The 247,257-nt window shown below is 28.2% G+C and overlaps 24 protein-coding genes across 31 annotated transcripts; 9 read left to right on the forward strand and 15 right to left on the reverse strand.

The window, feature by feature from the left end:
- Positions 1 to 24,283: 24,283 nt before the first annotated feature.
- Positions 24,284 to 26,487, forward strand: Bm8012 (Uncharacterized protein; the record flags this gene model as incomplete). Its single annotated transcript, XM_043074510.1, has 5 exons — positions 24,284 to 24,344; positions 24,571 to 24,748; positions 25,000 to 25,187; positions 25,661 to 25,782; positions 26,404 to 26,487. 5 exons carry the CDS (start codon positions 24,284 to 24,286, stop codon positions 26,485 to 26,487), a joined length of 633 nt encoding a protein of 210 aa, XP_042930444.1.
- Positions 26,488 to 36,985: 10,498 nt separating this feature from the next.
- On the forward strand, positions 36,986 to 50,671 carry Bm2308 (Immunoglobulin I-set domain containing protein; the record flags this gene model as incomplete). Its single annotated transcript, XM_043074511.1, has 24 exons — positions 36,986 to 37,102; positions 37,184 to 37,286; positions 39,324 to 39,423; positions 41,241 to 41,425; positions 41,653 to 41,778; positions 42,002 to 42,175; positions 42,397 to 42,585; positions 42,813 to 42,902; positions 43,281 to 43,411; positions 43,732 to 43,891; positions 44,305 to 44,425; positions 44,596 to 44,743; positions 44,885 to 45,100; positions 45,237 to 45,344; positions 45,446 to 45,634; positions 45,745 to 45,834; positions 45,959 to 46,163; positions 46,441 to 46,627; positions 46,702 to 46,853; positions 49,048 to 49,218; positions 49,612 to 49,752; positions 49,978 to 50,176; positions 50,382 to 50,497; positions 50,592 to 50,671. The coding sequence occupies 24 exons, from the start codon at positions 36,986 to 36,988 to the stop codon at positions 50,669 to 50,671; spliced, it is 3,498 nt and encodes a 1,165-aa protein (XP_042930445.1).
- A 4,231-nt stretch (positions 50,672 to 54,902) lies between these two features.
- On the reverse strand, positions 54,903 to 63,466 carry Bm2314 (von Willebrand factor type A domain containing protein; the record flags this gene model as incomplete). Its single annotated transcript, XM_043074512.1, has 9 exons — positions 54,903 to 55,049; positions 55,413 to 55,594; positions 55,820 to 55,890; positions 56,534 to 56,717; positions 57,166 to 57,353; positions 58,080 to 58,262; positions 58,641 to 58,771; positions 59,134 to 59,316; positions 63,440 to 63,466. The coding sequence occupies 9 exons, from the start codon at positions 63,464 to 63,466 to the stop codon at positions 54,903 to 54,905; spliced, it is 1,296 nt and encodes a 431-aa protein (XP_042930446.1).
- A 5,162-nt stretch (positions 63,467 to 68,628) lies between these two features.
- Positions 68,629 to 69,108, reverse strand: Bma-dph-3 (DESR1, putative; the record flags this gene model as incomplete). Its single annotated transcript, XM_001893541.2, has 2 exons — positions 68,629 to 68,770; positions 69,002 to 69,108. The coding sequence occupies 2 exons, from the start codon at positions 69,106 to 69,108 to the stop codon at positions 68,629 to 68,631; spliced, it is 249 nt and encodes an 82-aa protein (XP_001893576.2).
- A 1,094-nt stretch (positions 69,109 to 70,202) lies between these two features.
- Positions 70,203 to 72,640, forward strand: Bm4039 (Serine/threonine-protein kinase F42G10.2, putative; the record flags this gene model as incomplete). 2 transcript variants are annotated; one of them, XM_001893540.1, is made up of 9 exons in its annotated part: positions 70,203 to 70,291; positions 70,757 to 70,922; positions 71,039 to 71,158; positions 71,262 to 71,378; positions 71,530 to 71,581; positions 71,667 to 71,794; positions 71,916 to 71,984; positions 72,114 to 72,253; positions 72,427 to 72,640. In XM_001893540.1, the coding sequence occupies 9 exons, from the start codon at positions 70,203 to 70,205 to the stop codon at positions 72,638 to 72,640; spliced, it is 1,095 nt and encodes a 364-aa protein (XP_001893575.1). The 2 variants fall into 2 exon arrangements, with proteins under 2 accessions (XP_001893575.1, XP_042930447.1); XM_043074513.1 differs by lacking the exons at positions 72,114 to 72,253; positions 72,427 to 72,640 and having other exon boundaries at positions 71,890 to 71,979.
- A 1,022-nt stretch (positions 72,641 to 73,662) lies between these two features.
- On the reverse strand, positions 73,663 to 77,226 carry Bm2645 (Uncharacterized protein; the record flags this gene model as incomplete). 2 transcript variants are annotated; one of them, XM_043074515.1, is made up of 9 exons in its annotated part: positions 73,663 to 73,708; positions 73,915 to 74,117; positions 74,257 to 74,420; positions 74,615 to 74,682; positions 74,758 to 74,870; positions 75,860 to 75,975; positions 76,227 to 76,354; positions 76,479 to 76,681; positions 77,218 to 77,226. In XM_043074515.1, 9 exons carry the CDS (start codon positions 77,224 to 77,226, stop codon positions 73,663 to 73,665), a joined length of 1,050 nt encoding a protein of 349 aa, XP_042930449.1. The 2 variants fall into 2 exon arrangements, with proteins under 2 accessions (XP_042930449.1, XP_042930448.1); XM_043074514.1 differs by having other exon boundaries at positions 74,758 to 74,891.
- A 1,433-nt stretch (positions 77,227 to 78,659) lies between these two features.
- Bm7408 (cuticle collagen 34, putative) lies at positions 78,660 to 80,905 on the reverse strand (the record flags this gene model as incomplete). Its single annotated transcript, XM_001893538.1, has 3 exons — positions 78,660 to 78,895; positions 79,021 to 79,537; positions 80,741 to 80,905. The coding sequence occupies 3 exons, from the start codon at positions 80,903 to 80,905 to the stop codon at positions 78,660 to 78,662; spliced, it is 918 nt and encodes a 305-aa protein (XP_001893573.1).
- A 3,273-nt stretch (positions 80,906 to 84,178) lies between these two features.
- On the reverse strand, positions 84,179 to 94,451 carry Bm4358 (AMOP domain containing protein; the record flags this gene model as incomplete). Its single annotated transcript, XM_043074516.1, has 30 exons — positions 84,179 to 84,302; positions 84,393 to 84,679; positions 85,075 to 85,182; positions 85,373 to 85,515; positions 85,619 to 85,762; positions 85,892 to 86,098; positions 86,187 to 86,272; positions 86,620 to 86,791; positions 87,238 to 87,409; positions 87,532 to 87,716; positions 87,915 to 88,121; positions 88,274 to 88,438; positions 88,711 to 88,846; positions 89,151 to 89,235; positions 89,403 to 89,521; positions 89,939 to 90,065; positions 90,213 to 90,353; positions 90,581 to 90,711; positions 90,913 to 91,026; positions 91,095 to 91,241; positions 91,347 to 91,423; positions 91,659 to 91,919; positions 92,447 to 92,630; positions 92,709 to 92,801; positions 93,028 to 93,170; positions 93,251 to 93,335; positions 93,419 to 93,568; positions 93,717 to 93,851; positions 94,011 to 94,138; positions 94,277 to 94,451. 30 exons carry the CDS (start codon positions 94,449 to 94,451, stop codon positions 84,179 to 84,181), a joined length of 4,431 nt encoding a protein of 1,476 aa, XP_042930450.1.
- A 6,342-nt stretch (positions 94,452 to 100,793) lies between these two features.
- Positions 100,794 to 104,109, reverse strand: Bm2023 (Uncharacterized protein; the record flags this gene model as incomplete). The annotated part of the gene is made up of 10 exons (XM_043074517.1): positions 100,794 to 100,877; positions 101,156 to 101,285; positions 101,457 to 101,629; positions 101,818 to 101,889; positions 102,094 to 102,194; positions 102,315 to 102,450; positions 102,628 to 102,793; positions 103,076 to 103,201; positions 103,796 to 103,857; positions 104,053 to 104,109. 10 exons carry the CDS (start codon positions 104,107 to 104,109, stop codon positions 100,794 to 100,796), a joined length of 1,107 nt encoding a protein of 368 aa, XP_042930451.1.
- Positions 104,110 to 113,102: 8,993 nt separating this feature from the next.
- On the forward strand, positions 113,103 to 116,888 carry Bma-cal-4 (EF hand family protein; the record flags this gene model as incomplete). 2 transcript variants are annotated; one of them, XM_043074518.1, is made up of 6 exons in its annotated part: positions 113,103 to 113,212; positions 113,527 to 113,729; positions 114,872 to 115,014; positions 115,415 to 115,629; positions 116,444 to 116,579; positions 116,796 to 116,888. In XM_043074518.1, 6 exons carry the CDS (start codon positions 113,103 to 113,105, stop codon positions 116,886 to 116,888), a joined length of 900 nt encoding a protein of 299 aa, XP_042930452.1. The 2 variants fall into 2 exon arrangements, with proteins under 2 accessions (XP_042930452.1, XP_042930453.1); XM_043074519.1 differs by lacking the exons at positions 113,103 to 113,212; positions 113,527 to 113,729; positions 114,872 to 115,014.
- A 1,530-nt stretch (positions 116,889 to 118,418) lies between these two features.
- Positions 118,419 to 121,652, reverse strand: Bm7882 (Uncharacterized protein; the record flags this gene model as incomplete). Its single annotated transcript, XM_043074520.1, has 9 exons — positions 118,419 to 118,511; positions 118,629 to 118,779; positions 118,919 to 119,017; positions 119,143 to 119,236; positions 119,673 to 119,849; positions 120,139 to 120,340; positions 120,514 to 120,750; positions 120,968 to 121,231; positions 121,497 to 121,652. 9 exons carry the CDS (start codon positions 121,650 to 121,652, stop codon positions 118,419 to 118,421), a joined length of 1,473 nt encoding a protein of 490 aa, XP_042930454.1.
- A 489-nt stretch (positions 121,653 to 122,141) lies between these two features.
- Positions 122,142 to 125,375, forward strand: Bma-wdr-46 (WD-repeat protein BING4, putative; the record flags this gene model as incomplete). Its single annotated transcript, XM_043074521.1, has 13 exons — positions 122,142 to 122,239; positions 122,346 to 122,460; positions 122,694 to 122,806; positions 122,906 to 122,993; positions 123,104 to 123,270; positions 123,458 to 123,608; positions 123,815 to 123,950; positions 124,031 to 124,160; positions 124,263 to 124,380; positions 124,489 to 124,636; positions 124,776 to 124,870; positions 124,959 to 125,126; positions 125,223 to 125,375. The coding sequence occupies 13 exons, from the start codon at positions 122,142 to 122,144 to the stop codon at positions 125,373 to 125,375; spliced, it is 1,680 nt and encodes a 559-aa protein (XP_042930455.1).
- A 720-nt stretch (positions 125,376 to 126,095) lies between these two features.
- Positions 126,096 to 128,123, forward strand: Bm3035 (KIAA0033, putative; the record flags this gene model as incomplete). The annotated part of the gene is made up of 6 exons (XM_001892734.2): positions 126,096 to 126,127; positions 126,505 to 126,633; positions 126,994 to 127,087; positions 127,162 to 127,266; positions 127,644 to 127,779; positions 127,921 to 128,123. The coding sequence occupies 6 exons, from the start codon at positions 126,096 to 126,098 to the stop codon at positions 128,121 to 128,123; spliced, it is 699 nt and encodes a 232-aa protein (XP_001892769.2).
- A 4,720-nt stretch (positions 128,124 to 132,843) lies between these two features.
- Positions 132,844 to 135,449, reverse strand: Bm7881 (Uncharacterized protein; the record flags this gene model as incomplete). The annotated part of the gene is made up of 6 exons (XM_001892733.2): positions 132,844 to 132,870; positions 133,011 to 133,068; positions 133,282 to 133,467; positions 134,110 to 134,255; positions 134,585 to 134,805; positions 135,116 to 135,449. The coding sequence occupies 6 exons, from the start codon at positions 135,447 to 135,449 to the stop codon at positions 132,844 to 132,846; spliced, it is 972 nt and encodes a 323-aa protein (XP_001892768.2).
- A 22,568-nt stretch (positions 135,450 to 158,017) lies between these two features.
- Positions 158,018 to 165,616, forward strand: Bma-nhr-40 (Nuclear hormone receptor family member nhr-40, putative; the record flags this gene model as incomplete). 3 transcript variants are annotated; one of them, XM_043074522.1, is made up of 13 exons in its annotated part: positions 158,018 to 158,264; positions 161,568 to 161,686; positions 161,896 to 161,947; positions 162,152 to 162,217; positions 162,511 to 162,649; positions 162,746 to 162,851; positions 163,045 to 163,209; positions 163,439 to 163,567; positions 163,788 to 163,923; positions 164,281 to 164,401; positions 164,551 to 164,669; positions 164,878 to 165,032; positions 165,521 to 165,616. In XM_043074522.1, 13 exons carry the CDS (start codon positions 158,018 to 158,020, stop codon positions 165,614 to 165,616), a joined length of 1,650 nt encoding a protein of 549 aa, XP_042930456.1. The 3 variants fall into 3 exon arrangements, with proteins under 3 accessions (XP_042930456.1, XP_042930457.1, XP_042930458.1); XM_043074523.1 differs by lacking the exon at positions 158,018 to 158,264 and adding an exon at positions 160,787 to 160,799 and having other exon boundaries at positions 163,045 to 163,206; XM_043074524.1 differs by lacking the exons at positions 158,018 to 158,264; positions 163,045 to 163,209 and adding an exon at positions 160,787 to 160,799.
- A 3,040-nt stretch (positions 165,617 to 168,656) lies between these two features.
- Bm2470 (myocyte nuclear factor-beta) lies at positions 168,657 to 180,183 on the reverse strand (the record flags this gene model as incomplete). The annotated part of the gene is made up of 19 exons (XM_043074525.1): positions 168,657 to 168,664; positions 169,131 to 170,204; positions 170,385 to 170,475; positions 170,638 to 171,092; positions 171,265 to 171,358; positions 171,585 to 171,721; positions 172,067 to 172,174; positions 172,735 to 172,818; positions 173,706 to 173,990; positions 174,642 to 174,700; positions 174,896 to 175,014; positions 175,209 to 175,414; positions 175,474 to 175,532; positions 175,799 to 176,000; positions 176,224 to 176,360; positions 178,138 to 178,286; positions 178,839 to 178,973; positions 179,067 to 179,166; positions 180,011 to 180,183. 19 exons carry the CDS (start codon positions 180,181 to 180,183, stop codon positions 168,657 to 168,659), a joined length of 3,675 nt encoding a protein of 1,224 aa, XP_042930459.1.
- Positions 180,184 to 182,319: 2,136 nt separating this feature from the next.
- On the reverse strand, positions 182,320 to 183,447 carry Bm49 (Uncharacterized protein; the record flags this gene model as incomplete). Its single annotated transcript, XM_043074526.1, has 3 exons — positions 182,320 to 182,441; positions 183,181 to 183,238; positions 183,403 to 183,447. The coding sequence occupies 3 exons, from the start codon at positions 183,445 to 183,447 to the stop codon at positions 182,320 to 182,322; spliced, it is 225 nt and encodes a 74-aa protein (XP_042930460.1).
- A 5,129-nt stretch (positions 183,448 to 188,576) lies between these two features.
- On the reverse strand, positions 188,577 to 190,343 carry Bm4585 (Uncharacterized protein; the record flags this gene model as incomplete). Its single annotated transcript, XM_043074527.1, has 5 exons — positions 188,577 to 188,806; positions 189,034 to 189,158; positions 189,320 to 189,405; positions 189,566 to 189,744; positions 190,283 to 190,343. 5 exons carry the CDS (start codon positions 190,341 to 190,343, stop codon positions 188,577 to 188,579), a joined length of 681 nt encoding a protein of 226 aa, XP_042930461.1.
- Positions 190,344 to 198,617: 8,274 nt separating this feature from the next.
- On the forward strand, positions 198,618 to 200,993 carry Bm3891 (Uncharacterized protein; the record flags this gene model as incomplete). The annotated part of the gene is made up of 6 exons (XM_001892533.1): positions 198,618 to 198,683; positions 199,192 to 199,295; positions 199,666 to 199,851; positions 200,075 to 200,253; positions 200,668 to 200,753; positions 200,892 to 200,993. 6 exons carry the CDS (start codon positions 198,618 to 198,620, stop codon positions 200,991 to 200,993), a joined length of 723 nt encoding a protein of 240 aa, XP_001892568.1.
- A 227-nt stretch (positions 200,994 to 201,220) lies between these two features.
- On the reverse strand, positions 201,221 to 202,873 carry Bm5064 (exonuclease family protein; the record flags this gene model as incomplete). The annotated part of the gene is made up of 6 exons (XM_001892534.2): positions 201,221 to 201,352; positions 201,597 to 201,702; positions 201,946 to 202,133; positions 202,233 to 202,367; positions 202,440 to 202,598; positions 202,787 to 202,873. 6 exons carry the CDS (start codon positions 202,871 to 202,873, stop codon positions 201,221 to 201,223), a joined length of 807 nt encoding a protein of 268 aa, XP_001892569.2.
- A 785-nt stretch (positions 202,874 to 203,658) lies between these two features.
- Bm7225 (hAT family dimerization domain containing protein) lies at positions 203,659 to 209,108 on the reverse strand (the record flags this gene model as incomplete). The annotated part of the gene is made up of 16 exons (XM_043074528.1): positions 203,659 to 203,869; positions 204,130 to 204,253; positions 204,333 to 204,412; positions 204,562 to 204,782; positions 204,927 to 205,048; positions 205,358 to 205,504; positions 205,651 to 205,732; positions 205,871 to 206,018; positions 206,190 to 206,365; positions 206,777 to 206,890; positions 207,123 to 207,272; positions 207,643 to 207,751; positions 207,927 to 208,095; positions 208,555 to 208,666; positions 208,760 to 208,837; positions 209,067 to 209,108. 16 exons carry the CDS (start codon positions 209,106 to 209,108, stop codon positions 203,659 to 203,661), a joined length of 2,085 nt encoding a protein of 694 aa, XP_042930462.1.
- A 1,412-nt stretch (positions 209,109 to 210,520) lies between these two features.
- Bm7880 (Uncharacterized protein) lies at positions 210,521 to 217,099 on the forward strand (the record flags this gene model as incomplete). Its single annotated transcript, XM_043074529.1, has 20 exons — positions 210,521 to 210,534; positions 210,655 to 210,877; positions 211,145 to 211,279; positions 211,367 to 211,501; positions 211,690 to 211,756; positions 212,029 to 212,135; positions 212,316 to 212,463; positions 212,641 to 212,748; positions 212,829 to 212,904; positions 213,046 to 213,160; positions 213,270 to 213,399; positions 213,472 to 213,603; positions 213,772 to 213,936; positions 214,237 to 214,316; positions 214,380 to 214,547; positions 214,962 to 215,169; positions 215,463 to 215,590; positions 215,674 to 215,919; positions 216,305 to 216,534; positions 216,886 to 217,099. 20 exons carry the CDS (start codon positions 210,521 to 210,523, stop codon positions 217,097 to 217,099), a joined length of 2,829 nt encoding a protein of 942 aa, XP_042930463.1.
- Positions 217,100 to 217,276: 177 nt separating this feature from the next.
- Bma-inx-7 (Innexin family protein) lies at positions 217,277 to 220,669 on the reverse strand (the record flags this gene model as incomplete). The annotated part of the gene is made up of 11 exons (XM_001892540.1): positions 217,277 to 217,545; positions 217,751 to 217,953; positions 218,132 to 218,288; positions 218,467 to 218,603; positions 218,737 to 218,831; positions 218,889 to 219,018; positions 219,259 to 219,392; positions 219,475 to 219,608; positions 219,901 to 220,093; positions 220,317 to 220,454; positions 220,610 to 220,669. The coding sequence occupies 11 exons, from the start codon at positions 220,667 to 220,669 to the stop codon at positions 217,277 to 217,279; spliced, it is 1,650 nt and encodes a 549-aa protein (XP_001892575.1).
- A 2,414-nt stretch (positions 220,670 to 223,083) lies between these two features.
- On the reverse strand, positions 223,084 to 237,020 carry Bma-cca-1 (cation channel family protein; the record flags this gene model as incomplete). 3 transcript variants are annotated; one of them, XM_043074531.1, is made up of 39 exons in its annotated part: positions 223,084 to 223,206; positions 223,484 to 223,569; positions 223,800 to 223,986; positions 224,229 to 224,350; positions 224,608 to 224,757; positions 225,066 to 225,196; positions 225,378 to 225,534; positions 225,777 to 225,881; positions 226,143 to 226,368; positions 226,447 to 226,536; positions 226,640 to 226,759; positions 226,947 to 227,146; positions 227,255 to 227,378; positions 227,490 to 227,670; positions 227,901 to 228,058; positions 228,625 to 228,745; positions 229,167 to 229,276; positions 229,486 to 229,587; positions 229,670 to 229,777; positions 230,054 to 230,233; positions 230,511 to 230,637; positions 230,825 to 231,010; positions 231,145 to 231,296; positions 231,420 to 231,566; positions 231,767 to 231,993; positions 232,154 to 232,246; positions 232,516 to 232,651; positions 232,767 to 232,879; positions 232,950 to 233,076; positions 233,256 to 233,348; positions 233,525 to 233,687; positions 234,126 to 234,233; positions 234,471 to 234,539; positions 234,738 to 234,849; positions 235,019 to 235,137; positions 235,541 to 235,632; positions 235,769 to 236,003; positions 236,340 to 236,548; positions 236,865 to 237,020. In XM_043074531.1, 39 exons carry the CDS (start codon positions 237,018 to 237,020, stop codon positions 223,084 to 223,086), a joined length of 5,445 nt encoding a protein of 1,814 aa, XP_042930465.1. The 3 variants fall into 3 exon arrangements, with proteins under 3 accessions (XP_042930465.1, XP_042930464.1, XP_042930466.1); XM_043074530.1 differs by having other exon boundaries at positions 228,625 to 228,808; XM_043074532.1 differs by lacking the exons at positions 223,084 to 223,206; positions 223,484 to 223,569; positions 223,800 to 223,986; ... (32 more) ...; positions 235,541 to 235,632; positions 236,340 to 236,548 and having other exon boundaries at positions 235,917 to 236,003.
- Positions 237,021 to 247,257: the final 10,237 nt, after the last annotated feature.

Here is a 247,257-nt window from a genome sequence, read left to right on the forward strand (position 1 = left end):
GTCCAAATTTCATTGCCATTCTGAATAGGAAGTTAATAAAGATGAAAAAAAAAAAAAGACTGCTTGAAATTAATATGACTAGCTAAATTGATATGAGCCACTCCATTTAGTTCATAAAGAAAAAAAAAGATTGATATTCAAATTTTATACCTTACAGATTCATGAACAGATAACATTTGAAGCTTTCTGACCAATAAATTCCATTTGTCATCCAAATTTGAAACTCCACCTGAAACAAACAATTTTGTTCACTATTTCGATCTCATATAATGCAGCCTGTTAAATCATGCCCATACGTGATGCACGTGATGCTTGGGATGTAAAGTGTTACACGCTACTGATGTTTGTTTATTTTTTTCTTCTTTATTTACATTTATTTTAAAGAAGAAAAGTATTGAATTACTGGATTACTTATCAGTTATTAATATGTTTACTATTTCAATATATATGTCTGCAGGTTATACCTCGAATAAAAGCAAAATAATGATGAATATTGATGTACCCAACATAGCACTATTTTTGGTATGTTTATCAGAAAATAGAATCATAGTGTATGAATTTAAATATTTAGCAATCAAAAAAATGTCTGGTTTTAATAGATATTGCTGTACTGTTTATTACATATCCGGAAAAAGTTACTGTTCCAGTATATCACATATATGATAGTATTCAATTGCTAAGCAAAATTAAGCATCAAATCATTAGAATATTGATAATATTTATTATTTTGATTGTATCAAGTTTGTTTTGTTGTGCTGAGAAAAATGTAAATAAGCAAATAAACAAATTTCAGTATAATTTATTCACTATTCCATTTGATTATAAATGGCGGTTCATAAATATAATTGAATAAAATAACCTTTTAGATTTTCTTAGCTTCCATTTATTTCAGATACTAATTTTACCTTTTTAAAATTTCAAAACTAATACAAATTTCTAAGTACATAATCAATTTCCGAATCTATGTCGGAATATTATATACTACCAAATAACGAAATATTTGAAATAATTCATCTTTCAACATTTAATTTCTTGACTAACTCAATATCTGTTCAATCCGGTAGAATTATAAAATAAAAACATCTTTTCAATACATTCCTAGTACTGTTCATTCCTCCTTCACTGTGCTGGCTATTCATTATGATATATGCCTCCTGTATAATGTTAAATGATTATGATAGGTTCTCTCTTTTTTTCATGTCCGTTCACATGACGCTGTAATCCAAAATGTGCTCTTTGTCCAGTCATTTAGCTTCTAGCTAACGATTAAATTAAAATACCCATTGTTATTAGGCTTTTCATATCTCTGTCGTTTTTTCTTACCCCATTTATTTCCCAACGAATAAAATTTTTCACTACAGAGTATTTGATATAATAATAATAATAATAGTAATAATAATAATAATAATAATAATAATAATAATAATAATAATAATAATAATAATAATAATAATAATAATAACAAATAAATAATAAATAGTAAATGTAATAATAATTATTACATTAATAATATTTATTATCGTCCTTTGCCAAGTTATTGATAATGTTAATCGCTGTCAAGTTTTTGTCTTCGTTTCTTGTTTTACTTTTTCTTCATTAATTTTTGAAGATTTTAGATTATTTAATAGGATTTTCGTTAATGTTTTAAGAAAATAAAATATTTTCTTATTCCGTTTTTTTCTGTTGGTATTTCACTTATTTCTATAAAGGAAAGTAGAGTGAGAGGAAGAGAGAGAGAGAGAGAGAGAGAGAGAGAGATAAAAAAAAAGGAAAGGAATTACATACCCGTATTTACCCTTTTTTTTGGTGATCGTCATAAATTCGCTAAAAAGTTTTTCATTCTGATGCTGTGAAAATAGTTCATGTAATATAGGATGTCGAGATTTAAAATGGAACTGGAGATGAGATGACATTAATAAAATCAATCTAATTACTGAAATGAAATTGGAGGCGATTAGATTTCATTTCAAATTTCATAATCTGATTTTTTCACATCAAATACGGCATACGGAACCATCTAAATATTAGCATATGTTTCATGATTTTGAAGATTTAATAAGATTTTTTTTAATGTAACAATTGCAGATAATTTCAAGCAGATTTCAAGTTTATTTAACTGAAATAGTTGTCGTTTTTTTTTTACAAGCATTGAAATTCCATTATTTGGAAGTATATGCATAAAATTCATTCTGTGAAGTTTAAATGATTATGTATCAGAAAATCGAATGAAAATCCCGAAATAAAGTAGTATTTCGTCCTTGTAAATGATAATATGCATAGGGAGTGAATGAATGCAAACTTCAAAAAAAAAAAGAACTCTATTTACTTACTGCATCTTTTTTTTCAATGTTTATATTCTTAAGTTTTAATGTAGACATTTTTCTTTTCCATCATCTTTTCTTTTTCTCGGTAATTTACCAATGCAATTCTTTTGAAGCTAACTACAAGTTAGCTTGTTTGCTTTTTCTTCAAATATAACTTAATCTTATTTGATTAAAGTAGTTTGCTTTAGTTTTTTTATGTTAACTCTAAATAAAATATTTCTAAGTTTTTAGGGCAATGATAAGGTTAGGTATACATGATAAATAACAATTTTATCATTTAAAAATTTTTAAAATAAATCGAAAGATTTTCAAAAGACTTTACAAATAATAAATGGTAGGGAGTAAATAAAGGATGATGAGTGTGAGGGAAAAAGTACCAGTGACATTTGGTATCATATGGAAATGTTACGGTTATTTTTGATGAGGGAATCGGATGTGGTAGATGCTTCTTTCCACTTCTTTTTTTTTTTTTTTTTCTTTATGAATAATTAACTAGCAGTAACACACAATAAGTAAAGAATAAAAGTATGAGATGGAAGATTTTTTTCCCTCTAAATTTAGTATTTATTTTGTGAACATTTATTGCATTGCTTAATATGATTCCGAATAATTCGAAATGTTATCAGATTCTGGATTTACTGAGTTATATTTCATTGTTGCAGATGTATCCAGAATGGAAATATGAACATATATTGCTATAGATGAAACAAGTTCCTTCCTTTGTTGTCCTTTTTCCATCGTCGTCATTTCAATCATTTCTCATATTTGGACAACAAATGCTATCATCTCGAAATTATTACCAACTTTTAAATGATAATCAAGATTATTCAAGATAGCCACTCCCACTTCATTTAAATCCATCCAGTTTTCATTGATGATATGAATTTATCTAATGACTTATCTTTGATAAAAATAGGTCAATATTGGTTATATTAATGACTGAAAGAGTATCAGGGGAATTTTTTTTTTTTTAAAAATTTCAGACATCAGATTTTGTTTTCATTTAATAATAGATTATTATCGAATTTGATGATTCTTTATTGATAGTTACCAAAAAGTAATTTGTGGTTATTTTGCAGTGAAAATTAATTGCACATTTCAGGATTAATACTAAACTTGAAATTAACATGCAATGGATAAAAGAGTAACGGGAAATGTTGCTCATTTCATTATGTTTGAATATGGTGTTCAGATAATATTCAAGCTTAGTAATTCAAAATAATCATAATCACATGACAATTATCTTTACTTTTATCTATATGATAGGAGTGATAAGTGCTATCATAACAACATAATTTGTTACTTATGCATACATGTTTGCATTATGGAAATGAATGTAGCATTTGTAGTAATACTCAAAATTGAAAGAATATCAAAATGATTTTCGATATTTTAGCTAGACATTAATTATTTGTATAACTCATCATGAATACGTTTAATCGGTAAGTAAATTAGTAATGCGAAACTTTAATTCATTATCTTATCATTCAATAATAACATTATGAAATAATTGTAATAGATTGTGATTACAAAATACATTATGAAATGTGAAATTAAATTTAAATTTAATTTTATAAATGAAATATGTATGAGAGAGATTAATTAAGGAGAAAAAAGAGAGAATAAGAAAAGGATAGAGCAGAAGAGAAAAAAAAAACGAGGAAAATTAAAAAGAATTAGACGCATATTAAAAAAAAAGTTTTGAATGAAATAAATAAGAAATTGTTTCAAAGCAAAATTCCAGTTCAAATTGATGCATTGATGTGAAGAAAGAAGGAAAGTGTTCTGATCGTGAAGTATATAAGGAAAAAGAGCTAAAGAAGTTGAAAAGAGTTGTGAAAGAGGATAAGATTGACCCAGTGAAGGTTAAAAAGGGGAAAATGAGGGGACAATTGCACCGTGAACATGCGCGGAACATCGTTAACAATTGATGACGCATGCCAGATGTTACAAATACATCAAATGGCTTGCTTGACAGGGGAAGCTTTAAGCTTGTCTCTTAACATCTTCCATTCATCACTCGAAATTATTTACCACCTCGAAATTATTTTCTTTAATAAATTTCTTTTTTTTTTCTCCTCTCTCTCCCTCTCTCATATATGTATATATATACTTAATACTATCATTAACAAAAATTGGTTAGTTTATGATAACGAATTAAGTTATTATTATCAATAATATTTGACTTATCAAGTGAAAAAAGAGAGACATTTTTCATTTATAATGTAAATTTTGTAGTTAGTATAGCAAATGAAAAAGAATGGAGGGAGAAGCGCTGTATTTTAATTAAAATAACATTAAGGGTAAATGTATTTTGTTGATGCAATAATCGTATATTTTGTTGTTATTATTATAAACTGTTATTGTGATAATTCTTTTATGCATATGTCTTATTTTCTAAAATTAGGGTGTTTGAAATATGACTGAAACTTCCGGATGTGTATATTATATATGTAATAAACTTTAAAAACTAGAAGTCATTCATTCTTTATGCTTTATGCTTCCAGAAATATGTACATATTATTAGTTCTGAATGTAAACATTGAAACATGAAATGGATTTGATAATCAATTTAAGGAATTGTAATGTTTGAATATTTCGATAATATAGGCTGAAAAGATGAAATTGATTAATTATTTGAAGATAAAGGAGTAAAGTATTTTAGTAATCATAAAGCAAAACGAATATGTATGCTAAATTTAAAGGCTACTACATAATAGATAAATGAATGATATCGTATCTGATATACAAAATATATTGTTTCTCATGTTGTAAATTCAGCAAATGAATGCATTAATGAATTTTACATAAGAAAGAAAGAATCAACCAGATGAATTAATTAACTAAAGCGAACATTAAAGCAAAAAAAGAGGAAAAACATTGTCTGCTTCTTTTTTTTAAAATTATTCTCTTCAAAATGATTGTCTAGACGTTTTCACATCACTAATTCTAAAATTATTACTCAATTTTTTGAAATTTTCTTTTTTTCTTTCTTTCTTTTTATTCCCTTAATGCAGAAATAGGAAGAAGAGATTTTTTTTTCCTTTATTAAAAAAGTATTTCTTTATATTTAATTTAATTAATTTGTAATTTTTGACAAAAATAAGATGAAATATTTGTTTAATTTTCATTGATATATTGTCTGTTCATCCGAGAGGTAAAAAGATTTAATAATATGTCAAATCGATGAATTGTTTGCTGACATTTGTACAGCCTCGACAGATACTACTGCTGTTACAGGTAGACAGGTGATATATGTGTGCTACTACAATACTATTATCTTCAAAAAATACTCCTATTATTACAATTACTACCTTTACCATTATTACTACTATTGTTTGTCCTTTGAATTGAATCTATTTGTTTCTGACATGGTAATTTAGTCTAATAATATATTCTTTTTCTTTATTTTTTTTCCTTTTTTGAATTAGGAATTATCGGTTATTTCCTATAAATCTATTCCTAGTAATCAAGATTATCATGTAAATATTACAATAAACAAGAAATACTTTTTTTTTTGTTTATTAATTTTAGCATATTATTGCAAAAATTCATTCAAATAATTAATCATATTTCTCTTAGAATATATTTACTTTTTTTTTATTTTTTGTTTTGTTTTTTAATTTTCAATGAATATTTTTTTAAATTCTCTTACGAAAAATTTATAATTTTAATGTATTATTTGTTCACTCTTTTTTTTAATAATCCTTTCATTCTTTTTCCCTATATACATTTTGAGAACGAATTGATGTCATTTTAGATGTACAGTATGCTTCACCAAGTTAGCTAAAATAAAGCATTAGAAGTATATCACAATTTTGATTGCTAACTTCAGCTAATCAAATAAAAGCATTTTTGAGATATACATTTTATAGTTTGTTTGAGTTATTCAGAAATGAGATAAAAGATAGAAGATGGGGAGACAAAAGGATAACACGGCCTCTCGTGCAACAAGCGGGAAGGTACACGGGAAAGAAGCGGGGGAAGAAGAAAAAGGCAAACGAAAGGATAAAATGTTGATGGCTTTGACAATCGAAATAGAGTCATTTGTGTATACATTTCCTATTAGCATTTTACAATCGTATCAGACTTCTTCATATTCCATTTTATACAAAATTAATTGCAACCTCTTTCTTTTTTAAACTGCATACCAGATTAACAAGATCAGTACTGTAAATAATTGATGTTAATCAACGATATCTTTAATAAACGTAAAATTATCTTTATAATTTTATAATTAGTAACAATCTAATTCAGTAAAGTTTAAATCTTCTAATAGTATGCTTAATGATTTAACATTTTATATATTTAATTAACAATCAATTAATTATATGATAGTTACACATAATGGGCATATTTGAAAATTTTTAAAAGCATTTACTTTTACATAAAATGTTGATGGACATAGCACTTTAATACCTAATTAAGTAAGCACAGTTATATGTATTCGGCCAAAAATGCTTCAGTTTTATCAAATTATTCTTAGTATTAATATTGTTAAAAATAAAACTAAAACAATTTTAGCCAGTTTTATTTTTAAAAAGCTTTCAATACAATTTTAAAGTATTATTGAAAATGAACGTAGAATTTAGTTTTTTTTTTTTCTAAAATAATTTATGCATTTAAAAAAACTTTAAATATTATCTAAATTGTAAATCACAACAAACGTTATCATTTATAAGTTTTACAGCAAATGACGCATGGCTTGATTATTCTGTTTATTGTTAAGGAAAGGCTTGTTGATTCATCAAACGTAATTGATTTCCGGTCCCTCTTCTATTCACCATTGATTCACAGTTTGAGCAAGCGTTCTTCCATTCCTTTTCTTTATTTTTTTTTAATCCGTCTTTTTCTCTTTTTCTTCTTGTCTCGTTCTCGTACATTTATCATTTACTGAAGCGTATTAATAAAATTGAATTTAGTTTTATTTTTTTAAATCAAAACAAAAATATATATTATTATATTTTCATTCTGATAAAATGAAAAAAGCGCAATAAGGGAAAATTTGGATAAATTAATTTCTATTTTGCAGATTTTTGCTTTCTTTTTTACTGGTTAAATTTGTGAATTTCATTAAATTTCGATGTGTAAGTTTCACTTATCAATGATGATATAGCTGAAATCTGATAGTTGTATAGGGAACCTATGAAATAAATACAACATTCCAGCAAGCAATCTGATATTGTCTATATAGTATCATTGTTTTAAATGTCAAATAAGTATGTTTTTTAGAAAAAAAAATTCCCTTTTATCAAAGAATTAATCAAATTTGAGGAAAGGATAGTTGAGAAATAGTTGAATGAGGGCAAAAAAGGTTATAAATCGGAATGGACAAACAGTAATTCCAAATAGGTTACGAAGAGAATTATTATATTTTCATTCTGATAAAAACTCTTATTATTTCTTGCGATCATTATCATGATCAGTATTACCATCGTTTTCATCATTGTCAGTGTCATCATTATCTTCATTTTAGTTCATTTTCACAAAGCTTTTCACTTTTTACGGGAATGACGAAGATGAAAGAATGAAGAAGAAAGGTAAGGAAAGAAGAAGAGAAGGAACAAAAGCGATAATAAACAAAAAGGTGAGGAAGAGAATAAATGGAATAATGGATGAATTATAGTAGTAATAATAAGATAATAAATCATTTTAATAAATTATTACTTTGATGTTTAACGGTTTCCTTCATTATTTCATCACATTGCTCCTATTTTCAATTTATATTATCAAATGCTTCATTTGAAGTTAATCCAATTTGTTCATATTTTATAAGAACGAGAAAAAAAAAATTAGTTGGAAATATTTACTTTATCATATCAATAATGATTAATTAGTGACATAAAACTGATGATGAAATAATAAACAAATGATACAAATGGTATATTAGTACCGTTGTAAATAAATATGTATCGCGGAATTTCAAATTTTACTTGACGTATCATTGTAACCAATATAAAGATAATTTGACTAATATACCTGATTAATTAAAAAACTAAAAATTTTGATTTCGTTCAACAAATTAAAAAATTAAAAAATGGATCAACATTTTATTTGTAAATGTTATTTTATTTATGGTAAAAAAAGAAAGTTAAGATAAGATTGAATACATTTATTTCCTCAAGAATTTTACTATTTCCTTCTTTTTAATAGAATGTTATATATTTTTATTAATAGATATATCATGTAATAATTAGATATAAGATTATCATGAAAAAAAATTTTTTTTTCTTTTTGCATCTAAAATGAAAGAGTAAAAATCAAAATCATAAAAAGGTTTCCCTTAATGGTACTAATTGAAGCCATAATTGGAAACTAATAAAGACATACATCTGTTCTAGTCAAAATTGCTCTTTATATTAGATGTATTTTTATGTAATCTTTTCATCCTTCTATCTATATTGTATTGGTAGTAATTTATGGATGTCCTGAAAATTAAATTGATCAAATTCCATTTTAAACATGAAATTTATCATTAAGAGTTGAAATAAAAACGAAAAAATGTCGTCAAACTGTTTCGCTTAACTTCAGTGTTTTCCTTCTTTTTTATCTCTTTCTCTCTGTCTCTTTTTCCCCCTCTCCCTCTGTCTCCATCTTCTCGCAATGATATTATTTTCGATCTTTGAAAGAATTGCAAATTCTCCAAATTAGTTCAATATGATAAATGATTTTTACAGAAAAAAAAGTTGATTGCCATAAAAAAAGGAAATCATTACAAATTTTTTAAAAATCGATTTGTTTATTTTACTAAGCTTTTATACAATAATTTCAAAGCTTTCAAATTCTAAAAAGTTATTTGTTTTCCAATTTAAAAATTCAAAATAGAAAAAGAAATAGATGATTTGATTGATATTTAAATTTTCTGGAAGTTTAAATTACCGGCTTCCTCATCAAACTATTTCTTTGTTCAACTTCAAATTGCTTAATCAGATTTTAAATTTATATTTCGTTTCCCTCATTTTCTTTTCATCCGATCATGAAGATATCTGTGAAGCGATTGGAAAATAAAAATAAAAAAAATGGGAATTTTTCATTGAATTAAATATATTGTGGATAGGAGAATAATCTTTACAATTTAAATGATTCATTATTGATTTGAAAAGTGAAATTTATTAGGGCAGAATTACAATTATTGCATTGTTTGGAATGATTCAATGTATTTTCAACTTCACTGCTTTTAAATGATTTCAAAAATCTATTCCTCTTCTTTTTTTTTCATATAACCAATTACCTGAAAATTTTTTAAATTTTGCATGGTCAGTTGATTAATTATCTGAAAAAATTTTCAAATTTAATCATTTCTTCTTTTTTTTGCTCCCCAATTCGAAAATACCCATTTTTCACTATTTTTAATCATCATTCTTATCGCGCTTTTTTTTTACTGAAATCTTTTGACATTCATTTATGCTTTGTCTCCTCACAGCAATTACATTTATTTGATTTCTATTAGATTTAAATTTCTGTTAATTCTTTTTTTGATTTTTATTAATTAATTGATTGATTGATTGATTAATGTAATTCGGTATTGATAACCTAATAAATTGAGGTCACATTTCAATGGACATTTTGATATATTTCATTTTTTTTTTTTAATTTAATGAATTCATTATTGAAAGGTTTAAGTAGATTGAGAATTGTGAAATAGAAATAATATGATAATATTTAAGTAAAATTTGGATGATAGTCTCTTTTTTTCTCTCTCTCTCTCACACAAATTATATATGCTTCGCGATTTTTAGATCACTGAATTCATAATTCCCAGTGGATTTAAAACTTATAAAAGAATAACTACTGAATGAGCCTTGAAAGGAGAAATAAAACAGCCATGCAAATTCTTAATGTTGAATAAAATTTAAAGACATCTTTTCATGTATTTCTTTTCTTTTTTATTCGTTTCGAAAAAAATGAGAATGATTTAAAAAGCGATTATAAAACAATTCCTTGGGATAATAAGGGATCTCAACTAACAGTTCACGCTGATACATATGCATAAAGATGAGAAAGGATTACTATAACGACGAAAGTATCAATAGGCCTTAAAGACCTTGCAGTGAATTGAAGGATGCCTCAAGTCTACCTCAATCTATCCCATTCACTTTTTGTTTCCATTTTTTTTTAATCTTATTTTTGGATCATTATCATTCATTTATTTCACTTTCAACAATTCCAACCTTTGGATTGTAATATATTCGTGCAAACAAATACTGATTTATACTTGAAGTAGATAGACAGAGATGACTAAATTTAATATCTGAATGAATTGAATTCATTAATAGATTTCTCTTCAATTTCCGCTAATTTTAAAAAGAACGATGAAATGGATTTAGAGAAGAAATCGGGAAAGCGGAGAATAAATGTCACACGCTTTATTCAATTCATAAATGACTTTCATACTTTCAATTTTCCACTGAATTCTTTCTAAATTTAATTCTATTAAATTTAATTTATTACATTTTCATTTGTTATTCACTTTTTTTTGTTTTATTCCAACATTTCATACAATATTAATAATTTCTCATATACTGTTACTATTTATTATTAACTATTTATTATCAATTATTATTGCTGATGTCATTGGAAAATAATTTAAATTTGTTAAAATATCCTAAATGAAATTTATAATTCATTTGAGATTTTTTTTTTTTTGTTTTCTACACTATGTTGATTTTACGATTTTACGATATGGAAAAATTATCTTCACGCTCTTTCTTTCTTCCTAATTTTGAAAAACCAACTGTACGTTTAACCATAAGCAAAGATCGACAATTGCTAGCTGACAATTAGATAAACAGAAAGGTTTCATGATAATCTTTTTCTTCTTTCCTCTAACTTCATTCAATTTTAGATCAATACATTTTTCTTCATCTGTTAATTCTTGTTTAATCGAAAGTCCTTTGATAAAAATTCGACCGGTGAATGTTAATGTTAGAAGTGTGATATATGAATTTTACTAGCTACCATTTCACTTGCAAGTTTTTGTGAAACTTATTGCAATCCTTATTTCGTCACTTCCTGATCTATCACTCATTTCACCGAATCACTAGAACTGAACCCGACCCGACCCGATTCGACTTAACGCCCTACCTCCCGATTACCCCTCCCATTTGCCGAATTACTTATCATTCGCAAACTCACCTTTGTCTTTTCCATTTGTGACTTTTGTGCTCCGTGTACCAGCCGATTCGACAATAGTCCTTTTTCAACCTGCATTCTAATGCAACCTGTTCATTCCGTCATCTTTTTTTAAAAATTCCTTAACTTTTTTCTTTTTTTTTTTCTTACTTTTAATATCTTAACCTCTTTTTTGCTTTTGTTCGCATGGAAAATTTTCCATTCCAATAACATTTCATTTTCATTACGACATTTTTCCATCAATACATTCGTTCATTTTCTCCATTTTCTATCTTTCAGCTTACATTAAAGTTTGAATTAATTAAAGGAAACAATTCATGGAAAAAAAGATGAAAATTAAGAAGCTAAACAATACATAAATCTTAATCCTTTATTAAGCACAATTCACTACATTATTAATCTTATAAGTTAATCATCCGAAATTTCCTCCTCACAAATTTATCAAATTTAAATAATATCCATTGATATTGTTATCAAAAACAATTGTATTTTGCGTGTTTCATAAATTCCAATCAATTACTTATCACAATTTATTCTAACATTTTACTGAAGCGTTCATATCTTTTATTTTAATTTATCGTTTTCTAGGAAGATCTAAATATCAAAAGTTAACAATTATTATGTTTTTACCATTACTATTATTATTTCTTTTTTCTTATTAATTACTAATTTTCATTCTTATTATTATTATTATTATTATTGTTACTATATTATTGTTATTGCTATACTAATGCCATTATTAATACTGGAATAGAAAAATAGTGATCAAGAAACGGAAAAAGGATGCATTGTTCGAAAAGATATGTGACACGAACAATGATCAACACTTATAAGATTTATGGCTCTTGACCTATCAAGAAGGGTATCGTTATCATTCATTGATTTTGGGCGGAATTGTTTGTTTTGAAAATACTAAACATCCTATTTCACCATTATCCCCTCTTCATCATCAATTCAATATACAGTTTTGACAGTATCCTTTATTGGCCTTTAAATAATGAATCATTTTAAGTTTGTTATTGTTATAGTTTTTTTAATTTTACTTATTTGTTTTCTTGTTATAATTTGTGTTTACAGTTAATTATTATAAATTAATATGAATAAGGAAACAAATTTCACAATATCATTAATATTATTTTTTTATATTTTTCTTCGATCACTTAAAATTTACTCAGTTATACTATTCTTTTTTTTTTTTCTTTAAATTTATTCCTTATCCGATTATCAGATTAAAATTTAAGATTAAGAAATTTTCCGAGAGAAATTTTTCCCACTTCATAATAAATGATGCAATTTATTTTGTCATCTCAAAAGAAAAACAAATTTATTAGCTATACTGCAAAAAATATCGAATTTTGGAAGTCTTTTTTTCAATTCTTTCATTGATAATATTTTATGATACCAATTATTGATTTCTCCAGGAAAAAATAACAGAAATAAATGAGACATTCTTAAAATAGCATATTAATTACAGGTAAAGTAAAGCTTAAAGATAAGAGCAAATAATGGGAAATGATACGGGAAATGAGGAATGCAGAAGTTTAATTATATATATATATATTAAAAAAAGTAATTTGTTGATTTTTGCTATTTATAGTTGCATAGCTATAACCCTTGGTTCTTTTTTTTTTTGATTTTAATATTCTATGAAAATCATTAGCGAAGAAAAAATGCTCATTCGATCGCTTTTTTTTAAATTAGGTAAAAATTGCATTGTTTCCATTGTACAAAAATTTGATACTTTAATTTTCTTCTCCTCCCTTTTTCCTTTAATTTCTTTAACTAAATCTTCACAGTTTCATTTTCTTATACATGTTCGCCAAGATAAATAATTTTTTTTCTCTTCTAATTAATTTTTTGAAATTTGGATAATTTATGCTGTTGGGAATATTGTTGCTTTCTTAAACGTTATGTTAATAAAAAATTGTTCGGCAAATTTCAAGAATTATTGAAATTATGTAAGAAAATAAAAAGATGCGAAAATCAATAATATTCACTTGTTACATTTACAGTAACTGATTAATTTCTGTTTCTATTGCTATTGCTTAATGATTCTGTTTTGCTGCTTATTAGCTTTTAATTGCTGGTGCTGATATATTAATTTAATATTTTTATTTATAGGGAATTAATTTTTCTTAAATCTAAGATATATATATATATGTAGAGAGGGAGAAAGAGAGAGAAAGAGAGAAAGAGAAGAAGAAGGACAGATGAATTAAGAATTGAAAATTTTCCAAATTGCAAAAGCAAATGCTTGCTTGCTTAAATTCAACAACTTTTAGATAATGCAAATTCGAAAATTTAATCCTAAAAATAAACGTATCATTAAATATAAACGAGTGAGCAAATAATTGAAAATCCTTTCATTTTTCGTTGCAATTATTTCTAAAAGTTGATGTAAAGTTTATTAATTAATTTGTTTTTCCTTAATAAAGTCAAATATGTAATTTTTTTTTTTTTGTAAATTAGGATTTCGTTAGTTCGATAGTAACATTTCATAAATTAGGATGATAATTGACAATAATATTATCAGTAAAATTTTTTATTCATGGAATTTTAACATTCAATATAAAATCAAAATTTTTAAATGGTCAAAATTTGACGGGTGAATGAAAGAGAGAGAGAGAGAAGAAAGGACTCGGCGTAAGAAGAGAGGGATAAGGAGGGAAGAAGAGGTGAATGAGTGATGATGGCGACAATCACTAACATTACTCTTTTTTTAAAACCGTGCATACCTTAATTAAACCGTTTTTCTTTTCGTAATTCATTCATTGTGATTTTGTGATGGTTTTATGAGTATTTTCTTCCTTTCTTTTCTTTTAACTTCTCTGTCTGTCTCACTTTCTTCGTCTTTATTTCCCTCCCTCTTTTTTCTCTTTCCCCTTCTCTCTTCCTCTTTCTTCCTTTATAGTCCTTTCTTTTTTTGCTACGACCTTCCAATCCGTATATTATTCCATACTTAATGCTAATGCTTTTTTGTCCCTAAACTATGATTATGTCTCCAACCAATCATCCATGTCCTCTTTTATTACCTTCATCTCCCATTTCTGCCCTATCGCTCATCTCTTCCGTTAAAACCATACGTATCCTTTAACGTTTTGGATACGTCCAAAAATGAAATGAATTATCTGCAAAAATCCCTAAAATATTTCAATGTTTTTCTCTAATTTTTCAAAATGTATTTTTGAAATTTATCCAAAAATTAAAATTTTGGTCAATTTCATTCCTTCATGAAGTTTTATATTTTTCCGAATAATTATTCGGAAAAAAAGAAAATTTTGTAATTTTGTTTTTTTATTTTTTATTAATAATATAAATTTTGTTAAGCAAAATTTTATAAATCAAATATAATATTAATAATCATATATTAAACTATAGATATTTCTTCACATTTTTTTTTCGTTTTATTTCTTATTTTAAAAACTCACTGCTAAGTTATAATTAATTCACCATCTTTTAATTGAGAAACTAAACAAATGAAATTAGCTAGAAAGAAAAAGCATAACTTTTTCTTTTAGATCTTTTTATCTCATTACTGATAATTTCTACTCCTTTCATTCATTATTCCATACACACACACATTTAAAATAAATTCTTAAAGTGGGGCGCAAAAACAGTTGTTCATTTAAAATTGGAACAGAATGGATTCATTTCAAAGAAAATTCCTCCTTCTTTTTTTCTTTCATTTTATATATTTGAAACTAATCAATGAATAGTCAGGATTACGAGAAAGAAAATGATTGGTCAATGTTAGCATTGTGGACATTGGTTATTTCACACCTCATTTGCATACTTTTTTCTTTTCATTCATTGATTTTCACTCAACAAGAATGAAGGGAATGTTTAATTAAATGTCCACTAATTATTAATGAGTCATATCACATACCTTTCCGCTTTCTCTTTGGTCTTTAATTTATCATTTTCATCCATTGATTAATTTATTCATTCTTTTTTCTTTTTTTTCTTTCTTTTATTTTCGTTTCGTATTTAATAATGTTTTGTTTCAATTAATTTTTTTTTTTTTGATTACTTGATGAAATTAAATAAATTTCTAAAAAAACTTCAGAATTGAATAAATTAAATTTTCATTGTTTTACCATTAATAATAAACAATGCATATATATATTTGTGTGATTTATAAATTCTAATTTTACTATTCACATTGTTTATGCAAAAAAAAAAAAAAAAAATGTGTCGAATTTAGCATTTTAATTTAAGAATGACGATTTAATGATAAATTTGGTGAAAAGCATAAAGCCTATTTTGGAGGAAAAAAAAGTTCATAATGTGTCCTTGAAGCCTGCCTCACTCTTATTTATCGGAAATGCTGGAAAGCAAACCAAATCATGAAAATGAAAATGGGAAAAGTCGAAATCATTTACACTTCATGAATTTTTATCTCCGGTTATTTTTTTTTTCCTTTTTTCTTCCTTTCTTTTCTTTTTCTTTTCTTTAAAGGAAAAAAATTATTCTAGCTTGAATCAATGAGGATATAAAGATGCTATTAGATATTTTCAATTGTTATTATTAATAGTTTAAATTATGCACTAATTTCCTCTCTCATCATCTATTATCTTAATTTAAAATTAAATTTGATAAATGATACGATAATTTAATAATTTTTATTTGCAATGATCAAAAAGGACAACAAATAAGTGAATGAGTAATTTAGTGATAATTCATCTTCAGAGACTAATCTGGAAAGAATGTTTAGCATTGAAAAGAAATTCAATATGTAATTATTTTCCATTCATACCTATATCTCTATTCATCTTTCAAACTAAATACACAAACTAAATTCTTTAATGTTAAAATCAATTGGATCAACATTTAAATAACAAATATTTTAATGTTTAATTTGTCAAAATGATATTTGCTCTTTCATAAATAGCAATTTCATATTTTTTTAAATTATCCTTAAAATAGTCTTAATTAATAAGATTGTATCGGGATACTCTCAAGGGATTAGAAATGGTCAAAAATTTACTGGAAAGCCTAAGCATTTATTTTCTTCTGTTTAGTATCCTATAGCCAAAAAAATGATAGTTTATGACCTTTGAAATATTTGAATAAAACCGAGAGCGGTAACTGAAAATGACCTTCAATTTGAATTGACAATATTATGTTGAAGAAATTTTTTTCTTAGCATACGAAATTGCAAATTTTTCGTTTTTCGTATTTTTATCTTTTTTTCCTTTTTTTGTTAGCTTATAAAAACATTTGTTTTCATTTACTATATTCATTTAGTAAATCAATGGATAGTGGATAAATGATAACAAAACTGATAATTTGCATCACAAGCATTAATTTAAATTATAATATCTTTGCAAGCAAATTTTTTTTTTTTTTTTTAGAGCATTATTTTTTATTTAATGGTAATTAATCTTTTCATATTCTCTTTTTTCTCTTAATTAATAGTATTTATTTCACTTTTTCAAAATAAAATTATATCAAATAGTTTTTTTTTTCTTGTAATTTTTTCCCCCTTAATTTTTTTGTTAAACATTTGTAGAAAAATATTGTAGATAAATGACAAATTGATAGGATAAAAGTTAGTGCAAGTTTGTAAATATGAAAACAAAAGTTAATACAAGTTCATAAATATGAAACGTGTGTGAATGTTATTAGTCCTTTGAGTCTTACCTTAGAAAATTCATCCAATTTTTCGCTTTTTCAGAATTAAATTCTTGGTGCGAAAAATTGTTTATCCAATTACTAAAGAGCTTCTCACTAATCTTTTACATTTAATTCAACTTTAGATATAAAATTTATTTTTCCAAATTTTTATTAAATCACTATGATTAATTGTATGAAAAGAATGGAATGAGTACATTAAATTTTTGAAGTTTCATTAAATACGAAAAATTAGATGAAAAAAAGAGTGAAATAACTGGTTACATTATTGATGTAAATTTGTAATGCCAAATAGATCAGTTCTATTCTACCTCATTTTTATAAGCTTATCTTTGATCATCATGATTGTTATCTAGTAACAGACATGTCATTCGATAAAATGCTTTCTTCACACGTTTGATTGATACCTTTTTGCATATTCATTGCGCTTTTGGCAATCTTTTCTAAACATTTCAACTTCCTAATAAATGATTCTTTTTTCGTTTGTAAATTTCCAGAAACTACCATTATTTGATAAAGGAAAGAAAGAAAGATCCATAATATTTCAAAAATTTTGAGGATATTCTATTTCGGACTTTATTTTCGATCTACTTTTTCTTCGCTGCAAATAAAACATATTGCAACAGTTAAACTCAAACAAATTATTTTTATAAAAAACTGGTAAAATACAACTTTTTTTCCACAAAAAAAATTTGATTCAAATGTATTGTTAAAATTGTTGTATGAATCATACCTAATCATTTTTTACCTTTGCTTCTCGTATAAAAATGATTTTTAATCGATGAAACTATAATTAAAGTTAATCAAGAGCGAAAATTAGGAATAAAATTAGAAGTGAAATTAAAATTATTAATCAGAAATAAAAATTAAAGTTGGAATTATTATAATACTATATATTTCTTTATTGTAAATTGTCTAGAAATTAAGAAAAAAAGAAAAACATAAACATTTTTTTTTTAAAAAAATATTAGGTCATTCTTTTTAATTTTAATTCGTGACATTCGCAATTATTTTAATATTTCTGACCATATATGAATGTTCAAATAATATTTCAATTTATTGTTCAGTGAACCGTATTATGAAAAGGTATGAGAAAACAGATGGCAACTGATTTTGATTTGCCGCTATATTGAATTAATAATAAACTTATGTGAAAATGATGCATTGGTGATTTTGATATATATCATTTGTAAAAACTCTGAACAATTATTATTTTAGATGATCACTATTAACTGTTATCGTCTAAATTATATTTCCTTTTTATCTTTTCAATCTTTCAATTATAATTTATTAATTATTGTTAATGGTAAATAGTATGGGTAATGGTAAAATCTTCACCTAAAATCAATCGGTTTGGTTATACGCAAATATGTTCCAGTAATTATCATCCTCATTACAGTTGGGATGAATAATGATGAGAATGATTTGATTTGATTTGACAGTTTGAAATATTCGGAACATCCTTTGCTAACTAATATTAAATAAAAATCAAGCTCAGAAAAAGAAAAAGAAAAAGAAATTGAGAATGTTTCATTTCTAATACTTTAAAAATTTTTAATTAAAAAATTTCTAATTGTTGCATAATATTGATATCATTTTAAATGGATGAGCTAAACTTTGAGAACATTTGTAAAATTTCAGCTTTTTTTTTCCTCTTGCATTTTCATTCCTGAAAATGATCAATCACTGTTCATTGGTAATTGCATAACATCAAAGAATAAAACCGCTTACTGTTTAAATAAGTATAAATTTTCTATTTGGATGACCTACATTGTTACCTTTAATATATGATAGCAATATCATTATTCTTAGTTTTATTGATCAACTTTATCATCGGTTATCATTATACAATCAAATTTATCAAATACATTACTCAATCTTTCTTATCATCGATGACAATTATCACTAGTCAGTTAAATTAATGTTTTCCTAAAACGGAATGACATTAAACTTTATTCAATAGTTTAAACCGCCACTTTTTTAAAAAAAAAACAAAGAGGAAGGAAGACCTTCCTCTTTGTTTTTTTTTTTTTTTTTTCTTATAGTTCAACTTGAAATTTATGTAATATGTTTTGTTTTTATTTTGAATTCAAATAACCAGTGATTATCTTTCTAAAGTATTTGTTATTTACTTGAAGGCATATAAATAATAATATTTTTCTTCATACGATATTTTCTCTTGTTATTTAAGTCAAAGTCAACTTTTAGCTGATTTTAATATATAAATATATATTGCAATTTTCGAATTTTAATATTTTTAATTTTTAAAATTTTTTTGTTTATTTTACATTTATTTAAAATTCCAATCTTTATTTCACATTTACATCTTTCCTACTTTTTAATTTAGTTTTTTTTTTTTTTTTTTTTGAGGGGGGAGGGGGGCTAAAGAGAGAAAAGGAGAAAAGTTGCATATCATTTTGATATATTATATAAAAAAAAGAACTTTCCAAATTCGACACAGTCATTACAGCATCACACAATAGATCATTTCTAGCTAACAAAACAAAATGTCCTTCTTTTTCTTCTTCATCGCTATCATCGTTGTAATCATTATCGTGATCATCATCATTATCATCGTATCATAATCGTTTTTCGAACTTCTGCTGCTTATATCGTTGCATTTAATGTTATGCAAGAATGCATTCTATGATTTGTTTAATATGATGATTATATTCTTGACCGTATTCTCGTTTACAATCCTTTGATTTCTCTTTTTTTTTTCTTTGCTTATTTCAAAAATAAAACGAACAAAACAATATAATGTGTAATCAAAAGTTAATTTTAGATTAAAAAAAAAAACTTATACAACATGAATGTTATTAATGACCACCAAAGTTATCATATTAAACTGACCGATACATTCATATGATTAATTACGATGAGATAAACAAACAGCTGTTTTGTTGGTTTAAGCTTATAATAAAAAGAAAAAGAAAGAAATTAGTGACCATTGAAGTGAGTTAATGATAAAGAAATGAAATGAGATAAACTGGACGGGTCGCATAGTAAATGATCGTAGTATGTATTGTCAACGATACGAGCTAACACAAAAGCAATACAACTAGAACAGCTGGCTATGAAACGGTTCAAATCACAATTTGTAGGGAAAAAAATAAAGCTACTTAGACATTGAGAATTGCCTAACCAACTAATTAGTTGACTAGTTTTATCCAACAAATGTTCGTTCATTTCATTTCGGTAGTTGACTTTTATTTCTAACAACCATTATCATTGTCATCAACATTAGCTTATTATCATCACATTACATTTACTATATAACCACTAATTACTATTTAAAATGAGCTTTTTTCGGCATGTTTTTGTAATTGTTGAGCTAAAGTTTAAAATTAAAACTGAAGTACTTTTATGCTCATTTTCATCACTATCACCCACTTTTAATATTTTTCACATTTTTTTTTTTGTTCAAATAAGGAAGAAAAGTAAAATTAAAAGAGGAGTGGGAAAAAAGAAAAAGGTAAACATTTGCTCATTTTATGTTTTTAACTTACGTTTTTCTTATTTCTTTTTACTATTTTTCATTCCTTACCTTTTTGTTGTATCATAAACATTTTCAAGTCATACAAAACGAATTGAAATTTACACCAAACAAAACTTTTCCTTTTTGATTCATTTAAACTTTTTTTGTAGCGTTTTGCTTATCTATTTGTAAGCTTCTTTCTTCTTTCTCTATCATCTACAAGATATATTTTTAATTTTTTATAGAAATTCAAAATTAGGATATTGTATAGCAATTTACATATGTTATCAAATTAATTTTGGATTATGAATTCTAGATTATTCCAAAGTTTCTCATGCAAATAAAATTGGACAACATCGATATAATAATGCTTCATTTTGATGATTATTTAAAGTGGTCATTTTACATTATACAATCACATCAATACCGACAAGGCTACTAGAAATCGAATAATCGAATGATTATTCGTATTATTTAGTTAAACTGTGCTCCTAAATTTTATGCAGTCGCAATAAAACTATTGAGGATTGAAAGTTTTCCTTTTCTTTCTTTTTTATCTCCTTTATGTTTTTAAGTTAAATATAGAACTTTTTCATTGAGTACACATTTAAAATTTCCATTCAGCCTACTAACTTTATCGATTCTGGTCATTTTTTTTTTTTTTAATTTGTATTTCATTCTATTTTTCTTTGTAACATAATATAACATGAAATATTTACCATTTTGTTATATAAAAAATATTTCAATCGTATCTCATATCTTGACAAATAAGTAAGTGAACAATAAAATATATGGTGACAGATGTGACACAGATGGATCACAACTTTGATTACAATACATTTTGAGAGCAATGCCATTGAGTAAATCTAGAAACTCAGTTGCACATTCGTACAAATTCCATAATATATGATTTGCTTGTTGTAAAACTTGTAAAATTTTTGTACAATTATATGAATCTCAGTTGGTTCATAGTTTCGACAATTAATATTAAAAAATATTGTCACCAACTAAATATATGTCATCATTAACACTACATCTGTTATCCTTTGTTGATTTTATCATTTAATAAGATTATTTTTTAACAGGGTTAAAATATATAAAAATATAGACATTTTTAATGTTTCACATAATTTAAATCTTTAATCTAATTAAACTTACATGCAAATATTAATTCAGGTCAATAAATGTTAATTTAGGTCGACCTTGCGTAAAATTTCGATCAATAAAATGATAAACCCAAATGAGCATTACCGGCTATCTCCTAAAAATTCATTGAGAGTTTTGATATTATGTTACAATGGGATACTTAAACATCACATATGCTACAACTATTCGATTTCGAAGGACTTTTACTGATGACATATACTTATGATCATTTTCAATCATATTATGTCTCAAATTTCATCCTGTAAGTATATTATTGAAAATTATTAACATTTTCAGGAGAAATATTTATATTAATTTTTATTAGCTTTAGCAGGGAAAACTTAGGCATATTCTGCAAATGAGCCAAAAAAAATCAATTATGCTATAAATAATTTTGTTTTACTGACTAATTTCAAATAAATTTTGCTCATTTTTTAAGTTTCACTATATGAAAAGAAAAGAAATGAATTTAATTAGATCTGTATTTTTCTTCCTTTTTTTTGGTAAAAAAATGATTTTAGAACAATTGAAATTTAATTTAGCTAAAATCTATTCCTAAAATTTGCAAATATGATGCGTTATGTTTTATTCAAACTAAATATCGTATTAAACTTCATGAGTGCTTCTTCATTTTGTTGTTACTGTATAATTCTACCACCATCAATAGTTACATTTCTTTTTTTTTATGTAGTACATTTTAAAGTAAGCTTTGAAATCGAATTTCGATGACTTCTTTTTTTCGAAAGAGAAAACGAGAAAGAACCTATTAATTGGAAAGAAAATAAAAAAGAGACGGAAAATTTCATTGAAATCAAACCTCAATATCGTGACACACATTAATTTCAATGTTGTATGTCATTCATTTGTGTATGTTTCGTTCAATGGAAAGAATATTTGCACCAAATTTGTGCATAGCTAAATTTTTTATAATTTATTTCTTATAAAGTTAGAAAATATATACCATCTCTTTCCCTTTCCCTCTTTCTTTCTTCCTTTCTTTCTCTCTCTCTCTCTCCCTGCCCCTATTCCCCTCTAAAAGAAAAAAAACGAAAACTATTACGAAACAAAAAACTTTCCAAATATATTAATTCCCTCAGGGTGAACTAAACTTTCGTCTCCTCAAAAGAAAGCAAATTGATTTGGATGAAGGAATAAACTTAAAAAATATTTCTCGACAACGTGCAAATTTTTCTTTCTTTTTTTCCCAACAGATTTTATTTTTTAATTTCAAAAAAAAAAAAAGAAAAGAAATCGATCATATTGGTTGGCCCAATTATTTCGTTAATTCCATTACTGAATTGTAGAATGTAATATCATAACTGGTTTTAATAAAAATTTTTGACTTTTAAAATAACCACTGGTCATTCGTCGTAATTCAACAATTATGAATCAAATTTCATCACCAAATTAATAATGATGCATACATTTAAAATTCCTTCATTATAATAAAATTAATTTAAAAGCTAATTTAATTCAAATTAATTTGAAAAAAAAGTAAATTAAAAATAACAAGAGAGGAAAGAATTGCAATGATATATATCTTTCATTTCATTTCCTTTCATATGACATTGAGTAATTTATATTACCTTTGCCAATATCTCTGCCGTTATTTTATCATCATCTGATATTTGATCATAAATTAGACAAGTCTACCATACAACTCTCATATAAATTATTTACCTTAATAAAAAAATTTTTCTTTTGTCATTTATATTTTAATAAAAATTGAAAAGGATAAAAAAATAGTAATAGAAAAAGGCAGAAAAATGGAGAAGGAAGAGCATTTTGATATGGAACCGATCTCTTTATAAATTTTTGGAAATAGTTTTGTTTGTTGATCATTGTTATATTTATTGGTAACTGTCATTAGCATCACCAAGCAATCCCAATTTCATTTTTAATTTTTCATATTCAAAATGTTTTCGTAACATTTAATCTCAAAATTTAACTTTATTTTCTTTTAATAATAAATAAATTAATATTTGTGATGAAATCTTTCGATTAATTTCTTTTTCAAGCTAATCAGTTACATCAATTGTTATTAGTGGTAGCTTTTATATCATCCGGAAAGCTGAATTAATTTCCTGTAGTAAATTACTTACTGATAAGCACAAGTTAACTAATTATTAGTGATTAACTTCTTTTGGTGCGATTTTGATTGATTCCAGAAAGCCATCCTAATACAGTTTTGACATTCTTTCTTATAGATTGAAATAATAATAGTATTCTTCGGTCCTTTTTATACGCCTTTTTTGTTTAAATGTTTGTTTGCTTGCTTGTTTACTCATCCGCTTGTTTGTTTTGTTTTTTTTGTTTGTTTGTTTGTTCGTTCGTTCATTCGTTTATTTTATTATTATCGCTTATTTATTTGTTTATTTAAAAATTTCCATTAATCTACTCAAATTTGTTACCCAATTAATCCATAATTCCTCACATTTTAATTAATTAGTTAATATGTATATATGATTTCAATACTTTATTTCTTCAAGGAAATATTAACGCCTAAATATTATTTTATAATGTGTATTTGGCGTAAATAACGAGAAATTTTTCTTTCTTTCAGGCCGTAATGGCATTAGTGACGAGATTTATGCACTATAGGTTATTGATCTTCATACTGATTTGTTGTGGTAAGTTAATTGTGTTATTACTTCTATGGGATTATTTTATGGGTATTTTTTTAGATTGGAATCTTCTAGGAATCATTTAAATATTTAAGGTAAGGCAAGTTACAATACTCATTTAGATTATGGGAAAAAGAAAAAGCGTAAAAAATTTATGTCTAATTTGAAATGTATTATTAATACATGTATTAAAATTTACCAGTAAATATTTTATTATGTTTGTATTTTTCAGTAAGATGTAATGTAATTGATTGGTCCACAATACCAACACCGCCACGTTTCATTCACGAGCCTAACGACCCTACAATTTATTTTACGTTAGAATCAACTCAAACTTCTAATGGCCATAATTTAGATTATTTAAAAGAACGAACATTGAGGTGTATTGCTGATGGTAATCCATCTCCTGGGTATGATTTTCTTTTTTATTTTTTAAATGTTAAAATATATAGTGTAGGATATCTGTATCAGAAATATTTTCACGTTCTTACGCTTATATACGATTAGTAATAAATGAATACACTACGGATGGCATTCATACATCTAAAAAACATTAATATGATTAATTTACAATGAAATGAATTTAAAGGAAGTTAAACCATAAAAGAAAAAAAGAAATTGAAAATAGTTTACTTTGATTTTGAAAATTTTTAATTTATAGATATAAATGGAAAAAGAACGGTAAACCGTTCAATTTAGCATTGTATTCTGATCGGATTGCTCAGCGTCCAAATGAAGGATCATTTGTTTTTTCTAAATTAACTGCTGCCGATGAAGGTGTTTATCAATGTGAGGCAACAAATGATAATGGTACTGCTATTTCCGAGAAGATTACTCTAAAGCAAACATGTTAGTTCCTTTAACTTTTTTTGAAAATTTTCTACTATTACATGTCAAAAGTCAACGGTTTAATTTTTCCTAAGATTTTGCCAAATTTTGATACAGTTAAAATTGTAAGTAATGAATATTTATTATTGTAATTAGTAGATGGAAATTTTGTAGTTTAAAATTTATTTTTTTGGTTAATAAATAGAAGACAATAACCTAATTGCTTAATAGAAACTGCTGCTCTCAAAAAATTTTAACTTTATCAATACTTTAGGTTATCAGTATATTATCAAAAAAATCGATTATCATAAATTTAGAAATTATCAGTAAGGACTTGAAATGATTGATTTAAAACTATTCTGAACGATCTTGTCTATTTGTTTACTTATTTTTTAAATTATGAAATGACGAAATTAAAATTTGTAGATTTGCTGGTTAAGCTATTTATTCCGCTGCTATCCATATTATTTCAATATTATCAGTTATTTTTTCAGGGATACGATACTTTCCAAAAGCTGAACCGGAAATCATACGTGTCGATTTAGGTGATCCATACCAACGGAATTGTACGCCACCTGAATCAAATCCACCGGCTCGAGTTTACTGGATTTTTAAGGTGCACTTTTTGTTATTCTATTTGTTAGTTTTTTTTTTTTTTTTTTCTAGCTAATGAACTTAAAAAAATTGATATAAAAATGAACCTTATTCATTCGCATCTCAAATTTTTCAGTTTGAAAAAGTGAAAAAAAAAAAAAAAAAAAAAAAACAAAAACAAATATTAGATTAATGTGAATGGAAACTATAAAGAAGATTTTCGTTTCTTTATAATAATATCATGTATTTATCATCTGATTCTTTCACAAATAGACTTTCTTTTTCAAATGTAAATTGAATTTAGTATATAATGTAAATTAAACTTATTATTGCAAACTGAATGTGGTGCAAATTAAATTCATTAATGTAAATTGATTTTAATGCATTACTTGATTTTTTCTAAATATGGAAGGAAGAAAGAAAAATTGATGATTGCTATAGTTGAGCATATTAGTATATGCTTATTTTTTTGTTGAAAATGTTTAATTCAAATACTAACATTTCAATTACTTGTTACAGAAATTTGTTTTTTCTTTTTTAATTAATAAAACATATTATATTGCTTAAATTTGTTAATAAGCCAATAAATTCTAAATAGTATTTTAATGCAATTAACTAACAATTGTAAATAATGAAATTTCAGGGTGATGAAGAAGGATCATTTGATTCAATTAACAGTTCACATATTTCAACAAATGAACTGGCTAGTTTTTCCTTCTTTTTTTAAAAAAAAAAAAAAAAAAATTGATTTTTTTTTGTTTTCCGTAATCATAATTTGATTATATATGTACAGTTGAAAGGATGAAGTTGGAAACAATCAAAAACATTTGTGAATTTTTCTCCGGGAAAAACTGTAACTTTAAACACTAATATTATAATTTGCCTGAATTTGGCTCTTTTCTTTTCGGAATATATCTCATCATATTATCACTATAATTAATTGAAATAAAAATGTGCTATAATTAAGAAATAAAATAATTTATAATACTATTGGTTAAACTACATTTGTAAAAATTTTTCGAATTTTATGAATTGTTAATGAAATATGATTAATACAAATTAATTATGGAATAATATTTAATATTATTGATTGTAATTTGATCGACAAAAGCTAATCCAAATGGTTAGATAAATCGAATAATTTGGAATATATTACCAAAATTTTTTCCCTTCTTTCTTTTTTTTATAATTTAGAAATCAAAAATTTTCTCATATCGTTGCTTCATTTTGGCTTTATTTGCCTTTTGAAAAATCAAATTCATTGGCTAATTTAAATTTCAAGTACTAAAGTAGCAAGTTTTAGTTTTTAGTCATCCATGACGATGTTTTAGTAGTGGTAAAAGAAATTTGAATCAATTAAAATGCAATAATTACTATTTATTTGTGATAATCGAAGATTAAATAATTGCTAGCCTTAATTAATTTACTTTTCCACCCGATTAGCTATATTTGAAACTTATTCCATAATAAAAGTTACTTCTTCCATTCATTACCAATTCCTCACATATAAAACATTTCGTTATTCATTCCTGTTCAGTTTTCTTATCAATCTTTATAAGATTACGTTTCATTTTTTTTCCCAATTTATATATTATATTATTTACATTCATTTCAGTTTAATGTTACATTACTGCAATTTGTCATCTTTAACAGATGACATATTTAATAATAAAAATAATATCAATGTTTAATATTACTATAAAATATGAATTATTATTGTTTTTTTCTCACTTTTTTTTAAAAAGTCATAATTAACCAAATTTAATTTTTAAATTAAATCATTTGTTATGCAAACTGGAAAGAATTATGTAAGGTAGGAAACATTATAACATATCGCTCCTATCTCATATTAAGATTATTTTCAGAAATTTTTTTTTTTAAATCTTTTTTTGTGGAAATTTCTGTTTCTTATGGAATATATATTTATTTATTGTCATTCAAAATTTCATTTTCTCTTTTTTTCTTTTTCTCTGAAATTAAAATTATGCTTTTATTACACTTTCAGTTTTCTCTTCCATTCTTTATTTAGATTGGCATAGTTTTCATTTCATATCATAAATCAGAAATTATCTCATTAATCCTTTGGCACTCAAATGATACTTAATTATTCAACTGAAAATTAACATTTTGCAAAATATTATCCATTTTTACAAAAAATAACTCATTTTTTTTTTTGTCATTGATGATTTAAATTAGTATAAAAGTTATTTAAAGCACATTAAATTCAGATAATTTCTTCTTTTCTCTTTACAGTAGTTGTTTAAATTAGTAATTAATAAGCATAAAATGCTTTATTTTATTTTTCTTTTTTCATTTTTTATTATTTATTTCCCCAAAGATTTTCCTGTTTGTTCCCATTATTCGATAAATGCCTACTAGATCTAAAACACTGACACTTTGTAGCAAAGTGAAGAAATGAGAACGGATGATAATTCTCTCTTGAGAATAACCCTCAATAAATGTCTCTCTCCCCGTCTTTCTCTCTCTCTCTCTCTATCCTATTTTCACTAGCTTTAAACTATGATATTACCCACTGAAAGTACTTTTTACTTTGACCAATAAAGTAATATTTGGGCTATAGTTAAGCATTATATATATGAAATAATAAAATGAGCCATGAATTAAGCTGCGCCTAGCAATAGACAACCGATATTAAACATTATAACATTTAAGGCTTTTAAAATGGCCGTTAGATTATAATGATCAAATAAACATCATCATTTATACATCTTAAATGTTATTTTCAATTGAGAGAATCATTTTCCAACAATACAACAGAAAAGGGAGAGAGAGGGAAAGAAAGCATGATATATTTATTATTTTCAGTGCAACAGGTTGTTTTAACTATTTATGTTTGATATTAAAAACTATTTTAAGTCAAATAAAAATGATAAAGAGGAAAGGATAATTTTTCAATTTGATATTGAATAGAATTTGGCATCACTAGGAAAAATAGGGCCTAGTTAAGGAAGAAGCGGTCGTTCTTGAATTTAGATCGCATTTTATTGATCCCGAATTAGTCTTTTACACTAATTCCATTGGGAAAATGCTTTTTGTTTTCTTTCTTTTCTTCTTTTTCTTTCGTTTTTTTTTCCTTTTTTTTTTTTGGTTTTTTTTTTTGAAAAGCACTAACAGCAAAAAAAAAAAAAAAAAAAGAAGGAAGCGAATTTTTTGTTATAACACACACAATAAAAAAAACCTATAGAAAAAAAAAGCATTTCAATTTATTCTCAGAGCTTATATACTTTCTAGATTTTACAATCAACTAGTTGCTTAGCCTAGTCTTGTCTAGTCTAGTCTGTTTGATCTAGTCTAATCTACTCCAAACTACTATCTCACTTAATAATGCATTATCACCACTCTTTTTCTAATTTTCCATTTTTTTATTTTATTTTGTAAATATCAATGGAATTTATAGCGCTCAAACTTGATTCTTTAATATCTGAAATCGCAATATTATTTCAAACCATTCAGATTTCATCCTTTTATTTATTGCTTGTTTATTTTGCCTGTCGTATTTGATTGACATAATATAAAGACATAAATTTAATGCCAATCATAGAAATATATATATATCCTTATTTCTTGAATTGAATTTATTTCAATTCATCGATATTATAATTTAATAAATATATTAAATACTCGTTATTTCTTTTATTTTTGTATTTAAACCATATTTTAAAAACATTTCAATTTTGAATCATATTAGTGATAAATTAGGAATAGCAAGACAGATAAAGGTTTAGAAAGAAACGAAAAATTATGACTTACTTCGAATGATTATAAGATATCTTAAATTAGACGTGAAAGGTGATATGTTAATTGAAATTTTTCATTCCTAGTTTGAATGAAATTAGTTTTAATAAATTAAGCTTAGAATAATTATAATAGATTTTGAATGCAATAATTAATATTAAATTAAAGCTGATTTTGTAGTTGCAACAAGTTTTGATAAATTTGATGTGATATCATATTAAATTGTTAATTTGAATGTATCATCATATTAATAACAAATTTAACCAATTAAATGGAAAATTTTCGCTATTGTTATTAAATTAAAAAAAAAAAAAATAATAAAGAAATGATAATTCTATAGTACTACAATACATATATTGTTATACTACGATTATGCTACTAAATTAACTTGATGTTATTTAATAATCTCATTAAGAAAAATTTTGAATTCTCATAAATTTAAAGAAAAAAAAAACAAGAAAACATTCCCTTCCTTTATTTTTTCTTTATCCAATATTTTATTCCTTTATTTATTCCTTTAAATTAAAAACCAAGGAAAAGAAAAAAACATAACCTTTATGTGCAACACGATTGTAAATCCTTTTCCAATTTATTTCAATTTGAGTATTGTGTAGTAAGTAAATAACAAATTATGATGATACTACGATGTCGTTTTTATGGTGCCATCTTTATCGTAAATGTTATCAATAAATATATGTTTTTTTTTTTTTTTACAATAAATTTTTTTTTTTAAATTTTATTTTGATGGACTCATTTAGTAAATTTCCTCTTTTTTTTTTTGTTCTTTTTTTTATTTATATTTTTCTTTTTTCTTTTTGCAAGATCTCCATATGCTATTATTAGCATTTGTTTATTTTTCGTCACTTTTATTTGTAAAATGTTAACGTAAATTTTATTTCAATTTTAGCAATTCTTTTTTCTTTTTTTTTTTTGCTTCTTGGAAAATTTTCAAAATTATTTATTCTTTTAGCAAATATTTTTTATTCATCGCTATTTTCTTATTACATATTTCTAATAGATAGGAAAAATTTTTTTTTCCAGTGATAAAATATTAATTCCTTATATTTCAATTTAACAAATATGTACAATCCACATGCTGCTTCCCTAAGATATCATTATTTATATTTTCATATCAATAAAATAAGTGCATTTAAAGTGTTATGAATTCGTACATAGAAATTTCTCCGATTCATGTTTGTATTAATTTGAAAATTATAATGTAAAATTAGAGGAAGTGGAAGATTAAACTAAAACATTCCACTAACTATTTGATAAAAGTAAAATTTTATTAAAATAGACTTTAAAATAGAACGAAGGAAAAAATGAAAATGATAATAATTTTGTCTTTTGGAATAACACAATTTGGTTTTTTTTTAAACTTTCTTCGTCATCTACCAATTATTTTTTGAGACTTTTATAATTACAGTGAAATGATTATTTAGGTGGATTATTTTCCTTCTTCATAGACAGGGAGATAATTAAATGACTGACAATAGAAATAAGCTTAATGTTTTAAGGCATTATTATTATTATTTATTAATTACTAATTATCAATTATTGTCATTTTTATTATGAAGAATCATTGTTGTGACATCTAAGTAAACCAGTTGCAATTGCATAACAAAGGGTTAAAATTTGCTACAAATTAGTGTTGAAATACATTACCGCAATGATTGATTGATTGATTGATTGAGAAATGATATTTTGTGTAATATTATTGAAATACCATTATAGACTGATATGTATGTGTTGTATTTCTTGCAGTACTATCATCGAATGCAACTATTACTTGATCCATGCAGTCATTTTCTTCGTAAACTTTTTTTTTCTCTCAAAAAAAAAGAAAAAAAAAAAGAATTCACTTGATAAATGTAAATGAAGAAAAAAAAAAAAGAAAAGAAGCCGCAACAACGATGGCAACATTACTATATGGTTTTTTTTTTCTTCATTTAGGTTTCTTTTTCTAACAATTTTTCAGTCTATTCAGGTATGAATAAAGTCGGTACTTGTCTCTTTCCTCCTCCTCCTCCTTCTTTCTTTGTTCCCATTTGTCATCTTTTTCTTTTTATTCTATCAAGATATGATTAAATTGATTGATTGATTCATTCATTGATAGATAGATATAGTGAGTAGGCAAGTAGATAGGTAGGTTGGTATCTGCTCCCTCTCTCTCCTTCTCTCTTTCCATCCATCCCTCTCTCTCTCTTTCTAATTTCATTCCATTCAATCAAATATGAGGAAAAACAGGAGAAAAAAAGTCAATCATTTTATATACCCGTAATAATCGGTAATCATTTCATACAATTTTTGCCTTTCGTGTCTAACTAAACTAAATCATTTATGTTAACTTTTATTCAGAAAAAAAGATTGATGATTTTTTTTCTGCTATGCTTTTTGGCGAAAACGAAATTAATTAAAAATTGTTATTACCAACATTTTAATATGTAAGTTTTTTCTTTTCCATAGTTGTTAAATTCAATAATACTTCGACTTTTCGTTACTTTCTCCTTCTTTTTTTTTTTTTTCCTATCCCCCTTTTCTTTAATCATACCTTTTCGTTTCATTAACAAACTTGTCATGTAAAAATTAGGTTTTTTCTTTTTCTCCTCGTCTCTTTTTAAAAATTTCAAGAATATTTTCTTCTTTTTTTGTCTTTTTCAGTTTATTTCATTTATCCGTCTCTCCATCCCTTTTCTCTCTTTTCTGCTCTCTCTCTCTCTCTCTCTCTGACTAATATTATTCGAATTTTGTTCAAAATTTCTGAAAGTATACCCATCATTCATTAACTCCCATTGCATATATGTCTAATTCCAGCGATAAGTTTAGCAAAATAGTACGGCAGTGTGTTTTTTTTTTTTACTTCAAACTTATAAAATAGCAAAAGTTAGATCTTTTGCAAAATTTTTAGGATAAATAATTTTGTCCAACTATTAATCATAAAACAAAATTTTTTTCTAATTTATATTATATTATTAAACAGAACAAAAAAAAAAGGAAAAAAATTACAAAATGTGGTTTCATTTTAGTTGAAATTGTTCATTATAATATAATAAAAGTTAGTTAATAATTCGAAATTTTTTGTTTTTTAAAAAAAATTAAAATTTAGCATATTCTTATTTTATTCAATTATCATCCAACAATATCAATTGATAATCAAATGCATTCTGTTATTAAGTTGTTTTATGTTAAAGTGTTAATGCTATTTTGATAAACAAAATAGAAATGTAAGAGACTGTTGAAATGTTGTTACATTCATTTCTTCTTTTATCATTGTATATTAAAATGATTTATCTATTGTTCTTCATTCAAGATTTCTATCTCAGTCTTAAATTCACTAAAACATTTACCCATCCACCATCTTCTACCCTATCCGCATATCACTATTTATTTATTTACACTCCTCCTCTTTTTTCCTTCCTCTCCCTTCCAAAAGTAATTTTTATTATACTTAATTTTTTTTTTATTGGTATGTTATTGAGTATTTGAATTATTTTCATAGTAATACATTGAAAATTACAATAAATAATATAGCATTTATTTTATAAGAAAAATTAGTATTTGAGATTTATTGCTAAACGAAATAGCAAAAGTAAAAGAAAAATTTTTTTCTTTATAAGTATCTTACGAATAATAATTTATTTACATTTTCACTCAAAAAAAGAGAGGAAAAGAAGCGATTTAGTATCAAATGTTTTTCTTTTTAAATGAAAATATGAATAAATTTTTCCCTAAAAAAAAATGGTGAATTGAAAAAAATTTTAAATTTGATAGATTTTTTATAAAATTTTTGAATAATGTTAAACATTATTCATTTTTATGTTTATTTACCATTTCTGAATCAATTAAAATTCCTTTCATTTCATTTTCTGTTTTCTTTTTTAAAATCTCTGATTAGTTTTTCTTTTCTTTTTGTTTTTATATCTTTTAATTTTGCACTTTACATTTGTTTTTTTTCCTCCAAATTTTTACAAATGCAAGCTTTAATTTCGAAGACTTATTTATATATTGAAGTTCTTCTTTTACTTTTTTTATAATCCTTTTGGTTTTCTCTCTGTCTCTCTTCTTATTTTTTTTAAACTATTTATTATGACCAGGTGTAGAACGTAGTGTAAAATCTTTTGGGAAATAGTAACAATACGAGAAATTTTACTCCAAAAGAAGGAAAAGCAAAATTTCATTTTATGATGAATTACGAAATTGTAATTCAGTTAAAATTTCAATTAATTAATCTTTCCTTTTTTTCTCGCTCTTTATCTCTCATATTTCATTAACGAATTAAATTTGCTATTATCAAATATTCATCTCTCTCTCGTGATGTCCAAATTTATTACTCCTCTCTTCCTGATGAACCGTTGTCCACTTCTTCCTCTATTCTTCCATCTTTCCTTCTTTTATTTATCCTACTTCTTGCTGGCTTGTTTACATGTTTCATCGTCTATTAATTTTAATCCTTCTCTTACTAATTCTTACAAATCGACAAAAGAAGAAAGATTTTCTCATAGATCAATTTTTGAGGTGTAAATTTTGTTCAAATTAATCATTTAGAGTCATAAATAATTAAATCATTTAAATCCTAATGATCAAAAATCCATCCCATCAATTCTCAATTATTGCCCTTTGTCATTTTTCTTTTAAAATTTATGTATATTTAGTTTCTTCATTTCTTTTTTGTTTTTCAAATAGTTTCAATGAAATTTTTTCACGATACTATTTCACGAGAATTTTTTAATTAATTTTTTTCCTCTCCTCTGAAATTTAATTTAACTCTTCTTTTTTTGGAAAAAAATTAGATCATTGATATCGAATTTCCAAAAAAAAAAAAATACGTCAACTCAAATAGTAGCCGTTGGCCAAGGAAATATAGGAGAATAAAAGTATATGTAGTTTTGAAATTTTATCGAAATTAGTAAAGCTAAAAGGATAAGGAGTTAGTATCATTAAAATCAATTCAACAATCAATCTAATACATTCTGATGAGAGGTTATAAATTAGTTTAATTTCTTCTTGTCAATATTTTCTCATGATTATTCTGAGGTTATCGGATAATTTAGTGGAATCATTTTCCATTTAGTCTCTTTCATATTTTATTCATTTTCCATTTCATAAGATCAAAACGATTCCTATTGCATTGATTAGATATGTTTTTGAGGATAATATGAAAATTATTAATAAGTTTGAATGAGACAAAGAAAAAAGAAGGTATGGAATTTTTAAATTGTGTTTGAAAAAAGGAATGCTTAAATTAAGGTAAAACTTCTTAATTCTTATTGATATTCATATTTAATTTATTAATGTAACGTTTCAAAATATGTCTATTTTGTTAATTTATAAAATTTGGAATTTTTTAGAGGATGAATTTTCTTTTTTTATTCTTTTTTATGTTTATTAGTTAAGTATGAACATGAAATGGGCAAATTTGAACAAAAGTTTCCTTGTTCTATCAAATATTCTTGCAATTATTTAAAATTGAAGATTTCTGTTTATTATTATGAGGATTGATCGATTTGACTTGTTTTGGTACGTTTTGGGACAGTCGAAAAAGTGAAGTGACGATTAATATGATTAATATGTCACAGATCATTTACATCTGATATATACATACGTATGTGTGTGTGTGTGTAACCCATACGTCAGATGTACGTTGAAGACCAAGGTCATCCTCATCAATATAATTGACCTTGTTATGAAGTCTTCATCTTTTTTCTTCTTTTCTCATTCCTCTCTCAATTTTTCCCGTTCTTACACTTTCAGTTATTATCATTATTGAATATGATTGCGGTAGTATGTTTGAAATACGATATTGTTCAATCTACTGATAACAATTTACATATAATGAATTTTGAATATTTAGGTTCTACACTGTTTATTACTTGAATTAATGGATAACATTTAATTTTATTATTACAATTATTAGTTAATTATATTATTTATTGCTGACTAATCAACAGTTTTGTCTTATTTTTTTTTCATAATCATATCAGATGTAAGTTATCCATCGAAACTTTTTTTTTTATTTTTCCTACAAATGAATAATTAAAAGAGTTGATGTAAAAGAAATGATGAATGAACGAATAGAGAGAGATTGTTTGCTGTTATTACGATTATAATTTTGTGTGTGCAATTGATAAATAAAATGGCGGTGATAGTAATGGGATGTGGTTACCATATATTTACCATAGTTGCGTGATCGGGACATAACATTTAACTATATACAGATTACCTATACATATGTATATTTATTTATACATTTGATTTATGCTTCTTCCTGCCCACTATTTCTATGGCACAATTGGGCTATCTTCGTTCCGGCCGGTTAACTTCGTTCTTATTCCGTTATGTCTGCGTATGTGTGTATGTATGTGCATGTTTATATGTATGTGTGTATGTACGGAATGCGTTCCCTTTTTCGCCACTGCTTACTTTTATATACTTGTTATGCCCTTTCAAATGTTTCATATAGAATGTCACACATAACATTTCTTAATTGATGCTAAATTTGCAGGCATTTTTATTAAATCATTCATTTCATACTACTCTTTACGGCTTTTTTCTTTTCACTTTCTGCTCTTCTTGCTTTTCTATTCTAGTCGCATTTCTATTTATTATCAGCCAGAATTATTCTCCTCTCTTTCTCTCTCTCCCCTTCTTCCTCTTCCTCATTCTTCTCCTAACCCTTCCTTCTTTTCCATTCTCATCTTCCCCATCCTCTTTTTCGACTTTTCCTCGGTTCTCTTACTTCTTTTTACTCTCTCCTCTTTCAAACGGGCAGCAATTTCAACCTTTGCAGTCACTATCTGTATGCTCCATCTGTCTGCTTGTTTTTTTCTTTTGATTTGTCATTCTACTCTTCTCAATCAGCATCGTTATCATTGTTTGTTTACTTGTTTGTTTCTTTATTTACCTGTCACTTAGCCATATCGGTTCTGCTGTTATCATCATGTATTAATCACTGTTGTACATGCAGCCGAAATAGCGATAGCAACAGTAGTAAGCACTGCTATGATTATATTGTTATTATTATTGCTGTTGTTGTTATTGCTATTGTTGTCGTTGTTCGTGGTGCAGTGTAGTGATGGGGAATTTGCATATTTTTGGATAAGAATAGAATGTGTACTTTATAAATGAATTACATCTGAGTTGGTAATAAGACAAACCGGTTGGTTAACTAGTCGGAACACTTTCATAACTCGTGTATGGAAGCGTGAGAATACTAGGATTGTTTATCTTCACTTATTTATTCATTACTATATCGCTTTTTTTTTCCCACATATTTCAACTTATTCGATGCTATTGCTAATATTACCGTCTAATTTGTATTGCATTCTATTAAGTGTAAATTTAAATTGATTGCAATTCTTCAATCAGATCACAACGATATCTGTGAACTATAATAGCAGACAATAAAGGGATTGCTGCTGTAATAACAATAATACAATATAAAACATATAAACAAACAATAGCCTGGATAAATGGTTTGGGTGAAAAGGAAGAAAACGTCAGTTACAGCACCAACAACAACAACAATAGCAGCACGTTGCTTCACGACACTTGTCCTTCAACTGTACATATTGTTGACTCTATCGGTGGTAAGCATTCATATTTACTCGTTTATTCATCATTTTCAGGGTACCATTTATTTTCATCACATTAAAGAATCTGATTTCAAGCCAAATCGTTATTATACGTGTACAGCTGAAAATACCAAACTAAGAGATTACAAATTTGGTAATCAATTTCGACTCGATGTTACAAAAAATCGTCGACGAGCATGTAAGATTTTTTTTATTCCTTTCTTTTCGTTTTGTTGTAATTCGTTTTCTATTTATTTTTCCTTTTGATTTTTATAATTTCTATACAAACTTTTGTTTGAACAACAGTAGTATGGTTTGTAAAATGGCAATGATTAGAATAAAAAGGGAATAGTTCTAAATAGAATGAATTCATATCTGAAACATTTTCGATAATTTAAGTGAAAACCAATTACCGTGTTATTTTGATCAATCAAATAAGACCAAATAATTTGAACTACTAACTTTCTAATTGCTAAATCAGTTAGATACAAGCAGTTTTGACAGTTTTCATTGTAAAATTTTTCTTCTTTTTCTAATTTTTCCTTTTGATTTTTAAAATTTCTGTTAAATAAATGTGTTTGGTAGAAACTGAACCATGAAACTGCTTACACAAAGTTATCAAATAGTCTTACTGATTGTCGAAAACAAAGGTAGAATTGTTTTTGTAAGATGAAAAATGCTTTAAGCTAACGAATGCAAGTTTTTAAGATGTAAAAATTTTTTGTTTAATTCCAAAACATGAAAACCATCAATCGCAGAATATTTTGATTCATTGTACTTTATTTTAACCTTCTGTTTAAAAAAAATGTTTCGGTTCTTCTTTCTCATATTTATTGTTTTCCTTTGAAAAATCACAGAATTAAGGAAATGTAATCCCAAAATTGCTACATTTTGAATCATTTTAACATTCAGGTATTTTAGACACCTTAAAGTTACTTTACACCAAGCTCTATATTTTCTCTTGGTAATCCTTTACTGGAGAGCGGCTATATATAATAATCATTATGAATGCAAAAACAAAATTGATAAGCAACGTACAGTGTGAATAAACGAGAAATTAGACTTGATGGTAGAGTAAATAATTGTTTTTAGTTTGCGCTTTACTCCAAATATTAATTATTTTGTTGAAACATAACAACACGAAAAAATTTTTTCAGAATAAATCATATTTTACATTCTTTTTTCCTTTTGTAGATATACTCGGTAGGGTAAAGCATAGAACAGTTTTTTTTATTTATGAAATGATAACCAGTTTTTTCATGTAATAATTTTCTTGAATTTTTTTTTCTTTTGGGTCAAAAGGGACTTTTGTCTATTATTGTTAAGTTTTTTGCGTACCCATAATTTTAAGATTAATTTTCACTTGACCTTGAGTTCCAAAATTTGTTCAATTTCTTGGATTTTTTGTGCCAATCTTTTCTATAATTGATTTTCTGAATTGGATAACAGTGATTTGGGAGATATTTGAAAGAAGAAGGTTCGAAACACGTTTTTTAGAGGACAGGACGTTATTTGATGTATATTATGTTGATGAGCCATTTGTTTCTTACTCATTTCCAAAAAGATAAAAATATGACATGCCATTTGAAAGTGATTAATCTATTTCTACCATATTAACAATCGATTTGTGTTCGATTTTGCTGCTCATCAACTAAAAGCTTTCATTCATGTGTTAAAATCCTAGTTTCAATCTTCAGTGGCCAAATTTTTTGTAATTTTATCTCTATATAATTTTTTTTCCGAGGAGGGAGGAATGAGGTAGAACAGAGAGGAGAGTGATTGTTTCTGTTGTAAAAATTGTAATTTTAAATGTAAACTTTGGATTCTATTTGGTGGGAGTTGAAGTATTACATGGGGTTCATTAGCTATAGTTGGGATCTGGAAAGAAAAAATTTGAATTAAAATGTTACAGTGAAGAAGTGACGGTAGTACCAATTGTTTTACTTTGTGTGAATACTATGAATGACATCAAAGAGTATAGATTTCCTTTTTTCTTTGTTTTCATCAGACTTTCTGTTTTCTCTCTGCTTCACGGCTTTTGTCATTTATGTTATATAGAAAATTAAGTCTAAACTTCTAGAGAAAGAAGGGAAGAAGGAGAGCAGCAAATAAGAAATCCTAAGTATGTCGTAATTGTTTTCCTATAATATATTATGACGAAGTTTCAATTAATTAATTCATAACTTGTCACTCTATAGATATTATTATGACCTCTTAAAGCATTTAATTACTGCAGTGACTTCACCGATACCTCCCAGCGAACAGTATGTAAATCAGAGCTCTCCGATTGCACTGGAAGGTAACACGCATAAGCTGCACTGCTTCTTCAGTGGATAGTAAGTTTTTGCTTGTTTTAAATTACAACGAAAGTTATAATCATAATAAATAATGAATCCTGAGTGTAGAAATACTAATCGCAACAGCGAAATAGTATAGTATACCGTGAAAATTTCCTATATATATGGTTTGTGTGATATATCTACTTTTTGATTTCGACATTTCTGTTTTTTGTTTTTGTGTTCATTTTAAGACATTGCTTAAAATCGTAATATCATCTTTGGGATTTCTTTTTATCTTGTTTATTACCGTATCATTTCCAATCAACAGTTTCTTCTGTCTGTCTTGTTTTGTGTTGTTCTTCTCCAGTAATAGTTATTTGTTCATCCGTCATAGCCAATTCTTCCCGTAACATATCGCGGAATTTTATTATGCGGTATATTGATTTTTTATTTACTTTTTTTTTTTGATTTGAGAAAGAAAATTGTGTTTATGGCAAATTTGTAAATCATTGCCATATTTACTACAATTTTGAAAGTTTGAGGTATCTATTGCAATTGTATTGTATTTATTGAATTATACTTTAAATCTGAAATATGTTAGTTTCTGAACTGCAAGGTTTTTGAACTGATAGGAGGTGAGAAAGGAGTGATGTTGATTTTGTTGAAGTCTTTTATTCGCTTTTTTCCGTTATTTTTGAAAATAATTTTATAAGCATTTTATCAGAATTACTTTCAAGGTTTTTTCAATTAATTTTCTGTCCCAAAATATGTTGCAAACGACTACTGCACTGTTTTTCTTTCGAACAAATTCCAAGAGATTCCAAATATAAAGTTTCTTTGCAAAAGTTTTCGACATTTAAAATTTCTCATTAAAGTTACGCTAAGACATTGATCTTTTAATTCCAGAATAAGAATGCTCTAAATGCTGCTTTAACGCAGCCCTTATTCCTTATTATTCTCTGTTTAACTTTTATTTTTTGTTCTTATTTCATCTTTTTTTTTTTTGGATTTATCGAATTTCCAGTTGACCATTTCTAGTAATGGCTAATGAGGGCTGTGTAAATTGTAAATTAGACTCTTTAATTGGAGTATAGCAAGCACTCGTGTGTCTTTCGTCTTTGCCTTTTTTCAGAAGAGTATTACAGACTTTGAGCTAAAGCTTAGTGAAAATGTAGCAGTTTTTCTCATATTTCGAAAAGTGAAAATGTAGTCTTTTTTTCCCTTCCTCTTTTATTAAGGAGAAAACTTCCGAGTATCGATTTTAAACTGCAAATTATTCCTTTTTTTCTCGCCAAAGAAAAAAAAATTCGGATTACGCTGCGAGTCAATATATTATATACAAATTTATAAGAACTGGGTTTTTTTTCAGAAAAATTAACTTTTTACTGTTTTGTTTTGGTATTTTTCATTTCGAAATATGAGAAATTAATATATTTAGGAAGATAAAGGAAAATTAATATGTTTAAAAAGCATGATAAAAGCAAGATTTCTTTATCTGATGGTATCCCGACGTATTTCTTCGAGAAGTTCTATCATAATTCACTTCCTTATTAAATTAAACATTTTAATTATCGATCATCATCTTTTGTTTATCTGCATTTTAAGGTATTTAATTTAACTGAATGAAAGTATGTTATTTATTGCACGTAGTTATCTTCTCTAGATGATCGTGTTTCATATTTGTCCAGTTGTTTTTGTTTACACAGCCCTGTTGAATGGTATTTTCTTGTCCTTTTAGCTTTCAACATATCGGTATAATTGGTATTGAAACAAATCTAAAATGTACAGATATTGTAAGACTTTTTCGGAGAAGGAATTTTTCTCCCATCTAGCGATTTAAGCAAGATATGTTGATTTTTGAAATATAATTTTAGTCCGGAACCAAAACCTATATGGCGGTATAATGGTTTTGATATTTTGGAGGATGATTCACGTTATACCTACGAATCATATGGAAAAACATTGGTTTTTAATGTTAGTGTAGAAACAGAAGGCATATATGAATGCATTTTTAAAGCTCATCCCAATTTGGATCGTAGATTCGACGTTGTCGTTGAAGGTTCATTTAGTTTTATGAAGTGATTTTGAGATTTATCAGTAGTGAATAGATTGATGTTAAATTAGCTGTTTATTTCTACCAAACATGGCTGCAATTTGATCAGGATGAAAGAGAGTTATAAGGAGGAATGTATTATTTCCAACTATTAATTTAGGATATTACCGGTGATAGGGTTGGAATAATACAAAATTTAAACCTTTCCAATGCTATTTCTTTTTACTTTGTAGCTGCACCTTATTGGACGGCAGGTCCACCGCCAAACAAACGAACGAGCGAAGGTGAGGATGTAACTTTTGACTGTAGTGCCAACGGGAAGCCAGCCCCTGCGATTTCATTTTTCAAGAATGGCGTTGGTTAGTTTTATATTTTTAGAAAAAATCTTTTTGTTCAAAGGCCATAGCTTTTATCTTTTAAAATTTATCTTTTTTTTTTCTTCCTACACATATAATTTGTCAATTACTAACAAAATTACCGCTTTCAAAATTTGCTGTAGATCGTTTTTTAATTTCACTGCATACTTATTGTTAAGTTTTCATAGCTTCCTGAAGTATATGTCTAAATAATTTTCTTGCTTAGAGATGAAACCAAGGGATGATGATGTCAACAGAAATTGGGAAATAACAGGAAGTGTCCTAACACTGAAGAACGTTAAAAAAGGTATTGCTGGTAGCGGCGATAATGCTGTTTATCAGTGCAAAGCGGAAAACAAGCACGGATATTTGTGGGCCAATTTCTACCTCAATCTTCTTGGTAAGTAGTGTCGTGTATTTGTCAGAAAATAAACAAGAAAAAAAAAAAAAAAAAACAAGTATGACTAAAATTTTTGTATAACTGTTAAAGGAATTATATTTTTCCTAAATTTCCGTACTCTACAAACTTAAGAGATCGTCATTCGATGATGGGTCTAAAAGACTATTCTAATCGTTAATTCACAGTTTTTTTGACGACATTCGATTTCCTAACATTTTTAGCTTTCAAACCAGAACTTCTTTCTGATCCGGGTGAAATCGAAGCTGTAATTGGCCAAAATGTAACATTGTCATGCAAATTTTTTGCTTCACCAAATGTTAATATTACATGGGATAGCGCTGTGTTGCACGGTTTGAGGCATCATATCGTACCAGCAGATGCTGATGGAGAAGGGAAACTCATTATTGATGGTTCGTTAATTTTTGAATGCTTCTAAGTGCTCATGACTTGTAAATGTTCAAAATCTTCCTTTTGTTTTCTTTTTTTTCGTTTTTGTTCTTTTTTTTTGTGGTATTGTTGTTTAAGGGAAATTAAAATAATCAAAGCTGAATTTTACCTTTACTGCGTTTTATGAATGGAGAGATAGTGAAGTTATATAGCAATTAATATTATAATTATATTGAAAGTTTATTTGCAGCGGTTGGTCGAGATGCGGAAGGTGAATACACATGTACTGGGACGAATAAACATGGTACAGAAAAAGGAACAGCACATATAATTATACGGGGTTAGATAAACATTTTTTTTTCAACATGTATGAGTGTTTTGAGAGAGGGAGGATGCTGCTATAAAGAATAACTTGAGTACTTCTCCTTGATTGTTAGTTCATTACATTTGAAAGAGCTTAACTAGATGTTAGTGAAAGAATATTACTTATCATAAGCGAACAAAGGTTGTGTTTTGGAAAGAGTGATATGTAAAAGATTATTTCTAGTTTCATTTCGAATTAGCGCTTGCCAAGCTAGTTAATACTACTATCATACTGAAAATGATAAAGGGTTCTTAATAACCTTTTTTTCATACGCAAACGCAAAAGGCATGCATAAATAAGATGAGAAGAGACAAGAGTTCTAAATTCTCTGCAAAGAGAAAATGAAATTTTCAGAAGCAACACGATTGGAACCATTTGAAAGGCCTTTGGAAAAAGTTCTGGCCGGTCAGCGACTTGAACTGTCGTGCAGGGCTCAACATGACGAAAATCTCGAAGTTACTTATGAGTGGCTTGTTAATGGGAAGGTAATGAGAACAGAGTTAATAGTTGTAATATCAATTTAAATTTTCAATATGAAGGGGAATGTGGAAAGCTTCCTTCAGATATTTGATAAAAAAAACCAGTGACACTGAAATGAAATAAAATACAACTAATATTAGATTCATATAACTGAGTGCTATTCTGAAACTAATAACAGCGTAGTAATCCTACTATTACTTAAATTAGTAACTGTAGGCGAAATAAATAATAGTGAATTTTGCATAATTTTGTCGGCTAATTTTTCTAGTTCCTTTAGTCAAGTATCACTTGCCATTTACATATCCTATAGAAAGTGCTATTGTAGCCGTTAATCGAACAATACATCCAATCCGGTCATTATCTCATTACCGACAAAAATTCACTGATTATTACAAATCCAGCAAGATATGATGCTGCGATATATACGTGCATCGCGAAGACTGCATTGGATTCAGCGGAGAAATCAGTTCAAGTTGGTGTCGATGGTACGTATAAATGAATCATTATAAAAGTTATACCGAGACGCATAATAGTGCACAAGTTAATATATATATATAATCGGGAAGGTAAATGTTAAAGCATGGTAAATTTATATTTAGAAATTGAATTTTTCAAGTTCAACTAGTATCGCAAGTCTGCGATGCTACAAGCCGTGCTTGACATATAGGGAAGTCAAACCAATGATGCAACAGACGGATAAATGAATAACAGAATGTGTTATTGAGTTTAAATATGAATCGTTAAGGGAATTTGTCAAGGGATTTTAATTTTTGTGTCAAATTTAGTCTTTATCATCGGAAAAGGATGGAATCACTTAAGTTTTCTTTAAGAGAAAAATGCATGGTATGATTTGAGACTTAAATAAGCGTAGCAGTGGCTTAATAGTTTCTAATTTTAGATGTTCCAAATCCAGTCCATATGGCATTTCTCACAAAATGTGACGATACTGCCCAAATAGCGTCCATCAATTTTGAATATATGGAGGATATTGATTTCAGTGCTCCAATAAAAGAAATTTGGTATATCCAGTTAGAATTCCATAAATTTTAAGTTGTAACCGAAATATAACTTTTTTTTGCTGGCAATTTTTGTTCGTGTCGTTTTTCAAAATTAACTCTTTTTGGTTCAGTCGGAAATTAAAGGAATCTGTTGGGGATTCTTGATTTACATGCATAATTTAGAATTTTAGGGCACAATATCAAATTGATGAAGAAACTGATGTTGTGGTTTGGTTAACACATCCTCATCCTGCTTTGGCCGATTCCTTGCAAACAATAGATGATAATCAACGTATAGTAAAAGGTACGATCGATGTATCACTTCGGCCATTTGGCAAGGTGTGTTCTACTTTCTTTTTTAAATCGAATTATGCATGAAACTACTTTTAAAGTAAATTAATTAGCAGTTTACTTCTGTCAAAATTGCTTTTCCATATTAGTATACAAAGTTGAAAACCAATGTTGTACTCAATTTTTCAGTATCGTTTTCGCGTTTTTGGTCGCAATGATTTCGGTGACGGAGCACCAACAAATGTAAATGGTGGTTGTATAACACCGGCACGAGTACCTGATAGAAATCCAGAAAGTGTTTCTGCGACTGGAACACGACCAGAGAATTTAATTGTTTTCTGGAAGCCAATGTCAAGAGAAGATTGGAATGGACGCAATTTCCATTATATTATTCGATATCGACCCGTAAGTTTTCTTCGCTAAAATTTTACATGCAGGGGTTAAAAGCAAAAACTTACTAGTTTCGCAAATTTTCTTTTAATAATTGCTACAAGAAGAAGGAAGTTTGCGCTACTAACAAATAAGGCATGAATTTGTTCAGGCTGGATCGGATGCTGAATGGAAGGAAGAGATAGTAGAAGATCCATACAGTGATCGCCACACCATTGAACTCTCAGTCGAAGAGCCGTTCCGACTATATGAAGTCCAGGTGAATATTTCAAATTTTCTTATCTATGAAATTCAAAAATGCAAATAAATAGTAATAATAATATATCGATAACAATTCTCAGAAATTACTGGACTTTATAGGTTCGTGCTGCAAATGAAAATGGAACATCCAATGTTTCACCGCAGTCTATAGAAGGAAGAACAGGTGAAGGTGATCCCGGTTTTACACCAACTGGGTTCAAACTCATTACATCGGATTCAACATCGGCAACTTTCGAATGGGATTCAATTGATCCGCAACAAGTGCAAGGAAATTTCACTGGAATAAAGGTTATTTATTTAATCGTCTGGATTTTATTTTATCAAAATTTTAAAAGTCAAAACTTTTGGAAGTTTTTTCGAAAGCAATTTTGAAAGTCAGCATAAAAAAAGAATTACAGATTATCTTTTGGCCTGAAGAAGATGAAAATGAAAGCAATGAAAATGAATTAGAAACGGGGAATATTGTACGACTAAGGAGACATTCAGTGGTATATTTGCTTGCCTTTATCTGTTCTTTCTTATCCTTTGATTTCTGGATTCACAGTTCAGTTATGAATGTCGTGCCAGCTAATGACTTTTACAGTGTTGCATGTATTTTTCTTTTTGTTATAGTTGAGAAGATCGACGGGTGAAGTTTCAACTTCACAGACGAATGTATATGGTGAGAAGCGCAGCGTTATCGTTGCACCGAATAAAAAAAGTGCCACAATATTTGGTCTACAACCGAACAGTATTAATTATGCACAAATTGCGGTAATGAATGGGCAAAATGATGGCACACCGACTGATCCGATTTCATTCCGGACAAAAGAAGGAGGTAGATTTGCAAATATTTAAATTTTTTGTGTAAGCATAGTTGTTCCATCTCTCTTTTTACTCATCAGTTTAAATAGTAACTTGAAGAAGTCACTTCGTGATGTTTCAAGATGTTGTTGAGATAACCTTGTGGTTTTTACGGAATTTGCAAACAGAAATATATACAGATTAGCAACATTCTCTTTATATAGCATGTATTAGTTTGGAAACATAAGAATCCATTCACTCATATATTTCTACAAGCTGTGTTTGAATTTCATTCATAAATTATTTTATAGTTCCAACTCCGGTACGAAATTTGGAAGCATATCCCATGAATGGACGTAATGAGCGAGAAAGTGCTATTGTTGCTATACGATGGGATCAGCCACGACATTACAATGGTCGTTTGACCGGATATTCGGTTGAGATATGCTCTATAAATGCAGATGGTTTAATGGAGCAAAGAGAAAGATGCCCTATTAGGTGAATTCCTTGCAATTTCCAACTGGTCCGAAATAATGCATTGTAAAAGATAGTTATTTTGAAAAATCCTTCAGAAAAACTCAACCAGGGGAGCGATTCCTAAGGATATCGAACTTGGAGAACGATAGTAAATATCGATTTATTGTTTATGGAAATACAAATGCTGGTCGAGGCGATCCAAACTCAAAAGATGTCATGACCTTACCTGAGGATATAAAATTCTTTCGTAAGTTTTGCTATCGAAAGCATGAATAAGTTGTTGTGAGTGAATGGCATGTTATTAGGTAAAAAATAACCATATAAATTTCATTTTTGTAGTTATCTAGTCCCATTGTCTCTCGTGAAAAACTAGGATATAGGGGAGAACTAGAATAAAGATGAATTTCGATGTGAATTTTTGTGAAGTAGAGGAAGCCGATTTTGAAATAGGTACGCAAAGAATGTGATTTTTTTCTGTCCCTGATCAAATTCAATTGTTTTAATTACTAATTCTCTTACGGAGGTTTTTCCTAAACAATTTTATAAAGTTAACAGTGTATGTATTGATTGTCAATAATAGTTGGACTAGTTTGAACAAGGTGATCAAAATTACATAAAGCAGAATTACGCTGAACACTACGAATCTGTATAAGAATGTTAGTTCATGATATGTTCGAATAACCGTGTCATCGCATTAGAAATGTACTCGATGATTGGCATTTTTTCTTGATGGTTTTGAAGAATTTGATATCTTAAGAATTTTAGATCAAGGTTTCGTATAGAATTTCATACTGCATATGTCAGTTGTTATTTTAATACTTGTTAAAATAATGATTAATAATTTGAGTCACATCTATCTGCCAAATTATTTGTATATTAGATCCTGATTGGTTATTTGTCGCAAACTGCTGTATGATATTTGTAATGATCTCTGGATATTCATGCTAGTTAGTACTGGAAATTTTCCTGCTCTTCGATTTGTGTGGTCTATTGTTTTGTGAAGAGTGTTGTATTTAAGCTGACGGAATATATCTGCTAATTACTTAGACATTAAAGCAAGAAGTAGAAAGAGAAGAGAGTGGAAAAGGGAAAGATTGGTAAAGGTGACGAAGGTAATGTCCCTGATAATTATTGAAGTAATAGGAGAATGTGTTTGACCACACTTGGACTCCTTACGAGGGAATGACAACATCAGTAAGGGAAAGGTATGCTTTCCACTTTAATTGAAATAGATATGAAGAAGATAGGTAAACAGATTAGGATGGGTGTTAGTATCATAAGATATATAGTACATGGAAACTTTCAGAAATCATTAGGTGTATAGCTTGGTGATTGTCAGAAGAGAATTTTTGTTACTGTTGTGTTGATTACGATGTTTTTATTTAACAGCATAGTAGTAGTCAGTCGTAGTATCATCAAAATATTGTTTTAATGATACAATTTTTGAAAGGAGGATCGATAACAGGCCAATTCACTGCACAAATATTTAAGTATACTTTTTGTTGTCCGTCTCCGCTTTTATTTGCGATAATCCCTTCAAAGTGGTGAAAGATTTCGATCTTATTGGTTTTGGATCAGATGTTTTGTCACAGTGGGCGTTGTAGATGAAGACATAAGCAGTTACACTTCGCTTTTTACTTCCATCTGAACCCAGCTGTTGGACAGCACACCTCTTTCTCTTCAGTGATTCTTTCAGACTGAGCTGTTATATATATATATATATATATATATATTTAGCAGTTGAGTAAGGCAGCAACAACAATTCTTAGATCTGTCATATATGCATATTCATTTACTTTTATATGCTAGGCTTAAAAATATATGCCTAGAGCGTTTTAATTCACTCTGATCACCAATTTTCTATTTCTCGACATAAAATTTCTAAAAGCTTCAATCATTAATGGCATTATTACTTATTACTGTCATAATTTTATTCATACTGCAACCATGGTGCATTTGGGCGGAAGTTTCTAATGGTATTTGCACTTTTATTCATGTATGCGTCGTATGTATGTGTCTGTGTGTTTTCACCTTATCTCAAGCAAAACATTTGTCTGAAATAAGTGACACACTGAATTTTTTTTTTGTTTCAAGTAGCTCCTATTTTATTTTTGCATTACGTTAACAATTTCTTTCATTTTATTTCTGGAGTGATTCGTCACAGTTTTGTTGTTTTGTTCATTGCAAATTGCGAACTTTGTCTTTGGGATGATAAGTTATCAGCAACATTAGCATAAAGAAATGGTTATTGCTACTTATGAAGTTATTTTTCGCTATTAATGTTAGACAATTGTTTTTTATTAAAGTTAATACAATAAGTGGAATTATGTTACATACTATTAAGAATTTTTCTTCAAAGGTTAAAAATTTCAATTTTAAGATTGATGGATTTGAATCTTTGATATCGTAGTATTGCATTTTTCTTACTTGTCAGTTTACAGTGGAGCCGGAGCAGCCACATTTGGAGGAGAGCGGTGTTGGTGATGATTTTATCAATGTAACGCTGGCACCGGGTGAATTCGACAAAAATGAAGGGCGACCGGTTGGTAGTGATTTGTATGTCAAATATCGAAAAGTTGGAGATGATGAATGGGGAATTGCAGAACCAAAAGGTGTATCTTATTTACTTTCTCTTTTCCTTAATCATTTAATTGCTAAATAATTTACATCTTGACTAATCTAGACAGGAATGAAGGCGTGACTAATAGACGATGCCATTATGTTTTATCTTCTTTTTTTTTTGTCTGTTTTCTTACCTCGAGTTTCAGAATATGATACTTTGACAAGTTGTTTGTGAGTGAATTGAGCAAATGGAATGATTTGTTACAATTGATATTGTCTTTATACATGAGATACCATATATAAGTATGGGTCGGAAAGGTGATCTTTGAGTAATAGTAGTGTAGAGTAGTGATTTGCTATACTGGTTTGTTTCACTTAAAAGATATATTTCACCTGTGATTAAGATTTTTTTTAACATCCAAATTTGGTGCAAAAATTTTTAGATGATGATCTCAGTGTTCAAATTGGCGATTTGGAGCCAGGAACAAAATACGATGTGGTCGTTGTCTCAAAGCAACGTGATCAATCTGGAAATATCCGGGAAACAGAATCAACTGTTTCACACATTAGTACCACTGGAAGTGGTCAGTTTTCTAATTTTTCTGTTTATTTAACTTTTTTTTTTTTTTTTTTTTTTTCAAGAATTAACAATATTTTAACAATTGTTCGCAGATAACTTTTAGAATTTCTGATAACTGTAAGACAGACTGAGAAATCATTTAAACAGTTCAGATTCGTTTGATTTAAATATATTATTCTCTTAAATTCTTATATAAAGATTGAAATTTGAAAATTTATTTTCTTTACAGCACCACAGAGTGCACGGATTTGGTGGTTAATTATTATTTTACTAGTTATACTCCTGTTGCTCATTATTCTCTGCATTGTATGCGTGGCAGCTCGGCAACGTGGCGCAAAATATCCGGTATCGGAGAAAGAAAGACAACAAGGCAGACAGCCGATATTACCTGGCATTAAGGAGAGAGGATTCGGTGAATATATTAAGCCGTAAGTTTTTAAATTATGATATTTTTGAACTGGAATTCAATAGCTGAATATAAAGTACTGCAATAACACTTAATCAGTGGGAACAGTGGGGTCGCAAGCGGTAAGATAGTCGAATAGTTTTTTTTTTTAATAAGCTATGGTTTTGTGTTTTCACTTTTTTTTTTTTCTAAAGAATAAGACATGATTTATGTTTAAGATTTTCTAGAGAAGATGACGAGAAACGATCATTAACGGGCAGTAAAGCGGAATCAGAAACCGATTCAATGGCAGAGTATGGTGACACAGATCCTGGGCGATTTACGGAAGACGGCTCTTTCATAGGTGAAACTAATGTTTATAGATTTGCAGGTTGTCAGAAGGAGGATAATTATGGCGGATTTTCGTATGAATAAGAAAAAGAAAATTTTTCTTGCAGGACAATATGTGCCGAACAAAACGTTAGTGAGTACCACAAACGACAAACCTGGCAGGGATTGTGCTTCGACGTTTGTTTGATTAGTCGTTTTTTTTTTTTTTTTTTGAACTAATAAAAGAAGTCTATTATTGAATTAGCCGGTGATTGTGGGAAAGCTTTATGGTTGTGGCATCTTAATATGCGTTTTGAAATTCCTGTTATCCCGTTGTTATTGAGCTTATCCTAATAGTGAATTTGACAGATGGTAATTTGAAGAGCAGCAGTATTTGATAAAAGAGAGAATGTTGCTGTCGTTACTACTAATGTTTCTGTGGTAAAATGACAAGGGAAAAAAAATTCAATGCTCTTCCTACTATCATTAATTTGTATTCAGTTGCTAGAAATGTTCTTCCATACTTTGTATCTAGAAACACTTCCTGACGCTTTCCCACTACATCTGATTTATGTATGTGATGTGTGTGTATGTGTGTACTTGTGTGTGTGTATGTTGATACAGAGTCGCGGGTTTCTTTACGTGACGTGAATTATTTTTCTTAATTTTTGTATCACCTTTACGGGAACTACTGATTTGTGCTCCCAGTTTTTGTGCAACACTTGATCTCTTGTTGTACCATTTTCAAATTCACAATTAATTTATTCTTCCTAAAATGAAATCAAGCAGGATCCTTGAATTTGTTGTAATTCGGCGATCAAAATTTTCGAATTTTTAGTTAAATTTTTTCAAAACTGCCGAAATGATTTCGATCTTTTCTTTCATCCTGTTTCACTTCAATCTGAGTAGTTAAGTAGGGTATGATACCTTTGTAAAAGTGTATTTGTTTTAATCACCCAAACATTCCATTGTTTTCTCTCCTGGCTACATCGGTATAATTTAGTTCCTTATTTTCAATCTTTGATTTAGGTAACTATGCTTTTAAAGAATGAAATTTGTTCAAATTGTCCTGAACTTTCCCTTTTTTTTTTTCTCTCTCTCTGTCTCCTATTCTGCCCTGAAACGGTGAATTGTACAGTGGTTGATATGAATACAACTATGATTGCTATGAATTTGTTTTCTTTTTGTATTGCTTTAAACGATGGCTGTTGTTGCCAGTACTGTGATTTCTTTCATCCTGTTAATTGCCCCACTTCATTTTCCCATTTAATTTTCCTATAATGTTTCCCTTATTTTAAAATTATATAGGATCACCGGCGGTTTTATCCTTCTTGTGATTTTGATTCCAATATAAGTTGCTGCTTTTCATGTTTTTTTAACACAAGATGGAAAAATCTTTGTGAAAGAAATCTCGTGAAATGAATTTCCCTTGAAAATTGATTGTCTTCAACTTTTTTTTTTAATCTGATTTAGGAAAAAGCCTTCATTTTCTTCTTTAATTTGCTTTAGAAAGTTTAAGAAACGCTCAAGAAATTGGGAGTTTTTTTCTTGTTTTTACTCGTTCATTTGTTCAAGTTTTATGAAAAGAATGTTATACCGCCCATTTTCTTTTTTTTTCCCCTCCCTCCTTCCTCGTCTAACGATCGCTGTTGTTCGATATTATTGTTGCAATTTTTTCTTTGCATGTGTCGATAACAACGCTGTTAGCACAGGAGAACTTTCACTTTTTTTGGGTAAAAAGAAAAATTATAATGTTACCAGTTGTTAGCTGCTTATTTGTTTTCTTTTTGTTCTTTTTTACTCCCTTCCATATATACAATGTATGGTTGTTAGATGCATGTACTTGTCAACAACTTCGCTAGAAATGAAAAAATTTAGGCCTTAATTTATGGTCTATCTTATGTTTCCTAAGTGTCGATAAGATTATTATTCCCCTACTGTTGCTGCTATTGTTGTTGGAAAAAAAAATTTTTTTTTGGTTTTTGTGTTTCTCAGTTTGTGATTGGATATCACTCTATCTATGTATAAAAATCGTATTAGTAGCAAAAAAAAAGAAATTAGCTATTATACCATATTTTGGGAATGATAATGTATCCTCCAAGAAACCGAAAAAGAAACTCTGAATCATAGTGTAAATTTATGCTTTGAAGTACTAGTATCCATGCAAATTACCATATAGAAACAAACATATCAGTTAATTTCTTCTTTTCTGAAAACTTCTATACAGATTTACAGATTTTCACTTCCAGAATATATTTTTAAAATTATTTACAAGAGGGAAAAGAAGAAACTTTCCATCTTGCTTTTTTTGAAAATGTTTTAGTTATTATGCCATTGTGATTCAGTTAAAATGCTGTATCATCATGGCGTTGATAGCAACTGTTGGATAATTTTTATGTATCATTTTCATATTAATCTGGTTTCGACTGAGTATAATAATAGTTAGTATGAGAGTTTTACACTTATGCTAATGTTACTCAAACAGTCTACTATCATATAAGCTTTAAATTTTGGGTTTTCATCTTTTTTTTTGTCTTAGGTCCTTTTTTTTTCCTTTTTATTCAAAAACAAAAAAGAATGACCATGTTTGTTGTTGTCACAGAATGTCTTATGTTACACATTCACATTTATATATGAATTACATCTGTGCATATGTAGTTGAACTATTGAACATAGCTGTTATTATTAATAATTTGATACAAGTTTCAAGTATTGTTGCTGCTATATTTATGTTAATCAGTTGAAGCCAGGTTTGCTAATGTATGAAAAGATTGAACAAATTAGGCTAATAGTGAAATGCATACAGCATATCCTCTCTGCAATGAATGTGCTGCCAATTTGTTGATTTTCCATCTTCATTTATGAACTCTCGCCTTTTTGTTTGTTTACATTTTTCCACTTAAGATATTATCACCGCTTGATGTTTTTTATCCAAAAATGTTTATGTCAGTGCTTTGTTTTTATTTATTTTTGTTTCTCGTTTACTCATTATGCTGTTCAAACAATGATAATTGTCGATCGGCTCGGGCTTTGTTCGACAACACTGAAGCGCTTCTATTTTCTTTCTGCCAATTCTGATTCCGGTAACTGAGTTAATTGGTTTCCTTGATTGTAGTTGTCTGCTTTTACACATATCATATCTTACTGAATAATTGAAATTTTTTGGGAAAGAACGATTTCTGGACTACGCTTCATGTGTTCTTTTGTTTTCTTTTTTTTTATTGCGATTTCCGTATTTCGAGAAAAATAAAAAAATTACATAGAATTTAGTTTTGCAAAATTTCGCTGTAAATTTTATCGGATGCAGAGTATATGTTGAATGTCACTTACTGGCTGTCACTTCAATGACCTAATCCATGATGATACCCTATGACTAATATTATAGTTAACTGTGTTGGCATAACTTACCGCTAATTCCGTAAAATTTTAAAACACCTGAGAAATCGACGTGTATATAAAGCAAATGATGATAGAGGTCTCCTTACTGAAATTTGTGTCTCCTTACTAAACAGAAATGTGTGAGATCTTGACACATGTTCTTAATATATTTTGTCAATTGGAATGAAATGTAACGTTTGCATCATATGGTGTTAATTTATTGAAAAAAGTGATTATAACACAAAGGTTTTTATCTTTTCATTTCCTTTTGTTTTAGAAGATCTGGTTAAATTTGACAAAAAATAGAAAAATTTAATGGTCCATACAATCTAATTTCGAGAAAATGATAAAAGACTGATTTAGTAAAAAATAAAGAACTGACAATGTTGAACTAATAATGCTGATAAACAAGTATTTAGCAATGATTCTTTGTAATGAAAATAAGTGCAAAAAAAGTGCTATCATTGTTGATATACCTAAAATGAAAACAGGTATTAATTACTGATGAAATTAAAACCTATCTAATAATTTGTTGTTAATGACTACATACTGATAAGATTTTAGAACAGATTAAGCAGAGATAAGAGTAAAAGTTGGAAAAATCAAATTGAAAATTTTGTCAGACAAATTGATGCTGGTATGTTTTTCTCCTACCTTTAAATAACGAATGATGAATAGATCAAAGTTAAGATTTTCTTCACTGTTCAAACGAGTTGCATTTCACACAGTGAATGATTAATTAACAGAAGGCTGGATAAATTTTATAGTATGAAATTGTGGTCTCTGTAATTATATCATTCAATTAAGGTAATATCTGAGAAACAGAAATATTTTTGCTTTCAGCACTATAGCAAAATCAAAGGATTGTTAAAGTATATACATATGCAGCATGTTTAGCAATTATGAATCAATTTGAACATTATCAAAGGTCACGGATTGAATTCTTATGTTATCTCTTGTTTTCTTAATAATTAACATTCAAACTATTTTATCCTTTAGTTAAAATTGAAAAAAAAAAAAAAAAAAAAAAAAAAACGAATTTACAACATTGATAATATAAATTATATACATGGTAAGTTGCGTTGTCTAAGTTCCTGAATCAGTTGCGTGAAATTGCGTTCACTGTAGACGTGTTTTCGATCATTTGCCACCGTTTCAATGGTATAAAGATTTAATCCAGGACTATTCGTATCAACATGCCCATCACCCTATAAATTTAGAGCTTTTTTATTTCAAAATTTATTGAAATTCAATTACTAAGACTAATCGATCATTTAACTTATTGCTCCAAATGATATAAAATGATTTTGATTTATTAAATAGGATTTATAGTTTAATGGTTAAATAAAGTATTATTTATAAGAAGGAGAAGTATTTGCGGATTGCTTCATTCGTAATCGACTCTTCACTAATTTATAAATGATAAATGTTATACAATTATCATGAAGTATTTTAAGCTTAAATTAACCATTCGATTTTTGGATCTAAGAAGAAGAAAAAAACGATTTTATTCGTATTTTTGCCTTTATTCAATTAATAAATTTCCATAGAAAAGAGAACTGTAAATAAACCTCATAAACTACGGTATAGAGAGTAAATCCGGCTCCTTTAGCATTACGGCTCATCTCCTCAACATCCGGTCCTTTATTACTCCATCCATCCGTAAATACGAGCATAGCTTTTTTTGCGATTTCATTAGGTCGACCACCGTGTTGTTTGTCCTTTTGTTCAATTCCAAGTCGAATTCCTTCACCTATAGAAATTGATTAATTATGAATCTTTTTGTAATACGATAATTAAATTATGAATTATTATTTATTTCATATTATTTTAATAACATTCATTGGTAGTAATTGATTAAAACATTTCATTTTATTAATTGTAATTCCATCTCCTTTTTTTTTTTTCGGGTCAAAGAAACTAAAGCATTATTTATAAGAAGGAAAAGTTTTTGCTTATAAAAATGGTTGAAACAAACCAACTGCAGTTGTACCACCTGAGGATTCCAATCTTCGGATTGCAGTTACAATATCTTTTCCATTGAAGTATCTAAATTCATTAGTAAAATATATTTTTTTGACTTGTGCATACAAAAAATATGAAACTATTTAGTTGTTTAGCTGAAATGATTTGTAAATATATGTTTTATTTTTAATGAATTATAACTAGGTTTTTTTGGTATGACTAATAAATTACTATCTATAATTGGAATTCACGAAAACTTTAAGAGAAAAGAAAATAAGAAAAATAGAGAAGGAATAAATATTATATATATATATATGTTCATGAAGTTTCAATCTGTTTCATAATTTATAATTTTTGTGCTTATTGATTCTGGAATGTGAAAATTTTTTAGCTTTAAGAATTTCAATTATTATTTTTATTGGGTAATATTCCTTCTTTTTCTTTTTCCTTTTTTTTTGCAACATTATTTGATTTCGTCTTAGGATTAACACTTAATTCATTCAAATTACCATTTAATTACAAATTAAAATTATATGTTAAAGTAATTTAGCTCAAAGAAGAGACTGAATGATAAAATTAGTAACTTATCTGTACATTCGGTCAGCTTACCATTATTTCGAAATAATTTTAAGATTTGAGGATAGAGTAAAACTTAAATTTCGCTTTGTTTTAATTTCACACATTTTTCAAAATTTGTAATTCATCATTAAAAAATGAAAGCTTCGACCTGTCTAAATTAAATTGTGTCCTTGTTTTACCCACTGAGCTAAATGTTATTAGTGCAATTCGACTAAATCGTCGACCAATTAAAAGCCTATTGATCAATTCTTCAGCCATTTCTATGTATTTCCGGTAAACAGGATTGGTTGTTGTTGATAAATCCATAACAAGTACCACATCCTGCTCACAGCCTGTAATTTTATCCTTTTTTTTCTTTCAGCTATAACAAATTTTTAAGAATAATACCTAAAATATCATCCAAAGAGTACAATATCTTCATTTCATATCCCGGAAGATACTATATTAGACAAAATTATTTTAATTAATTTCATTTATTTAAATTATCAATAAATCTATAGCTCACAAGAAATTTGAACTGAAAATTCAATCAAATTATGATAAAATAATTTCGCAGTTTGTATTCAATTCATATAAAATATCCGACAAATCATTTCAGTTTCAAAATTTTCAATTAGATAATAAATTAGCATATCACTGTGTTATCAAATTTATGATTACAATAATTCGACACTTTTTTTTAAATTGACAATTAATTTTATTGATCAGTTGATTTAAACTAAACAACTAACTGATATCATTTATTTATCAAACTGAAATTAAGTCATAAAATATAAATACCTGAGATTGGATTAGTTGTAGTTGTAGTAGCTGTTGTTGTTGTCGTTGTTGTTGTCGTTGTTGTTGTTGTTGTACGACATTTTTCCTGTGCTTGTCGAAGTAATTTACGCGTAATATCAGCTGCTAATTTTCGACCGCTTTGTAATATAATATGATTGATGTTACCAGTTATTTCAAGTAGTTCATTTCTAGAAAAGAAATTAAATTTCAAAATTAACAGTAATTTGTTTTGTTAGGAAAAAAATTTAGCATTTTAACTTTTATCATTGTTAATTTTATTTGTTTATTTCTTTACACAAATAAAAAAATTATCATATTAAATTATTGTGATAATTAAAATGATGGAAATTTCAACTTTATTCTTTATTTTATAAAATTAAGAGAAGTGTTTTCATAAAATTTAAAAATCACAAAAAAGAACAAAGAAAACTTTGTTTTCTCATCTTAGTAAAATTATTGGCATAAAAAGTAAATTGATAATTAAAGTCAATTTGTTAGTGATTATTGAAAACACTGAAAAAAAAAGAGGAAAAGAACAAGTTTAAATTATATGCTATTAAAATTTATTCATGCTATCTTCTATAATATAAAAGAGACAAACGATATAATATAATAAAATCATAAGGGTATATTTAGAAATTTTCTTTTAAAAAATATACAAAATTCTTGTGCCTAATCATTTTATTTACTTTTTTTTTCCTAATTACTTGTATTTGCTTTGTCATTTTTTAAACATTTATTATCAATTTTACACCTTATAAACTTAATTAATCATTGAAAATTACCGAAAAAAAAAAAAAAAAAGAAAAAGAAAAATTAACCACCCACCCATTTCTTGTAAACTAAATATCTCAAAAAAACACTTTTTTTTGAACAATTGAAAAAAAAGAAAAAAAGAAAATAGAAATTTATACTTGTCAACAGCATCAGGATCACCAGTTGCTGCTGCAAAAACCCATGTATTCGGAATTTGTTGCAATTGTTGAGCTGGAATTTTAGGATCATCTGCACTTCGACCATCCGTAACAACCATTATAAGAGTAGGAATTGACTTATTACGTGTTTCCATTAATTCAAGTCCAAGTTCTAATGCTTTCCTAAACAAAACATAATATGAAAAGTTCAAATTTTTTAATTTTTTTCTTCTAAAAACATATGCAAAAATTTCAACTTAATTATATTTTAATTAACTAAAACGAACAAATGTCTGCTTCATTTTCAATTATTTTTTTTCCTTCCTTCTAACTTTCAATATTTAAATTATAAAATCAGCTTAAAAATTTCGAGAAATTAATATTCATTTGAATTTCTTGTATAAAAAAGGAAGAAAAAACAAATTTTTTCCAGTTTTTTTTTTTTTTTTTTTAAAAAAATAAATTAGGAAAAAAATGAAAAGAAAAACATTTAAGATTCAAGATCGTTTAAAATTGAAGTAAAGTATGAAAATTCGATTTAAAATTGCAAATTTCTCCAACTTTGTATTTGTTGTACCACCAATAGCTCTTAAACCAAGCACAATTTTTGTAAATTCTTCGTTGTTTTTAGCAAAATTCCATTTGAATACTTCACGACGATAACTCAGTCCAGAATATACAATCATTGCTACCTGGAAGAAAAATAAGTACTAAATTTTCAAAAAAAAAAAAAACATTCAATGAATCAATGAATAATTTCTCACTCAATTTTTTATTCAAATATCTTAAAAATAAAAAGTTCCGATGAAATTATTCAAACCATACAATACAGTTACAGTTAATCTATTAGAAAGAAATATTTATTATAACAATTATGTTATTTAGTCAATTTATTATTTTGCAAAAATTAAATTACGTAATAAATTCTAGCTAAATTATAACCAGTAAAATGTGTTTAGCATTAAGCTTTTTAAGCTAATTAAGCTCACTGTCTCATACATATATACGTTTTTTTCTCTTCATAAAAACAAATTTAATTAATTAATTAATTAACCCGGTGTGTATCTGGCCCAATGTCAAGTTCCTCCGAAACATTGACGACAAAATTTCGACTTCTATTAAATCCACCTTTGACAGAATCTGAACGATCCAATATAACGAGAACATTGAGATAACAACTAACTGGAAAAATTGGCGTCTGTGTTTTCACATAAATCAATAATACTGTTGCTAAGCCCTGAAATTTTCAAAATTAAAATCTTAATAAAAATAAAAATGCAAACAATTAAACAAATACTATTAAACAAAATAAATTTTAAATCGGATTTAAACAATTTTCTAAATTTAATTTATTTTTATAACGATGGTATTTTGCTGTAATTTGAATTAATTCAACAAATATAAGGATAAATTTTTTTTTTAGATAAAATAAAATGTTTGAGACAAATAAGATATTACTTTTTATGCAGTTTTCATACATCATATTGAACTAATATTAGTAATTCTACTTCATTAATTGTAAATTTTAAAGAGTACAGCCAAAAAATGGTTGAATAGAAATCAAACAAAAGATTCTTAAAAAATTTTCGTACAATGAAAAAAGAAAAATACTTGAAAATAAAAAAAAAGAAAAAAGCTATTGAATGAGCAAATATAATTCGTTGTTATTATAATTTAGCTCATTTGCAGAATTAAAAAAAATAGGTAATTTTTTACTCAGAATTCGGGTGCAAAGATTTTCCTTTTCTTTTTCATTTTTATTATTTCAAAAAATTTCGTTGAGATATTTTGATACTTATCCATTCACATAGTTTTTTTCTCTTTGCTTTTGTATATCCTTTAAATGTTTAATTTATCATTTTTTTTCTCACTACTTTATGAATTAAAATTTGCAAATTTACTCAATGTAAAAAGTTTTAAAATAGCAATGAAATTTTAGGAATTTGACTAAATTTATTGTACAACTTTTCTTTTTTTATAAACTGAAATCTATGTCTGATTTGAAATGAACTAATAAATTTTATATAAAATATATTAGCAAGAAAAAAACACAGCGAAAAAAATTTTTAGGTTCTTTATTGCTTAAAGAAGGAGAAAAAAAATAAATTAGAAAATGATAAAGGATAATTATTTAAACCGGTTAAAATTTTTGTTTTTCGTGTTTTTTTTTTTGTCAATCAGTTCATTATATGTGTTAATTTCTTCCACTCATTTTTTTCCTTTTTACAACTGAAACATAATCAAAATATATGAATCTTTCTTAATTAATAAGCGAGAAAAAAAAAAAAAAAAAAAACAAGCTAATATAGACAAACTATTAAAGTTGATTTTAAATTAAACAATTTTTGGAGAAAAACAAAGAAAGAAAGAAAAATAACAAAAAAAAAATGTAGAAAGCAAATAAATTTTTAAGCAATTTCCTTTAAATAGCTTATTAGTTTCAAAAAAAAAAAGAAAGTGAAAAACATTTTGTTTATTCGCTTTTTTCTGAATCGTAATCTTTTTGAAAATAAAAAAAAGAAAGAAAAGATTTGAAAAAGAAAAAACTATAAGTTGGAATTGTTCAAAGAGAATTTCAACAGCTAATTAATTATTGATTCACTAAGTATTTTGTTCAGAAATTAAAAGTTAAATTGCAGTTGGAAGATATTAGTATATTAAATAATTATTTTTTTGGTATTTGAAAAAAATAGTGTAATAGTTGAAAATTATTACAACAAACTTTAATATGAAATTAAAATTTGTCAATTTGAAAATAATTAAATTAATTAGTAAGTGCTGTAAATTCGCAAATAATACAATAAAGTTTTATTCCATTTCATTTATTGCTACTAATTTTGACTAGAAAAGGTGAATGAAAAAAGAGTTCCAATTATGAAATATTATATATTTTTAAACATTTCTACCAATTTTTAATTTTGATTCACCCACTTAATTATCAAAATTTCTTTTCCATTCTTCCTTTTCCAATCAAATGCTACTTTTTGAACATTTTCCTATCATTAATTTCGTTTTATATAATAAAAAGAAAAAAATCAAGTAAAATGAATTAGTAGAAGAGAAAGTAAAATTTTGAAAGGAACAAGAAGAAAAAAATTGAATCAAACTGAATGTTTGACCTTGAAAAAATTTTTAATTCAAAAAAATATTTGAAAAAATAAAAAAAAAAAAGTCCTTATTGAGAACCATATGATTTTTCTAAAAGCAAAATATATGAATTTTATTGGAAAATATTATAATAATTAAGCATGAATTAAAAAAAAAATAAACACCAAGCATTAAAGTTAAAAAAAAGCTAATGAATCATTGGTTAATTATCATTACCAAAAGTGTTAACACATCAAATGAATAATAATTTTCATTGTTAATGAGAAAATTATCAAATTGCCTTCTTTGTCTATTTATTTTTTATTAAGAAATAAGTACAAGTGATAAGATCAGAAAGACATTATTAATTTCAGCATTTTATAGCCAAATATTTCAGTGTAACTGAAGTTACTGATAATGAAATTTGATGAGACTTAATTAATAATAGTATGAAATTTGTTTATCATATCTTATCATTGCAATTCTCATAAAGATAACTCTGTACAAAATGTGAGTACTTCAATATGTATATAAAAAGTTATGTGAATACTTCAATATGGTAAATTTTAAAATGAGATTAGACTAGATTTGACAGAAATTTATGGGTATTATAAATCGTTAAGTCTGTAAGACTGACCGAAATTATGATTGAAATTTATGCAAAAAAAGGCAAAAATTTAATTTACAAACAATTGATAGTTGAAAATATTTTAAAATCTAATATCTCATCAAGAAAGCAATAAGGAGTTTCAAGGAAAAACCAATGTATATTTAATTTTAAAACATAACATTTTTAAATTTCTCTATTAAAGTTAATATTTAGTTTTCATTAAAAAAAAAAAACTTATCGTTTGAATAAATAACTTTTTATTATTTTAGCTTAGTTCTAAAATCTGCCAATTAATTTTTTCAATTCCAAAAAAATTTCTGAAAATAATTTAGTCACTTCATTCTTATTAATAACAATTCCACCTATATCTATTCACCAATAATTTCAAATAGTCGAAGTTTAAAAACGAATTTCTACGCAATCAAACTTGCACTTACATAATGCTATAAATTAAATCTGCAAAAATGTGCTATCAAATTAATGAAATTCACGTCAAAAAAGAGGCAGATTTTTGGTATATTAAATTAATAATAGTTGCAATAAAAAAGTTAAAAAAAAGACAAAAAAATGATATAAGAAATAAATTTGTTAAAATCACTCCGACACTTTTAACAAATGGCATGTCAAATGTCATTAAATCGTAAATCTGATCTTCCCGTCCATTTTGGCCTCTTTTTTTCTTTTTTCATCCTAATAATTAAATTTTTTCCTTTTTTACATTTCAGGTTTGAATATTTATCTTTTTTTTTCTTCTAAAAACTCATCTCAAAGTTATTTTACTTTATGTGATTTCACTTCGTAAATGTGACGAATAATTTTTAAAATATTTCACAAATTAATATTTCCTCTATACCTTATTTTAAGATTTAATAGAAAATGAACAATTTATCATTTATCTTGTCTGTTACAAAAATGATGTGTAAATTTTAAAAATTTCATAAAATTTTACTTCAATTTTGATTTAACAGCTCATAATTTTTTTTAAAAAAAAAGAAAGCATAGTAGTTTTAGATTTTTTTTACTTCTTAAAAATACTTTTTTAAAAATAAATGACAAAAATTGGTAGAAGAAAGACTTATCAATTCTTCAACCGAAGTCAATTTTTTTTTAAACAAAAAAGGATAAAAAATCGAAATAAATGCACCAAATTGACTTGAAAAGACAATATCCTTCGGCAAATTTTGTATAATTCAAACATTTACAAGAAGAGAAAAAATACTTTTCTTAAAAAATAGAGTCAAAAAAAAGTAAAATAATAATAAGGAAACAAAAAATGATGTAAAAAATGGAAGAAAGGTTGAGTTATTAGAAATTATTCAATTGTGAGAAATTATTTCAAGAAAAACTCTCACCATTAGTATATTTTAAATACATTGGGAAATTTTAAACAAAAAAGATATTTAAATTAAAAATTTTTCAATTGAATAATTTGGCAAAATTTTGAAATATGTTCAAAAAATTTTTTAAGAAATATTTGTACAACCTAAATTGTGCTGATGGCATTTTCTTTATTAATGGTAAAAAAATATCGGAACAATTAATTAATTAAAAATATATGATAAAAATAAAAAAGAAACCAAACTTATTAGGATAAAAATAATTAAATCAATTAATAAGATAAAAAAAAAATTTTTTTTCTCTAATTAATAAAAAGTAAGTTTACCAGTATGATCAAATGTTGCCTAGCCATACGTGTTGTATATGATGACAATGTGTCATATAGGATATTTCGCGTTCGTTAAAGTTTGTTTCTGTGGTACAAAGAAAAACAAAAATGATAGATAAATGGATGGAGGAGAACAGGAGGGCAATGGAGGGGAACGAGTGGGCACATGGAAAGCTAGAAGAACGGGTTTCAATCTTCCTCCTACAAAATTTAATACCATTGCTATACCTTTTTTTTGTCCTTCAAAAAATTTTTTTTGACATTAATTATACAGGTTAATGAGATGAAAAAAAAGTGAGGAAGATATGAATAGATATTTATTTGTCATTATGAAATTTAAAATAATTATTACATAAAAATTTGGTTCGAACAAAATACAAAATAATACATTTTTGAGATTATTAAATTCATGCTAAAATAATCGTACATTAAGTGTTTTCTAGTATTAAATTACTTGAGTAATTTTGCCAAATTGTAGTAATTTTGAGTAAAAATTGAATAATTTTTCTTTGTCATATGATTATTTCATTTTTTCAAGATTTCTTTTTCATAATAAAATTCAAATGATATAATGATGAATATTATTTGGGAAAATTAAAAAGGAAGAAAAAATTTTAAGTATAACTCTAAGAAAAAGAAAAACTCCCAAACTGAAAGCTTCAGAATAATAATAGTATGAGAATTTGGTCATAAGATAAAGGCAAAAAAAAAAAATATTATTATCAATGAAAATACTATGCTCACTGAGAAATGGCAAAATCTGGCACCTTTATCTTCCTTATCACTGTCAATTTTTTGGTAATATGAATAAATATTTTTCATTCTCACATGCAACAATAATAGGCTAAGGAAAAGTTAAAAATGAAAAAGAAAAATATGGTTATTTCTCATAAAATAGAAATTTCTGCAATTCCTACCTTTTTTAACACTTACCAAAATCTCTTAAAAAACATAAATTTCTATCCTTGGTGCAATCAATGATCCGTTTGTCATCATGAAATCATTTAACAGTTTATCTTTTAACTAGAAATACAATACAGTTTTTAGTATGAAAAGATTCAGCGAAAATATTTAAATTCCAGTTAGTCTAAGCAGAATCAGCATTATTTATGCCATAATAATAACAATAATAATAACGATAGTAATAATAATAATTAGTAATAACAATAATAATAGCAATAATAATCAAATGAAAAGAAAGGAAATTTCAATTTTCAAAAAATCAAGCAATACTTCCAAAAACATTAGTATATAAAAAATGATTATTGTTTGAATTTTGTACAATTTCGTTCCAGAAATAAATTAGTTATGAAAAAATACTGGAAGATTAAAAAATAATGTCTCTACTCTTATTTATCTTCTTTTCTTCCCTTTTTCAAATGTAAATCATTTAATAAATGCTTATTCTGGAAAGTAGCAGTAATTACGGAATATTTATGAATTCTATTAATTTCCCAATAATAAGTGAAATATTGATAATGAAACTTTTTCTTTTGAAATAGTAAATTTAATAAAGCATTGTTGTCACCATTTTTTTTTTATTTTTTTTCAAATAAATCCTTTTATTAACAGGGCAATATATTGCTATCAGATTACATAGTACAATTGTTTTTGCTTTTTTTTTTTTTTTAAAGAAGAAAATTAGATGGTTAATTTTTACTAAATTCTTCTAAAGAATTTGGCGGAAATTAATTGCTACCAATGATTTACATGGTAATTACCATTGTATCGTTCACATAAATTATATAACAAACACAGGTGAGCTCATAACCTGTTGGTTAGTCATACTAGTTAAACTATTAAATGAAAGCTATCAGTTAAATCATTTAAATTGTCTCATATCAGATAACTGTTAGGACCAATAAAATTAACTACAAGCATTAATTATTATTCATATTACTTCGCAAACTATTATCAACATCGCTACAATTCGATAAATCTTATAATTTTTATTACAGTTAAAAATTTTTCTATTATTATTGTGTTTTCAAAGTTTATTACATCTTAAAGCTCTTATTATCATTAACAATATTATCATTGTTATTATTACAAATATCATCATACGTATCGTATTTGCACTCTTTCAGCAACATCCTTTTAACAAATTTACGCAATATGCAGTTCCACCTTTCTTTTCCTATTTTCTTGTTCTTTTTTTTTTTTTTTTGCTGAAAAAATGAGTTAGTGAACATGTATTCACTAATGACAAATGTTTTTTCTACACTTCAGAAACAAGTAAAATGATTCAGATATTTGGAAGAATTTCCAATAATTACCGCTAGAACATAATGAAATATGACTATATTTTCCGAATTTGGATCACTTTATTTTTAATTTATTTATGTTTACGCTAATACTTCACGAATTACGATGTTATTGATTGATTTCTTTAAAAGTTTTCTTTATTTGTAATTCATTTTGAACACTAAAGTTCTCTTTCCCTTTTCTCCTTTTTTCCCCGCATCTCCCGCTTCTTCTCTTCCCTTCCTAAATAAAAAAAAAAATCATTAATCACGTTTGAGCAAAGAGAATTTCAAAAATACCGACCAAAAGCAAGAAATTGAAAAATGTAGAATTTCACATAAATAAAATTTGCAGTTTAACAAACATCAGTCCTTGAATTCTTCAAATTTCTTTTTTTTTTTCCTTCCCCTTCATCAGCTCTACAATTTAATTGAGCAAGGTTCACCACTACGAAGTGTTTGTAATAGCAAATCAAATTTTAACTGGAAGGTAAAGGACAAGGAACTTTCTGGTAATCTGATACATACTCTGAGTATCGCACAAAAAAAAGCATAGCAAATTGTGAGTGAAATTTGCTGAAGTTTTTTCTTTTTTTCTTAAAACTTTGTTAAGTAGCTACTTCAGCAAAATGATCTATTTTGAATTGGAAAATTTGATGTAAAAAAAGATCAAAAGTGGTTTGTTCTTTTTCAAATACAAAACAGCGTAATTTACAAAAAGAAGATCAAAATGGTCATTTTTTTTCCTCACAGAAATCAAACAATCTCATTGATATTATCAAGGTTAGGTAATCATTTTGGTGAAAAATACTATTTTATATTGAAATTTTAAATCCAAAAGATTCTCTTGCACAATTAAAAATATCTGCTTCCAGTGAACTGATAAAAAAAGTTTCGCAATTTCAACAAGAGATATGAACCCTTTGCGTTACAAAAAAAAAAAAAAGAAAGAAGGAAGGAAAGAAAAAGAGTCTCTTCCTCAATAAGCCCATATCTAAAATTTATTTGGAAATTTATCATTTATTCAAAATATCAGAATATTTGAATATAGCTTACTCGTACTATTTTCTTACTATGCATGTTTACAATTCTTAGAAATGAAATATTTATCTTCAAAGAAATTTTACCATTGACATCAATTAAATCCGTTAAAAATTTGAAACACTAGCAGCTTGTGATTAAAATATACAAAACGAACTAATTTTAATTTCAAATTCCGTAGAGAAGGGAGAAGTTGCGAATAAAATGAAGAATTCCTCATTGTCCGATCGAGATTGAATAAAAGTATAACATGCATATCTACATTTAAGGAATGTTTAATTTGGATATTTAATCATGAAAATATTACAAATGCCTAAGGAAACAATCAGCTCATGTTCTTGAAAGTTTAAATTTCAGGAAATTATAGTCGTAAAACTCGAAAGTATAATCCGTAAATCTTTCGAAAACCGTACAGAAATTCTAGATTTGCTCAATTATCCTGATATTGATTATGTTATGTGAAACTTCGAGATGTTTTAAAGATTTGACAAAAATGAACTCAGAAGAAAGAAATGAATGAAATTATCAATATGGTTACTGACGAAATGAGGTTAATAGCCTTAAATGAATTATAATTAAAACAATAAAAGAGAAAAAAAAAAAGAAACTGAAAACCCAACGTTTTATTTTCATTTGCTAAGGATTTAATTTCGAAATATAAATTTTAGACCTTATCCCCAGAATAATTTCAGAAGAAGATCAAACAGGTAATGTAAGTTGAACTCGGAAGATTTTGCCCATACTTCATCACTTCTCATTGAATTTATATTTCAACCATATCATATATTCCTGATATTTCGCTTTAGTAGTGCCCATGTATTGGTTACAAAGTAATGTAGGAACGGTAGCCTTTCAAATTCATACTCAAAGCAGTAAATCATTTTCCTCTGACATTCTTCGTATGCATGATGAAATTATAATTTTCTGGATTCAACCTGCTGATAATTTCCTTACTTCGCAAAACTAAAATTCCTTAAATCTTAAACTTATAACAGAACATGAGTTGTAAAAAAAGAAAGGAAAAAGGAATAACTACTGACTCAGAACAAAATTGGAAGAAAAACAGTAGATATATAATTCACAGTGGTCAGCTGATCCTATGACTCTTGTCCACCCATAATGCTTAGTCGATTAAAATAGGTCTGATCGGTTCACCCAACAACTAGAAGATAACGCCATGCTACTGCTTGTCCATCTCTGTAAATGATAGTTATTGATTCATAATAGAATTTACATCAGTTAGTCACAAACCCAAGATTCCGGAATCTTCCTGTTCGAACAAATAGCAGTCAATAATCCAATTCTTCTTCACAAAATGAATAAATGCTTAGAGCTTCAAGGAGTTACAACTGAAAAAACCCAGCCAACCGACCCTTAAAATAAAAATTGGAAACTTGCACTTCTATAAAATAAGCGTATTAAACATAATAATGTTTATGGAGTCCAATACCGAATTTTTTTTCTTCCATGTTTGATTTCTTTTTGTTACATAAACTATTCCTATTTCAGCTACTTGTGAAATTACGCACTAGGTCCAATAGGTTCCTAGCAACATATTTGATTCCGAATAATTAATTTTAAGCAGAGAGTGTTTTACTATCCAGACTATCCCTTGTATAATTTGTCACACATATTATAATAACAGTAGGTAATAACAGTAAGCTTTATTTTCCGAATTACGAAATAAATAAAAATAAAGCATTGCAAGTTGCAAAACGTAAAAATACAAATTACACCAAATTAGAAATTTAAGAATTACTTTGTAATCAAAAAATACAAAGAAAGAAGTTACACCAAACTTCATCATTTTAGGCAAATTGGACAAACTTAACAAGTCTACATTTTTAACAATACCATCCAGAACAATTTCCGTCTCAGCAAAGTGCATTCCATACCAATAACTCATACGCTGATCACTTCTGTTTTCTGAGTACTGATGTTTAGAGTTTCCAAATTAATGAATATGTCTGGGTCATAGATTACTCGAACAATCAGTGAACAACTAGGACAAGCAGCAACATCTTCACCAGCTTCTAACATTTCCCTGAAGAAAATACCTGACACTGCATACATGCATGCACAAAACAAGAAGTAGAAGAATGATTGATCTTTAAGATTTAAATTCCAAGAATGCTACTTTTTTTAGAGTCCTACCATATCAAATTTATTAAACCGAGTGAATCTACTCTCTTGTCTAACTAAACTTGAGGGAAAAAAGTTTAAACGAAGTAACGAAACAGGTAAGTTCAGCAACAAATATGCTCAAATCACTTACTTCGAAATTTCAAACCGATCACCACACGGGCATGGATAACTATATAATTTGGTAGACTCGTTATAGTCAAAATCTTCGATCTCCACTTCATCATAAAATACGGACATTATATATCCATTAATTACCTGAAAGTACTCTAACTTATTTGAAGGCAAGAATGAAAAGATTATAAGAATCACACTCGTCTTTAATGGCTGCTGCTCTACTGAATGGAATATTTATTTACAACAGATGTCAATTCTACCCACTGTAAATGAAAAGTTTCGATTCGTTGTAGAAAACCTCATCCTGTCCTGGAAGAACCACAGTAAAATTAAACGATTGATGAGAAAGTAACTTAAATTAATGACTGTTTGAAAGCCCTCGAAACTAATTCTAAAATAAGATGTATGAATTAGAGCTCAAAGAAATCATAAAACCAACGTCAAAAACACTTTAAAATTCAAATATCAAAGAAAAAAATACGAAAATTCCTCCTCCAACCTCATTTCTAACTTGCATTAAAAATATGAGAAATATAAGTATATGTATATATGTGTGTGTACGTGAGTGTGGGTGTGCGTGTGTGTAATTTAAGCAACAATTAGGGAGATAAAGATCAACTGAAACATAGTAAGAGTGACGCAACTGTAGTATCCTTGCTACAAAATAAAAACCACTTCCAAAATGCTTGAGCCTCATTCTTCTGTCAAAGCTACATCACTGAAATATCAAAATGAATTCAAAACCCACTTCAGTACGTTACCTGACTCACGCGAACAACACGCAACAAAATCAGTAATGTCAGATGTCCCTTTCACTTAACTATATTGAGCAAATACTATGGCCACTACGCAAACGTTATTTCCCCGATGTAAAAATGAAGAAGCAATCAAGATATCCAAGTTTTGTTCCATTCATGATAATGCCGAAATCTCCAATTTTCCCGAATCCTTTATTGATATAGCATTGGAATTTTTGATTTCTCTTGTTATACGTTAATTAGAAGTTTTTCTTTTTACCGTTTTCAGTTATTTTTATTTTTCACAGAGCATTTTTATGAATGGATTTTACATATGCATTCCACTTTTGAATGATTTTTTCAGGATGTACAACGATGAATAATTATTCGAAAAGAGATGCATGATTTTAATAAAGTTTCACTTATCATTTCTGTAGCTGAATTACGATAGTTTTGAAAGAATATCATCTATCGGAAAAGATGGCAGAACAGAAATTATGTGGTGTTGGACGTTTCAATCTAAAGCTCGACTTTCCACCGTTACCTGATGTGAAATCATCACCACAGCTGTTAGTTACCTGAATTTTCAAAGTCAGTTGCACTTTGCAAGTGTTAAAGCAATGGAACACTGCTGATTCTCTACCTAGTTTCTAAAATTCGGTTGCAACATAGGTTTCGTATAAACGTTATGAGTGTTGGCAACTGATAAGCATTTGTTGTTGTATTAGTTACTTGGTTTAATGTATGTTGTCCCACCATTTGATTAAAATTATAGGTTTGGCATTCCTTACATTGTTGTTTACTCAAAGTTGCAATTTTTTGCTCATCAAAAACCTAATTGAGATCAGATGTATGTATCATATTAGACTTCAAATCAGTTACTACTCTACTATATTACCAGTGCTTTTGTCTTTATTTCTTGATTCCATCCATGCAACAGTATACTTTCTAATTTGAGTAAGGTAGTATTGGTAATATAGTTGAGTACAGATTTACAAAGTATCTTCTATAGAAAATTTTGATAAGCATTTCAGCGCATATCTGCGGACTCACTCCGCAGGCAAATTACGTTTTTCGCTGGGTGAAGAATATGAATTTACATGTAATGATCTCATCGACAAAGGCGAGATCGGTCGTGGGAATTTTGGGACGGTTAGCCGGATGCTTCATGCAAAATCCGGAACTGTTTTAGCTGTTAAAGTAAGAATTCCTGGAAAGATATTGACACTTTGTTTAAAAATTTAATCTCGAGAATGTTATTATCGATTTTTCCAAAATCTTGAAATGAGTTCGTCTCGAATGAATTTATTGTTCAGCGTATCCGATCAAATACTGTGAACTCAACAGAGCAGAAACGTTTGCTTATGGAACTTGAAGCAATTATGAGTAGCCAGTGTGAAAACATTGTTCGCTTTTACGGTGCTATCTTTACCGAAGTTAATCAATTTCTTATTTGTTCATCTTCCCCTGTCTTTATGTGAAATTTTGCTTACTTTTTCAGCACTTAATTTTGCATAATTGAAAATAAAAGTTTTGCAGGGTGACTGTTGGATATGCATGGAATTAATGGATATTTCTCTAGAGAATCTTTATAAAATAGTTTATGAAAAAGGAAGTTGTCTTCCGGAAAATATGATCGGATATGTTGCGGTTTCAGTAAGTTTTGTTCAAACTGAGTTGATCTGGAAAGTTTTCCAAATTTTCGATGATAAATGTTGCTCTTTTTTTATTTAATGGATATTTTCTCAAAGATTCTATTTGAGAACAAGATTTACGCAACTGATTTATGTAATGCTGATTATTTCAGACAGTGAATGCTCTCAGTTATCTTAAGGAAGATTTAAGAATAATTCATCGGGGTTAGTTTTTGGGTCAGTTTAATTTCATATCTCTTCGAAATTTCGGAACATTGATTTTGCTGGTTGTGATTTATGTGGCTTTCAGATGTTAAGCCGTCCAACATTCTGCTGGATCGGAAAGGACATATAAAGCTATGTGATTTTGGTATAGCCGGTCACTTAATTGATTCCATTGCAAAAACTCAGGATGCAGGTTGTCGGCCATATATGGCAGTATGTTATTTTCTTTTCATAAACTTTGTTCGTTCTGTAATTTAATTAAACCTGTGGAAATTAAATAGAATTGAATCTTGATATTGTTGTTTAAGGATTTATTCATTTCGGTGCATTATAGCCGGAACGACTCCAATCGAATGAACCATATGATGTTCGATCTGACGTTTGGTCGTTGGGCATAACTCTAGTAAGTATATGATGCATGCATGCTTGTTTTTTAACTCATCATATTCCAATAAACTTGTAAAAAAAGTAAATTAATTGATTTGTTTAATTTAACAATGAAAGCGCAACAGTCTGTAGGTTTTACTTTCAGTTTGAAGTTTCAACAGGACGTTTTCCATTCTCAGCTTGGGATTCACCGTTTCAACAATTACAAGAAGTCGTTAACGGTGAACCTCCCATTATGCCACCTGGAATATATTCCGCGTGTTTAGTTACATTTATCAACCACTGGTAATTTTTATTTCTCTTTTATAAAAATTGAAGTCGTTGTTTAATCTGACATCTCACTGAAGAAAGCAGAAATCGTGTTATCAAAATGGGAATAGTTTTCAGAATTCATCCATCTTTTTTCACTAAAAATTTTTCATAAGTAGAATGTATCTAGTGAAGTATATTATCTTCAGCTTAATCAAGGGCAGGGACGAACGCCCCAAATACAATGTTCTAATGACCATGGATTTCTACAAAACATACAACGCGCAGGATGCAAATGGAGCTGCTCAAGCGCAGACAATTGTTGGAATATTTGTTTCTAAAGTTCTTGGGGATAGTAATACCAGTGAAAACGTCAACAATACGTACAAAGCACTTAGGTCTGACTGGGTGCATTTTTCCTGAATTTTTAAAAAATTTCATTTATAAGACATGATACTTTTTATAGTAATAAGACATCATTTGTAAGACATGATACTTTTTATAGTACGTTGTTGTTTTGTCCTCTTTCAACTTTAGTGGTTTTCTTTGCTAAGACAGTTTCTCTAAAACCGTTTATCTCGTGGAAATGTTTATCTGTTCCTACCTTTACCTTTATATCCTTGTGCTGACATAAGTTTTATTCTTAAATATAGTTAATTGTAAAAACTTTTCTGTATTCCAATCTTATTTTTTTTCAAATTCCGTTTTCAAATTAATTCGAACCTGATTTAAAGTGATAATTTTCATTACCTGTAGGTTTGTTTGTTGTAAATCATTTCGTCCCGTTTTTCATCCTTTTCAAATTAGGTTTTGATCTCACGAAATATCCATTGTGTGCAAATTATGAGATTTTCTAAGGAATTCAAAGTGATATGTGTTTTAGCAAGAATATCGTTTAAGTTGCTAGAGATTTAAATAGTATATGTTATTAGCTTGGATATTATTTATTTGTTTTTTTATTTATGTTTGGTTAATCACGAGTGATGAATTCTAGATGTTTTTTCCTGGATTTATAATTTAGTTTTATCCATTTTACTTTTCAATATTTTTCAGAATGTTGTTTTTCATGACTACACGTCAAAAATTTCATTAATTAATAATTAATAAGGTATTAACAAAATTATTGATCTGCTGTATAATGGATCAATTGCAACGTACGGAATAAATTTGTAAAGCAATCGGAGTATGTTTTTTTTTTTTTTTTAACAATCCAAAATATTTGATCAAAATTTAAAACAGCAATGTAAATTTCTGGTCAGTAAGCATGATGTTAATCCACTTCCTCTCACTTCTCTTAATCATCCAAAAATCCAAAGTTCATTTGTTTGAATTTTGTAATCATTCTATGGACTGTGAGTTATGGAACCACGATTCCCAAACTATACATCGAATATTTGTGGAATTTATTTTGGTAGCTTTGGAAAGTGTGATAATCTTCTATTCGTTTATATGTGATCCCTGTAGTTCCTATCTTCTTCTACATATTCCATCCTGTAAAATATGATTATTCAGAATTCGATAGTCATTTCAATTTAATGCAGAAGTATAAAGTTTGATTAATATTTGCACTGTAGAATATATGTTACATAACGCTGATTATGTTATAGCAAGAAATAGTTGACGAAATTTGGTAAATTATAGGAAATTTGGAAATGATATATTCGAATAATTCACAGTATCTTCAAACAAATGAATACCTCTGTTCAACATTCAAACGTTCCGTAGTTCGTGCAGCTTTTTCAAGTATTGTTTTCCGAATTTCATATTCACGCTTTCGAAGATTTTGCCTCTCTGAACGTTTTCTTTTATAAATTCTGCGTCGATGGAAGAAAATCATTGTTATTAGCAGAAACAAAAGCAAAAAGCTTGTAACTCCCATAATCCTTAATCGTAATCGGAACTGTAACGTTATCAGCTAATTTTTAGTATTAAACTGGAATTATTCAGATATGATTTTGAGAAGAAAATTAACTTTGAAATTAAATGAATAAATCAGTATGTATCATCATATAACTTTTAGTAGTACAGGATGATAGTACTTGTGTTTCTGCTTCTTGTCGTTGTTGTTTTGCTTTACTTTTCGAGATATCAATATTGCATTCTGGATATGGCCTAATTTTAGGTCCTTTTTGAGAACAACGATCACAGTGAGTTCCGGTGAATCGTGCCGGACAAACACATGATTCGCTTTTGTTGTTTATATCTGAATTTTTTCTCGGATGTCTTAAATTTTTAATTAATGTGGATTTTGTTGGAATTACTTTAGATTGATTTATTTTACCTTAATATTTCTTTTTATTTTATTTGTTCTTTGAAATCATTGCGGATATCTAATTTAAAATATTGAAGTTACATTTTCAAAATTTTGTTCTCAAGCTCGATGAAATATTTGTTTACCTGGATAACCATGTTGGCAAATGATATTATGACAATAATCGCCTTTCCAACCATCATTACACAAACACCTGGAATAAATTTAAATTTATCCTTAAATCTTTATAAGTTCAAAAAGAAGGAAGAAAAAAATGAAAAATGAAAACCTTCCATGTTTCCTTTTACCATGATCACATCTGCTGACATACTGACATTGTGAACCAAAAAAGTGTCCAATACAATGACAATGACCGTTTCTGAATTCACCACGATCGTTACACTGAATGATAACTTCCACTATCTCAAATTTCTCAGAGTATTTCATAGATATCGGTAAGATAATTAATAAAATAATTTCGGTTATTGAAGTACATTTATTAATTTTATTGACATTCCTACTTTAAGAAATGTTTTGCTAAAAAATAGCAAAAAAAAAGAAAATCAAAAATAATATTGTAACATTCAAAAGAGAAGATTTATGGCATAGTTTAGGAATAAAGATTGAAAAAAAAAAAAAAAAACTTATTTGTAACTTCGAACAGCGAAAGTTATTGCAAAGATATAAAAAGTAATCAGAAATATACAGAAATGGGGACAAAAATCGATAAAATTTTTTTTTAGTAAATAAATATCAGTGCAATAAAATTTATCAAATAAATATGACTGCCAATTGCAGCACTCAACGTATTAATAAATTATATTTTATCTTAAAATAGTTGAGCAATATTTTAGGGTAAGGGTAAGAAAAGTAGCTAAATCTAATACAATTGATTAAGGAAATATGGACATTTATTAAATTGTTAAAAAAAAAAAAGAAAAAATAAAATCCAAACAACAAATAACAATTTCTCTTAATTTCATTTACTAGAATTAATTGTTAATAATCAATTGATATAATAAAATAATGAGTTAAGCTGATGCGGGTTATAACATAATTTTATTTTACAGACTAAGCTTTGTGATGACTAATTTTATAATTTATTAAAGTAAATTCGTTAAACTTATTAATATTTATACTTTAGGTAATCTATGAAATGAAACAACGAAATTACTTATTAAAGAGATATCTTTTGATGACACATCATATCAATATAAATATATATAAATATTTTTGATGAAATTCAAAAAGAGAAATAGTAAATTAAAGAACATTAAAATAGAAAATAAATTCATTAAACATTAAAATAACTGGTAGTAAAAAAAATAATTTCATGCATTATTAATTATGAAATAATTTAAAAAAGTAACGTGAAAGAAAAAATTGCTTGCCTCATTTGTTTTCATTATATCGCATAAATCACCACTCCAATCTTCATCACAAATACATGGTTTATTAAAAAATAAGCTATCTGGATCATAACGAATTCCAACTGATATACCATGTGCTATAATAAATTATAAAGAAACTTTACTACCGAATAAAAAAGAAAAAAAATAAATTTGACAAAACAAAATTAGTATTTTTATTTTATTAAATTTTGCATGACTTAATGATTTATAATTTTTCAATGATTAAAACATTTCATGAAACAAAATAGAAAAAAAAACACACACATACACAAATTACTTTTATAAAAAGAATTAGTAATAATTTAATAAATTAAAAAAAAAAAAAAAAAGATATATATATATATACCGCAAGCAAAATCTAAACATCGTGTTCCAGTATACGGATAAAAACATACGCAACCACGTCCAATCATAATACCACCATTTCGACAATAAGCATTTATATCATCATTTGGTGAATGAAGTGATACTTCGCTTTAAAAAAAAAAAAAAAAAAAAGAAAAAGAAAAAAACGAAAAAAAAATGAAATAATTATATTTTTCTAATTTTTACAAATTCTTGCTAAATTATTAGAAAAAAAATTTTTTTCTTAACTTACCCAAAAAACTTGAAAGATGAAGTGGAAGTAATAGGAGTAAGCGTAGTACTAGAAGTAATAGTAGTAGTAATAGCAGTAGTAGTAGAAGTAGCAGTAATAGTAGTAGCAGCAATAATAGTAGTAGTGGTATTATTATTATCACTATTATTATTATTAGTAGTAGTATCACTTGCAGTAGTATTCCATTGTTGTTTTACTTTATCCTAAAAATTTTCAACACTAATAAAGAAAAATTCAAATTAAAATATTCCTTTTTTTGTTTTACTAGAAAAGTTAGGAAAAATATTTAAATTTTAAACAAATATAAAATTACATGTAATTTCACTTTTATGATTGATATTATTTTTTTGAAAAAATATGAAACTTCAAGGTTGCACTTTTTTTTTTACCTGTAAAACGTAAAATAGTTAGGTGCAATATTTTGGAAATTGTAAAAAAAAAAAAATTGAGTATTACTGTAGTTTGAGCTTGAATTCTAGCTTCCACATATAATAGAATGAAAAATTGCCACTGATACATATTTATAATTTTAACCTATAAAAACTAATTCCATTTAATTTCAAAATGATAAAATAGCTTTTAATTTAATCCAAATTAATTCATTTAACAAAAATTACTGTAGTGACTAATTTTAATCCAAATTAATTCATTTAACAAAAAAAAATTACTGTAGTGACTAATTTTCTAATTTGGCGACACATTTGGAGACACATTTCATTCATCGAACACTTTTACTTACCGTCACCATTTATCGCTCATTGGTGAAATAGGATTCAAGTTAAATTTCAAACATTCATCATTCCAATAACATCCCTTTCTATTCGATCACTTGTTTATTAATTGTGTTTTAAAATATTTTAAAAATAAGATATAAAAATTTTCAAAGTATTACAATAAATCGTACAAAAATTATTCCTACAAAACTAATATAAAATTTATTATTAACTGAAAATTTTAATTGAAAAAAAAGAAAAAAATAGTAAAATAACATGGAATAAAAAGAAAAAAATTGAGCTGAAATAAGAAAGTAATGAAATCAATATCAATTAAAATGTATAGTAAAAGAAATGTATGCAAAATAACATACTAGTAATGTTTCTAAACAAATAAATCAATCATCTATTAGAAAATAGATTCGCAGCCATTCCATTACAATCAAATCAAGATAATTATAGCAACACACATACTATTTCTCAAATTTTCACTTACTTTCTGCATTCCAAACAAATCGTCGAAAATATATAAACACCTCATCGATTACCTTTCTACCCGTCTTAACCAAGTTTAATTGAACTATCACAACTTGAATTGATGTACACAAGGATCATATTTTCATGGTTTAATTTTGTTTATGAAAATAACATAAATTGTTGGATTGAGAAATCAAATGTGTACATGTATATAATTACAAATTTTTTTGAAAAAAAAAAAGAAAATAAGGAAAAAGTGAAAAAAAAAAACTGCTTTATTATTGATGTTGTGCATTAAACCTTTTTCCTCCTTCTTTTTCTCCATTTTTGTCTATCTCTTTTCTTTTAGAGAATTAAATTTTTGATTTCTGCTATTGATTAATGATTTTCTTTTTATTTTCATTGTTTTAGACCAAAAATATCGATTTGATTCCGAGAGAACTAATGGATTTAATGATAAAATGACATTAATTAATTTGATAAATTCGACTTTTTAAGATGTTAAACTTATGTAAATTAAATTTCATTACATCTCAACTCATTTTTTTAGCCCTTCTAATTAACCACTATTTCCAATTTTTAATTGAAAATATTCCAGTTGTCAAAGTTGGCACGATTATAATTCGTTGTTTATCAAAGAAAGAAAAAATCTTTTTCTTTTCTTTTAGTTCAGTAGAAATGATAATATAATCCCAGTATATCATCTTTTTTTAAATTAATTTAAAATAATTAAAATAAATTTCAAAAATTTTTTTACTGCATGCAAAGATTACATTGATTTATGATATCGGAAAAAAAGGAAATTTATGGAATTTTTTATTGAAATAAACAAGAAATAATTTTTCTTTAAACATTATATAAATTTCAAATCAAGTATCAATAAAACCTTACAGGCGATCATTCATTTATTAGAAGCATCAATGAAAAATAAATAATACTGTGATAAATTTCATCAAAATTGTCAGTTAAAGAAAGTAATAAACGATGACAATCAACGAAGAGAACCATCTTCAAAGAAAATGCCACCATCATTAGCACAATATTTTGGACAAAGGCCTTTTTCACCAGCTGGACCAGCTTTGCCAGGTGGTCCTCGTTCACCCGGTTTTCCGTCTTTGCCTGGTTCACCATCTGCGCCAGGATTTCCTTTTGGTCCTTGTGGTCCAACGGGTCCATCCTTGCCTGGCTTTCCGGCTTTTCCTGGTGGTCCTTTCTCGCCCTGGTCACCTGGAAAAGAAATATTTGTACAAATACAATCTCTTTTGCATCGAATAATTAAGATGCCACATATTTACTGAAATTTGATGGCATCACAGTTAGCAACATATGTCAGAATCAGAAGAAAGTATTACCTTGAGGACCAGGTGCTCCTGGCTTAAGCGTTTCACTTGGTGCGTCCGTGCCTTGCTTACCAGGTTGTCCAGGTGGTCCCACTGGACCTTGTTCTCCTTCCTCACCTTGTACACCTTGTTCACCCACTGGACCATCGAATCCAGGGTCTCCAGCTGATCCTGGTGGTCCCATTTCTCCCATTGGTCCATCTTCACCAGGTTCACCTGGTTGCCCAACAGGACATGGCTTGCACGGTGGTGCGGTTATCGGTTCACATGGTTGGGGTGGTGGTCGTCCTGGATTTCCTGGACGTCCAGTTGCTCCAGGACGTCCTTGTTTACCTGGTTTTCCTTGTGGTCCTTCTGGACCTGGTGGACCCGGTTGACAACATTGGTCACAACTAGCACCACTAATTTCTGGTGAAGGTGCTTGCTGTGGAGTTTCGCCATAGCCAGCTTGACGAGCTGTTCGATTTAGTGTCTCGATTGGATTGTTTCGCAGTTGTCGTACTTCCATCCAGGTATCCTTTATAGAACTCTGAAATATATAATACTTTTTTAACTAAAATTTTCTTAAACTTCATTTTTTTTTTAAAGAAAAAAATTGAAAGTAGTTGCTACTCTTTAACAACTTTATAACTCTAAAATTATTTCAATTCTTTTACCATATATTTACCGCCGCAAACAAAAGGCATCTTTTTTTTTAAATTATGTTTTTTAGAATAGAAAAATAATTGAATGGGAAAACAATTTTAATATTTATATAATTAATATTTCCCTAATGAGCAATTCGCAACAGTGATTTTGTTCGATAAATAATTGTTGTTCGCAGCTTAAACAATTATGCTTATAATTAGTATTTAAATTACTTATACCAATAAGCATTTGTGCAAATGCATTTTCAAACTAATTCCACCAGATTGTTTGCTATAATTTCGAAATTAAAAAATACTTTCAGAATGCTTTCACTATTTTTAGGTTATAGTGACAAATTGTAATATAGTTTACATTTAATTCATATTAATTGTAATACCAACAAGGTTTTAATATTGATTATTTGAAGTGCTTGCTTAACTAATTAATTCAGTACACAGTCCTATTTGTTTTTATTAAACTAATCTCAGAAAATTTAATTTGAAAATTTTAACCGATTTCTAGTGAATTGCACGATTCATTGATTTGTGCAAAAAGATTTTCAGATTTCATGACACAAAGCTTCAACCCGATAAATGATGATTTAGAAAAATAAAATTGTTATTCCTATTAACTAAAAAATTTCGAACGAATTAGAAATTTCGATGTAATGAAATACGCTAATTTTATTTTGACATGAAATAAGCTTATAAGTATATTATTTCAATAAACAAAAATAAAAATTTTTATCATTTGTAAAAATAAGACTCGTCTTTTTCAACTTTTTATCTCTTTAAATTCAGTTTTCGATGAAAATTCATATGAGATATTTGTACTAAACAAAAATAATTCGACATATGGGAAATATTTAAAAAGTAAAAATTGACTAGAAAAAATGTAATTTAAAAAACTGACGCTGAAATTTAAATCAAATTTCGATACATTTTTTAATCTTATTTTCTTACTTATATGAATGATTTAATAAAGCAAAAGTTTTATTAATGCTTCGGAACTAATCAAATAAACAAATTAGACAAAAAAAAAAAAAAACAGAGAAGAGCAAGAGTAAAGAGAAATAAGTAAACCTTATAAGATAACATGAACTTACCTTACAAAATATAACATCACTATTCATTTTCTGTCGTACGTGATAGACGTAATTATAAACCATTGGTAATGTTATACATAATGATAAAATAGCCAAAAAAGAAAAAAAGAAAGCAAAATAGCCAATAAATTTATAAGCTTTGATACGATTCTTCAATTCCACCATTTTTAGCAGCTTGCTTTAGTGAATGAAATTTTGAAAATTTTTTCCTTTTGACAATAAAATAAAGTTGCATTAATTAATTGCCCTTTTATAATGACTAACAACTGATATTGAACATAGCATTAACTAGTTTTTATGAAAAATTGTGAACATAAGCTATTTGGGTAAATATCACTCATTCCATTTCATTCATTATGCTATTTGCTTCATCATTTCAACGAGATGAAAATGGGTAAAAATAAATGGAAGAGAGAGAGAGAGGTAGTACTGAAAAATGAATAAAGAAATTGCAAATGTTGCAACAATTTATTTATTATGCATATAGCAATGAAAGTAAATAAGAATTTATGAAATAAGGAAAGAGCAATATTGGAATGATAGCAATATATATATATATTTATTTGTTTATTTTGTTTTATATAAATTTAAATGAAATTTGAATATAGAACGTTCATTGTACAATTATTACAGTAGTTTGGATTTTATTTTCAATTTATAATGTTTTGAAAATTTGAATTAAGACTTTATCATTATTTTGTATTTTATTATTCGTTTCTTTTAAATTATCATTTTTTCCCATATTTCATTGCTTTATTTTATTTCTGTGACTTCATATTTTCTAAAAATAATTTTGAACATCACTAATTTTAATCATTTATGATTCGATACTTGTGATTTTTCAATTTTTTTCTTTCTTTTTTTTAGGATAAATAAGAGATCTCAAAAATATTTCATTTCAAAAATGCATAATTAATCAGACTATTCAAACTTCAAAATTTGTTATTTAATAAATATACAACAATAAGTTAATTTATTAATTAAACTTGAAATTTATAGATGATAATGTGGTAATTAATTTCAGATATAATTTGTTAATTATTAGCAGATTAATTTTGAGATAAATAGATGATTGATTAATTATATGTATTACATCTGAAACGCTTATATTTTCACTTTCAGTGTAAGACATTTCTCAGCTGTGTGTTGACAGTTTGATTATATTGAGAATCTCAAGAAAAATGATAACAAATTTCAAGTTTTCCGACCATACATGAAGAAGAAACCTGCATGCACACTGATAATATGGCATGTTTATTATGCTGGAGGGCTTCCAATGTTAAAGTATTTTATGCTGAAATTTCCAAAATTAATAATTATTGAATGTTTCTCAAGGTTTGACAAAAGCATAGAAGAAGAAAGTTCGCTTATTTCTTGTGCATTAGATGAGAAAAGAAAAGAAATGAGATGGGGTGTATATCCTAACCGGTTATCTATCATATATGTATATAAATATAAATAGATAAATTCATGTAAACTAACGAATTGTCGGGTAAATTTTTAACTGAATTTTTTTCCTCCATAATACATTTGAGAAACTATTAATTATTAACTTCATATTTGAATATATTGATTAAACAATGAAAAATAATAAAACATACAAGATTTTGAAAATAATATAAAATCTATGATCAGATATATATTAACTATCTGATAATAGCTATATATATATATATATATATATATATATATATATATATATATATATATATATATATATAAGAAATATTTAGATTGACAATACATTACTGCTTAAAAAAGCGAAATAGTGAAATTATTAACCAATCAAATAGCAAATAAATCATGAAAATAAAAGAAAAAAGTATTACCTGTTAAGAGATATTTAGAGTATTATAAAGAAAAAATGTTAATACATTACAACCAAAATTGCCTAATTTCATATTAAAATATGTTTGAACTACTATGTAAAGACAGAAATAATTGAATGATAGAAATCTACGAAAGTTTCATTTCAATTACAGTTGTCTTTTTTTTATTTTAAAAAATTTACGTTGCAAATAATTGATGGATATTAAGAATGAATGAATTATTAGGCATAATAATAAGAAATGAAATATTGCAAATCCTAAATAACTTTGTATATATATTTATGTACGAATTTACGACACTTACATAAATATATATTATATATTTTTTATTTTATATAAATTTAAATAAAATTTGAATATAAACCATTAATTATATAATTACCACAGTACTTTAGATTTAATTTGTCAATGTTTTGAAATTTTGAATCAAAACTTTATTATTTTGCATTTTATCATTCTTTTTTTTTTTTTTTTAAATTAACAATTTTTTCTCATATTTTATTGTTTTATTTCATTTTTGTGACTTTACATTTCTTTAAAATAATTTTACACTTCACTAATTTAAATCATTTATGATACGATATTTGTGATTTTTCAATTATATATATATATATATATATATATATATATATATATATATATATATATATATATATATATATATATATATATATTTGTACGAATTTATCATCAAACTAATGCTACAAGCTGAAAAAGTTCGTTAAAATAAACTTCTGATTCTTTTCTTTCTTTTTCCGTCCCAGTCATTTATACCGTTTATTAATCAAATAATTTTATTGTTGAAGAATAAAACAATATGGTTGAAATATTTCATTCAAATGGGTCACATATGGTTAAAGAACAAATGATAGAAATTTTAATTTCTGTTACAATACTTTTATTTTTACAACAGTTACAATGTTTACAAAAAAAAAAAAAAAAAAAAAAAAGAAGATTCACTGTTTTGGAACTGAGGAAAATTCCACCACTGATTTTCTCGTAACAGTTATGGTTACTTAAAATAAGCCAAATATATTCTTATAATTTGTTTAGGAATATTTCTGACATAGAAAAAGTAAGAAATTAATGTCAAGGTAACCGTATATTTGTTGAAAAGTATTATCACAAGTTATTCATAAAGTTTTCATAACAAATAAGCTAAGCAAGCGACGTTAGAAATAAAATCTTAATATGCAAAAGAAAAAAAAAAAAACAAGTTTCATTGTGTAATTCAAAAATTTGTCGAAAAAGTTTGTTTGGAATTACTTTACTTTATACAATATAATAACAAAATGAATTAAAAGACTAGCATAAACAAATTGATACTAAAAGATTGCTATCTACATATGAAATTTATATAGTTGGATGATCACCAATACAATTGATTTCTATGTTGCAAAATTACCTTTTAATTTGCTAAATGTAAATTATAATTTTAAAAGTGACAATCAAATTTAAATTTTTGTTAAATAATATACGATAAAGTTGACATAATGCAAGTTGTACATTCTACCAAAGCTAAATGTAATCAATTTATAAATTCAAATTAATTCATAAAATGCAAACTTAATAAATTCTAAGTTTTTTGTTAAATAATAGAATTGATGCCTCAGACACTGGTATTAAGACCCAAAAGTTGGGTATGATCACTTCCATTTTGTTCACCGATAATCCTAGAATGCACTGGTACTGGTGGCGTTGATGATGTCGACTGTGGCCCAGCTGGAACTGTCCTGAAAAATAATTTAGCTATATCATTAATCATCTTCTTCACTGAAAAGTAAAATCTGAATTATTCAAAGAAAAAAAAAAAAAAAAACTACTTGTTATTCCGTATGACAGTTGTCTTAACTGGACTCGATGGTCTCCTGGACAAATTTGGTACCGATTCATGATACTGCTCAGGATACGGTGCAATAGCATCGACAGCACGGTACTGTCCGTTTGTTTCACCGCGATAACCACCACTACCATCAACTACGATCGGAACAGTACCACCAATTGGTCCTCCACGATACTGCGAGTCGTGCTCGTTACCATGGTACATACCATTTGTTTCGCTTGACATCGAATCTGTTCGTGCTTTTGTGAATGGCCTAGTTTCCGAAGACTGTAATTAGCCAGTCTATCACATCAATAGCCTAGTTTGCGTAGACTATAAATTGCTAATCTATAATATCAAAAGAAAGGAAGAAATATTTTCTCAAAATTTCTGCTAAGAAATGATTTTTTGTAAATTAAAACGTTGTACTACAGAAATATGGTAGATTATCAAATTATTCTACTTTTTCTATCTATTAGCCTAGAAATTAAATGATAATAAGTACTCAAAAATTATCCCATTTGCATCTTCTAAAATATTCTGTGCTTTCCGAACCAACAATCATCTCATTATTATCACATTTTATGATTAACTTTCCAACTTTGATTTATAGTTAACTTTTATTTAAGACAAATTATGATGGAACAGTCAGTGAAAACATTTACCCTCCAATCACGGCTTACCATGGAACCTCGAATTGGTACTTTGTATAGCGACGAAATTTTCTCCTCCGCTTGATGTCTCCTTTTCTGTTTCAAAGTCCAACAACACAAAAATATAAAGACAATTGCCTAAAGTTTTCATTTCAAATCATTCTTCGACATTTTAAGTAGATGATTCTTGGCATTTCCGATATAGAAATCTCTTTTTACTTCTCTCTAAGCATAGGTCGTAAACTTTCTCCAGAACTGCTCACCGTATGAGCTAATATCTGAATTCAAATCAGTGATTCAAAATTTTCATTTCACTTTCAAAACATACCATAATTATACCAATGGTTGAAAATATTCCAGTAAGCCATTTGAATAAATTGTCTTTTTCACGCGAACGACACCATGGTTGTGATCCTTTGTTCCATTCAAATCGATAACTATGCGGATCGTTGTAGTCTACAACAATACCGCCTGTAATATACTCAAATTTAATAATTATTCAGGTGGTAAGAAAATAATAGAATTTGACATTTAAATTTCTGAACAATATTTTAATAACTGTAAGCAACTTTACATTTGTATTCATAATCGCCTTTAATCCAATGTGTTTGAAAGCAATCAAAGCGTGCCACATCACCTTCCAGATAACCGGATGATAGCACCGGTGTTTTCATCAAATATTCTGGATATTCTATCATAATCGGTCCACAACTATTATCTACAATGAAATGAATTAATTTAATTATTTTAAATTATTGGAAAAGAAATTAACATTTTGAAAGGTTAGTTTTATTTTGAATAGAAAGCTATGAAAATATACAATGAGTGAAGTTCATGATATACTTACAATGTCTTGAAGCATGCATTCTATCATTTGAAAATGAATTCCAATTGTTTTGTGCTTCCATTCCAAGCAATCGAGCATTAAATAACATATAATCATTAAGGCATGACACAGAATCACCACATTCTTGAATTATTTGGCTGGGATTATCCGGACAATAATCAATACCGTATTGTTGCTCGTATAAATTTTGTAGTGGTTGCCAATTTGCTAGAAAATTGGAAACTTTTTGCTGAATTAAAGAAAGTTATTTTTCAAAACGAATAAAAGAAAAAAAAAACGAAACAAAAAGACTTACTTCGATCACTAAGCTGAAGATCACGACATGTTTGCAATCGTTGGCTAAGCATTTGGCCTGTCATTGGTACAAAACGATATCTACCACTGAAATACGATTTATTCGTAAAATTAATTTATAATATGTGAATGTTTTAAAATAAATTGGGTCAATTACTTATAGAACTCAAGAACTGAAGAAGTATTAGATGAGGTGTTGACAAAAAATCGAAGTAATTTTTCAAATAAAATATCTAAAAACAGGTTTGAACAAGCACATTATATTTTTTAGCATCATTAATTGATATGTTAATAATGAGGAATGAATTTGCAACATTTACAACATTTCATGAATCTCTTAAACCACTACACATTATAACATTTCTATTAGAATTAAATACAAATATAAAAAAAATCAATTAAGTGAATAAAGTATAGTGAATAAACAAACATACGTTTCATATTCTGCAGAAGTTTTATATATGGGTTCACTTTTTATGTAAACTTCAGGAAATACTTCGAATTTCTTATCAATATCCTGACTAGTCGTGAACATATTATCGGTTGGTATATTCTGATTTAATGTACCCATCGTTTGTCTGGAATCACCGGTACCCGGAATAAGATCTGCAATTAAGAATTAACAAGAATATCCTATTTAACATTATTTGGTACTTACTTCGAAGTAAAGATAACAATAAGTGAGTAACATATAAACATATATGGGATATATTTTCCGGAATCTTGTAAGTTGCACTTAAATGTTGAATAACCAAAATGAGCTCAGTGATTTAAAAAAAGTAGTTCGATAAGTTTTTATTGAAAATTTATTTGGTAAAACAGTTTTATATCAGACAGCACTGTTACATTCCCTTATGCTCAGTGTAAAATCTGTACAATCACTAGATAAATTTTTCATTGATTTCTAAAAGCTAGAAAAAACCTGAGTAAAAAATAATTTCCAACAAAAATTCTGAAAACTGCAGATCTCGAGAAGTAAATGCACATAAGGTAATCTCTATTGTAATATTTATTAGGTCTTTTGAAATTCCAAATTTAAATGTAACACTCACAATTTGAAATAATTTGCTGACGGATTCCTTCTGCATTAACATCACTCAAGCTTAGACCAGATAAATAGGAAGCAGACGTTTGATCTGGAAATGGTCGCATAAGACCGGATACACGAGGAAAATTATATCGTGTACGCATATCTTGCTCTCGAGCCTTATCACCGTCAGGACGCTACAAACAATAAATTTTGGATTTGACTATCATTAGAAAAAAATGCACATTTAATTTCTTGAAGTTTAACATCAATAATTTGTGCATTTCTGAAATCACACAGGAAAATTTTGAAAACTTACCACACCGTACTGTGGAGGTACACTAAGTTCAATATCAAGTAAACCCATACTTTCTTGATACATTGATAAACGATCAATGTCAAGATTATATGATTCACGAATACGAATTCCTATTTGTGCTTCTTCCAGAACGACATAAATTTCCGGTTGACCTCGTTCTACATTGTTCACATAAACCATTACTCCTTAAAGCAAGTTTCAGGATGATATTATTTATGACTGCTCAGGAAGAAATAGAAATGAAATATGATGATGCATTTTGAAATCATAATGAAATAAGGTGAATTTATTTAATTACAATTTAATTCTACCTGCCTAATCCAAACGCTCAGCATTATTTAAAGTAGAATATGTTAATTTCTATGTCAGGTAATCATACTTACCTCTGAATCGCTGAATTCTCATCACATCAAAATAGCGGAGTATATTGCCAACAATAATGCTTGTACGATACCGGAAACGTCGGGTATCTTTACGAGCAACCACATGCACTCGATCGGTTCCGGTTGCTTCGATTGCTATTCCAGTAATAACAGTTGCATTCGTAGGTTGCACTAAATTTGCTTGTCCTATTTGACGTCCAAGTAAGCCTACAATAGTATCATTAATCTTTGGCCCAAGTAAATAAATAAACAAAGATAAGCAAATATGAATTAGCTAATCTAGTATAAAAAAGGCAATTAAATTCATTGAATGAAAAAATTTTTAAATATATGGTTGATAGGAAATTCAAAAAGCTTACTGAAATCAACTCTACGATCTGGATAGCGCTCCAGTCGCACTTGAATTCGTACTTCTGGTGTTGTAACAGTTTTTGGGATATACAAAAATGTGAACACTCCTGGTTCATTGAAGATGAATTTGTCATTATCAATAGTATTGAAGCTTACTGCTCCAAGTGCTTCACCTTAAAATTGATAAATATAAAATTCATTTAACTCAGTAACCTAATTAAAAATTTTTATTTGCTGAAAAAAAGTATGGTTATTCGAATAATTTGATAGCAATTAACAAATATACCACAACAACCTCGTATTACAGCTAATTAACTATTGCAATAAATATGCAGTCGAAAAGATGGAAACGAATGATAGATGTTACTTAAAATAGTTAAACTCCAGAATATTTGACATAAAGCATAAAACTGCTATAGTTTACTGGGAAATAACAGATGCATACCGACAGCTGGAGGCTGATATTGTTGGCATCCGCTACTTGGCCGCCTCCAGTAAAATAGTTGACAACGAAATTTTGCATATTTACAGCAAAAGAAGTACGGCATATAATCGTGATAAAATACGGAAAGACCTGGCACCTGAACCAAACATGAGAGAAAAAATACGACAATGTTTAGATGAGGAAAATATTATATTAAGCTAAGTAAGCACTACTACAGAATGTTATCGGTAAACTATAATTGAAGATTTTTGAAAAATCATCAATGACATAAAGAAAATAAATTAATGATTTGCAAAAAAAAAATTGCTTTAAAAATTTAAATAATTAAATGAAATGAAACTTTTTGAAAATTTTGCCTCAAACTGTCCAATATATGGATCAGTTCCAAATTCGTAAGCACGTAATGGATATCCAGGATTGTACGGTGTGTCATCGGTTACTTTTATCACCGGTTGATAAGATGTTTGCATTAATTTGCCCTCTTCATCGTAACAGCATACTTGCCCATAATGCGTTTGAAAACGCCTATAACGCTAATTTCATAAAGCAAATTAATAACAAATAATCAGTGGGATTTTTTTAAAACATTGCTTTAGCTAATATTATTTTAAATAAATTCAAAATTACTTCAGTCACTTTAGTTCCTCAAATTAAATTAACTAAAAAATTTATAAATTCTCATGAAAATTTACGCTGTTTTTTCGCTTTCATATCCCGAACCTTCACCAGCATATGAACCATAAATATTTTGAGCACTCATATAGCAATTTTTTGCACCAATCATCGTTTGACAAGTAATGTCACGAAATATCTAAAGCATTAAAAATTCTCTTCATAAATAATTTTCTTTTCTTCTCTCTCTCTCTCTATCCTAATTTTTGAATATATAAGATATATTAAGTATGAAATTTCGAACAATTAAATTTGTTCCCGTTTTTTGATTTCATTATTATTGAAATAGTTTTTTTTTTCTCTCACTGCCATCTAATCAATATATGGGAGCTTACTTCCTTAGATATCTGAGCTAACTTCTTTTGCGTATAGATCACGTACACCCGTGTAAGTATAGTTGTAGTAAAGTAGTTTGGTACCCTTTCATAGGATGCTGGGTAGCATAAATGTAGCTCTACTGAGTTTACTTGTTTTTAGTAACAGTCAAATTTTCTATTCGTAATCGATAAAACTTATATTTATTTTTATTAATTTATACTTATACTATTAGTTTAACCTGAGAGCAACGAGGATGTGGCATAAAACGACCAATATCCACACGTGCTTGACTTTCCACGCATGGACACGATGCGTTAGTTTCTGTATCACGAATAAAATTATACTGCGCTCCATCTTCTGCGAACCTAAATTTTGAAAATATGAGAACAAAGAAAAAAAAAAAGAGAAAAAAAAATGAATAAATAAAATATTATAAAAATAAGCACACCATTTTAATGTTTTGTTTTTGAATGAGAAAAAAACAAACAAACAAAAACAAATGTAAAACGTACCAGTCATGGCATATTTCAGTTGCTTTAGTTGAAACGAAATGCATTCTACTTTCTGCATCTTGTTGTGAATAGGTTGATGATACGAATTGTGGGTTATTAATGGTCCATAACCAATGAATTGATATTGGTGGTGAAACTAATCTGTAAACGATTTATCATTATTTAAGAGTTAGCAATATATATATATATATATATATATATATATATATATATAACATTTTTCGTTAAAAAATGTTTCAAAATAATAATTAAACATTTCTGAGTTGCAAGAATTAACTTTATAGGGATTAAATTTAAATTAAAATGTTTTATTGGTCAATATATATTCGCCGGTATTTGATGAAAGGGAGAAGAAAAAAGTAAATAACCCAGAAGGTAAATGAGTTAAATGTTGTGAAGTATCTTCATTGGCAGTAACTGGTGCTAATTTTAGATAACCAAAGCGATATGAATAGAGCGTATTTGTTCGTTCCCAGTCTGTCAAATACCATTTTTCAACCTAAAATATAATTATCAAAATGTTATTTTTCAATTAGGCAACCTAATCTAATAATCTATTCTGAAACGCTCTGTTATTCTGAAATCTAATAATATCTGTTACTAGAAATTCAGGAAATTTTCAATTCACTTTAAGATTTCGAAAATGTCCAGTATATTTATTATTAGAAATTATTATTAAAATACAATTTTTTTCCCACACCTGATATAAATTAATTTTTTCTTCTTGTGGTTTCCAGCGATAATCAGGTGAATTTCGATTAGTATATGTTGCTAATCGGCACAAAACTCGATGTTCCGGACGGAATTTCTTAATCTAAAATGAACAATTTATTTGTTGCAAGAAAATTTCCAGTTATTTTATTAATTATGTATAGAAATCACCTGATCATCAGCCGCTTCTCTGTAGCCTATGACATATAAGCCAAGTTGTACAGAGTATAATTGATTGTCGCTTATTCGTATGTTGTAATCTTTGTAGTCAAGATCTGGATTTGTAAAATTTCTCGGATACCATGTTATTGGTATTACCTAAAATTTAATTGTAATATTTAAACAATAATTAGTTATAAATCAGATTTTTATTTTTACAGCTCTGCAATATGTAATTTATTTAAATTAAAATAAAATTCTTACAGTTTTTAATATCGGATTTCTAAACCATTCATATACATTGCCGATATCTAGACGCATTGGATCTAACGTTGGTGGCACTTAAAACAATGAATATCATTATACAATATATTTCATACAATTGATACAATTAAGATTACATGATTGATTAATTATGAAATTAATAATTGGTTAAAACATGGAAGATGAAATAAATTTTATTCTAAAAGTTGAAACAAAAAAAAAATATTAGACATTATGGAAAAATTTTGAAAGTATCATTATGTTTTATACGTGAAATTTTTTGAATTTTAAATCGTTTCATTGATAACTGACCAAAATAGATGTATCCGACGAATGCTTTATCTTCTTGATGAGATCCGGACTGTGGTTGAAAATAAACTGTTTTCGTGCCCCAATCATAAATTTTCGGAAGATGACAGCGAGCAATAGCTGAATTAATCACGGTGCATGACGCTGTTTGGCGTTGTTCAATCATCAAAACGTACGTCTGGCTACGATCCAAGCATAATGCATTCACATCTACACTTGTCTCACCCAACATATTGGCTATATTTGGATAAATTAACATCGGATCTGAAAAAGATTTTTTTTTTTTTTTTTGAATAATTTTAGCTGTGACAAATTTGGAGGGAAGAGAGAGATAAAAAAAAAACGAAAAAAAACTTTGGAAGAATCATTTTAAATAGTTCTAACTTGATTATTTGCAATTGCTAAAGTAAATTAATTTATGAAAATTTAATTTCAAAAAATTCCAACAAATATATGCTTTGTTAAAAGTAATATATATTAACAATAATTCAAAATGTACATTTATAAGATTACACTTTTACGCAGTTAAAATGTTTCACACAACTGCGTACGTAAACAGTATTACATTAATTTTTCACACATAAATGATTTTACTTTATCATTAGTAAACTTTTACGTTCAATTTGATCTATTAGCAAGAATTAAATGTACAATTAGTAAAGAAAAAATTTATTTCAATTTTTTCTTCTTTCTCTACAAAATTCAATATATTCATGAATATGATTATAGGTCACTTTAAAACTCCAAAACTCAATTCACGTCTTAAATTTCAAAATTTCATTAAAACTTACATGTACCACCAGTTTTATTCGAGCATCCAGCCGGTCGAACAACGTCATCGACACGAAACATGTACCGTCCACGAACCATATGTGGTACACCGGAACGTTGTGCCAATATTGTTGGTGTATTTTTGTACATGAAAGTTGGATCTACCGGTACGCTACCAGTATGATTACCACCATTGAAAAGTGCCTAAATTGGCAAGAAAATATGACGACTAGCAAAATTTACACTTTTTAAATTGATTAAAAGTTTGGACAAATAACTCACTTGACAACGACCACTTCTAGAGTTCATCCGGAAATCAGCAGCATCAAATCCAAGTTTGTCGTAATTCAAAATAACATAACTTAATCGACCAGGCTAGAAAAAAAATTCGTCTCTAAAATTTTAATTTTGTTAAAATAGAAAAAGGGACAAATTTTGTCTTTTTTTTGATATTTGATCGAATCTAATTGCATTCGGTCAAATCGTTTTTTAGAATAATTATAACATTTTCAGGAAAATTAGCCTCAAAATGATTGCATTTTTTGTTATCATTATAAAGTATGGGTGAGCTTTAACTTTTTTTTTAGTTATTTATGCTTACCTGATCAGTCAACCAAATTGCCTGGTAAGTAGATAACTGACCAGCATCAATATCAGAACGACCAACAATAGCGGATGCTGTATTGTACCAGGTAACTACAAATGCTGCATCTGCACGAAATGCTGCTGCACCAGCAACTCCTTCTATAAAATTTCACTTATATTTTTTATGTTAAAATTTCAAATCACTTTTATTCATTATATTAGATTATAATTTAATAAACCTTGAAGCCATCGCATCATTTGGTCGAGGAAATAATCACTGTTTTGATCGCAATGCACATATGAATCAGATGTACTTGGACAAGCCTGCAATTTTCACAACAATTTTAAAAAATTTCAATTCCAAAAAATTTTTTTTAAACATTAGTAATAAATTAGAGCAAACAAACTTGACTAGCTGGTTGCCTAAAGAAACTTGACTGTTCCATGGTACCACCAAATGGTATGTTAATATTACTACCACGGCCAAATAATGATTGTCGTAGCATCAAACGATAATAAACACCAGTTTTCAGTCCTGGACTTGGATTTTGTACTATCTGTAACAATAATTTCAGATTAAAACTACTAAAAATTGTTAAAGTTTAGATTGAATTATTGATTATAATGCTATCAAATTAACAAACATTTATTTAATTTCCGTTAACATCAAATATATTATTTCATGTTTTAAGTAAATTTGAAAACCTGTTGTTTGCATAAATATGGTGCAATCATTGCCGGGTCCTGTTGTTGTGGCCAATTGGTTGATTCTACACCAACGTTTATTGTTGGACCTTGATCTAACACAGTTGCAAATGCAATGTATCCATTTACCGAAAGCTTCAATTTGTATTATATTATGTTTGTACTAATCCAATATATTTATCAGAAGATATAAACATTAGAAAAAAATTTTTGTGAAATTTTTCTGAAAAAAAACTGCAAAATTTTAAGTTTCAATCTTCAAAAAAAAAAAAAAAAAAGCTAACTAGCACATACCACTGAATAGTTATATAAACCACCATAGAATGGGAAAAACATGTGCAAATTAATTGTTTGTCCAGAAGTAAGCATTCCTGGATGTACTTTCTGATCACCTGCTTCAGGTCCGAATGGTACTAAGTTTACTGAAATATGAAAAGTATTATGAATTATTTATCGCTAATCTTGATTCGAAACAACTTAAAAATTTTTAATTAACAAAACTTAGTGATCAAATTTTATACATTTTTAGTTACATATCATATCTGATGTAATTAACATACCATGTGCTGAAATGCTATCACGACCGGTGAAAATTTTAGCACCTTCTTGTCCTGGATTAAGATTTTCTTGGTTTGTTGATGGTACTGGATTTTGCTGAGGTATTTGTTGAGCAGAACTAAGTAATGATAGACATTTTATAACTATAACAAATAAAAAAATTGTTGATAGTATCATATTAAGTTTCCCAGAATTTTGTAATTTTTCGAGTATAAGACAAATAGATCTTTGCTTAATTCTTCTGGAATCTGAAAAAAATTGCATATATTGTTAGTACATATTGAAATATTCTTGAAATAAGTACGAACTGACAATTTCAATGCTTGTTTTATTAAACTATAACTAAAATTATCGTATATTTCGAATTTAATTGCAAATTTTTCGAAATCATAGGTAAAAATAAGGCGTTCACTTTATATTTCCTTGAATTTTTAATGCATCAAATTTTATGATAGAAATTTTAAAATCACCATCAATGTTGAGAAATTGGTAAGTGCAAAGTGTCTTTTAATAAGATGAGATGAAACTGATAGAGAAAACGGAAGCGATGAAATGAATCATGAATGGTAAGTAGTATTAAAATGCAGCTGAAGAAATCAACTTTATGCCAAAATATTTCTTTCAGAAGTAACTTGAGAATTTAAAAATTTTTAAGCTAATGTTCAATATCATTGCCATTTTTTGAAAGAGCAAAGTTCACGGATTAATTATTGTTCAAATCAAATTACCGATACAAAATGATGAGTCATATAACCAATGTGTAACATGTTTACTTAAGCAGAAATAACAAACAAAAAGAAGATATTTGAAGTTTAACGATCCACAATTTTGCAAACAAATAGAAATGTTTTTTTGGCAAAAAATCGGTAAAATGAATTTATGTTAAAAACATTAACATATTTATTAATTTATGAGAAGAAAAAAGGAAGAAAGAAAAAACGAGACAAATAGTTAACGGTATTGTTTTTCTTAATTGTAACTAACTTTAAGATTAAAAAATATATATATATATGTTTTATGAATCATTTTTCAATAAATTAAAATTAGTACAGATTATTAGGGAGAAAAAGGAGAACGAAAAGAAAAAAAAGATATTGAAAAGTGAAGAAATATAAATTTTACTAACACTTGATGTTTGAAAGGCTAACATATCAAATGAATATACAAATAGATGGACAGATACAAATACACCATTCCATCACTGATAACAATGTTGATTGCAATTAACCGCTTCGTTTATTAACAAAATTGCTTCTCATTCATTTCTTCAATGCTCATTATCTTCTCTATAGCAAAAATGATAAAAATGAAAAAAAAAAAAAAAAAAAAAAAAAACGAATTAAATTAATCAAGTTTTCATATATTCTTCTTTTTTAATTATTAAAATATTAGATATTAACATAGGACAATAACAGCAAGCAAATGAAATATGAAGAAAAAATCCCTTTTTTTTAAAATTTTGATTAACTTTTAAAGTTTAATTTATTATAGTTTATTACATATATATAATATATAATTTATTATATATAAAAAGCAACAATAGCAAAGAAAAAAGGAAAACAAATAGATTAACAAGAAATAAATGGTATATAATTTTGTGAAAAAAAAAGAAAAGAAAACATTATAATATGGATAAATATGATCAAACAAAATTTCTCCCATCATTTGAATCAGAATTTAAGCATTCAATTGATGTTCACCAAAATGTATGCTATTTTCTATTATGTTTGATATGAATAGTGGTGAAAATGTTGTTTGAAACGTTCCTGAAATACCATAGTAAAAGTGTATTTGATCAATAGATGAGAAATAATCAATCATTCGCGCCTGGCTTCTTCATTTATTCGTCATTTATTTAATGAAATATTTATTAAGTATGAATAAATATGATAAGTGCATTTTCTGTTTTTGTTTTGTTCAGTAGTTGTAACTTAATCTAATCAATAAATAATATTAATTATTGATATTATTGATTATTATTACTGTTATTATCATTATTATTATTAGACTTTATGAATTATTCTGTCGTTTATTTATGAATCCATTTGTTGTAATGTGTTTATTTGTGTACAATTTTTATATTATACTCCATTTTTTTTTCGAATTACTTCATATACATCATTTAAAAAAAATCAATTTTCACCATAATTGTCAAAAATTGACTATTTGGCTCATATTTATTCATCACAGTTACTTTTAATATTATACTTTTCCATCTTTTTTGACATCTCTTTGTTCTCTCTCTCCCTCTTTCTCTTCCTTCTGCCATCCTCTCACTTCACTTTTTTTTCAAAAATATCTGTTCTGCGAAACAATTTACAGCACACATATATTATCGGTGACAGAAATTCAACAGAACGGAATTAATAATTCCTGAAAGTGAAAATTGGAAATGAAACAAATTTAATTTGTTGTAAGTGCGGCAAAATTTTTAAATTTAAAATTAAACCAGTTGAATTTGTAGTGGTAGTAATAGAATGAAACAAGTCAATGTGTATATTAAGCAATATATTTACACAAGCGCTCACAACATTATGGAATTTCAGTCAGCAAAATGCAGAAATATCGACAAATACACTAAAGTAAGAGAAATTTCATTTAAAGATTATGCAGGTAATATTAGCCGATGCATTCTTTCTCCTCTATGTCTTCTCTGATCAAATTTTTTCACTAAATTTAAAATTTTTGAGAGGATTATTGAAGTTTAAAAGTGGAAGAAATAAAACAGAAAGAGAGGAGAGAGAAAGAAAAAAACGACAAACAAAATAAATAATTAAGTATTAGATTAATAGTTAAAAGTAAATTCAAAGTAATCAGCAATAAAAAAAAATGCTAAATTCTAACAGAAATTAAAATTTAGATATGAATTTTCAAAACGTTTTTACTAATTTTATACCTTTCTGGATGAAGAAAAGAAAGAAAGAAAATATTTTCAAAGTTTGAACATTACAATTCTTATTTTAATTCGTTAAATTTCTTCTGGAAAAATAACGATTTTTTTTTCTGTTATGTTTTAAATACGAGAAATAATAAGATGATAGGTTAAATTGATCAATAACAAAAAGCTAATAGTACATAATATCCCATTTCAATGAAAATTAAAATTAGAAAACTTTTTATTTTTAAAATTATTTCTTCAAATTTGAATCTTTTTTTAAAAAAAAGGAAATTCGCTAGTTGGAAATTAACGCATATACATAATTAACTTTAAATTTTATTCCACATATTTCAGATAAAAATTAAAATCAAAATGCAAAAAAATAAATAATATGTTTAAAATACAATGAATCAATAATGATTTAAGCTAGCTACCTGCTTACTTCCTTCTCTACCGCTTTGCAAATTATTTGTCGAAGGAACTGAAGTGGTTTGTATGTTTGCGATTATTTCTATATGTCCGCCTTGCTATTTCGAAGGAATACAAGTTGCCCACCCAAATGCACACTTTATAAATGAACTGGGTAACATTCTTCAATTTGACTCAAAATTTCAGGTACTATAAGCATAATTAAATCAATAATTCATTCTGATCTATTCAAATGTTTTATTATTATTTTTGCTTAATTTATGAACAAATTATATGATTATATTAATGAAAATACAAATGTAAGTGTACTAATTATACCTATGTATATAATGTATAGTAATTAAGTATTTGTAAAATTAAGCGCTACTTATTTCAATAGACGAATTATTTGATTGAATAATCATTCAACAACTCATTCCATTATGAAATTATTTTTAGCTGCATCATTTGCTAATATTACAAAAGAAAAAAATGATTAGTAAGCAAATGATAATAAGAGAGTAAAAATTTACCTTATGCAAATAAAAGATTATTATGATTATAAATGAATATTTTTTTTTTGGATTAAAAATTGTTGTTGTAATAATGGATACAAATAATTATTCTAACTAATCAATTTGCAGTAGTTTAGATGATTTCATGATGAAAACAAAGTTTTTTTTCTTAATAGAAAAGATGAAATTAGTTAATTAGGATAAATTCTAAGAAAATACTATTAAATCAAATAAATTCTTCGTTTTTTTTTTTTTGATATTACAATCGATAAGTGATTTAAATCAAAACCATATTAGAAAAAAATAAAAGTGAATCTGAAAATTTAAATTTTAAAAAAGGTGAGAACTATCTCTAAATGGAATAAAATTATTATGGATGCTGATATTTATTGATGCCTGTAGGAAGCATATGATTCATCAGTGTGTAAATATCACTTCTTACATTTTCATGATAAAGAAATGCTGAAGTAATCACTCTTCTTTCTCGTCGTACTTCTTTTTCTCTCCTATTCTTTTATTGTATAAATTTTTGTACAATTTTTTACTAAAAAGAAAATTTATAAAATTAGATCAAAAATTCCCTTTTTTAAATCAATTTTTAATAATTTTTCTTGATTGCATTTGCTTCGAATTTTTTGTAATAATTTAAAAGTTAAAAGTAGCACAAAAAGATTATTAGTATATCGAAAAGCTAAAAAAACAAAAGTACTTACATTCCTGTTATTTTTACTGAATTTTAATTTAAATGGAATAAATCATTATTGAATATATTTGCAAATAGGTAAAACTAATTTAATTAATTTCGGAACTTTTGATTGCAACCAAAAATAATGAATTAATCAAATAATTAGCAAACTCTTTTTTTAGGGTTTTTTATTGCTAATTATTATCACAGCATATCATTGTTATCGGCTATTAAAAAATCGGTATAATATATAATTTATTATAATATTTGCAAATATTTGAAATCTTTACAACGACAAACAGATTAATATAATTAAATTAAAAAAAAACTTGCTGAAAATGTTGAAAATAACTAGTATTCTATCGATAGTATTAATTACTAAATTTAATGACTGAAAGAGTTTGACAATACAATCATTTTTTTTTTTTGTCAACAATAAGTATTTTTTAATATAAATAAAATACAAGTTTGCTTTGCTTGAAGTAAAGGTATGCTAGCAAAAAAAAAGTCAAGTAAAATCCTAAAAAATCTAGAATTAATTAAAGTCAGAAATGATTTTAATTTAGCTTCTAACTTATTTCACTTCCTTTTCTTTCTTTCCATTATTTTTCCTTTTTTCTAGACTAAAAAATTAAAATATATATATATATATATATATATATATATATATATATATTAATAATAAAAATACACCAACCATTAGTTAAATGGTATAAACAAATGATAAAAAAAAACTAAAAATAAAACAAACAAAAAAAATGGACAAAATACAAATAAATGCTGTTTTAAAACTGAATTTATCGATTTTAGTAAACAAAACAAACAATATATTTAATAGTGAAATGAATGGATAAAAAAAGATTTAGTATTTGTTAAATACGCAATATCGAAATAATATTGTTTCCAAAACTGTTCAGTACGATAAGAGTAATACTAACAGAATATTATTATTGTTGTTATTTTGTATCACTTCAAATTGTATTCATTAAAATTGATCTAACGATTAGATTATTAAATAATAATTAACTTCCTGTTTTTTTAAATTTAATTTAGTGTATTTTAGGAAGTAAAAAAAAAAGATGCAGTAGGAAAAGAAACAATGAGTTAACAAAAATTTTTTTTTTCTTACACATTAATTTAAATGATTGAAGCGAATTGAAATTTAAAATTTGAATAACATATAATTATTGTTAATGTAATCATACCATTATCCATAATTTAATTAAGTTATTCTTCTGATGAAATGTTGACATTTGCTAAAATTTGCTTCACGTTTCAAAACACAAAAGTCAAAAATTCAAAAAGCTAGAACTTCAGTATTTAAAAAAATACATGTTTTAATAGGCCAATCAACTGGCAAAATTTGATTAAAATAATAGCTTAGTGTATCTAATCCGATTAATTCTTAATCATTGTTTGACGATGAGCTAAACTAGAATGAAATATTTTATGTTGCACTTGGTGTGAGAGTTTTTAACAAAAATGTTTTCCTCTTTTTTTTGAAAAATTTTATTTTTCATTGTTTTCGATTTTTATTTACTGCATTAATCTCTTACATCACTATTTAAACATTAAAACAAATATATTTCTGTTCATTGAGCGAGTATTCCAATTCTTTAAATGCATTTCCGGTTATAGATAAAATATCATATCATTCCGTATGCTTATTTTCTTCGTAAATGAAAGTGTTCTAAGCTTTAAAGAAGAATAACTTCCAGAATATATACAAATATTAAAGTACTGAATTTATTATTGTATCATTCGATGATAAATAATAAATTGTGGTAAATTGCGTAAAACGATGTAATCATTTATTTTTAATTTAATTTTTTTTTTTTTTTTGCTTCACAATATCTTTAGCATATCAGAAATAAAAATCTATTTTGCAATATTTGATCTAAAATTTAATGCAAATAACAGAAGATAATAAAAAAGAAAGGCCATTATTCCATATTATAAAATGCGCTTCTTTTTTTTTTTTCTTTTTGTCACATTAGATTGAATTGATAAGTGGAATACTTTCTATCATTTTCTTATACTTCAGCTTTTTCTACTATCGCAATAATTTCACTCTTCAGTGATTCTTCTGCAAAACATGACCGTGCTGCATTCAAACTCTGTAATCAACAAAGACATTAAACGATTAATTAATTATTTTCTCATTGAATGCAGGAAAAAAAAGAGTGCGTAACATTTATTCCCACACAATCAATCATGTTTAATCTACTTAAATATCGGTGATCTAATTAAAATAAAGCCATAATATTACTATTTTTTTATGTCAATTTTCTCTTAAATATACGCCTTCTTTTTTCTTTTCTTTTTTTTTTTTTTTTTTTTTTTTTTTTTGTTCTCATTTGATCGAAAAGAAAATTGGATGCTTAATTAAACTTACGCATTCCCAAAGTTGCTTTTTGGTCAAGCCTATTTTCTGATATGCAAGTTGATATTCACTTAATAAGCTATTATTAAAACATGTTGGATCATCAGTGCTCAACGAAAAGTTAATACCATCAGCCGCAAATCTGCAAAACTGATGAACCTTTCCTAATATATATTAAAAAAAAAAAATTAAAAAAAAAAATGAAACTTCTCTAAAAATTAATTAAAAATAAATGAGAGCTTTTTTCCAAATAAAAAAAAAAATGCTGAAATTATTGTCGTTAGCTAGTGTAAGAAAATATGCATAGACAAACCGTTTAACCGGATGGTGAGACCATAATAATGGTACGGAACCAGTCATAACGGATGACAGAGGACATGCTTCAAAATGAATTCGCTTTTCAATTGCATATTTTTTGTAGGCACATTCATCACGAAGTAATCGATAACCATGACCAATTCGTTCTGCTTGCATTTCTTCGATTGCCTAATTTAAAAATTAAAAAAAAAAAAAAAAAAAAAAAACCGAAACTGAAAGAAATTCTCCTATTAAATTGAAACTTTTAGAAAATTTTAAATATTCCAACTTTCTACTCTAATGATACTTCCTATTCTTACTCTATTCTTTAAAGTTTAAACTTTAGTAAAAAAATTTCACGAACGAAAGCAATTTACATTGATAACTTCTTTTGCACCACCACTCTCACCGGCATGTACAGTACGATGGATACCTCGTTTAGCTGCTTCCTGAAATATACTCATACGAAAATATATACTTTAAATAAATAAATGATTTGATGACATGCAAAAAGTGTCATTTTGCCAACATTTATTTTACTTAAACTTCCAAAATTTTATTTTAATTTCCAATTAATTAATTCATCACTACAGTATAGTAAACTAAAAAAAGAAAAAAATAGAATTATAGCAGTATGAAATATGTGAAACAACTTGATAAAGCTCCGATACACTTGGTGGATATTGCTCGTCAGCACCCAATGAACAACCTGCTATATCAATGCCAACAACTCCTTCACTTGATAAATTTGTTGCTAAATTAATTAATATTAAAATGAATCATTGAAATAAAAAAAAAAAAAACAAGAAATTTCTTTCTTTTTTTCAAAAAAAAAAAGTAATAATGATTTATTATAGAAAAATCATATACAAACCAAGTTCAAGTACTTCATCATTCCAATCGTGAAAACCATGAATGCAACATAAAATTGAACGTGCTTTTACACCAAATTCTTTTTCACCACGAAGAAAACCTCGTCTCACCGCTTCAATAACACCTTGTGGATCTAGCTAGAAATTTATTAGACAATGATTTAAATTTTTGATGCTACAATCAAATCAATCAAAAATAGTCTAATTTTTTTTTTTTTTCAAAAATAGTCTAATAATCAATCAAAAATAGTCTAATTTTTTAAACACATATAAATATTCACAGTCTCTTTTGTTATAAAATAATAATTATCATACTTGTCCTTTCTTGGTATAAATTCCATATTTTGAATTTGCTGCTGGATTTTTCACTGTATTACATAAAAGATGTGGTGAATATCGCGCTTCAAAATATATCACACCATTTTGCGCCTCATCCTCGCATAATTCATATGCAGTTCGTTCAATAGCGTCCTTATCACCTCTATACACATTCATTTTCTATTAAATTTCCAAAAAAATTCAAAAAAAAAAAAAAAAAAAATCAAAATTTGAATATAAAATTGCTCTTATTTACAAATATCATTTTTATTACGTTGCAGGAAAGCACAATAATTTATTATTACATTAAACTATAGGTGGAAAAAATATTTAAAACTTCAACAAATTTTTTTGTTTAGAAATTCACATTAAAAAAATAATTTAAGCTTTAAATTGTAATTTTTAACAACAAAAAGAAAAAGAAAATTATTAATCAACGACAAACGCAAGAAGAGGAAGAAATAAATCAAATGGTTCCAGCATTTTAGATAAATTTGATGGCTCACGAGTAACAACAATATCGCGTACTTCATCAGCTGTTGTCACTCCTTTTAAATCAATCTTTTTTTCACTAAAAAAATTCAAATTATTTTTTATTTGAATATTCAATTAGTGATAATTAATGGAAAGAAAAACATTTCAGTTAAGCGGGTTATGAAATGAATTTAATCAATCGCATACACAACAATGCTTAATCAAAATGGCCCTTAAAGCTATTAGGTAATGATAAATTAAGAATAAGTAGAAAATTTTAAATAAATGCTAACAGATTAAAAATTACCTTATCGAATAAATAATACATTTATTGGTTAAGATGAATGTATTTAATCAACCAAAATGTCCTTAACACTTTTTTATGAAAGGTTTTCGTTTTTGACTTTCCGTTTCACAAAAATGAAATTAAGATTGATTTAATTTTCATAGTGTCACCGTCAAACAGAAATATTTTAATGATGATTGTTTAGGAACAAGCAAAACTTTGATCTTTTTTTAACATAACCTTTTGCAGAATCTACGATAAGATTGATTTAACTTTTACAGTATCACCGCTATACATTAAAATTTTAATGATGATTATCTAGAAACACACAAACTTCAGCCTATTAAAGCATTTTTTATAAATAAAATAAAATAAAATAAAAAACGGAAACTAATCAAAATTTACATGGAAAGGTCAAGTAAGGTTTGATGTCTTATAGCACCATCCAAATGTAGATGTAATTCTACCTGAAAGAAAACAAACATTTGATTTTTTTTTTTTTTTGAATTAACTTCAAAATTTACAAAACAAAAAACAATAAAGAAGGAAGTAAAAAATATGAAATGAAAGTGAATGAAAAAAAGATATGGAATGGAAGAAAACCAAAACAATATTTAGATTTAACAGTTAATTTAAATTTCACTAGTTTATTCTTTGCATACTTTCGGGAAATCGAATCGTTTGCGTATTTCATCGTCTACTTTTGATGTGTAAGTCATATTTTTGCTGCTAAAAGTAGGAGAGGAAAGATTAAATTTTCAACAAAAACAGAACAAAAAAAAAAAAAAAAAAAAAAAAAACGAGAAAAATTCCCCTTTCAATGACAATTTAAAAATAGGAAAATTATTATAAAGTAAAAATTACAAACTTTCACAGTTCATTGCTGTTAATAATAATAGTTAATAATAAATAAATAAGGAAATAAAGAGACGAATTATTATTGTTATTGTTTATTACTATTTATTTACTTATTATTATTATTAGTATTACTGCTGTATAAGCACAAATAGAATTCTCACCCAACCATAATTGGTGTGTTGCAAAAAGCTAAATGTCACACATTGCAGAAATGGACAATTATAAAAAGGGGAAGAGAAAAGGAAAAAAAATGATAATGTCGCCATTCAGCCAAAATGTGTCATTCCATCCATTTGCTTTCTGTCTCCATCTCTGACCATTTTTGTTTCTCATACTATTTAATTGTATTTGTAAAAATCGATTGTACACACAATACGATATATTTTTTTTTATCGAATTGTTTACTGCAATTTACATTATATATACAAAAAAAGAAAAAAAAAATTATTGCAGTTATCATTGCATAGGTAAACGAAATGGAATAATGAGAGGAAATTTTTTAATTGAAAAAAAAAATCAAATAATGAATAATTGTCGTTGCATTATTTGCATATCAACAATTCTTTATGCATACAGTATGATATCGTAACATATATTATCTTACCAATATTTCCTTTTATTCCTCTTTTTCTTCTTCTTTATAATTTTTTTATTTCGATTTCTTTTAATTTCATTTTTCTTTTTTCATCTATTCACTTATGTTTGCATTGTTTACATTTAAAAATGAGGAAAAAAAATGAAGACGAAATTTTTTTCTTGAAGAAAAGAAGGATTAAATCAATGATATTACGAAAAATTTAAGAAGGTGAAAGAAAAAAAAAAACTTTTACATTAATCTAAAATAGTTTAGGAATAGTAATAATAGATAATGCCAACAAATTTGTTATATTTATAACATTAACTTATTTGTACCATAAATTATAATTAGCTAACTTATAATTAATCTCAATTTACAAGTTATAAATTTGTTATAATTAACAATAATATATCGAGGAAAACATTTATTTGTTGTGATATAATTGCTATTTAATAATTATATTGTTAATGGTAGAATTTTTTTTCAATACAAACAAATTATCAGCTTATCGCATCGTCCATTTTTTTTCTTTTTTTGTATATTCTTTCTTTTCCTTTTTAAAAAATTTTGTGCTAGCCAATTAAAAATTCAAATAAATAATTATTGGTAACGCATATTAAGGGAGATATATGTGTGTTAAAATTCATTTATCATGAATATGTCACTAATAACACAACTACACGTCGATCATAATATACACTGATCATGCGAGGACAAAAAAGAAAAAAATAAATGTGTGATGAGAAACTGGTAAAAACATTTCTGTTAAGCTAAATTCTTATGTTAAGCTAATTCGAAAAAATATTTTTACGATTTTTATCTTGTTTAATTTCATTTCCTATTATTATTCCCTTTTTATATATTGTAAACAAGTTTTGTTTTCATTTTTTTTTTTTTTTTGAATAAATTCAAACAAAAATAAGCTATTCACAAAGATCATAAAAGCATTCATCCCTATCACTAAAGCATCTCACATCCCACATTTTGTCATCCTGTATCACATTTCTCGTATCCTTTTGACTCGTTTCATTATTTATTATTCATCAAGCATAATTCCACTCCGCTTTATTGATATAACCAAATGATGATGATAAGAGAAAAAGCTTACCATTGAAAGTTATTTTAATGTTTACTTTATGCAAACAATGATTGGAATTTTTCGGGAAATTAAGTGGTTCAACGCAGTTAGTTAATGCATAAAATAATTTAATTATTTGTTATTTGTCGTATCTGCTTTGAAAAATTTTATCCACATTTCTCTTTATTTTTAATTAAAATAAACCTAAAAAAAAAAAAAAAAAAAAAAACGATAAAAAACTAATTATTAGGTAACTAATTCTTTTTATCTAACAATGAACAGTTTTTAAAGGAAAAAAAGGAAAGAATTTCATCTAAGATCATTTTTGACATATTATTTCAAAAATTGTTGTATAAAAACTGGAATATTGCACTTTTTCAAATTTTAATTTCATTTATTGCGAATTCAGTAACAGTTCGTCAATCTTGCTACTTTTTTTTCCTTTTATTTGGAAATTTTTAATTGCAATGCATCATTTTGCATTTAGCTGTGATGTAATCCTCACTCGACCATATTTCCATAATGCCTTTTGCACATAAAAACAATTCGCTGCATCGAAACAATTAATTGTTCGCTTGTTCCAACAATGCAATTCATCGCATATCTAAATTCATTTTCGACAACAAAATTTTTCAATTCAACAGAAATCCTTTTTAAAAAATAAGTTTCAAAAAGAAACAATCGAAGTCTTTAAGCATTCTTCGTCAAAGCTTCAATATTCTATTTTCTTTTTTTGGTTTGATTTTTTGTACAAAAATTTTATGGCAAAATAAAGAAAATTACTATTATTTGATATAATATTGAAAAAGTGTTGTTTTGGGAAAAAAAGAAGGAAAGAAAGAAAGAAAGAAATGTCACTAAAGAAACAATGCAACAAATTAATTGTATTATATTAAAAAAACAATTAAAGAGTTTGGTATAAATTATGATTTATACTCATGCTTTAATAATATGAAAAACAAGAGATAAACAATTATAATTATAATCATTATATCTCTGAAGGATGATTTCAGTTTTTGAATGACATACAACGATAATTCAAATTGTTCATTTGGTCATACAACTGTCATACATTGTATAAATTTCAACTTTTTTTTTCTGTTTCGCAAGTATCATTTTGAGTTTTTCTTTTTTCTTTCTCGCTTACTTACGAAAAAAATAAAATAAATTGACTACAAAAAAAGAAAAAATAATAAAAATATTTTTTTTGTTGCTCAATTTCATAAATGAAAAAGTTCATTCCAAATTACTGATTCAAGTTTTATAGATATAATATGTAAATGACACATTTCATTTTTAATGTTAACCTCATATTCCAACTTTATTTATATTCACCATATCTTTATCATTATCATTATTTGATATCTACATTAATAATCTCTTTATTATGATCTGATATTTTTATTGATCCTATATATTTTAACTTTACAATCCCGCATTACTTTAATTTTTGCACTAAATTATATACAACAAAATAAGCATAACATTAAAGAAATGCTTCTTCTCCATTTATTTCTAAAACAGAGAGTTTGCTTTCAGAATGAGATGAAATATATTATAGAAGGAGGAAGTTTAATTCTTCTTTTCTTTTTCTTTTTTTTAACTTTTTGTTTTAAATGAATAGTAGGATGAGGTTGCGGTAGAATTAAGCAGTGAAAGTAGCAGTAAGAAGTAAATGATAGTGTTAAGGCCTAGAAATGATAAATGCTTAGTGTGAAAGCCTTAAGTCATTGCTAGCCTTCAGCTAAGCGTGTATGTAGTACACGTGTATGCATGCATGTGTATGTATAGATATCTATGTGTCTTAAAGTATGCATATGTATGTATGTGTGTGTATGTCCCGTGTTCGTATTCGTGTCCCTGTGCAAATCACATCCTGCAAATCATTACAAATCACTCTTCAAATTTTGATTTCAAATCTCCTTCTTCTCTTTTGTTTTTCTTTTTCTTTCTGATATCTCTGTTTTAAACTATTTGATGTCCCAGCAGGTGATTTCACTCATCGTTTCTTTGATATTTATTAACATAAATAATTATTTATTATTCATTTTAAATTTTTTATTTACGATTAATTATATAAATTTTATCCATCCAATTGTCTTATACCTTGTTTTTGTTTTGCTTTATTCATTTATTTTAAAACCGATATTACTTCATTCATTTTTCTAATATTGATTAACATCGATGAAATATTTGCCTCTCTCCTCCAATCATTTATTTATTTCATTCAATGGAGAATCTAAAAAAAACGACAAAAAGAAAATGAAACAGAAAAAATTCGTTTTTTTCTATCCTAATTCTAAAAATCCGAAATAATACAAAGATATATATCCCGGAATGCATTCGCTGTTTGCAAATGATCATCATTCATCATCAGTCATCATCATCATTTCCATCATCATCATCTCTTAACTCATTAATTGCAACATCTCATTCTCAAACCATTAATTAATGATTGAAATTATTAAATATTTGGCTGAAAGCTTTGCAATTTGTAAATTCCTCTTTTAATTCCTTTTTGATTTTTTTTGAAAAAAAGAAGATAATTAGGTATTTCTTAGATAGAAATTGAATGAACTAGTAAAATAATTTCCTTTTGTTTTCTAAAAGATTGAAATTTGTTGTTTTTGTTTTTCATGTTCAGCTTCGTTTTTTTTTTTTTTTTCTTTAAAAAAAGCACCAAATTAAAAAAAAAGAAATGGTTAGGTGCGAAAAAATTTTTTTCCAATGGTTTCTCTTGCTTCATCAGTTCGTCTTCGTTTAACTTTCATCTTTTCTCCTCTTTCTTTCTTTTCTTTGTTGTTTTCATTTACTGTTTTTCTTTCCTCATTCTCGCTTTTTCTCCCTTTCTCCACCCCCTTTCCTAACTCTGTTTATAGTATTGAAAATGGATAAATGGATGAAAATTAAGTTGGCTAATTGATGATGCATAGAAAACTGAATGATAGAGCTTGATGTCAACATCACTCTCTTTCTTATACTGCGTTGTCACACTAGCAAACCTTTCTTTCAACTGCCTTTAACTTTTGTTACTTTTTATTTTTCAAAGGCCTTTAAATGAAATGCTAACATAAAAACAGTTTAACTTTTCTATTTTTACTTATTTCCTTCCTTTGCTTTTTAATTATTTAAGCCTACGTTTGTCTTTTTTTTCGCATCAAATATTTTTTATTTCATTTTCTTCATCTCTACTCTTACGTTTCTTTTTTTTTATCATTTTTTACCTTTTTTTTTTTTAATCACTTTGCTATATCTCAAGAGAAAAAAAAATTATTTTTCTGTTCTCTTTTCACATTTGTTTTTTAAATGTTTATTTATTATTTAGTTATGAACGCATAATCATTAATATATACATAAATCGTATTATTTAAATGAATTTTAAGCATTTAATAAATGATAGAATATGTGTAAAGATAGTGTAATTTTCTGAGTAAAACATATTATCATAATATATGGAATAAAAAAATTTAATAAAGTATATCATTTTTCATTTTCGATTAAATTATTATATAATTAACATATCTTCTTCATTTTGTTCCTTCTTTTTTTCTACCGTTCTTACATTTTGCAAATTTTCGAATGAATTTTGTGATATTTTATATACTCTTCATTTACAATCATCCTTTTTTTTTCGATTTGTCATTATAGTATTTCTGACAACAGACGATTGATTTTTCGTGTTAGTTGAGCCAAAAAAAAGAAAAAAATCAAACCTCGTCGTTTCCTTTCTTCCGACAGATTTCTTTGGTTTGTTCTTTTCTTTCGTTCTTTTTTTTTTATAAATGGTGCATTTTGTTTCGTTTTTCTTTTTTCTTCAAGAAATCAAAAGAAGAATTTTGAATCCTTCAATATGACATAAGTACTCTTCGATAGAATATCCGTTTGCTTTAGTTTTCCCTATTGGAATGTTTCATTTTGTAGATGTATGGATGGATTTTTTTTTTAATTTGATTATTTATTGCGTAGTATTATTCGAAACAATGTAATCAATCATAATTTTGAAAAAATCTCTGAACTTTAAAGTTTACATTCAATAATGTGACAGGAGTAATTAAATAACAGAACATGAATTTTGTAAAGTAAAGATTAATTGCTCCAGTCTTTTCTCCTTTTTATTATTTATTTACTTATTTTTTTTTTTTTAAGAAACTAACAAATTTAAATCGAACATTTGCTTATTCGTTGGAAGAAAAGATCAAAATTTTCTAAAAAAAAAAGAGGAGAGAAAAAAAAAAGGAGAAAATGTTAACTGAAAGAAAAAGAAATAAATTGTTGATCTTAAAAAAACGAACATTTTGTTCATTTCAAAAAAAGAAAAAACAAAAAACTGAAATTAGAAAAGATAAAAAAGCAAGCTAAAAACATAAATTACGGTTAGAAAGAAGGAAAACTATGTCAGTTAATCGATAGATGAAAATTTCCTTTTTCTTCTGTCATTCGGTTGTCAACTATTTATTCATATAGATTTCATATTTTCTCTCCCTCTCTCCACTCCCACAATCCCTCTATTCCTTATATGTATTATTTATAGTATATTGCCATGAATTTTTTTTTTCCTAAATTACGAATGATTAATTCAAGTGTTTTATTATATGCCTACAGTAAGTACAACTAGAAAAGTGCCTCGTAATTTTTGTCAGATAATTAATGATGACCAAATTTCAGCATTTTAATTTTCATTTAATTTTCAATTTCCTTTTAACGCATTATGCTTTAAAGCAATCATTTTTGATGGAAATAAAAAAGCGTTACTTCTTCATTAGAAATTTTAAAATTAAAGTCTTTTAAATTTATTAAAGAAATTTGTCTTTACGAAAAGAGAGAAAGACTGAAAAAAAGTGGTGACATAAATAGTTAATAACAATAATTGTCCTGAAAATGCGAAATTATTGGTGAAAAATGATGAAGCAGCGAATAAATTACAAAATTTTATGCTATTTCTCGTATCCCTAATTTATTTAAAAAAGCATTTTTTCACTTCCTATTTAAAATTCTTTATTATCGTTTTTATTTCTATTCATATTATTTAACAAAAACTTGTGTCACAAAAAAAAAAAAATTTTTTTTCTTTCCAATTAACTAAATCTAAATAAAAAGAGGAAGAAAAAACAAACAATTCATTTAATTGTTTTTTTCCTCTTTAAAATTTTCATTATCTCTTTTTATCCCTAAATTTATATTATTTGATAAACTTCACATTATTAAAATAAAAAAAAAAATTTAATGAACAATTAGAACTAAAAAAAAGACAGAAATTTATTAAATTTAATGAACAATTAGAGCTAAAAAAAAGACAGAAATTAATTCATAGTAATAAATTTCTTTTTTTTTTTTTTTTTTTCATTTCTGTTTTCATTTAATCATTTGGAAAACATGTTTTCATGCTGTCATATCGCTTATCTAAACATCCAACAATAATTGTTGCCATGACGCTGCTTTCCACATTTCATTCAATTTTAACAACTTCACCATTTGCACGCATACATTACATATGCTTCAACTTTTGGCAACGTTTTTCACGATCAAAGTTTGAATCTTGCTCTGTCTTTTCTCTCCTCTCTTCTTGCTTTCTCTCTCTCTCCCTCTCTCTATTTCTCTTTCTGTTTTTTTTCTTTCTTATTTCTTCTTTTTTTTTTAAAAAATTTTAAGCAATTGATATCATCATCACCGTCATCATGCAAGCGTTATAACTGAAAGAGAAAAATTTTTTAAGTTAAAAAAAAAAAAAAAAAAAAAAAGAAAAACGGAAAAAATAATACTTCAATTTACAAAATGCATATGTGCATTTATATATATATATGAGTAAAAAAATTCAAAAAAAAAGAAAAAAAGAGAAAAAAAATACATATTAGAATAATATTAAACTTAATATTTTTTCTTTTTCTTTTTTTTTAAAAAAGAAAATTATTAGGACTATTTTCTAAGCTAAAATCTTATGAGTAAAAAAAATTAATGATAATAATGGTGATTTAAAAATATAGAAAAAAATTTATTTTTTTTTCAAATTCAATCATTTATCAATTTTTTTAGCTGCTATTTTTTTCTCTCTTTTATTTAAAAATTGGAATAATTTTAGGAATGAAAATATATGTCGATTACTCCCACTTAATAAATGATATTTACTTTCATATTTTCTTGAAAATTAAACGCTAGATCATCTCTCTCTTCCTCTTCCTAAAAAAAAAAAAGAAAATTCCACCATAGTTTTTTTTTTCATTATTCGAAAAAGCGAAAAAGTTGAAATTACAAGGATATTTTCTCCTGCTAAAAATTACTCCCTGAAGCATTTAAGTCGTTACAAAATTGTTGACTTATTATGTTGTCACAGTTAGTAAATGACAAATTGCTAATATGACATGAAACGGATACAATTGTTAGTTTATTTGTTGCGTAGGCTTGCGCTTAAACTTCATGAAAAATTTTTCAAGCATCAATGCCTAAATCTAAATGAACACTCCTCCTTTTCCTAAAAAGAAAAAATTTCCTTTCAAAGTTTTTCTGCTTTTCCCTCTCCTCTTTCATTCTCCTTCATTTAATTTTTCTATCACTTGTCATTTCAGTTAATATTGTCGATTATAAGAATAAACAATTGTTAAATGTTGTCCTCTATCCTTCTTTTTGTTTGAAAAATTTAATGAATTGTTTTATAAAATTGTAACATGATCAATATTTTTCACTTCCCATTCCATACTTTATTGTTAATGAATAGATAATACTCATTTGTGAAATTTATCGAAAAATATTAGGCAAAAAAATTTGACAACATTAACAACATCAGCTTTTTTTTTCAAATAATTGTTTGGAAGAAATGATTTATCTAGTAACAAAATAAAAAACGTCCTTTCTGCTTATTTTTATAATCTTTGTTTTTATTCTTTAAAAAAATGATTTCTAAACTAATATCAAATTTGTATTTTTGTGCCTCCATTTTACATTATATGTATTGAAAATAATCTTGATAATAATTAATAATCTTTAAAATAATGATAGTGATAATTGATAATTGTGATTAAATCATTACAACATGGAACTGTGATTGATGCAATGCATGCTGATTAAGAATTATTCGATGAAATATTTAAATAGATCGCAATGATGTATCGTTATATCAGCAACTGATAAGAGTTTACAGTGATGGAGACAAATGGATAAGGACTCGTAAAACTGGCGAGAATACGGCTTCAGGATTATTTTCAGTGATGAGGCTAAAACGGCACAGCAGGAAAGCATCGAAAAGACGATCCGAATTAACATTTGATCTAAGTGGTTTGACCAAAGTACTCAAACGTACACGATTAACAAGAAATGAGTTCGTTTTTTTTTTTCAAACTGATTGTTGAAATTTAAAATAAAAGAATTGTTAAGTGTTGTTATACTCATAACTGTTATTATTATTATTATTTTTGTTAATTATTGGTATTATTATTACTATTGTTATTACAAGTAATATGTTACGCAGTTAGAAAAAAGGGAAATAAAAACAAAAGTTATTTAATATTATCGTCTTCAATTAAAATGTACAATTCATAAATTATCAAAGACGAAATTTGGTATAATACATTTTGCATGAATATAAAACTTACAAATCGATTTATTATAATATTAAATGAAAATGAATTTTAGGTCACAGAGTGGTCAAGATCTGCCACCATCTTGTCCTTCACCATCACAAGATGCTTCTCTTGCTGTGCCAGCCAAAGGTCATATTGTCCATATGGTGGGTGTATTTCAAAGTCCACCAAGTACATCCACCTCATCCTCCAATGAAAGTAATAATGGAGGAATAGCTACAACAACTAATAGTATACAACCTGAAACACCTCCAGGTTTGTGTATTTGGATTGAAAAATTTACAATCCTTTCAAAAGTTTTCATATCTTCAAGTAAGGCTTTCTTTAATCTTTTAAATTATGCTAATTTTATAAAAATTAATTTTTATATTTATTATTCATTAATGTTATAACTTTTTTAAAAATTATAGCAAGAATGGCAGAAAAAAGTAACATTTAGCTCATACTACATTGATGATATATGATACTTTTTGGTAGATAAAGGTAATTATAAATAATCGATTATACATGCATACATATATAATATATGAGTTATGTAATATATGTTTGAATATTGCTTTTGCTGAATGTCATTTCATTTTTCCTCAATAAATATTCCGAAATTTCCTCTTCTTCTTCCTGGATATAAAAGGAAAGTATATCAAAAGTATATATATATATATATATTAAGATAGCAGTTTCAAGTTTCATGCATGAGAAATTAGAGCTCATATAACAATCATTCGAACTTTCGTATTAATGGATTCTTTTTATATGGAGAGAGAAGCAGAAATTTTTGTAAAAAAAAGAAAAAAATCTATTTTTCGAAATGAGTCTCGTGATGATTTTTTTTTTTTTTTGAAAATGTTCAATATTCACATCTCAAAATATTAAACATTCCTTTACTTTGATCAATCAAATTGATTGATAGAACCACTATTTTGATCATCCATTACAATTGATTAGCTTTTCCTGGCAAAATAATTTGTCAAATATTTCAATCAAAATTTTTATTTTTTGAAAAACCAATTAAAATTTTCGAAATTTTTAGTTGAAAAATTTTCTGATGCCAAGTATTCCTCCGTTCTATCTGTTATATTAGTATATTAATGAATTCACACTAATTAATGCATGCATTTGTGTTCATCGTTCTTCTACATGCATTTTTTTTTTTTAATTACTTTCTTTTCACTGCTAGCTTGAAATTTCTGCAAATACAATCCTATCGAATTACCAGATTGTTACTACTGATGAAATGCACTGATCACTGGTAATGCATAAAATTATCAAAATTATAATTTTCAAAAAAAAAAAAAAAAAAGAAAAGAAAAGAATGATGCTAAATTTAACGAACTGTTGCTCGATTCATACTAAAATTTCATTTTTTTTTTTCTTTTAGTAGCAAGGTCAGTTTTCAGTTCATAACACAGAACCAACATATTCTTCATCCGCACATCTTGATGAGCCGAAAATTTATCGTCGATATACCAATTCATCAGCTGCAACGGAACAGGACGATTTTACACCGGAAGAATTGCAAGAATTTGCACAAGCATTTAAGGTCCTATTAGAAATAGTTTCAATTCTTAGCAAATTTGCAGCTAGACATTTAGAAAACTTTTCCTTTTTTCTTTTTTGAATTTATCCTGAAACAATCTTTTCAGTAGCTTCAAGTCTAAAAATTAAAAACTTTTTAAGAAATTAATTTCCCTTCTTTTTTCTATCATTTGATAAAATTATATTGCAATTTTTAACACTCCGCTTTCCCTACTCTGATAATTCCTTTTTATATCATTTCTTACAACTGAATTGTAATGCAACTTGATGATAACGCTTGCATGAAAGTGTCAATTGCTCTATATTCTTTTTTATCTAAAAATCGAATTTAATTCTAATTTAGTGCCAATTAACAGTAAATGCACCAACAGTGAATGTAATTAATTTACTGTTAAAATATTTAGATGTTCGATAAAGATGGTAATGGTACGATGAATATCAGAGAATTAGGTGTAGCAATGCGTACTCTCGGATTAAATCCAACTGAGGAAGAGTTACTCAACATGGTTAATGAATATGACGTGGATGGCAATGGCAAAATTGATTTTTTTGAATTTTGTAAAATGATGAAAGAAATGAGCAAAGAAACGGATCAAGAATTGATACGATTAGCATTTAAGTATGTATGCTTTTCATCAATCATTTGTATTATTCAATTTTTACGATAATGGTTGGTTCAGCTGAAGTTATAAGATAAAATGACTTAGTTATCACTCAACATCGAATTATATTTTGATTTTAAATTAAATACATTCTTAAATTTAAAGCTATCAAATAGTTCAAGAAAATAAAAATTTCAAACAATAATAATGTACAAATTATCATTTTCTCCATATAATAACATTTTCAAATTAAAATATAATAAAAAGTTTATAAATAAACAAAGCAAATCATTCTATTTCTAGCTAATTCAAACAAAATCATATCACCGAAAATAAAAAAAAAAATCTGATCATACCCATTACATGTATGCATTTAATTTGAACCTTTTGCATCTTTTTCTGCTTTAATTTTTTCTTTTTTTGTTTTTCTCACATTAAGGATGATAAATCATTTTAAGTTTAAGGATTTAAAAAAAAAAAACTCTTCAAAGCACTTACAGTATTTTCAGCCTAGTGAGGAAATGACAATGGTTACGCATTGATGAGAAAGTAGATGGACAGGTAAATATCTTAAAAAGCTCAAAGCAAACAAAGAATGGCTAGACTGCTTATTGAATTTAAGCGGAATAGTTTGGGTTATGATATTATATCCCAAAATAAACGGAATAAAATTGATTATCACGATTAGACTAACGGATAGATAATAGGAATTACGAAAATAATTTCAGAATGACATACATTCCGAAATGATGAAGTGATTCAAAATTCTCGAACTTTTTTTTTAATTTTTCAAATTAATCTAACAAAATTTATTATGTAAAATTTTTACAGAGTTTTTGATAAAGATGGTAATGGATATATCACGGCTCAAGAATTCAAACATTTCATGACAACGATGGGTGAAAAATTTAGCGAAGAAGAAGTGGATGAAATTATCCAAGAAGTTGATAAAGATGGCGATGAACAGGTCAGTGTTAAAATTTTAAATGATGAAATTTTATGAAATGAAATAGATTTGCTAAGCTATGATAAAATTTTAAGAAAACACAGATATGCAACATATAATATGACAATATCATAATTTATATGCTAATTAAAATTGTTTGAATAATTGACTTTTTTTCAAAAATACATATTATAAATGTTGAAATATGAACGATATAAAATGAGCAAAAATTTTGAGATCAACTACGAGGAATTTGTCCAAATGATTGCTCCAATCGTCCACGATGAAGCTAAAGATGATCCATTCGCCGAAACTTCATCTAAAAAATGAAATGAATCATGAGAAATCATGATTTCTTCCTCAATGATTGCTGAAAATTTCCTATCGGCATTTATTTCGTGTTATTATCATTCGTATCCAAAACACAAACATATCGCTCAATTTTAACAGCATTGTAAAATAAACGGCACCAAAAACAAACAAAAAAAAAATTCCTATTTATTTGTTACATCTAATTTATTTCATTCCTTTCTCAGGAATTTTATTACAGTATTTCTATCTGTTTATATTTGTTAATCTAATAATTTGAAAAATTCAGAATAATCATAAATTTTGCTGGGATAATGGTAAGAAGAAGATAGATTGATTTGATTTGATCATAACATTTGATGTAAGGAGGATAAGGTTACGTCAAGCTTCCAGATATTTCTTCTTATTTAATCAAACAAATTAAAAAAAAAAAAAAAAAAAAAACTGTCATAACTGAAAATGTTACATTTTATCTATGTGTATTTCCTGTTGTACCGTGATGACCGCAAACCTAACAATAATCCATGAAATTTCATTGGAATTTTGATTTAAAAATTATAACAAACTTTCGTCACTTATATTAAATCCTAAAAAATCACTTTTCAATATGCATTGGATTTTCCAAATTTTTAATCTCATGCTTGCGGCCATTTCTGATCGATCAACTGCTACATAGATCTCATATAATTTATGAACTCCACAACTCCCTTCACAACTTTGTATATTATACTGCCTCATCTACATGAATTATCATGTAAAACTAGTTTCATTTCTTCAGTCAGATTCCCAAAATCTCCAATAAATTTGGTAGGAGAAAATTTCCCATAGAAAGGGGATTGATATGCTTCATGTTTAAGATTCCCGGATTGTTTAAAAATCCGAAATATCGGGAAAGAAAACTTGACTATCGCCGTAAACCCCTATGGTTCGTTGTGCAGTCGTGAAAGTCGCAATGTTTCTAAATGATGTTACTGTATTCTATCATCATACCTAGGTATTTTTATTTTCTCATTCACCACTATTTCTTTGTATGAAAGTTTAGTGCATTACATGCACATCACATCATTTGCTTAGATTTTTTGTGAAGTAAAAATTAGTGTAATTCAATCTCAACAGTATTTCACAAAATCAGTTTTATTCAGCACCATGAGAAATTTATTATTGTATAAGACCGGGTAAATTTCGCAGACTTTTTCATTTAATTATTATATATGCAATCATTACAAATACAAATTTAAATTCAGAGTACATTTTAAAATTTGAAAAAAAAAAAAAGATTGTTCTTTGCAGTTAGAAAATAGCAGTGAATAGAGATTAACTACATTTTGCACAATCAAAGTCATTTATTTAATTAAATTGAATAATTCATTCATTCCACAATGAATAAACTCATACCTTTTCCAAAAGTTCGAAAATTTTTTAAAAAAAAAAGATATACACAGTGATTTACTACATTATAAAATGAGAAAAGTGATGGAAAAATAAAAAAAGTGACTTTAAACACAAGGAAAATAACCCAATGATAGAAAAATTTTCACCAAATTCTTGAACTTAACTTTGGACAACTGCAAGCTTATCCTCCTTGGGGATGCAATGAGAGAGATCTGCACATTTTTCACGCAATTTTGCAGCGCGCATCATAAGCTGCAAATAAACAACAGCTTCATCAGCAATTAAATCGGATTTAAAAACGGAAGTAAAATCGAAATCGAAAAAATCGAAAAGTAAAAATTAAGCGGAAAATACAACAAAAAAATTTACTCGACAACGTCCACGTTTCCTTTTCCATTCCTTTCTGCTCAAACCTGATACTTTACTTGGTATGCCTTTTCTTTTCAAATTGGCTTTCAGTTGAATCATTTGTTGTTTCTGCAACTCCAGATATCTTGCACGAAGTTTCTGGAATGTGTTCCTGGAAAAAGTAGTAACTAGTGGAGATAAACAGAAATTGTCACAAAAGCAAAGAAGTGCATAATATTAAATAAGCTTCAAATGAAACATTTTGATAAAGTAGAAGACAGCAAAAAAGGTTTGGGAGAAAATTTCCTTACAATGAACATGCTTGTATATTATGAAAATATTTCTTCGGACGTAGGTTGCGATTTTTTGACTTATCACTGCGTCGTTTTTGCCGATGTACACGTTTCCGTCTAGAATAAATGTGTTGCGACTACTTTCAATACAAGCTTTCAAAATTAAAACTACCGACTAAATAACTCCTACTCTGATAGTCTAGGAACAAATTTAAAAATAAAATGAACTTTTGAACTCGCACTTTTTTGCAGCAGCACCAACTTCGCTCAATAAAAACTCTTCAGGAACATCGGTTCCAACATCTTTGAACGTTTTTTCCGATGGTTCATCAGTAACTATAACTTTTAATTTTTTTATATCCTTCACAGTCGTGAATCGATGAGCAGCTTCCATTTTAATGTCTTTAATTTCATGATCATCTTCAGCTACATCACTTTTTATAGCTTTTTTTAGACCAGCATTTTTAAACCCATTTGCTTTAGCATCTTCTATTCCAATCTTTTCTGCAACATCAATATCCCTCATTCCTAGTACTGTGATGCGTTTGGATGCAGCTAGGGCCTCCCATCAAAGTAACTGTCAAATAAGTTCTATCGTAAACCGTTTTGTAGAGCATTTTGCACTAAAACATTCATTTTTTAACTTTACTACAGAATAACTTCCAAAAATTTTAGATAACATTATTCATGATTTAAGTAAAGAAAAAAATCCGAATAAAATATCCTATATCTGCTGTAGGCGTCGTTATAAATATTAAATTAGAATTATTACTTTCATCAATAATCGCTTTGGGTTTTTTAACTAATATATCATCCACTCCATAGCTTGATCGCCTTTTTCGTTTCTTCCGCCTACTGCAATTTCCATCTTCACCTCTTACAACAACGCTAGAATTATCCACACCCATTGCTGGTTTTTCAGCATGGGTTGCTCCGGTTTCTACTGTCTCTGAACTCAAAATTCATTTAAAGTATAAATTTATACAATCATATATATAAAGTGTATAATAAACTGAAATAAATCCCAATAACTACTTTAAACCATATTAAAGATCCGCAAGTTCGAAAGAAAGTGATTTGATTACTAAATAATATGTGAGATGAAAAAAGCAGCAATTTTTGCTCCCTCATAATTCCACTTCCCGTCCTTAAAATTAAAGGTACTTTAGAACCATACTAACTAAATCCTAACCGAGTGAACCAAAACTGCACAGTTCCTAAATCTCCAGAAATCTCACCTTCTCCATTTTTGACCTTTCGTGTCTGACTTTTAGCACTGTTATCGACCTTTTTTCTCGGTTTCTTTTTTGGCTGCTTCTTTCGCATCTTATTCTTCTTCCTAATCTTTGAAACGGAATTCCTTCCCATTGTTTTTTTCCTCTCTAACTTCAGCTTTTTGCGTCGTCTACTACCAGCTTTCTTCCGCAACAATTGATGAAACTATAATTTGCCACATAAGACCAGAAAAAAGGAAACTTGGCTTACTTCGAATAACTAAACTTGTAACAAAGAGATCTCCAGACAATATCTAATTTTTGAGGGCATTTACCAACAACTACAGTATTGCTACTACTACAGATACAAAACGAATTTCAAAATAAAACAAACAATACTTTCACAAAATCCACTGGAGATTGTTCATCCAAAAATTTGATGAAAGCACTTTGAAAAAATCCGTCGGTACATGCAGTAGATGCAGATACTTCAGCTGATGTGAATAAATTACTGGCCAAGGAACCTTTGTTCGGATTTATTTTTCTTTTCATTATTGGATGCACAAATACAACAGTCCCAAATGCTGATGCCCATTTTTCCAGTAAATCCACTTTACAGCCATGAGGCAAATTGTCCTGAAAAAAGCTCAGTTAAAATAGTTGAATCACTGATGTATTCCGAAGTAAGAATTATGTATAAAAACTTTACATGAAGAATGCTACACTGCTGAATGAAGCCTTACGTGAATCTAAACATGAAATCGACATCGAAATTAGATAGTTAGTGTTAAATTACAATTCTTCTAACCGGCAATTTCATCCAATTAAAAATCATCAGAATAAACAAACTTACAACATAAACAACGGTAGAACTGTGATCTAAACCATTGCTTTTGAGCACAAGTTGAAGAGTATCCGTTGAATCACCAGTAATTGAAAAAAATTTTGAGAAATTCCCAATACTAATAAGCGCTTTGCAACTTAGTTTTTGATATTCATCCGTATCTAACTTCAGTAATTTAATTATCGATGACAGCGGTGCACTTACTATACAGTCCATATCTGTTTCTAGAATATCCTGAATTGGCGAATCACTCGTACATAATGCTATTTCAATCTGTAAATCAGCTATATACAAACGCCAGACAAAATGTATTGCCTTTACTGTCTTATAAAATTTAATTTGCAATATAGAAATTAGAAATGACTAACCATGCTTTAACACCAGCTCTTTCCAGTGCTTGGATACCAAAAATACAAATCCGCAAGAAGATTAAACTATATAATATTTACATCATCATTCGGAGGAGGTTACGATCATAAGCTTAAAATCTCTGAAGAAGTTTCTATATTCCATTTCGGAAGAAGTGAAATAAATTTACCTTTTCTCTAATTGTCCGTCGAAGAGCTTTGGTTCGTGGTCGCTTACGCTTTCGTTTTCCATCACTACTATTCTTCGATGAAACATTTTCCGGATTAATTGCAGTTTTATTACTTGCATTTTCATCGTTCAATTTCTTGTCAACATCACACTCCATCTCGACTACCTCAATAATCAAACCAAAAATATTTCAGTAAAAACCATTTTCTTAAGGCAAAAATAAAACTAAAAAAAGGCTTTTTATTTATCTAAAAATCTATCAAAAGTCAAATAAGATTGCCATTACTATAGCAATTATCTGATTAAATGATACGGTTTAATGGTTAGCATCAACTAAAGCATCGTATATTACTAACTTTCATAAAACTTGTCCACACATTTAAATATTTCTTCCAGTAAATCTGCATCATTAAACCACTCCCACTTAAACAGACTAACCCGAAACATCAAACCTGAGCTAACTTTATAAAGACTGTAAATTTGAATTTAGACTGCAACGGAAATTTTCATTTTGTCTCAATATAATGTAAGCGTTGAGTGACATGATACAGGGAGAACGTTGTACGGAGTGAGATGAGTGAGGTTTTTGGTAGTCGGTTTAGTCTGGTGTTATGACTGGTTTGTGTTTCAGGACCGTTTCGAACTGATGATGAAATATGAGACGAAAACTGAGATCATCGACCTTTCTATTACAAAAAGCGCACTTGTCAGTTTGACGAAAGCCAAAAAACAGCCTTACATAAAGTCAGCATTCCTCATATTTTCATCTTGGACTCATTAATTTTTATGCCTGAGTTGACGCACTTGATATGTTATTTCAGATTTAAGCATTTACAAAAGTTTTTTTCAGGGAAAAAAACTTCGTCTATGAGAAAGACCAGAAAAAGTCCAGTGACAGGCATGAAGTGTTCATACCTCAAAACGCCTTGAGAAGGCATGATACCGGTGCGGCAGATATTAATCCGGTAATTTTTTTTGTCTCGAATGATGGTAAAGTGCTTTTGTGGTTATCAGCCATTAGTACTTTGCTAATATGCATTCTTTTCTTTGTTTCAGAAATAAGGAAGGTTGTTGGGTTCAGCCCCTTCTGAAGCTTTTTTGCACTTGTAAAGTTCTGAATTGTCCTTAATTGCATTGGAACTTATATGCGATTCTAACATATGCCTTTAAAGTCGTAATAGGTATGAACAACTTTCAGGAAAATGTGAAAACAGGTTTCCATAAAGCAAAGCTTGAAACCAAAAGGAAAAGATTTCTGGAAAGGACGAGGGAAATTGCACGGGCGGAGATTCTCAACAGTGAACATGAAGGGTAAAATGATATTTTATAAATCCCACATTTGAATTTGCATTTATGATCCTTCTTAATGACCAATGATTACAGTCAACTAATTACGCTTATCTTTTGTAGTTTTCTTGCTGGCGATAAAGGAGAACTTACTTATACGGTCAAGCAAGAAGATATATGCAATGCTGTAGATATTGCAAGTGCTAGCAAGGTTAATTTGTCATTCATTTCCGTTTTCACTTTTTTAAAAGAAGCAAAACATCATCTGTTAGTTATGATCTTAATACAACAGAAGTCATGCAAAGAGTTGCCTGTTTGCAGCACTTTGATGTGCGATTAGAGCGTTTTGGTCCATATCGTGCCAATTACATACATAATGGTCGTCATCTGTTAATTGGTGGTAAGCGTGGACATGTTGCTGCGTTCGACTGGTTAACAAAAACACTCCGTTGTGAAATCAATGTCATGGAAGGCGTCCGAGATGTCAGGTAAGCAGTTTTGGGGAGTAGTTAAGTATGGAGTTTTTGAAAAAAAAAATATATGTACGGAAGGAATAAAAAATGTACTATGTTTAGAATTCTTAAGCATATGCAGAGAGTTTTCTAGAATTCAGGAAACAGAAAGATTTTGGGAGGTGATATGATTTAATAGATAAGCTTTTAAATTTGTTTTCAGATGGTTACATGTTGAAACAATGTTTGCTGTTGCCCAAAAGAGATGGACACATATTTATGACAACACGGGTGTAGAGCTACACTGTTTAAAAAATTTGCATGATGTCAAACGTCTGGAATTTCTCCCGAGGCATTTCCTTCTTGTTGCTGGGGTAAGCTGAAATTCTTTGTCAATAATTTAGAAAATTTATTATTGAAATCAAATGATATACTATAATTGCGAAAGCCATGTCACCGTTATGTAAAATTAAGAATCAAAAATATGTTTAAAAAATTATTTTCTGAAGAAATTATTTCTAAAGAGAAGTGTTAAGTGATAACTCATAGATGCACAATAAAATTATGTCAATATTTACAGAGTAATACGTCATTTCTGCATTATTTGGATGTTTCGATGGGCAAAATGGTGCAATCTTTTCCAACCAAACAGGGACCTCTGGATGTAATGACTCAGAATCCAAACAACGCTATCATTCATACTGGGCATGGGAATGGTTTGTGTCATATATTGACTTTATAATTTTTTATAAGGAAAATTGAGTGGGGTCGGAACCATTATGGTTTCTGTATTCAGGAACAGTGCAGTTATGGTCTCCAAATGTTAAAGGACCGTTGATAAAAATGCTAGCTCACCCGTGTTCGGTACGAGGTATAGCTGTGGAAAATAATTATATGGCTACTACTGGTCTTGATCGAAAGCTTAGGTAGTTTTGTTTTTTTCGGCTATTAGTTTTTGGTAAGTTCGAGTTTGTGCGGGTTGAATTCATCAAAAATGTAATCTAATCTTTAAATGTTTTCGCTTATAGGATTTGGGATGTACGTAATTATAAACAATTATATGCTTATACGTTACCGTTTGGATTGGCCGAAGTATCTTTTAGTCAGCGTTATGCAGTTTCTTGCAGCGTTGGGAATCAAATTCAGGTAATTTTTCATTTTTATAAATTCAGAGATGTCTGACAATGAGAATTGATTGTGAAATAAGCTTATATTTCTCGGTATCATTGCTTTTAAAATCAAAATTTTTTGCAGATTTTTAATGATGTGCATTTGGGCACAACTACTGCACCATACATGTCACATCAGTGCACCGGAATAGTTTCTAGCTTGCAATTTTGTCCATATGAAGATGTTCTTGGAGTTGGACACCAACATGGATTCACTAGTTTGCTTGTGCCGGGTAACTCTGTTTTAAATAAACAATTAAAAAATTTTTTTCTAGAAACATTCTATCAAACATTCTATTTTTATTTCTAGAAACATTCTATCAAACATTCTATTTTTCAATTGTAGAATAAATGCACATTTGTTACTTGAAGGAAGCGGAGAACCGAACTTTAATGCACTGTTGACAAATCCTTATGAATCAAAAACTCAACGGCGTGAACGAGAAGTGAAGCAGCTTTTAGATAAGGTAGTTTATGGCTTCAATAATTTGAATCGTGAGAATACAAATAGTTTGAATTTAGTTAGTTATGATGTTCTGAAATACTTTATTTTAGATTCAGCCGGAACTGATTACTTTGGACACTACAGAAATCGTACAAGTGAATACGGATTTGCTTGAGAAAGAGAATGAACGATTAAAACTGTTACTCCATACAAAACCGCGTGAAGTGAAGTTTAAACCGAGGAATAAGAAGAAAGGAAGAGGCAGTGCTCTGAGGAAGGTATGGAAATTCGGGAACTGGTCAGCTAGTCATGTCTTGATATTTTTATACCTAGTAAGAGACATAAATTTTGAAGAATTTTTGGTCTTTTTATAGGAACAGATTAAGCAAAGTGTGCAGTCCGAACAAAGATTTATGATAAACGAAGCACGGAAGAAGTTAAAAGAGGAATTTTTAACGAAAGAAACAGTGAAGGTTGAAGATTCTCAAAAAACAGTGCTTGATAGATTTCGAAAAAAGGATGTTTAAATGTTGCATTTTATTTTTAGCTTTTTACATGTTTTTTTCAGAAATATATTCCAACTTGTGAATTTGCATTTCCTAAAAATTAAGCTCAAGCGAAGCTTGAAGTTAAGGTTTCACTTGAAATTTTTATTGTTTTTATTATATTTTTCCTGTCTTTTGGCTCGTATTGTTTGCTGTTATTTCTGCATTGAAATGAATGAAAAATCATATGGTAGTTTTACATTGAAGAAAGTCATTCAGTGTTTGTTGTTTTGGTATTGATTTTTAAATAAAATTTAGTGAATTTTCTTTTAGAAGTGATACAGTGACGTTTCATACGGTGTTTTGTTATTGATTCAGATGTTTTGTTTAGTAGGAAAGGATTTTGGTGCTAAAATATTATTGATTCTTTCAAGTGTTTGATGGATTCATGGGTGGGAATTATTTTGGATATCGTCCATTCGTCCAGTAACAATTATAGATTAAGCCGAGTGGGTATTACAGTGATAAGTCGTAAACCTTTTGTTGAGGCATATCTTTTGTCCTTGTGCTAAAAGGCTTCAACATTGGGATTGCGGGAAATTCTGGTACTTTGGATTTTGTATTTCAGGGGAAACTTTTATTTATTTCATTACATATATTACTAACACGTTTCATCGGATTGCAAATATTGTTGCTGATATGGCTTTTAGCAAATTTGTGTTCCTAACATGTATTTTGTTCAGCATTTTTTTAATTTTGTTCATGCTGTATATCAACTTTCCGGAACTTACTGAGTAAGTTTCATACCATTTTCCGTCCGATTTGTTAATTGTGTAAATATCTGGAATATTACCCACTGTTTTCAGTATTTGTTGTCTGCACTGCTTATTCCTGCTGAAATTTGAGTTTACAGATGAGGGACACTGCTTTGTATTGGAAGATTTAGGATGTGAAGTCTAGAGAAAAAAAAATTTTCTTGAACTAACTTTGTCTGCGTTCTATTTATTGACATCATTTGAGTTGGCGAGCTACAATAATATCAAATCAAATTATTGTGAGGGTCGAAATAAGATCCATCAAAACTGAATTTTAATTGCAATTTTTCTCATGAATTCATTTCTGGATGACAGCTTATTTTTCACTTTCATTTTAATGTTCTGGTGTATTTCAGCGATGAAAGAGTTGATTTCAAACTACCAAAAGATCTAAAGCAAGCAAAACGATTAGGTTTGGTTCTTTCAAAGTATAAGGACAAACATTATTATACTGTCTTATTTGGTATATCAACTGTATACATCATGTAAGTTACTGTCAAGATTGTTACTTGCTATTAATGCTTAGTTCTTACTTCCCTGATCTGCTGTTCTTTTTTGGATGTTATCGTTCGAAATTATTTCCAAATTTTATTGCAGAAAATACTAATTAAGTTTATCTGTTACGATTGTTATGTAAGATTTCATCCTTTTCTTTGGTTCGTCTTTTCGTTGCAATAACCATTCATAACATCTTATCAAATTTGGCATCATGGGTCTTTCTGAGGAAACTCCGATACTGTTACAATAACTTTATCACAATGTGTGTGGTCGAACATTTTTGCCAATCTCTTTTTTCATTTAAAAATTTTCTTTCCCCTAATTTCATGGTTGTGTGTATATTTCAGGTTGCAGTCATTAGCTATTCCTGGTTCAATTTTTCTTACTGTTCTTTCAGGATATTTATTTTCATTTCCAATTGCTTTATGTCTAGTTTGTACGGTAAGTCATGGTTAATGTCATATTATTAATTTTCCATTAATTAACACCAAAATAACAAATTAGCAGGTTTTTAGTGTTCAGCTTGTGGTGCACAGATATGTTATTTCTTTGCACGTTTGTTTGGACGCGAACGAATTATGGCATTTGCGCCGGAAAAAATAAGCAAATGGAGAAATGAGGTTTCATTTCATTAGAACTTTTAACTTTATTATTGTTATTTTTTTCTTTTTTTTAGTTGAAATGTTGATCTGTTAAAATTTATTTTACAACTAAATATCTTATAAAGTATCCTCAAATATTAGCAAAAAAATAGCAATAAGTGATGGCATATGGGACGAATTAATCGACATGGATTTGAAAAATTTGCAGAAAATTTTTTTAAAGAGGATTAATTGGTTTGCTGTTCAGAATAATTACTTGTTAAGAAAAATTTGAGCAAATGTGAAATACATCAAAGCATTTTGTACAAATATTGTTATTGCGTTAGATGTTATCTTAAGTGCCGTTAGATTGTGATTTTACTGTTTTAATTTCAGTATTATCCTTTTTTTTTCAGGTTTCTGATTTTGATAGTCTCTTTTATTTTATAATTTTTTTGCGAATAACGCCGGTTTTGCCGAATTGGCTCATAAATCTCGCTTCTCCTATATTTGACGTTCCAGTATCAGCGTTTTTTTTCGGAACATTTTTGGGTGAATGATTCCTTTTGTTTTCCTTCTTATTGGTTCTTAAGTCACAGTTTGTTGTGTAACTTTGCTTTATCTCATATTTGATTTCTTGCTACTTATTATTTCTTGTATTTCTTATTTTTCCAGTGACATTTTGACTTTCAGGCGTAGCACCACCCTCGTGTATCTACATTCAAGCAGGTGCAACTCTTCAAAAGCTTACACATGTAGGAGCAGCTTGGTCATGGAACGCTATATTATTAGTAGCTTTTACTGCACTTCTGTCTTTGGTACCCATCTTTTACAAACGGATAAATAAGAACGATGGAATTTTTGATAGATCAACAAAAAATATAAAAAACTCGTAGATACTAATCATGTGATTGAGTCCTTTATGAAATTTTGCCTTTCAGTGACATGAAACTACTCAAGAGAATTTGAATTAGTGCTATAATAATTGTGCTATAATTAGTACTATAATAACAGACATTAAATAAATCGAATTTGAGAGGAGTGTGAGGAGAGAAAGAACTAAAATGTACGTATTCAGTAATTTTAGGTTCACAAAATCAAATCGAGCAGTTTAGATTGTTGATGTTTTGAAGAGCAGGTAGACTAGAAGGGAATGATTCGGAGCTAGTAACGTGAACTTTCCTAAGTTTGCAATTTGAAATATTAAAGTAAGTGATAAGTGGTAGCCTTGTATTGAAGTACCTTGTATCATTTGTATTACAATTTGGGAATTTTTAAAGTTTCAATAAGCTGTATGAAAAAAATACCTTATTCGGACTTTGATATTCTTTGCTAGTCAAGATTTTTAATAAATAAAGGGTGTCATTTAATAAATAAAAGTGTGTTTAATAAATAAAAGGTTTTAACTTGAATTATTCTGGTACGTTTTCTGACAGCTTTTAAAGCTTCTTTATCTTAAAAGTATAACATTAAAGTCCTTTTAACTGAGACCGAAAGACGAATTATGTGTTTACTGTTTACCAAAAGAATGCATATAGCTAAAGCGATACGACAGTCTACTGTCTTTTATATTGGCTGCCAAATAGAACTTTTGCGATATCAATAATCTAGTTATAAGTATTCTTGCAAGAATTTTACCATCAGTAGAAAGCAAAGTAATACCACAATAATCCGAGAAATCGAAAATCTCTCGTAATACAGGTGGTGATAATCACATCTCGAAGAATCAGTAAATGTCCGTTTCGTTCCTAGCAGTTCACAATAAGCTCTATCGGGGGGCAATGTTTGGCCTCTGTATCTCCAAGTTTTGGATGGAATTCAGCAACCCCAGATACCTTACCAGATTTCGGCTGTTACATACCCTTGGGATGGGTTATGTCCGGTTCAGTTTTCACTGATTGTTGGACGATCTGCTGAATTACTGAGTCTTTAACTGAACACTGGACACTGGATTTGCAGTCACCCGTTATCATGGAAGAGGAGCTTCTATGCCCCTCTGAAGATGCCAGCTATCTGAGTAGGTTTCAACTATATGTCGATGGTAACAACATATAAATTCTGGATGAGTCATTTGTAGGTTAGTGATAACAGATGAATTAATTAATACTGGTTTGCACAGTTAATTGTTGCTTCTTGTTATGGTTCTGTACTGAGGAGCAACTCATTATCATAAACACCATATTTCAAAAGAAATACAGCCTAGAAACAATCTTGATTCTCGATCAGTGCATTGGTATCTCATCGATTATATTTTAATGCGTCAAAGATTCGTTCGACATGATTTATTCTGATTAATAAGCCTATGGAGACTTTCAGGACGAACCTAAGAGAGCAGGAATTCCTAGGAAAAGAATCAGTTAACAATCTTGATATTACTACAGAACAGATTTATAAATCATCCGATAGATCCCTCCCATGCAGCACTCTGGTAACTCATCAAAAGTAGCATCCAACAATCCTCCACAATGTGCTTTAGGCCATATAATCCTTTATTGGTTTTTCGCTTTAGATGGCATTTTCGCTACGTATGCACCTACCTATCTGCCTTATCTTCCATCTTCAATTTTTCACTTAGTAATGATATCGTTTCTCTCGGGTACAAACCAATTTGAATACATCAAACGTAGGTATGAATAAATGTGGACCGGAAATTTTTGAGAGAAGTGATGCAGTTATCCATGGATCAGTTCTGCTCCACTAAGTATTAGGAATTTTTTCAAGATAACAAAAGTTAAAAAGAACAAAGATAGTTAAAGAGGATATAGCTGATTTTATGAATCTTTTTTACTCATTCTTTACCAATTTCGTCTCATTCAACAATATCCATTTATCATGGTAAGAAGATCATTGAGTCAAATTTATTAGACATCATTTTTACATTTTAATCAGATGACAGTAACTTTGATCGTAAGCATTCTGCAAAAAGATTATCTTAATTGATTATGAACTATTCAAAAAATTTTTTAATAATACAGTCAGCACGATTGTTCTTTCAGTGATCTACTATAAGCCTTTAATAATCTGTTTTTTTCAAACATTTTGTGCTTGACTTTTGATCTCATTTCTACGAACAGTCGTGGTGATATTGTCTACACCTAAACTAAATTTAGAGATAAATGATTGTATTAGCAATGTAAGCTTTTTCAGAATTTTCAAATTTAATTAGTAATAAAAGAAAAAGCAAACAAAAAGCGATTTTTAATTTCAAATTACACACCTTTGAAAACAGCATTACTTTTAAAGATAATTATCAAAATTTTAAATTATTTCTCCCTGCTAGAACTCTTCATGTCCACAGATACTCTGCCATAAATAATTTTTCGCATTCCGTTGTTGTTAAATGAAACTATCGCCTCATTACCGGATTAAACAAGACAAATCGATAACCCATCGTAATCAGACAAGTTTTTTTAAAGTATTTTGATACATATTTCAAAGCTTATTATGAACATGACTCGTCATTATATTGCATTGTTTAAAGTTTTGTAACGGTGAAAATGTAATTAAATAATGATGCCAGGTATACTGAATTGATAATCTTTATTGATAGCAACAGTTTAAAATAGGAAGTCAAAAAAAAAAGATTGACTAATTTATTTATTAGTGTGAAAGATAAAATTAATAAAAAATACAGCAAAATATCGGCAATATATTTTGGAAAAATTAATTGCATGCGACACATTAACAGACTGACAGATTTATATTATATATTTAAATAAAATTAAAATAAAATATGATAAATTTAAGAAATGATTCGAGCTATGCGATGATTAGTGCAATTTATTTCTCTCACTAAAATTATGTCAGTGATCTATATTTTATTTGTTTTTTTTTTTTTTTTTTTAATTTCTAAAGTTTTTGCCTTTTATCAGGTTTCTCTTGTCAAGATTTTTTAATAAATAAAATGCCACCACTTGCTTGTTTGAATTATTCTGAACATGCTTTTTGCAGTTATTTCAATGATTCAAAATCTTCATTCCACCATCTTAACATTATAACATTGAAGTTTTTTTGACGCCAATTAATATGCTAATATCTTCTTCTGTTATTTTTTGTCCGATCATACTTCGACAATTTTTGACCATACCTTTTCTGATCAAAAATTATTTAGATAATATATTCTTGTGGTTTAACTTATTTTTGTATGTGGAATAGTCCACTTGTATAAATAAAGTAAATGGAAAAAGCTGATGGATTTTGGAATTATTAACTTTATAGAGAGTAATCGCTTTATAAAAATTCCCAAGAGAATATCTATCTTGATAATATGCTAAATGATGAAATTTGCTAATACGTTTTTTTGCTTTGCTAAATATTAAACTTCGTATAATTTCATTCTAATCAATTTAATCATTCAAAATGCTGAAGCTTTTTAGAATTTCTTATACTTATTTTCTAATTCATGCATTTTTAAATAGTTCTAATTCATATAGTTTCTAATTTGTATTACTGGCACTCTGAAACTACCAATCATTTTATAGTGATATGTATATATATATATATATATATATATATAATTAACTCATTTTAAAATATGCAACAAAATATGGAAAACTCGAGGACTTAATTACTTTCATCAGAAGCTGGTAACTTTTTTTTAAGAGGAACTTTGCTTTATTTAAGAAATAGCAGTGAGTCCGGTGACATAATCACCGTAATGATAACTCTTAACATTTGTTGTACTAAATATTAATGATTAAGTCATAAATTTTCTTAGCTATCTTTCGTTCTTGTAAATCTGATGATTGGTTTATTGCTTTCTTTTTTTATTCCCAATTTTCTGTTAAGAACTATTCCATACGCGTCTTTATCAATTCGATTCATTGATTCTGCTTCAGAGTTTTATGCTAGAATGGACAGATTTACTTTTAACTTGCTATGTTGTTTTCTTTAATAGCAGTAACTTGTGACTAGCAATTGTACTCTCAACGCAAAAATTTTCAAATTTTATACCTTTGCATAATCTGAGTTTGCTCTCTCAAAGTAACCTTTTTTTATCGTTTATTCTTTATTCGTCTTTGGTTATCAATTATCAGTTTCAATTTCGGTACGCATTTTGACTTATCCCGAAGTTTTCTTCTTCCATTGACTCTTTTGCTGGTTTCAATCATCGACACTGTGTTTATTGCATTCAGGAGAAATTACAGGAGATACATAATAACAGTATTTAAATCAAGCACCCATATAACAGTACATAATAACAGTATTTAAATCAAGTTATAGATTTCATTTTGAAATAGTTGACGTTATTTTTCATGGAATAGAAATCGTAACAATCAAACAATTTGAAATATAAGTTGGATGGATAATAAGTATTCAACAAGGGCATAAATTAAATTGCTATTATTCTGGTATACTTTTACCAGCTAAATATGTTCAGGTAATTTTTTTTTCGCTAACTCTGATTCATATAATCAAGAGAACGATCGATCGTTTCAATATTGTAATTGCTAAAAATTTCTAAATATTTCTCTTCGGAGATTTTTCAGTCTTTTGTTTCCTCAATATAAAATATGTTTATAATATACACGAAAACAAGAAAAGCAAATTCCTGAGAAAGTGTAAAAAATCATATTTGATGTAATTCATCGATGAAAAGAATGATAATTCAATTATTTATTTAGAATTCTCGTCTATATTATCCTAAAAACAGTACAATCAATGACAATTTGAATTTGACATTGCAGTAACACTTTAGAACTTTAGAACCTATATTTAAAAATCTGTGTAATGAAAATTAATGATTTCAAAATTAACATATATATTTCAATTTAATGGTGTACCTCAAGGCAGACTTCACCGCCTGGAGTTTTTGTTTCTTTTTTATTAACTTCATCTGTTCTGAAAATAAGCGATTTGAGTTAAAAAATGATGCATTCATTTGAGGTGAAATTTATTGAAATATTCAGTGCATTTTAAAAAATGGGTTAGTGGAAGCAATTAGGAAGGAGCTATAGTCGAATATTGAGTGTTCAGAACGGCTACTGTCCCAGTGTTCTCGGAAATCAAGGTAATCAAAAAAAGAAAACTGAATGAAAAACAAAATCGAAATACCTGGTTCCTGAAGCATCGGATTCTGCTATCGCGGGTAATGAGGAAATGAACTTGCAATCCCTATTAAGACCACAGATTTTTAGAGCATTTATGAAAGCAACTAATTTGATAACGGTAAAACCGATTAGAATTGGATGTTCTTTTAGCTGTAAAACAACCAGACACATCTTCTTTACGGAATCATTTCTGAAATTTATTATTTCGATTTTTCTTCTCGAGAATTTTGGATTTATTAATACAAATATGGTACAAAATTTTGAAAGCAGCAATCATTGTTACATATATATCATTAAATACCATTAAATTGTTTAAAATAGATATTTAGTTCCGAGTGTAAAATACGAAAAATGAATTTTCATTTTTTTGTTAAGCAAACTTAGCAAATATTTGATCTTCCCTATGAACTGTATGCAATTAATTCATCATCATTCCCAAATTCCAAACATTCTGTACTTATAGAAACGATCTTTAAACTTTAAAATACGTAATAGCATACTTCCAAATGAAACTAATAAAAAAAATGAAAAGAAGATATAGCGCAATAGTGAAATGAAACACAAATCTGATGAGATGTAGTAGTAATGAAAAAAATAATTGAAAAGGAAAAAGGAACTGATGAAGAATAAAGAATTTATAGTGTTATACTGAATTAAAGAAATACTGTGGTAAGTTAAAATGATAGTGAACAGAGATCATTTATGCGATAAACATAAATGCATTGTTGAATTTACGATTTTTCAAATAGTGAATCATTTGAATTAATTACGATTATTGCACTTTTTCCACATCCGGTTCCGGTCATTTCGGTTTTACTTCAAAAATAAATACCTTGTTGGATCAGCTGCCCACCAAACGGAATTCCGCGAAAGTCCCCATGTTCGGCAATTATTGCTCGTTAATTGTCCATCATTATCATTATCCGTATAAAACATTGCAGCAATATCATCTGCATAAACAGTTCTTGTGCTCTGTGCCTGTAACTGCATTTTATTCAAACAAATGAATAAACCGGAAATTTGAATTCGTCAGAGTATGTATGGTTTATTGAATAAAACAAAGTATGGCACAAAAAGTTTGATAAACTTCAAAATAAATTTATAAAAATAGAAATGTTATTTAAGCCTCTTATGGAATTCTACGACATATTATATCCTGAAACAGGTTATTTGATTAAAATTTGAAATCCATAAATGTTAAAACTAAAAAAATAAGAACAAAAGAGTTGTTAAATAGAAATTCATCATTATGCAGGTTGTAATATATGATTAACGATACTAACTGTAAAAAAATAAGAAAATTTTACATTATAATAAAAACTTAAATCGATAAATTGATTGCTCTGTACATAATACCCGTAAACGTGAACTTTCCGATCCACAGTTACAGCACAGTACGGATCCTGATAAACAGCTGGTGTTGGTTGAAAACGATAACTTTCATCGTTTTCACGATCACAGTAAGAATTTTCTGATTTGTCACAAATACTTTCGCAATGATGGCGTAAACTACTATCATCGCTCGAACCTTAATTTCTTTATGCATTCAAATTATAAATGACTACAACAAAGAATTATATTTCATGGAAAAGTCTATTTCTTTACTTCCTTAAATTTCATCAGTTTTAAATTTAAATAGCAAAAAGTTTGCTTGATAGATCAAATTAGCAATACTATATTAGCACCGTTCATTTTTCTTACTTAATCATCCAAAAAAAATTTTTTTAAAATAAAAAAATAAGTCTAGCAATAAATACTTAATAAAGATTTAACTTTTAAGGATAAAATTCTTGATAAAATGTTGCAAAATTTGAAAAAATTTTAATGATATTACTCACCATTACATCCTGATACATGCTTCATTTCATTGTCATCACGTACGTTATGACGTATTTCCGATTGCTTATTTCGTCGTTGCATAGCATAAAAATTATGTGATGCAATTTTGATCAATTGTCGACGTAGCAAATGCAATATATTAATTCGTTCATGGCGATTTTTATGATTGCTAAGAATTTCCGATTTAGGATGATCATGAGATTCGGCTACTGATCCATTAAAGTGTAAATGTTGATGAGATGAGGTGGGTAGAAAAGACTGATCTGCTACAGCATCCCGAACAGCACTTTCACTAATCATTGGTATGAATAATGCTGGAGTACTGCCAGTCATTTGATTGCTCTGAAAATGAAATTAAAAAATACACTAAAGAAAGAAAAAAAACAAGTCAACTTTAAATAGAAATTGTGACATAATTAATTAGGCATTGAAGGTGATATGAAAAGTAACTACTATGTGAATATCGACTTTCATTTAGTACAATTTCTGATTTTTAAGGTAATGATTGTAATAATTACTGAATTAGATTGCAATTAATTTTTCACATCATTAAATTTATAACGTTAATAAGATGTTTTTTTTTTAATTTATTATTACGAAATAAACTAATTAAATTACCTAGCTACATGCAAGCTTTCTTGAACTTTCCCATTTTTTTTCTTGGAGAATTTAAACTATTCAAGAAGTTTAACAATAGAATAGTTGAAATTTAATAAATCATATTAGAAATAAGGCAAATGTATTTTGCATATAACGTGAGGCAAAAATTCATTTCAAATATGTTGCATGGATTTTTTCAGGATAAAATAAGAGAAAGAACAAGAGAAAGAATAGGAGAGGGAGGGTTGGAGAGAGAGAAAGGTTAAAATAATTATTATTTCATGAGATTAAAGAAAGTCTACGTAATGGAAAAAGCCTAGATTAGTTCGTGACATGAAGATATAACAAAGCATCATTAAGCCGCTTCTTCCTCTTTTTCTTTTTTTTTCCCTCTCTCCTTTTTTTTCCGAAAGAAAAATCATTTCATCAATTGAGGAAAGGGATACAGAGAGAGAGAGGAGGAAGAGGGAGGGAGGAAGAGAAGAGAGTTCTATCAAAAATGACTGTTTTCTTTCTTAAATGTCATTTTTACATCATCTTTAATAATGTTTTTCATTTAATTAGTCTGAGGAAACAAAAAACAAATGAATAAATAAAAACAAAAAGAAAAAAGAAAAAAAAAAAACCCAAAATGTAATATCAAACAAATACGTAACAGACATGAAAGCAGGAAAAAAAGAGAAAATAACCTCTAACATAGATAGAAAGATGATAAAAAGAGTTTTTAGATGAAGAACGACATTTGAAATAACAATTGTTGAATTTGACTTTTTATCTTTTTTTTTTTTTTCTAGAATAAAGAAAATAAGTAAGGTATGAGAGAATATCGTAGAATCAGTAAAACCTACTTGGACATGCTATTTAAAAAAAATGAAAAACAAAAAAAAAAGGAAGGAGGATTAAAAGGGAAAGGGAAAGGGAGAGAGAAGGAGAGAAAGAGAAAAAGGAAAGGAAAGAAACTGCAAATTCTCATTTCTTCGTTCCTTTTCGGCTTCTTTTTTTCTGATCTCTGGATGGAAAATGTGTGTTGAAGGTATCCTATAATCATAGTTCATGTGTATTTGCTATATAGAATTTAGGTTATGGATAAATGAAAAAAGATTTCTTTTCAAAATTTTGAAGTAATTTTTAATTTATTTGCAAAGATTTAAATTATCTTCTATAAGGTTTTCATTTATTAATTTTGTAGTTTTATATTTAATTATCAGAGATAGCTAGCATGTATAATTACTATCAGATATTAGTCGTTCCTTTTGCTAATATCTTCACTCATTTTAAATATGAAATAAAAAACATTCAAATTTTTTTCTTTAATAAATTTAAATCAAAGTAGGGTGTTTTTCTTTTTCTTTTTCTGTTTGTTTGTTTTGATTAAATCTGAATCCATGTAAATTTATGGATTATATTGGTGAAAATTTTAATTCAACGGCTAGACTACTTCTTTACTTTTATGTTATCAGTATCAAGAAATTTTAAGTGAATTTGATATTAATTGACCATCTGCTTACTTATAAGATGAAGTTGGTGAAACATGCAATTTCCATAACATTTACTTTTCGATGGAAGAATTGAATGGACGAATGATTATTTACTGACGAGAATGTTGAAACTGCAATAATATAAAATTGTAATTTGGAAGGGAATGATTGGTTGTATAATTTCGTACATTTACTATGCCAATATTATTGCTCTCATTTTAATAAATTAGCATTTCTAATTGTTGATACTTTTTTTCTATTGCTAATACAATTAGTGACGCCAAAAAAAGCAAAGACAAAGGAAAACGTAAAGAAAAGGAAGGAAAAAAATGACATTACTTTGATACTGAATTGATAATTAACTAATGATATCAATGTTAAATAACTAAGCAAATTGTTTTCTTCCTTTTTTTGCTTTCATATTTTCAACTAAGTTTATCATATTTAATGATAAATAATATGAAATTATAAAAAAATTGAACTGATGATATAAAAAGAATTATTGATGTGACTTTTTAAATATATATATATATATAATGATGGAAAAAGTTCAACTGAGTAATAATGAAATTTATCACACAATCTCTCTAACAACAATTATGTGCGTAGACTTAACAGTGATATTGTCAATGTTGAAAGGTTATAAAAGGTGCCAATGATGGTGCAAAAAAAAATGAAAGGGGAAGAAAACTGTGAGCCGAAAAACAAACAAAAAAAAAACATCATGGGAAAGAAAGGAATAGGATTGACGTAATAAAAAAAATAGAGAAAAGATATAAAGAAATAAAAATAAGGAAGAAAAAAAGCCAACTAGTAGCATTAATATTTGTTGCTGTAACGGTACTGAAATGATTTTTTAGGAAAAAGAAGACAGGTAGAAAGAATTCGGAAAGAAAGTATGAGAAAAGAGAAAAATTTTATTTGTCATAAAGAAGAAAAAGAAGAAAAATGGGAAAAGCTGAAAGAAAAATAATAAATAATTTAATTCTATGAATTTCAAGAATTTTACACAAATTATGTTATTTTTACATTTCGAATAGTTCGTAGACAATCTAAAACAATTAGGAGAGTGGAAATAAATAAGAAAAGAGAGAGAGAGAAAAAAAACGAGGGACAAAAAAAGAGATGAAAACAAGTGATACAATGAACTGAAATGATATGGTTACCTGATAACACTTCTTTCAAGGATGTAAAATATTTGTGGAAATTCTTTTTTTTTTCTGAAGAATACAATGGAAAACGGTAAAATATTGAACAGATGTCAACATATGTTGTTCACCTAAACTGCTTTTTCCCAAATTCAATGAATATTATTTATTTATTGTTATTATCATTACTATTTATTATTATTATTAATTATTATTATTATTGGCATTAATCATAATTATTTGATTTATAACCTGTCACCGAATATTCAATTGTAGAAATTGCTTTGTTGTACTTTAAGATCAACAGTAATTTAAGTTATTTCTTCTCATTAAGCAAAAATATGTTGGGTAATCAATTTAGTATATAATATGCCATGAATTATGATATTATACATAAAAATGATAATTAGTAATGGAATGTATGCAAGAGTTAGCATATCATAACACATATTTTGTCAGTTTTAAGATTGATTAAATCATAAAAATATAATTGGAATAGAATAACAGGCAGGATGATAACTTTTCAAATGGATTAAGATTTAAATAAATTAGATAAAAGGAAAGAAAAAGATATCATAATTTCTAGAAAAGAAAGAAGAAAAATTACAAGATGAAATATGTGTATGACATTACTACAACTATCATTTCTTGTACTCTGCAATTCCTATCCTAATTTGATCAATAACTGATGCTCATTGTTTCAAATGGAAATTTACGATTTCTTCAGATCAAAGAGTTTTTGTAATCTTTTCATGCTTGCACTTCTGTAATTACAATACCGCCAGGCACATTACACCGTTTTCCATTCCTTTCACACTTCTTTTCCTACTCTTTTCATCTCCCATTTTCTTTCTTTTTTCCTTACTGCTTTTCAACTTGTCCTTCAGAAAATTTATATCACTTCAAAGAGAACATACATCATTTAAATGCAACATATCTAACTAACCAAACTTTCATATCATCTCATTTTTCACCACTGATACTGCATGTGTGTGTGACACAATTAGATTAAGTTTATTATAAAAATTTTTTCTTTATTTCTTGAAAAAAGAAAAAGGAGTAATTTGTTAAAAAAAATGCAAAGGTTGAAATTAATTTTTATTAAAAAATTTATTTGCTATATAACATCGTTTTTTTTCTTCTTTTTTTTAGTTTGTATAGTTAAAAGGAAATGTATGATGAAAACGTCAAACATTATGATGAAATTTGTACAAACAAAGAAAGTTGTGGAGAATACATTGAGAACAGTTGAGGAAACAAAATTGTTTACTCAACCGATTTTTCATGCTCCTGAAATTATGATCAAAAGTAGTTGTTTCGAGAAATGTTTCCGGTAACAATGAAGGTTGCACAAAAGGTGAAAGGAAGAGATTGTTGCATCAAGAAATGTTATAAATGAAAAGTGGCACCAAAATATTGATATTTTGGATATAATTCAATATATCGCACAGATCATGATAATATATGAGTAAAAGACAATTATGAATTCAATTAGACCAAACTTTTAAAGATAATTACGCTTACGATTTTAATTACATTTTGTAATTCAATCTATCAGGTAAGCAATTTATATTTGAAATTGTTATAAAGCATATGCATATCCTAGCACATGCAAGTATCTAAAATTATTTCCTAACGCATTATGATTATCATATTTAATCAATGATAAATCAATCCATTATTTCATTCTCTTACTGTTAAGTAAAAATAATTTTAATAATTGAAAATATATGAATAAATTAAACAATAATGTATAAATAGTAGAAATGATCAGAAAAATTAAAGTTAAATTGGAAAAATTTGTACAAAAAAAAAAAATTTCAAAGCTAACAAGAAAAAAAAAAGAAACGGAAGTAATAACCATAAATGTCATTCATTTAGAATTTTATATAAACCCGACAATTTCGACATTGGAATAAGTAAATGTCATCATAAGTTTTCAAAATGTCACATTCTAAGTTACTCGCACTTTCTCCGTCCATTTTCCTTCAAGTAAAGCTTTCTCGTTGGGCAAAATTGTGATAAATATACATATTTATATAATAATACGTATTCATAGAAAAATATCTGACTTGTAAATGAAAGTAATATTTGTTAAACACCTGTAGTTTGATACTGGTTCTACTTCTCTCCATTCTTTCCCTTTTTTTTTCTCTGTCCGCTAATTACTTTCTATCCTTTGACTCCCTGCAAACACCTGTTTAGTTACCTGAAATTGTAATCCTGTCAAAATTTGAAGAATTTTGGTGTTTTTTAAAATATTACTCCAATATTTGTCTTTCATCTTCTCATTATGGGCAAATTCTTGATTGCTTTTTTTTCTTTATAAAATGGTCAATAAGAATGTCTGTCTCCGATATATGCAACTGGAGTGCATATGCCACTAAGTGAAGAATGTTATAATAAGAGAGAAAATGTACCTCCATTGATTCATTTCATCGTTTTTCAAAAGGAAGAAGAACGAGGAGGATTGAAAAGAATGAAAGCAGTAGAGTAAGAAGACCAAGGTAAAGAGTAGTTATATATTTATACTTTAATAACTTGAAATATAATTTCGAACTCTAAGTAAGGATATTAATTCTTTTCTAAGCAACTAATAGAAATGTTAAAGTATAACTTCTTATTTATCATTCGAGCAGGAAAAAAGTAAACATTCATAAACACTATTCAATAAATAAATTGTTATGCTAAAATTACTAAATGAAAAGATCAAAAGACAAGCAATAAAATTAATGTTTGCATAAATTCCAATAAATTAATTCAAAATAAAACAAATAATTTTGAGGGAGAAAAAAAATAATGAAAATTTGAAAATAAATTTGTACATGGAATTTGGACGATGTCAAAACGTGAAGATGGGAAATGCTCACTTAACAATTATCACAAGCTGTCGGTTAAGAAAACGAAGTTAGAGAACTGGTTTTCTTTTTCTGGTTGATTCAACAAGGATGACTAAAAGATCTTTCCCTCCCCTCCCCTCTCTCCTATCCCCTTTCACCGCCATTTACTTTCCAATTATAACAGCTACTTACTAGTTACTATAATAGCTCCAAAGTTTATTACTTAGGTAGCATTTTGCTCAGGTAACATGTTGCTCAAGCAATGAATGTCATTAAATCGATGCAAATATTCCTTTTTAGTTAGTAATTATAAGCTAAATTTTCTTTTACTACCTATTCTTTGTCTACTACTTGAATTTTACAATCTTTTTCTTGAACAAAATAGGTCATATAACAAGAAGGGAGAAAAAGAAGAAAAAACGAAAGCAATAAATAGCAAATTGAAAAAGAAAATATAAATATTTTTTTTTTTTAAATTAATGAATTGAGATCAAAAAAGTAATGATAGGATAAAAATGGAATTTACTGAAATGAAAATATTGAATGAAAAATCCCTAACGTTGCTCATCGAATTACTTTTACTTCATTAGCTTTCCACTTTCCCTTCCTCTTTTCTTTTTTTTTTTAAAATAATGCGGCTTTGGGAGGTAAGAGGAAAGATAGAAGAAAAATAAAAACAAAATGAGGAGAGGAATCTTTTTTGTTCAGAGCTATTTTTCACTGAATCCAAAACTACATTCAAAGATTTTTTCCAGTGATATCTATAAACTATAAATGTACCGAAATAAAATTCTGATAATTTGTTAGGAAAAATGAAATAAGCTAATTTGTACATTTGCTAATTTGTACAATTCTAATTCTATTTAACCAATTATTGTAAGTATTGAATTTTAGGATAATTTTTAGATAAGCTTCAAATTAGGTTGTTATTTTTTGAATAAATTAATTGGATATCATTGTAGTGATATATAATTTAGACTATATCCACCAAATTAATGGCTTAATTTAAATTGCATATCAGATTGTTAATTGCAAATTTCATGAAATTTATACATAGCATTGTTATAAATGGTATTATATAAAGAAATTCTTTTAATATTTTCTTACTACTGCTATAAATACTGAAAACATTTCAAATAACATCAATAGCTTTTATAATTTAAGAAACAAAAATAATGATAACATTTAAAAAAAGAAAAAAAAAATGAATAACTAAATATATGTATTTTAAACAGAATTGATTTCTGATAAATCCATCAATCCATTACAATTTTATCATTCATTGTGATGAAAAAATTAAACTGGTCATTTAGGAAGTATTCCTACTTTACGGATTCGTACGTGGAAACTGGAGTTACTTGATCTGCTCTGATGAAAGCTCTGATGATATGTTAAAATTCAAGTGATATAAACTAATTTCAGTTGTGAATCACTGAAATTTGTTTCAAGTGAAAACTTTGGAGAAATTCGATTGTAAATTTATTGAAACAAACCTTTGCTCTATAAGAAAAAAAATTTATTGTCAATTGAATAAAAAGCTGCAGAAGTTTGTTGACAGCAACCGGAAGTAATAACTACATTTTTACAATTTCTAGATTTATGGGTTAATTTCCAATCAACGAAGTATTAACATTTCATAACAATCAAGCTATTTTCAATATATCCATGCAAATTCACTAATTAATTAATTAACATAAATTTTTACTAATTTTTATATTTTGCTATACAACTTGGTAATTTTGTTGCTTTATATTTCACCGGAATCTTATTTTTTATGAATGAATTCCGTCAAACTCTCATCTATTAGACGTTCCAAAGCAAATATATACAGATTTCTATCTTCTAAATTACCGAATGACCCATAATACCTGTACCTGTATGCGCTAAAACTGATTCATACCCGTTAACCTTTTTTAACTGTAAGCACTTCTCAATGTATACATGACCTGGGCTACATCAAGCATTATTTGTCACTCCTGAATAAACAGCTACAAAGTAAAACATTACGAAACTGTTAATTGAATGCAAAGGCTAAACACTGAGCCTTAAAGTCATTCAGGATATGAGGATAAACAAGTAGGTTAGGTTTATTTAGCAAAGAGAAAAATGATCTATAAGTAATAAATGAATCATTACGGAGATTTGCAAAATTTTTTATAATCACAATCTTTCAGCTCATAGTCGGAAAGTAAAGAATAAGAAATAAAATGTATAAAACAAGAAATAAGAAACAAATTTTTTCCGAAAAAAGAGATAGAACCCTAGATATTTCTAATAGTTGAATTTAAATTATCCAACTGGCAGCTCATCCAACAATTACGCTTGTTTCCAAATCCGCAAAATCTCAACAAAACAGCAAATATTTAGAAGACTTATATTCCTCCAAATGCTGGTATTATTTCGTTGAGATTACACAATAAAAACTAAGATAAAGAATATTGAATGAGAATTACTTAAGAAGTAAAACTCACTCTTAGATTACTGATATTAAAGTACAAATTCTTGAATCATTTGGAAAGAGATGCTACTTCACTGTTGCAAAATCAAATGACATTCCAACAACAGCCATCAAAGTAAATGCTGTCACCTATCATTTATTCCAATATAGTCAAACCTCACAGCAAACAAAATATGCATCAATTAGCTAATGAATGCTTTAGAAAAAAACGAAAATTACTAGTTTGTTTATTTTTATCTTGAAAAGGAAATTTTGGCTAGCTAAATAAGCTCAAAAGGTTAAAAAAAAAATTAAGCTGACAATATTCATATTAGTTTTTGGCTTAGAACGATTTTTATCACCATTCCAATACAATGCATTTCTTTCGCTTTTCCAAAATGATCTAATTAGATGGTATTATTCAAGTGATTCAACCTGAAATTGATCTTATAATCATAGAAACCATAAGATATTCGATCTTTCAGGAAAGAGAAAAAAAATACCCGAAGGAATATTTTCAGTTAACAATTCTTTCGTTTTGCTTGTTTTTTTTTATTTTTTTCTTCCTAAATAAAGACTAAAATTAAGTGAGCTAATTATTCTCATATATATATATATATATATAGTGTTTTTGTCTGCGAAATGAATTAATTTTCTTCTCTTTTTCAAACACATATATTATTTAATAAAATTTATATTTAATACGAGATATAATTTATATTCAATAAAAATTTTCCATCTTTGTTATTTAATAATGAAATTTATAATTGCATTACTTGTAATTTTGTTTCATTTTTGCTTTTTTTTTTTGAGTATAGAAGAAGTTCAAATTAAAGGCTAGCTTAATCATTGTTACTTTATTATTTTATTACATATGTAGTAATGGTCATAAAGGAAGGGTAAATATTTCGGTATACAGCTCAAACGATTTGCATATTTTGCTGTAAATTAAGCATTATTATCTAATTCAATACATTTTATTTTTTTCTCTTTCTGAAAATTGAGATTTGAACAATTTTTTGTGCAAATCAGCAGATTAATAATTTTTTAGTTTTAATTTCATTTTTTTTTTTTTTTTTTTTTTTTTTTTTGGAAGCTTAGAATAAATTTCAAGAAGATATTCATAATTCTTAAGCAAAAATATTTGATGGATTGGCAATTAACCGGAAACATTTGATTTTCTTCCGGTCTGGTGCAAACATTGCACATGATTGCAGAATGCTGAACAATTGATGAGCATGTAAAAATTGTCACAGGAGTTGAAAAAAAATCAAGGAAACCTTACAGGATGACATGAAATACTTGATAAAGTAAGATTGTCGATGGTAAAGTAAAGGATTATATGTTCAAATGCAAATTATTTGCCAATTGAATTATTTAATCAAAAATGCGGAAACTACTGCGAACTGTCCTATGGCTAATGTTAACAACCTTGAAGTATGCTTAAATTTAAAACTTTTAAATTCATTATATTTCGGATGACTTTTTAATTTTCAATTTTGATTTAATTTCAGTCTTTCGAAATCAAAATTATTTGACAAATTCCCAATATCTTTCGCAAGAAATAATTGCAGCATATAATATAAATTGGAAAAAAAAATTCGAACAAGCATTTTTAACAGTAACTCTCATTACTACATTACTAATATTGCGTGAAATACTTACAGTCACATCATTTAGAATATTTACGCTGCATATTACATTTTGATAAATAACATATGAAATATTCACTTTTCAAAACATAGAAAATATTACTATGATGACCGGAAGGAAATTATAAATCAAATGACATTTCAATGATAAAGTTAAGAAATGTAATCAGAATAAAGGTGGAACAAATCATTAAACGGCTGATATTCCGTTAATTTTTAATTCATATTTTTTAACAGATATAGGATAAAATTTTAAGATGATTAAACGAAATATTCAAATACTAATCATGTTCAATTGTTTTTCTGAAGTTATAAAACCAAGAAATTCACAATTTTTTCTATTCCAAATATTCTTAATTGAATTCCACTTTTCATTTAATTATTATTTTATAGTTTGTTCTTACAACTTTCTTCACTTTACTCGCTGCATGTTAGCGTGCATTAACGTATAATATTTTTCACAATTCAAATTATATTAGCATGAACTAATGTTGTTGTTTAAACAAATTACAAAAAAAAATAAGCTTTATACAACCAATGTAAGTTTACTTTATATTATAAAATGTTGGATTACAATTAAATGAATAAAAGTGAAATAGGTCAATTTACATTAAATTTAGTAAGTAATATTTTGCTTTAATCTTTTCAGTTTTACAGTTTATAAATGATAAGGCAAACATTTATCTCATATATTCTAATGCATTATTGTTATATCATGTAGGGAATTTTTTCTTTTTTCCAAAATTTTTAAATTATTAGTAAATAATTCAATTCACTGCTCAACATGGTACCAATAACATATCCATTTATTATCACCTTAACATTCCCAAAATGTTTTGATCTTATCAGTAAAATGAAATAATATCATCAACGAGTGTTCATCCACAGTCTCAAATTATTACACAAAAATATCATATCGTATTACTGAAGATCTATCACTTATACATCCCTTATCCAGTTTAATAAAATAAATTTTGATACTAAAAAAAAAGAAAAACATTAGTAAAAAAGCTTAGAAAATGAAATAAATTCGATATTTCGACATGTTATTAACAACAATTACACAGTAATTGCTTTTTTTGTGTTTTTTTTTTCTTTTTTTTCGGTGGATATGAAAGATATTTTGATTAATTATAATTAAAACCTTTCCATTTGCTATAAAGAAAATACTAATGAAAGCAACTGTATCATTTTTGATGATACAGTTGCTTCCATTCTTTTTTTTTTTTTTTTTTTTTTTCGTAATTAATTATCTCTCATATTTTTTCAATGTTTAATAAAAAATGTCAGTAAACATTAAATAATATTAAATGTTAGCATCTATTATTACAAATTGTTTAAATCGTATGAACATTTGCTAATTTTTTTCGGTGTACCTCAATTTGCTCATTGTTCTGTTATTCAATAACGCATGAATGTAATTTTTTGTTGCAAAAAACAATTTTTATCTTTCAAATAGAAATCACTGATAGTGCTATTAATAAATTTAAAATTTTTACAAATACAAAAACGCACTAAAAATTTTGATGCAAAAAAAAATCAGAATTTGTAAAAGAGAGAAACATATTTAGAGAGACATAAGTAACATTCAAAATTAATTCTCATTCAATATGCTCCAGTTTTGATAATTTAACAATGCTTATTGAACTGGCAAACTTCATTACATTAACAGCTAATTTATAAAATATGACAAACAAACTCATTTATAGTCGATTAGAAAAATTATTATTTTACAAGACAAAGAACGATTCAAAAAATCCAAATAACAACAAAAACATTTTTGAGAAAAAATTTCATAAATAATTTCATTGATAATAGGAAAAGTGAGATAAAAAAAAGTAAGAATAAATATTTCATCTATAATTAAAATATGAATTTATTATCTTGTTAAACTTGTAGTTTTCTAACATTTGATCATTAAAATAATCGAATGAAAATTATTATTAGTGTTAGAAAATTCAAGAATGTTTTAAAAAATTTAAGAGAATGGAAAAGCTATCAGTTACTGTTCTAATCAATACAATTTCACTTTGAATTTGTAAACAACTAAAATACATGCACATTTTATTAATCATTTAATGTAGCAAACAATAGTAAACAATAATTTAAGAAAATGGAAAAGGTGAATCACTTTAATTAAATGAAAGCATTAAAAAATTGGGAGATAGATTAACTCAGATAATTATCATTAAAATAATAAATTAATTACTGCTCTTTTGGTAGTAACATTATTATATTTGGAAGAATTTCCTTTTTTTGAGAGTTCTCTTTTTCTATTTCCCTTTAAATAATGCTATTATCTACAAATTAACTATTTACATTATTATTTTACTAATAATTCATTCATTTTTTTTAATAATATTGAAAAAAAAGTTTAATTTGATTTACTCTACCACTCCTTTTTCACAATTCATTAGCACTGTTTGCTTTCGCCAATAATATAATTCATATATTTACTTAACTTATTTGTCTATTTTTAGCAAAAAGTTTGTTAACAAGAAGCCGGCTTACATTTTTTCCAATACGTAATCCCTAATCACCACAATGTAATCCGTTTAAGTTCTTTTTTAAATCCATCTGCTTTTCTTTCTCTCTTTCGATCTCTTTTTTTTAAGCTTTATTTTTTTTTTATTTCGCTATTCCACAACGTTCATTGATTTTTTCGTTTTTTTTTTTTTTTTTTTTTTTATAAGTTTTTGTTAGTTTGTTTTAAGTGATACTTCTTTTTTTTTTTTTGCTCTCTGTCTTCTCTTTTCACTTCTTCTACGACACTTCAATTTTCTCAACATTTTACTTTTTTTTTTTCATTTCCAACTTTTCTTCCTTTTTTGCTGATCTTGCCATAATTTTTTGGTTAATTTTTCCCCGCTTTGATTGTTTCACTCCTCCTCTCCAAATCTTTTTCCCTACCTCTATCATATTAGCATTATATTTGGTAATTTAGTTTAGTTGTAAGATGGTAGTTAGCTGTTTGCTATCAACAAAAAAGCCTAGGAAAGAAGTTTGTTGAGAGTTTTTATATTTCTTTCTATTACAGAGATTTCTCTCTTTCTTCCTCTTTCTTTTAATTTTTCACTTTTCATCTATTACAAATTTCATTTTCATTATTGATAAGTTAGTACTACTGTTACTGAATATTTTCCTTTTGCTATGTAATGATGAACAATTGAAGGAACAATTAAATTTTTGATTCGTTAAAATTTAATCAGAGTTAAATAAAGCACAAATTTTCGAGATTTCTTAAATCTTTTCACGGTGCTGAAAACAATATATATTTCTGTATGTTTGTGTATGTATATTACTGAAAGTAATATACTTATTTCATAATTTTACTCTATTTTATTGATTGGATCTCTGAAATTTTTTGTCCAACGTTTAATAACTAATGTGCAATAGTGCACCACTTTTCCTTATTTCGTAAAATTTCCCATTTTTTCAATTTGGTGATTGAAAAAATTAGATTCATTATTATTATTTTTTTTTTTTTTTCAATGCATTGAATAATAGGAAAGAGAAAAGGAAAGAAAGGGAAGAACAATATCTGATCCTAAATCTATTTTCTCTTTTTATCATGTTGTTCCATTGTAATTTTTAGTAAGAATTACAAATGAAATAAAATTTGATTGATTGAAATTTTTATTCGACATCTTTTAATTCTTTAATTCAAAAAATGTAATCATATAAAATGATTAAACAATTTAAACCATATGAATTGTTTATGTTTGTATAGATAGTAATTTGTTGGCGTTGATACTTGTGTCAAAGTTACTAACAACATTTTACTGCATTGCAATTATCAGATAATACCTGCACTTCAAATTGTGATAGTTGAAAGGGATACACATATGACTAAGAGACTTTGTTGAAATCAAGCGCAACAAGAACATAAATAAATGAGCATTTTTAAATTTTGAGCTTTAGTAGTTAAAGCTCAAGATTTGAAAATGCTTACCTTAATGTCTTACCATAAATTGCTTATGTCTAACCATAAAATTCAACTTAAATTTCTCACTAACGTGAAATGAAGGAGGAACAAACTGTATGCTTTTGACGACTTAAATAAGTTTGAAAAAAATAAACGAATAAAGAAGGAGAAAAAAAATATTGATACTTTTTAGTTAAACAAAATTTAAACAATTTCAATTATTCCTCCTTTTTCTCAGCAATTTTTAATTTAATCCCACTGTAACAAATTGATGCTTAACTAACCAAAAAAAAAAATGTGTTTTAAACATTCAAGTTCAAGAAATTAAAGTTGTTTTAAACAATTCAAGAAATCAATGAAAACTTTATTATAAGTATGTGTGTACTTACTACTCAACATGAAATCTATTACCTTGCACTTTAGTCGTAAATTGAACAATTGTACCACTCATTTGTTACGAAGAGAGAGAGAGAGAGAGAGAGAGAAAAAAAAAAGAAGGAATAAAAAAAAACTAAGCGCTAATAGCCTTCTGAAATGAATTGTTCAACTATACCAATTTTTAAAATCACAAAACAATTGTTTAAGCTGAAAAATTATCGTTTTTCGAGAAACAGAGGAAGTCGTTAAAAATTGTTCTACCAATTCGTCAAACTCATAATGTTACTTTCTAATTTCGCTCTTTCATTGATATTATTTTACAACAAATTTCACAAAAAGAAAGAAAATGGTGGTTAATTATTATTATTAAAAAAAATATATTAGCTAATGAAATGATAAATAAATAATAAATGCTGGTGCGAAAATAAAAGGTTAAATGAATTAGAATAATAATTTCAGATTTAGTGTTGGGTTAAGAAAATTGTTTCAATGACAGATGTTAATGATAAAGATAAGTATGAATAAAATAGCAATAGTGATGGTGAGAAAACTTTGGATGGAATTGAAATTAAAATTAATGGTAAGGATATAATGATAAAAAATAATAAATTGATAAAGTAAAATTTTATAATTGAAGATACAAGCTGGATGCAATGTGACAAATCAGATTAGTGGTGACGAAATGTTTTTCACATTTATTTGCTTCTTTTTTGACACATTTACAAAAATTTCTATTTTCATTTTCATTTTGTTTTTCTCTTTCTTTCTTTCTCCCTTAAAAAAATTTTTTTTTCAAAAAATTCATATATTTAATTAGCTCATATACTTTACCCACATACTGAATCATTCGTTCATCTCTTTTTCTTTTCAAATTTTGTTTTAATATTCACAGTGGGAAATTTACTGTCGTCAATCATAAATCGATAGAATTAAATCGTGTTTGATATTATGTTTACTATTAGCAATCATCAATTGAAATTTTATTTTTTTCAATGGTTTAAACTTCTTTGAAATTAACATTTATTCATTAAAATTACTTCATTTTATTTTATATGACGCAAAAAAGTATGGTTTGTAAGGGATTTTTAAACAATCATTTTTAGCGTAAATAATTGAGTTCATAATATAAGTGTATGATAAATTTCAGCCCATTTAGTTTGTATTTTATTTCTTTGTAGTTATCATTACTTTAATTAAATTATTTTAACTAAGCAATGCAAAATGACGATAGTTTGTATCTTTCATTTTGAAGTTTGTATACGTTAAGAAAAAAAAAAAACTTATGTTCCGATTTAGTTACCATTTACTAAAAAATACAATTAAATAAAGTGATGTGGAGATTATGTAATAAAATCTTCAGCATTTTTTACGTTAGCTAAATGCATTCACTGTTTAATGGATATTTCGAATTTATAATATCGAATGGAAAAGTTATTAAGGAATTGAAATGAGCAAAAATAATGCATTTAATAATAAAAATTAATTTCTTTTTCGTTTTTTTTCTCTTTTTAAACAATTTGAATATCTGCTTATATGTAAGCATATTTATTTAAAAGTAATTTCTAGCTTAGTATCATTTAATTTTAAAAACTTTTTCTTTGTTTTTTTTTCTCTTCTTCTAACATGATGAATGAAAAATTAAAGGTTGTTTAATAATAATGTTTGCCAAATGTTAACAAATCTTGTTGATGATTACGAATCACTTTGTTTTTTTTTTTTTTTTTTCATTTTTTCTCGCCTTCTCCCTTACTTCTCTTATTGTTTTAAAACGATTTTTATTTTCTATTTTTTTTTTTTTTTTTTTTAAAGAGAATAGAAACTTGGAAAAGGTGATGAAAAACATTGGCATAATTTATAATTAATTATTCCAGGCGTTTCAAATAGGTGTATTCTTATAATAATCATATAGAAAACTTTCCTTCTTAGTTTTACTTCATTTTTGTTTATCGATTAAAAAACAATTTTAATGACTGAATTTCAAGAAGTTAAAAAAGAGAGAGAGAGGAAAAAAAAAGCAAGCCAAGAATGAAAATGGAATAGGATACTTATAAATGAGAAGAATGGATGAAGTAGCTAGATGGATTATCATTCTGAATTATCATTATTGTATTGCAAACATTCTAAGATTATCAACTCTAGCTTACAATGAAGCATTTCTAGTAAGTTACTAAGCGTTAAAAACAAAAATTATAAAAACTAAAATGCGAAAAAAAATCCTTTTTTTTTCTTTTTATAATTAAGTAAAACTTAAAATTTTTATTTTACAAAAATACATTTGCATATTCTTTACATTACGAAACACATACCTTAATCAACTCAATCTATCATAAATGTCCATACATGTTAGAAATATACCTCACTTCAGTTTTCGATAAAACTGTATAATATTTTAACACAATCATTTCTACCTCATTATGCATTATTATACATTGTTTAAAAATCGTGGCATTACTGTCTCATTATATCATGATCAAACTATCGGATTGTTCTATTGTCATCATTTTATATTGTGATCATTGCAATACGTTGCATTTATGTCATTGTCATATTCTGTTACAATGTCATCATTGTCACATTGTACATTAGCGTACTGTGATCATTGTCATACTGCTATCATTTTATATTTGTCATTGTAGATAGTTTGACAGCTTACATTTTTCTCCTGCTATAATTAGTTAGTTTCCAAAAAAAGAAAAGAGAAATTCTTTAAATTCCTATTCTCAATTTGTTTTCCAAAATTTTAACGTATTATTTATTTTGAAAAGTTTAATATGTTTAAGTTTCCTTCTCAAGAACTATTATATGACTGTAACAATTATTCCAAATGATTTTATTGTTTCTCACTTTCTACCATATCACCTTATTTAATCATTATACTATAATTGTAAACAATGAACATGATGATATTTCGACATATAATATTCCACAAAAAAGAGGATATTGAAAAAAAAAATTCATAAAAAATCTATCAGTTTTGTTTGGTTTAATAATAAATCCTGCAAAAGTTTCATTGTTCATACGCATGGAAAATTTAAATTAAGTGGAAGGAGAAATTCATTTTTCTAAAAAATTTTAAAATGACTGCCTAAATGAAAATAATTCAATTACTACTAACAACCCAACTTGTTGATTTTCTTCACTATATTTTCTTCATATGAATTATTATCATTTATTTATTTTTCAATTATAAAACAAAATACTGGAAAAAAATTGGTTTCTTCCTTCTTTTTTTCTTTTTTTGCCTTTATTCTTTTTAGTTTCTTTAAAAAAAAAAAAAAGAAACAGTGAAATTTCATGCATTAAATTGAATATGTAAGAAATTAAATTGATTGAAAATGCGATTTCTCTTTTGCTTTAATAAAATAAAATACACTTTTGGATGATTTTTTTTAATTTCCAAATTTAAAACAAGTAATTTGTTTTTAAACCGATAATTTCTTCTCAATTTTTCCTCCTCCTTTTTTCTCTCTCTTTACCCTTCTTTTTTCCTTTCTTTTTTTTCCCCAGACATGTTAATGTTATGATTTCTTTATTGCACTTTCATAAGGAATCTTTTTTTCGCACATTTCTTTTGAAACATTTAATTTATTTCTTCTATCAACATTTCTCTTTGTTTATTTCATATGTATGTATGTATGTGTGTGCTTATAATGATATATGTATGTGGAAGAAGTGAAGTTGTGACGGTTGGTTGTCATCTTCCTTAGTTAGTCTTTTAAATCAATTTCTAATTTTATAAATTTTCATCTATTTTAAATTCAGTCCATTTTTGATGCATCGGACTGAATCAGAATTCGACATTTCAGTAATGGGAAATGTTGGTTGGTATTGCTGGTATGCTACAGAAATATTTGGTTCAAAATAGATTTAACATACAAGTGATTCACTTTCATTCATTTAATCTCTCAACCATTTTCAAAAAAAAAAAATTCATTTATTATCCAGAAAAGTTTAAAATTAGAAGATTCTTCGGATTCTCGGATATATAATTTCATTCTTGAAAGCATCTCAAAAAAAAAAAAACCCAAACAAAACCAGAAACAAGCAAGCAGTTTGATAATAATTTTCCATTTTCCAGAAAATTCGTTTATTTTTTGCTTCAGTTCATTCGATTATCTCATTTTAACCTACGTAATGACTCCATTTTATTTTGAAACATTTTGCTTAGTTTTGCTGCTCCTCTCCACAAAAAAATTAATTAATTGACTAATTTAATTTTTTTTAATTTTTGAAATAAATTGGTTAATATCTCATACATTTTTGAAAATAGAATTAGTCCTGATATTTCTCGAAAAAATATCAATGATCACTTTCGCAGTTCCTATCTCTCTCTTCAATGCTATTTTTTTAAACATTTTACTTTTTACATTAAATTTTTAAGCAACTCCTTTAAAATTGAAAATTTAAAGTATTACAGACAGTTGTTAATACGGTGAATTTTGGATAACACTTTTAACAACTAAGTTCAAATAAATCATTTTTGCTACTAAGCATGCAATAACAATTTTATCCAAGTAAGCTAGAATTTTGCAATTATGCAAACGAGCTTCCCTGTTCTTAGAATATTCCAAATGACAATTTACTTGTCAATCTTTTCTCAAATAATTTCATGCATATATTTATTCGATTAGATATACGTTTAATAAAATTCTCAACAAATTGTTTCCCTAGGTAAATCAGATAAATTAGAAAACCAAAATTATTTTATTGGTCATTAGATTCTCAAAACAGCCAAAAAAAAGAAAGAAAAGAGAGAAAAAAAAAGTAATAACAATAAAGTGATTTCCTGAAAAAAGTATAAACGCAAATTTTAGTTTCTTTTATTGCTGCAATAAGGAGATATGACAAATATTTGTTAAAATGTATAAAATTATGCGAGGAAGATTGCATCTGATTGCAATCGTTAATTTTGCAACTATAAACAAATATGTTTATAGTTGCAAAATTATGAAATTGAAATATGGCACTGTAATTAGAAATATAAAAGATTCGATGCTAAAAAATCAAACATATATATAATAATATATTCGATTACATGATGAAGTAATAAATTACAAATATATTTAGGATAAATATGATCGAAAAATGTTTTTCAATCAGCAAAACTTTATTTGACCAAAAGTCAAATATTTTTCTCTTCTTTTTTTCTTCCAAAAAAGAATCTTCTCTTATCAGAACATTCATTCTTTCTGGTTTCTTCTTCAACATATATTTTTATTTTGTGCTTCCTTTTTTCTTTTCTTCTCCTTTTTTTTTCTTTCAGTTGAACAGTTTTTACTCTTCGATTACTTATTTACTTGCTCAATTTTCTAAAAATCCATCCTAATTATTTTTTTTTTCGACGATTGCCCAAAAACAATACATTGTAATGTCAGTTGAATTTTGTCTAACAATGAATAACAGCAACTTAATGCCTTGGTATATACATATCTTCAACATGTTACTCTTATTCCATTCTGAAAGTTTTGAAAACGCAAACCTTTTAAAAAATAAATTTTAATAGAAAAACTAATAAATATAATCCTACAAAATTTTTCTCATCTTATAATAATATAATAATGATATAATACAATAATAATAATATAATGACAATATCTTACATATAGATTTGAATTGATATGTTGTAAATATGTGTTGCTAACTAACAATAAATAATATTAATAGTAGTAATAATAAATATCTAGTAATAAAAATAATAGTAATAAATATCAGTAATAATTAATAATAAATAAATGATAACAAATAATAAATAAAAATATAACTTAAATATCTTTCAAAATGAGAATGATTGTCATTGAGTGAGGTGTTTGATGTGGTTTGAACCTTGATTGATAAAAAAATCTTGATTCGTTTTCTCTATGCTTATTTAACAAATAAATTGTACTCCAATTTAAACGAGATTTAATTTTATAATTATTTCGTTTTTTTTCTCCTCTCTTCTTTTCAGTCTTTCGCACTTTGTCACTGTCTCAGTTTGCATGATATAAATTCGACATAAGCTATTTTTTTTTTTTTGATTTAAAAAAAAAAAAAGAAGAAAAAGAAGTAGGAGAAAAGAACGTATGCTTTAATTGAACAATGTGCTTGCTGTTAATGGTTTATAGAATTGAAAATGAAACTTTTGTTGAGGATGAGATATCGACCATTACTTTCTTTCACCATTTCATTAGTGTATAAGCCTGATAGCTTTCCATTATTTGCTAATATGTTTCTAAGGTTTCACTTTGGCTCTGTCTTTGAAGCTATCTTATATGTCAAATAGTACTTTCATATGATATCGTCACATATTCCCCTCTACTTCTAGTTTTCATTTATTCAACTAGCATGAAGGAAATAATTTTATCAAGCTTATGCGGAAATATTGGAATTTTCGAAAATTGAAAAAAACTAATGGTAACTATAATTATTAACATTAAATACAATCAAGCTTTAGGAATATAATATAAGTGTAACTTCTCGCATTTCAAATTTCTACATATCAATTTCAGTTTAATTTCTCAAATTTACTATAAATTGCAATATTTATTTTTTAATCATATGACAGTAAATTTCTTACTTTATTTAGAAAAATTAGAAACGAAAAAAAAAAGTTTTTTTATAAATAGAGCTAAAATATTTAAGCATTTTAATAATTATAGATTTTAACTTTAAAGCTTTTTTCGATGAAATTTTGCACATTCTTTCTGGTTACTTAAATTTATAATAGTGTCAGGTTTATTTTATAGCTTTTTTTTTTATGATTCTGTGATTAACTGAGACTTTGTCCAGCAGTACTTTTAATTTTAACTTCTAATTTATTAAAACCTTCTCTTCATACATATATGTATGCATGCAAACATACATTTGAAAGATTTTTATTTTATTTTTCTTCTTTCATTTTCAGATTAAAAAAAAAAAAAACAGCTGTTACTTTTAGTATTATCAAGCAATTGGATATTTTGTTAAAATAGGAATTTCATAGATAGATAATTAAATCGGTATAAAAATTTGCCGTAAATATATATCAATTTAAATCATTGTTGATTAGATAATACCTACAAAAAATCAACATGATGAAATCCTGGAAAAGATTAACAGATTTCACAAGATTTCCTCACCTTTTCATTGCTAGATAATAAAACGAAATAAGCTAATTGAAAAATAAGGAAAGACTGTTTGAAAAATTTTTGCAACCTTGCAACTAATGATGTTGTTGGAGTCAAGATTTTGAGAACTTTAAAATGATCATGAAACAAAAAGTTTGAAGTGCTATTTGTAGATATTACAGATATTATCTGAAGCTAACAATAAATTAAAATTGATTTTTTTCCAATATTTCCATTTCAACTTTCCTATTGAAACGTACTTCGTTGGGTCATTAGCGGCTTATGTCTTAAATCTAAAAATAATTAGATTGAAAAAGAAAATATTTTTATTGAAATTTACCTAAATTAACATATTTGGCTTGAAATATACTTAAACATACTTAACTCAACTTGCTTCTATTTTACCTGCACATATATGTACAATTATACATGTGAAATTTAATGATCATTTAGGGCTGTCGTACGTTTATACATTTCGAAAACTCATTCCATTACTTCATCAGATGTTATGGAGAACCTTTTCAGTGCTTTCCTTCTACTTCTTACATTTCTTCCAGGGTCTTGCTTAGATTTTGTTAAATAAATATTGCCTAGCAGAAGTAAAAGTTAAAATTAAATGCTAAAATCAAATAGTTTTAGTTAAATAATCAGTTTTAACAAAATTCTCATTTAATGATTTATTGTTTCGAAAAAAAGGAAATAAAAAAAACCTTTGGTGATCTGTTATCAAACAAACGCAATTGACGTTAACCTAACTTATACATTGAACGTTTATGACGTAGACATGAAACGACATATTTTCTTCACATTCTCTTTTGTTTATAATGATTGAAGTGGGACGAACTTCTCTTCCTAATCAACAATTATCAAATGATAAAAGAGGATAAGAAAAGAATAAGTAAGATACGGGGGGAAAAAAGTGAGAATTTAAATATTTGAGAGGATGAATGGATTAAATGCTGCATCATTTCCAAGTGTTAAAATATTACTTAAGAGAGAAAAAATATTACTAAACTTAAGAGAGAAAAATAAAATATTACTTAAGAAAAGCAGGTGACGAAAAGAATGCATGAAATTAAGGTACAGTTTAAAACTGATAACACTTCTTTTTATTTTCCCAAAATATGATAATTTTGGATGATATCAATTTTAATCTCCTAAGATTGAAAGATTTTTTTTTTTGAAGTAAAATTCTAATTCTTCCGTCAGTTATTCAACAGAAAAAAAAATTTCAATATTTATTATGATTTAATGAATTGACAAATAAAATAATTTTCAGAATTTTTATTTCACTACAGCATTGGGTCAGCAATTTTATTTACAATTTTAAACTAAAAAGTGCTGATTAAATCGATTAAATGGTTGAAGTGGTCAGGCATACGTCAGACTTTAAGCAGTTTGCTTCATCATTTTACATGGATTCATCAACAGTAATTCCGGATACTTTGTATGTAAATACTACCAATAACATATCACAGCCAAATGCAATTTATGAAAATATTATAAATACTAATACTTTATTCCAAATGCCATTTAAATACGATCAGAGAATGACTGATATTAAAAGAGAAGGAAAAAGACTTATCAAGAAAGAGAAACATGGAAGTAAGTTTATTTTCTTGTAATTTAAACAATTAACACTTCATAAATATAAATCCAAATGCTTTGATCATATATTGGGAGTGTAATCGAAATTTATTTGTTGAAATAGAAAAGAATGTCTTAGTAGAAATAAAAAGGGTAATGGACAAGAAAGTTTGTTTCGTTTACTTTTCATATTGTTATGATAATGTAAATTTTCACATATTCCAAAATTATTTTACATTATTTTCATAGAAAATAAAGTTTATATGTGACTGCAACTTTATTACGACTAAAAACAACAAAAAAATTAACTTTCGAAATGAAATTTGATATATTTAGAAGAAAGAAATTTGATATTTAGTTTGCTGTTCTAGAAGCGTTTACAATTTTAAAAATATAATAACCATATTTTCCAGTGTTCAGATTTGTCAACAGGTATCATTTATTTCATAATGCAAGAATTGTAATTCAAACACAGTAAAACTAATTTTAAGCTTAGAAAACTTTTTAGTTAAAATTCCTGATTGATCTGCTTTGATCTCATTCAGAATTCTTTAACCATTTAAAAGTTCTGATAGCAAATGCTATGGACTTTTACCAAGTTAACGTTTATCATTCCTATTTGATCTCAAAATAAAATTAGCATTAACCTCGATAAGGCCTTTTACTATTGAGGTATCATTTCTCACCTGTCAGTTAGTAATAAAATTTATAACCTTTTCACCATTTTTGTTTACCTTTTTTTTCTGAAAAAAAAAAATCCCTTTCATATTTAAAATTCATTGCTGTGCATATAATACATCAACTGAAAGCTTTACTTTCTTCATCTGTTTTTCAATAGGAGAATTAACAAATACCAAACAAATACTGGAATGTCAAATCTGCAATCATACCTGTCTTTTTTTCATGCCCTTCACTTATAAAAAAATTTCCCGCCGTGTATTTGTTATACCGTGTATTTGTCACTAAAAATTAACTTCTTTTCAACAATTGAGAAAAAAAAAGAAAAAATGAAAAAACAAATCAAAATTCCGAATTTCGATTTATTATCAAAAATTTGTAAGAATTTAAATGAATTGCTGTTGGAAAGGAAGCTAAAGGTTTCTTTTTTTCTTTTCTTTTATTTTTTTTTCTCCTGAAAAATCCTTCTCGAACTGTTTTCATCGTTTCAAAAACAGTAAAAATACATTAGTTAAAAAAAAGTAATATCGTAAATTTGAAAAAAGTAAATTTTATTCAAATTTAAATTTCTAACTGAAAGATTCTTTTTTCCCCTCTCTTTCTCTTTTTTCCACATTTTTTGCCAATTTCTTCTTCCTTTTCTTTTATTTTTGGTAAAGATTGTTGATGGAATGAATTGAGAGTAACTCTAGCAATATTCCAGTATTAGAACAAAGTTTTTACACAAATGAAATGACATAATGAGCTTTGTGGCTTTTTGCATTTGACCAAGTGGTGGAAGTCTTAAATGTGTGTGATCATTTACGTAAAGTATAATTACCCCGCGTCCGTACGGTTATGATATTAACGAAATCAATGAAAGCATTACATCCGATTTAATATATTGTGAAAAAAAGGTACCAAAAAAGAGGGAGAGAAAGAAGAAAAGAAGAGGAGAGAGGATGGAAGAGATAAGAGAGAGAGAGAGAAGTAGGAATTCGACCGATAGCAAACGGTCGATCGATCCATGTGGCATCCAGGAAATGGCGAGCTTTCCAGGGGTGAAATGTGGCTTCCCTCTCCCTCTCCTTTACTCCGGCCCGTTCTTTCGCTCTTCACCTTGTTGTCTAATTCACCGGGGCATCTGATGTTTCTGCTACTTTTCTGCAATTTATAAATTTTCGAAATTTTTGAAATCTTGAAATTAACAAAAAAAAGAAGGTAAAAAAAGGCGACTATAATTGATTCAGCCCTTTGTTATTTGTTTGTTTCTTTTTTTTTTTTTGTCCAACGGAAGTAACAAAGAAGATTTCGAGATTTATTTCATCGAAATTTCCTTCTTTCCACGTTTCCAGTCTTTGATGGTGTTGGATGAGAGAGAAAGTGAGCTCAACGTACGTATATGAAAAAGGCATACATGAGGATAAAAACTAGGTCACATGAATGCCCTTGGAAAGGATACAACAAATTTGTCGTATGAAGGAAACTTGTGTCACTAAAACAAACCAACTGCAGTGGCCTAACAACATATGAGCAAATTGTATTCATCAAATGGTAGAAATTTGTATATCGTTTTTTTTTTTTTTTAAATATCATTTAGAAATTCACTGAGATATTTGATGCAAAATGAAATCATCGTAAAAATTTATAATAGTAAGTTAGGCTTCAGTGTCGTCCATACGGTTGATGTAAACATTACGTATATTTATTATTTGCGTGTTATTTTTCAACACATAGAACCATAGAAGTTGCTTGATGATAATTTGATAAATTTCACCAGTCCATCTTGATGGAGTTTCTATAAAATGGCGGATGATCCCGCATTTCTGTAACATTTCTGCAATGTGCATCTTTCCTCAAGTTTCTACACCTTCCGAATCGATATGCCTAATAACAGTAAGTTTTAAAGTTTCCACAAATTTATAATTCATGCCCTTAATTGCACAACATGTTATACCTGCTAGCTAACAATTTATTTTCGTAACGTTACGACAGGATCATTTCAACTTTCATATCGACTGAAATCGTTTAGTCTGTACAGTTACACAAATGATTCATTCTTTTTTACTTTTTTTTTTTATTTTTACTTTTTTTTTCACTTTTACTCAACTGGTATTTCATATTTCGTCATTAAATATTACATGTTAATCCCGAAAGTTTTCACATATCTATCCAACTGATTTTAAATTTTCTGGTGTTCTGAAAATGATTCAAATGATCGGTTTAGAGTTCTCTCCCATCCCTTTTCTTTTCTGAAAATTCATTAAAAGCTTTTCTCTTTTGTTCTAACCAAAAACTGAGGGAAGAAAAATTCTTTTCCTGTATTTTATATAAATGATTCCATTATTTAAGTAGCAAAATCACGCTTTGTAATCTTTGGAATTCCATTTTTTTTATTTGTAATTGTTATGCCAGGAAGGGAATTTATGCTGCACATGAAGCACGTTTACATGTATTTCCTCCTCCCTTCCTCCTCCACTTTCCAAGTATTAATAGATGTCAGTTCTATTGAAGATTTATGTGACAATAAAAAAAGTAAAAATTTATGCTTTTTTGTCATTTATTAAAATCTCTTTAAAAGGAAGCAGAAATGGTAATAGCTTTGGATCATTGCTTAATTTTTTTCATATTGCTATTATTTGAATTTATTTTTCTTTTTCTCAGGAAGAGAAAAAATTCCGGAAGGTACGTTGTGTGTTGTTTGCTCAGATTTGGCCAGCGGTATCCATTATTCGGTTGCTAGTTGTAACGGCTGTAAAACATTCTTCCGACGTGCGCTTGTGGTATATATATATATATTTTTTTTTCTTTTATTTTTCTTATGTCATTATTTGAAATAGAAAACAAAACCATGAAATTTGAAATGAGTATCTTAGTTCCTTGTTACAATTCTTGAGAAATTTGCGTAAGTTACGGATATTACTATTCTGTTTTTTCTTTCGTCTTTTTTTCCGAATTTTATTCTTTTAAACTGAAACTTTCATGTTTTCAGAATAAGCAAGCTTTCCAGTGCCAATTTTCCGACGATTGTATCGTTGATAAATGTAAGTATGCGATAGTTTTGCTGGTCGATAATTACCCAACCAAATTACATTTGTTGGTAAAGAAAACTGCGTGTTGCGTTTCGAAAAAAAAGAAATATAGAGAAATATGCTTTGTTTCTGGATGACAGGCAAACCATTTCCATTAGCTAGTTGGAATATATGATTTCAAATTACAATCTTTTTGATATTGCGACTATTTTCCAGCCGTACGATGTGGTTGTCGAAGTTGTCGATTAAAGAAATGCTTCGAAATGGGAATGGATCCAAATGGTCAGCTGTCTTTAGATTATTATTTTAGTTTTAAAAATTTTTACTAGTTAGAGATTGTTATATTTCATATTAGCTTATATCAGGCAGTCCTTATGATCACTGTCCAGTATTCTGGAGGACACTCTCCTAAAATGTGATAAGATTTAACAATTATTACTGTATCAGTCTGGAGTGATTACGTACCTCATTTGTGTTTTTTGAAACTGCACATAGCATTTATGTGGTTTTGTTGTTCAGTTTTTATGTACAAAGTAAAGTATAAAAGTTATCTTCATAGATTTAATTAATTATAGCTATCCAACATGATAGGGACAAGATTCGTTATACCAAACGTTTGAAAAAGATGAAAGATGAGAAAGCATGTGATGACAGAGAGATTTTTAATGGGAAACCGATGAGAGAGGAAAGAGAAAACAGTCCTCAAAGCACTCTGTATGATTTCTTACGATTTTGTTTTAATTTGTATCGTAAATTTAAATTGGATATGAATACATTTTATTTTTTACTCATCACTGGTAATCTTTTCAGTTCTCTTGATGACGCAATTGCAAGTCCATCATCGAGCTTTGCTGGGCAAAGTTTGGGACCAGCTAGTAACGGACCATATCTCGATCATGATATTCAAGATGTACAAGTTAGTTAACTTTTAGCATTGCTTTCACACTTTGATAGGACTATATAATCATTTTTCACAACAGTATTTCACCTGATTAAATTTAACATGCTGTTTGGTATTTTATAATATGATGGTCGAGAAAAAAAGTACTTATTAGATCTTAAATCGCTGAAGAAAGGTTTAGGTTAGTAACTTTGCAAGTATATTTTAGGCTGAAATGTCTGGTTTACTTTCGGATCTGTTAAGTTTGGAGCACAAACTCGATGGTGTCCGCTATTCAAATAAATTTCCTCCCCATACGTCGGCTGCTTCGTGCATGTATGATAGACGACTTCTAGATGACGAAGCATGGCTTTCAGCCTATACAGTTCCAGTGGCAAGTTTTAAACTTTCCCACATCACTCTTCAAATTTTTGAACATCATTAAAAAGTTGGAAGTATTGGAAGAATTTCCCAAAAACTACCTGGTACTGAAGGCATTCTCTAAGCTTATCTTCCTGTGCTTGGAGTCTTTGAAAGCTGTCTATAACATGCAAAAGGTTGGCGATGACAATATTCAAAAGTAGGCTAAAATTGATCCGTGTTGATAAATTGGTAAATTATAGCAACCTGTTGTCATTCCTACACCCTGTGATCGTGGAAGTATGCGAGCGTGGTTTGTGAAAGATTTAACACTAATGATTGAATGGGCAAAATGTATTCCACAAATGAGACAGCTTCTACTTAACGACAAGGTAATTTAATTGACATTTCTTAAATGGATTTACCATTATGATGTTGAAGATTACAGTTCGATAAAAGATAAATAATTCGAAGTTTTGGACTCATTTATATTAGTATTCAGTTACTCATTGGTTAAGATATTGGACAACCTCTGTTGCATTGACGTTTACTATTATCTTTAACAGATAAGCTACCATTAAGGGAGCTGCAACTGTAATAAAATATTTACAGCTGGCACTGATTAAAGCATTTGCACCTGTCTACCCGCTTATTCAGTTAGCCTATTATTCTTGTAAATATGAAAAAAATCAGTTCATAAACAGTTCTTTGGGAAGTTTGTTAACAGTGTCGCCTGTACCGAGTACAGGTATGTTTGGATTTATTACTCTTTTTTTTGAATAAGCTCGCTTTAGCGTAAACAAGTTATATCACCCATTTAAGTTTTAAATAAATGATGTATAGTCTGTTGCTATAAATTATCTTTGATAAATCTGATTTTTTTATTGCTACTCACCTCCCATATAAAGTCATGCATTATGAAGTTTTATAATAGTTTTTGCCATGTTATGTCGTTGTAGTTTTATCACTTATTGGTTATGAAGTATTATATTCTATACTTTACATTATACTTTACACATGGGGCGAAAAATTTAATAAATTCTACACAAATTCAAGAAAATCGTAAGTTACGAACACTTTTGTTGTTATGATATCGTAATCATAGGGTTATCAATTGAGCCTAATGGAACAGTTGATGAAGCTGTGAAAGTTGAACGGTTATGGTATCCAGATGGACGTTTTCTGGAAAGGGAAGATGTAGACGGGAGTAGTACGTTCAGTTGTGGGTAGGAGATTTTTTGTTTTAATATTTTCCAGTTTTTTTCACATTATTTCAAAAATATAAAGGATTTTTATTCATACTACCAGGATGTATGAAATTAATGTTTTACAGAAAATGCTAGCATGTTAGTGTTAACGTATTATATGGTTCCAGGAAGAAAGCTTTACCAATAAATGCTCTTCTCATTGATGGTATATGTCAGCAAATTTTACGGCTGAAACTTTCCGAAAGCCATATGGTTTTGTATAAAATTATGTTGTTTTTCAATCCGGGTTAGTATTTTTCTGTATCATTTTATTTGTACTGTTATTTTCCAGCGAAAACGGTTTTTATAAAAATATAACTGTTGTTTTTCTTCCAAAAGAACATCAAAAATATGTGTGAAATTTGCAAATAAGTTCGTATGTATTTTTCTTCAAGTAATAATAAGATGTGGTAATTGAGAAAATAATTTTTAAGTTTCCCATGGGATGTTTGCAGATGCTGACGGGCTCTCTGTAAGAGGAAGGGCAACTGTAGGAATGGAAAGGACAAAACTTTTGAATTATCTGTACGCCCAAATCATACGTGATCGTATAGGGCGACAAGCCACCGAGCTTTATTCTAATATGCTCATGATGACATCTACTCTTATCGTTAGTTTTCTTTTCTGGAATTTAAATTATGCGACGTTATATTGAATGTGATTTCAAGTTTTGTTTCTTATGCTAACGTACATTAGTTATAGTTTATCTTTTGATCGTGTTTTACATTGTACACTGGAAGTGCATCTCTAGAAAAATATCTGAAAAAAAGACAAAAATAAAAAAGAAACAGTTATAAAATCATGCATAATTGAAACAAGAAAGCGTCCTAAAAGATGTTCAAAAAAGCCAACATTTTTTTTTTTTTGATCAACTGCAAAATTTGATCTGATTTTCAGTGCTTTTTATTCTGAAGATTCCCTAAAGATTAACTTTAGTCTGATCTCTGCGACATTAAATTTTGTATTAGCAAACTTCACATGAATTCATGTCACACGACATTCATGTAGATTTTATTTTTCAACTTAGTTTTAAATCTTGAAATTTAAACTTATAAGGAGTTTTAATCTGCAACAATTCACGATAACTGTAAATTGCAGCGTGTTGCCTCATATTTGAAGCGCACCTTCGACATATCGCACATATTTGGTCCTGCAGATGATTTGATTGATCAGTTGATTATTGTTGGCTTATGATTATGTTCTTGTAAAGGAAATATCCTTTATGTTTTTGTATCGTTGGTTTCTTGAAAAATAGGTCACTTTAGCTATATTTTTGGTGCCAATACTCACACTATTGACTTTAAAATGAATTTGCTTGCTTAACTCAGGTTTAGTTGAAAAAAAGAAGGAAAACTATTAAAGTTTAGAAAACAGATTTTTTGCCCCATTTCCGTCTAATGTTGAATATAGTAGTTCCTGAATCGAAGTGGATTTTCCCTTTCTTTAGCGTTATACTTCTTTTTTATTATGTGAAATACTTCCAGAAAATCGTAGTTTTTTTTTGACATTTATTTTAATTTCATATTTCCTCATAAACATAGAACGGAACATATTGAGAATCAAACGGGTTTCTGAACTGTGTTCTGTGTATGTCCTCAACTCAGGTTGTTAAATTTAGACAATTATCTATTACTGGTATTATTCCTTGTATTATTGCTTCAGTAACCATTACAACAGCGAAAACCAATAACTGGCGCTACCACGAATACTTTTGTTACTATATTTTTACTACCACTGTTGCTACTACTGCTACTATTACTACTATTACTACTACTACTACTATTGCTATTGATGATTGTTATAGCTGTACTTCTTTCAACTGAATAGTATAATAGTTTGTTTAATTATCTCTGCAGTTAGATGTTACCACTAATAGGATAATGAAATAACGCCAGAAAAGCACAAGTATTAGTTCCGTACTTTGCTCTCACTATTAGCGAGATGATAATAGTCGTAGGAAATTATTCCGCAGGAGTTTTTTCTATACTTCATCTACGGATTTATTTTCGTTTTAGGATGTTTTCGAAAAGTTTCTTAATACAGGAAAGATTATAGGGAATATATGGTTTTAAGCTGACACATTAAAATTTCATTTTTTCTTTTTTTCATTTCAAGGTTTTTACCATTTCCAGGGATACATTTTCCCTTTTCTTTTCTTTTCAACCAAGTTTTATATTATTTCGAAAGTGAAGATTGTTTATTGTCGTTATTTTAATTGATTGTCTTCGTCACATATATTTCATTTTTTATTAGCGTTTGTTTTTTCTTCCCGGTATTCCCGGTCAAATTCAGATTTACTTAGTGTCATGAAATTCAAGAAGGTATACTTAGTTATGTGGTGTAATTAGTAACTACCTTTGATATACAAATTTTACGAGAACTCCAAGATAAGCTTTTCAAATTCATGATTACTTCAAAATATTTTAAGAGAAAAAAGAAAAAAAAAACCTCTGCAATGTCCTTTCTTTTTTTCCGTTGCTTGCTTAAAAATCTTGAAATCCGATGATCACTTAAAAGGTCGTAACATCAGAATAACTATAAAATATTCTATATTTTTTCTCATTATTTTATTACTTCTCGTTCGAGTTATTACTTTTGTCTTGATTTTCGAAATTGACAAATCCCCGCTCGCGTGTCTCAAATTTCCCTGTAAATTTTCAATGTCTACTAGTCTTTGAATGGGAACTTCTAGAAATGTTTGGTAGCCGAATGTAAAAAAGGAGTAACATCGTAAGTTCGCTCTACACTAACTCATCATCAGATTTGCATTATGTTACGATGAAATGATTGGATCGTAGTCAAATTACAAATTATTCTCCAGTTCATACACTTACCATCTATGTTCCATTCATTTTTGTTTTGTCTTATGATCTGGCTGTACTTATAAAACGCGCTTACGGGGGATATTGGCTTTGTTTCATATTGTATCTTCCACCTTCCTTTGCTTTTACCCTCATTTTTTTTTCCAAATTATACAATCAGATTGAAGTCACGAGGTTTTTTTGACGCGGGTAAACTGTTTATTGGTGAATTATTACTTGTACACACCCCAGAATACATCACCGGTCACTGTTTGAAATAATGCAAAAATATTCACAGAAAATAGAACGCAATGAGGCACATTAACGAACGCTAGGACTTCATGGAGGAAGTAGATTTCAGGGGAGTATACATTCTGTTTCGAGTTTTTTAGGGAAGTGTAATTCCAGCAGGACAAGTTTCTTCGCAGTTCGTTCAAAGCACTGCATTTCAAAAAATATTTGCATTTTTTAAGACCACATTCTCTCCACTCCGATTGTAGGAAACTATGAAAAAGAAGATGCATAATGTGAATCCAAAGGAATAAGGATACGGAAGATTCCAAAATTTTTGTGAACCATACGGAGTTTTTGGACTCCAACGACATATACATAGCACAGATAACAAGTAAATTTTGAGTTAACATCAATAAGTAATGGAATAAAAACAAAGCAAACATTTAACGAAAAAATGAGGTAAAAATTTGATAAAAATGATGCAGCACTTCATTCATAATACAACACAAGGATTTGCAGAGCACCGTTTAAGAGAACGGAAAAACAAGAGAAAGAGCTCTAAAACAATAAGTTTCACTTGAAGATTAAATTTGCATGGCTGTGTGGAACAAATATTATCTATCATTCTCAGGTACATCATCTACACGTCAACTACCTATTATGATTGGTAACGAATACAGGCACAAACACTCTGCAACTCACAACAAAGCTACGATTTCTCACGGCATGAACTCGCTTCAAAATAAAATCCTCGCCACAAAAATTTTAAAGATTGTTAACCAGGATAATTCATCCGCTCACTCATAAATCACTATTTATTATTATTACTATCCTAATTACTACAAATCCGAAGGAATAAAGGTTGTTTTTTTTTTTTTTTTTTTTTTTTGGGTAGTTTGGAAATTCTAAAAATTTCAGAAACATTTTAAGAATTAAATTATTTTCATATGCGGCAGAAGGAACGGTTTTTTTTTTTTTTTTTTCTTTAAACTGAACAAACGAACGAAGCTAACCTGGATAAATAAATGAACGAATGGAAGCAGAGAATGATAAAGAAACGGGAAGAAAAATAACACAAACTGATAGATTAAGTAGAATACGAATATGTTAAAAGAAATAACTCAAAAAAATATGACACTGGTCCCAAACATTATGCTGCCAGAAATCGAATGCTTGCTAATCAGCGCGGTCCTGCGCATCTAATTACCTAAATAGTAAAAATGAATATGTCAGGAACTCCCACATTCTTAACTAAACTATTTGCAGAATATTACTTACTAGTTTTTCGTTTGTCATTTTAACCTTGAAAATTTACCAGAAGTTTTTTCGTTAGAAAAATAATGAAAAAATAAAATATGGTGTTCAAAAGATTAGCGCAGACTTCCAGATTTCTTTTGAAATGTGCGAGAAGGCAAAAATATCTCAAAATGCAAATATTTCTAATCATATTTTCTCGGACTTAACAATTCAACTCATGAAAATGACATAAAAGCATCGAGAGACAGAACACCTAAAGCATACTTCACCTCACAACCAGGACAGTTCATTTTATTATGACATTCAGTTTCTTCTTTCGTTACCTTGCAATGTTAAATAGTGGGATAAAATTCAACTGAGTTGTTCAGAAATTCAAATTCAACTAAGAAATTCAGAAAATATTCCAATAAAAATACCTTTATATCCAGAAGGAGTATCAGCGATTGATGCTAGTATCTCTGCCACCTCCAAATCATTCGGATGTCGTTCCCGACTGTCCCCGCTACCACCACCACCATTGCGCTGTGTCGTTAAATCACAGGGCTCCTTCTGTACATTCGGCACAGGTGCCGGTGCAGCGTTCTGAAGAGTAGGCGTAGAGAGTGGATTCCATAATGAAGTGGTGGATGAAGTGGACGGCCCTATTGGACTGGATTGAATAGCGAGCAATCGCATATAATAATTCAACCACTGATTCGTATTCAAATTTAAGTTATGAGTAAGAACAGAATTAAGTGGAAAAGTTGTTGGGAAGGAGTAATTTGGGAAAATAAATCGGGACTGCGCCTCTTGAACGTTTTGATATTGTTGCTGTTTACCATTTGTTGGGGCAACTGGATCTGATGGCTGTGGCTGACTTTGCGCTACCGAAAAACCCGCAAGCACTTTAATGTAATTAACGTAATTAGAAAGATACTCTAACGACATGGAAGAGGCAGACATCTGTTGAATTTTTGACTGGTACTGTATGTATGCAGCAGCTTCCAGCTGCGAAATTATCATCATCGAAGCGGCATTTGATAATAAAGGATTAAAATTCGGCAGATTCTGTGAAGTTACTCCAGTAACAGGTGCATTCACCGGTTGGGTTGATTGTATGGTGTTTAACATGTCGGGTTTCGCCAACAATTGTTGATATAATGCTACAAGTTCTGCGTTTTGCATTGCTGTAGCTTGCCAGTTGTTTGCCTGTTGTGTTGTCGTAGAGGTACTTGTTTGCGTTTGCGAATTCAGACTGGTTCCACAGTTTGGTTGCAGCTGCGACAGCATCTCTCTGAATAATCTGTTTCGCAGCAATTCCGACTTCGCATAAGAGAAAATTGCTGCAAGCTTCAATTTATCCAATGCAGAATTATTTTCAACAGTATTAGGCTCAACCTGATTTCCATTTATGTTGTTATCAGTTTGGAACTGTTGCGCCAGAAAATTAGGATTAGTCGAGGTGGCAGTTTCTAACGTTATATGAGATGGAAGAGTCGGTACAGGATTTCCTAAAAACACAAGAGAAATAATTAACTATCAAAATTATCAGTACTACTGTCACCTGTTGGTTTCGAGAATTGATATACATTTGGTACCGACTGTACATCAACTGTTAACAGAATAGAAGAAAACCAAGTTAGAAGAGTTTTTCTTTTTTTTTTGTTCTCCAAAAAATTCTTAGAAATGACCTGTCCAAGTAGTACTTTCATTATTAGTTTGTGCAGCACCTGAAAGTTGTACACCAAATGTTTTCTTTTGCTCTGCCGCCTCTTTGAGCTTCTAAAAATAAGTATCTATAATTCATAAAAAAAGTAGCATGTTCTCTCTGAAACGTGATAATTGAAACTTGCTGTAGAAAAAGTCGTGTACTCGGACTTCTGAGCTTCTAACCTGTTGTATAATTTTAAAATATCAGAATAAAAGTTAGAGAGCAAAAATTACTTTAGTAACTCTATGTTGTTTTCGAGCAGTAATATCATTGGTGCATGTTCGTTTTCGCTGAATTAGCATATCTGGCATGAAACCATCTCTGGATAAGCGCTGCATTTCCGGCGCATTCAATTTAACAGACTCATCAACACCATATTTTCGCACAATTGGTAGTCGTGTAAAAGAGCCACCCTGTTCACTTCCAACGACAACTTTGGCATCTCCAACGTAATTTTTGGTGCCAACGACTTGTTGTGCACCAGATGTACTTATGCGCTGCTGCTCTGGTCTTATGTACAAATGACCTGGTGTGACCATCATTTTTTCACTAATAATTGGCTCCACTAGTGATGAGTAGGTGTGATTTCGTCGTCTGTTAGAATGATGTGGCTGTGCTTTCTTCCTATTAGCCTTATGATGCTGCAGCTCATTTGAACTGCTCAACATAAGATTCACTCCACTCTGACCTATTATAGTTTCATTTAAATAGTGATTTGAAATGATACATTTGCATTAGAGTTTTTAATCGTAATCTAATATATCACAAGCTTATCCATTTGCAGAGAAATTTGACATAATTCTTATTGCTAAGACTGTTAATTTACTCTCATTTTGTATAATTTTTAAACATAAATTCACCCTGAAGCACTTCTTGAACAGGTGTCGTGCATAGACTATTTGTTCCGTTTTGGGCGTACGGAGCGATAAGATGCAATGTATTAGAGCTTAATGCCTGAAGTAGGAAATATAAAGTTATCGCAAAATAAAATCAAGAAATAACGTTTACAAATTTACTATTTAAATCTAGAAATGAAGTGTTCAAATGTAAAATTGCTAATCCCTCCTAGTTTCTCCTTAACAAATAGGAAAATATGATCAAGAGACACTGTTCTTTGAATATTTCATAGATACGTTCATCGTGTGAATAAAAGAATTATAATTTCCATAATCACAAATACCTCCGGCAATTTGTTGATATTGACGGACCGATATTCCGGTGCAGAAGGACAGATTTGAAGACGAGAGCGTCCATCTTCCACAGACTGATGAACTTTAAACGTTCCACCGCAAGAATGAAATTCTGTTCCTGATACGTCTGTAGCTAATATTAAGTTTAACCAACCAACTAATGGCTTAAGCAAAATGATTTCATGAATAGAACATCAATTCATTCAGAAAATCTAAGCAGAAAAAGAAGTGTATTGTCCACTGTAAATTCAGTCTGATGAAGAGCTCGGAACTGTATAATGGTTAGTGAGATAAAAACTTGTTGTAAATATCAGAAATTTAACAGTACAGCAAAAAATAAAGAAAATACTACATTCATGTACCATCATTATTGAGGAAATGATATTGAGCAAAAGTTGCAACTTTGGTATTAAAGAAATTTAAAATCGAAGTCAGGAATTTTGCGGCAATAAAACTAAATGCTGATACTTACTTTTAGGAGAACGCGGTGCGCTATGTTCAAATCCCACTTCTTCAGTTAATACTTTATTATCCTGCATCGGGAATACAGTGATATCCTTTTTCAAACGAGGATTATTATCTAGAAAGAACATCAACTTACTCTCTTCGGCTAAAAGAGTGGAAAGAAGCTATTAGAACCAAATGATAAGTTCCTTAATACAAGATAAATGAACTCTGCTATGGTATGCAAGAAGATCAAGAGTAAGGAAAATAATATCGGACAGAATGCAATGTACTGGGTACAATCTCGATTTATTACACCAGGACTGACAGAATTGAATAATCCTTGCAGTCTGGTTGAAATAAATAAATTAGAAGAAATAAACAGGGAATTTCAGTTGCAAGTTAAAGTCAGCTAACAGATTTTATCTTTATCAGGCAAATGTTTCTTTTTTTTTTTTTTTCTACTATAATTATCAAAAACAATGAATATCACTACAGAACAGTGCGATCTTTACGCATCGTATTACTATCATTACAAGAAATGATTATGACAAATAGAAGTTGTGACTTGGTCACGAAATAGTTTCGAAATCTCTCAGAAATCATGAAATAAATTGAAATTAAATATTAAAGTGGAAAAAAAAAATAAACGATGGCAAGATATGTAATGAGGAATTGTTCAAACTTAAAGTTAACCTGGAAAAATACAACTTTGTGGCTGGTGCAATGGAAACAGTGATTCAGGAGGCGAAAATTGTATGTTGGTAGATGGATCTATACCTGAAAGACGACTTGTTGGAACAATTAAACTGAAATGAAAATAGCATTAAAAACCAAACCGTAGATCACGAAAAACCACAACAAATACTGTCCTAAAATTAACAGCACACCACAAATTCTAATCCCATCCATTCGCCGAAGTAATCGTCCTCGACGCCTCCCATCTCGAAACTAATCCTCATAGATCCAATCATCCCCACACCAGGCTTTATGCAAATTTCTGTACAAGAAATATAACAAAAAACATGGATGTAGAAAACAAAAGACGTCAGCAGCAATATGCAAATTCTTATCGAGAAAGGAACAACACAAATAGGATGAAGAAAATGACTTCAACACTTTATGCAAATTTTCGAAAATTACCAAACCACAGGCAATAGTGAGAAGACGGGAATGTACTCAAGCGTTTCTTAACAGACTTGAACTTTATTACGCAGATTTAGGGACCAAACTGAAAAACACCAGAACGTGCATTTTGATAAGAATTCCCCAGTAAATTTTCCATCTCAACACAAGACCTCCTGCTTTGCTTCGAATGATCTTTGTATTCTCCAACAAAGAGTAATTCTCGCATGAAAACTATCCATCTGAGAGTCCCAACCTTACTCATTGTTTTATTATGTAATTGAAGAATTGTATTAACCACAACCGAACAATCGTCAATTAACGAAGAATTTCGCATAGCAAAAAAAAAAAAAAAAAAGCAAAAAACCAGAATACAATGTATCATTCCATGTTTAATAGGAAATCAAGAAACCTTCCTGATAATAGCGTGAAATGATTACAATTAAAATCACGGACATTTTTCGATAAATTTGAGAACATTGGTAATATCCTTCTCTTCCACAAGAACAAAAACAGTTCAAAGATGTTTACAAAACTCATACCTGCAAAATAACTGGGAATTCTACCACTTGCATTCATTTTTGTATTGTTGCAACTGATACTATTACTGTTGCTGATGATGCTGCTACCACTGCTGATGGTGGTGTTGCTATTTCCATTGCTACTACTACTATCACTACTGAAGAAGATGCTGCTATTATTACTATTGCTACTATTGTTGGTGCTACCGTTGCTCGATACCAACATTTCCTCACACACTTCCGCGTCAGCAATAAACTGTCGATCAGCGGTATATGAATCTGTTTCAATCCTTTCTATTTCGGATGCTAAAACTTATCTCGATTGTGAGATAAAAATTATGCAATATTAAAGCTGTAACAAATTGTCCAAAAACTATAAAAAAAAGACGCGTCTGCAGCCAGCTAATATAAATAAACTTATAACAATCACCCTCTTGGAAGATCAAGCCATAATTTATGCAACCATCCATAACTCATGGAACTAACATCAGATTTAAACAAATCCAGTAATACGGATGCATCGTGTCATAGCTTAACCCGATATATGCGCATCTATGAATCATGATGAAAAAAATTTGGCGAAATTATGGAAGTGAAATTGAGGCTGCCAAATTACACAAATTACTTGTTGTTCTGTGCACTTAATTTTAGGCAGTAACTCGCATAAAAGACCACCCATTTTCTAAATCACAGACACAGAAAGAAAAACAAAACGACTAAAAATACGATTACTCTGAAAATTGGAAGTTCAGTAACGCACCAAATACAGGCTTCACTAAATTTCTTAACATCGAAATTACCATGTCATCATTATCTAACGAATTGCCGTAGTGATATTGAAATAACATATTAATATCATTAATGCCACTGCAACTTTTTAAATTGTTGCTAAATTAATCTAAAAAGAAACTGACTTTCCCGTGACTTGAAATAAAATCGGTAAAAAAACATGAATACCTGCACAGGTCATGATGTTGTCAGATTTTGGACCACTGTTCATTATAAGATTCGAGAATCTGCAACAATATTAATATTGGGATGCAGATAATTTCAAAAGCGAGAAACAGGAATATGACAAGAAACGCAGTTAAACAGAAAAAAAGCCGCAATTTCGATGCTTTGTAATAGCAACAAGTAACGAGGAAAGCAAAGAACAAGGCTACACTTTTTTTTCAGTAAAACCAGTAACTGGTACCACAAAAGTTACTTACTTGTTACACTTTAATGATTTTGATTTTCTTTTTTTGTAAACCAATTCGATGTTACGTAAAGCAGATGATTCGATCTTCCAAAATGAACCTTTACCGGGTCCTTCCTGAGAACGTGCGACCTGAAATATGTTTCAAATCTCAGATTTTCTAACACTTTCTTTGAGCTATGTTAAATGTTGTTTTACTCTTGCTTCTCATTAACTGCATTTGACTGGAACTTGTCGGACAAAAAGACAAATTGGTTAAAATTACAGCAGAAATTACAGAAGTTATAATTTAGTTGAATGAAATGTAATATTAATGTTGACCTTACCTTTATGAAATATCGATTCAGTGAAAGATTATGACGGATTGAATTTCGCCAACCTTTATCTGTTTTACGATACCACGGATAACGGCTTGTGATATAGTTATAAATATCTGACAAAGTTGTCTGCCGATCTGGTGAACTCAGAATAGCTTGGACGATCAGCTGAGTGTATGAATATGGTGGCTTTTCATCCGAGATTTCATAATCTTCTAAAAATTTTCTTTTCGCAGTTAACTGAGACCAAGAATGTTGAATTGCTTCAAAATACCTTTGCAGTTTCGACCAGAATGTGAGGTTGACATTGATGTCGGCGGTCCAGTGTTGACACTAAATATATTCAGATTAGAAAACAATTGCAACCAAAAAAAAGGAAGTGCTTAGAAGGCATGTTTGAGACTCCTATGAACATATAAGAAAGAGCACCAACTGAATAAAAATTAAAGACTTAAAGTGACAGATCTTAAGACAGTAGTGCTACTGGTAATACAGAAGTTAAGCAAATTACAGTAATTAATGAAGATGTTTTGGAAGAATCAAAAAAAGTAATGTGAAGAAAACGTTTTACGTGCACAAATCAAAAAAGAAAACGGTACTCTGCTCCTGCAGAAGTCCCAGAAGGTATCTGGACCAGTTCGCTGTGTTCAGTTGTTGGTATGTTCGTGCATTCTTCCATATGAGGCTTATTAGACAAATAAAATGTTTTATCTGATTCTGTAAGAGCAAATGCGGTTCCCCTTTTTCTAGGTTCGAAAATCAGGGATACAGAACACTTAGCACTGATGCATCCATATTCATCTAAATTTTAATATAATTTCTCAACATGATTTCACTGAACACAAGCCCGCATTTAATTTGAAAAAAAAAAAAAAAAAAAAATGTGCTTAATCTCTTAGAGAAAGCCAAAACTTTAGTACAATTAATGTAACATTTCCTGCTGCTTGTACCTCAACCTCGGTTTATCAACTGATAAAACCTGACATCTAAACCCCCACCAAGACACGACATGAAAATAACATACCAGCCAAGGAAACTGCTGAATCTATTTCATTTCCTATTAGCTGAACGTTACAGTCAAGCGAATTCGCAGTGCCAGGTAGTGGTTCCACACCACGAAATAGTATAACAATATGTGTGGAAGGGAAATGAAAAATGCAGCTGAAAAATATGAAGTATAATTATTCATCGATAAAGATACTTTTGCTTGTTCATTGATATTATCTACTGATACATTATTTTCAACATATCAACTAACATGATCAACAAAGGGAATCTTCCACTTTGCTGTACCAATGAATATTTGGAGTTTGAATGATTTGATTAGGCAAACATTCCAATCGACTTTACGCTAATTATCGACCAGGTTCTTAACCTACCAGCCACTGTTCCTTATTTTTCTAAGACAGTTAGTTACCAGAAACATCCGAAATTACTGGTTTGAATAATAGTACTCTGTATTGCTTTACCCATTAAATATCCTTTGCATCTTCAATAAAAACATATAATGAAACCATATAAATCATGGAGCTTTATGATCAATGAATCCACACCTCAGTAAATGTTCCAAAAAATAAAAGTTGAACAAAATATATGCAGCATTAATATATGCGTCATATTTGCTTGTAGCAATACTTGTAGTAATAGACAAGAATAGGACAATTACGAGTTCTATCGTTATTGCAAATACTGCTTACCGATATTTCAGTGTTCCACTCAAAAATCCTCAAAAATCATCTAGCATTAAGTAACTTTCAGTTTCACCAATTTTACTTTTTATCAGCTACCCACTAAATTTTCCTCATTGTTACTACCCCCTCTCGTTTTCTCTCGCTTTTCATCTTTACCTCACCGGTTTACAACTAAGATTTTAAACGTGAAGAAACTAGTAATTGGAAGATCCAAATAATAGTAATTAAAAGGAACATTGGAAACATTTTCATGTCCAACCAATTATTTCAATTCCTCGGTTTTTAGTGATGAATCACACAAAGTCTAAACATTCAGAGAACTGAATAATGACTTATAAGAATTCCAAAAAATAATCATTTAGCACTAGAAAGGAGTACTGTAATTATGAATGGATGACAATTATGCTTACCAACAAACACCACTTGGATATTAGGTTCATTAATGATTTGAAAACTATAGAAACTTCTAACAAATTTAATTGTGAAATCTCTTTTCTTACAAAATGAAACTTTGAAAGAAACAACAAAAGTGATACAGCAATTTTCACAACTTCACAGCTGCTGAGAGTTAGAAAAGACAAATATTGGTGGGTACACACAAAAATTTCTAGTGTGATCAAAATTTAATGACAAATTTATGAAATTTTCGAAAGATTCCAGAATCTTTCTGCCGATAAAACTGTCAAGATCTTTGGATAGAGTAAAACTTCGATGCTGGTTTTAATTTTACTCAGTTTAGACTAGCGTGAAAATCTATGTTCGGTGAAACTTGTAAATGCACAGTGACCACTCAGCCACAGTATATTCCGAAGATATTCATCAATTTACAAAAAATTTATAAGAAACCAACCAAGAGACTGTTTAATCAATAATATCAGCATTATTGTTTATTAATAAAGGGCATAAGGTAACTTCAACTTTTGGTCTAAGCATTTTGAATTAAACCGAAATCTACAAAATGAGTAAATTCCGTTGGTTTACTCTGGAAAAAGAGTTAAACTTTTGAGCAGAAACTCATATTTCGAGAAATCACACATATATTAAAAATCAACGAAATATATGGATCTTATTGACCAAAAACCTGCTGAATCAAATGCACGATCATTCAGAAAAATGGCATATGACTGTATCCAGTACACAGCTGTGATAACAGCAGAGACACTACACAATATAACTGTATCCAGTACACAGTTGCGACGAACTTCAAACAACATTGCTATTACTGTTTCGGATAAATTAATACAAACCTAAATGGAATACTTCGAGCCTGTTCAGACTGTCCATACATAATTCCATTGATGAGCACACCGTTCTTCCCATTCACTTTGATATTCCATCTATTCTGTTGACCAGTATGGTACAGAATAATATGACACCTGCTTACGTAATTGCTTTCCTGAAATAATGCTATTTTTCTTCCCTTTATGAAAACTGCCAAAAGTTATTCACCACCCTCGTTCCTTCTCTTTCCCTCCCCAGTCAGCTAAACTCCACCTCACTTCACTACGTCCAGTATCATCATGTATTTCTGAATCCCTCACAGCTCATAAACACTTATATTGTTTCTTATCACATACCTACTGCAGAGCGATTGCTGGTTAAAATCTTGACAAAATTTCAAAGATATCAGGTTGAAAGTTAAACTGCCAAACTTTCCAAAATTTATTCACTCCAAATAAATAGTCTTTAGCGTGAAACCAATATAAAAATATGAAATTTTGGAGATGGAAGAACTGAAGAACGAAAGGGATTCATGGTTGGAGAATGGGAGATCAAGGATGTATTATACCTTATTTTCGAATGCTTGAAAACAACCAGTTATTATAAAATATATTAACAAAAAGAAGATCCAGGATTTCCATGAAATATACTAACCAATTTATAGCGTCATACTCCGATTACTGCTTCCTATAACAAGTTTGTAAAACGAACGGAATGTGGAAATGACCTGAACTACAAGATCTGTAATCGAATTTGCAGAGTCTCGGCCAATAATCACCACCTTCTTTGAAACGGCAAATGTTCCGCTAGGACCACGAATAAGCGCCAGTGGATGAAAGGCGGGCTCACCAATCCACCCAACCTAAATACAAATTTGCATCTCAGTTCCGAAATTTTCTGGTATATTTCGCGGATAGTAATTTGAAAAGGAAAGAATATCAATTAAAAAGCAAGCCTTTTTAGGACTGTTCTCAATATCTCTGAGCACAAGCAATTCACCAGATAAGTTATTACGGCGAATTTCCAATATTTCTCTTATCGGAGATACTTGCGTTCTAAAAAAGAGATACATTAAAATGAAAAGACCTGTGAAACCTTTTATCCGAAAGGGATGCAGGAAAATCTCAACTAGCATCTTATACGGAAATTAAAAACGACTTCCGGAACAGACAATTAGAAATCAACTTTGAAATGATGTTAACAAATGTTTTCCTTTTCAATACGATCCATTTGGTTTTCAAAAATTCATTAAAAAGAAATTTCGAAAAAAATATCAGCTACGTGAAAAAACCAAAAACAATTGATCAAAACGTTATTTACACGCTAGGTGAACATAAAGTATTCTACTATTTAAAAAAGAGAAAAAAACTGAAACGTAATCAAACACTTCGATGATAAACAAAATTTTTAAATGATAATAATAACAACAGTAATAATGCAATAATTAATAATATGGCATATAAATTAATAATAGTAATAATAATGATAATAACAATAATGGTAGCAATATTAATGATAATAATAATAATAATATTAATAATGATGATAATAAGAATAATAGTAATTAAAATGACTGGTAATAATAAATAGCAATAACAAAAAAAAAAAAATAGTAGCAGTAATAATAATTAGTAATAACAATGACAATTATTATATTATGATAATAATGACAAAAAAAATGAAAATAATAATAATGACAATAATGAAAACAATAATAAATAGTAGCAATGAAAAATAATGACAATAACAGCGATAATAATAGTAATTAGATACCGAATAGTAATAATAAAAATAACGATAATAATAGGAATAATGACAATATTATTGTTATTATTATTATTTATTGTTATCAGTTATTATTATTGTCATTATTATTAATAAAACAAACTTGAAACTTACTCAATGTTTGATTTACCCGTTTTGAGTGCTTCATGCTGACGATTAACAACAGAATTTATAACTGCTTCAGCAGTGCTAGATGTTCGATCTGCTAACATCAATGTCGATGTTAATGCTTTATTGCACATTTCATTTCCAGATGATAACTTTTCAAGCTTATTGCTTCCACTCATCTTTGCAATACAAGTTAAATATTCTTTTGCAACACCAGCCACAGCACCTAGTTTATTATCTATTGTATTACTTCTCGTCATTAAGCAAAAAAGACCAGAAGTTTTGAGCTTAAAAAAACCATGCTGAAATACACACATCAGTAATAATTAAAAACAATAAAATGAATCATCGGATTCACAATTAACTGAACCTGAAACAAAAACAAATAGAAATAAAGAAAAAAGCATACAACTTTATGAAATAAGGGTATTAATTATTACTGAGCACACTTATATTTGCAAAAACTTAGCATGCAAAATCCTCCCCAAAACCCCAACAAAACAACCACAAAAATACAAACGCCCACCAATTAACCCAATGATGAACGCAACAATGTGACCGTTCCAAATTCTGAAATAAACGCAAAATAGCGCGTTTCAATTTGTTACGTCTTTTCGCAATATATATTCCGTTAGGATACGAAATATAATGGTAGTAGATGAGGACGCTGGACGATGCTAGCACGAATGATACTTTCAAGTTTGCGCATGGTATGGCATAATGCAAATGTTTCAATGATATAGCATTCCTATTTTCATTTCCATTTCCAGTATTCACCTCTTGTGTTATTATTTGAATTATTCATTTCCGATTCTGCAAGTCTACTATTTTATCTTCTATTTTGACATCGAAGATTTTGAATTTGTCCGTTTTGAAATTTAACTCATTACTTTTAAATCCAAAAATTAAAATTTAAACCATAAGTAATATTCCCAGTTCATTATCCTTCTTTTTTTTAATCGTTTTTTTTAAAGGTTGTCTGTTGAAAAGTAATCTTTTCTAAAAGATTGCCACATGTACGTGTTACTTGATGTAATAATGGTTTATGTCTCGTTGTGACATAAACAGTAAAATGAATTATTTTAGGTTGGAATAATTACTTCAGCTGTTTTTAAATAAATAGCTATGATAAGAAGGTGTAGGTGTTATCAGCTGAACGCTTGTGCATCATAATAAATTGGTGAAGAGACAACTCGATGCAACATTTTACTTTATGAATATGTTTATTGACCGCTATTTGTTTCATTTTTATTTAATATCATTGGTTTCTGAATTTGATTCCATAATCTTTCAAATTATTCAACAATCTCAGTTAATTTTTATTTTTGAAAATCTATTTTTTGATATTCTATTCAAACTTGAATACATCTAGATTCTCGTCGTGAGAAAAAGTAAACTTTGATATGACAAACAAAAAAAAAAAAACTTTTTTAAATTTATTTTGATGGCAAAGACACTAGGATTTTTAGTGAAATATTTTCCAAAATATCCGTTTATCCATTTAGGTTTTATTCATGTTTAACAGGCCGAACTTGTTCAAAGATTCCATTATGCACACCACTTAGTTTATGTCCATAAACCTAGACGATATTGTATTTTTATTGAAGTGCAGTAAAATTAAGCATAACTTTTAGTTTACTTAGATATAACTTCTCAGTAAAATATAGCCAATGAGAAAAACAGTGCAAGCATGAAACTTAATCAATCTACTTAACAAATTGTTCGGCAAAATAATTTGTGCTTTGAACGGTAGATGCTTAAGATAGAGTGTTAAACATATCAAAAAGGAAGTGGAAATTTTTCGAAATAATGTCATTTAGAATTTAGCAGATGGTATCAGAAGCACAATAGTTGATGTTCGGGAAGCTTAAATAGAGCACAAATGCACATTGGATAGTTTATGCCATGGAAGTGAATCATGTAGAAGGATTTGGAACGTAACATCACAAATAGTTCGGAAAACCGATATTAGTTTGACATGCTTCCACTTAACCGTTAAAAAAATATATACTTATTTGCTGCATAATTTCTTCATTGCTATTTGTTTAGATCTGCTTAAGATTTATCTCTGTGACCGCCATTCAGTCTATTGCGCTATCATTTTATAAATAAATTTACAAATCTTGTCAAAATTATTGTCATATATATAAATATGTTTTGTTTCAACCTATAACAAATTTAACATGAATTTTCGAAATTTTCAATAAGATTCTGCATTTCCAAACAAATCCTAAAAAGGAGTTGTACAAAATAAGATTAGAAGTAAATTCCTTATGCTGTTAATGGATATGCTTATTCAATTTCTTTGTAAACATTCAGAAACTTCGAATAATTTCGTGTAAGATAGATGTAACTATAAACCATCCTGGGAGTGCTGTCAGTGGTACCAAACACGGAGTTCCTTTTGTTGTTGTTAATATACTTATTCCTGTTACTCCTGAAATAATAATTCTTAATTACCATAAAAATTTCAAGCAAAAAATTGGACAATTTTGTATTGAGTGCAGGATTTACCGAGCATATAATTAGAACTTGTCCGTTAAATTAACGATTATAGAACTTTGATGCATGCTATACGAGAAACATATTAGATCGAGCTAAATGAGACTGAAAGTATTTCTATCACTATTAATTGATACAGAATCCTCTGCATCCATATCAGATATCTTGAAAATTAATGGTGTTTAAATCAGTAGAAAAAGAAAAAACCAATACTTGCCAGGTGTTTTTTCTCTTTATGCGGGCCACTAAGCTTAGGATGATTTTTTTCATCTCTCACAAAAGAAACCATAAGTGAAAATGAAATTACAGATTCTGATTGAATGTGTAATAATATGAAAGCTGACATTTGATTCTACGGCAACAAACTCGATTTGATCTAACAATTAAAAAAAGAATAAGGACAAGAGTGAGAGCGAAGTTTGCAACAAAGTACTTTTTGAATTGCAGTGGAAAGTTTTTGATCAAATATAAGACTGTGATGAGGTAAGCATGATCCCATTCTTTACTACATTGAATTCAAGATTAATGAGGAAAATCTAAGCTGGAAATATGCAACACTATTTATATGTACACTCTGAGGGATGTTATCTTAAAGACGGAAATTTTAGAAACCGTTTATTTTATTAGTTCGGTCTTAGAGTAAATGTTAAATGCATTAAAGCAAAATTTAAAACCATCTCCAGTATCGATTGGAGGAGGCATCGATGTCATTTCTCCTTCTGCATAGTTTTTCTGAAATGAATAAACAGCACATCTAATCATAGGAAAAATGAAATACTTCAAGATCTAGAGCTTTTCAAAGTCTTTTAGAGATCAAAATTTTTAAATGCGAGCTTAAAAGAAAGTATTACCGATGTTGTTCAATTAGTTGAAATTGAAAGTAGTAGTTAACTTACCTGTAATTGAAAAAAAATAAGGAATATTAGCAAAAAATACGACATTGGCTCTGAAAATAGAATAAAAGGTTAACCTTTTCAATACTTCGTGCATTCTTTTTTTAGCTAATTGTTCAAAATTTAATTATAAAATTTTCCTGGTTTTCTTGTTTCCTGAAATATTGAAATAACGGAAAAGGCTAATTTTTTGCAATTTTGAATTTTTATTGAAAATTAGAAAATGAGAGACTGAAAAGAATTAGTGTAAGTTAGAAATTTAGATATCATCGTTACTGTTAATGAATGGTATAACCCTTAGCAATGAACAGTACCTCCTCGCACCTCATAAAATTTTACCTCATATATATAAACATTTAAATGTTGATTAATAGTATGTACAAAATTTGAAAAAAAAAAAAACGTTTTTAAATTAAGTTGTTAAGGCAGAATAATTAGTGAAGTAGGAAGAAAGATGGAAGATTGAAAAGGAGGAAAAGGCAAGATGAGGTAAAATTTTATGAGGTGAAAGGAGGTACTGTTCATTGCTAAGCAGGATTGTGGACAAAGAAAGAAGGATGAAGTGCTTTATGTAGTAACCAGAAAACTTTTATGTTTTATCACTATGGTAACCGAATAATGAATGAATTCAAATAAGTTAGAAATGTAATGAAATTGATCAGCTTATTTCCGAAGAGAAAAAGTTGATTTTTATAAAATGATTGAAGACAAAATATTCCCACTCGTTTTTTTTCCGTCAACAATGATAACTATCTACATTTCAAAACTAAAATAAATTTAAATAACTTCTATTATATTAAAAGTTAGTAAGGTAAGGAAATTTTTGATGCTAATTAAATTTCAACCATTTTCTTTTCATATTGCAAATTGTTGCAATCAGCTTGAAATATGTGAAGAAAAAGCGCAAGTTTATCAAATGTTTAGATTATTCTTGGATCCATTTGTCAAATAAATTATTCATTTGAAGAGGCATGAATGAATGCATTTTTATGTTTTCGTAATATCGCACAAAATTTGAACAACAATAAAATTGTAAATTTTAAACTTCAAAATTATGACAAAGTAAAATACAAAAAATATCAGAAACAGGTTTATGCATATTCTGCGATTTTATTCATTCAAAAAAAAAAGATTTTTTATTTTACATCTCTACTTAAATATGTTTATATTTCCTAATATTTTGGCGACTACTTTGATCTTAGATCATATGTTGTAAATGTCATAAAGTTAGACAAAATATTTTATATGAAGTAATTAAATAAATATTTTTCTTTGTGCTATTCAATGACAAAACTTGTTCTGGAACATTTGCAGGAATTGTTGCTTAATTTCAAAAATGCTTAATTATTCTAAATAATCCCGAACTAGTTTGCCTAAATATATTTAAGTTTTTCCAGGTCAAAGGTTTAACTTTTTTTATTCAAACTTAATTCTTCAACTTCTTGTTCGTGTGAAGAACTTCTTACATTATTTCTATCCCATGCAACAATTTATTTTTCGTTGTAACGGTTGTTTTTTGTTTTTATACATATAGCAATTATTTTTATTTTTATAATTCTAGGAGGTGACAGGAATGATGACAATGATTGTTTTTCTTTTCTCCTGGATCTTCTCGAAAGTAATATTTTCAACCATTACAATCAATTATGCACTTAACTCTTTCATGTTCGATAAATAAAATTCACTAAGTTGATGCATCTTAACAATCCTTGAATCTATTAAAATAAAAACGTTTCAAAGGGTAATATTGATAGTAATAACATCGAAAGAGTGAAATTGATATCAGTGAATGTTGAGCTAAAAGAATAAATGAGCAAAAAAAATGCAATCGCCCAAACAAATTAAAAAAAAAAAAAAACTGTTTATTTTGCTCTATTGCCCTGCATGCATTTGTTTGATCCATTATTCTCAATATCGTTTCTTGATTCCGAAATGGATCGATATCACACCTACGCTATATGATCACTGTATTGTGTATCCGTTTGATCATTCAATATATATATATATTTATTTATTTTTTGGTACTGCTAACTTCCAGAATTTTTTTTAATAAAACAAATTTGAGAAAATTTCTTAACATTTGCTTCTATTTAGCCTTAATTTTTATTGCATGAATAGAAATTTTTAATTAAAATGTGGAAACAATTAGAAAAAATATTTTATTCAATAAATACGTAACAAATATAAATTTTATATGTATTCTATGATATGAGAAAAATTGATAATATTAAAATGAATGGTTGCAATAAACGAACAGCAATTGGTTTTGTTTTAATGTAATAAATGTCTGCCTTTTAAATGTTATATTGATATCAATGGTGTATTAATTTGATAACAATTTGACAGGAATACAAAAATTTGCGATCTAATAGATTTCATTTGCTCAAGCAGAAAAATGCAGGAAAATGTATACATTAATTGTTCAATTGAATTTCAGATTTCCTTGAAATTATTCTATTAATTTTCTTGTATGAAACAAATTGGTATATTTGATAAAAATGTGGTAAGAAAAATTATACTGAATAGTAAATACTTCTGCATTACTGCCAAGTGAATTGAATGTTAACAGAGCAAAAGCTAATTTAACTGATCCATTTATTTTTTTCGTTTGAAAAATGATAATCGAAGTTATCACTTTTATTGATTGGCTAATATCATTACTAATTTTTGTTGTAATATTGAACCATTACGTCATTAACAATGACGTGAATTATTATGGAAAATTTTTTCAATCACTAAAAAAAAACATTTTGAAGAAGTAATAATCTTATACTGATTACAAAAAAGTAAATTTTTGAATTTGAAAAATTTCGAATAAAACTGGAGTCTTTAAAAATCAGAAATTTTATTGCATTAAAATTTTATTGATTTTTTAATTTGCTTATCAGAATAAAAGTTAATTTTACAGGATTGAAGTAAAAAATGATGTAGAAATCAAATGAAACAATAGATTATTCATGGTGAGATCGTTTTTTAAGAACTTTAATTACGAAAAACATTCTACGATTCGTTGACATTCTACGTCGAAATAAAATCAATCATCATTGACATCACAAACATTGTTGGCCACGAAATGATAAAACTGTTCAAAACTGGATCAGTACATCTCATATGACTGCATCACTTCAATTACAACAAAAATGCAAAGATAGGTCTTAGTAATCATCAGGAAACGTTCGATTAATAATCGATTAAATTCTCACATGTACAAAATTCTAGTAATCTCACTTTATCTCTTTCATAGACTGACAAATTTTTGATCATCTTAGATCGCTATTGCAGTTTTGGGGATTTAAAAAATGAACAAAAAAAATGGAATAAAAGACTGCATTATAATATGATCTACTTTTACTACGGATCAAAAATATATGTACAGTCACAATTATACTACTATCAAAAGTAAATGTTTATCAAAATTTAATAGTGGTACAGTATAACAGATTCTTTCTCCTTTCTCTTTATTTTCAGATAAATTTATGATGGGTAGATAATCCGTTGAATGAGGAAAAAAATGTATGATGTGCTAACAGTTGTGGTACAGCCTGGTACGATGTCATTTTTTTTTTATAATGAAAGAAAATTTAATAAGATTAGATGATGTAATTTCGAGTATATTAAAATACCATTAAGCATTTCTTGGTAATATTGGTTGGTCAATTATTGATGGTTGTTTGAAAGTGAAATGCATCTCACTGCGCAAATGTCACATCATATTTTTTGTTTAATGTTTACTTCTTCATTGAAATTTTAATTTGAGCATTACTTAATCAGTAACTGATAATTTTTCTGGATTTGAAAAATTTTATAAAATGTAACACTTATGTACAGTCTAAATCTGATTTGTTACAAATGATAAAGTGGATTTCATTAAAAATTATATTTAGGGTATTGTTTTTAAAATGGCCTATATGTGTGTTAGTAAGGATTTATATTATATTTAGAATTAACTTTCTGAACTCTATAGTTAATTTTATTTTGTCAAAGAGCAATTCCGTGTAACTGCAATAATTCGAATTTTATTTCAACGTTATTTTTTGACTGAACAATCGATGTTAGCTGACCGAGCAAAAATAGGTGACAAGAATCTCCAATAGTTTAGAATACATTTGAAAATTGTTTTTAAAAACATGGTAAGAACGAATTATCTTATTACAGATTTCAATTGGTTTTTACAGCATGAAATATTATAATGTTTAAATGAACAGTTTCTTGAAATTTTTAAAAGTAATTGTGGTCTCAGAGGTATCAATCGGTATTTTGTTGAAGTTTTAGACGCACTTTGTCAGCTAAATTAAAATATATTTTGTTTTTCCAAGACTAACAGCAAAGGATGATTAAAGACTTATAAATAGTATGATAATCTGTTTGTGCTTAGGAAAGGTTTTTAATCATTTTTTTTTTTTTGACAATATTTAATATCTGGATAATCTGTTTGTGTTATTTTTTAGACTAATAATGCCTTAGTTTGTTTTTCAGAAACATTTTGTATCTCTAAATTATCTACAATTTCAAGTATCCCCAACAAAAAAAATTTGAATTAAGTAATTTAAAGGTTTGCTATCTCACCTTTTTTGATATAAAATTAGACGGAAACAGATGATGAAGTGATAAGTGAAGACCGACGTTATTTATTTATACAACAAGCATTTTTGTTTTCTCATACCTGTTTGTTACCTAATAATATTTCAAGTTTTTATTAAAATTTTCAAGCATTAATTATTGAATGTTTATAAGTGGAAAAATTAAAATGCAAGCCTGCTAAGCACATTTTTCCAGCACTTTTCCATGAAATATTTATTAGATACTCTATAAATTTATATGTATGTTTAAAATAACTCAAATGGAAATAATATTTTGAATGAATTATCTGATTTTTTTTGAACTTTGAACATTTGATTTATGAAATTGAATTTTTGATTATCTTCATGTTTATAGCACATAAATAGAACTGACTGTCATTTTTTAATTTCTGAATAAAATTAATGAATGCATTATCTGAGGAACAATAAATTTTTTTTTCTCAATGTGTAACCAACCTGTATTCACTTAATAATTTCATTATGTTTACATAAGCAAAAAAAATTTACTGCCAAATTTTAAAGGAACTTCAAAAAATGAAAAAAAAAAAAAAAAAAAAGAAAGAAGCTCATAAATATTCAAGAAAGAACAATTACTCGTTATATGTCTGGTTCGTGATATATTTCAGCAAACGATGGTTCTCGGATAACATTTTTTATCATAGATTTTAACAAATTGTATCGTGGAATGATGGGTAAAAAACGTGAAGAATGAAAATTTGAATTCAGTTCTTTAAGTATTTCTCGAAGTTTTAAATATTTCTTCAATAATCTGTATAATGTGACATACATTCGATCGCATTCAGTTCGTAAATTATTTGCCGATAAGCCTGAAAATATGGCCAATTTTTATAGGTCAAAAGATTAAAGGAATAACAAATTGAAATGAAGTATTTTAAGTATAAAATAATAACTAAATCAATCTAATGACAGTTTAAAATTTTCGTAAATTTTGCGAAGTCAAAAGTATATCCCCAATAAGGAGTTTTTCAGAAATAGTTCAGAATTTCATTGTTTTTGGGGAATTTTGATATTTTAATTTCTAAAATTACCATACTTCTTTTTGTTTCGAACATAATTGTTTCTGCAGCGCTTTCTACAATTGTCGTTACTCCTAAAAGGGTGGTAATACCCAATGGCCGAGTTTGTTCCACTTGTGTTACATTCACTAGCTCCATTACCCTAAAATTAAGTAAAACTTTGTTTACAACAAAAGATAAGCTTAGTCAGTACTGAATTTAGATTAAGAAAAGTTTTTCCAAAAAAACAATCAATTCATTACAATTTTATTTAGTGGAATGAATTAGCGAAAAAAATTCAACAAAAAGCATTGACAAAACAACCGTGCTACATAATCATTGGCTGCTTCTGAAGGTTCTGGTGCAGGTATATTAATTAACTGCCAATACTGTTTGTCCAGGATTATCACCTGAAACATATATATATATATATTGTAAAAAATGATGTTCAAGTATGATTTATCTTTAAAGTAATAAAAAATTCCAATTTAAGTCCTGCAATTGCAACAAAAATTTCGGTGAAATTTTGAAACAGAGAAATAAGCATAATTTAATGAAAAGAAATAATACTTCACAAATCATCTGTTGCATTTGAATATATTTGCTGAAAATATTTCGTCCTTTTATGTGCATATAGTCATCATGTAACTTTTTAAACGCATTTTTCAATTTTCGATATGATTCATTAACTCGTTGCTTCGTGCAATACTGCTTGTAAACAATATTAAGCAAATTTTTACGTTTTGGGCCTAAAATTTCTGACGGATAATTCAAACAATTTGGTAAGTATCAAAGGCTTATTTGAAAGCACCATTTAAATGACTTTTTGAATGAAGTTTTGAGGATGAAAAATGTTGCGTTGACGGAAATGATTAAAGCATAACTACTTTAAAATATCCTTAAAGCTGTTAAGGGTGATATTTTGTTTATTAGGACGTTTTACAAAAACTACAGGTTGAATTAGAGCACAACTTTACAATGATTCTCCTGAAAGTAAGCCAGTAAACTTCTACATCTAATCTATCTGGTTTAAAACTTTATCATCATAGTTTGCGTGATTCATTAATATCTTCTAATCATTATTACATTATCACAATCATGATCATTCATAAGCTATATTTTATGAGAAATACGGTGTTCCTAATATTGGCAAACTATTTTTTTTTTCACTTTTTAAGAGATTTAAGAATTCTTAAACGCTCCTTTATTAAACACTTTAATTACCATTTCTGTTACATTACGCTAATTTTCTTAGTTTTAGCACTTAATTATATATAGATAGCTTACTTGCATGAATTGGCAAGTGATGAGCTTCGCCTTTTGCTAATGACAGAAGGACACTGAACATTCACCGATAATCGTAAAGTAATTATTAAATCAATGAAACATAGAAAAATAGCCAATTTTGCAATGTGCACTAAAATTAATTTTAGTTGTGTGACATTTAATAAAAGAAATATTTGACCCGAATTTACAAAGTCACAAAGTCTTAATCAAACTTCACAATTATTTGTTGTAAAAATTGATAGATCAATCAAAAAATAATATCATTTCTTAATATAACTGTAGCAAACTAATGAGATGATTCTGAGAGACTTAGCTAATTTCTCAGATTTCTTCAAATGAATTCTATTTGTCTATTTCGAGCATTTCTTCCACTTTCCATCATTTTTGGCTTAGGCTTTCAATTCATCATCCTTCGTAATTTGAATCCGTCAAATTTCTCCTTCTTAATCCTGTTTCTTTTAGCATATTAATAACTTATGTACTAGTGGTATGAAAAGAAAAAATATTTGAAAAATCATTTAAGAAGGAAGAAAAGAAAGAACATCAGCATTTCAATTTCAGCATGAATAATAACTACTAATTAATATCAATAACTATTAAATAATAATTACTAATAATAGTAATAATAATAGTACTACTACTAAATAATCATATATTTATCAAAATGTTTTTCAATCTTTCATTTTCTTACTGATATAAACAAAAACAAAAAGAAAAGAAAACAAGGATTGAAAAATAAAACGATGAAGATATTTTACAAACAAGAAAGAAACAGCAAAAAAAATTTCCTTTTCTTTTGGGATGAAACTCTTCATTGCTGATCTATTACATATATTCAATATATTCATGCAAATGTATTCAAAATAAAAAGAGAGGGAGAAAAAAAAAAAAAGGAAAGAAAGAAAGAGAAATGAAAGAAGTTGCTTGAGATTAGATCACAGAATTTGATAAGTACAACTTTCAGTCTTAAAATGTTAAGATATTTTATGAATAATGTAACACGCTGGTTAATGATAATCAGCTCATATCATGTAGATTTTTCTGGAAAGTATATATACCACCATTCACTCAAAATATTTCAAATTTAATCCACGAAATTAAAGCGAAACTTCCCCTTTTTTTGTGATTGTGATTATTATTCATGTAAATTGTACTACCATTCTCTTAAAATGAGGCCATTCATTTATCATCTCTTCATTTTGCACAGTAATTTTTTCAGTCAACTTAAAAATAAGAATTTATTTAAATGAATTAAATTCATTTAAAATGAATACTAAGTTTTAAAAAATTCCTTAATTTTCTTTTTTTTTTCATCAAAATGATTCGTGCATTTCTACCATGCAAAAAAGAAAAAAATAGTTTAATTTATCGTATAAGTGCTATGAGTATATCGTTGATTAACTTTTAGCAAATTAATCTTTAATCTATCGAAAGTGTAAACGATAAAAAAAGTATATAACAGATAACGATAACAGTGAAGCTTTAAAAAAAAAATTTCTTAACTGAGCCATTTGTCGAATTAAAATAAGCCTATGGAATGGCAATTTGAGCCTTAACTTAATAAAAACAATAGTAGTGCTTCTCTTTTTTTTTGCAAAGAAGAAAAAAAATAATTTAAATTATCGTTGAAATATTTTTTGCGTAAATATGAAAAGCATATATGACTATTTCATATATAAAATCTATATTGTTAATTTCGTATACGGTTACTATTTTTTTATATGGAATATTTAATTTAGACTAACAAAATGTTGCTAGTACAACAAATATGTTTACAATGAACTAATAATAGATGATGTAACACACATTGAAAAGTATTATTACATATGTCTCAAACTATAAATTAATTGAATTGATTAATGAAATGGTTGAAAAACTAAATCTTAGTACCATTGAATGAGTGCTGATACAGTCGTAAAAATTGTAGCCTAAAATTAAGTTTAACAATGGGAAAGCATTAGCATTTTTTAGTCAATCCATATTATTAAAATTTAACATGTCTTGCTTCTGCTATGTTTTATTTTTAAATCTAAAATTTTCTGACATTCACTAAACCTAAATTCTTACATAGTTTCATTTCAAACATCTATTTCTCATCTACTTATCGCATTTGGATGCATTTTCAACATTAATGGATTTTACAAGACAAAAAGAAAAAGGACATTTAACCAGGTGATACTTTAACCAATAATAGTAGGCAATAAAATGAAATTTAAGTTTCAATATAATAGAATTTGTAAATTTATTTAATTTTCACATGTGAATCAAAATTACTGTAAAATTACATTTCACTAAGTAACCAATTTCGAATACTACATATTATCTCCAAAATTTTCAGCTATAAGCAGGTAGTCATTACTTTAGGTTTAGCTATCATTTTGATATTATTTTGTATATTATAATTTGGCCAAAAAGAAGTGAAAATTTTACTTTTTTGAATATATTGAAATATCTAATTTCGCTTTGAAAATTTAAAAGTTTTTACACTCCTTTATGAAAAAAAAAAGATTATTTATGAACTGAAGAATTGAAATTATTTCATAAATTCTTGAAATTTCTTAACAGTGATAATAACGATAAAGGATGATTTCCATTATGATAAAAGTTGCTAGCCACTTGTTAGACAATAAAATATGCCATATGGAATGCAAATTAAAGAATGGGAAAAGGTAAAGTAAAAAGACAACAAATTACTTTTAGCTTTATTGAAATAATATTCGTTATTTCTTTATTGATTTCACAGGAGACAATAATTTATAAGTACTAACTGCACAAATTATTGCTGTGAAATTGGCATTCCATGTAAGAATTATCCGCATGCAAACATATCTGATTTTTCAGTCATTTTCGTAATTTATCTGATTTTATTTTAATGCCAAATTAAATTTTGTAATTGCTTTCGTTGTTATTCATTTTTTCCATATTTGTAAACTTATAGCACTTAAATATATGCTAGAGCAAACTTATACATGATTATTAAACTGAAAATTTCGTTTTGTTTCTTTATCTGATTATTTTGAACCACAAATTCTTTTTCGAATAATTTTATATTTGTGAAAGTAGGGAAAAAGTTGAGAAATTTCAGATGATTGCAATTTTTCTTCAATTAATTTTGAAATCAAATTAGCAATAAATTGAAACTAAAAATGACCCAATAAATTTTTTCTCAATTTTCTTCAGATAAGCAGTTGACTGAGCATTCATTATCAAAGGAGATGAAATTTTTGCAAGAGCAAAATAAAGCATTTCTAGCATTTACAGTAAAATTTAACTTAGCAAATGTAACTATCTTATTTCATTTACAGATTTAATCACAAATTTAAGAAATTGTAAGTTTACAAACTTTTATGAATTATTCACGAAATAAGTAAAAAGAAGAAGTGAAAAATGAACAAAATAACAGCAAGATATCTGGAAAAATTAATTAAAAATTTTTCCATTTCAAAAGGAAATTACAAAAATGTTAACTTGCTTAATTACTATTTCAAAATCAATGAAACACTTCCAAAACTTTTCGGGGAAAAAATGAATATCCTGACTATTTATGGTCACTTTAAAAATGATTTGGTTATTTTTTCTGAAGCTTTATTATTAATTTTTATAAGACTCTTTATTAGGTATAGATTTAAAGAAAAATAATAATAAGACATCCTCATGTGTATGAAAAATATCAAAATTATTAAAAAAAATATACATAATTAATTTTGTTTATTTGATTTCAGAAGGGCTTAAGTAGAATCGTCCATGGAGATTTTTTGAATATTCTTAGAGATGACTCGAAGTGATAGGGGGAGGTGATAGTTTGTGAGGTAGTCGCTAATTTAATGGAAAAGGTCGAATTATTTTGAAATCCAATTTTTCCAATTACCATTACTTACTATTTGCTTTCCTGTTTGTAGGTATGATTGAAATTTGAAAAGGTTAGTGAAATAGTTAAACAATGATTGTACAATAACTCATTTGTCTATAGCTATTGTTTTTCTCTGTTGCTTGATGAGAATAATTCGTTTCATGAAATTCTTCTCAAAATTCACTCATACACACACAAGCACATACATGCAATACAGATGATTTTTGATATAGACTGTGCAATTGGTAAGTTTAACAATTATACTTCTTAACAAAAAAAAAAAATTATACTTCTTTTAATGGAAATGTAGTGGATCGAAATTTGAAAAGTTAACATTATGTTAATAAAGATACATCTGAAATAATTATGTTGCACATATGGTGACGAAGATAATTGTGATTTCACTAGTGAAAATATAAATTTCACTTTTAATTGGTTTATTTACATTAATATTTATCATGTAAATCGGGAAAAGATTTTCGAAGAGATTAAAATTAATATTTATCTGATTGACGGCAACTGGAAATTTTCAGATTTCTCATAACATTGATTGATAAAATATCGTTGAATAATGATTAAATATTTTTTCGAAAAAAAAAACTGAAGTGCGAGGAAGTGAAATAAAAATTACAATATGGCTTTATATTTAGTAGCATAAAATTAGCCACATTTTAAGATTTGCCTTTTTATTATATATTTCAAAATATTGCTATCGTCTTATCGAGTAGCAAATTTTATTCTTAAATAAACAATCTAAATGAACAAAATGAACAGATCTAATACATATATATATATATATATATATATATATATATATATATATATATATATATATATATATATATATATATATATATATATCATTATTAAGTATGAAAGTGAGTTAAAAAACTACAAATAATTGGAATAATTTCTATGTCTAATTTTGATTTTCTTTAAAAAAAAATTTCAATAATCCGATTTTAATTAAAGTTTGCAATTTGAATAGAGATGGCAAGAAAGTGGAAAATAAGAACGATAATAAATAACGTAAATGCTGAGCCATTATGCAAATAGAAGATGCAAGGCATAAGTTGTTAGTAAATAGATAAGTGAAAATGGATTTCATTTTTTTTTTTCACAAATTTTAAGGAATAAAAATTAAAAAAAAAAAAGAAACTTCATTAATAGTGCGATGTTGCTAACACATCATTTCCTTCTTTCCTATTTGAATAATTTGTGAAGACATATATATGCATACATGTATATATTTTTTGAATTTTGTTATAAAATCTATATTAATAATGTTGAGTCATTTTTTTCCTATTATTGAATGTAAAATTGAGAATTTTAATAATATAAGATTAATTAGTCCATACTTTTTTTTTCAAGCATTAAAAAACCAATGGATAAAATGAAATTGGAATAGCAATTGTAGAAAATGGACCATATCTTTTGATTAAATGGATTATTCTATAAATTAAAGCAAAAGGATAATAAAAGCAATACAAAAGAATCATTTCAAAGAATTAAAAATAAGAATAAAATGTTTTCAAAATAAGCGAAACATGTTTGATTTGCAAAAATTTCTAAATATTTCTCCTGACATCTCATTCGTTCTATTATTTCATTTCCTTTTTTACTTTATTATTATTTTTTTTTTTTTTCTTGAAATTTGTATTGTTTTTTTTTTTTTTTTTTTTTTTTACGGCAATTTGTAATATCTTGTGTTTTAATAAATTTGAAATTGTCTAAAACACTATTAAAAACTCTGAAAAAAATTTTTAAATTTAAAAATTCAGAACTAAAAATTTAAGAGAAATTAAAGAGAAAAAAAAGATTAAATATTACTCATTTTTTCCTGCATCAATTATTTCTTTTTTATAATTGGAGGAGATTTCAACGTTTTAGATTAACTATGTTTTTTGAACTGTCTACTTTTTTTTGGAGTTAATTTTTAATTATTTAACTAAAAGAAATGAGATTTATTTTTTTAATATATTTTGTAAAGAAATGTAAGGATGTGAAGAACGAGATGTTGAAGAATTTTAAAAATTTACTTCCTTTTTTTGTTTTTTTCATTTTTGATTTTTTCTGAGGAGTTACTTACATATCATTGTATTATACAGGATACTGTTAGTGATATTTTAAGAAAAAAAAAAAATCAGGTGCAGGTTGAGAAATGTGGGAAGAAAAAGTGATACGACGGAATGGAAGAAGACTGATAGCAATGTGTGTCGTCAATTGACCTCATTTTGGTGAATTTAACTCCTCATATTATCAAAATTGGAGCACTCTCATTTATGCCAACATTTTCTTCATATTTTTATCACATTCCCTAACTAGCGGTTGACTGTTTATTACTTTTTCATTTGATGTAATTCTTAAATAAATCATAATAAACATAATTAATTAATAATTTCAATTCACAGTTCAAGTAATAATTTATTTTTGAATAGTGTAATTCAACAAATAAACTAATAATCAAATATGATTTAGTTGAAATAGCAAATAATTTTAATTCATAGTTCAAATAACAAACAGTCATCTCTTGGAAATAAAAGATGAAAAAATTAAAACCTCTTTTTCTATTAGATAAAAATATGGTAGGCCACTTTTTTGAGTTATTATTCAAAAAAAAAAAAAAAAATACACTAGTAGATCAATATACTTTGATATATAAGATGATAGTTTCGAAAATTTTTGTTAAAGATTCCATAAGCTACATGAAATTTAGAATAGTGTTTATTTTTTAATCAATTTCATTCATACTTTTAACTCTTTATAATATTTTAAAAGACGATTATGCTTAACATATTTAATAGTCTTTTTTTTTTCCTTTCTGATAAAATATCAAATTCAAACTCTTTATAAAAGTTTAATTATTTGTTGTAACATCAAATAAAATATATTAACATTGATTTAAGAAATTTTTTTAACTATTTTTAGCACTTAAATTACCGATGTTTTGATCAAACAACAGTAATAATAAAAATAAGGGAGGAGAAGGAGAAAAAAAAGAAATATATATTTATTTGGTAAATTCAAAGGTGTATGTAAACGCTGTTTCTTTAGATGTTTCCCTCAACAAGTTTTTTTCTGTCACTTCCTCCTCTTCTTCACATCCATTATCTTCATTTTCCATCGAGCATTTATTTCTTTGTGGCACACATTTATCGATGGTCTGAAATAAAATCAACCAGATGGGCAGAAAGTTCTTTTTCTGTGTTGCGGTTGGCATCTATACATTTTTATCAAAAAATTTTTTTCAAATAATGTAAAACATTCCTAGCTGATCATTATGTAGATTTTTGTTGATCCCATAAATTTGTTACTAAATGGGAACAAAAAAAAGTATGAAAATGGATTAGAAGATATTTGAATTTCTTTCATTTTCAAGTAGGAAGAAGTGGATAAACGAAATATTTTGTAAATTTTATTTTATTCAAATATATTTCTTCAATTAATGCTTATGTAAATAGATTAAATACGGATTGTATCATTTAGTCATAGGATTAGAGAGAATATATCTATGATACAATTGCGCCATTACAGTAAAATGTCCTGTCTGTTAATTAACTATTAATCATTAACTGATTAATCAAGTCAAATCTGGTCATTTTGATATATAATAGCTTAAATATTTATCCTGTAACAAGCTCAAACTGAAACTTCAATTTGATATATTCAAAATTTGAATTTCCTAAAATTTATCCTAACCCATCTAGTACTTCAAGAAGGCAAATGAAAACGAATAAATTTGCAATACTTTTTCATCAGTTATGCAGAGACGAAAATCTATTTGTGTCTATTTGCGCATTTTGTCAAGTCTAGTACTGTAATCTTTGTCTACTTATCACGCTTAAATTCGGTAATGCAACGAACAGTATATTAACGAAGTTATAACTTCTATAACATATTTAAATTTTGTTTGCTCATTCTATTGTCTTTAGAGATGACAAAAGATTAAAATTAATTACCTATTGGCTAATTTTGCAAAAATTTCGGCTACTTGCTTTAGGAATTTGATTTATGTCAACTCTTTTTCCTTTTTTTGCAAAATGAAAGTTGAAAAATGACGTAAATACAATACCTTTCTGATTAATTTAATTATCGCTTTCCCTATTTGTCTCTCTGTTACCTACTGCTCTCCCTTTCTCACTTCCCACTTTGTAAATCATTGTTATCTTACTGACAACCATCGAAGTACAGCGCATACATTTCTGATTGTCTTTTCATTCCGATCTTTTATTTCTGCTGTATTCATGATAATACACATTTTTTTTCTTATTGATAATTTCGAATAATATTTGTTTCAATTCGAAAACTTTAGTAAATTTAAAATAAGAGGAACAAAAAAGGAAAAAAAAAAGGAAAATGAGAAATAATTTTCAGGGAAAATTTTGATCAATGATGGAATGACGATGATTGCTGCTCGAAACAGTCCCTCTGCACACTTAATTTCCTAAAATCTTGTTTTCTGTCAATAACCGAACATAAAAACAGATGGAATTACTAAAAACGCTTGAAGATCCAACGTTACGTATTGTGCACAAGGCAGCCAGTCAAATGGTGAACTCTTACATTTCAATACCAGAATTGCTTAAACTGTTCCATTAACGAGAATGTTGTTTAAATTCTTTTGAAACATTTTTCCCTTTTTTTTCATTCTCTCTCTTCTTTTTTTTCTTCAATTTTCTCTTTTATTATTTCTTCCATTTTGAACATATTTGTTAGTTCATTGAAATTTCATCCATTTAAATCCTTTGCTTTAATCATTAATTTGTTATCAAATTTGAAAAAATCCAATTTAAAAACAAAAAAAAAAAAAAAAATCAATTGAAATAACATTTTTTTTCTCACTAATCAGTTTTATATAGCTATTAGATTATGAAAATATGAAATTGTTGTTATATTTATTAATTTCTTCATTCAAAAATATTCTCTCACTGATTGATGTATGTTTTTTCTACTTTTACATTAACGGTGGAAAATTCACTTTCTGAAGTTACTATTTCATTTGAATGGAAAATTCACACAATATTTGGTTTTTTTTTTTGCATGTTTGAAATATTTTCAGAGTTCTGAGACTGATGAAGATGTCTTGTTAGAGGAAGGGAAAACACGAATGAGACGTTACAAAGCGTATACAGTGATGCAGAAATCCGGATTTCAGCATACCGAGCAAGTTTTCATATTTTGCTTTTTTTTTTTTTTTTGAATAAGTTAGACTCTGTGATTTAACAAAAAAAGTATATGCAAAATTAAAAAGAATGAAATTAGAATTAAAAGCAGGAAAGCAGATTCTTTCATTCTACTATGTAAATTTTATTCCTTAGGGCGAAAAAAAATTTAAGATATATATTTTATTTTTTTGATAAAAATATGCTATGAAATATCAGATTTGATCATTTATATGCCCTAGTTAAAATTCTATCGGAACAACCGACTGTTATATATAATCCGTATTAAATAAACATTATCAGTAATAGTAAAAAAAAGACCGCCTCTGAAATGTTCTGTGAATTTTAAAAGCTTGTAATTTTAATTTCAGTTATTTGTCAGTGATGATTAATTTATGTCGCGTTGAAATAGTCGTATCGTTGGGATTTCTGATTCACGGTTTTACATGTCCAGGTTTTGCTCAAGAATCTGCTTATCAGGGAACATGTCATATGAATGTGGTAGCTGCAGTTGTTGGTGCTACCACTGGTTGCATAGGACTTGGTGTTGTACATAGGTAAAAGATTTGATCAATTATTTGTTAAGTAATTCCTTCAATGATTATTTAGCAATCTTTTAAAGACTATGTAAAAGGATCATTATTATATCAGCTGCAGGAAGTTTGTTATCAGTGATAACAGCGGACACTTGGTTTGATCATCTTAGCAAAATGAACACCCTACCGGTTTTATCTGTACGTGAAATATGAAATTGAATTTGGAAATCAAAGTTAATTTCAGGTATCGATGGAAAATGATGCTCATTATGTGGCTTGTACTATGCATTATATCAGCTGTGGGAAATTTGTTATCAGTGATAACAACGGGCATTTGGCTTGATCATCTTAGCAAAATGAAAAGCCGTACAGGTCTTGTCAATGGTTTAAGTGGGATGATGCTTTTATGTTCTGTTGCTATTGGTTAGTATTGCATCTAGCGTATACTATGTATAATTTCTTTTTTTTTTTTTTTTTTTTATTGAATTCTATGCTTTTTTTAAAGTAGTTATCAAACTGTGGATTGTAAATTGACCAGTCATATGCCAATAAGATAGAAAAGACTGACAACACCAACCATCAATTCACTTCACTTAATTTTTCTCATGTTAAGATTTACTGAAATATCCTAATTAATACTATAATTTTTTTTCAACTTCTGATAATACTTCTCACTGCTCCTTATGATCATCATTTGCTGTTCTTTTTTCTTGAATTGCACATTTCGTCAGAAGTATTTTACGACTGTTTCTCTATTATGATATAGCACATTACATGAAAATGCATTTCACAGTAGAAACAAATATTACCCCACTAATCACCAGTAGTTCTTTTTAGGTGTCTGCTTTATTCTCAATGCAGTAATGATATGCCATTTTTGGAATTTTAATTCGCAAAAGTATCAAGCTGTTGGAAAAATATCGGTAATATTTTACAAAATGATCGAAATAAGTGTGAGTGATGAAAAATCTTAATTTTTGGGAGAGCTTTTCCTCCAAAACTTTTTCAAACTCTTTTTTTGGAAATAAGGAACTTTTTCTTCACGTAAAATCATATTTTAGAAACGCCCACGTTCACTTATACGTCGTACCTCACGTACAAGCAGTGGTACAGAAAGAAAAGCGCGCTCTGAAAAATTTGCAAAAGGATACCACATTGTTTGATCTCACCTGTATGGGCTTTTTTTTCTAATTTGAATGATTCTACCTTCATTGTTGCTAGTTCGACATGTTGAATGATGTCTTCAATCGTGCGCATAAAGCAAGTTTGTGGGCACTATTCAACAAAAAAATTAAATATTTTCTATTCCTGAGTCTTTTCTAGAATCTTTTCAGAGGACTCGAACAGTCATGTTTTTTACTATATATATATATATATATATATATATACGTTACAAATTTTCGAAAGTATGTTTCTCATCTATATAAATCGATGTATTTTGGAATACGTAACCACTCTTGCCAAGAGATCTTGTAATCTGACACATATTCCTCACGTCATCTATTCCACTATGCAATCGACCCTGAAGAGTGAAAGTTAACTTTTCTCCATATAGAAATGTGAAATGATAAAGATAACTTAGTTATCCCTATAAGCAGATAGGATTGCAAGATTACTTTGGAAAGGGTAACATAACTGCTCAATACAAGAAAAAAAACAATAGGAAATAATCAAAGAATCAGTTTAGATTTTATATACAACCTTAAGCATGAAGATTTGAAAATAAGGTAAAAACAGTATAAGCAATCAAAATTTAGTAAGCATACCAAATGATTTAGTTCTAAATCACGAAGCATTACCGCTAGAGACTTGGCGAAATAACCTTTACATTTGCAGAAGGCTTTTTTCAAATTGATCCATCTTTTGAAGTATCTAAAATCTGATTAACTCATAAAATAAAAAATTTCACAATGAAAGGAGCTTACCAAATAAATGCACTATGATCAAACCTAGGGTATTCCAGCCTAGCTCAGAAAGATTATTTCTCATATGGTAATTGTGACACTGCTAACAAACGTAGTGAAATTAGACGACAACGCCGAAAACAATCTGTTTAAAAAATCATCTTTTTTAAAAACGATAATATTTAAGCCAACAAATCATTAAAAGGCTTGCTCTGGTAGCTCCAAATTTCTATAATTTGCTTCGCTGGGAAGCAATACACCAAGATCCCAATCACCAGATGTTACAAAAGTAAAAAGTGACTTCATCGAATGATCGGTATTAATCAAATTCAAATCCAAGAGCCATTCATCAAAAGCATTTAGAACTTCCGGAAGACTCTCCTGACTTTCTACTGTTTCCTAAGAAGAATTTTTATAGCAAATTATAATTAGCAAATTCAAATTTTCAGCAAAAATAAATCTTTGTGCAATCGGAAAACAAATGTAGTGTTAATGTACCTGTACAATTCCAGTAAGGTCAGTACAAAATGATGTCAAAATTGGTCGTTCGGTTGGTCTCACATATCGATGAAATCGACCAACTTCTTCCAAATTTTTCCCGGATAGCTGTATGACAGGAAACTCGATTATCTCCTGAAATATACCATGTAATTTTAATTTGAATACTTCACTGAATAGTATAAACTATATGCAGAGAAGTCTTACTTGATGGGGCATAATTTTCATTCCTTCTTCACATGTTGCTTCGAAATCGAGAATAAGGAAATAATCGAAATTTTGCTTATTTATGGCAAAAATATCCCGATTCACTGTTTGCATTTTCGGAACTGAAGCACCATGCGCCAAGTGTTTCCAACTTCTTGCCTGAATACTTGATAAACTCTTTATCAAAAAATGATGTAAGCTTACAATGATATTTCCTAACTACATAAAGAAAACTAGAAACGATGTCACTTACGATTCTTCTAAAAGTTTTGTAAACCATAAAGGCTCATAAGATTTGTAGATACTATATGAACAGATTAAGCCAATTCAGAATTTGATAAAACTACCTTAGCAAAATGTCCACATGCAGTTGAGAATCTATACAAAGAAGAAAGTATAATATGTAAATGCGAATATTTTAGAACTGGATTCATTGGAACTCATTCATTCCTTAGCCACCAGCGAAATCTCACAGACACATAAGTAACGTGGCTTTGAAACCCGGTAACGTGTTGATTTCGCTGCCTGGAATCAGCATTCCAAGCTACTCAGATTGCAAAGAAAACATTCCGTCTATGGTGACAACCAACTGATGTAACAATTTCCATTATACATCAGCGATCTAAAACTTGTACATTTCCTTTCTGCTGCAATTAGCTAAAGGTCGTAAAATAATCAATGTATAGAAGTATATTAAAACATTTATTTCTTTGAAAATTTTGGTTGTAGTTAATCTTGAAATACTTTTAATAAAATTTCAATATTAACATACCACTTACATGTGCATCGCTAACACCATCACAGAACTAAGGCATCTGACAAAAAACATTTCATAAATTACGGTAAATTAAAAATGAAGTTTACATGAGATCACAGTGTGGCAAAATACAGAGAGTATGTTCGAAAAAAAGAAAAAATGAAACAGGCAGGACGATATGAATCACTCACCAGGATATCTAATAATGACTGCTAATCAAGGGAAAAATCCATGAGTTCTTTTGACATACTATATATCTTACAAAACAGTTGTCACGGAAGATTAGCAAAAATCTAAATGATAAATGATAAATTAAAAAAAAATAAACCGTACAATACCTGAAAACAACGAGAATTTCGAAATATGGCAAAAGTACTTAGAGAACTGAAAGCATAAACAAATACAGTTGATACCAATTCAAAATATTGAAGAGCAAAAAAGAAAAGGAAATACGGATATTTGTTAAGCAAGTAGACTTTGTCCACCAGAAACTGTTTGCGTATATGATGATCGTAACAAAAGTAAGCTTGACAGGTGTTCCGGAGTTAATTTCAAAACGTTCTGACTTTTATGGACTACACAAGCAGCTGGGATGGAAAGAAGAAATCGAGCCAACAGCGACAAATATGGAAATTGCGCCTGACCAACAGTGGACCAAAACTGCAGCACATCTCTAAAAGAATTTTAATCGACTCAGCGTTAACAGAAAGGGTTGGCATGCTATTCTGGAAATGAACTATTTTTCTGTAATTAATCATTTAGAAGACGGGGGAGAAATTAAAATTAAAATTTGATAAATCTTTTTATAACTTTGATGTACCTGCAAACTATTTTAAATAAATAATGCGAATGAATACAAAGAAGTAGATAAACTGGTTGTCGAATAAATACGTAAATAAAGAAACCGATAATTTAACAGAAACAGAAGCAAACTTTGTTTGAGATGCTGGATACTGCGAACGTAAGTAACACTCCAATTCATCATCAATAACTGCATGATCTTCTAGTGAGCTCAAAAATGATATTCGCTTCTTTGGTGGCTCTCCATCACTTGTACCTAAATTTTATTTTAAACTATAAACTTTATCAACCGGATATGTTAATTACTTAAAAGCAAGATGAACTGCAAACTTTACCAGAAAGAAATTCATCGCTTTTTAGATTTTTCATTTCAGATGTTCCGATTAATTTCCGTATTCTTGAGTAAGTTTGTGATCTAAAAATATGGCTTTCACATGACATAGTAGAACACTTAGGAAGCCTGCACTGCGAGAAGTAAGTAAAATCTATTTGATGTTAGAAATTTTTCACAACTATCAATTCAAAGATAAAAAATCACATTCCGAAAAACGAAAAAAAAAAAACCTTTCTTCGTCTGAACAAATAATTGGAAGATGTTTGAGACGAGGATTCAACACAGTTGCCATACGATGCTCCGGCATAATTACTGATTCCGTAGCACTTCTTAATACATTTTCCGTTTTCCGTCTCAGCGCACATGCCCAGCTCAATGTATCGTTATTGTTCACATCACCGTCATCATCTGATGAGAATTCATGAATCAATGCGAACCATTCTGGTTGCACCTGATAAAGAAAATTCGTCATAAACCAATTGAGTTTAGTAAGTATATGAAATTCAGAAATGCAGCAACATACATCAGTTACTAAGCACATTGAGATATGTGATTTAAATTTCTAATTTAGAAGGAGTGATATATTAGTTATTACCATATGAAAAGATATTGTTGATTTATTATTGAAAATTGATGCCATAATATGAAATGGTTCCAAATATTTTCGTATTTCATCAGCAACTGACCAATCAATCGATCGTACCAGTACCATAATATCTAAATGGTTGCTAAGTACTTCCATTACAATAAATAGCTTGATAGTGATAATTTCAGTAACATAAAATGCTATATAATTAACAGCGTTTGACTAAGAGATAACCACAAATATTGAAATGGCAAACACGAGATATTCAAGTCTTGTATATTATTCAAATGCTATTTACATTAAGTAGTACCGATGAGAACAAGTTATTCTCGAGTTAATTTAAATCCGAAACAATATATAGTTACTAATTACTATGTATGAGATATTTTAGGCAATTAAAACGAAAGAAAATGTAAACAGTGATTATAAACAAGGAATACCTGGATATTGTGAAATGGGCAAATGCTGAACGCAATCTTTAACGTACTTTAAGATTTCATAACCATAAAATAAGTAATCAAGTTGTCCAGCCCTTTTTTCAACTGGTGGATCAATCCAACGATCTAAGCCCAACTTTTCTATCGCAGCTAAAAAGAGAAATTATGAGCTAAGAAAGTAAATAGATGACAGACAAATCAAAAGATTAACTTATAACCCAAAAATGTGCAATTTATGTTTCTGAGAATTTACGACGATATTCTTCCTGAAAATAAAGTAAATTAAGGAAGATTACCAACTATTTTCTGGCATTCCATAAAAATGGCAAACACATTGTGTCTCTGATCGCATAACTCTTCGAAAATTTCATGGATGAGCTGCAACAGACGATTTTTAAATACAATTTATCTGAATATTCAAAATTTATCGGCAACTAATGCTATGATTATTTTAGCAAGATATGCTTAAATGGGCACTTTTAAGATAACTAAGAGTTTAAGTTCATAAAAAGTTACATTATTCAGTGTATAACATATACAGTAAAGATGAGCTTGTCCACTACAACTCGGAATGTTTTCCGTAACACATAAAAGCCTTTTAGATTCACCCGCTTCTCGGACCATTGTTCCCAATCTTGTTTTCATCTTTTCTATTGTATCAACACTGAAATGAATATTTCATGAGAAAATTTACAAATTAAATCATGTGCAACAATAAAAACTAATTAAAGCTGTAGAAGTCAAAATTCTTTACTCTTCAGTTATACGAAAATCAAGCATTATCAAAGCAAAATGTCATTAATAAAGCAAAAGAGAAAACACAAATAAGACTTACTTCACAACACGATGTTTGTATTTCCATTCTGCTGTGATATAATTAGCTGAAATAACAGCAATATCATCTTCATTTGCAACGCGCTCTACCGAAAACGAGAAACCAGATGTACGGGAAATCTGTCCTACTTCCGCAGTCAATTCTGACAGCATCATTGCTGTGTTAGCCTCAATAACCTGTGAAAACAAAATATCAAACACGGTTTTTTAGATAGATTAAATAGATTAGATGAATTATATAGATATAGATAGATATAGATATAGATAGATAGATAGATATAGATAGATAGATATAGATAGATAGATAGATATAGATAGATAGATAGATAGATAGATAGATAGATAGATAGATATAGATAGATATAGATATAGATAGATAGATAGATATAGATAGATAGATATAGATAGATAGATAGATAGATAGATAGATAGATAGATAGATAGATAGATAGATAGATAGATATGTATGTATTTATGGAATCAGAATGAACATAATGAACATTACTAAACTATACGCATGAAAGAAATTTATATCAAACACTTAACGAAAAAAGCGAGGTTAGCTTTCAATTAAGAAAGGTTGCTGACCTGACTCAGGGTAGAAGTTTCAGGAATAAGTGTTGAAATTGCTTGACGATCTGGACACCGACAACGTCGCCCAATTGATATGGCTGTTTCGATAACACCGTGCATTCCTTCTCCCTAAAAACCTCGAGTACCAATATTGATTGTTAACCAGTGAAAATGAGAAAACTAAACTAACGAAAAGTTAAAATTCAATCAACCCTAGAATATGATAAGGGTCAAAAACCTTGACACAGTTCCAACAAATAATGTATGTCACATTTATGACATTTCATCTTTTCTGTGGTAAAAGCAACAAACGTTACACGAGAAATTTCAGGTAAACTAAATTAAGAAATCCAAAAGTAACCTGAAAAATAGCAGGTGGAAGTAAATCGATAGCACAACATCGCATAATTGCATTGCAAAATATTCGGCGATCATATTCACTAAATGATGTCTCAAATGATGACTGCGCCGTAAGACTTATATGTGATGATGAAGGTGGTGCTGGAGAATCCTAAAAATATTTTCAAAACTATTACACGCCAAGACATACCACTTCTGTTGTTTAATGAAAGACGGGAAACTTTTTGATAGTCTTCAGAAGTTATGTCATCTATTAAACTTATTGACTGAATTATTTCTTCTTTGGATTCACTCGCTTAGTGATAAACAATTGGCATATTTCACTTTGCAATACACTCACCGATATATTCAGTAATCAAGAACAGTGACCATAAACCAAGGAAAAACACAACATGGAATTCAAGGGCACTGGAAAATCATAGCACTGTGGTTCAACTATTCCAATATATCTGCCTGTTACGTCAGCAAGTTCAAACATGAATCATCGGAAAATCGAAACATTTAAGAGAACAGTACATTACCCTTCTGTACGCAGCAGATGTGTCGGGAGACAACTGACTGACATATCCTGATGAAAGGGTTTCAAAAAATTGCTTGCCAGAAGTGTCATTTGTTGATTCCGCTGATGAGCTAAAAATAAAGCCAACAAAATGGCTACGCAATGGAAAGTCCCCAATTTCGATAAAATACACGCAACTTCGAGACAAAATCTCGACTGAAAGAAACGAACTTCCTTCCTTATCTCGCATCTGTACGATCCATATCATTAAAACAAATTTTGTTCCGGGACAAAAATTCACATTACCTCATGCTGCTATCCTTATAGCTACTGCCAATCGGACATCTGTGACGAGTCATATTTCCTGTTCCACCACCTGTATCTGTATAGAGCACTTTGCATGCATAACAAGCCACGTACGGCAGACGAGCTCCAGTAATTGTGTCAAGGACCGGAAAAATAAACCAAACATTTTCTTCAATATGAAAAATCCGAAAATTTGATAAAAGCTTTTAATAAAATTTTGTAGATTTCAACAGGTTATACAGATCTTTCAATTCAAAATTCTTATTTTTTAATTTTCTCGGCAACGGAATTCTTTCCAGTATTTCGGGTAATCAGACAAATGTATATCTAACACAGCTCAGTACAACCTACAGAAAAAGGCCTACAATTATAGACATACAAACCATCCTGTCATTATCAATTAACATATCACATATCTTTTTAATCACCTCAGATCTTCTAGAACATATATTTTGCCGTGCATTAACATCGCTCCATGACTTCCATATTCGCCATCGATGAAATGTTAAAGACAAATTCTGTACAGAAAATCGTTTTTGAAGCTTTAAATAACCAACCTGTCCAAACAAATTCCACACTTCGGATCTGCCTTTCTTTTTTACTAATTCAAATCTCCCCAATTTCATACGTATGTCATCTTGTATAACAGATTTTGGTGGCATAAGATGGCTGTTTAAAGGTAAGGTGACACCAGTATCACGATAGTAAGCTGCGTTCAAGCCAGATGGATCATTCGGAACCTAAAATCGATAAAACATTTGGCTTTTAATCATGCATATACATTTAACTCAAGAGAAATGGTGAAATTTCGCTTAAATGCTCTCGAAAGCTACCTGGTGTTTAATCACAGTTTGAGCATCAGATAACAGGCCATTTGTTTCCTCCGTGAAATTTCCATCACAACTGCGAATCTAAAAGAAATAACCAATGCCCACAACGTTTCAAAAAGAAACTGTTGATATATGTTTGCATTCTTCGAGGTTCAAAATAAGAATGACATTGCGAAACAAGATTACCACCGAATAAAATGCTCCACGTACACCTTTTCCTATTGTTAATATATAGGTCAAAAGAATTTTTCAATTGTGGAATACACTGCTCTGAACTGATTGCATATTTAGCAGCAAAGTCAAAAATCACCGTATTCATTGCAGAAATATCGTGAAGCTTAGACGATCGCATTGGTGGAACCGAATGTGCATGTATTGGCAAAGTATTCCGGTGATGATGGGCAGCAGTAATACCACTGATATCTTCACCGGAAAGCGGTTCACTTTTCGTGCATACAATTGTAGCTGTTGGTTGGTTACAGCGTTTAATAGAAGCAAATGAAGTGCTACCATTGGCACCGTTATTACTGCTCCAACTATGCGACTCACTAGTTGTATTCTCGTCGTCCACCGTTTCATCACTGATAGCTGCAGTCTTCCGCAGCGCCGGATGGCGAGTACGGACTGTTGTTAACAGTTGCTCTTGAGTAGCCAACTTGAGTCCTAAAACACTTTCAGTTGTTCTCTGGTTTCAAGCTGTTTATAATGTACATTCTGTACGCATATACTATCATGAAAGAATTATTCTGTAAACTGAATAAAAATCCTTGAGTAAACAACGACTTTTAGCAATTTAACAAAACTATCGCAAAGTTCGAAAACAAAAGTTGGGCATGCTTTCAATTTGATATTCCACGACCAGTATGATTTTATGATCATAGGAGAAACATTTAGAAAATCCCGCAACGAAGAAATGGCCCATAAAAAAAGGACAAATTTGATATCATTTTATGTATAAACATGTAAATATGTATGTGCTTGTGTGTGTATGAGTGAATTTTGAGAAGAATTTCATGAAACGAATTATTCTCATCAAGCAACAGAGAAAAACAATAGCTATAGACAAATGAGTTATTGTACAATCATTGTTTAACTATTTCACTAACCTTTTCAAATTTCAATCATACCTACAAACAGGAAAGCAAATAGTAAGTAATGGTAATTGGAAAAATTGGATTTCAAAATAATTCGACCTTTTCCATTAAATTAGCGACTACCTCACAAACTATCACCTCCCCCTATCACTTCGAGTCATCTCTAAGAATATTCAGAAAATCTCCATGAACGATTCTACTTAAGCCCTTCTGAAATCAAGTAAAATATTTCGCAATAGAAATACTGAACACTGAGGTTGAAGAAAAATTGAATACCATAGAATTCACTAAAATCAAGCATGAAACCTGATCTAACCATGACGACAATAACGCTGCAACTAACACTTAAGGCCTTGAGGTGTAAACGCTTTATGCGGCAAATTTAAAGTTGATTAAAGGATTTCTTAAATTGGGCCAGTCAAGCATTGGGCGATTAAGCACTTTTTATAGTAATTTAATTGGGAGTGGTCTTAATATCACCAATAGCAAACATCCTGTATTAGACAATCATTCATCAGCTGATTAAAATCGGAAATATATGAATGAAAACTTAAACATTGCAGATATAAGTCGGAGTTAAATAGTTAAAAATAGTGTAATTGGAAAAAAAGTAGCGGTTCATAGCATGTTATAACTCTATCTTCAATTAATTTCAGCCTGAAACTTTGATATGGCGTGTTATATGTGCGTATATATATATTTATTTTTTATTATTCATTCAGTTATTTAATTAATTAATTTACTTCTTTATTTACTTATTCACTTATTTCCGCCCTTTCTTCGCTGTATTCCTGAGATTTGCAGACTTACAGCGTTGGTTGCAATTACATCAATCTTATCAATGGATGAAACAGAAAAGGATTTATTCGAATCGGTGGGTGATTTACCGGAATGGTTGTATATTGACTGGGTATGTCAAAATAGATGTCCCCCGAGGCGTGTCGTCGATGACTATACTTTGCCTTCTGTGCAGTATTCGTTGCCGTCCTTTGTGAAACTTTCTACTTTTAGCTTTAACGTGAATATGGTGTGTTTCTGTATGCTTTTGTTTATATTTTTACTAATTATAGTTTTATTAATAGTGATTTTGGCAATTATTAAGAAAATGTGACGTTTTTTCAAAGGTTAGAAACTAAAATGAGACTTTAGAATTTAAATTTTAACTGTTTTAATATATGTTTTAAAAGTCGCACAATTGCTTTTTTTTCTGTTAAGATTTCAACTTTATGTATTGTTTTGAACACATCCAGGTAGTCTTGATGCTATAGATTTACTGAATGGTACCATTTTTTAGCTGTATACAGATCGCGGCATTAAAACAGTATTTCGGTGTCTTCGGTTTTTATACCAACAGATCGCTCATGACTCCTCTGAGACAGCCATCATTGACTTGGATCGTTCACTTAGTTATTTAACCGCCTTTGCACAGGTGAGAGTTATGTGGCATTCACCTTCCGTGCCATCTTCGAAAAAAGCTGACTTTTCAATTTGAAATTTTGATAAGCTCTAGATTTAGAACATGGAATTGGATGGTGATATGGAAACGCTGAATAAAATTGCACGAGAATTCAAGTTTTTCCTTGTTCAAGCGGGCTCACTGAGTCATTACATTGCCAGTGATGGTTTATTTACTACACGAAACGTTGAAACGGTAAGGTAAATTGATTGTCATTTCTTTAATCTTAACTGTTGGTATTCATGCACCTGATCTAGAAGTGAAATATAGATCAGAAATTCGGAGAGCATTCAGTTATGTTCAGGTATTGTTGCTGAAATTCAAGATAAGAGTTCTTCTTAGTAATTTTCAAGTGAAAAATTAAGATGTTGTTCATGTTTCAGAATTACATTTTCCATGCCCTGTTGATTACTTGGATGAAAGCCGTCCGTATTTCAACTTTTTTCAAAAGTGAGTCATTTTGTAGACATGATTGTAACTTTTTTTTATTTTTCTTAAATAAATATTTAAGCAAAAGAATGAGTTTTTTTTTTCAAAAATCATTTTTTTTTTGTAGTAAGCTAGTTTCACACATTTATATTATACTAAAAAACGCATTAGTCAGATGTACAAATTACTACTGCATTTTTTCTTTAATATATTGAGACTTAAGTTGAAGTAAGTTTGTACAAAGCTATTAATTTTGATGTTACTTTGTCTCCTTTCATTATATGACTATGTAGGGTTCAGTGGTTTCGAAAAACTTTATCCGGTAGGTGATGCATTATCATCAGCAGAACAGCTATCAATGCTTGTTTCGTATGGATTACTGCTAAGTGCATCACGTACGGTCAGTAAACTTGATTTTATGAAATTTAGAGTTTTTTTTTTGAAATAAGTTCATTAGGTCGATTTGAAATCAGCTTATTGATTTCCTTTTTTTTTTTTGCAAATACATCTTCAAAAATTTCTAAATTTGCAGGAGTCAGTTGTACTGATTTCAATTATATTTAAAATAGTTAATTTCTAGGATCGACCATGTATATGCCGATGTGTTACTGCCGCTTGGCATCAACTCTGTATATTAAATAGAGAAATGTTTTGGTCAAATATGGTCAAGCTGCTAAGCTTATGCACCAACGGTTTGCATTATTACCCGCCTGAAAATCTTTCAAGTGGTGGGTAATACAAATTGTTTTTAAAAAATTATTTCATTCCCTAAATTTCTGGCAATTACTGAAGTTAAAGTAGTTTGAGTCTTATATAACAGATTTTTCGCAGTCGAGATTCTAAATTTTCTTTCATATCAATATTTAGTGTGTTTTATTTCAATGACTGAAAAATAACGAATTTAGAAATGTTCTTGGATTTATGTAACATTGGCAATTCAGTTTCGGCAAAAACGTTTTTGGAAATAATTTGCGAATTTGGCTCTGGTTTTGATGATCCTTACATCGTATCAGGTGAAATATTTAAACAGATTGATTAGGTGGGGATTTTCATTTCTTACTTGTCATCTTTATTCAATTAGTGAACGTTGCAGGCAAAGCTTCAGGCAGTTATGTAGAATGTTTGCAACAAATCGCTTCAAAACTGTCAGAAAAACAGTACGTTTTGAGGTAGAGTTTTAGTACAAATAATTCATTCAAAATGAAACGGAGCCATAAAGAAGAGTTGGCAAGGTTTTTGGAGTTTTAATCAGAACTTATTCAACTTAAAGCTTCGATAGATCCCAGATTTACGCAGCATAGTTTTTTCAGGAAACTGTTCTTTTTATTCGATAAGGATCCTGGTGATAGTCTTCTAGGAACAGAATCTATTTTGCAATATTTCTTCACATACTTATGTTCGAACATTATGGAACCTCTTGATCAGGTAGTCAATATAACACAAGAGGAAAAATAGCTTAACTTTCCTTTTAACTTACTTTTAAGATCCAATAACTCTATAAAAATTCTGCAAATCGCGAGAATTGCTTTTCTAGGAGTTAGAGTTCTACCCAACCAATGGGAAAGTCTGGAAGGACTTTCTATTTTCTTGTTGTAATGACAACACGGGAGATAAATACAACGATTGGATACTTTTTATACGACTTATGTCAATGCTTATCAAAAGTTAGGTTTGTTCTTGTCTTTGTCAATTACACGTTATCAGTTTGTGTGAAATTATTTGTACTTTTCTTGTAGGATCTGAGCCAGTTTGGCGAGCTATGAAGCCACGAATTTTTTCTAAATTCCCGGCCAAACGATTTCGTGAAATGCCAATTCACTCACTTATTTGCGTATTCAGCCTCTTTATTTCATGCTTGCACAATATAGGTATATTCTTTGTAATGCTGCACTATGCATTAAATACCTTGCTTTTCTCAAGATTATTTTACCTTTTATAATTAAGATCATAGATTTCAATTATCCTCTTTCAAAGAATTTCACTCATACTGAATTTGTAAAAATAGTAATGTAGAATATGATCTGTTTAGCATTTAGATATGGAAGAGACGTCTAATAAGGTGATTTCATTGGCAACGTCTGCCTTTGATCCTTCTGATAAAGAGCGTCACGAAGTCCTGATTCGAGCAATTCAGTGCACAAAGTATATTTTGGATGAAAATCGTTATGATTCTTCGCAAGCAATCGCGACGTTAATAGCATGTATTTTTTATATGCGTATTCCTTTTGTTGTATGAAATTTATATTATTTCTCAAATTTAGTTCTAAATTCTTTAGAAAAAGAAAATTTATCCAGATCTCTCTTTTACCATCTTACTTTTAATGGATAGAATCCCACATAAATCTAAGATGCAATTCCAAACATTGTAGGACTTTTCTTACCATTTGCTGCTTAATCTCAATATCGGTTGTGCAATTTACATGCATTATCACAGTCCACGGGGTTTTGTTAATTGATGTTAAATCATCAAACTGTACTCAGTCTTTTAAAAATTCTTGTAGTGATGGGAAAGCTTGATGATAAAAAAGATGTTTCATTGTATATCGAATGCTGCATATGTGTTGCTGAAAAAGTATCCGAGGTATGACTTCTTCAAGTTCTTTGGAAACAAACATATGAATTGGTTTTGATAAATCTTTCCTAGATTGGTTCTCTAGCTCGCTTTTTACCATTCATGAATGATATGGATTTGGAACAGCTCTTTGCGGTGGTTGTTCACTATCGAACTGAAAACAGTATTTTGTGGAATGCAGCTATCAATCATCTCAAAAGTCCCAATTTCCCTATAATTGTAAATTACATTGTTAAACAGGTTGGTCTTTTTTTCTTCTGCTTGCGTAGTACTATTTGCTATAACCTTTTGAATATCAATTACGAATTATTATTGAACAATAAACTTTCGCGGATTTATTTTCGTTCGTTTAATTCTTGCCATAGATAACTGAACTTGCAATTTCCAAAATAATAAATTCATGACTTTCGAAGTAAGTAGGACACGAAGCAGTTATAAAAGCACTAAGAATGGTGGGCAGTGAATATCCTCACAATTGAAGTACTTTAGAATATTAATAAATATTCTAATCAAGTAGCAATGCCGATTGTACCACTAATATAGTTTCTATAACATAAACTAAAGCCGGTAATAACCCATTTTCGAGTTTGAAGCTCTGAATTTTATAGAGTGGGAATCAGACTTTCTTTTTTGAAAATTTCTTGCTTCTTTCAGTTAGCGATAAAATTTGAACGAAGTCAATCAGCTTTTCAAAACATGCGTCAAGTTGTACAAAACTTGTTGACTGAAAAAAGTTACAAACTTGAAGTTTGCTTATACTTCTTGCGGGAATTTTTGAGGACAGCTAACAATGCGATTTATCCGGTTGAACTCATCGTTCCCATATGGTTGGTGGTTGCCTTCGAAAAACCAAATACAGATGGTTTGTTCTTCAGATTCAGTCCTTCACGATAAATCTTCAATTTCTGATTTTTCCAAGTTCTTAATTGTATATTTTGAATTGCCTTTAAGTTTCTCATAAATCTCATCCTGGATACCTTGTCCATGAAGATAATAGTGCTTAGGCTGTGTCGAGAGATGGAAAGACATATCTCGGAAATTAGAAGCCAAGGAAATGCTTGGCAATATGAACGACGGTTCAATTAGTATATGACTCAAGCTTCTTAACATTGTATTCTATGTGCAGTTTGAAGAACTGTACAATTGATTTTTTAGAACTTAATGACATATCTGAAAGTATTTGCAAGAATCTTCGAGTGTCATTTCGGAAAAATGGTTTGTATTTTGAAGCTTTTTCTGTGGATTCATCCTCAACGATTCACTCGATACGTTGGTTATTTGAGGTTGTTTTATTCTGCATTCGTTCCTTTATTTTAAGCATTATATTCTCGCTTAATTTCAAATTTGAACATGGTACTCGTTACAGACTGTTTCAAAAAATGCTAACAGTAAGAAATGGATTCACGAGAATATTATGAGTTGGTCCGAACTGCTAGTATCACCTCTACATCGTATTCTGATGAATGCTGAAGAAACAACAGTGATCCACTGCTGTCGTATAATGTCTTATTTATATATGCACGCTGCACAGCAAATTTACAAGCCACCCTCAGAATGTAATTTTAATCGGTCACCATTTGTGCAGCTCTGCAAACTCATACTGCAAAATGTGGTAAGTTCAGTAGATTTTAGAAAAATACTTCGATTTTAACCTAAGTTCCGTGAATCTCGGAACAGCTTAAATGGATTTCGAAATTCCTACCAGAACACGACAAGGGATAAGAAAGAACACTCCTGCAGTGTGCAGATTCGTTGAAATTTAAAAACTGATTTTCCACCTTGGTTTTTGGTTTTCAAAGAAATATGGAAATATATGTGCTGTTCTCTTTTTACTTCTAAGGTTTAACTAGTTTTAACGAGTAAAGTTACAAACAACCGTAATAGGATTTAAGAAAACGGCATTCTTCATTACTTTCATTTCTTTGCCACTTGATTTAAGTTTTCGATGAGGTTTTCTTTTGAATTCTAGGTTAAAAATTTGCCAACTCGTATTTCAGCTTTTAATGCGCGAATTCCCCGCAATGTTTGTTCGTGAAGTACTGCCTAACTATATGATTGGCATGTTATCGTTACCGGTACATTCTACACCGTATCTTCTACGTGTTGTTTCGGATGTACTCGAAAAACATTTGGATGATAATTTCTTAAAAGAAATATTCAAAAGCATGCTCAAGGAAAAACCTCAATTAATCACCGCATTATACGCCTCATCGAAAGTGGGTACAAGGTTGTTCAATTTTGTTTCACAAATAAAATGAAAGTTTAGAAAATTATGGAACATATATATGTAATTTGAAAATTTGTCAAACGGCTCTACATAAAGAAGCCTTGTAAACACCGTTAAATTTCAAGGGAAGATTTTTAATATTAATATGGATAAATGACAAAATTTCGACTATGTGCGGAATCGAAATTTAAATTACTGATCCACAAAAGTCTTTTATTCCATATTCGCATTTGCTGGGAAACAGGTTTTCTCCGGTACATTTCTTCTAATATGCAAAAAAGTATGGGGAAAGTGATAGTTCGTTTAGATTCGATTTAAAACAATATAACAATGCATGCAAAATACTAACAGGTTATATAAGGCGTTACCAAGCGTGTCGATAAACACATCAGTACGAAAGAACGAAGGAAATTTGAGATCCAAGAAGGCCAATCTTCATAAACATTTTCGTCAATGTTACACAAAAGAACTAACTATAAAAACTCGTAACTGTCATGAAATCGATAACTTCAAACTGAAAAAGTCATCAATGAAGAAAATGGAAAACAAAAAGTCCCAGAACTAGCTGCTAAAACAAAACAGAAAATCCACAATAAATCTACTAAATTAAACATCTTCGTGCTTTCCACTCAATAGAAAAGAAAGAAACGAATTTTACTAATCAGAGAGTACCTCGTGAAACCTGATTAGACAGTGCACAAAATGGATTATTAAGAATGTACAAAGGCTACCATCAAACTATTCACCAAATTTTGATTGTACTTTTCCGACTCATAAAGCTTTTTGGACCTTTTTCTTTCTCCTGTTCTTCCTCATCACTACTGTCTGCAAATTTCTTTACTCTACAACCAATATCAGTCTCTTCCAAGCTGTGTCGTCGTCGAGGTTTACACTGACTATCAGTAGAGAAAATGCTACCTCGAGGATGATTTCCGAGACGTGGTGAAAAGGGTATTATACTATCTCTAGAATTGTTTCGGGATGGCGCACAGGAACTTCCTAGCATGTTACCTGGAATTGGGATTAATGGATGCATTCAGTTAAATACATAATCATTTTGTTCGTATACCATACTAAACAAAATATAAAAGAATAAGTGAGAACTTTCGATTTTATACCGTGAGTTTATGACCTCTGTTTAATTAGTTATTTTCAAATGCATATTTATTGTTAGAATTAACGTAAATTTTGTTCTGAACTGAGTACAAAAACTAACGTGAGAGTACTTTCGGTATTGTTATTCCAGTCAGCGAACTACGTTTTACGAAATATGGTGAATCAAAGAAAACACTTCTTTTCCTTTGAAGCGCGTTTAGGGCATCCGAACTGATTTTTCGAGCAATTTCAGCTTCTTCAAGCAATGCCAATTCTAGTCTTTGTTGGTGTTGGGGCCATACCTTGTCCATTTGTAATAAATTTCTAAACAGAGATCTCAAAAATTCTAAAAGTTTGCTGAACTCAATAATCTCAAATAATAAGCGAATTAGACGGAATGACTCGAGGAGGTAAAGTCATAAGTTTTCATCGAGATGTTGATACATTATCTGCATAGCGCGCCATTTACTGGTGTTTTCCAGAATACCCTAGAATTACTTACTTCCTTCTCTCCTCAAAAACATAGTGGGATCGCCACAGTGATGCGACCAGTTCAGTCGCAAAGACAACATCCGCATGATTAGCAACCATTCTTAAAACAAAGATGCCGTCTATTCCCAAATATTCATGCAAAAAACGGTCAACGTGCTTCTTATTTCCTAAAAGAAAATATGCACCGTTTTTATTTTTCTCATTTTTATTTTTTGAAATTATTTAGCAAGAAGTAAATACAACTATCTGAATCAAATCAACAATTCTATTTCCTCAGCTCTGTGTTCACGGTTTTCAATCTTAACAAGAAAGATGAACTTCAGTGCTGCAAGAAGCATCACCAACGTGGGTCATTTTTATTGAACGGTGTTCCGCTCATTTCGAGATGATTCAAAATGAAGTGCTCTTTTGAACAATTTTCCGTTAACAAATATATCCAGTTTAAAACACTCAGAGATGTAAATGTTGCTAATATCATGAACCTGAAAAACGACAACGCTATCATAAACTATCCAATTGTTAAAGCAAAACTTCTAGTAATGACTGTTTTCAAATCTAAAGTTTGCCGCTCAATAATTATTGAAACTTATAGGGTGTTATGTGAAAAATAATTACCAAGCCCACAGTAGAATGAAAATTTTCTCAGTGAACAAGTTAACAACAAGAACACACTGCACTGTATGAGTCTGTATGTTTCCCATTTCTCGGACCTGAAAAATGTGAATGAAATATTCGGAGTGAGAATGAATAACAGGTGTTCGACTCACTTCAAAATCGCAAAGCGTTACTAAAGGGAAGATCCCACTGTGATGCCATGAAGGAGAAACATTCTTAGGCCAGATAATATTCATCCACGATTCCAAGCCGTAATTATTTTCAAGTTCTGGTAATAAGTATCTGAAGAACGAAGAAAGTCGTGTTATAAAATATGAGCATTTTCCCAGTGTAAATCAGACTGAACAATAAATATAAATCTTTATAGACTCCTGAAGCCTCACATAAGCTTAAAGTTCCCAGGGATTTCAACTTAAAGTAATGGCCATCCATGTAAATTTCATTTTCACCAAATATTATATAAAAATTATTTTTTTCTACTAGTAATCAGTTAACTATCATTCTTTGTCTGAAAAGAATTACCGTGTCATCAAAGAAATTTGAAACACAGCATTTGTCAGAAATGCTAACTTCGCTAAGATATATACCGTTGTAACATAATAATTTGCATATTTTATATTCAAGAATCGACAAATTTTATGAGGCACCAATTTCTTCTGAAATTTGGATGATAAGTATGACTGTAAAATTAAGGCAGAATAAAGCTGGATAAATATGAACGTAATTTAAATTGGATACCTTTTTCACTCGTTCATGGAATCTTAAAGCACCTTGCAAATGCATGCACAACGTTTCAATATTTCCCTTCTTAACTTCCAAGGATGAATTTGCTGGATCACTAGCTAATCGAAGGATTTGACCCAATTTCATCCCTAGAATACGATGGAAATTATATCTGATTCGGTAGTCACAGGGGTTTGAACTAAACGACACAGCAGTATTTAAGATAAGAATAAGTAAGACATTATTCCTCCAAATTTCACCAAAAGTAACAGCGATAAACAAAAAAGTAATATTTAGTCTACCGTAACTTACAAGAACAAAAAATCAGTAAAATGCAGATCCCACAAGATCTTCATAAACACATAAATTCAAAGGAAAAAACTTATTCTTGTTTACCTCTACATTTGGTAATATTAAACATTTGATAACTCTAATCAATACCTGACTGTCCGGCAAAGTATTTCCATATAAGTGTAGGTGCCTTGAAACATGCTGCTTGAAACAGCAAAAAAAATGGCATCCACTGATAATAACTAATTCGACGCTCTCGGCGTTCTTCTGTGGGAATATCTTCGACGAAGACTTTCGGTGGAATAAAATACGTATCCTGCGCCCAACAGAAATTTTCTGCATACTGTAAAAGATCAAAAAACTTCTATCTACATAATGAATATCATGTATGAATGCAAAAAACCAGTTTCTGGATTCGCTCATGACATATAATGTATATAATTAAAATTCGAATTTTATTATGCTGTCGGAAAATTTCAACCATTGTCGTTTTAAAAGATAGAAGAAAGAATATTTAACCTCGGAACCTCGGAATAAACATTATCTGACAGAAGCAAAGATGTTACCTGTTCCCATGCTCCACTGAATCCTAATGGCAACATACACTCCATCGGACGGCCACCGAATTGTTTAAAGCTGATGATAACGGAAAAGGCAATCAGTAGATTGCAAGTGAAATAACTGTGTAAACTTGCAATTACATCCTGTAAAATCAGTTGAATAAGTGGAAAATTTTTGTAAATAAATAAATGTATGCCTTCAATTTTCAATATATGAGTCACAATCATTAAAGCATGAAGTATGAGTAGTTTGATTTGTTCTAAAATCAAATTTCTGATACAAAAAAAAATTTCCGAACCTTGACGATAGGCTTGTTGCTATATGGAACAGTGTGAAGAATGTGGAATACAAACGACATTCTTCGTTACACAAGCAAATAAGCATTTAATTGGTGGCTAAATTCAGAGTCAATTGCAAATAATGCTTGATTTGATCTTCGAAATAACCAGAACACAGCAATATCACCTTGCAACGTAACATATGTGGTTGAACTACTATCAAAATTCTCTACCACAAAACCTCTGCTTTTCCCTCTTTTTCCTCCTTCGTCCCTCTTTGATTTTCCTCCACCTCATTCCTCTGACCTTGATCTTGTTGACCTTCAACTCACCTAATCCTCCCCCATAGGAAATACTTGATTTGATATAGTGTACACTACCCTCTCCCCGTCACAATGAGTTATTGACTGGAACAGACATGAAGTCATCCACAAATCCTCCCCCAGGGTAATCAGGAGGAAAACTAATCCATTTCTTGTGGGCATCTGCAAGATTTGATTGTTTATGAATCGAGGGTTTTGTGGGTTGCTTATGAACCTGGAATGGTAACTTTTACAGTGCATTTACAACTTGACATTATGTCTCTTATCACAATGGCGCTAAAGGATGGGTTCGGTATTTGCTTTTTCCTTCGTTCTGCAATATTTTTTGATGTGTAATTTTTAGCTATATTAAAGTAAAAACAAATAAATAAAAAAGAGAGTTCTGGAAATTCCGGGTGAAAATTCCGGCAAGTCTCAATTCTCTTACAACTACCAAACAGGACTGACTCAATTTGCAATGAATGGTCAGGTGTTTATGAGGTGACAAATAAAGTGATGGCAATGACACGAGTCGATTCGTAACTTTATAGAATGACAGTGTTGTCACAGTTATGTAATATAAATACGTGGGAAACAGATTCCATTGTCGGCAATAGCTCAGAAGAAATTACGTATGATTTGAAGTTTGACTTTAGAAAAGATTACCTGAAGATTTACAGTTACAAATGTTTAATAATTATCTTTGCACATGCACATATATTATACCTTTGAGTATTACAGTAAAACCATAGAACTAATTAAATAATTCAAATATTAATTGCCACAAAGTTTTATAAGGGATTTATTATCTTCATAAAGAGGGAATTAACAATGTCTTCTGAAATTTTGAAATTGACGTGTAATTCGACATATTTGCCAAGATTTATAAAACTGTGAAAATTTATTGAGCACCCAACAAACATGAAAATTAGTTGAACGTTGTGTTGTTGATATGCACTTTGAAAGCGACGTTTAATTTACACGAATCAAAAGTGAACACATAGCATATAATTCAAAAAAAAAAATAATAAAATTTATATGTATAAAATACGACCATTTTTCCTGCCACAAAAATTGCCGAAAAAAAAAAGATGGATTAATAAGCAGAAATCCATATGTTTTATTGTATCTATTCTCAACATTCTCGAATTCGAATTTCGCAAGTCTATAGAAAGCAGTTAAATTGAATCTTTTATTTGATTTGTTTATATTATCATATTTAATTACATTAACACATCAAACAGTTGTGTGTTATATATGGGATGGAAATAATGTGCAGCAGTGATGATGAATGGGTTCTGAAAACTATCTTAAATTTTGTTTTTAGCAATTTCTAGAATTTTGAAAGGAAATTTTAAAGAAAAAAAAACCCAATAATCATCGCCTAGCTCGTTTTCAAAGCTGTGCAAATTGATTTACAGAATCAAAAAATACGACATTTTTAAATTTAAATTATCGTACTGGTTGAAGAGGAGGAGGCAGCAGTGCAAACAAAATTATAAGTTGTGAAAAAAAAATGAAAATGATCACAGTCTGAAATTTATATAACTGCAACATGCCCAATGAAAAACAACAGCATCAGCTATAATTAGCAATATTATGGAATTTTATTGATTAAAAAGATTCGAAATAGAATAATCGAATCGAATGCTTCAACTTTTTTTTCTTTAATGATTGAATTATAGAAAAAGTTGATAAGATATAAGAAACATTTTATATAAATTTAATTTTCTGGAAACATAATTCGTTTTGTAAAAACATTTTGATTTTTGATGAGTGAGATTTATGGAAGGATTTATCCAAATTTTCTTTTTTTTTTAGTGATATATCAAAACTTAGAAATTTCAAATCTAACAGTTGGTTGAATACAACGGAATGATTTGATAATTCCCATCGTATGGTTGTATCTGGTGAACTTAAGTCCAATAAGGAATTGGACTAAAATCGGAAGGCACGCTACATTGATATCTGGACAACCCTGATGATGAATGTCAAACGTTTAACAATGGACAAATTGATATGATATTTTAAATCAAAATAAAAATTCTTAAATATGAAATTATAATTAATAAATGATATTAAAATTTAGCAAATTTTCATTAAGTGCCAGTGCCATCAATAATTGGTTTTTTTTTTTCTTTTTTAAACTGTAAGAAGATAAAATTATTTGTAAAAGTTAAAAATGTTGAGGATCATCGAAGCATAGGAGAATGCCCGTTATGATGTTCATTGTGTTTTGGTAAACACGTTTCCATATATTTTGCATGAACTAATAAACAGTCTTTTTCAATCTTTGTGTCAGTACGAGTATTATCCTGAAAATTCAAATATCAAACGATCGTTTAAAAGAAAAGAAAAGAATTAAAATGAGATGATAATCAGGAAACTTTGACATAATTATCTAATATGGCATGATATTTATTTACTTATTTATTTATTCATCTACTTTTTTATAAATGAGTGATCTATTTGAATTAATACTTTCATTCCTGATTTCACCAACCAACGAATCAATCAATCAAACCTTTTCATTTTCTTATCCTCTAATATTTCATTCCTAAATGCCATAAATTTTACAAAAATATCACAAACTAAATCTTTTTGTGATGAATCTGCATTGTCTTCAACATCTGTATCAGTTTTGTTCGCATCGGTATCCGTTCCAGCTATTCCATGGCCTAAAATTACAACTTATGATGAATTTTTTACTGATTAAAAAGAAGAAATGATAAGATTCTTGAAGCATTTTTTTTTTCCTTATTTTTAATTATATAAATTTTCACTTATAATAAAATTTTTCACTTGAAAATCAAATATATGAATCACTGTATTTACATTTTGATATATACTATCAAATCAAATTTCACTTCCATCTTCTTTTCTCATGAATGAAACATCATATACAAACCATCGGTAGTCTCCTCCCTCTTGTTACTTTCTTCCAAATGTTTCATCAAAACAGCAACCACAACATTCACCAATACAAATTGTGAGATCAATACAAATATGATGAAAAAACATGGCGCTAATATTGGATCAACACAACAATTTGATTCACAACGATCTGACGGATCACAATCGTCACGCAATGCATCCTAAAAATAAAAACGTAAATTGATATTGAAACGTTCTGTTAGAAGTAAAAAATATTAGAGGATTTTTTTCTCACAATTTTTAATGAAAGTTATAACTCAAAAAAAAAAAACAAGCAAAATTCAAATGAAGTTGACTGCAGATATTGCAATTAGTACTCACAAATATACTACGAATTTTTTTCTTCGGTTTGTAAAAAACTTAAAATATAATGAAACTTTATTAATCTTCATCGCTGATATACCTTCATGATTCCATTCCAGTTATCACCTGTAGCTATGCGAAACAATGTAAGAAATGCCATGCCAAAATTTTTGAAATGAGCATGCTCACCAAGTCCATCACATGGATGTTCATCCGAACACTCTAAAAAGTTCATTTTATCATTTGAAATTGTAAAAATATTTTGGTATCCCAAGTACTTTAGTTCTCAATAACTGTTAAATTGTTTGCATTTTTTTGGAATTTGAATGATTATGACGACCTCAATATCATACTTTTCCTTTCCTTCTAAATTTTTACGATAAATTAGTTAAAGTTACATCATAAACCTCTGTGAAATATTTTTACCACTATTTTGAATTGAAGAAAAAAGGAAAGATTTGTTATTCTAAGTTACATACCAAGTTTACCAAATAACTCGACACCAAGAGCGGCGAAAATGAAAAATAGGAGGAAGAAAAGAGATCCAAGATTTCCAACTTGTGGTAACGCTTCACCAACCGTGTCCAACAATGATCGGATACCTTTAGCCATTTTTAGCAATTTTAACACTGTAAAACAAATCACATGATATATACATATTAAAAACTGGTAATTAAAATTGAATTAACGTCTTGCAACAATTAAAAAGGAATTATTTTAGATATTTATTTGATGCTTATTTGTGTTAATGTCGCAAACATATTTCCATAAAAGAAAACCAAAATTATTTGGAAAATTAAGTTTCAAAAAAAGAAAATTTTTAATGAAACTTGTCATATTAAACGTATTTTTGTCAATACTATCCTTTTCAACGATATTGTAGCTTACATTAGTATAAGACTGCTTTAAAAGAACAGCTAAATGGAATTTACATTACCTCGAGCAATCCGAAGGACTCGCATTACTCGGATAATTGTTGGATTAATGGGCAATTCTAAAGCTTCAAATTCCTCGAATACGATACCAGCAATAGAAAGAATTACAATGGAAATATCTAACTGATTCCATCTGTAATTGTATGATTGTTCTACGATGCAGCATAGACTAGCCTGTTTTGATTTTAGAGAAATTGTGAGAAATGGTAAGATAAAATTCACAAACTTCTTTAATTTAATGCAAAATAACTTAGAGTAGGGTTCAGCTAAACTTGACCTTTCCTAGTTTCTTTTGGAACAAATGAATTTCTTACCGTTCACTGAAAAACCGACGAACTCCTAATGCTATAAGTTTAATCGCAGATTCAAGAGTGAAGACAGCCGTAAAAAAATAATTTAGTGTTTTAAGAACGTATTTCAATCCAGCTGGCATCATATAAAATTCCATAGCCATTGAGATTACATTTACTCCTGCAACAGTTAAGAGCTAGTGAAATGATATGATAGAAGAATGTGGGGATTTTTGCATTTCTTTTAAATTCCAATTTATTGGTTAAAGGGATACCATATAGCTTAGTGCATCAATTTCTTCTTCCTTTTTTGCAGAATTAATAAATCATGACAAAATTTGATAAATTGCTGAGACTAGGAAGTAAAGTTAGGAATTCAGTATCTCGAATTAGCATAATGTTTAAGAGCCGCTTCAAACCTACCAATAACAGCGGCGATGGCTAAGTCGAAATACTTTGATGTTACAATATTGTTCAGAAATAGTCTTGATGGACCATAACTTTGCCAGTATGGTTGTGATTTCTCTCCTCAAAATGTCAACAAATGTAATATATCACTTAAACTACTGAAATATAAAATTATTTAAAAGTTTTTCACGCTACAAAAAAAAAACCATAAAAACTTGATAATTTTATATTCCTACAAGCTCCGATGTATTTTAACAATAGTATCAATTCAAACAGAAATTCAGTTCTGCAACTTTGTTCACTTTTAATTTTACTTATAAACGGAAATTAAAGAGAGCAAAGAAAAAGATTGAAAAAAAAGGAAATGCAGTGATTAATTACGTCTTTTTTTCTTTTGTCCATATTCGCTTTCGTATTGTTGTCGTTTTAATTTTCGTTCCAACCGCTTTTTTCGCGCTTGTTCTTTCATCTCAGCTTCCAATGCTTCTTTACATTTATGAAAATTTTCCACAACAACACCAACAAACATATTCAATACAAAGAATCCAACAAGTAGCAAGAAGGAAATGAAATAAATCATTCGCCATTCATTGTAATTTTCGATTGGCTAAAATAGATATCAAAATAAATTTGTGCATATAAAAATTTTCAAATAAACCAAAAATGTAATAAATTATTTAATTACCTGTAAATCTACACCTGTAGCATCGATACCTTGATACATGATAGCGACCCAGCCATCTTTACTTGACAATACAAACAGTGACATGAGTGCCTAGAAATGTTAAACTTATTTCACTAATATATAAATTTTAACCCTGTTAGCTTACTAATCCGAAATTATTCATCAAAAGATGAGAAAACTGCTAAAAGCTTACCTGGCCAAGATTATCAAAATTATAGCGATGATTAACCCATCGATTCCGTGGGTCCATCAGACAATCTGTTTTTGTTGTGACATTATTTATACTTGGTCCAACACAGTGAAACATCATACCCTATAAATAAATTCATTAAAACTGATGCTAAGTCTCTTGGATGTGATAATCTTCAATTCTCCTTAAAATTTAACCAGTTGATTTGATTGTAACCTGTTACAATTTTTTTTTTTTTTTTTTTGTTTTACAGATACACCCACTACCGATTATCCATAAGGCATGCCCGATTGATTAAATCAAACTTTACCTTAAACAACTGAACACCGAGAATACCAAAGATGATGAAAAAAGTGCAACAAATCAAAACAATGTTTCCAATGGGTTTCAAACTACTTATCAGCGTCATAACCACCAGTTTTACTCCAGGAGCTCGATTAATAACACGCAATGGACGTAATGCTCTCAGCAACCGTAATACACGTATAACACCAAATATTTTTGGTGAATCTGAAAAGGTAGAAAAATCTCAGATTTAAGATCAAATGAAAATAAACGAAATACCTATTTGTAAAAATATATACCTGTTCAAAATAAGTAAGAATTAATTGAACTTACCTATATGAACTAACAATTCAAAAATAATATTTATAAGACTTATAATGACCAGTGCACCATCCAAAATGTTCCATCCATCTTTAAAATAGGCATCTTTTCCAAGTAAACATCCATTTGCAACAACCTAAATTGTTATCACTGAATGATTACTGACTAAATAATCTTCAATTTATTGTTATCAATTCATTCTTTTCATTCAGACTTATTTAATTTAAAAGTTTGAAATCATACTAACTTTCATACTCATTTCGATGGTGAAAATTACGGTGAAAACATATCCGGAAAACGTGAGAAATTGCCGTTCTAGAGATTTCGGAGGGATTGATGGTCGTTCCATGGCTAATGTAATGCAGTTAATGCCGATGAATATCAAAATCGTATAATCAAACCACTTTTTCTGTGTTAGTTGAAGACACCTAAAAAAAAGAATGGAAAAGATGGCGATATTGTGCTTTGCAATCGTTTTATATTTTTATTGTAGAAATAGAATTGGAATTATTCCTTATTTACTCTTTTTCCTTCAACTAATATCGATATTAGTTATCAAATTACAATTTTTCCATTGATCTATGTAAAATTTCTGCTCGATGTTTTTCCACTGATATCTATATAAAATTTTTGCTCGATGAAATTATAACAAACTTACTTAATTCGAATTCGATTTTTTGAACTAAAAATATAAAATGAATAATCGGCACGTTTGTAAAAACACGTCTTCCTTAATAATCGATTTAATTTCGTATTATGTTGTTCTCTTTTACGTCGTTCTTCTTGTTCAATCGCTATTTGCAATTCTTCATTAACCTACAAAAATATTTTTGTCATTATTCAAAAATTCTGAAAAACATTATTCCAAGTTCAGAAAAAAAATATTTGTGTGGAAAATTTTGTTTTTTTTTTTTTTTTTTAAAGCGTTTGTCATTCATTCTTCAATAAAATTAAAATACTTATGATGCTGAATTTTTTTCAGCATCATAAGTATTTTTTAAAAATGCTGAATTTTTTCAAAAGAGCATTTAATATGTCTTAAAATTGCTAATTTAATTGAAATTTGCTTTACTATTAATTAAATCAAAATCTCGTAATTAAAAAATCTTATAATCAAAATTATATTAATGTAATAAAAATTTTATAATTAAAATTAATGTAATTAAATCTTATAATTAAAATTAAAAAATAAAAATCTTATGAATAAAAAAAGAAAATTCTATACATTTTGATATATCATTCAACTGTACACATTTAATTTCATGCAATTTCTGTCTAACAAAAATGATACTGATTTCGGAATTTAATTGATTCTTTGCAATGACTAGAATCAAGCTCTTTTTTGTTTGTTTACAAATTTAATCAAGAAATGTACGATTAACCTCAATTAGTCTATCTCTTGTGTATGCCTCAATAACGGCTTGTCGACCACCAATAGAGCGAATTGGATTGAGCCTCGTTTGCATTCCACACCAACTATTCATACGTTGTCGCACTTCATCACTTGAATAAGGGTCAAAGTATGATACCATCTGAGGCAGAATAAGTGAAGTATGTCGGTCTAATCTTTAAAAAAAACGACAATTACTCACTTTTTAAGCTAATTCTTTTGCTTTTTATTACACATATATAGATAAATGGGTGAAAATTGTTTAAATGACACCTGTCACAAAATCTGACCATTGACAGTAAGATTGTAATTGTAAATTTAATTAACTTAAGTATTACATTGCTATCATTGTTGATAATGGATCATGCTTGAAAAAAATAAACCGGCAAATTAGAAGGATAAACAAATGATAATTTAATGTATATCAGGGAAGGGTATTTTGTAATTTGAAGAAAAATAATTTTTTCTGAAAAATAAAATTGTGACAAAGTTATGTTTTTTGATTTGACTTGAATTAAAAATGAGAAAAAATACCGAAAATTAAGATTTGGATTAATAGCTTTTGGCAGATGATGGCGATTAAAACTACCAGTTCGTCTGGTAAGGAACGATTGTTGCTGCGATGATTTTTCACCTTCCTCTTCCTGTAAAAAAAACGAAAAAATGGCATAACTTTATATTACTAAACAATAAATAAGTTCTACCTATGACTTAATGTATCAGTAACAGAATCAGAATCACAATAAAACTGTGTCTTTCCTTTTTTTGGTAAAAGGTATAAATTTTAATTAAAAATGCAGGTAACTTCAGGTTTCTAGCAAAAATTTCTAAATTTATAAATGATGAAGCTTACATCATCTGGACTTGTCGGAACACTGTACCTCATTTGATATACATCTTGAAATGCTTGAAAATTACCTGGCCCACGGTTATAAGAGTAATATGTGGGAGAACTCTGAAAGACTATTGGATGTGGTACGAATTGTTTTATTTTTACTGTTTATTGAAATGCAAACATTAAAAGAAAGTACATGCACCTTTTGATTAAGATAAGTGGATGAGGAGGAAGCTTTAGCCAGAAATAGTTCCAATTCTCGCTTTCTTTCTTCTTCCTCAACAGTTGCTTTCTTCATAGCTTCTTCTTCCTGGAATCTTATTTAAAATAAATTATTCAAGAATGAATAAAGTAAAGAATTCGGATAATTTCGTCATATTTGTAATTCATATGAATTACAATGGACTTATTGAATCTAAGTGTTAGGTTTTATAGCATAAAATAAAAATTAGCGTCAAATCATTCGTAGTATTTTCAGGAATTCTGATTGATTATTCAGATTTTTCCCAGAATAATTTACTCTTATGATCGTTTCAATTTTTCCAACAAAAGAATTCACTTCGTCAAAAAGGTTGAGAAATTTTACCAGCTGTCGTTTTTCTTCTTCTTTACTTTCTTGAAAACCTTCAACCAGGATGGCAACAAGCAAATTAAACAGTACGTAGTTGCCAAATGTCATCAAAGCAACAAAGTACAGAGCTGCCCAAGGTGTCGTACGAGCCATACCATTAAATAAAACGACATTCCAATCCTCTTGTGTTAAAATCTTTGAAATAAATAGGAACTAAATTTAAATCTTGAAAAGAAATATGCTTCTGGTGTAGAGCTACGCATACAAGCTTCTGCAAATTGAATTTTTTCATTTTTAGCTAATTATTTAATCAAAAAAAAAAAATTCCATAAAGTGAATATACTTCGTTACCAAATCCGCAAAACTAGCATTCATTTCTAGTCCGAAAATTATATTTAATTCATTTTAATGAAACTGTGTTTTGCATTTTAAAAGTTTGAAGACAGAAATTGTTAAAAAATATGGTACATACCTGAAAAACAGTGACCAGTGCCCACAAAAGCGAGTCGAAGTTTTTCCGTTCACACTTTTTTGTCTGATCCATTGCATTGACAGGATTTTTGCAAAACTTGCATCCAAATAAGTTCATCCCCAATATACTGCAACAAAAATTTCGATGAAAATTAAGTAAACAAATGACCAACAGATAAGATCCTTTGACATTAGTTGACCCTTAAAAGAAATTTCAGTATTACAGGCGACATTTTTTGAAAATTTAGTCAATTTCTTAAATATGCTTCCATTTACAATTTTATGTAAATAAGTTTGCACAGTTCTCATGCATACCTGAAAATAAAGATGAACAGAACAAGTAATCCAAAGAATACTGTCACATTATCCATTGTACGTAACATAACAACTAATTGATACCGTAAAGCTGGCATAAATCGGACCAGTTTTAAAATCCGAAGTAGACGAAATGTTCGAAGTACTGATAACCCTCCCTTTCCTTCTTGAAACAATTCCAACACACTGTGAAAATCAAACAACAACTTATTTTTTTTTTTCTTTTTTTTCAAATAAAACATTTCAACTCTTACAAAATTTTCATTTCCGAGAAGATCCAAGAATTCAATTTGATTAAACAAATTAAAAATAAGCTTTACCTCAGTGCAACTATTCCACCATCAAAAAGATTGAATCCATCAGAAAGATATCCAAATAAACCATCTGCACCTATTTTGAGCAACATTTCCAATGCGAATAAACCAGTGAAAAAGTAATTACTGATTTCTAAGATTGTTGTCAGCAATTCAGGCTAAAAGTGGATTTAATGTTGGTTACGTCCAGATTAAAAATTAGAAGCAATATTTTATCAAATATTAACTACAGTTTTTTATCAGTAATTCATTAGTAATTTAATGCATTAATCGAAATAAACCTGCTGATGGTACTCGACACCCATACTGAGAGTATTAATTAAAATAGCGAATAAAATACCGCGTTTGAAATGATTACAAACTACAAATGCTCGAAGCTTTTTACGGAGTTGACCAAATAGCGTAGAAATTGTTTTCGTTAACTTATCCTTAAAATATATATCAGCACCTTAACAGGTAGAAATAATACAATAAATAATTTGAATATTGCTTAAAAAGTTGTTTAGACTATTATAGATTATATGAGGCAAAAGTTTTATTTCTTCCATTTCAAATTTAATTTTCAAAATTTCGTTCTTTTTCTTCATTTTATTATCAAAAAGAAATGTAAATCACGAATATATATTACTGATTTAATGCGGGAATGATGACCACAGCCATCGCTGCTATCGACACCACCAGCAACGTCACAATCAAGCTCACTTTCGGTTCCGGATAATTGATCGGAAAGTTCCACATCACTTTCCTCACCACTCGACAAGTCTCCCACCCGAAGAGATTTTTTCAGAGAGGTAAGCTGATTGTCATTCGTTGAACCTATTTCCATGTCGCTTTCTACACTGCTTGTTGTGCAATCTGTCATTTAATGTCACAAATATACCAATCGCGATGTTAATTTGTAAGAAAATGCATTATTCTACCAAAAAGAAATACTTTAAACAAATTCACTCCACAAATTTTGAATTCTTGAAATAATTTATCAAATTTTGATAAAAATACAAAAAGAAAAGCATACCATTCATACTTCCATTCCATTTCAGATTCTTAACACTGCTTTGCAATTTACTTTCTTCATGATAAGTACTTTCCAACGGTAATAATTTATCATCTATAAATCGCTGTAAATTTTTATAATTCGAAAAGGGAACAAATTCTTATTGTTAGTGTTAAAAGTTAAATTCGTTTAATTGTTCATCACTTAAAACGTTGTCATTTTTAATCTTTCAATTAATTTCCTCGTGCTATATTTAGTTAGAGCAAGCTTAATTTGTCACAAAGTGAAGATGTAGAGGTAAATGTATCATTAAATAGGTGATGGACAAAATGTCACAAATATAAGTTTATGTCCATCATTTAATTTCAAACTGGTTGTATTACTTGTAGCAGCATTAGTAACTTGAATATCTTTCGTCTTCGTTTCTTCAGAATTTCCAGCTTTTGGATGAGTGTCATTAGAAAGACCTTTGAAGAATTTTCGTCTCGTTGCAAAACGTTCTTCCCAAATCTTCCATTGCTGAAACAAAGATTTCCTAATAGCGCTTATATAAGCGTTACTCTTAATCTAAGCTCATTTTATTTGCATGATAAAATATTTGAGTAAGGCTTCACATATATTTATGTATTGATACCTTAAGAAATCGTCTTTTCAATCGACGAGAATAATGTCTTATAGATTTGATTATAGCTGCATAAACACTGTCACCACCTTCACCATCTCTCGATGAATGAGCTGGATCACTACCTAAATAATGCCATTTTCTTGAACATGAAATTTTGAAATTAAAAAACTTGCGATGGCGAGAAATACCGACTAAGAGATCCTGATGATCGTAGTCTTTTTCTTTCTTCAATCATTCGTTCTGTTTCACGTCGTTTCGTTTCCGCAAACTGTGTCGCAATAACAACCAAACATAAATTGATCATGAAAAATGCTCCTACCTGCAGCTTATCATTATATGGAAAAAGGGGAAACTGAATTCAATTTAAATTAATACACTCTATTTTAATGATTTGATAAATTAATACTAAGTAAATAAATAATCATTTTAGCATTTCATCTATTCTAATTTAATATGAAAATTATTTTAACACATATCATTAACATGCAAGAAACTTACAATAATCAGTAAGACAAAATATATCCAATTCCAAAATGAATGCGCATCTTGTACATAGTACATTATATCTGTCCATCCTTCTAAGCTTATTACCTATGCAAAACTAACTTTATTATTAGTTATTTTATCAATCAGAGATTATAGAATATATATTGTTTCTGATCAGATCCACTGTGACCAGATCGAAATATAAATAACATTAAAATTTATGCTATATTTTGAAATTGCGAAAAATGACTTTAAAAAAAAAAGGAAGGAAAAATTGATACGAGAAAGATAGCAATCCATGCGAAGCCAATATTATCAAAAGATATGGATCCTTGGAATGGATTACGATGCATAACTTTGCATTCATTATAGTAAGCATTCCAATTTACACACGCTGTTGTGTCATTTTTTACATTTGCCCATTCATGTATTGTTAAATTACATCTGAAAAGTGAAATATTTGAGAAATTTCATTATCAAATTTATCATTTTTTGTCTTTTTTCAAAGAAATGAAAGATTTAAAATTACAATTAATAGTTTCTAAACAAATTCAATTAAATAAGCTGAATTATTAATTCTGTCAAGCACTGAATTTTAATATCCTTTAATTTTAATATTCTTTACTTTTCAAGTTAATTATTTTATATTTACAAAAATTTAATATTCATTAGTTTACTATTGCGAGAAAATTAAATCATCATTAATAAAAATTTTGATTTTTCTAAAATCCCTTATAATATGTTAAAATTCCATTAGTTTAGACAAAAATAAACAATCAAATTTAAATAAACAACTTTGGCATAGAATTTCCAACAATATTTTTATTCATTTGTAGTGAAACTGAATTTTAAATTAATTAAAGTTGATACTTGAAACCTTACTTAACTCCGTTGTGTACGTAAGGAGGTAAATTATTGCATGTATGAAGACCTGATGAATCAGCTTGACTACATATATATTCTAGCGAGGTGTCCTCTGGTATATAGTATCTACAATGGAAAAGATGTATTAATGAAAACTATTAATGAAAAAATAGAATCTAATTAAGTACCAATTGATCTATTAGAAAGTAGAAATCTAAGACAAAAAGTGTTTAAAGGGATCTGAAATAACCAGTAAAGATAATATCATCATTGATAATCTAATCTAATCAATAAACATAATATTGTTAATTGATCTGATCGATGATTAGCTTATAATATATATTACAGTGTTGGAGTTTTTACCGTGTAAGTGATATATCTGAGACATCAATATCAGCATTTATTTTGGGTAAGCTAATAACACAGCGATTTCTGAAATTTATCATTGTTTTGTCGTTTTTCAAAGAAATGAAAGAATTAAAATTTTTACAATTAAAATATCAAAAATATGCTTTAATTTTTATTTTTGCTCAAGAAATTCTGATTTATTCAAAATTATAATGTTACGACTGAATAAATATGTATACTAATCAAATATTTTTTGAACCTGAGGAAACTTCAAAATGTCACCTAAGTAGTCCAGCCCATAACTGAACACCAACAATACCAAATATGAAAAAGACAAAGAAACATAACAACAATACATTGCCGAGCATCGGTAATGTGTCCAATAATAGGTTAACTGCAAAAATTTAATTTAATCAAAAATATTAATATATTTTTTAATGTCTACCAACTTCCTCTTTCTCATTGGCTTTCGTTTTTTTTTTTTTTTCCCTTTTTTCTTCTCCAATTTTTTGCTCATTAGACATTATAAGTAGAATAATTAATTGGAAATTATTACTACAAACCAAGAATTCTCATAGATGGTATCCTATTGACAGCACGTAACGGTCGAAGTACACGAATTGTTCGTATAGCGGTTAAATTTATATTACCCAAATATTCTTGTAATAGATATTCTGCACACCTAAAATCCGACTGGAATTTATAATGAAATTATCATTTCAAAAACAAAAAAGATTGAAAGATTAACCTAATATTAACATATCTGAGTATTAAACAATATTTTTCCGGATCTTTTTTAGAGATGAAAAGATTGGATTCGATCCAGACTTCATCAAAGATTTACACGCTATGCGCCTGGATTATTGTAAACACAACTGACATATTTAGATTCGACTATCAATTTCTTATTATTTCAAACTAGAATGAGCCATTCATCAGGAAAAAAAGGAACAAAATTTATTAAAAGCTGCAAATATAACTGTCATGACAAATAAGGAAAAAAAAAAATGAAATTTAATATAAGCAGGAAAAAAAAAGAAATGGTATGTGATAAAATACAACAAAAAAGAAAAATTAAAAAATACCCTGCACAAACAATAAAAAAATCAAGGCGATTCCAAGTATCAGAAAGATAAGCGGCTGAGCCATAGAACCCGAGTGCAACTATTTTGATCATCTAGAAATGTTGATTTTTTCTTTTCTCCTTTTGGTAAGTTTTAATATTATCCTTCAAATTGAAATATTATAAAAATTTAATGGATTTTTTATTCAACTTTTTAAAAATAAACAAATAAGTAAAGTTTAGAACAAACCATTTCTATAGCAAAATATGCAAAAATGATATGATCAATAGTTGAGAGAACGTAGCAACGATATGTCGTACAATTATCATTATCCTCACATGGCCGATACATTCCAAGCGTTACACAGTTGACCAAAATAACAAACATTGTTATCCGATCAAACCACGGATTCATAACCATCCGTAACGCCCATGAACGTGGTGGTACTGCTTGCCGTAAACAGTATAAGGCTAGTTCGGTAAATCTTAATATTGATTATGTTTGAGATCTATAATTTTTAATTTTTTCTTTACTTTATTTTGTAATATATAAAAATTATAAGGTAATAATTACTTCATTTTATTCTTAGGTAAGATTAAATAATACCATTCGACATTTACGATTTATTAATTTTCATCAAGTTTATTTATTTATTGTGTTTTCTTTTTTGCTGAGGAAATGAAATAGGAGAACTTTATCCATAACGTGCATGAACGTGGTTTATTGCTCGCCATAAGCAGTATAAGGCTTGTGATTAGCTGTGAATTTTCAATCTTCCCGAAAAGCAATCATTAATTTAACTGGAAGGAAAAAAAAATACCCTGGATAGGGTAAATCGCATTCATCGTCAATAATATCCGCTTCACTATCCCAACCAACTTGGGTTTGTTTCTGACAATCGTCTTCCAAAATACTATCACACCATGGTCGTAATGGGCTTACTTCCATAGATAATGAGAAAGTTTTCTTCCTAGTTGGCAAGAAGCCTCTATATTCCGTGGATGAGCCAGGTCCCAGTGCTGACAGCACCTGGAATTGGTTAATCAAAAATACTATTGAATCTATAATGTAACCATATTAAAGTAATGTGATGCTATAGGACATGTAATATGAATGATTTTTCACTGTTTGCTAATCTCTCAAAAGACTTCAGGAAATTTGTGCTAAACAAATTTGATCAAGTATATGTAGCCAACTTGGTCTACCTATATTTAGAAGTACAGTATTATTATATTATTTATTATGGGGACTCAAAACCACTTTATCAATCAATTTATTATTTTGTCGGATTTTTCCTTTCATGCTTACTGTATAAAATTAGTATATTGTTCGATAAATGATATACCTGGGAATCACCCACGTAAGCTTCGGTAGTTCTGCGCCGTGATTGCAAATAGCGTCTAGAATTCGATTGACGCCTGCTTAGCAATCCGCGTGGTCCAGAAAAACGTGAAAGTGATTGAAATGAGCGTAATTCCCTCGATACTGGTTGTTGGAGCATTGTGAATTATGTTATGTCATTATTCAGGAATTACTACCTAAGTTCATTTAGTATTTCTCTTCGGCAAGTCTCATCTGCAATATTTTTTCAGTTTTATTCATCATTTCATTATTTTCTCTTAAAAATTTCTCGATTTACTACTTGGTAGTGAAGCTGTGGCAAAATTTCGTGAAATTGCTGAGTGATACTGTGTAATGTATCGAAAGTGAGTACACCAATTGCATTTTTAGAACTTCTTATGAACTATTATAAAGTATTACAGCAATGGCATTCACATCAGTTTATCAAAAGCTGAAACTGTTTGTCAGCAATTCATAGAAATTTCTATTTTAGCGGTTTTTTGAAATCGTAAGTAAACACTGATGAAATTTAATTACTTGATATGCAAGGTGAATCAAACGTTGTCAGTAATGATACAACTAAATCATTTTTAAAACTTCATTACTGTAGTAGTACTGAAAGGACGAATTAAATATATGATTTTCTTTTTTTTTTTTTTTTGCTGAAACCCTTACATAGCATTTTACATAGTATTCTGTTAAATTCAAAAATGTAAAAATTTTTTCTAGACATTAAAGTTTTAAACTTCGTTATTTGCTCGCTCATTATTTAAAAATGGATGAAATGAAAATTGCTTTAAGTAAAGAAAAACGAAATCGGAAATTCAAGGGGAAAAAATAATCCACCAATAAATTTTCATCCATAAGCGCTAAGAAATGGTATCATAAGTTGAAATGAAAATATGAGCAGTCAGAATTTTAATTTTAGATGAAATATTATAAATTGCAAGAAAAATAGCATGAAATACAAAATTATAGTACAATTAATTTAAATGTTGTCAACATCTCATTCCAGTTGAATAAACTATGCTGATAGGTAAATGAAAAGTTAATTGTTAACAAACTTGGCTGCTATCTAATAAGGTATGCACATAATGAAATATTTAAACAGTGAAAAATGGAATGTAAATGATGAAAAAAAGAAATATTAGCAAACATTCTCGAAAGATAATCTTTAATTGTAGAACAATGTTTTGTGGATAATGTCCTGTTCAGAAATCTTTTCCAATAATTCCGATGCATACAATTTTAAAACAAACGAGAATGGATAAAAAAAGTGTTCATGTATGTATAACACAGAATATATTTCCAACTTTTAGCAATATGTTGTCCGTTTTCTTTTTTTTTTTGGCTCATTTTATATTTCAAAAGTTTAAACCGTTTGGTTTGTTCTCTATTTTATTCCACCTTTTCATTTCAATGTACTTTAGAAGAGACATAAAAGTTTTTCAAGACTTCATTCAAAAATTATATAGACCAAAGTTTTTCTTTTCAGATATTTTAAAATTCTATCACACAGCAAACATCCTCCCGATAAATATTGATGTCATTGAGAGCAAAATTTGTAAAGCTTCTAGTACTTTTCCGGCAACAAATTGAAAATTCAGCGAAATATTTTCAAAAATAATATGTCTTCTAAATAGTATAGCATGCAATCAGCTGGACAACAAATCAACTTGATACTCATCAAAAATGTAGAAATGGAAGAATTCGAGAGCTACTGGAAATGTACAACCGATGAATGGGAAAGAATATGAAAAAGAAAAAGGATGAGAAGCAAAGTTATTTTATTTTATCTAACTCCCACTTTTATCATCCGTTGATCAGTGGATTTGTTGAAAGACCTGGCATTAACTGATTGAAAATTTCTAATTACCACTTTTTCAAATATTTCAGTAATTTATGAAGGAAGAAAACATATGACTAAGCTGAGATAATACTACGACCATCGATCATCCCTTTGATCTTTTACACGTCACGCCAAAAAATGGAAAATAAAAAGCTATAAACATTTTTGTGATAGCTTATAACACAAAAAAATTTTTTTTAATATGTACCTCATTTTTATCACTAATAAATTAATATTTCGAAATACATAACTTTCTTTAATTAAAAGAAAGTGGAATGAAAGGAAAAAGTGCCATCGATGCATTCCCTTATCTGTAATGATATTACTATTGTGATTTTTGTGTGAAATGATTGTAGTAGAGCTGACAATAAAAGAAAAAGAAAAGGTAAATGAATGAAGTGGGAAAGGATAAATGTTAGACTGCAATTAATGAAACTATGAAGGTGAAAGCCACCGGAGTTAGCATTGATTTTCCGCAATATAATAAAGAAAATGAAGAAAAAGAGAAGAGAAGTAGGGAAGATTTTGGATCAATGGCTTAAAAACAAAAGGATTTAAGTGTGAGGGAAAACATTTCCTAGCTTTCAATAGCAGTGGTAGCAAGTAGTGGTACACATTTGCGAGATTTTGATTTAATTTATTTAGCAGCTAATCTGGCTTGGCTCAGTCTTTTCCGGAATCTTACAGAATTGCTTCCTCAAATGAATCACTTCCATGTTTTTTAAACCAAAAAAAAAAAGAATTTATTATATGCAAAAAATATGAAATTAATAAGAAATTACTGTAAGTAAAAAAGGAAAAGTATGAACTAAACGAATGGATAAATGATAAAGATAGAAATAGTTGAATGATTTCGAAGATATTTGCAAAGGAGAGGAAGTATGGATTGTGTGGATCTGTGAATGAGAAACGGATAATTTTTTTATCGGCACGATTAAATGCTCTAAGATAAATTTTAATCATTTTTATCTCTTAGCCTCACAAAAAAAAAAATCAATCAAATTATATTTTAAATAATGATAGTAAACATACTATTACTTTTTTGACCACATTGTAAAATTTCATGCTATTCGAGCAAAGTGAATTTTACATAGACTTTGAAAATTACTGCTCATAATTCATTTTAAACCATCTGGGAATCTTTCATTCTCATTATCATTTCATGTAAATAAATAGTTATGACTGATATTTATTCTTCTTCTAGGAAAAATTATGATCTTATCAGGAGATTTATTTCATTTCATACAATCTGATAGTGGAAGAAATTTTTGAAACGATACTCATTAATAGTTATTATTATCATTCCTGTAAATATTGTTAATAAGAACTTTGAATAAATATTCTTTGAGAATTAAGTTATTTAGGCTAATTCTAGGATTTGATTGATTAGCAAGATCAAGTGGTAAAAAATCTGATAATTTATTAAGGCAAACATATCCACTCTGTTATTAATGAGATGCAGGTTGCTTCATTCTTTTATTACGTAAAACGGTATTTAGGGATGTAATTGTTAATCAAAATGGATGATTGTGAAAAATGGATGAATAATTTTCGAGCGAGACTTAAATTATTTTGATTATGCTGCAATTTTAATTAACATAAGGGAAAAATTGTACTGAATATTATATTTAATTTTAATATTTAATTCATTCACTGATTGCATCATATTCTAATTTGATATTGCAATTAAATTAAAATAACGAATTTACTCTCCGACTAATTTAAAAAAAGGATTTCAAAATTTAATACATAAGCCTTTTTGAAGATATTGATCAAAAAGATTTGGGAGAGAAGAGGAAAAGCGAGTGATGAAAAAAAAATGTATATATGCTGTCATTCTTCATATAAGCAATTGCGAGAAATGGATATTGATAATAATAATATAAAGAAATGCAGACATGATAAATGAATTACTTTTTTTTTGTCTTTATTTTTATTTTTTAAGTGATACAAATGACAAGTAATCAACAATATTTGTAGATAAATTTAAAAAAAAAAATCTATTCTTGAACACATTAATATTTAGTTTTTATTCTGATGTCACATTGTATTTCATATTAAATTTGTTGTTGCAAATCAATTAATTTATATGGAAAATTTCGCCTCATTACACTACATCGATTTTGCACTTGAATAATTTATAGACTTTTCATATGCTTCTATTCTTTATATCACCTCCAAACGACTGGAACTAACTGAGAAATGTACACGCACATCGATATACACATATATTTAGTTATTTACTTATATTATAATATTAGGCATTTTCAGGTATCTTCACGGTCCATTACCCTCATCGGTTCTAAAATTAAATTTCAGAAATATGAATTTTTACTACATTATAGTACTATGTAACACTATTTCTCGGTCATTTTACCATTAAGAGCAACAAAAAAAAAAAAAAAAAAAAAAAAACTTGATTTAAGGAATTAACTGGCCTTAAGCCAAGTGAAAATTGTTTTAGAGGGAAAGTTGCATAAGAAAATTAACTTAAATCTCTCTGTGTATATGTATGTTTATTTGTTTTTTTTTTTTTCTTCCCACTTCAAAAATATTCATATAATCCCAGTGGGACAGTGTTTAATTTCAAGAAATAAACAACATATATTGAAATTTCTTGCAAATAAGAAACTTGAAACTATGATATTTTCTTTATTACTCCAATAATAAATAAATTTAAAAATGAAATAATTGGGATGTGAAAGAAATTTGAGCGATTCAGATGATATGGTATTGTTGTTCAAATTCATATCATACTTTCACTACTGTGAGACGAAGAAATTGGCCAATAAAAATTCTCTCCATTAGCTTGAAACTTTCAATTTACTTCGTTTCTTTACAAAATTTCTAGTATTTTCTAGTTTGGAAGGGAGAGAGAAATGAATTATGTAATGAATTAAAAAAAAAAAAAAATGTTTTTGATTTCCAAGGATATAAACCAAAATACAACGAACTACTACGATGTGTATAAAATCAGAAGGGTAATTTAAATGCATGTTAAAATTTGAATATTCATTGAGTTCATGTATTTTTGATGTAAAATTTTAGTTTGCACATGTTTAGATTTTTTAAGAAATAATCCTATATTGCACAAATGAAGTTATTTAATACGAACTTTGTGAAGAGATTATCAAGTGCATATCTGACATATTGAACAAAAGCAAAAATGCTCTAAATTTTGATTGATGGATTAATAAACATATATCAAGCATGGGTGAGTCGTGTAATAGCAAAACAAGTTGAAACATTTCGTTCCACACACCCTCTCTTTTCTTTTTTAAAGTTAAAATTATCATTCAAAACTTAAAAAAAAAATAACAGTTCATAATATTAAAGAAAAAACTATATTGTCAAAAAATTTTCAATTTCAAACTGGTAGTAATATAAGGATACTCACTTTTAATCTTGCTCATTAAAATGTCTAATTAAATGAACTAATTATTAGTTAACGAATCTATCTGTCACATTATATTCAAATTTACACGATCCTTTTTGATGTTCAGTTTTAAGTTCTCACACTTAAGTATACTACATATTTTGAAGCAGTAAAATTACATAAACATATAAAGTATGAAAGAAAGAGAAAATATAACATATAAACATATATAATTTATTAAAAAAAAAGTGCAAAATCTGTCAATTTTCTTTTTGTTTCTTTATAAAAATTAAAACTTTAAGAAAATTGTATAATAATAGAAAGTTTAGAAATGTCAACAAATAACAATTGTTGTTCATTAAATGACTAAAGGGAAGGTTAAGCAAAAGGTACAACTGACAAGAAAACGAATGGAAAGAATGATGAGAAGAGAACTTGTTAAAAAGATGAAATGCAAGAAGTAATCATCTTTATTGGAATGATTACTTTCATCCATTCTCGTTCATTTTTCCATTCGCTTTGCTTTTACTGCACCTTTACTTTCACATGTTTATTAAAATATAACAAATAATATTTTACGATTTAAGAGTTTTTTAAGTTCTAAAAAAAGTAAATTGATTAATTAATTCGATAATTGTTAAAAGAAAAAGGAGGAGGATTGATTTCCAATTTATAGGAGATGTTACTTCTCACTGATTGCTTTTACTGTTTACAAATACAAGTTGTTCATTATAGTTTGGAAAAAAAGAAAATATTTTTGAAACATCAATAGTTTCTTTCATTCGAAAACAAGATGGAAAAATAATAACATTAGAAGCAGCGAAATTGAAATGACAGGTGGCAGAAGAAAATTATGACTGATGATTATGATTTGCAACAGTTTGCCGAAATTAAGATCAAAACTCAAATGAAATGCAGTAATTTTAGAAATACGAAGGTTGTTTTTCTGTTTTTCTTTCTTCCTGCATGCATTAATTATTGGAAATAATAATATAAACTTATAAATGATTAAAAAATATACTTTAAAGAAAAGAACGGAAAGATTACGTAGATTTATATAAAATGTATTTTGCAAATTTCATAAAAGGCATATATTTTAATGAAAGTAAAAGTGATCTTTTAGAATATATGTCAGAAAATTGATAAACAATTTGCTACACCTGTATGAAGCATCTGAAACATTTGAATAAGCACTTCAATAAGTCAATGGAAATAATTAGACATTTATCAAATTTCACTTTTTTCCAACTTTTTTTAATGTGATCAACTGACGCTTGAATAGATAACTTAGAGATGTGAATGGACAATGATGAAATGTTATTATGCTAGCAAACTTGTGAAAAATGATTTTTAAACCACTTTAAAATATTGGATAACTTCAAGTCTCAATTATTTCGATGACTTTATATTACTCATAACTGTAGCAGTTCAGTGAATTAAAAAAAAAAAAATTAGTGGTTATCAAAAGCGTTAATTGGTTGTCCATTCATGACCAACAGAATTATTATAATCAAAAATTTCGCACTGACAACTTGCTTTAGATCATCTTATGATGTAGTCTCAAAAGAATTCCTAAATCCCAAAATACTCAGAGGGAACCATTCCCATTTTACACAATCGATATGATACGTAAGGTTTTTTTTTTTTTTTTCTCTCTCTCTCTCTCTCTTTTCTTACCTCTCTTCTTTTTCTACATGTGATTGAACATTTAATATTGCTAGAGAGATTATAAAGTTTTGCATGGAAGATTTTAAATAAGAATCAAATTGCGGTGACTAATGATTCAAGTGAAATCTTGAAATAAGCATACCAAATTACTGAATTCATCAATACCGAATAGAAGCGATTGCATGACAAAATGAAATTAAATTAAACTGCTCGTAGGGAAAAACAATAATTCATTTTTTCCATTAACTCATTTATTCGAATGTTTCAATGTTTAAACTGATAAGTTTTTCTCTTATCAATCTACTCAAAATTTATGCATCATTTCCATTGATCTTCGATTGTAAAATGATAATTTTATCGGCATATTAAAATTATTACTACTGTCTCAATATTGCTCGAAAGTGACAAATTCGTTTTAAACATTGATGGAAGTAGCTTAAATTCAATTGATGCTCTTCTGAATATATTATTGTTGGATGCTAGATCTGTATGGCGTAAATATTGTAACAATTGTGGCAAATTAGATAATTCATGGAAATTCATTTCAAAAATTTTAGTTTTCACAATGAAAATGAAATCGTCTATTATCATTAATTTTTTTTTTCTTTTATGAAAGGTAAACTAACAATTTACATTGCAAAGTCTTTGTACAAATTGGGAGGAACAATGGATTTGCCGAAAAAAAATGGAGAATTTATTTGGATGATGCTTGCTTGCTTATAATAGGGATTCCATCGCGGGAGATTAGTGATGATAACAATGATAAAATCGTTGACATTAGCTATGGAGTAAATGTGGTCGTCAGTAGATTGAATGTTCGTTGTTTCGTCATTTATAAAAATTATGTTAATGGTAATATTGCTTTTTACTGCTACTGCTACTGATGATGATGGCGATGATATCGTATGATGACAATCATAATAGTAATGATAATGATAACATGATAATAATAACACTCAATATCAATAATTTTGATTACATTTTAAAATCTATCAGTATTCCCGCGTATGATGAAACCAGTTCAATAAAACGAATAATCAAACTGTTAATCGAACAAGCAAAATAACATTTATTTCTTGCATTTCTTCTATCTTGCTATTTATTTGGTAATAATGCAAGTTGTTATGCATGCAGATAAATTCACACATCAAATCTACTTCCCGGTTTATCCACGCGATTTATGCTTTGGTGCGTATGTCGTTTGCATGTGTGTGTGTGTGTTGCAGTTTAGCACGATACTTTGAATGATGTCCAATTGGCTATCGACGTTTGAACAAAGTTTTAAACTTGCTAGCATTAGTCTTTTGATGAATGTATATAGATGCATGTACGTATGTGTGTGTATGTTTATATGTGTTTATATATGAAGAATTTCCAGGATTTCTAATATACTTGGAGAGAAGGGGATGTGAGGGAAAATGAGGTGATAGCACTAGGGACAGTGAGGGGAAGTAAGCTTTCAAAAGGTGGCAAGAAGTAGAGGATAGGGGAATGTTTTCCAGTTTTCTAAGCTTTGACGGATCGACAAGCTGAAGAGAATAAGCCGGACCGAATGATAGGTTGATATGGTCTGGCGAAACGGCCTACTTGTGGAAGTGCTGCTATGATAATAAGCCTAGGAGGAGGGTAAGGTAAACGATGGATATATGTGTGGGATGAACGGGATTGCCCAGAAAGCGAAAGAGCTACAAGCTAACTGACTTCGGGCTTTTCCGGCTTCTCAGCTTCTTTTTAGCCTAAAATGGAAACGTTTTCTGTTGTCTTTTCATCTTTGATATGATATCTTTAAAATTCTATTCCAGTCTATATCTCTCCCCTTTCCTCCATTTCCAGGAATTCGTCCTCCCGAGATATTCCCTTTCCACACCTTCTTTACCACGCATCCTTTGTCCTAAAGCATCATTCTTCTTACTTTCAACCTTACCGCTTCCGCCTTCCTTTCCCACCGATTTGCCATTTACCCAAACATCTATTATGATTATTATTGCATAAACGTTTTTCACTTTACCTTTTATCCTCCTTCTCTTCCTCCTTGTCCTTTCTCTTTTCTCTTTCAAGTCCTCTCAGTCCTTCCCTCTTATCATATGATCCATTCTTACCTTCCATTTTCACTAAGAAAAGGAATAAATTGTTCCGGAAATATTTCAAAAGTTTTATTTCCAAAATTGATTCAGAATTCTCGCGATACCATAAACAATGGGTGATCTATAAAGATTACATAAAACTTTTTCTTCTAATTCTCCAAAAGACAAATAACAAAACAAATCAAACATGATGGAAGCGCAAAAAAATAATGGTAATCAATTCTGAGCGTCAATACAACTTGGCTCTAGCATACTTTTTCCTTTTTTTTGGAATAGCCAAATAGGCTGGGCTACATAGTCTACGAGACTTCCTGATTATTCAACTGAACTTTAAATTTATGATATTAGAAATGAAAAATTATCTAATCCAATAAATGACAAAAATAAAATTTCCAACCATTTGGAAACAGTATTATTTAAACATTGATGAATACAATTAGCACCTCAACAATTTGTCACATTTTTCGTAACAATATTGTTTGTTTGCGTAACGTACAGATTGTAGAACTTCCTCTCTCTTTCTTTTTTCTTAACCATTTAATCACTCTGCTATCCATGAGTAATAATAGTTCGAAAGAATGTTTAAGAATAGAATTGTGCAAGTGCAACTTTCAAAACAATTCAATAAAATTTTTAAAAAATCCCCCAATTTACATTTTTCTTTTCATACGACTCTTATCGGAACTATGCATATAATATAAAATGGATAATGATCGATACTTTAGACAGTGCTTCTTTTTTTCTTTAATTCATTCTAATCACCCATATGTTATTACACCTCTGATGCAAAATCCACGCGAATAAAGTAAACATCGAATAATTTCAGTTTCTTTTTTCTGATAAAAATGACTGGTTGAAACAAACTTAAAACAAGAAAAATAAAGAAAACTTTTGTGATTTTTTTATTGGCTGGAAAATTTTCGTGTGAAAAATATGTCAGATTTCATTGTTAAAAAAAATCATATTTCATCGCTAAAAAACAAACAAACAGAAGTTTTGTCTATTAGAGACAAATTTTTGTTATTTTTTGCGAAAAAAAAATAACAGAACCAAAAAAATGGAAAACGAAAATATTAGAAAAATAAATGAACAACTGATGAATTAAAAAAATTTTTTTTTTTGGTTCAATTGTCAATTGAATGAATGATGAAGATGGCAAATGAGACAGAAGTTGAGGACTATGTATTATTTCATTTTTTTTTTTTTTTCCTTTCTCTTATTAAATTTTTTTTCTTCTGTAAAAATATATCAAAGTTAAAACAAGATGATTTTTCCCTTTTTAAAGAAAAATCATACAACTTTTGCAGGTTTCTTTTACCATATCATTTTAAACGAATTTCATCCAACTTCTTTCATTCTTCTCTTCATTTCTCTAATATTCTCGTTTTTTACTTCACAATTTTGGTTTTGTTTTTTCATA

This window comes from Brugia malayi, assembly GCF_000002995.4.
Source record: "Brugia malayi strain FR3 genome assembly, contig: Bm_v4_ChrX_scaffold_001, whole genome shotgun sequence".
In the NCBI taxonomy this organism is placed as follows: Eukaryota; Metazoa; Nematoda; class Chromadorea; order Rhabditida; family Onchocercidae; genus Brugia; species Brugia malayi.